The sequence below is a fragment of the Rutidosis leptorrhynchoides genome, chromosome 7, assembly GCF_046630445.1.
Source record: "Rutidosis leptorrhynchoides isolate AG116_Rl617_1_P2 chromosome 7, CSIRO_AGI_Rlap_v1, whole genome shotgun sequence".
Lineage (NCBI taxonomy): Eukaryota > Viridiplantae > Streptophyta > Magnoliopsida > Asterales > Asteraceae > Rutidosis > Rutidosis leptorrhynchoides.
In genome coordinates this window covers 156,389,431-156,677,788 of record NC_092339.1, presented here as the reverse complement: position 1 = coordinate 156,677,788, position 288,358 = coordinate 156,389,431, and the positions used below count along the sequence as shown (strand labels likewise).

General features: G+C 35.4%; 1 protein-coding gene and 1 non-coding gene across 2 annotated transcripts in view; one reads left to right on the top strand and one right to left on the bottom strand.

Annotated features, from left to right (window-relative positions):
• The window catches only part of LOC139859716 (uncharacterized), a 13,943-nt gene extending 11,320 nt beyond the window's left edge, over window positions 1-2,623 (top strand). Inside the window, exons 5-7 of the mRNA XM_071848494.1 lie at window positions 23-583; window positions 1,414-1,735; window positions 2,480-2,623. Of these exons, the coding sequence (XP_071704595.1) occupies window positions 23-583; window positions 1,414-1,735; window positions 2,480-2,623 (1,027 nt within the window). The remainder of the gene's footprint in view (window positions 1-22; window positions 584-1,413; window positions 1,736-2,479) is intronic.
• A 232,111-nt stretch (window positions 2,624-234,734) lies between these two features.
• On the bottom strand, window positions 234,735-234,841 carry LOC139860877 (small nucleolar RNA R71). Its single transcript, XR_011763499.1, has one exon. It is a non-coding gene; the product is annotated as a small nucleolar RNA R71 (small nucleolar RNA).
• Between the last annotated feature and the right edge of the window lie 53,517 nt (window positions 234,842-288,358).

Below are 288,358 nucleotides of genomic sequence, written 5' to 3'. Positions count from 1 at the left end.
AAACTTCTAATTTCACTTCAAGTCCTAATGATGAGGGGAGAGCAACAGATGTATGTGATGGCAGTAGTGATAATTCTCATGAAAATGAGAATAGTCCTACAGCAACACATCTTGAAGATAATACTTCATCTCCTGAGGGCACAAATAATGATTTAATAAATGTTGGCAGTACAACTCTAAGGAGATCAACCAGAAGCACAACGTTTCCAAAGAAATATGATGATTTTGTTTTAGATGGAAAGGTTAAATATGGTATTGAAAGAGTTGTCAACTATGCAAATTTAAAGTCTGAAAATGTCTGCTTTGTTTCTAATCTGAACAAGAATCTTGAACCAAAATCATATGAACAAGCTTGTAAAGATCCTAAATGGGTTGAAGCAATGAATCTTGAAATAGAAGCTTTAAACAGAAATAATATTTGGGAGATTACTGATCTTCCTGATAATACAAAACCAATTGGAAATAAATGGGTATACAGAGTTAAGTATAAATTAATGGTGAGGTTGAAAGATATAAAGCAAGGCTTGTGGCTAAAGGTTTCAATCAAAAGGAAGGGATTGATTATGAAGAAACTTTTAGCCCTGTAGTAAAATTTCTATTGCTCTTCAAAATGATTGGCCTTTGTATCAATTAGACATTAATAATGCCTTTTTGTATGGTGAGTTAAAAGAAGAAATTTACATGACTTTACCAAAAGGATATTATTCTGACTCTTCTAGTTCAAAAGTGTGCAAATTAACAAAATCCTTATATGGTTTAAAGCAAGCTCCAAGACAATGGAATGCTAAACTTAATTCTGCTTTAATTGAACATGGGTTTAAACAGAGCAAATCTGATTATTCCTTATATTTTAAAAATCAAGATAACTTGTTCATTGCTCTTTTAGTTTATGTGGATGATATTGTTATAACAGGAAATAGCTTGGTTGAGATAAATAGTTTCAAAACTTTCTTAAAGTCAAAGTTTTTAATCAAAGATCTTGGAGAATTAAAGTATTTCTTAGGAATTGAAATTCTTAAGTCTGGTCATGGTCTGTGTCTTTCCCAAAGAAAGTATTGTATTGAATTATTAAATGATTATGGCTTACTTGGTTGCAAACCAATTAATACACCAATAGAATCTAATACTTGTGTTAACTGCGAGCCTAATGAAAATGATACATTACTTTCAAATGTTACAGAATATCAAAAGTTAGTTGGTAGACTTATATACTTGACACTAACCAGACCTGATATATCTTTTGTTGTACATGTTCTAAGTCAATATATGCATGCTCCTCTTCAGTCACATTTTAAACGTGCATTGAGAACTTTAAAATATTTAAAAAAATGCTCCTGGAAAAGGAATTAACTTTGTTAAATCAGATAAGTTCTCACTTCATGCTTTTTGTGATTCTAATTGGGGCAAGTGCAGGCTTAATAGAAAGTCTGTAACAGGTTATCTTGTTTACTTTTGTGATACCCTGGTGTCATGGAAAAGTAAAAAACAATCAGTTGTTTCAAGGTCTTCTGCTGAAGCAGAGTATAGAGCTATGGCAACAACTGTTTGTGAAATTATTTGGATAAAAAATCTGTTGTTAGACTTTAATATTAAAGTTAAGTTGCCAGTTAAGATGTTTTGTGATAACAGTTCTGCAATTCAAATATCTGCAAATCATGTGTTTCACGAAAAAACCAAACATTTTGACATTGATTTGCATTTCTTAAGAGAAAAAATTTCAACTGGAATTGTTCAAGTTACTAAAATACATTCTTCACATAATTTAAGTGACATTCTTACAAAGGGATTACCTATAAGTCAACATAAACAGTTGACAAATAGGCAGTGGCGGATCCAGAAAAATTTTTCACCGGAGGCGAATTTTTTTTTAAAACGTAGGGAATTTTTTTTGTGTGCAAAATATAGATGTTTTGGGGCAAAATATAGAGTTTTTTGAGCAAAATTTGAAGGTTTTTGAGCAAAATACGAAGGTTTTGGGGCAAAATATGAAGGGTTTGGGGCAAAATTTTTTTTCCACCGGGGGCAAAATCGAAAAACCGAAAAAATTTGCACTAAAATTTCGAAATCCACCGGGGGCGGGCGCCCCCCTCTTAATACACTGGATCCGCCAGTGCAAATAGGTTAGGTCTTTTTGACCTGTTCCAAACTAAGCTTGAGAGGGTATGTTGAAATTATAGCAACAAAAAAGCTTAGTTTAGAACATAATTTTTATGTTTAGACTCATTTGTGGTTTTCTAGCCAATTTCAGGTTTTTGATGCTGCTAGTTGATAGTCAAGGGGCTGTTCATGTAGATTGTAGAAGTTGAAGGACTGCACAGTAACTTCTTATCATGGAATAAGTGATGCTGGTGGATTGCTGCTGATTAATGGGCTTTTCTATTCTCAAGTGGGCTTATTTGGATCCAATCTAAGTTATTGAGAGAGGAGTATAAAAGCAGCTTATTAATTTATTTTAATTAATTTATTCATTTATCAATAGTTATTCTCTCTCTCTGGTTTTTCAATATTCATTTTTCTCTCAACCCTAAAGTTTTCTGTGTTCTTGGCTCTTCATCATCTTGATGATAGAGTTTCTGATTCGTGTAATAGTTTGAGTAATTGTGGTATCAATTGTTGTGGTTGAGAGTTCTATTTTTATGATTTGTGTAAAAGATTCTTGTAAAGCTTTAATTTCTTGGTGATTTAGTTGATGATTAACTCATGTATTGGAGTATTGGTATCTGATTGCACCTTTTAACAGCTTTCATCCAAAAATGAAGAATCTCAAGAACGATATAGATATGGACAAATCTTACCAACTAAAAATAAAAGACAGAACCTACAAAGCCACCTTAACAAAACCAAACCAACCCAAACTAATTAAGAAATCAAACTCAATTCAATAGAAAATCCAAGCGAACCAAAACAACAACATTGAAACATGAAAACAACACATCAAACGACAAAACGATCCCAAACAAAGCAGCAATAAAGTTTCGCACCACAAACGAACAGAACCGAATTTTTAGTGGACCGAGCCCCTAGCAAAGTCATCAAAACCATATGTAAGTAAGTAGAACTTCCCTCAGCCAAACTAGCTTTCTTACTCTTGTCAACCATTTATTAAGATTCCCCTCCGTTTTTGCGAAACAAACAGACTTGCCCATTCTAGGAGAGAACTAATATTCTTTAGCCGAGATGGACAAAGATGAAGTCTTCATAAAATCGGCAACACCACAACCATCGATGATCGCAAAACTGTCCTTGCCGAGCCCAACAACATCGACCAAACTGAAGTCGAGACAACAACATCTAAAACCTTCAAACTAGCCTTCTTCTTACATATGTACTTCGGGGCGCCAATCGAAGCAACACCTCTAACATTGAACAAAAACAAACGCTCATTATGTTTTTGTAAATTCCTTGCAAACAAATCATAGTAGGATGTAATTCTTATCAGCACAAGAATGAGAACAAGAATCACCCACAACACCGCGCAAAGATTCATCAACAGAGTGGGCACAAACAAGATGATAGTCTGATAAAACATCCTAACAATGGAAAGTAGATCATTGGATCTGTCAATTGTTGCTGAACGCAATACCTTCAGACGAAATCAAACTAGAAAACAGCCAACACTCCAAGCTCAATGACGAAATCAACGGGAGACAATGCCGAAGAATTGAGTAGCACATCCCGATTTGAATGGCAAATCAACTCTAAAGGGAACCCCTCATCAAAAACCCGATCCTCTTCAACCCACACATGAAGAGACTCATTGAGAAAACACACCTTTCTTTGCATCCACAAGTCCTTATTGAACCCGCATTGAACTTCTCAATAATAAACAACAAAGAGTCAATTGCCTCCATTCAATCGACGCTTTAGCCACACATAACGCATCGCCAAACACTGAAGCTACATCCCTGATACTATTCTCAGACGCTAATTTGATCGGAATCTTGCTAAGTTCAAGCCACACAGCCCAAAAAAACTCCTTCCCTTTGAATAATGTCACACGTGTTTTGATAAGTTGAGTGTTACTAAAAGAATGGCAATGAGAAAGGTAACATGGTAAATTAAAGAAAAATACTATGATTTCTTGCCTTTCGACACCCTTCCCAACTCCTCAATTACATTGATTTAAGTCAAGGCGGTAGCCTTTCTCTTACTTAATTTGTATTTTAAGTATATAATTGAATACTATACGATTACTCCTCGTGATCTACTGAAACGAATCCAAGAATCGTACTCAAAAAACAAAACTAAATCATGACAAAATTAGCACGAACAATATATCAAAATGGAAAGAGAACGCGAATGAAGACAAAAGCTTCAACCGAAAACTTAAGAAACCGAATCAGAAAACACTCATAGCAAACACTTCTAAGCTTCGTAATCCGAGGATGAAAATCCTTCATCATCAACTTCTTTCAAGTTCTCCATCGAATTAATAGTTCAAAGAGAACAGTTAAGTCTATTACGGTACTTTTTACGTTTAAGTTATTTTCTCCTCAAATGTAATTAAAGAAATGATACTTATTAAAAGAGCACTATCTCCTTTTTACTTCGAAAACGAGCCACGAAACTAGATATCACATAAAATATGCCATCAATTCTTATAGTTGGGCTAAATTTGCTAATTCCATCAGATTCAAAGGGGCCCAATGGCCCAACATCATGTGTTAAGACGTTAAGCCACTGCCACTCTCTGATGATACATAACCAACTTCACATGAAGGCGGCTTAGCATCCTTCAAATCCTCGAAGCTTGGAAAATAAAATTATACATACATTTCATGTACAATTTTATATTTAAATTTCACGCATAATCTCTTATTTAAATTTCATTATCCAATGATTCCCCAAGAAGACAATAAGAAAATGCTCATTTTCAAATTTGCATACAAATAACACCACTTTTTATGAGAGTGGTATTTTTCGTGGAATAAATAAATTGTTACAACTCGAGAAGTTTTATTTCAAATTATAAGTTCGATATATAAACTTTTCAAAATTTAAATTAATGATTAATGCCAGAGTCGGAAATACATATTGGCTAATGTGGATCTGTTACACCACTTAACAACCTTATAGTCCAGAGCCCAACAATTCGGTTAAAATATTGGACTTTGTGTCGGTGTAATAGTCCACTTTGACGTGTAACATTGTTTTTTTTTTTTCCCCCCCCCCCCCCCCTTTTATCAGAGATTATTTTAGAAGAACAACGCACCTAGTCTTAGAATGCGTTTTTTTTTATCTCCTAATTGAATGATTCAACGTTGAATTAACATTCAATGCGTTTGTTTCTAACTAAAAATGATAGATTCTGCTAAATGATTTAACATTCAATGGTGAACCATTCAGAGCTGGAATTCTCGCTTAACCGTTAAACACAAATTTTATGTAATATTCTATTTTAATAATATTAAGAGCACTTATTAAACAACTAAAAATATTTTTTTTATTAATTTCAAATGTTTTTTTGTTTTTTTGAACAGCGATTGAAATCACCCGAGGAGGACTAAACCACCCGTTGCGATCATCTCCCGTTTCGACTATGTCGATGCATCGATAATAACCCCGCCCCATCGCTGCCCGGAAGGAAACCTTGAAACCTATCCAAGGGCACGACCAAGTAAAACCCCCTCCCCTTTACCCCCCAAACGATATGGGAAAGGTGCCATGGGTGGATACTTCATGGCAGAGATGAAATTATGTTTTTAATATGTAGCCAATGGGGGTCGAACTCTTGACCTCCCCTAAAGGAGGCAGACCACCAACCGCTGGACCACATCACAGATAATTATTAATAAGGTAATTTACATTATTCGTTCAAAATAATTATCATAGAACTTATTGTCATTCAGAATTCGGCTCCATTAATCGAGTCAACAGCAAACGTCGATTTATTGGTGACTTTACTGTCGCTTAGAGTCTAAATTTAACTTTAGGCATATTTAAGCCATGGAGATTTAATTCTAACATTTTCTTGGCGTTTCACAATTTTTTTGTTACCTACTTATTGACCGGAGTTTCATTCGGAAACAATCTCTCTATCCATAGAACATTGAGAGAGATGACTTTCTTTACTCTTTGGGTATTTCGTTCTGGGTGGAAAAATGAATTTTCTTTATTTTATGATAGGAGAAGAATTGTCTACAACATATCATGTGTACTTAGGTATCTTTCTTCAGGTATCTTTCGTCAACAAAATTTGTACTCATTGTATTTGATAATTATCAATATTATGTGTATTTTATTCTTTTTATTTTTACATAATACTCAATAGTATTAGAATAATCTAGAGATGCATGACACCATGAAAATAGAAAAATTTGTAAAAAGAAAAGTACTATGAGATTTCTATATATAAGGTAACTAATTTTTTTTTGTTTATAGTTAATTATAATTTGGCAATTACTATTATACTCTATAAATTTTGATTCATTTTGTGGCATGAACAATTTAAAAAAATTTATCTCCGCCCTTGCTTTTTTCATCTTTGAAGTAACAAATATGTTGATTTTAGAGTTCAACACAGATTTATGATATCATATTATGATATCGATTTGATGGTTAAATGTTGAGTCTACTATTGATGACATTTGTCGTTCAACAGCCTAATGAAGGCCGGAAAACCTTTAAAGAAGCTATTATCAGCGTATTAATCCGACATTGTAAATGCTATGTCGATTGTTTGGGTATTTTTATGAATCTTAGGATTTATATTTATAAGCAAACCGTAAATCTAAAACCATCTTAACTTCATTATCCTTTCATAACAAAATTTCACAATATGGGATTTATATTTATATGGAAATGATGTTATCATGTAAGGCAAGTCCAATATATATTATGGGTTTAGGGTCATTAGGGTTTGATTAGGTTATGGTCTTGTACTCTATAAATAAAGTTTACAATTATCAATAATAGATACGAGTTCTACTTTATAACATGGTATCAGATATTATGGGCTTAGGCCTTACATGTTATCTAACAAATGATCCTCACAATTTTTGCACAAAATTTATCTTTAACTGACTCAGGGAATGTGCGACTATCAATAATAACTATCTGCTCGCCAAATACCTTAATTATTTACTGCCCATAATCTCAATTATATGATAATTATTATCATATACACAAGATTAGTAACTACGGGGTAATATTTAACATACATGCATCCACTTAAATATATAGATGCTTTATCGAATTACTTAGGATGAGTTACCAAATCTACTTTTGTTTAGGATGCGCCAAAATATATATGTAGGTTCACGTAGTTACGATTTGAATATAATATAATTTCACACTTACATTGGAAGTGCCTATCAACGATAGAAAATAATATTCAACACAGGTCTCAAAGATAATAGTCTGTAATTAATTCCAAATAAATAAATGTCATTGACTAAAGTAATAAAAATAATAAAATTAGAAAGAAACGAAAAGGAATAAGAAAATAAGACATGGAGAGTGACATACGTGAAGAGATTAGGAGGGCCGCCAGGAATGAAGTGGATCAGAATTTGGATATCATTTGCCCAGTAATTGTCGTTGAAAAGAAATATCATGTGTTAGCATGTGTGAACACGATGAATGTGGGGTTTTTAAAGTTGCAATTCTTTTTTTTTTGAAAAGCAAGTAAATTATATTAATATAAACCGGATAAGTACAAGTCCCTATAAACTATACAACGAATATTACAACTCGATTACATTTGATGACTATGATCATGCGAGTATGCGAGATTCGAATAGTTTCAGCCGATTCCTGTTCTTTGTGTATCCGAGAAGATGTAGGAGGATGGGTTTATGAGCCATTGGTGCCACTCGATTGGTGATTTTTTTGCTCTTTTTGAGATCCAAGAATAGCTTTGTGTTTGTATTTCGTTGAGTATGATGTCGTGGTTCCAATCTTTCTTGCTAAAGACTTTAAAGTTGCAATTCTATGTTTCTAGATAGATTACGAGCTATTAGTAAAACAAATAAGTAAACTTACAAAGCTTTCGCATGCGATCAGGCTATACAGAAAGCAAGTATTACTTAGAAATATACTGTCCAAACGAATTATTCTGTGACCCTTAATATTCTCTAAACCGGAATATGCCGGTGAAGAAAACCGTATTCTCCATTAAAATACTCGTCCAAGAAATTTTTTTTTAATTGTTTAACATCTGCCACTAAGCTGGGGATTAAAGATGTATAATCTTCTCCCTACTTATTGGAGCAAAATAATGAAATAATTTTTCATTTTAACTCTTAAAATCTAATCCTAACCATTAGTTTAAAATAAGTTAGCCTCATCTAACCATTCATTCCCAAAATCAAAAATTTTATTACTAATCATTTTTGGGCTTTATAATTCAATGTCTAATCTACCCTTAAAACAAAACAAACTTACAACATTTGAAATTTGAATAATATTCTTCCAACTAGTTATGCTTAATTACCTTCAATTATTTATTTCTTCCTTAAAAGTAGAACCTCCTACCTAATTAATATTTTAATTAATTATATAAAAATAAACAACGTACTCTTTATTTTACATGAAATAATGAATTTTTATAAAATTTATATTATTCCTTCGTAATTTGAATGTTTTGATAATTTGAATGTTTTTATCTCTCAGTATACTATATGTGTCTTTCAATAAAAAATAAAAAATTTACAAAAAAATAAAAAAAATAAACAAGGGTACTGCTATTATAACTATAAGAAATAAGAATAAGAACACTATCATCATCCTCATTCCTCACCACTAATAATCTATGAACGAGTCTATTAATCAAAAACCTATTCTCATCTTTAATTTGCTAAATTTTTTCCTTAAATGGATCAAATCAAATTATTCATTTAATTTTCACCAATAATAGGAAAGTGTTTGACTAAAAAAATATCATTAGGTTATTTTCCAGATGCAAATTCCCAAATTTGATTTCACTTCTATTCTTTTCTCAATCTATTTTTATCTTATTGAAATCGTTCAACACTACATTTAAGTTGAGATGTTTCTATTTCGATCTCAATTCCAATCTCTTCCGTAATTTTCTCGATTGATGGTTATTTAAAAAAATAACAGCGCGTTTTCTTCAATAGAATTAGGGTTTCGAAATCAACACTCATTGGCTATAAACGGAGATTATTTCTCATTCATTTCATCACTCTCATTCCAAACTACCAATTCATTCTTTTATTTACTTTGTAAGTTAAACCAAATAGCTGCAAACCAAGAATTCGTCCCTTTGAATATGTTGAACAATGAGTTGACTAATGCTTCAGTTCGAATCAAGGTGTTCTCGGTCTGGAACGGGAACTACTGGACCAGTCCAAAAGTTTTAGCATCCATTGAGATGGTATTCATCGACGCGATGTATTATTTTATATATAATACTAATTGCTAATAAGACTATGTTAATCACAGATACAGTTGATAATAATGATCTATTTGTACACTACGTATTAGTTAACTTTATGCGGTTAATACACAGGGTAACAAGATTGCTGCTACAAGTCCGAAGAAGTTGATTGCATTTTTTCGTAACATTTGATGAAGGTAATTTTTTAGATCTGGCCGGTTTTGGTGTTGTCCCCTACGAAGAACGGAATTATAGGATGGCAGCCAACGAGTGGAAGGTTGTTTTGTTGCGACAAACTATGATTCGCAGGGATGCACCTTTTGTGATACCGAAAGATGGTTTTGTTCCGTTGTCATACGTTGATGTTAATGAATGGAACGTTGATGGGTTCACTGCTTTGTTAAGTATCATACATGCCATCTAACCATAGATTATATATACTTTTATTTTATTTATGATTTACACATTATTAGCATTCAAAACTAAAGGGATTTCTTTATATTTTGTTTACAGATGTTCTTGGACAATTGATTGAAAACAGTTCTATTGAAATCAAATGGGACAAAGGAAGTGCTAAGAAGTCAATTACTTTTTACCTTCGTGATTTGGCGTATGAATACTCAACTCTATTAAAATATTAGTTATGTTCCTTTGATTAATTTAATAAATCATCATTTATCAAAAACAAAAACTTATACTATTTAAAAGTTTAATGTAGTGGTACCCGCATTAAGTGTATGTTATGGTCAAATCTTGCTTAACAACTTTATCAGTACGTTGAGGCACATAAAGAAGATGATTCTTTCATAATCTGCCTCGTAAACAACTGCAAGCTACGTGATGTTAAGGGTTAGCATACAATAGTATAAATAATACACAAGGCATGATTATGCCTTGAAATAATTTAAATTCAACATATTTTTACATATTCAGTATGCACAACAAGTAAGCAGGTTAGTAACCAACTTTATGGATGCCGGCTCTTTATTGATGAAGACATAAGAACTATCAATGCTTTAAAAAATGCATATGTCATATTCTCTTGATACATTATTCATGTTTAAACTACAAAAGCAAATTTATAAATTTTATGGTACAAAAATACTAATGTCGTCATATTATGCAGGAGTTGAAGTTATAGACATAATAATAATGATTACATATCATAAAAATTCTAGCAAATATAACACAAATAATTCATAAAGTAATAAATGATATACCAAAAAAATAACAAAAAAACTCATGATTAATTCATTACAAATTCAAAATGTTTGTTCTTTCATTATTTATGATTCAAATAAAGCCTTGAAGCCAACTTAACATCTGGAGTTCTACCCCCGGTCAATAAAGATGATTTGGTGTTGTCAACCAATGAGACCTTCAGAGTCAAGAAATTTCACGAGCTACCTAAAGTGATCATGACAGATGTTCATCTAATTCAAAAGGTGACAATTTGGTAAATTAAATCAAGTCTTTTTTATGCTTAACACATTTTAATTTATAATGTGAGTTGCTCAAAGCTAAGTGTTGATGTTCATTATGTTTTCAAAACAATTTCCATTAGGTTAAAAGCTTTGTCGTACACGATAAAGTTGAAAACATTTGTGATGGTGATGGTTGATTTGGATTTCATTGTCAACAATGCAAGAAGAAGGTGCTACCAATGTATTGTTTGAATCAAGAAAATCCTGATTACTTCTGCACCACATGTGATAAATAAATTTTCGATGTCACCCCTAAGTATGTGTAATTTTACATGAACCATTTCTTAAAATTACTTACTTATAAGGTTCTAATCATTAACCTTTTGGTTCAGAATTCGCATGAATATAAGCATGGTGGATAATACTGACAAATTGAAGATTACTTTGTTTGAGACACAATTGGCAACAATGGTAAACAAGAGTGTAATTTATCTGTTTAGAAGATAATTTATCTTATTCTTTTCCGGGGAAACGCTTTGTTGATAAAGCAAACTTTTCAGTAATGAACAGTTTCTCAAAAATGTCTGAAAATCTTGGAAAAATATCCGTTGTTAGCAGCTTCTATGATCAGGTTATTTTACAATTATGACATTAAAATTTCATAATTTTTGTGAATTTAATTAAATTAATCTTCCTCTACAGGCCGATGAATTACGTATTTTAACACTTAGAAAAATTACAACCTATACTCACTATAAAGCAAAGAGCTTTGGCATGGATCGCACTTCACAACTTCCAAAAAAGATTAATTTCATTTAATTACCAATGGCAAGCAGTGCCTATATAACAGTTTTAGTATTCATTTATATGGTATCAAGAACTTGAATAAAAGTGTATGGAAAACAAATGTTATTTCTTGATTATATTATTATTATTATAAGGATTATTTTCGGCCCATCACTTAGCTTTCAATTACTATATGAATCGATCATTTCATAATCGCCCATAGATTGAATTCTCATTCAACTGTTTATTTTTAACTTAACCGCAAAGTCGCGGATCTTTAACTAGTGTATTACTATATGTTACTCCGTATTACTTTTATACCTTTCGAGCCACCAAACCTTTCCCTTTTATACAGTCTTGGAAAAACAATCTTGTCAACACACTTGAACGTTCTTTTTTCATTTTTATTTTTTCAATCGCAATCCGTAATTTATCTATTTTAACTTACTCGTATTAACATTTGTATTTCAGAAATTCAATAAATAAAATCATAAATCATGAATTTATAATATATCCCTACTTATTAAAAGAGGAGCAAAATAATGAAACAATTTTTCATTTTAACTCTTAAAATCTAATCCTAACCATTAGATTGAAAAAAGTTAGCCTCATCTAACCATTCATTCAAAATCCAAAAATTTATTACTAATCATGTTTTTGGCTTCATAATTCAATGTCTAATCTCTATCTCTATCTCTATCTCTATTAAAGTAAACATACAATTAAGTGACAAATCACTTTAAAAATAAATCCTAGCCATCCAATCTTTTAATCATCTCTAATCACAGCCATTCATTTCAAAACCAACCCTTAATCACGTGATAATCCTAAGAGGTAATCAGACAAAATTAACCTTAAAATACGTACGGGGTTTAGCCCTAAAATTAGGGATCTTTCCATCTCAAATTCATTTGCAAGCTACGCAGTCTTCTTCAACCCTTCAAAACTCTCTCATCTTAAATCAGTAACACTCAGCTAATCAACAATATCTATATCACTCGGTATTCATCAGATTCAAAATCTCTAATTCACATATCCGATCAAACCCGATGAATATCACTCGGGTCTTTTCAGAATAAAACCACGATCCGTTCTTCATCGGCATTAAGCATCGAAGGTAAAATCCATCAGTTTGATAGCGATTTAATTATTCTGCCTTTCAGATATATGTATTTATATGTATATGTATATGTATATGTATATGTATATGTATATGTATATGTATCTATACGTGTATATTCGTCCTCGGTTTAAATCGTTAGTAGAATACTAGGGTTTTGAATTTTGAGGGCGACTTTATTGACATATGATAACTTGATTCCAGTGCAGGTTTTGAGTTTTGCCTGAGTAATTCTTTCTTTTTTTCGCCTTTTGATTGGTGCAGACCTTGGACCGATCTCTTTAACCATCATCTCCTTCTTTCATATCTCTTCCTAAAGCTAAGGTATTCAGCTAACAATATTTGTGTATTTAACATGCGTTCTGCTAATATTTCTCAACAATTGATTGCTTGAAGTTGAAATGACTTTGTGTTTTTGTTTGCTTAATAACATAAATTTGGTTTGTTTGAAGTTGTTAACTCATTGATGGGATGAATGCATTTGGTTTTGTAAAGTTGAAATTTTCTTAAATTAGGCAAAATATATGTACCATCTTTGATGCACATTAGGTGCTCGATGAAATGACGGAGATGAATATAAGCATTCATTGCATATTTAAAGTGTTTAGTGTTTCTATACCCAGCATTGTGTTTAAAATCAACATCAGTCATAAAAAATCTACGCAAACATCCATTATCCATCTACATTTGGGTTCTATGCTTGAATTATTGAGGTTGTAGTTCTCAAGAGTTTGGTTATAGAAGGAATCTTTTAACAAGTACATGGCTTTGTTTAGGAGTGTAACTGTGTAAGCAATAAGGCTTTAAGATAAAAAATGATGTGTATGTGAATCTTGATATATTTATAAAGTACTTGGTATTGTTCAGGTGTCTAAGCAATAAGGCTACAAGCAAATACCTAAATCTATACATGCGAATTTAAAAGGTTATTTTATTTTGGCACTCTTATTGAAAGGTAAGGTTCTATTTTATATGTGATTTCATTTCAACATATTGATTTTCTAGGGTTAGGTTTTGCTAATTCTCCAATAAATAAGATTTAATTTCAGACAACTTTTTCTCATTTCAAGAATTGAAAGGTTGTTGTTTCGTGTTTTGTTTTTCATTATTTCTTCAATTTTATATATAGTAGTCGATTTGGTGTTTTAGTGTTTTATTATTAATTGTTACGTAGTACTAAAGATAGAAGATACAGAATAATTGTTTCTCTATCTCAATGATTCTTTTAAATGTCAAATAGCAGTGGAGTTTTATTGCATTATCTTTACAACAAATGGATTCGAGCGAGTTTCGATTTTAGTTGATTCCGGTATGTATTTCTTCAATTTCTTTTATGTTTGTTGTAGCTCTTGATAGTAGTGATGGTATAGTATTACTTGGAAGATGACATACAATTCATAGTGATTAAAGATTGTGGTGGTAGAAGTCAATGTACTTAGAAGGTGCCGTTCTTTGGATGTTAATCTTATATTAGTGAAAAGAGGTATGTTTAGGTTGTTCACTTCGTATATTTTGGGATTCGTAATATATTAGTACGGAGTACTATAGTTACTGTGTTATGTATAAAATTAGATCCAAATAATCGATATGAATTTGAAATTCTATGTAAGTATTATGTATACTTTCTCCATGCAATTTTAGAGTTCTTACACTATTTCATTTTGTGAGTTGCGGTTTAAATATTCCAACTGGAGAGATCATAAAAGTTTTAAGTTACTTTTATAAAACAATAGGTTTATTGTTGGTCTGTGATTACTTTGTTAGTTTTTTAAGTTCGTCACTTCATTTCTGATGGATATCTCACTACATCCACCATTAAATGTGTAATTCACAATTAAATCTTACAGTCCAGTTTACTTCAATAAGAATCCAAGTCCCAGTACCAGTTAGAATCATAATATGTGTTATTCATATGAATGTATATGTGCATGGCTTATTGTAAGACCCGTTTATTCGTACGATGTATATATATATATATATATATATATATATATATATATATATATATATATATATATATAGTAAAGAATTTATATATATATATATATATATATATATATATATATATATATATATATATATATATATATATATAATATATATGTGTAACGAATAATTATATGTATATATATGCATGTACGCATAAAGAGTGCGAGCGTTGATTTAGGGTTGTTATACAAGTTCTAAAGTGTATGTGCGTTGCATGAATGAAGAGTTCGAAGCGTGTACGAATGGAAGGACTCGAGTACGCGAAAAAGGGGCAAAATGGCTATTGAGCCGCAGTGTGGGACCAGTGGGGCGCGGCGCGACATCACGTTGATTTCACAAACAGTCGCTCGACAAAAAACAACCATCAGACATGCTGTTGGGGCGCGTCGCGGAGGAGGAAGGCCGCGGCGCGGCTCCTCTGGGAGTTTGGTTCCGGATTTTGCAATTTTAAAGGGAAAGTGAGGGCGTTTTGGTCATTTCGCATATTGGACAGATTTTATCCCCAAATCTGGTCCACTCATTCATTATTTTCATTTTCATTTCCATTTTCTTTCTCACTTAACATGTATCGTTCTTCTTTGCTTGTGCGCCACAAAGTTGCATCAATTCTTGCACTTTTTGTTGAAGAGTTGATAAAGAAAGCTAATTGCTTTGCTGGTGTTTTTTAGGTAAGTGTTTCTTCTAATTGTCTTTGTATTAATAGTATTTTATGTTGCTAATTTTGTAATCAGTATGGAACCACATTTCTTGGGATGGCTGGATTAATCAGGACTCCAAGATACCATTTAAATAAGGATGCTCATATTTTTGGTGAATTCATACATAATATTCATTATACGTAACTTTCTATGTTAGTCTTATAATTTATGTTTGACTTGCATTATGTGTAACTTTCATACATAACTGAATTCATTAATCTTAATCTACATATTCATTTGCAGAGTATACACAACTGTAGGATGCGTAGATGTTTACGACCTCAACCTTCTTTAGCTATTACGACTTGCACATCCTCAAACATAGGTATCCACTAGGTATGTAGTTAGCCATTACGACTTGCACATCCTCAATTCCATCTTTAAGGAATTAAAATGATCTGAGCCATTATTTAAAGAAATTGATTACATCATGACCATTAAAATTGAAACATCGGCTTAATAACATCATAATGGTAATCTGCCGGTCCTAGAAAGAAATAATAGTTTTTTGAGTGTTTTAAACTTATAAGCCGTTTGGTGCCCATTTGGACCCATCTGATCCTTTTTGCCGTTTTAGTATCAAATTGGGTAAAGGTTGTTTGGACACATCTACTATATTGTCCTAGGTGTGTTTTCAATTTTTGGTGTTTTCAAAAATGAGATTTACATGTATTTTAATTAAACGGTTTGTTAAAAATTATTTAAGGAAAGGTGCATATTTTGACACGTTTAGGTGATTTTGAGGTTTTGAAGTTACCAAGACATTTAGAATATGATATTGGAGCTGCGGGATGATTTTCGGTCAAACGGGTCAACAGGATAAAAATAACGAGTCATCAACCCATTTTATGTTATTTTGGGCAAAAAAAGTTAAAATTACTCTTGGGTGTACTTTACGCTCTCGAAAATTAAAAAGGGTAATTTCCTATGAAAGCTAATTATTAAGTTAGAAATTAGATCCGACAACCTTCAAATTTGTATATGATGTGTTTGATTTTGTCGAGTCTGAACGGGTTTTGAACGGTTGGTAAAACTAGACTTTAATGTTGTATAAAACTGAAGTGGGTTGAAATTTCCACCTCTGATCAGCATTCTATGTCGATGTTTCTTGGTGAGACTTTTTAAAGTCGTTATAGGTTTCTCCTAATACAATTTTCGTAATGTATAAATGTGATATTTAGGTGGAAGCACAGTTTTCTCTATAATGATGGCAATGTTGACCCAAACAGAGAGAAGTCTGAGCATGATGTTCTTGCAACTGATCCAGTTAATGCAAATGTGATGTTGGTTTTAAAATAGTGAAGATGTGTTTCAAGATTTAGGTACAAATTAACTTGGGTCAACTTGCATTGAAGCACATATATTTTATTTAAAATTCATGAATCTAATGTTCTTTGAATAATAAGCTGTCTGATTTTATCGTGCACGAAGATTAATATAATAATGTTATTGTTAATGTCAATGGAATTGACCTACAAATTCATCTATTTCTCCTTTTGATTTTGATTTTGATTTTTATTTTTATCGCATTTGCTTTTTTTAATAATTTTTTTTGTTCAGCAGAGAAACTGTGGGTATAGAGTTTTGTACGCAAATCGGTTTTGTTACACTCAGTCATGGTGTATATGGTCCTTGCGGCAAACGAACTGTTGATTGAGCTTGCATATGCAACCCCCGGTATGGTTGTTTATTGTTATGTATTTGTGGGATAATTTGTTATTACTATGTGTTGTATTAGCACAACAATCACATATCATTAGCTGGTGCACCTTTATTTAGCTGCAAGAAGCTATCTTTATTAACCATTTGATGATATACTATATGTGTGAGTAGTTAAGTGTAATATTAAGATTAAACTTTTGTTTTTTAATGGGGGAAAGTACCATTCTGAAATGAAAACGATAATGAAATAGAATGCTTTTTTGTGTAGGTAATACATATCAACATTAGTGGAAGAAGCAAAGGTTTTGGGTTTGTTAGTATGTCATCGGTTGAAGAAGTTGATGTAGTTGCTCAAAAAATACAACGGCTATGTAAGTGTCTCCTATAATTGTAGGTTTTTTTTTTATTGTTAAAGAAGATTAAAGTTAAGTGTTTTTTTGAAAGATAAAAGTTGGTATTTTTTGGAACTGAACTCTCAAATAGACTTAGAAATGTTAAATAGTCAAGAAAATTATATCTTGATTATGGGTTATTAAAACCCATTATACTTTTTCTAATTGGGTTTATTTAACCTGATTTAAAAATTATAAGTAAATCATGACCCAAATCAATTATTTAATGACTATATGGGTTGAGATAACCATCTTCACTTTGTATTTTGAGATCCATAATTGTGCTTTTCTTACTTAAGAATTAAGATTCACTATGATTTATTTGGGAATGCACTATTTGATGGTCAATTACTTGATATTCATTTCACAAGATCGTTTTTCTTGGTGTAAAAAAGGATGTACCACGATGTTTCAGCGATTGACCGGGTTTTTTTATGAACTTGAAGTGGATGATTGAGGTATGTTCATGTTTTATGTTTTTACTTTAAATTTTGAATTAGTAAGATAAAAGAGAGACTATAAAACATAGAGCTCATTTATCTACTATATTTGTTAACAGCTGGTTAATACATTTATTTTTCATTGATGTTGGTTTTATTGCATTGTTGCATTTTTCTGTTTTACTAATGGATTTCAGTTTCTTGATTTGTGTATTGGTATTGTTGGCAGTCAAATGGTGGTTTAAAGTGTTGCATGTTATTTGATGTTTGAACAAAATAACCATTATCAGTTATTTGTCTTTTCAAGTTGAGGTTTGGTTTGGGAGGGTTTTCATATTGTTCATTGTTGATAGTGTTATATATAGATTAAGTGTAAGTTTATTGCATATATAGTATGCGTTTCTTTATTTTGTTTGTTGTGTTAAAGTTATTCATGTTTTTCGATAAATATTGTTATGTGATTTAGCTCAGATTTGGGGAGTTCTGATGTTAATTCTAAATGACAAAGTTCGAAGCAAATCATTCATCGTTGATAGACTTTGTAGATTTCGTTGACGGTTGATCACCTTTTATTGTAGTTAGTAGCAATTGAAAGCTCAAATTTGGAAGCAGAGAAGCAAAGACATTTATATTGCTTTACACATATTGTTTGTGTATTTTACTTTCTTAGTCTTATCTGAGTTGAAAGGTGTTTTTCAATTGATGGATATCATATATACCAAAGCAGTTATTGTGACAGATTTAAATAGTTTATGTAATGAATCTTTGCATACTTCATGTTTTTTTTTTCTATCTATTTTGTGGGTTACTTAGGTTTTTTTACTACCTATACAAATTGTTATTTTGTTGTATTTTGTATGCTATCTCTAACTAAATTCTTCTAGAAAAATTACACTGGTATGATAAATGTGCACCATTTTGAAATTATTATCAAGTTATAGAATTTTATACATGTTGCAGGCAGGTAGATAAATTAAGCGCTGTTACCTTGAAGCAATCTGTTCATCCAAAGTATACTTCGTGTTATTATGATTTACAACGATCCAAAGTAATTGATCTGTTCATCCAAAGTATACTTCGCATTATTATGATTTACAACGATCCAAAGTATACTCATAACTACAAAGTCTCGCCTTTTTGTGATATTATGATTTACATCTTCGTGTTATTTGGTTTTTGCAATATTAATACACATTTTGATTTGACCCTTAAAAAAACTAGCGGATTCGCGGGTTTCAAGAAAGATGATTCATGCATAATCTTGATTCGCGGGTGAGTATTTTTGATTTAAGCCTTCGATCATTATTAAGTTTATAATAATCTTGATTTATATCTAATATTTTGTTTAAGTACAATCTTTTTCATCAATTGTTTATTATTCATAACCTTTTTGTCAGCTACACCTATGCTATTCACATATACGGAGTATTTGGTAAGCGGTATGTCACGTCTACACTTGACTTCACAGATAGAAACAGGTAGGCGTGTACTTACTCTTAACTAAATTATTCATTAAAAAATATATCCTTTGAACTACTACAATGTTATAAAAAGTATGTCCCGAAACTCTTACTACTGTTATATGGTTGCATTTTAAGCATTTTAATGATGAATGAGTATATACATCTCAGAAAGTCTTTCATATGTCATCTTTGATTGTTAGTTGTCGGTTGGATATGCAGTAATGTCAGTCGATAACTTATTGTTGGGTCACAATCAATCAAAATTGTTTAAATCGACTACTATATACATATACCGTTAAGATGATCTGATGTAATTTGTTCATAATTGTATATTGAGCTTTTATAATTTCTATTTCTTTATTCTTTATATGTAGGTAACCAGGTTTAGAGTATTTAAAGTACTTTGAATGTTCCTAATTTCTACCACGATTAAACGGTGATGGTAACGAAGGTAATTCTCTCAGATTTGCTGCCTATCACGTGGTTAACCAACTTTGTTCATGTTGTTGTCAGTACCTGATCCGTGGTATGCTGATTAACATTGTTTAGGTACATACAATATACAATATAAATAAAAAATGGTCTTCCTTCTATGCAAACTGCAGTATTTTGTTGGTATATAAATGAGATCACTTTACCAGTTGGTTACATCTTAACGCTTAATGAAATTTGCAAAATTTGGTTAATTATTGATATGTCGTTCATGTGTTTGAAGATACACTCTAAGTTAGTGTGAATGTATACCCAAATATTAGATACATGAATTTGATAAATTTACAATTATTTTTTGTAGGCACGACTAAGGTGATGTACCTAATAAAATTTGTAAGCGATCGATGTTATGCTTTAAGTATTGAACTTGGACAAAAAGTGAGATGGTGTCAATTGATGCAACTTCTAACCAACATATTTGAGGTGAAACTCTTTCTCTTTATGTGCTTCAGTAATGTCTTATGATTACATCAAGCAGATAAACTGGCAAAATTCTCGTGTCTATGGTTACATGCTAATATACATAGGTATATGAAACTGTAATTTTTTATTATTATTTTTATTTTGTAGTGTGAAATACAATTAGCTAAAATTGTGAAAAATGAGGACGAAAAAGTTACACCGCATAATGGAGCTGCATTTGAGATAGACTTTTGCTCAACAACTATATAGCAAAGATTCAACCATTCTGATTTGATGCACTGTCAAATTTTTGAATAAATATAATGTATATTTTTTCAACATGCAATACTCACGCTACAATAAACGTGGTCTGATTGTGCAACCACACGAGCCAAACGCCTCAAACAAACTTTTTTATTTGTTTTTATGTTGCATTTCAATGACTACATTTTCTTCTAGATTTTTTATATAATAAATATGTTTTTGGTTTTCATTATCAATGCTTTTTATATGTCTACAATAACTGTTTAAGTATTTTATACTATGTTCAACTTTTAAAGTTATTTACAGACATATATGGTTGATTTTTAAATTTTAAGCACATACATTGGATACAGAACAACTAACATAACTACTTACATTAAATACAATAATCATAAACATTATTTCTTTACAAACACTCACATAGCCTCGCGAATTCGCGGGTCCTCCACTAGTCTACACTTAAAACAAAACAAATTTACAACATTTGAAATTTGAATAATATTCTTTCAACTAATTATGCTTAATTACCTTCAATTATTTATTTTTTCCTAAAAAATAGAACCTCCTACCCAATTAATATTTTAATTAATTATATCAAAATAAACACGTACTCTTTATTTTACATGAAATAATGAATTTTTATATTATTTCCTAATTTGAACGTTTTGATAATTTGTATGTTTTTATTTTTCTCAGTATACTACATGTGTTCTTGAATAAAAAATAAAAAATTTAAAATAAAATAAAAAAATAAACAAGGGTACTGCTATTATAACTATAAGAAATAAAAATAAGAAAACTATCAACATCCTCATTCCTCACCACTAATAATCTATGAACGACCCTATTAATCAAAAACCTATTCTCATCTTTAATTTGCTAAATTTTTTCCTTAAATGGATCAAATCAAATTATTCAGTTAATTTTCACCAATAATAGGAAAGTGTTTGACCAAAAAAATATCATTAGGTTATTTTTCGGATGCAAATTCCTAAATTTGATTTCACTTCTATTCTTTTCTCAATCTATTTTTATCTTATTGAAATCGTTCAACACTACATTTAAGTTGAGATGTTTCTATTTCGATCTCAATTCCAATCTCTTCTGTAATTTTCTCGATTGATGGTTATTTAAAAAAATAACAGCGCGTTTTCTTCAATAGAATTAGGGTTTCGAAATCAACACTCATGGGCTATAAACGGAGATTATTTCTCATTCATTTCATCACTCTCATTCCAAACTACCAATTCATTCTTTTTATTTACTTTTTCAGTTAAACCAAAAGGCTGCAAACCAAGAATTCGTCCTTTTGAATATGTTCAACAATGAGCTGACTAATCCTTCAGTTCGAATCAAGGTGTTCTCGGTCTGGAACGGGAACTACTGGACCAGTCCGAACGTTTTAGCATCCATTGAGATGGTATTCATTGACGCGATGTATTATTTTGTATATAATACTAATTGCTAATAAGACTATGTTAATCACAGATACTATTGATAATAATGATCTATTTGTACACTACGTATTAGTTAACTTTATGCGGTTAATACACAGGGTAACAAGATTGCTGCTACAAGTTCGAAGAAGTTGATTGCATTTTTTCGTAGAATATTTGATGAATGTAATTTTTTAGATCTGACCAGTTTTGGTGTTGTCCCCTACGAAGAACGGAACTATAGGATGGCAGCCAACGAGTGAAAGGTTGTTTTGTTGCGACAAACTATGATTCGCAGGGCTGCACCTTTTGTGATACCGAAAGATGGTTTTGTTCCGTTGTAATATGTTGATGTTAATTAATGGAACGTTGATGGGTTCACTGCTTTGTTAAGTATGATACATGCCATCTAACCATAGATTATATATACTTTTATTTTATTTATGATTTACACTTTATTAGCATTCAAACTAAAGGGATTTCTTTATATTTTGACAACAGATGTTCTTGGACAATTGATTGAAAACAGTTCTATTGAAATCAAATGTGACAAAGGAAGTGCTAAGAAGTTAATTACTTTTACCTTCGTGATTTGGCGTATGAATACTTAACTCTATTGAAATATTAATTATGTTGCTTTGATTAATTTAATAAATCATCATTTATCAAAAACAAAAACTTATACTATTTAAATGTTTAATGTAGAGGTACCCGTATTAAGTGTATGTTATGGTCAAATCTTGCTGAACAACTTTATCAGTACGTTGAGGCACATAAAGAAGATGATTCTTTAATAGTCTGCCTCATAAACAACTACAAGCTACGTGATGTTAAGGGTTAGCATACAATAGTATAAATAATACACAAGGCATGATTATGCCTTGAAATAATTTAAATTCAACATATTTTTACATATTCAGTATGCACAACAGGTCCGCAGGTTAGTAACCAACTTTATGGATGCCGGCTCTTTATTGATGAAGACATAATAACTATCAATGCTTTCAAAACTGCATATGTCATATTCTCTTGATACATTATTCATGCTTAAACTACAAAAGCAAATTCATAAATTTTATGGTACAAAAATACTAATGTCGTCATATTATTCAGGAGTTGAAGTTATAGACATAATAATAATGATTACGTATCATAAAATTTCTAGCAAATATAACACAAATACTTCATAAAGTAATAAATGATATACCAAAAAAATAACAAAAAAACTCATGATTAATTTATTACAAATTCACAATAAAGATGATTTGGTGTTGTCAACCAATGAGACCTTCAAAGTCAAGAAATTTCACGAGCTACCTAAAGTGATCATGGCAGATGTTCATCTAATTCAAAAGGTGACAATTTGGTAAATTAAATCAAGTCTTTTTTATGCTTAACACATTTTAATTTATAATGTGAGTTGCTCAAAGCTAAGTGTTGATGTTCATTCTGTTTTCAAAACAATTTCCATTAGGTTAAAAGCTTTGTCATACACGATAAAGTTGAAAACATTTGTGATGGTGATGGTTGATTTGGATTTCATTGTCAACAATGCAAGAAGAAGGTGCTACCAATGTATTGTTTGGATCAAGAAAATCCTGATTACTTCTGCAGCACATGTGATAAATAAATTTTCGATGTCACCCCTAAGTATGTGTAATTTTACATGAACCATTTCTTAAAATTACTTACTTATAAGGTTCTAATCATTAACCTTTTGGTTCAGAATTCACATGAATATAAGCATGGTGGATAATACTGGAAAATTGAAGATTACTTTGTTTGAGACACAATTAGCAACAATGGTTAACAAGAGTGTAATTTATATGTTTAGAAGATAATTTATCTTATTCTTTTTTGGGGAAATGCTTTGTTGATAAAGCAGACTTTTCGGCAATGAACAGTTTCTTAAATCAAATGTCTGAAAATCTTGGGAAAATATCCGTTGTTAGCAGCTTATGTGATCAGGTTATTTTACAATTATGACATTAAAATTTCATAATTTTTGTGAATTTAATTAAATTAATCTTCCTCTACAGGCCGATGAATTACGTATTTTAACACTTAGAAAAATTACAACCTATACTCACTAAAAGGCAAAGAGCTTTAGCATGGATCGCACTTCACAACTACCAAAAAAGATTAATTTCATTTAATCACCAATGGCAAGCAATATCTATATAACAGTTTTAGTATTCGCTTATATGGTATCAAGAACTTGAATAAAAGTGTATGGAAAACGAATGTTATTTCTTGATTATATTATTACTATAAGGCTTATTTTACACCCATCTCTTAGCTTTTCAATTACTATATGAATCGATCATTTCATAATCGCCCATAGATCGAATTCTCATTCAACTGTTAATTTTTAACTTAACCCGCGAAGTCGCGAGTCTTTAACTAGTAAAACACTTATACTGGTATCTTAATAGAGTGATTTAGTTAAACGAGTAACTACGAAGCTAAGTATGAAGGACGACTCCTATATTTGTATACCGTCTAAATAAAAAGAGGCTAGGTAGTGTATTAAAGTTTTTTGATTCATTAAAAAGTACTACGTATATAAGTTCATTTATACTTTCACTATAATACGTATTTTTTTGGCGAATGGAATAAACGTAACGTGCAAAATCTCATTAAAATCGTTAAGTGCTTTGAATCGACATCGGGTTTAAAAATCAACTTCCATAAAAGCTGTGTTTATGGTCTCGGGGTCTCAACAATGGAAACGAAAAATATAGCGGCTTGGCTTGGGTGCGTAGCAGGTTCACTTCCTATTACCTACCTCGGCCTTTCGCTTGGTTCATCGATGAAACTTTCGAAGGCATGGGAACCGGTGTTTGAAAAGTTCGGTAAACTGTTTGCGGATTGGAAAGCTAGATCCCTCTCGTATGGTGGTAGGCTCACACTAATTAAATCGGTATTATCTAGTCTACCTCTTTATTTTTTTTCTTTATACTTATCCCCGTTTTGTTTTATTGATAAATTTGAGGGTTTGAGACGTCAGTTTTTTTGGGGTGGGTCTTCCGAGGTCTCTAATATGGCGTGGATCAAATGGGATACTTGTCTTAAGCCTCGTGAATATGGTGGGTTAGATATTACCCCCTTTCTCTAAAAAATCGTGCCTTACTTTCAAAATGGTGGTGGCGTTTTAAACATGAAAAGGATTCGCTTTGAGTATCAATTATAAAAAATATATACGGTGAGGACGGGGGTTGTAGCACTTCATTTTCTCCCCCATCCTCTCGTGCTTCTTTCACATGGGCGGGTATCCTTAAGGTGGGTAAAAATATTTTTAACGCGCCCACTCTTTCAAAAAAGGATTGTAGACGGATCTAATACTCGTTTTTGGGAGGATTTTTGGCTTGTGGAGTCGACGCTCAAAGAAAAATTTAATAGGCTTTACCGACTTGACACGTATAAATCTACCACCATACTTGACCGGGTTCGTTGGGAGGGTGGCAATTTTCACGCCACTTGGTGTTGGTCCCCCAATATCTCGGGGAGAATGATCGGGGACCTCACCAACCTTTCTAATCTTTTATCTAGTTTTGTACCTTGCGGCTCGGGTCGAGAAGAATGGTCGTGGTCATGGAGCAATGATGGTTCGTTTTAGGTACACAAGCTTACGGATCTTTTGGTTCGGAGCAACCTCGACAGCGCCTCCATGAGCATTAAATCACTTCGTAACCACCTTGTCCCCCTCAAAGTTGAATTGTTCACTTGGTGCACTCGGCACAAAAGGCTACCTACAAGAGTTGAACTAGATAAGCGTGGTATGGACTTGGGTACAGTTCGTTGCCCAGTTTGTGACAACGGTTTGGAATCGGTAGAGCACTCCATCATCCTATGTAGTTTTGCATTGGATATATGGAATCGAGTCTTTGACTGGCGGAATTTTGGCCCTTTAACAAACTTGAGCATAAACAAATCTATCTTTGGAAACGGGTATAATTTTACCTCCGACTTGGGTAAACAGTTGTGGCAAGCCACTGAATGAGTAACGGGGTATATGATTTGGAAAAATAGGAACGCTTTCACTTTCACTAAGGCAAAATTGACATGTGCAATGGTTTTTAAAGTTATCTAACTCAAATGTTTCGAATGGTTTTCTAACATGATCAAAGGTATTAATATCGAATGGGATGTCTGGTTAGCAAATCCACGAGTATACGATTCACTAGTTTTGTCATCTAGAAGATCCGAGATTGGTTAATTCGTTGTTCTCCACGCAGGTTTTTTGACTGTGATGTCCCGAAAATTTTTGACTTATTTAAACCAATTCTCTATACGATTTATTATTTTAACACGTTAAACAAAGTCTGTTAGATTGAGTCTCAAAAATTTAGAACTGTTTCATATATACAATTACCTTTGACTACTCTCGACGATTCATGAACAATTATATGTATGTATATATATATGTACAAGTAAAAACGACTTTCCTACAGTAAAACCCTATTTGCTACAGTAAACACTATTTGCTACAGTACCCACTATTTGCTACAGTAAACACTATTTGCTACATTACACTATTTGATGTCGACGGACTAGCAAACAAAAACGGAAAAGACGGCCATGCGATCGCATGGCAAAAACACTGAAAACCCATGCGATCGCATGGGCTACAGTAAACACTATTTGATGTCGACAAACTAGCAAACAAAAAGGGTTCAGGCGGCCATGCGATCGCATGGCAAAAGCACTGAAAACCCATGCGATCGCATGGGGACTAAATTCAGGAAATATGCCTATAAAAGGCCAGCTTGTTCGACGTAAAATTTCACTTATTTCTGTAAACAATATTTATATTTATAATTATAATTTTAATTTTAACTTAAGTTTAATAATAATAAGGTATATACGAGGGTGTTTTAATTCGGGTTTCAAACCGTTTTAAAATAAGGAAATATTGGGTATTGTTCGGGGTATTGTTCTTAAATCCAAGGCCAACCATACAGTCGTCTACCATCATTATGTCTACGCAATTTGCCCACAATATTGAGTCTCAATATTGAACTGTGAGTTATAGTCTCCCTTTTTAAATACTTTAAATATTTTTGGGCTGAGAATACATGCAATTTATTTTAAACGTAATAAGACACAAGTACATACAAAATTCTACACTGAGTTAAACCGAAAATCCCTTAGCTTTGGTAACTAGTAGCTGCCAGTACATAGGATATGGACTGGTGGGCGCGAATAATTGTATATGGATCCATAGGGCTTGACATCCCCGTCCGAGCTAGAGCGCTACCCTTTTAACGGACGTATGTTATTTGAGTTTAAGACACGTTGGTTTGCGTGTTTTAAAACGAATGGGGTAATTATCACTATAGCGTTAAGTTTAGTTACCAGGGTGCTCTGTTACGTAGAATCTATTGATAAACTTTTGATAAAATCTTGTGGTCTATCTTTATATATGTTTATGACTCGAGCAATTAAACCTATAACTCACCAACATTCGTGTTGACTTTTTAGTATGTTTTATTCTCAGGTCCTTAGAATGCTTCCGCTGTGATGTGCTTGTTACCTGCATGGAGTCTCTCATGCTTTGTACAAAGTTTATTGCATTCAAAATAAAAATGCGTTGTGTAATAAATAATTGGACTGTGATGTCAACCTGTAAATTAAAGACTTATGTATTTTGGGGTTTTGCTTATACCTAAGCACTCGCCCACATGTTTATAACTTTCTATGTTTAGAAAGTCACTTATTTTAATGAATGCAATATTTTATCAAAACGTATCATATAGAGGTCAAAACCTCACTGTGAAATCAATGATTAACGTGCCGCGTCAATAGCGATTTTGACGGGTCGTTACAGTTGGTATCCGAGCTTGAGGTCATAGGGAACCAGAAATTACATTAGTGTGTTTAACTGGTAATTGTTAGGATGCATTAGTGAGTCTGGACTATGACCATATCTGTTTTTACTGATTTTTGCTTATTATTTGGTCAAAAACATTATATGTGATATATTTATATGCTAACGTAATTGTTGTTTCAATTATGTGATAGATGACTTCCTCTAATCCTATCATTTTGTACGACTCGGAATCGGACACTGAATCTATTCTATCCACAACTGAAAAGGGCGTTCCAATACCTATTAAAGAAGAAATTGTGTTAGCCGGGGAATCTCAACTCCCGGTAAACCCAGAGGAGGTTCCAGCTCCACCCAGCTTTAGTTTTCCGGAGCCACAGTATCATTGGCATGGACCCATGATCCCTGGAGTAAACGAGGATCGTCCATTTCTAAACAAATATGGACATTGGTCCAGATATACCGCCGACGGGCGGGTTGTGCCGATTACGCCTGACAGATTTCGGTTCATGACCACCGGTACATATTCTTGCAGTTCGTCATCATATTCTCCTACACATAACTCAGACAGTTCGTCATCAGACGAGATCAGTAAGGAGGAGGATTTCGCTAATGAAATAAAAGAGATCACTAAGGAGAAATTCCAACTTGATATAGATAATAAAAACAACCACAATAATAAAATGTCCTTAATTATTAAAAAAGAACAGGACCATTCGATCCGTAACCACCCTTATTGTATTAAACCCACTGAGGCAACGGGTACCTCAAAACCCCAACTAAAAATAAAATACACTGCCAGAATGTCTGTCGGACCATGTGCACACAAACAATTGGCAGAGAGAACCAAATGGGAAGAAGTTTCTGATAGTTCTGAATGAACGACCTCGCAACCATAAATCTTCCATGCGCTATTTTATTGCTTATGTGTGCTACTCTATCTTGTTATGTAAAATAAGCATATGTAAAATATCAGTATTGTATGGTATTGTATTATTTTGGTTTATTAATAATAAATGCATGGAATGATTATTTGTATTATTACTACTTCTTATTATTATTATTACATAATAATGTAGTAACTCGCTATAATTTTTCATAGTGGAATATTATTAGGATTTTAGTAGTTAATTCCTTGTACTAGCTATTATGTATGAACTTAACGGGTAGGTAATACCCTAGAAATAATTATAAAATGCTAATAAGAAGAAAAGGCTTTTACAATAATCGGTTCATATTATTAATATGCTACGATTAACTATTGACAACTCATTTTACCTATAATATTCTATATGATTAAATTAAATTATATCTGTTGTGTTTATTGAAGAAACATGTCTCAAATGTCGGATGCTGAGTTTGAGCAACTAGTCGAGAAACGTGTGAATGAAAGAATTGCTGCAACCGAAGCAGCAAAAGCAACAGCCGAAGCAGCAGCCAAAGCAGCAGCCGTAAACACAAATTCACGAAACGGATGCTCATACAAAACTTTTCAAGGATGCAAACCACAGACGTTTAGTGGAACTGAGGGACCAGTCGGTCTAACCCGATGGTTTGAAAAGATGGAGTCCGTTTTCAAAATCAGTAATTGTGCGAACAGAGACAAGTCAAAGTATGCTTCGTGTACGTTGCAAGATGGTGCACTTACTTGGTGGAACAATTATGCTAAAGCAGAAGGAATAGATACGGCATATGATATCTCTTGGGAAGAACTGAAAAAGATGCTAATCGAGGAGTACTGTCCTCGAAACGAGATCAGAAAAATGGAATCTGAGTTACGTAATCTGAAGGTTATCGGCGCGAATCTCAATAACTATGAAAAGCGTTTCATGGAACTAGCCTTGTTGTGTCCCGAATTGGTGCCAAATGAGAAACGAAAGATAGAAATGTATATTGACGGTTTATCGATCAATATCAAAGGAAATGTTACATCGTCCAAACCGAATACGATGCAGGAATCCATGACAATGGCACACCAACTCATGGACCAGATCACAGAGAGTTCGATTAAGGCACCAATTACCGAAGTCAAGACAACTGAAGGAAAGAGGAAATGGGAAGACTATAAGGGCAAAAGTACTCACCTGAAGAAACAAGAAACTTTTAAAGGTAAACAAGATGGGGCAACTGCAAGTCCAAACTATAAGGGACCCCATCCGTTCTGCAAAAGATGTTACACACATCATGCAGGTTATTGTCAAGTGGTCTGTGATAAGTGCAACAAGAAAGGACATGTGGCGAAAGATTGTTATGCCACAGTTTCTGAAGTAAAGACAAAACTGACCGATGTCAAGAAATGTTTTGGATGCGGGAAGTCTGGTCACTTTATAAATCAATGCCCTGATAAGGAGAAGAACAAAGAACCCGCACGTGGGAGGGCATTTAATGTTAGTGCCAGTAAAGCACGTGAGGATCCTAATCTTGTCACGGGTACGTTTACCGTTAATAATCAACTAGCTTCTATTATGTTTGATACGGGTGCTGATAGAAGTTATATGTGTAAAGACTTTAGTTTTAAACTAAAATGTGCATCATTACCTCTAGACGATAAATATACTATTGAATTAGCTAATGGTAAACTGATAAAAGCCGATAAAATTTGCCATGGTTGCGAAATGAATCTAGCTGGTGAAACCTTCAAAATCGATTTGATACCCGTAGAATTAGGAAGTTTTGACGTAATCGTTGGCATGGACTGGATGTCCAAAACAAGAGCGGAAGTTGTTTGCGCTGAGAAAGCAATCCGCATCCCTCGTAAGGATGAAACGTCATTAATGATTTATGGGGAGAAGAGCAACTCAAATCTGAACTTTATCAGCTGTATGAAGGCCCAGAAACTTATAAGAAAAGGTTGTTATGCTATTCTGGCACATGTAAAGAAGATCGATACTGAAGAAAGAAGCATTAATGACATGCCGGTTGTAAGAGAATATCCCGGAGTATTTCCAGAAGAATTACCGGGGCTACCTCCACACAGATGTGTAGAATTCCAGATTGATCTCATACCAGGAGCTGCACCTGTAGCCCGATCTCCATATAGACTTGCACCTTCAGAAATGCAAGAATTACAAGACCAGTTGCAAGAATTATCGGACCGTGGATTTATTCGTCCTAGTTTTTCACCTTGGGGTGCTCCTATTCTGTTCGTCAAGAAGAAGGATGGATCTATGAGAATGTGCATAGATTACCGAGAATTAAACAAATTAACGATCAAGAATCGGTACCCATTACTGAGGATTGATGATTTGTTTGATCAATTGCAAGGATCAAGTGTTTATTCTAAGATTGATCTACGCTCCGGATATCATCAACTGAGAGTGAAGGAAGAAGATGTTCCTAAAACCGCGTTCAGAACCCGTTACGGTCACTATGAGTTTCTAGTCATGCCTTTTGGATTAACTAATGCTCCAGCAGTATTCATGGATCTAATGAATCGCATCTGTAGACCGTATTTAGACAAATTTGTCATTGTTTTTATCGACGACATATTGATTTACTCGAAGAACAAGGAAGAACATGAGCAACACTTAAGACTGGTACTGGAGTTACTCAAGAAAGAAGAATTGTACGCAAAATTTTCGAAGTGTGATTTCTGGTTACAAGAAGTACAATTTTTGGGCCATGTTGTCAGTAAACATGGAATTAAAGTTGACCCCGCCAAGATCGAAGCCATTAGTAAATGGGAAACCCCGAAGACTCCAACACAAATTCGCCAATTCTTAGGTCTTGCTGGTTACTACCAAAGATTCATTCAAGATTTCTCTAGAATCGCCAAACCCTTAACTGCATTGACTCAAAAGGGAAAGAAGTATGATTGGTCCACGGAACAGGAATCCTCATTCCAGTTATTAAAGAAGAAGTTAACGTCTGCACCCATTTTGTCATTACCGGAAGGAAATGATGATTTCGTGATCTATTGTGACTCTTCGCGCCAAGGTTTAGGATGTGTATTAATGCAACGCACAAAAGTTATCGCATATGCCTCACGACAACTAAAAATTCTTGAAAAGAACTATACGACGCACGATTTGGAACTTGGAGCAGTAGTTTTTGCACTCAAAATATGGAGACACTACCTATATGGCACCAAGTGTACAGTGTACACTGACCATAAGAGTCTTCAGCATATTTTTGATCAAAAACAACTCAATATGAGGCAACGTCGCTGGGTAGAGTTGTTAAACGATTACGATTGTGAAATCCGTTACCACCCCGAAAAGGCTAATGTTGTAGCTGATGCCCTAAGTCGAAAAGAAAGAGTAAAACCTCTTAGGGTCCGAGCTTTGAATATTACAATTCGTACTGATCTCACAAAGCAAATTCAAGCAGCACAGTTAGAGGCTTTAAAAGAAGAAAATGAAAAAGGCGAAATGAGCAGAGGGTTAGAAAAACAGCTTGAAGTAAAAGCCGATGGAACCCTGTATTTTGCTGATAGGATATGGGTACCAAAACATGGTAATCTAAGGCAACTAGTACTGGATGAAGCACACAAAACGAGGTACTCAATTCACCCAGGAAATGGGAAAATGTACCACGATCTCAAGAAGTTTTATTGGTGGCCAAATATGAAGACAGAAATTGCTACTTATGTAAGCAAATGTTTGACGTGTGCAAAGGTCAAAACTGAGCACCAAAAGCCGTCAGGATTACTGCAACAACCAGAAATTCCGCAGTGGAAATGGGAAAGAATAACCATGGATTTCATTACGAAATTGCCAAGGACTACAAGTAGTTATGATACTATTTGGGTGATAGTTGATCGTCTAACTAAATTAGCTCACTTTCTACCAATAAAGGAGACAGACAGTATGGAGAAATTAGCACGCCTATATTTGAAGGAAGTAGTTTCCAGGCATGGTGTACCTATATCCATCATATCTGATCGCGACACCCGATTCACATCACATTTCTGGCAGTCATTACAAAAAGCATTGGGAACTCGATTAGATATGAGCACCGCTTATCACCCACAGACAGATGGTCAAAGTGAAAGAACAATACAAACATTGGAAGACATGTTACGGGCATGCGTGATTGACTTTGGAACCAGTTGGGATCGACACTTACCGTTAGCAGAATTTTCATACAATAATAGCTATCATACGAGCATCAACGCAGCGCCATTTGAAGCACTTTACGGTAGAAAGTGCAGATATCCTATCTGTTGGAGTGAAGTAGGAGAAAGACAACTTACTGGACCAGAAATTATTCACGAAACCACCGAAAAGATCATTCAAATACAACAGCGATTGAAAACGGCCATGAGTCGCCAAAAGAGTTATGCTGATGTAAGAAGAAAACCGCTAGAATTTCAAGTGGGCGACAAAGTCATGTTGAAAGTGTCACCCTGGAAAGGCGTTGTACGATTTGGTAAACGAGGAAAGTTAAGTCCTAGGTACGTAGGACCCTTTGAAATCACCGAAAGAATTGGAGCAGTTGCTTATCGATTAAAGCTACCGCAAGAACTTAGTAGTGTTCACGACACATTTCACGTGTCAAATTTGAAGAAATGTTTAGCTGAAGAGGATGTCGTAATTCCTCTTGACGAAATACGAATTAATGATAAACTCCATTTTGTCGAAGAACCTGTTGAAATCATGGACCGTGAGGTCAAACAATTAAAACAAAGCAAAATACCGATAGTTAGGGTTCGTTGGAACGCAAGACGAGGACCCGAGTTTACTTGGGAACGTGAAGATCAAATGAAGCAAAAGTATCCACATTTGTTCACTGATATCGCTCATGAAACAGGTACTACTCAAAATTTCGGGACGAAATTTTCTTTAACGGGGAAGTACTGTGATGACCCTAAAATTTTTGACTTATTTAAACCAATTCTCTATACGATTTATTATTTTAACACGTTAAACAAAGTCTGTTAGATTGAGTCTCAAAATTTTAGAACTGTTTCATATATACAATTACCTTTGACTACTCTCGACGATTCATGAACAATTATATGTATGTATATATATATGTACAAGTAAAAACGACTTTCCTACAGTAAAACCCTATTTGCTATAGTAAAACACTATTTGCTACAGTAAACACTATTTGCTACAGTAACCCACTATTTGCTACAGTAAACACTATTTGCTACAGTGCACTATTTGATGTCGACGGACTAGCAAACAAAAACGGAAAAGACGGTAATGCGATCGCATGGCAAAAACACTGAAAACCCATGCGATCGCATGGGCTACAGTAAACACTATTTGATGTCGACCAACTAGCAAACAAAAAGGGTTCAGGCGGCCATGCGATCGCATGGCAAAAGCACTGAAAACCCATGCGATCGCATGGGGACTAAATTCAGGAAATATGCCTATAAAAGGCCAGCTTGTTCGACGTAAAATTTCACTTATTTCTGTAAACAATATTTATATTTATAATTATAATTTTAATTTTAACTTAAGTTTAATAATAATAAGGTATATACGAGGGTGTTTTAATTCGGGTTTCAAACCGTTTTAAAATAAGGAAATATTGGGTATTGTTCGGGGTATTGTTCTTAAATCCAAGGCCAACCATACAGTCGTCTACCATCATTACGTCTACGCAATTTGCCCACAATATTGAGTCTCAATATTGAACTGTGAGTTATAGTCTCCCTTTTTAAATACTTTAAATATTTTTGGGCTGAGAATACATGCAATTTATTTTAAACGTAATAAGACACAAGTACATACAAAATTCTACACTGAGTTAAACCAAAAATCCCTTAGCTTTGGTAACTAGTAGCTGCCAGTACATAGGATATGGACTGGTGGGCGCGAATAATTGTATATGGATCTATAGGGCTTGACATCCCCGTCCGAGCTAGAGCGCTAGCCTTTTAACGGACGTATGTTATTTGAGTTTAAGACACGTTGGTTTGCGTGTTTTAAAACGAATGGGGTAATTATCACTATAGCGTTAAGTTTAGTTACCAGGGTGCTCTGTTACGTAGAATCTATTGATAAACTTTTGATAAAATCTTGTGGTCTATCTTTATATATGTTTATGACTCGAGCAATTAAACCTATAACTCACCAACATTCGTGTTGACTTTTTAGCATGTTTTATTCTCAGGTCCTTAGAATGCTTCCGCTGTGATGTGCTTGTTGCCTGCATGGAGTCTCTCATGCTTTGTACAAAGTTTATTGCATTCAAAATAAAACTGCGTTGTGTAATAAATAATTGGACTGTGATGTCAACCTGTAAATTAAAGACTTATGTATTTTGGGGTTTTGCTTATACCTAAGCACTCGCCCACATGTTTATAACTTTCTATGTTTAGAAAGTCACTTATTTTAATGAATGCAATATTTTATCAAAACGTATCATATAGAGGTCAAAACCTCACTGTGAAATCAATGATTAACGTGCCGCGTCAATAGCAATTTTGATGGGTCGTTACATTGCCCCACTCCTGGAGTAGTTGTTTTGGTCGAGAGAATTTGGGGTGGATCGGTGTGCTTTGTCGTTGAATTGCCAATACTATGCTTCGTACCCACTCCAGGTTGTCTAGTTAATTTTTTTCAAGTCCAATCTCGCCCTTAATGATAATGAACGGACTAAGGCGTTTTCCTACCCACTTGTGGAGTTTTACCATCTCGAATTCTATAGATTTATCGTTTTCGGTTTTCGTTTTTCCTAGATATAGGTTCGCTTGTGTAATTGGAACTATATTGTAAATGTTTTGTGTTAATATATATAATATATACTTCTTTGCCGTTAAAAAAAAAATATATTACAAATCAAGAGAAATATTCAAATGAATCCAACTTTTAACTTGAGATCCAAGGGACCAATTAGAATGCGACATGTGGTGCGACAATCATATGTGATTGAAAAAAAATCGAAAAAAGTTTCTTTTAAGAAATTTTCTTTGTTTTCGAAATTTTCTTTTTTTTCGAATTTTTTTTCAATTTTCTTTTTTCAATCACATGTGATTGGATTTGACACCCAGTAAATCACATGTGATTCTGCATACCAATAACATGTGATTGTAACACTTCTGCTAGTCAAATCCAATCACATGTAATTGAAAAAAAATTGATTTTTTTTCAATTACATATGATTGAATTTGACATGTAGAATCACATGTGATTGGATTTTACAATCACATGTGATTAGATTTGAAATGCTAAATTTAAAAAAAAAAAATTAAAAAAAAATTTCATTTTTTTTTTTGAATTACATGTGATTGTCGCGCTCTGATTGGTCCGTTGGATTTCAAGCAAATTATTGGATTCAAGGGATTACAACTCTAGAAATCAAATATGTATTTAATTATATATCTTAATTTTAAAATGAATATTATAAAATATACATTAATAATCTTTTACATTAAGAAAGGGAAAATAATTAATTGCTTCAAATTAACAATTAATGTGACACTTTAAGAAAAAAGTAGATTTAAGTTTCGAACTTGAATTGTAAGTATGATCGTGGAAATACTTCATAGAGCATAAAAATATATCGTAATGATAATCTTAAAAATCGAGTTTTTTGTTATCTCATTTAACACGTTATAGTCTTACAAACAAATCTATTGTCTACAGCCACTGGCAGATCCAATGTATTAGACGGGGGGCGCCCGCCCCCGGTGGATTTCGAAATTTTAGTGCAAATTTTTTCGGTTTTTCGATTTTGCCCCAGGTGGAATTTTTTTTTGCCCCAAACCCTCTATATTTTGCTCAAAAAACTCTATATTTTGCTCAAAAAACTCTATATTTTGCCCCAAAACCTTTATATTTTGTCCAAAAAAAAAACCCTTAAGTTTTAAAAAAAATTTCGCCCCCGGTGAAAAATTTTCCTGGATCCGCCACTGTCTACAGCAACACACGAGATCTCACTCGTTTTAAAACAAAAGCAAGTGCCCCGTTCTCTACAAACTGCAAATGAACAATTGTGTAGAGTAGAGAAGCTGATAAAATATATAGTTGTTGCAATCTGTACTTTTTACTTGTGAAGATTATAAGAAAAGTGACACTTGAAGGCTAAATTGACAAAGTAATACATGTATAGTTCCTTTAAATATTATTTAGTTGTTATTTTGTGCACGTTTTGACAATTCAGGAAGTTGAAGATTATATTTGAAAATATTGTAATCTCTACATTTTACAAAGCATGAAGCTTAATGCTGACGTGTCACTCAGATATTCATCCTCAGCCTCTTAATCAGCGTGTAATTTCACTAATTAATCTGGATTAATGTTAATTAATTTAAAAAAATTACACCTGTCCCCTTTTAATACGGATTAGATTCAAAACCACCACTTATCATCTCAAACCGTCTCTCTCTTCAAAACTGAAACCCTAACCCATTTCGCCAATACCGACCACTTTTGGAACACTTATATTCGGTTGAATGCTTCAATTGAACCACGATTATCGATCCTAAAACCGACCACTTTTGGAAATCCAGCCCTATTTTATTTTATGCAGATTAGGGGACTTTTTAGATCTGAGATATGCATCTAATCATATACAATTGTTGATTCCATCAATCGTTTGCACAATAGAAAAGCAAGGTAAGTTCTCCTTTTTAGTTTTTTTTTCCAATTCGTGATGTATGGTTGGATGTATTTGATTAACCAATTTTCTGATTCCTCACTTTGGATTTATAATTGTTTTAAAGTCAATCGTTGTAGATTTAACGAAAATCTTGATATTCTTGATTGTATTATTTCCGTTTTCATCTTATGCATATTTTTTGATCAATTGACTATTGCTATTATATGTCGATTTCATCGATTTTACATGAATTATTTCTTTTTATTGCAACATATTGTCAAATTACTCTATTGATTGTAACCGTTCCTTTTGTACATCTTATGTAACTGCTCAGTTATCTATTGCAATTTTTTACAAATCTAATTGTACCAAGTCACTCATGAAGATTATATATGTTGTTAAATTTGTATTTGTGAACTTCATTTGGATACAGTAAAAGCTCATAACCCCAAATTTTAATTTCAAAAAAAATTGATTCGTATTGACTTAGAGCTATCTGTTTTTTATGCGATATTAAACAAAATCTTTTACGTTTTCTTTTAATTATAAAATCACAATTTTTATTTACTTACTCCCAATAACTGATTCCCATTTATGCCCGACTTTTCGAAGATATTATTGTTGAATTTGAATAATATGCCAATTATCTACGCGTCAAATTTAAATAATTTGATTTTTTATTTAACAAAATCCCTACTTATATGCACCCACCTAATCAACTCCATAAATAACTTCAATTTCTATGCATTATATATAACTGCACACGTTCATCTATAAGATAGATAATCATTATTCTTTTGTTCAACACACTTTTAATTACATTTCCCTCTCTCAAACAATGGAATCCAAAATGATTATGGTTGGAGCTATCAATCAAAGGAAACCAAACATCAGTATCCGGGTGAAAATACTTAGCATTGAGACACTTACCAGGCCAGCATTTGACAATGATTTGCCGTTTCTCGAAATAATAGCCATAGATGATTTTAGGGCCGTTCAGTTTTTTATGCGATTTCAATGTTGAAGTTGTAGTTCAAAGAAGAATGGGATATTATAACAATTCAACGATATTATCTCCAAAGGAATAATCCGCATATCTGCAATCTTAATTTCTTAGATCGATTTCAAGTTTTGGATCCCGAATTCGTACGTTGTAAGTATATTTAGATTTTTCTCTATTTGAAGCTGTTAATTTCTAATTTCTAACTTGATATCAAGACTCTGATCTTAAAATAATATATGTTTAAGCAGATGTAATCATTATACTATACCAATGTTTCAGAAGCCAGATTGATGGAAATTGAGGTAGTTTAGTTTATCTGTAAATTTATGGAGCCTTACTTTTTACATCAACTTTACATGGCATAATGGACTAATGCTTGGAAATGGTTATGATATTTGATAATTTAAGTGAAAGAGGGAATTGCCTGAGTTGGGTATTTGATTTGAATATTATGGAAGTGAAGGAGATTGAGTTATTGATGGATAAGAAAACCCGCAAGCACAAATTGGACTGACTCTACATATAAGTTTGACTTCCTCAGGTCAAACTAGAATTTTGAAGCAAAAACAAAATGAAGATGGTAGCTATCAAGCATTTTGAAGTCAAACTGTGCACAATGAACCTTTTTGATCAAAATCTCAATCATTACATGTAGAATGCCTGAATTAGTAGTGCCACACTGTCAATGTAACACTCCGTAAGTATTTTATCCCTGTGTTTTATATATTTATATTTAAATAATTAATCTTTGGTACTAAATATAAATGCATAGCAGGTTTGTTCAGCACCATATGTGTTTTTTAACTTCTATCTCAACTTCTTGCTTTGAACACTTTTGTTATAAGGGTAATTGATGCTAAGTTACTAATTTGCTTCACTACTTGGAATACTAACAGTGACTAATTTGATACAATTTCTCAATTTTTTCTTTGAAGGTCATGGTACCGCTTTTCTTTGCTACTGACCTCTTACTGTAATAGGTATTAAGCTATTTGTTATGTGATGGGACTTTGTGGGCTTCCTAATATAATATACACAAGTTCATGGACTTCCTACTGTAACTACACACAAGTGAAAATTTAACCCATTTACTTTACTTATAAATGGGATGTCCATTGGGGAAGATAATCAACTACGTCAATATTTTTAGTTAACACCGTCTAAAAATTATATATTGTTTGAATTTTGAATGATTTTCAAGATGCGTGGTGAGTATATACGACGTAAGGGCTTTTCACCGAGAGTGTATGCTTAGATTCCTAAAAAAAATTTACTATTACAAAATCATACCCATCACAGATTTTCAAACACCATCTTTGGTCGAGTATTATGCTGACTTTGTTGTAATATCTTTTGAATTGATGATTCTGATTTGGTTTTGGTATTATTTTTATTAAAGCTTGAAACTTCAGATTGGAACTAAATGGTTAACAATCACGTGTTTTTTATTGATAGCCGACAACTGGATCAAGATTCAAGAGGACGTACTGAAATCACACTTTAGTTAGTCAATGTTACAGTCTGAAGATAATTGCCTCCAGATTATGAGAACAAATTCAGAGAGTACTCAAAAGAGAGGATACAATGACAACAAAGAAATGTGTGATGGTCAGTAAAAGCTTCTCATTTGCCACTTTTAATTTGTAGTTTTGTGTATTATTTGAGTTAATCTATCTTTGAACTTTTTTAATAGCCCCTTCTAACGCACAGGCTCATCGTTTTGATATATTATGATATGCGAGGTAAGTAATTTTCACGTTCATGATTTCTCCCGCCGTTATAGTTATCATATATACTTTGCAACTTTGTAAGTGCCTACTGTGCTAAACAACTATAAATATAAAAACTAAAAATTGAAATAATATCAAAACATAAAAGAGTAGCATAAGTTTCACTAGGCTCATCGTTTTAATTGTAATGTTACCAGTTTGATGCAAGCTTAAAACAAGACAATTTTAACTGCATTATATAGAAAAGGCTATTTTAAGTGCATTAACTTGATAGGTTCGCCATATGGTTAGATTGCAAAGTGGACAAATTGGGTGGTGAGGCCCATTTTAAGTTGAAAGAAACTTGCATATTAATGAAACCTATTATACGTTACCATTTTTTTAGAAGAAACTTGTATTATTGTTATAACGAGCTACTTAGATTCGAGAGATTTTGATTACCCACTTTGTAAGGCTGTGTAGGATTACACACACATAAATTATGCGTGTCCAAAATATGGTTGGGTCCATGGTGTCATTACAACAAAGTAATGAACGTCTTACCATTGAAGGTAAATAAATCAAAGTAGAAGTGATTAAACATATAATAAGCCATGAAATTGGCGAGATGCCCTGTTATGTTGTTATGTTGTTATGTGATAGTTCAAGTTATTACAATATAGGAATGACAACAAAGCAAGTGGCTATTATCACATTTTGTTTCTTTCTAATTATGATATTGATCAATTCACTATATTTGATTATATACTTGCATAATTTAAATTATGTCTAATTTATGAGTTGTACTTTCATTACTTTGTTGTTACATCAACCAACTAGATGGTTACACTTATGATTTATAAGGAATGAGATGAGATGAGATTTATTTATAAGGAATGAGATGAGATTGAAGAAGTTGGCCAATATTTTGGAAAGACGGTGGACGAAGCTGCGGTTAGCCTTAAAAGGTAAGTTCATAATTTGTTAGTGATGTCAAGATGTGGCAATTTTGACCCATTTGACTACAATAACATATACGGAGTATTTGACTACAATCATTGTTGCATTCTAAGGTTATTGGTGGAAAGCGTTTACGAAACTCAATTTTACCATTTCTTTAATTTCAATACATATACTACTAGCCTGAAGTGTATTCATCATTTTACTTTTCAAATACTTGTGAAATTGTGTAATACGGAGTAATTATATTTATAAGCTGTGTGCTTATTCATGGTTAAAGTGTACTTTATTTGTGTTCAAAATACAATACATGTTCATGATATTTTTTCTTGGTTTTGATGCTTTTTTTATATTGGGTTCCTGGACAACGGGCTCTTGCTTTGCTTCTTCTTGCATGTGTTCTTTATAGAACACAATATAATATTTGCAGAAACCAGAGAGTTAAAATTGAAAGTTGATAATTAAAACAAGAATGTTGACTAGGAGGGTCTTTGGGGTTTTTCGTTAGGTTCAGAACCCGAACTTCCTCTCTCTCAGGTAAATCCAAAAAATTATAAGCTTGAATTCCTGACTTTATTTTACAAAGGTTATTTGTATATGTGAATGGGTTTTGATATTTTTTGTTTCTAAAAAAAAATATATCCCTCTGCTATATAGTAGATTGTTGTTCATTATCACTCTCTTTAAGGCTAAAATCATTTTTTTAGCTACTTCTGAGTTGTTATTTGATTTGCAGGATGTGTCTTGACGATAACCATAATTCGGTAGTTATTGCTTGTGCAAGAGTCATTCAATGTGTCTTCAGCTGTGATTTCAACGAACTCTTATTCAATATGTCTAAGGTAGATTTTTTTAATGATGAGTTAAGTACCATTTTCTTAAATTAAATTTCATTTAGTTACTCACAAGATAACTATTTGCCATCCAGAAAAGTCTATGAGAAGGATATCTGCACGGCTCCCATATTCAGAAGGATAACTGACTTTCCTGAATATCTTGCCACAAAATTTTTATCACTATGTTTTTGACTATTTTAGTTTTGAACTATTATCAATAACTCATTGTCGCATTCTAAGGCTATTGATTCATAGCGTTTACGAAACTCATTTTTACAATTTCTTTAGTTTTAATAAATATCCTACTAAAGTGTTTCGTTATTAAACTGCTATCAACAACAAACAATGTTCTACAAATAGTAATGATTACGAAAAGTATTTTTTAGAGCTACCGTGCAACGCACGGGCTCTTAAAATCTAGTTATTAATACGGAGTATATGTTATCATTTGTTGTTTCGGGCAGCTTTATTTTTGTGTGTATGTTTGGTGAACAGTTTCTCTTAACCTCAATCTTAAACGGCTGTATTCTGAGTGATAAACACAAAATATTACTACGTATTAAAGAGTGAAGTGATTGTGAGGTTTTTTTTTTTTTTTTCTATATTATTTTATCAATCTCATATTGATACCTTTGATCGTTCTTCTAATTGAAGTTAACGAATGTTCCTCTGGTTGAAGTCATCTGATTGTGTTGTTGTTATCGTTTACTAATTCGATAAATTATTACATGGTATCAGAACGTCACTGTGGTATTTGTTGATTCGATCCTGATTTATGGTTATTCTTGAGAAATCTAAAATTAGGGTTTCTTCTGGTGGTGGTTATTTTGTGTAATCTGAATCATTATTTTGTTGAGTTTTGTTGTTTCTTGGGTTCGAGAAAGCTCTGCGGTTGTTGGATTGGGTATCCTCATTATTAATCCAAAACCCTAATTTTACAAAATTAGGGTTTGGGTTTGATACTTCTCTTTCCTGTTCCAAAGAAGGCGTTGTCTCTTCCACTGCTATTTGTTTCTTCTTTCCATTCAACTGAGTAGGGTGGTACTCTGTGATATCTTCTTACTCATCACTTTATTATTTTTATTTTATCTATTTGTTTAAATCCCCATACTAACTTTTTTTGGTAGAAGAGAGGACCCTTAGTAAGCGTTGGAACAAAATTCTTGATATTCTGTTTATCTGGATCACTGCTCGGTATCCTGTAGGATTGCATTGCATTCATCTTGAATCTTTTATTTTTTCCTCGTTTATATTCTATTTTATCATACATGAATCCAGTGAAAGTGGTACATCTGTAACATTGATAAATTAACTGGACTTTGGAGATCCATAGTATCTCCAAGCCAGTGACACATCAGGCACTGCTCTAATTACTGTTAAATTGAAAGAAACCAAAAATTATAATGTTGGAGTAGGTCAACGTTACTTTCTTTTGCAACTAAAAATATACTAGGTTTTATAGGTACATGTGTAAGAAGTAATTATGAGCATGATGATGCACTTGCTGGTCAATGGGACAGATGTAGTTCTGTGGTATTAACTTGGATCTTCACATCTGTTAGTGATGAATTGTATGTGGGTCAAGTGTTTTCCAATGATGATGCTATTGTTTGGCAGGAATTTTGGGAAACATATGACAAAATAAGTACATCTGTCACATTTAATTTGCATTAAATTAACTCTCTAACTGAAAAGGGCTCCTTCCTTACTGAGTATTATCATAACCTTAATTCACCGTGGAAACAATATGATGCATTGGTTAAACTTACTTACTGAATGTACTTATAATGCTGCAAAAGAATTTCACGATCATAGTCAAATATTAAAATTAATGCAATTTCTTATGAGATTAGATGATGTTTATCAGCCAATCAGAAGCACTATACTTACTAGAGATCCCTTACTTAGTGTCAAAGCAGCTTATGCTTTGATATCTAGAGTAGAATCTCATGGGGGCATAGTGTCTAATGACGCACATACTAAGGTTCAAAACTTATCTTTTGTAGCTAAAACTTCTAATAATGTTAATACAAATAAAAGTAATAGTAGGTTGTTTACACAAAGAGGTATGATATGGCCGAAACGAACGGTTTTATTTGTGCGGTGTCGTTAGGTCACAACACGTCAGAATCAACTACCAAGAGGGGGTACTGTTTTAAATTTATATTTAGCGGGGCCTAAATCGTACTACTCCTTAGTATGAGTAAGGGAAGTATGACCTAGAGTCGTATTTTTGAGATATCAGTAGAATCGAACCTATATTTAAGCCTAAGATAGTTATGAAGGAGTAGTGGTTACTTAATTTTTGGGATTTTCTAATTTATAAGACAGATAAAGTAAATGCGATAAATTTGTAATTCAGATAAGGTTAAAGTAAGTGCATACTATGATTTCATCAGTTACTTTTCCGAGATTATGGAATGCTTACTCCCGACGCCCGTGCAGTCTGACTACAGGCATACACATTCAGACGGCTCATCCAATTGAGCGACTCGGTTGGGTGACGTATTAACATTCTACAAAGGTCTAAACTTTCTTAAGCATAATAGAATACATGGTTTGCCATATCCGAGAGACGTGATGTGTTTCAATGCTTTCGTTAATGATTGGTTTTAAAAGATAGTTAGGAACTTAAAAAGAGTTCAACCATAAAGAACACCATGGCCAAGTCAAGCTGACTTCCATGAACACGTTCGCTTATTCTAACGGTCCAATCCTTTATGTGTCTTAACAAACAGTTCCTTAATTAACTAAGAATCCCTCAAGCGGGGTGCAATTCTTGAGACCGCGTTATGGTGCAGTGTACTAATCAACACTGACCGGGTTCCATGGCCTTACTTAGCAGAGGTGCAGCTTACAACAACCGCTGTGCTTCAGCATGCACGTACGAAGTTTATATGCTTGGTGACTACACTAGCATGGTCTGGGACCGATAATGTACTAAGGGTCTAGTCAGATGTTTCACTACGAAAGAGTCCTCAGTCGAAATCCAAAGCTCGATAGACTTACTACAACCGGCGTGCCTCAGTCGATCTTACGTTGTATCCGATAGACTTCTCTTACCAAGGGGTGACACAGATAGTGTACTCTGAATCGGGGTTCGCGACTTCCCAATAACAGAGCCAATAACTACGTTCTATTAGTTGGAAAAGCGATTGAGTTTAAAGCATAATCAGAAATCATTTCAATGACATACACAAACCATAACATTATTCCAGCATTATAACTGCTTACATCATAGCATGCACTTAAGATAACTACTCGCTAATCATGGCAACAATATCACAGAACATAATGATAAAAGACATTATATAAAGATAAAGGATAGAAGTACCAGTAGATTAAACGAGTTCCGAATACAAAAGTGACAATTTCAAGACTCCAGACCGCTCCTAATACAATCTTCGGCGTTCTTCTCCGGGTACTAGGTTTCCCGCATGGAGTTAAAGACCTTGAAAGTATGACTAATATTGTACAATTGAGAGAAAGAAGTGAATTGAAGTGTGTGTTGGAATGAATGACAAAGACGCTTTAAATAAGCTAAGTTTTTCCCTTCAAACGGCTGGCAGGCCGTTTGGCAGGCCGTTTGCAGGAGCCGTTTGCCAATCCAAGCCGTTTGCAAGGGTCGTTTGCCCTGGCCGTTTGTATGCCAGGCAAGCCGTTTGGCAGGCCGTTTGGCTTGCCTGGTCAGCTGGATTCCCTGGACCGTAACTTGATTTCTTGTCTTTCACCGTTTTCGCTCTAGAATCTTCATTTTAGCTCCAATTCTCTTGATTCTTTTTGCACTGTCTTCGTAATTACTTGTTCTTAAATTCTAACCGATGAAGTGGGTATTTTTCCGACAAAGTTCGAATCTTTCTTGTTTTTGGGCCTTAATACCGGGTGAAAACGTGACTTTTTAGCCGATATCAAATATCCCACACTTAGACTTTGCTTGTCCTCAAGCAAACTCTCATTTTCCTTAAGAAATCTTTTCGGAGTTTCTTTTCTAATAGCCTAAGTGGTTTTCTTTTTATTATAATAGCAAAAAGATAAGGCGAGTCATCTATGTTATGATTGAAACTATCTTTGCAAGCATGCGAGGAGGTTACATGACATAGGCTAGCTTTCACGGGTCACTCAAATCACACAAGTGTTTAAGGTTCCCTATAGATCTAAGAACTGAATTCACTCATAGCCAGTCATACTGCATTCATCATCATAGGCTTGATAAAGACTCAAATCCTTGCTGCTAATGTGAAAACGGTAGTAATCTTAGCTTCTAGGTCATTTGTCAATGATGGAAGAGTAATTTTGGAGTGGTAGTGAAGTTGTTTTTGTTTTTGTTTTTTGAGGGGTGAGAAAAGGGTAATGTAGTCTTTATACAGACTTTTATTCGGATAGATAGGAGTGCTGAAGTGTTTGAGAAGCACTTTTAAACTTTTCTTCATTTGATAATCATTTTCGGTCAAGTTTTTCTTCGGCGTTTCTCTTAATAAGTTCTGCTCTTTTTTTTATCTCCAGAAACTTTTAGCCGATAAACTTTTTCAAGACCTTTGCCATGATACTTGATAGGTTTATAACATCGGGTTTTCGGAAGGAATCTCATTTTCTGGATTTTTCGAGAAATAGTAAAGATGATGTAGATGTGGTGGTGGAGTAGAAGTGGTGGAAGTGTGGAAGAATTATTTTTGACAAATGGCTAGCTCTTTTGATTATAACCGAATCACATTTCGCTGCTTTGGAAATGTAGATCTAAAGCAAGTTCTGATTCTGAGCACAGACATCGGCACTCTCAACGGAAAATAGTGAAGCATTAAAGATGAATGCTGGTCTTATTTGGGGTGCCTCACCATAATCAATTTTGGTCAATAATGTCTTAGTCATGCAATACTCTATTAGAGATTTGGTTCATCCTAACAAGATTTTCACCCTACTTAAGACTTACTTTTATTGAAAAACGTTTCAGGTTTTCAAAAATACTTTTTCGAAAAGGCTTTCTCTTGTTAAAAATTTTGAAATTTGGCTTAAAAACTTGGAATCTTCGTAATGGGTTATTTTAATACAACATAAAAAGATTATACCAATATCCCACACTTAGACGAACATTGTCCTCAATATTCCTAGTGTGTCCCACACTTAGGAGTTTTAGTTGAAGATTTAGGAGTATTTGTCTAGTGTCTAATTGGGTTGTAATCCCACACTTAGTGATAAGCTAGGATGTGGCATAGTTTGAATTTTGAGCTAGTAGCGGGAAGAAAGAAATACCCCTAGCAGATGCGACTGGATTTGAATCCTTGCTTCTTTTATTGATCGGCTCATTTGTCATCCTTTATTCTTCTACTCTACTTTATTGCACGGGTTACCTCCCGAGAAGCGCTTTTGTTTAAGGTCGTTGGCTCGACCGTAGTGACGCTTTAAAAAGCAAACATTCCTCGCTGATGGTTGTAATCTTGGTTTTCTTGAGGGAATACGAGTCTTGGCGGGTAAATCCCGAGAAAGTGTCGGACCAATAGTGGTAGAAGATCCGGTACTTCTCTTGAAGATCTTCTAAAAGATAATTAGTGCGCAGTTTCGACTCTTGATAAATCTTGATGTTCGATGAGAATATGATCCACATCTCTGCTGGTTGACCCATGAATGTCAATCATAGAAGCAGTGCTGGTGGTGATTGTTTCTCTGATGGGATGCTCATTTTGGAGGTCTTCAAACAATGTTAGAAACTGTATCTTTAGAATCTCGAAGCCTTCAGAATGGTGATCATCACAGTAAGAGTCTGTATCTTTGCACAGATTTGTTAAAAGACGAAGCTGAAAAGAAGTGAATAGCAATCCTGACCCGAGCATTAATGTCACCATCTTTGAGTATATCTCCCGACATCCGGCTTTAAATGTAAACTTGGATCTGTGGATTCATGGAAGATACGTGATATCCGCTTCGTAACATAGGTGGCAATGTTAACTCGATCTGGTTCAAGATGAGAGAACGGGTTGTTGCGCCTTACTTCCTCCGTAACAGCGTCTTGTAACTCTTTGATAATCAGATCAGCACGGTGATCAATTGTTACGTAAATCACTAGTTTGTCTGATGTGCTTTCGAAATTATCTCTTTCCAGGAGAGCGAACAAGCTGTGAATATCCTCGATCATTTAAAAATCAGAGTGATAAGTCGGGCTTCCGGTGGAAAGATCCATGTGCTTCCAGATGAGAGTCAGTAGTGCTCGTTAGTTTGCTGAGAATGGAAGTGCAAATCCGGCTAAGGCGTTATAGACCTTAGAGTAAATGATCTTCTAATCTCGACAAAATCTTGTCTCTAGAATAGTGCGAACCACTGAATTGTGCTCTCGTTGCCTTCTTCTTGGTAGATATGATCGTGAAGAGTATTGATAAAGTCTTGGATGCGTTCTTCTAGGATTTCAACATCATTGTCTTCTTTTTGGAGATAAAGGTTGTATTCTTCTCGGATAGCCATAATTCGTTCTGTTAAGCGTAGCGTAAAATCAATTGTTGATTTTCGGATGGCTTTGAGAATATCTTAAAATTCATCGGTATCATTGATGAAGGTTATCATGTCTGCGTGTGTAGATATGACCGGAATCCGATCTGAAGAAGAGTCCGGCTCCCCTTGATCTGGTTCGGTTGGAGAGTGTGAGTTATTCAGAATGTCTTCATGTGGCTCTTCCTCGTCATCATCGGTATATTGTTCTTCTGAGGATGCGTCTGATGAACGGGTTTCTTCCGTATTCTGATTATCCACTTTGATACTGGCAGGATCAATTTCTATATCCTTAACTTCAGCCTTGTCAGCCTTCTTCTTGAAGCGAATTATTAAACTGTGATCTTCCGTCACAAGCCTCATTAATTCTTCGTGATGCTCAATGCTCAGAGCGGGTATTGTCGCAGTTTCTTTTACGTCTTCTGTAGTGACCCGAACTTTTCCATGATTATATATTATATGAGATTTATATTTACATGATTAAATGTTTCCAACATGATTAAGCAATCAAACTTATTAAGACTTGATTAATTGAAATGAGTTTTATGTAGACAATTGACCACCCAAATTGACCGGCGATTCACTAATGTTAAAACTTGTAAAAATGAAATGATGATATATATATATATATATATATATATATATATATATATATATATATATATATATATATATATATATATATATATATATATATATATATATATATATATATATATATATATATATATATATATATATATATATATATATATATATATATATATATATATATATATATATATATATATTTAACATGATATTATGTTAAGTAAGTATCTCTGAAAGTATATTAACAAAGAGTTATATGCATAAAATAAAACTACTGAATTAAAGAAACTCGAAACGATATATATAACGATTATCGTTATAACAACGTTTTAATTAAAATAAATACATATGTATTGTATTAAGATATTAACACACTATGTTTAACATGATAAAATGATAATTAAATATATCATTAAGTGTATTAACAATGAACTGCACGAGTAAAATGAGATTACTAACTTAAGGATTTTGAAACAATATATATATATATGTATATATATATATATGTATATATATATATGTGTATATATATGTATATATATATATATGTATATATATGTATATATATATATATATATATATATGTAACGATTATCATTGTAATAGTATTTTAACATATATATATATATATATATATATATATATATATATATATATATATATATATATATATATATATATATATATATATATATATATATATATATATATATATATATATATATATATATATATATATATATATATATATATATATATATATATATATATATATATATGATATTAAGATATATTAATACACCATGTTATCATGTTAACATAACAAATTAACATCTCATCTCATTAAGTATAATAACAATGGATTAATTACATTTAACAAGATCGTTAACTTAAAGGTTTCAAAACAACACTTACATGTAACGACTAACGATGACTTAACGACTCAGTTAAAAATGTATATACATGTAGTGTATTAAGATGTATTAATACACTTTTGGAAGACTTTAAGACACATATCAAAACACTCATACTTATCAAAGATGGTTACAAATACATTCCCATTCGTTTACATCAGCAATTCTACTCGTACTCATTCAGTATTCGTACTCGTATTATACCCAGCTTTTAGATGTACATACTATTGGTATATACACTTCAATGATTAGCCCTTAGCAGCCTTAATGAGTCATCAAGACATGTGGGAACCATCATTTGGAAACTAGCATGAAATATCTAACAAAACAACAAACTAATGGAGCTTATATTGACTCCATGATTCACGAAATTCATCGCACACACAAACACTTTCATTTTGCAACTTCCATGCATCAAACACATCTCTCTCAAGTTTTCTCTTGATGTTCTAAGTGTTCTTCATTATCTTCATCAAAATCTACATCAATCTAGCTCAAAAATTCCAACATAAATCAACTTACAAAACAACTACTCAAGAAAACTTCAAGATTCATATCAAGTTTGCAAGACTACTCCCAAGCTTTCAAATTCATTCCAAATAATCATCTAAGATCAAGAAACCTTTGTTATTTACAGTAGGTTATCTTTCTTATTCAAGGTAATATTCATATTCAAACTTTGATTCGAATTCTATAACTATAACTATCTTAATTCGAGTAGTAATCTTACTTGAAATTGTTTTCATGTCATGATTCTACTTCAAGAACTTCCAAGCCATCAAAGATCCATTCAAGCTCAAGATTATTTCTTGTCATTTTCAGTAGGTTTACCTACCATACTTGAGGTAAATAATGTTCATAACATCATTCGATTCACATATATATATATATATATAACTATCTTATTCGAAGGATATAACTTGTAATCACTAGAACATAGTTTAGTCAATTCTAAACTTGTTCGCAAACAAAGTTAATCCTTCTAACTTAACTTTTAAAATCAACTAAACACATTTTCAATATCTATATGATATGCTAACTTAATGATTTAAAACTTGGAAACACGAAAAACACCGTAAAACCGGACATACGCCGTCGTAGTTAAACCGGGGGCTGTTTTGGGTTGGATAATTAAAAACTATGATAACCTTTGATTTAAAAGTTGTTCTTCTGGGAAAATGATATTTCTTATGAACATGAAACTATATCCAAAAATCATGGTTAAACTCAAAAGTGGAAGTATGTTTTTCAAAATGGTCATCAAGATGTCGTTCTTTCGACGGAAATGACCATCTCTTTCAAAAATGACTTGTAACCTGTATTTCAGACTATAAACCTATACTTTTTCTATTTAGATTAATAAATTATGGTTCGATACGAAAGCATAGCCTTTTGAATCACTTAAAACGGATTTGAAATGAAGAAATTATGGGTAAAACAAAATTGGATAGAATTACTAGTTTAGCTACGAAAATTTTATAACAAATCTATACTAACCATATCCTAACTAACACACACACACACACACACACACACACACACACATATATATATATATATATATATATATATATATATATATATATATATATATATATATATATATATATATATATATATATATATATATATATATATATAGACCATAGACACGTATACAATGTTTTGACATATCATATTGACATCATCTATATATATTATTTTGGAATAACCGTAAGACACTATATGCGGTAATGCTCGAGTTAGCATATAATGGGTCGAGGTTGATTCTAAAATAATATATATTCCTTGAGTTGTGATCGAGTCTGAGACATGTATACACTGGGTCGTGGATTGATTCGAGATAATATACATAATATGATATATTCATTTATTTATATACTACTAACTGTTGACTACTAATTGTGGACTACTAACGTTGAACTGCTAACTTAACAACTTAAATCGTCAACACGTAATAAAATATGATATGAATATATTTCTATCATACTTTGATGTATGTATATTTGTTATAGGTTCGTGAATCGACCAGTGGCCAAGTCTTATTTCCGACGAAGTGAAAATCTGTGAAAGTGAGTTATAGTCCCATTTTCACTATCTAATATTTTTGGGATGAGAATACATGCAGTTTTTAAATGTTTTACAAAATAGACACAAGTACTTGAAACTACATTCTATGGTTGGATTATTAAACCGAATATCGCCCCTTCAAGCTTGGTAGCCTAAGAATTAGGGAAATGGCCCCTAATTGACGCGAATCCTAAAGATAGATCTATTGGGCCTAACAACCCCCATTTAGGTTATGAATGGCTTTAGTACTTTGATTTAAATGGTGATTGCGATTGGCAGTATATGACATACTTGCAAATATGCGGGGAATATTCTATATGTATTATGTTAATGCCGGTTACCAGGTGATCATCATACGAATGATTTTCATACACTTGCGAGTGTATGATTATTTATTAAATGAAATCTTGTGGTCTATTATTATTACAATTTGATATATAGGTTAAACCTGTAACTCACCAACATTTTTTGTTGACGTTTAAGCATGTTTATTCTCAGGTTATTATTAAAAGCTTCCGTCGTTGCATGCTAATTTAAGGACATGATTTGGAGTCAGTATGCTTGTAATATATTGTTTAAAAACTGCACTCGGAAACTTAAATTGTTGTATAATATTATTGTAAACCATTATGTAATGGTCGTGTGTAAACTTTATTTTTAAGATTATCATTACTTGATAATCTACGTTATGTTTTTAAACCTTTATCGATAAAATAAAGGTTATGGTTTGTTTTAAAAATCGAATGCAGTCTTTGAAAAACGTCTCATATAGAGGTCAAAACCTCGCAACGAAACCAATTAATATGAAACGTTTATAATTGATATGAACGAGACATTTCATCTTCCATTTCCTATTCCTCTTTAGATTTCTCCTCTTCCTCTATTTCTTCGCTGGGATCCTCTTCTTCCATTTCTGGATCATCCACAGACTGTGATTCGATACCCATCTCGATATCATTGGCTGGTGGTGAAGACACGTCATCGAAAGTGATCCGTCTGGTGGAAATAGCAAACATCTCTGCCTGTCCAGAATGATCAGTTGGTCGGTCAATTTTGAAGGTAACGCTTTTCCCATGTGATCGCAAGATCATGGTTTGATTGTACACATCAATGATAGTCCTAGCCGTATTCATGAAAGGTCTTCCTAACACTACTGGTGTGTGTAGGTCTTCCTTAATATCTATTACTACGAATTCCGTAGGATACAAGAATTTGTCACTTTCACCAAGACGTTCTCAACTATGCCCTTAGGATATCGAATTGTGTAATCGGCAAGTTGGATTGTCATTTTAGTTGGTGACAAGTCTCCTAATTCTAATCTCTTGTAGAGAGAGTAGGGGATTAGGTTGATACTTGCTCCTAAATCTGCTAGAGCATTAATGGTTCCAGATTGGTAGATTGAACACGGGAAAATGAATCGGCCCGTATCTCCTCGCTTTGGTGGTAGAGAGTTTCTGAGTAATGCAGAGCATTCTTCACTCAGTGGAATTTTGTTAGAATCTGGTATCCTTTCATTTGTAGAGAGAAGCCTTCGGATGTATCTCTTCTGGTTGGGGACTTTGGACATAGTGTTCGGGAATCTTCCATCAAGTTTGAAGGAATCTAGCTTGGATGGTTCCTCCTGTAGCCTTCCAGGATAGGGTACAGGAATTGGTGTTTCAAGGGTCAACTTCTGAGTATATGTCGATTTGTTCTTGAGCCTTGCTAACCTTCTCCGTGGTTCTTCCTCTAGAATTATGGAATCCATTTACTTTGCTTCTTCTATGTGGGTATTTTGGATAGTATTACTTGGTAACCTTCCCTGCGGTTGGGTTTCAAGGCGTTGTCATAACTGTCCGAGCTGCGTTTCCAAACTTTTGAGAAGAGCAAATTGATTTCTTATTAGTATCTCCGTCTGATCTTGTCTGGCTGCAGTTCTCTGATTTAGCTGTTGTTGTCCTTGAATGAACTGAGTCAACTGATCATCAGCTCTGAGAGTGGGGTTAGTTGCTTTTGTAATCTGGGTGGTAGGGGAATTTTCCTCGACTGGTGGACCAGTGAGTGGAAGTGGTTGATCGTAGGTCAATTGAGATTGTTGGGCTGGATAAGGTGGATAGCGATAGCGAAAAGGCTGATTGCTTCGCTGGAATTGATTAACCCTAGGTTGTTGATTGAATTCGAAATTTGGTGGACGAGCTGGGTATTGAACGTAGCAGACAGAACCGTCAAGGTTTTCGTACTCAAGTTAATATTCTTCAGTGGGTTGCGGGTTGGTACAGTTAACACAAGCCTGAGCTTGGTTGACCTGCTGCAGCTGCGTCTTCAATTCTCCGAGTTGTTTAGCGAGAGATTACATCTTATCCGTGAGGGATTTGATGGCTTCCGTTTGATTGTTAAGTACAGAGAGTGGGGCAGATGATGAAGTTGTTTCACCACTGTTCCAGTCATGATGATGCATTGTCATGTTCTCGAGCAATTCCCATGCTTCGTCTGCAGTTTGGTTCATCAGATTTCCTTGAGTTGCTGCATCTATCGTCGTCCTATGATTTACCATAAGACCATTGTAGAAGGTACAAATTTGGACTGACCGTTCTAGCTGGTGATTAGGGCACTTCTTAAGCAGGGTTTTGAATCGCTCACATGCAGTGTAAAGAGATTCATCATAACTTTATTTGAAGTTAATGATGTCATTCTTTAGTTTGGTTTGTTTAGAAGGAGGGAAATATTTGGTTAGGAATTTAGTAGACATCTCTGTCCATGATATGATGGAATCTTTTTTCAGTCCTTCGAACCAGGTTTGAGCATGATGAGTGAGAGAATAGGGAAACAAGTATAGCTGGACTATATCTTGTCCTATTCCTGGCTGTTTGTAGGAGTTCGAAAGAGATATGAATTTATCAAGGTTAGAATTAGGATCGTTGTTCGATAATCCATGAAACTAACAGCTATTCTGGATGAGCTAGATGATGTGAGGTTTTAACTCGAACGAGTGTCCTTGAATCTCTGAAAATCTGATCGGTCCTCCTCGACCTTCAATCGAGGGTTTGGTATTTTCTGCTAAAGTAACGCGTAACGCTATTCAATTTCTGATTCGTGCTTCCTTGCGTGCTTTAGAGATTATTGTGTCTGGATCAGGTACGAATAACAACGGCCCTGGTCTAGATCGGGTTTGGGTCATATACTGGGTATGCCTTTTTGTTCTTAATTTTAAGCAGATAAGCTAAATTTCTAAAGTAATCTAAGGTAAGCTAAGCTAGTCTAAGGTAGTCTTAATCTAAGGTAGTCTAATCTAAAGTAGTCTAGTTTAAAGTAGTCTAATTTAACTAACTATCCTAAGGTTGAATATGTTTTTGGTTCTGGCTACTGATTCCATGGTATTTCAATAACAGAGCTCCGCACGAACTATTCAACAAACCAAGTGGAGAGGCCGACTACGGAGAGGCAGGATCCTTTTGGTCTCAATATAATTGGAGACTGTTCAGAAAATCCAACAACCAAGTCCGTGTATAATTGTCTATCTTAGACACCACTAAATGCTTGTGAATAAGTTTGATAGAGAGCAGTATTGTCTGATACAAGTTCCCCGACAGCAGCGCCAAAAACTAGCTTCCCTCTTGATACGGCCGAAACGGACGGTTTTATTTGTGCGGTGTCGTTAGGTCGTAACACGTCAGAATCAACTACCAAGAGGGGGTACTATTTTAAATTTATATTTAGTGGGTCCTAAATCGTACTACTCCTTAGTATGAGTAAGGGAAGTATGACCTAGAGTCGTATTTTTGAGATATCAGTAGAATTGAACCTATATTTAAGCCTAAGATAGTTACGAAGGAGTAGTGGTTACTTAATTTTTGGGATTTTCTAATTTATAAGACAGATAAAGTAAATACGATAAAATTTGTGATTCAGATAAGGTTAAAGTAAGTGCATACTATGATTTCATCAGTTACTTTGCCGAGATTATGGAATGCTGGCTCATGAATAGGTAGAGACCTTGTATTTATTACACCGGTCCTAAACGCCCCTGTCATAAGACATGTCATTGGGTACTGCGCTTGGCTTGAAGATTCTGAATAGACAGCAACGTCCCTTACCCCCGACGCCCGTGCAGTCTGACTATAGGCATACACGTTCAGACGGCTCATCCAATTGAGTAACTCGGTTGGGTGACGTAATAGCATTCCACAAAGGTCTAAACTTTCTTAAGCATAATAGAATACATGGTTTGCCATATCCGAGAGACGTGATGTGTTTCAATACTTTCGTTAATGATTGGTTTTAAAAGATAGTTAGGCCCTTAAAAAGAGTTCAACCATAAAGAACACCATGGCCAAGTCAAGCTGACTTCCATGAACCCGTTCGATTATCCTAATAGTCCAATCTTTTATGTGTCTAAACTAACAGTTCCTTAATTAACTAAGAATCCCTCAAGCGGGGTGCAATGCTTGAGACCGCGTTATGGTGCAGTGTACTAATCAACACTGACCGGGTTCCATGGCCTTACTTAGCAGAGGTGCAACTTACAACAACCTCTGTGCTTCAGCATGCACGTACAAAGTTTATATGCTTGGTGACTACACTAGAATGGTCTGGGACCGACAATGTAGTAAGGGTATAGTCAGATGTTTCACTACGAAAGAGTCCTCAGTCGAAATCCAAAGCTCGATAGACTTACTACAACCGGTGTGCCTCAGTCGATCTTACGTTGTATCCGATAGACTTCTCTTACCAAGGGGTGACACAGATAGTGTACTCTGAATCGGGGTTCGCAACTTCCCAATAATAGAGCCAATAACTACGTTCTATTAGTTGGAAAAGCGATTGAGATTAAAGCATAATTGGAAAGCATTTCAACGACATACACAAACCATAACATTATTTCGGCATTATAACTGCTTACATCATAGCATACACTAAAGATAACTACTCGCTAATCATGGCAATAATATCACAGAACATAATGATGAAAGACATTATATAAAGATAAAGGATAGAAGTACTAGTAGATTAAATGAGTTCCGAATACAAAAGTGACAACTTCAAGACTCCAGACCACTCTTAATACAACCTTCGGCATTCTTCTTCGGGTACTAGGTTTCCCGCACGGATTCGAAGACCTTGAAAGTATGACTAATATTGTACAAGAGAGAGAAAGAAGTGAATTGAAGTGTGTGTTGGAATGAATGACAAAGACCTTTTAGATAAGCTAAGTTTTTCCCTGCAGGCGGCTGGCAGGCCGTTTGCAGGGGCCGTTTGCCAAGCCAAGCCGTTTACAAGGGCCATTTGCCCTGGCCATTTGACAAGCCGTTTGTGAGCCAGGAAAGCCATTTGGCAGGCCGTTTGGCAGGCCTTTTGGCTTGCCTGGTCAGCTGGATTCCCTGGATCGTAACTTGATTTCTTGTCTTTCACCGTTTTCGCTCTAGAATCTTTATTTTAGCTCCGATTCTCTTGATTCTTTTTGCACCGTCTTCGTAATTACTTGTTCTTCAATTCTAACTGACGAAGTGGGTATTTTTCCGACAAAGTTCGAATCTTTCTTGTTTTTGGGCCTTAATACCGGGGTGAAAACGTGACTTTTTATCCGATATCAAGGTATATATCAAAGTTACAAATGTACTAAATGTGGGATAATGGGGCATACTGTGGATAGATGCTATGAGGTTATTGGTTACCTCCCTGGTTTTAAAAGGAAACCTTTTAATCAATGTGTTCATAAGTTCAATATTAATAGTAACAATTGTGTGACTGGTTGTGATAATTCTAATGTTGTGATGATTCTAGTGTTGTTTTTGGATCTGAGTTAACTATAACTCAAGAGAAATTTACTTAACTGTTAGGGTTGATAAATGAAAAACATGCTTCTGCTTCTAGCTCTAATATGGAAGGTACTATGATTAATTGTAGTGTAAGATTTAATTATTTTTTTAGTAAGTTTTATTGTGTTAATGTGTATAAAAATAAACATGAGTATAGTCAACATTGGGTTGTTGACTCTGGTGCAAACCAACAAATGGTTTGTGTTGATAATTGTCTTGAAAATGTTTTAGATGTTTCAAACTTGAAATTTACTGTTGGTCATCCCAATGGTACTTTAGCTCACATTAAAAATATTGGTAATATTAGAGTTAATGATAAAATCATTCTTTTTGATGTATTGTTTAAACCTGAATACATTGTTAATCTCATGTCTATCTATAAGGTAACTAAATAAAAGAAATACTTTGTAGGATTTGATGTAAGAAATTGTTATGTTTAGGATTTGCAAATATACAATATTGTGGGGATTGGTAGATAGTCTGATGGTCTATACATGTTTGATAATGTTGTGGTAGGTAGTTGTTTACTTACTATGGAAGGTGTTAAGTGTCTAAGCAACTCCGGCATGCTAGGTTGGGTTACCTACATATGAGGTATTAAAAATTTTAAGTCAATATTAAAAACTAAATGTATTAATGGTGATTTAGTTTGTGAAATATGTCATAAAGCTAAACAAACAAGAGATCCTTGATGTGTGCGAGGTGGCGTACGAAATACTATTATATACGATACAATTTTACACAAGTTATTTATTTATTTATTGAATGGATGTACCTAAACCTTGCTACAACACTTATAGGCAGTGTACCTAATCGTAGAGTAGTGTAGTTTTTAGTAAGTCCGGTTCGTTCCACAGGGATCCACTTATTATAAAAGGAGGGTTTATCGTTTAATGACCGGTTTGTCAATTTTTATATTTTTGCATAAAGATAAATGACAATAAAATAAATTGCAATAATTAAAATGTCAGTAAATAAAAGTACGATGAAATATGAAATAAAAGTATTATGCTTATTTAAACTTCCGTAATCATGATGCTTGACGTTTTGATTTTAATTTATTACCCTGAGTTAATTGTCCTTTGTCCTGGATTATTTGATACCTATTTGGTTTTTGTCTATAATAGTCCATCGGTCATAATTATAAAATGCTCGTCAAATTAACCTTATTCCCGAAGTCAAATATTCCAACTACTTAGGGATTTAAACTGTAACAAGGTTTTAATACTTTGTTAATAATTACACCAGGTTATCGACTGCATGTAATCCAAGGTTTTAATACTTTGTTAACAATTACACCAATTACCCTTGTATGTAATCTACCCCTGCTTTAATTAGTCCATGATATATTAATTTATCCACTTGGCCAAAATGAATAATCAATTACCCAAACCCAATTGATTAATTAAATGATCGTAAAAGATGTCGTATAAACGTCACTAAATAGGACATGCATAATCATTTAATAATTATTAGATTAACTAATTCGAAGATAGGTTCGACAGATTCCAATGAGTTGTTATTCAATTAGACAATACCCCCCATCTATTAATAGTCATAGTCCAATGTCCACAAGTGTCGGTCTTTTGTCCAAACCCTAATTATGGTACAAAATCCAATAACCCCGTCTTAATATTTTGTCCAACATCACGATTACTTTGATTTAAATAAGCATAATAATAACTTAGTTACGATACATTAATTTAAAAAGGAAGAGCATAGCTTACAGTGGTTATTAATCGCGTAGCGTTACACGGACAGAGTTCCGACTTTAAAACCCGTAAAACATTTCTTACAATAACCTTATTATTAACTTAAAATTAAAATTATAATTATAAAATATAAATATAAATATAAACTGAGAGAAAGAGTGTGTGAAGGTGTGTGTATTTCGACCAGAAAACGTTCCAATTTATAGATGTGGCCAGCCTCTAAGGCTCGTGCGATCGCATGCTTTTCCTTCTTCCTGGCCATACGATCGCATGTCCAGCTATGACAGCTCACTTTGAGTTTAAAACGTGGGCAGCTTTGATTAAATTAATATATAATATAATATATATAATTATATAGATATTATATTATATTCTTGTACATAGTAGACTTGTAATTTCAGGCCCGTTGATTCGTACGTTGATAGTTGGTTTATGTCTCGGTTCCGAATTTTCGAACGTCTTTTCGTACTATTTGAAATCTTGTGCTTTGCGTTCCGCGGCTTGAACTCTTGTAATTTTTAGACGTTTCTCATCAATAAATTGAACCACTTGGATTGTATCTTGTACATTTGAGCTTTTTGGTCATTTGCGTCTTCAAATCGTCATTTTCTTCTTTTGTCTTCGCACTTATTTATTTAAACGAATATTACATAAAAATAGAACAATTGCAACTAAAAGCTTTACATATTGGAAAGATATTGATACTAAATATATGTTCATTTAGAGCACTATCAATCCTTTTTCTATAAGTGAACATAAACTACTTCCTTGGTTGAACTTGTTCATCTTGATTTGTAGGGTCCCTATAGAGTACAAAGTAAGGAAGAATTCAGATACTTTTTTTACTGTTGTAGATGATTTCACCAGAGCTGTGTGAGTGTTTTTGTTGAAAGGAAAAACTGATGTGTTTGATAATGTAAGAACCTTTAATAATCAGTTGAACAATCAGTTTGATATAACTGTAAAAATGTTTAGAACTGATAATGGAACTGAATTTATTAACAATTAAATGGATACGTTTTGTAAATATGATTGTATAATTCATCACACATCATGTTTGTATACTCCACAACAAAATGGTGTTGTAGGGAGGAAAGAGGCATCTACTTAATGTTGCTAAATCCTTTATGTTTCAGGGGGATACCACTATATTTTTTGGTGATTGCATACTGACTACAACATATCTTATCAACTGATTTCCTTCTTCAGTGCTCCATTGAATGTCACCTTATGAAATGGTTTTTAAAACCGAACCAAGTCTCTCCCATTTAAGAGTTTGAGGAAGTCTTTGTTTTGCTAATGTTTTAAATGAGTCTGATAAGTTTGAATCTAGAGCTGAAAATGTGTTTTGATTGGTTATTCTGGTGATAATAAAGGTTACAAACTTTATGGCATTGAAAATGTAAGATCCTAAATTTTGGGCATCAGAAAATGTTCCTGAAAGTTTCAGTAAATGTGTGTATCTAAAACTGCCACTAAAGGTCAACCTAACACTTATGCGTTTTCAGAATTTACATCAGAATCAGAATCAGTCAACCTCAGTCCCTGAACTTCAGATTCAGAAAAGCTGGCTGCCTTCCTTTTCAGTTATAGTACGCGGCGCGCACTTATATGCGCGGCGCGCAAATGTAGCTGACTGCTAGATACGTTTTTTAGGGGTTTTAAAGGGGAAAGTGGTCTTTTCACTTTAGGGTCGGGTTTTTGGCCACAAAACTGACCCAAGTCTCATCTAGAGCTCATTTCTTATCCATTCAAACACTCCCAATCTTAGAAAGAGAGAAGGGTTTCTAGAGAGAGGAAGCTTGAGTGGGTGAAGATGGTAGTGATTCTTGCCCAAATTGGAGTGGATCTTGGTTCTTCTTGGTGTGTCTAGCTTTTTGGCTTCGTTTTGGTGCTAAGGTAAACCCTAATCCGAATTGTAACTGTTTAATTCTTGTTTTGAGTTAGGGTTTGAGTTAGTTAGGGTTATAAACCCCATTCTTGTGAAATTTGGGGGTTTTGATGTATTGTTAGTGTAAGTGAACTCGATCATTGTAAGTTTAGGGTTTAATGATGAATTTGGAAGTATGTGTCATGGTTTGGGTGTTAAAACACTAGGTTGTAAGTGGATTGGTGATTTTGATGTTCTTAAGAACAAGTTGCTAGTCAAAATAGGTGTTGACTTTGGTTTGGTGTCAAAATGAGTTTTGAGTCAAGTTTTGGTGAATTAAGTATGTAATTACCTGATTCAGGTGTTAATTGGTGTTTTGGAAATATAATCACTAGCCATTAGTGATTTTGGGCGTTTTTGGGACTTATGTCAAAATGGGTAACTTGATTGAGTCGAATTTGGTAATGATACTAGTTTTGGTCGAATGGATGTTTAAACACTCGTGTTAAGTGTTAAATGGCGTTTTTGGAAGTAATCACACATGAGAAGTGATTTTGAGTCAAAGTGATGTTTTTAACATAAGTCAAACGGGGTCAAACGCAATATGGGTCAATATTACACGTGTTGTAGTTTTGGTGTTAATGGCGGTTTGAAATGATCACTACCTAAGTAGTAATCTAGTGTCAGGATCTAGGTTGGTCAATTTGGTGACAAGTATGATTTAAGTTAAATTGTACTTTGTTGTGTGGGTATGAATTACCACCCGAAGTGGTAATTTGGATTGTGTCCATTAGGTGTTAAATGGGTGGGTTATGGCGAGCAAGGTATGATCCCCCGTCTAAGGGATGTTTGTGTCGGGTTCTCTTTTAGAGAATGGCTATTTATGTATATTGTACCTATGTGTGATATAGGTGGTTACTTACTCGGATTTGAGGACGGAGATCATGTTATACATGACTTGTGCGGGCATTGCAAAGTGAGTGGAATAATTATACGTTATGACGATCGCTCTAAATCCACTTGGACGAACACGTCATTCATCGATTTCATTGCGAGTTATTTGACCTCTATATGATACGTTTTGTAAACATTGCATTCTTTTGAAAAGGCACACCATAAATGAATATTTAAATCAAAGGTTTTCGACATCTGATGATTTCTACATATAGACAATCACCGTAATATAATAATTTACAATAATACTTCCGTTGACATTGCAGTCAAAATAAGATACATGGTGATGATTTGGTGAATGCAACGTTTCCTTGAAAAATATGCCATGTATAACTCCATGCACATAGCTTGTCTAACATATAAGCAAACAGCGGAAGACTTCTAGGGAACCTGAGAATAAACATGCTAACAAGTGTCAACACAAAGGTTGGTGAGTTCATAGTTTTAATGTTGCGCATAATCTGTATATAAAGGTGGATCACAAGATTTCAGTTGTTCAATCCAGAAACGTTTATCAAAATATTCTACGAAATTGAGCACCCTGGTAACTAAACTTAACGTATATATAATTTGTACCCTTTGTATAATCATCTTAATAATACACGCAAACCAACGTGTACGTTTCTCAAATAGCATACGTCCGTTAAAAGGCTAGTGCTCTAGCTCGGACGGGGATATCAAGCCCTATGGATCCACATACTACTACTCGCGCCCACCAGTTCTTATAACTGGCAGTTAACAGTTACCAAAGCTAAGGGATTTTCGGTTCAAACTCAGTGTAGAATTTAGTATGTACTTGTATCCATTGCGTTTAAAATAAATTGCATGTATTCTCAGCCCAAAAATATATATTGCAAAAGCAATTAAAAAGGGATCAATGAAACTCACCTTAGCAGCATATAAAGTCGTTCACCAAAATGTGATCGAAACTCGGATTACCAAATAACCGTAGATCTCAACATATCAATATTGAGATTCAATATTGTAGAAAAGTACCTAGACGTAACGGAGATGATAACACTAGGTTTGACTTGCAAATAATACCCATGAATATTACCCATAACCTCCAAAACTATAACCCATAATTTTCTTAGTTTTATCCCGCTCATAAAACCATTTTGAAAGTGATACGCTCATGACCTCGTCGTAGTATTTTATGTATAATACTAATTAATAATATTACTACTAATAATATTAAGATTAATAATAATATTAATCTTAATAATAATAATAATAATAATAACAATAATAATAATAATAATAATAATAATAATAATAATAATAATAATAATTAAATAAATAAATAATTACTTACGGAGTAATTTAAATCAAAACAGAGGCAGATATCTCGAGCTTTTATAGGTGTGGCCTGTCCAGGACTGCCATGCGATCGCATGGCTTCCTAGCCCATTTTCCATGCGATCGCATGGGGTGGGTTTCCAGCTCACATTGTTTTTGTAATCTAGCTTGTCGACATATTTATTTAATATATATATAATATATTTAATTTATATTATTAATTATATATTATATTAAATTCACATGCATAGTTGACTTGTAATTTTCATTCCGATAAGTCGTACGTCGTCACTCGACTTATGTTCCGGTTCCGGTTTTTCGAACGTCCTATCGTATACTGAGAAAACTTGTACTTTACGTTTCGTGAATCGTACCTTTGTCAAAATATAGTCTTAAATCATCCATAAACTATACCACTCGAGGTATAACTTATACATTTGAGTGTTTTGGCCATTTACTTCTATAAATCATCGTCTTGCTATTTGTTAATATATATATATATATATATATATATATATATATATATATATATATATATATATATAATACATACATTTTCATTTTGAAATAGTGTTTTACTGTAGCAATTCAATTTTTACTGTAGCAATTCACTGTAGCAAAGTCAATTTCACTGTAGCAAATTAGTGTTTTACTGGTTCATCTTAAACGCTTTAGTTAACTTATCTAAATATCAATCGAATCAATAAACAAATGTTACTATCGTTTACTAAATAACTTGAAATTATATATATGTATATATCTTTTTAATATACATAAATCAGTTTTTAAATACACATTGGAAGTTATTTATAAATAAATTTTAATAATAAATATTTCAACTTATCATATATATTCAAATAGATATTTAAACCAATAAGTTTAATGTACGGTATCAAACAATTAATACATTGTTACCTTTTCAAGTTATAGTATATATGTATCTATTTACATATAATTGTTCGCGGATCGTCGAAAACAACCGAAGGGTATTTAAATATATAAAAGTAGTTCAAAAATTTTGAGATTCAACTACATAGACTTTGCTTATCGTGTCGAAAACGTTAAATCATTTAAAGATAAAGTTTAAATTTGGTCAAAAATTCCCGGGTTGTCACATACGTGTATGTATATAGTATATTTATTTGTATGTTATGACATGATCCACGGAGCCGGTAGTGCCACAGTATGTGCGGGTGTGCTATGATGCGAACCACGGAGCCGGAAACATCATGGTAGGTGTGTTATAGTGTGAGCCACGGAGCTGGTAGCACTATAGTACGAGTTGTTAAGGTATGAACCAGAGAGCCGGTAGCACCTCAACGTGAGTATGACTCGAGTTATGATGTGAACCACGGAGCCGGTAACATCATGACAAATGCATATGGTGTGAACCACAGAGCTGGTAGCACCATGACGCGAGTATGGTTAACCATATGGTGTGTGTGTGTGTTATTTATTTAGCATTTTATATTGTGATGAATATATGCTATTGGTGACGCTAGCTTATTGAGAATTGAGGATATTTAGTTTATGCATTGTGATTGCATAGAAGTTGAATTGCTAGCTCGTATGCGGTATTTGTGTGAGTGTTTGCAAGTAAGTAGATTATATAGGTATATGTATAATTATTGCATTCACTAAGCTTTATGCTTACCCCTCTCGTTGTTTACCTTTTTATAGGTATTGTGATTTGAAGCTAGCTAGTTGTTAGACTAGATGCGTAGGAGCGTTTGGGCTTGATGGAGTAGTTTTTGGATATTTGAACACGGATTGTGGATTTGGTAGTCCCCGGTATTATGCTCTTGGTATCGGGTTGGGTTATAGAGTCCTAACTCGTCTAATTGTATATTTGGGTTGAAATTACACCATTTGGTTGTATGGGTTATTGAAACCATTTTGTAAACTCGTTATCATTTGAATTATATGAAATATGTCGGTTGTTGAACGAGTTAATACTTAAAGTATTTGTTTTTGAGAAAATGGACTTGTACATGTAAAGAAAAACTGGACATACTAGAGCGCGCCGCGCAAACCCTAGCGCGCCGCGCAAGTGTTCAAGATCAGGTAACTGGTATCGAGTACAAGTTTTGGATTCGTTTCACGCGTTAGCGCGTGCCACGCAGAATATGCGCACCGCGCATATGGACTGGCCAGATTTAATTGTTGTTTAAAAAAATGTAAAAAAAGAAATGCGTGTTTTCTCGAAAATGTTTTGGGGTCGTTATAGAAAATAAAAAAGTATTTTACTCTAGAGTTGTTAAAATTTATGAAACTGTTTTCCCTCTTAAAAAAGATTTGAATAGTATTGATAGTTCATCTTCTGCTGAACCAACTGTTATTGATAAAACTATTTTAAATCAATTAACTTTTTGGGATTTAAAACATAATGAAAAGGATGCTTATAACTTTTCAAGTCCCAATGATGAAGAGAGCAATCTGATTCTATTGATGGCACAGATGATGAGCAGTTTGCTAGTACTCATGGTATAACTGACTTGCATGACTCTGTTGCAATAAATGATTTATTCAATTATCCCTGTGCGCAACGTTCAGAATGATACAAATATTTCACAAGGAGAAACTTCTATGTTAAGTAGGTCTAGCCGACCTACTGTTTTTCCAAAAAAAAAAAAAACTTGATGATTTTGTTGTTGAAGCCAACGTGAGGAATGGGATAGAGAGGTTTGTCAGCTATGCAGACCTAAATAATAATAATTTTTGCTTTGTTACCAATCTCAATAAAACTGTGAGCCTAAAACCTATTGTGAGGCTTGTAAAGATAAAAACGGGGTGGATGCAATGACTGTAGAAATGGAAACCCTCAATAGAATAACATGTGTGATAACTAATTTGCCTAAGGATAGAAAAGCCATATGGTGCAAATGCATTTATAAAATAAAATATAAGTCAAATGGTGAGATTGGTAGGTACAAAGCTAGGTTAGTGAAGTTGTGATATGGTCCAGCGGTTGGTGGCCTGTCTCCTTTAGGGGAGGTCAAGAGTTCGACCGCCGTTGGCTACAATTTAAAAACATAATTTCATCCCTGCCATGAAGTATCCACCCATGGCACCTTTCCCATATCGTTTTTTTGGGGGGGGGGGGGGGGGGGGGTTAAGGGGAGGGAGGTTTTACTTGGCCGTGTCCTTGGATCGATTTCAAGGTTTCCTCCCGGGCAGTGATGGGAGCAGGGTTATTATCGCCGCATTGGCATAGTCGAAACGGGGGATGATCGTAACGGGTGGTTTAGTCCCCCTCGGGTGATCCCAATCGGTGTTAAAAAAAAAACAAACCTAGGTTAGTTACAAAAGGGTGTAGTCAAAGAGAAGGCTTAGACAATGAGGAGACAATTTCTCATGTTGTTAAACTTGTAACTGTTATATGTTTGATTAATCTAGTTGTGAATGAAGGTAGGTCTATGTTTCACTTAGATGTTAATAATGTTGTTTAGTATGGGGATTTAGTTGAAGATGTTTATATGAAGTTACTTTTGGGTTAATATAGTAATAAAGATAATAAGGTCTGAAAATTGTTGAAGTCTTTGTATGGGCTTAAACAAACTCGTAGACAATGGAATGCTAAATTAACTAAAACTCTAAAAGAAAAAGGTTATTTACAAAGTTTTAATGACTATTCTCTATATATTAAACATCAAGGTGATGTTTTTTTATCTTGTTAATATATGTTAATGATATAGTCATCACAGGAAATAATGTTGTTGAAATTGAAAAATTCAAACAATTCTTAAATACTAAGCTCTTGATAAAATACTTTATTTTTTGGGAATTGAAATCTTAGAAACTGACACAAGTGTCTATATGAATAAAAGGAAATATTGTATGGAACCTTTACATGAATATGGTCTTTTAAGTTGTAAACCTTTAAATACACCTATGGATCAAAACCAAGCTGTTAATACAGATGAGTCTCTAGATGATAAAAACTGTGTAATATCACTGATTATCAAAAGCTTGATGGCAAGATTATATACCTGACTCATACTAGACCTGATATTTCTTATGTGGTTCAATGTTTAAGTATATTTATGCATAACCCTTTATAGTCACATCTTAAACTTGCTATGTATTTTTTAAGATATTTAAAGTTATCTCCTGGTAATGGTATAAGATAAAAGTGTGTCTTAATCTAAGTGCTTATGTAGATTCAAATTGGGGTAAATGTTTATCTTCAAGAAGATATGTGGTTAATTGTGTATTCTTTAGTTCTTCTTTGATTTAATGGAAGAGCAACAAACAAAATACAGTTTCAAAGTCTTCTACTAAGTTTCAATACAAGGCTATTGATGTGGTTACCTACGAGATAATTTGGATCATGAAATTTTGAATGAGCTTGATGTTTGTGGTCTGACTTCTATTGAGGTTCATTATGATAGTAAAACTGCACTGCAAATTGCAACCAACCCTGTGTTCTATGAAAGAACTAAACTGTAACACACTGAAACCTGGGCTAGATGTAAGATAACTATTTTCCCTTAGGTTTATGTGTGCCTGATTATATGCTTTTATTTAATAATATGTTTATTATTAATTGAGTATGATGTTAAGACTAGTTTTTAACAAGGGTTACAAAATAGGTTTGTTTGTTTAATTTAGACTTCGTTAGGATTGCCTAATGAAGTACGAAAGATATCAGATAACTGGTAAATACCCATGTGTAAGGGGAGGGAGGTTTTACTTGGCCGTGTCCTTGGATCGATTTCAAGGTTTCCTCCCGGGCAGTGATGGGAGCAGGGTTATTATCGCCGCATTGGCATAGTCGAAACGGGGGATGATCGTAACGGGTGGTTTAGTCCCCCTCGGGTGATCCCAATCGGTGTTAAAAAAAAAAACAAACCTAGGTTAGTTACAAAAGGGTGTAGTCAAAGAGAAGGCTTAGACAATGAGGAGACAATTTCTCATGTTGTTAAACTTGTAACTGTTATATGTTTGATTAATCTAGTTGTGAATGAAGGTAGGTCTATGTTTCACTTAGATGTTAATAATGTTGTTTAGTATGGGGATTTAGTTGAAGATGTTTATATGAAGTTACTTTTGGGTTAATATAGTAATAAAAATAATAAGGTCTGAAAATTGTTGAAGTCTTTGTATGGGCTTAAACAAACTTGTAGACAATGGAATGCTAAATTAACTAAAACTCATAAAGAAAAAGGTTTTTTACAAAGTTTTAATGACTATTCTCTATATATTAAACATCAAGGTGATGTTTTTTTATCTTGTTAATATATGTTAATGATATAGTCATCACAGGAAATAATGTTGTTGAAATTGAAAAATTCAAACAATTCTTAAATACTAAGCTCTTGATAAAATACTTTATTTTTTGGGAATTGAAATCTTAGAAACTGACACAAGTGTCTATATGAATAAAAGGAAATATTGTATGGAACCTTTACATGAATATGGTCTTTTAAGTTGTAAACCTTTAAATACACCTATGGATCAAAACCAAACTGTTAATACAGATGAGTCTCTAGATGATAAAAACTGTGTAATATCACTGATTATCAAAAGCTTGATGGCAAGATTATATACCTGACTCATACTAGACCTGATATTTCTTATGTGGTTCAATGTTTAAGTACATTTATGCATAACCCTTTATAGTCACATCTTAAACTTGCTATGTATTTTTTAAGATATTTAAAGTTATCTCCTGGTAATGGTATAAGATAAAAGTGTGTCTTAATCTAAGTGCTTATGTAGATTCAAATTGGGGTAAATGTTTATCTTCAAGAAGATATGTGGTTAATTGTGTATTCTTTAGTTCTTCTTTGATTTAATGGAAGAGCAACAAACAAAATACAGTTTCAAAGTCTTCTACTAAGTTTCAATACAAGGCTATTGATGTGGTTACCTACGAGATAATTTGGATCATGAAATTTTGAATGAGCTTGATGTTTGTGGTCTGACTTCTATTGAGGTTCATTATGATAGTAAAATTGCACTGCAAATTGCAACCAACCCTGTGTTCTATGAAAGAACTAAACTGTAACACACTGAAACCTGGGCTAGATGTAAGATAACTATTTTCCCTTAGGTTTATGTGTGCCTGATTATATGCTTTTATTTAATAATATGTTTATTATTAATTGAGTATGATGTTAAGACTAGTTTTTAACAAGGGTTACAAAACAGGTTTGTTTGTTTAATTTAGACTTCGTTAGGACTGCCTAATGAAGTACGAAAGATATCAGATAACTGGTAAATACCCATGTGTGATGGGGTATTGTGTGTTAACACAATAATAGTGTATGTATCTACTTATTTCCTCCATTTCTCAAGAACACCTCGTACCTAACTCTCACCTCTCTTAAACCCTAACTTTGATCTTGTTAAATTGGTGAAATCCAAGCTTGATATTTCTTTCATGGCGATTTCGTGATCTTTCAGAGGTAAGCATTTCACAAATTCAACCTTTTAATTTTGTGTTAAATAGGGTTTTTGGGGCAAAATGGGTTTTGGTTTATTTTGGCTTGATTCTTGATGATTATGTGTTAGAAATGCTTGATTAATGTTAGAAATATGTTATGTAGTTGTTATATGATGTTTTTAAGTGAGTTTCATGACCAAAACAAGCAAAAATCAAGATTTGGGGTCAAAAAACCCGAAAACAGCGTGTTGGTGCTGTTCTTCGGATCCCACACGAGTAACAGCTCAACCGTACGAGTGACCACGCATTTGACCCTCAATCACACGAGTGACAGTTCAATCGTACGAGTGACCACGCATTTGACCCTCAATCACACGAGTGACAGTTCAACCGTATGAGTGATCATACTTAATGACATTTTCATACTTAATGACATTTTCATACTGAATGACTCTCAACCACGTGGTTGACCACACGAGTGAGCGCTCAACGACGCGGTTGAGGTGCTCACTCTTGTCAGCCATACTTAATGAGATTTTCAGCAGGCACGCGAAGCGTTTAACGTGCAATTTGAGACTCGTACGTGCGTATTATGACTCGCTTTTCACGTAATAACATGTATAACATTATTTTAAATAAATGTTATGTGACACCGCTAATTTTTTTTATATACGTGGCGGAAGCATTATATTAATTAAATACGATATCAACATTTGTACAAACCGATCTCACGTGTCATTAAAACAAATTACATATTTAACTGGAAAAGACGTAATTACATTATGTTTTCAAAAGTACACGGTTCATATCCTAAAGGACCACATCAGAGTTAACCCTGTCAAACATAATATCACCATGCCCGTCTTCTTCCCAGAATGCATAATCTACAAAAGCTAACAACCTACAGGGCGGAGATGGAGGGGAATTAGCACGAAGCTAAGTGAGTACGACTAACTACATGCAATAGTATACAGGAACCGTTATACTAATCATGTCACATAGGCTAATACATAAACATCACCCAAGTGCCATCTACAAAGACTCTGGCGGCTCACCCAAACCATTAACCACCAGCTGATCGGACTGGGGCTTACCAGAAGTTCCTCCACCACCGTGTGTATATATATAATCCACACGCGACGGACGCGTTATTTACATATATACATCTCGATTGTCTAGGCTACCACATGAGAAACCCAACCCGCAGGTTGATCTCTCCTATCGAGGCTACCACACAATAGGGACGCACTGGGCTCCAGCAGACAAGCATCAACTAACATGCAGTCATCACAACGTACTAACTAACCATAACAGTAAGTATATCTAACAAGCATGGCAATCATATTATAACATGCTACTCTATACTATGTTCTCCAGTTAATCCCACTCATCAAATACCAGCAACCAGCTCAGATAATATACTACTGAGCGGCTTCTTTATCCTTATCACCTGAACATAAGGTAAATCAAGTTAGTTACTGTTCATTAACATCAAATAACACAGTACAGAAATTTTTGTATCAAAAAGCGTCCGCTAAATTTTTTGCTTAACACTTACTTTTAAAATTTACATCCTGAACATCAAAATACAAACGGGCAGCATAACGGCTAAAAATCAACACTTAGTAAAATATTTTACTGCCACAGACACTCGGTCGACTGTTATAGACAGTCGACCGACTGTCTACACTCACTCGGCCGAGTGTCTAGTCACTCGGTCAATGGTCTTTCACAGACACACTCGGTCGATGGTCGAGTCGGTCGGCCGAGTGTCTCGAGACACTCGGCCGACTGTGTTTATCTGCAGAAGCTGAAGACAAAGTGATGGGTTTCACCCAAATTCATCCAATTCTTGCTCTAGAGTTAGATTACGACCTCAAAACTGACCAAATCAAACACACTAAACATGTAGAAACATAAACCCACAAGATTTGGACTCAAACAACATCAAATCTAACCATTTTGACCCAAATTACACACTTTGTAAAAAATAACACAAAAACCCAATTTTCTCAAAGATTAAAGCATGAAAACTTGTGATTCTTACCTTGTTAGAATTAGTAAATCACAAAGAACACAAAAATATAAAAGATTTGATCTCAAGAACAAGGATTCAAGATTGGGGTTTTGGTAGTTGGAAGAGATGAAGAACGAAGTGTTTGTGTATGTGTGAATATTCTGAAAAATGCAAGAGAAGAATAGACACAAGTCTATTATTTGGATTAAATCCCATACTGTGCAATTCACTGGTATTTATGAGTTATCTGATATCTTTCGTACATCATTTGGCAACCCAAACGAAGTCCAATTTATATAAACAAATTTGTTCTGTGACCCTTGTCACAAACTGGTCCTAACCACATCATTAAATAATAATAAACATTAAATAAAAATAAAAGCATATAATAACACAACACTAACTTAAGGGCAATTTAGTAATCTTACAGCTAGGCCCGATTGAGGATGTTACATGTTAGTCTCGGTAACCATGTTGGGCCCTTCATGCGAATGATTGGGGCGGATCGTAAGGTTTTGCTCGATGATTCTAACTTGTTGCTTGATTGTCTTGTTGATAGTATGTTATCAAGACATGATCACTAGCTTGAGTAGTATCTTTCTCAGGTAAAAAGAATAAACAGAAAGCTCAGTAGATAGAATCTGAGCAGTTGCTGGTCATAGGTGAGTTGGTCTATCTCCGGATAGAATATAAGTAGCATGACAAGCTACTGTTTATTACTTTGTTATAGTACTGTGATGTGGCTATGTATTAGATACCGATTTCCATGTGTAGTTTTGATTGCCATAATAGATATGTGCTGCCTGATTGTTATATGTTTTATGTTCGTAATGTGTTATGACACCAACCAGGCTGGGTCAGGTTGGGAACCCGCTGATGGCTAGCTAGGCAGGGTTCGTATGAGGTCAAACGGGGCTGAGTCAGGTTGGGTCTAAGTCCTACAGTCTGATCAGTATAATACAGAAGGAGGTATGTGTTGCGTCTGAACGGTTATACAGATGACTCTTGATGATGTATCGTGGGGGTACGTGATAGTACTATATTTTACTACGAAATACGTTACAAATTACACAAGTTTTAATTATTTATTTACAAAATGGATATACCTAAACCTTGCTACAACACTATAGGCAGTGTACCTAATCGTAGAGTAGTATAGTTTTTAGTAAGTCCGGTTCGTTCCACAGGGAGCGGGCTTATTGCACAATATATTTTTAAACAACTATATTTGTACAAAATATATAAATATATATATATAATAATATATAAAAGGGGGGTTTACCGTTTAATGACCGGTTTGTCGATTTTATATTTTAAGCGAAGCGTATAGTAAATGACGATATTTAAATAATGATAAAATAAATAACAATAATTAAAATGACAATAAATAAAAGTACGAGGAAATATGAAATAAAATATATTATGCTTATTTAAACTTCCGTAATCATGATGTTTGACGTGTTGATTTTAGTTTATTGCCCATGGGTTAATTGTCCTTTGTCCTGGATTATTTAATATGTCCGTCTGGTTTTTGTCCATAACAGTCCATCGGTCATAAATTTAAAGTGCGAGTGTCCTCGTCAAATTATCCTTATACCCGAAGTCAAATATTCCAACTAATTGGGGATTCGAATTGTAACAAGGTTTTAATACTTTGTTTAATGAATACACCAGGTTATCAACTGCGTGTAAACCAAGGTTTTACTACTTTGTTAGCAATTACACCAATTACCCTTGAATGTAATTTCATCCCTGTTTTAATTATTCTAGTGGCTATTAATCCATTCCCGTGTCCGGTTAAATGAACGATTATTCGTACATATAAATACCCCGCCCATCGTGTCCGATCGAGTGTATATGGTAATTTATAGGGACGCCCAATTGTAAATCTTTATATTAAAATTAACAAACTATCATTTAGTTAAACAAATATAAAGCCCATTAATAGCCCATAGTCTAATTTCCACAAGTGTCGTTCTTTTATCCAAACCCCAATTATGGTACAAAGCCCAATTACCCCGTCTTTAATATTTAGTCCAACATCATGATTACTTTGGCTCAAATAAGCATAATAATAACTTAAGTACGAGACATTAATTTAAAAAGGAGAACATAACTTACATTGAGTATTTATCGCGTAGTGTTACACGGACAGAGCTCCGACTTTAAAAACCCGAAAAATAACATTTACATAACCCAATCTAATCTAATATACCACTAATCTATATATATAATATATATATATATATATATATATATATATTTGTTTATTATTATTATTATTACACACGGAGTATTATTATTATTTTTATTATATATTTTACATGCAGAACTCGAGAGCTTTTATAGCCAGAACTGAAATTCACTGCTCCGCGAGTCGCGGCCATTTTGGCCTTCCAGCTCCGCAAGTCGCGGAGGTTCCAAAACCAGCCCACAAGTTCAAGATCCAAGGCTGCCGACGGTTTTTATTTAAATATATATAATATATAAATAATTTTTATAATTATTTATATATTATATTATATTTATATACATAGTAGACTCGTAATTTTTTTTCCGTTGCGTCGAGCGTTGAGAGTTGGTTCATGTACCGGTTCCGGATTTTCGAACGTCCTTGCGTACGCTGAGATATTTTGTACTTTGCGTTTCGTAACTTGTACTCTTGTCATTTTTAGACGTTCCTTATCAATAAATTGAACCTTTTTAATTGTATCTTGTACTTTTGAGCTTTTTGGACCTTTGCGTCTTCAATTCGTTGTTTTCGCCTTTTGTCTTCGCACTTATTTAATATAAATGAATATTACATGAAAATGGAACAATTGCAACTGAAATCTTTACATATCGGAGGGATATTGATACTAAATATATGTTCATTTGGAGCACTATCAAATATCCCCACACTTGAACGTTGCTTGTCCTCAAGCAATACAGTCTTGAAATAAAACACACTAGAATCACTTCTTTATTCTTCACACTTTGTACATCAGTGATTTTGATACGGCGGTATAAACAATGATAGTAGCATTTGTGGTTTACAGTCCCACATGACTATGAAAATTTAGATCCGTTAGGAAATTGGATCTTTATAAAAACATTTGATCTTTTGAAAATTCATGCTAGATTTTACCCTAGACAGGTTTTCCGGAATAACCCTTCACCGGTGTTTGCAAAATATTTTTGTGGGTTGGTGGGTTTCAGATTTGAAAATTTTAGCTCAAAACTTATGGTTTTGTGTCACCCACTTGCTAACCTTGTATTAGGAAAGCAACACGTCCAGTTTACTTGTCCCGTATATTACTTTTCGGTAAACTACCGTCCGGTTGTAAAGGAAAGCGATGAACAAGCAACTGTTAAGGCAATGTCCCGTGACATGCTTTTGATTATGGTCTTTAACGTGTCGGATGCAATACTATCCTTTGTAGGAGCAATAGTAAAGATCACCCTATAGTTTTTCGGTCTTGGCAAAAGGTCCTGTCTTCGACCATGCTATGTAACCACCGTTCTTACGGTTGACACCCGATTTGGTTCAGGTGACCTAATGAATTCCAGGTGAATTCCTAGGATTTTACGTTCAATGGTAATGAACACATTAAAAATAGGGTTTTCAGAAAACAAATCGGTTTGTAATTTTGATCAAAATATTTTCTCGTTCAAGCTCGAGTTTAGATATCATTGAATTCCATGAGTTTGAATTCTCAATCTTTAAGGTCAATCTCAAGGATTGAGTAATATCAGTTTTAAAAGCTGATTTTTAATCTTTAAGGAGATTATCCTTTCTGGGGATCTGATTCATTAGTCTTATCCAGCTAATTTGCATGGTGCCCCCCCATTGTACAAGATAAATCCTTCTCATGGTTAGGATAAATCTGACCACTTGGTGACCCTGTTTAATGCTGAGGTCCGTGGATTTCCTGCTGATTTTAGTGATGACTTTTCTAGATTTTTCGTCAACCTACAGCTGGTCTGGACGACAACTTCATGATCTAAATCAAGAAGCGCGTTTCTTTTTCGGAAGACTTTACTTCCTTTTAATGATGGAATTGATTCATCGTGTAGATCCATCTCTTCTTTTCTTTCATCGGGTAAAACAGTTTAGTTTAGTCCAAAGCAAAAGTATTTTCAGTTATTTGTTACAAGTATATGTGACATATGTTTAAGATAACTTGGTAAATTTTCCCACACTTGGTTTCTTTCTTTGCCTTTTTATCCTCCTTTATTCCATTTTAAATGAATTCAAGCGTTTTAGGGTGTTTCTCAATTTATTTCCTTTCCGAGGTAACGATAATTTCGGTATTAACACCTAGTTTTCACCATTCATAAATATATATAAACATGATTTTAAATTCATTTAGTTGAAAATTTTTTAAATTTTCATAAAATTTGGCAAATAAACCAAGTATAAACCTGAGTGAATTTATAACCCTTCCCCACACTTGAGATCATGCAATGCCCTCATTTGCATGAAATCAGACTATAATTATAAATTCGTGAGGGTGATTAGTGTAGAAAAGTGATTAAAAATACCCAGTTTGTAATTACAAAGCTCATCAAATGATAGATGGCGCGCCTCATCGTTCATTCCTTCTTGTTTTATCATACATATTTTTCTTCAAAAACGGTTGCTTTTCTGAACTGTTTGTTAATATTTGAAAATGCGTCTTTTACCCTAACTTATCATGTATTTTTATTAACGAGTTATGCACTAACCCGAACCCCTAATTTAACGTTAAGTAGGGTTAGACTTCCCCACACTTAGCTGACGACATGTGAAGTCGGTAGAATAAGTTCCACGAATTAAAATAGTGAGCCAGTTATTTACATCTCGGGTGGTATATATTATATCAATGGGTTTAAAGTTTAGACCCACCCGATCGTCACTACCTAATTCTTTTTTAAGTGTAGCTTTTAGTAAATGGATATGTCTCTTTTCTGGTTCTTGGTCAAATGGATCGATATACACCGACATACTTATTTCTATAGGGTGGACAATTCCTAATATTTCCTTCCTTTTATTCTCGGGATCAAAGTTTTCACCTCTATTACCCAATTGGGTGAAATCTGAGGTGTCATTATCTATTACAGCTCGTAGTTCATCTTCGATAGATGACTCGTGTATTGAGAATATTGGGTTGGAAGGTTGTGTAATGGTGAATTTCGGGATTGGAGTAGATTCTTCTTCATTAACGGTACTTATCGGTCCCACCACTTTGGTCTCGGGGGTAAAATTTTCAACGTTATCGTTTTCCCAAGAGTACCAATTTGTCACCCTTACTTCTTCTTTATCCATTGATGGATCGATGATTTCGTCGGTAGAGGTTATTGTGTCGATATGTTGTGAAATTGGTAAGACTGAATAAAAAGTATCATCGGGATAGTTGGTAATTTCGGAGCTCTCGAATTCATCAAAATTCGATGATATGGGATTTTTTTGAACATGTCTCCTCAGATCAACAGGTGTGTAATTTGATAGAGTTTCAGCTTGCCGGTTTACAAACTCTCTCATTTGTTCATTTTGAGCATCGAGTTCTTCGAGTTTGATTTTTATAATGTTTAAAGAATTTTCGGACACGTAATTTTCCTCGTCTTCTGGTTGTTGACTTTGGATATATTCTTGGGAATAATCCCAATTTGAATTGTGTTCTTCGTAATCGTTCCATTCAGGTTCCGTGGGTGCGTAATTTTCCATAGGAACGTAATAGTAACATTCCCATGTTGAGTGATAATCTCCACAGATTTCACAACCAGTTATTGTTTCGTCGTTCGCGATCCAAGATTCACCGAATGAATTGTTATCAACACTCGTTTGAGGGTATTGATTTAATTGATTTTGGAGTTCAAAAAGAGTTTCCAAGGCCCTGTTTTCAAAATTTTCCATTTTATTGCGATGGACAAATTTTTAGCTACAATGTGGTGCGTTCACTAATTATCCTATTAGTTATAAAAATAGAAAAACTTATATAAGTTGTCCAATTAATAGACTTTTCTGCTTTTGCCCACGTTTCGAATAGCCAAAAGATGTAGCAGGAAGCCAGGCACCTTTAAATCGGAAAAGCCACAACTCAGCCACTAACAAATCCAACTATTACTACGAAGCAGAAAAATGTCAACGTCCATTAATTTAACCGCTTAAATAATTTTTCTTTCCGTTTGAGATATTAGATAAGAAATAGAGAAAATTCTAAGTCCTAAAAACTAGAGCGTCGAGAAATAAGAAAGAAATAGATTGCATGTCGAAAAACGTCGAAAAATAAAAAGGTAGAAAAATAGGCGTCGAAAAATAAAAATAAGAAAGTAGCACAAAAAACGGCGTCGCAAAATTCTAAAGCACCTAAATCTTAGTCTAAGGAATAAGCACTTAAGGGATTTTACGGCAAGACCTAAAAATCTAGAATTAAAAATAAACTACGGCAAATACTAAACTTAAAACTAATTACGAGCGAAAAATATACAAATTACGCTAAAACAAATAAAAAAATACGACAATATAAAAAGATATAAAAAGTGATAAAATTACTTATTGTTATAAAAATATTATTATTATTTTTTTTATATTATTTATTTTATAAAACTATTAAATTATATATTTATAAAAACTAGATTAAAATTTAAAAATAACAAAGTAAATAAATAAACTAAACTAAATAATTAATTAAGATAACCTAATTACGGTTTAAATAAAAATAATAATAATTATTACACTGTAATTAATGTGTCGACAGAGGTTACCAGACGTGTCTGAGGGGCTCCGCGAGTTGCGAGGTTCCCAGTTCAAAACCTCCGCGAGTCGCGGGGGTTCAAAATTCAAACGTGACAGGTCAGTTTTACAGGTTCAACGTATTTATTTTATTTTTATTTTATTTATTTTTCTGTTTTGTATTTTTACAAAATATTTTTATATAGTAAATAAGCACTTATATTTAAAAAAAACCAAAATAGAAATGAAAATATTTTATAAAAACAGATTTATATATATATATATATTTTTTTTTTTTTCGGTGTTTAATTTTTTTTTTAGATTTTATATTGTTTTTCTAAAAATAAAATATAAATATACAAAAATAAATTAAAAATATAAAGTTTCGCCGACTCCCCGGCAGCGGCGCCAAAAACTTGATGATGTATCGTGGGGGTACGTGATAGTACTATATTTTACTACGAAATACGTTACAAATTACACAAGTTTTAATTATTTATTTACAAAATGGATATACCTAAACCTTGCTACAACACTATAGGCAGTGTACCTAATCGTAGAGTAGTATAGTTTTTAGTAAGTCCGGTTCGTTCCACAGGGAGCGGGCTTATTGCACAATATATTTTTAAACAACTATATTTGTACAAAATATATAAATATATATATATAATAATATATAAAAGGGGGGTTTACCGTTTAATGACCGGTTTGTCGATTTTATATTTTAAGCGAAGCGTATAGTAAATGACGATATTTAAATAATGATAAAATAAATAACAATAATTAAAATGACAATAAATAAAAGTACGAGGAAATATGAAATAAAATATATTATGCTTATTTAAACTTCCGTAATCATGATGTTTGACGTGTTGATTTTAGTTTATTGCCCATGGGTTAATTGTCCTTTGTCCTGGATTATTTAATATGTCCGTCTGGTTTTTGTCCATAACAGTCCATCGGTCATAAATTTAAAGTGCGAGTGTCCTCGTCAAATTATCCTTATACCCGAAGTCAAATATTCCAACTAATTGGGGATTCGAATTGTAACAAGGTTTTAATACTTTGTTTAATGAATACACCAGGTTATCAACTGCGTGTAAACCAAGGTTTTACTACTTTGTTAGCAATTACACCAATTACCCTTGAATGTAATTTCATCCCTGTTTTAATTATTCTAGTGGCTATTAATCCATTCCCGTGTCCGGTTAAATGAACGATTATTCGTACATATAAATACCCCGCCCATCGTGTCCGATCGAGTGTATATGGTAATTTATAGGGACGCCCAATTGTAAATCTTTATATTAAAATTAACAAACTATCATTTAGTTAAACAAATATAAAGCCCATTAATAGCCCATAGTCTAATTTCCACAAGTGTCGTTCTTTTATCCAAACCCCAATTATGGTACAAAGCCCAATTACCCCGTCTTTAATATTTAGTCCAACATCATGATTACTTTGGCTCAAATAAGCATAATAATAACTTAAGTACGAGACATTAATTTAAAAAGGAGAACATAACTTACATTGAGTATTTATCGCGTAGTGTTACACGGACAGAGCTCCGACTTTAAAAACCCGAAAAATAACATTTACATAACCCAATCTAATCTAATATACCACTAATCTATATATATAATATATATATATATATATATATATATATATATATTTGTTTATTATTATTATTATTACACACGGAGTATTATTATTATTTTTATTATATATTTTACATGCAGAACTCGAGAGCTTTTATAGCCAGAACTGAAATTCACTGCTCCGCGAGTCGCGGCCATTTTGGCCTTCCAGCTCCGCAAGTCGCGGAGGTTCCAAAACCAGCCCACAAGTTCAAGATCCAAGGCTGCCGACGGTTTTTATTTAAATATATATAATATATAAATAATTTTTATAATTATTTATATATTATATTATATTTATATACATAGTAGACTCGTAATTTTTTTTCCGTTGCGTCGAGCGTTGAGAGTTGGTTCATGTACCGGTTCCGGATTTTCGAACGTCCTTGCGTACGCTGAGATATTTTGTACTTTGCGTTTCGTAACTTGTACTCTTGTCATTTTTAGACGTTCCTTATCAATAAATTGAACCTTTTTAATTGTATCTTGTACTTTTGAGATTTTTGGACCTTTGCGTCTTCAATTCGTTGTTTTCGTCTTTTGTCTTCGCACTTATTTAATATAAATGAATATTACATGAAAATGGAACAATTGCAACTGAAATCTTTACATATCGGAGGGATATTGATACTAAATATATGTTCATTTGGAGCACTATCAACTCTGTAGGAAGGACTATCAGTAGACGGTTGCCCGATCAGCTACTTGTCGTAGGTTCGTACAAACCGTCGATCCTCGTAATGTCTTTGTATGTGTTATATGATGTTGAGGATGTAGCATAGTATTAGTCGTTGTATCCCGTGGTGCCTATATTACTATATTATGTAATAGACAAAAATGGTGAATAGTAATTAGGAGCAATTTCGTCATTTCACCTTTTATTAAATTACTATATTAACTATTAGACAAAAAAGGTGAATAGTAACCAGGGGCATTTTCGTCCTTTCACTTTTTTTTTTTAATTTTTCCTTCCTTTTTCCAAATAAAGCCCCCCAACTTTTAAAAAAAAAATCTGATCCCCCAAACAGGGGGGTAAAGTGTCAAATAACTATTTTTATAAAAAATCTTAACTAAACTCCACCCAAATATTTAATGGGTTATATCTTCTCGCTCGTAACGAGTTAAAATTTTCCTACATCATCGTTAAACTTGAAATAATTTTAGGAACACAATGTCACTAACTATAGGCAAAACAGACGCTTTTTAAAAAACGATAAATATTTGAGGTTTTTTTCATACACGTTAATTTTGCGTTAAATTTTTAAAAGTCGACAATTCCATGGCGAAACGCGGAGATGTAAAATAACATTTAAATCTTTGATGGGTTATACATTTTAGTTCGACTCGAGTTGCGATTCAACGACATGATCGTTAGCCACGAAATAATTTTACAAACTGATAATGCTAAAAATGAACATATATTTCATAGCATTATCCCTCAAGAAAGACAAGCTTTTAGTTGCAATTGTTCTATTTACATGTGATATTCGTTTAAATATTAAAAGGTGAAGACAAAAGGCAGATTCGACGAATTGAAGACGCAAAGGTCCAAAAAGCTGAAAAGTACAAAATACAATCAAAGAGGTTCCAATTATTGATAAGAAACGTCTCGAAATTACAAGAGTACAAGATTCAAAATGCAAAGTACAAGATATTAAATTGTACGCAAGGACGTTCAAAAATCCGGAACCTGGACATGAGTCAACTCTCAACGCTCGACGCAACGGACCGAAAGTTAGAAATTAATTATGTATATAAATATAATATAATATATAATTAATTATATAAATTATATATTTATATTATATTTATATTATTAAAATCCGTCGGCAGACTAGGATCCAAACTTGTGTGAGCTGGATTTACGAACTCCGCGACTTGCGGAGTTTAAAGAGCAAGAGTGTCGCGACTCGCTGAGCAGCCAAATTCGAAAATGCCTATAAAAGGCAACGCATTCTGAACGTTTTATATATCCTTTAATCTCTCTATCTAAACGTATATATATATATATTTATATTTTAATTTTAATTTTAATTTTAATTTCTAATAATAAAGGTATGTTAGCGAATGTTGTAAGGGTGTAAGTCGAAATTCTGTCCGTGTAACGCTACGCTATTTTTAATCATTGTAAGTTATGTTCAACCTTTTTAATTTAATGTCTCGTAGCTAAGTTATTATTATGCTTATTTAAAACGAAGTAATCATGATGTTGGGCTAATTACTAAAATTGGGTAATTGGGCTTTGTACCATAATTGGGGTTTGGACAAAAGAACGACACTTGTGGAAATTAGACTATGTGTTATTAATGGGTTTTATATTTGTTTAACTAAATGATAGTTTCTTAATTTTAATATAAAGATTTACAATTGGACGTCCCTATAAATAACCATATACACTCAATCGGACACGATGGGCGGGGTATTTATATGTACGAATAATCGTTCATTTAACCAGACACGGGAATTGATTAATAGTCACTAGAATTATTAAAACAGGGGTGAAATTATGTACAAGGACACTTGGCATAATTGATAACAAAGTATTAAAACCTTGGGTTACACGCAGTCGATATCCTGGTGTAATTATTAAACAAAGTATTAAAACCTTGTTACAGTTTAAGTCCCCAATTAGTTGGAATATTTAACTTCGGGTATAAGGATAATTTGACGAGGACACTCGCACTTTATATTTATGACTGATGGACTGTTATGGACAAAAACCAGACGGACATATTGAATAATCCAGGACAAAGGACAATTAATCCATGGGCATAAAACTAAAATCAACACGTCAAACATCATGATTACGGAAGTTTAAATAAGCATAATTCTTTTATTTCATATTTAATTTCCTTTATTTTATATTTAATTGCACTTCTAATTATCGTACTTTTATTTATTGTTATTGTATTTAATTGCACTTTTATTTTATCACACTTTTATTTATCGCAATTTCATTATCGTTATTTACTTTACGCTTTAAATTAAATCTTGTATTTATTTTTAATATTTTACATTAGGTTTTAACTGCGACTAAAGTTTTAAAAATCGACAAACCGGTCATTAAACGGTAAAAACCCCCCTTTATAATAATAATATTACTTATTTATATATTTGTATTTTTATAAATTAAAACTAATATAGCGTTAAGCTTTGTTTAAAAGATTCCCTGTGGACGAACCAGACTTACTAAAAACTACACTACTGTACGATTAGGTACACTGCCTATAAGTGTTGTAGCAAGGTTTAAGTATATCCATTCTATAAATAAATAAATATCTTGTGTAAAATTGTATCATATTTAATAGTATTTTGTTGTAAAAATAAAGCTATTTTATATACACCTCTGCGAACATCACAAACTAAACACAATAAAATACATTGAAAATCGAACCCCCGGCGCGAAGCGAGGGTTCGATAACTAGTTGTATCTGTTAGATATGCCTACTCACTTAGCGTATGCTAATGCCCCACATTTTTCACCCTTGCAGGATAGGTACTACTGATGGGTTGGAGTTTGGTTATTGAAGACATGTTTGACTATCCAAGACTTTGATGTGTTTAGTTAATTATATAATGGATTTTTATGTATCTCGTTGTTTAAATATTGTTTTAGGTAAAATTTATATATCGTGGGTGTGTTTTAATACAATAAATGCCTTCCGCTATATGTTTTTTTTTTTTTTAAATGAACGGTGTTACATAAACATACGGAAATTGATATTCATTTTGTAAGGGAAAAAATATCAGCTGGTGTCATTAAAACTGTTAAAATAGATTATGATAATAATCCAGCTGATCTATTTACTAAATGAAACGACTCGAACCTGTTTAAGAAAAACTAGCCAATTTTTTTTTTTACAATAGTTTAGTGCGCCACACGATATTCTTGCTCATCGCAATTTAACACTAGTTTTCAAAATAGACATTTAACCCAGACCTGGTCACCAGTACGTGCCCATCTGTGCGTCTTGCAGAAAAGGTGCCCATCACGAATTATAACTGTTTCTGAAAACAGTTACCACACAACAGTTGAAACAACTCCAAAAATTTCCAAGTGTTGGAAAATGACCCAATACATGACAATATTGATCCAAACTTGTTCAAACACATTTACCACTTCAAATTGAGTTTATAAGTCCCATCTACTCGTGAATAACGTAAATTGGGTTCAATGACCTATTAAAAAATGTTAAATTTCGACCCGACTTAAGTTTAATACAAAAGTTGGACCCGAACATGAATCTTAGGTTTACACTACCCAAGATTCTAACAAAATACGACTTCCATAGCACAAACACCCGCAAGCAAGTAAGCTATTCCATACCCTTACCCTTGTCCTTCAATATGCTTGAATATATAAAAAGATTAAACAACGAGGGGTAAGCAATATGATTAGTGAATGCAATAATTATACACGTATGCATACAACTTACTTACTTGCAATCACTCCACAATTTAAGCACAACAACACATACAAGTTAGTGATCCAAAAAGCATATAACCTCAATATAGCATGATAGTGTAAACACACATAATATGGTTAACCATAAGCACACAAGGCAATGGTAATCACAATGACCATCGGTACTCACAACGTCCATTTGTGTACTTACACACCTAATGTAACACTAACCCCATAGGTGGTATCAAACGCCCAAACTAAAGTGACCAATGAAATTAGCTACACCCACTCGTCATGTTCAATGTGGTATCGACACCCGAACTTAAACCCAAATTTCACGCCAACACATGATGTGGTATCGACTCCCGAATTTGAGTGAATCCATCACAAGGATAACACTCTAGTGAATTCTCATGTTCGGAATTCACTAAACTACATCTACACAAGAAAATAAATCATATATACATACACATATAATTATTCCACTCACCTTGATTATCCGATGAATAAAAATTCAAGCTTGCACTTCCGTCAATCAACAATGTAAATTACCTATTAGATTCTGTTAGGAATCTATAGACCCAACAACGACCACCAATCGATAGATTGTGATCCCACAAACGACAAACGGACAGAATAACAACAAGAAAAGTAAAAGACACAAGAATTTACGTGGTTATATGCAATCGGTATGATTGCTTTAGTCCACTGGCAACTAGAGAGTTTTTTATTAAATTTTCGTACATAGGGTTTACAGAATACAATGGATATATTTATAGTGCTAATCAAAATTAGGAAACAAATCAAATAACTTGCTGGCTACGAACATCGTCGCGTTTCGCGACAACCCATCGCGTTTCACGACAAACTGCATACCCACGCGACAAACTTGATCAAAACGCGATAGTCATCGAGTCTAGATCCTTGCCTCATTTGTCACGTTCCAGCCTCATGCGTCGCGTTCCATTTTGTCGCGTATCGTGACAGACCACACCCGAACACGACTTGGTACCCGTTTCTTCGTTTTTATCTTCTTAGCACATCCAAAAATCTCCCACTCAAAGGAGAGCAAAACCCAGAAATCTCGTCAACCCCAAAACTAACCATTTCAACCAAGAACGTCGAACAACCTCTCATACCGCCAATCAAACATGGGACACGCAAACTCAACATCGCTGGAAGAGCAGACTTTCGATACAAGGTCTTCAACACTACATGCCGAAATCAATACCAATAACCCTTAGAGCTCTCTAGTTGCCGTCTTCTTTCATCAAGTAACAAGAAGACCAGTTGAAGCTATGCAAAGCTTCAACTTCCCGATCGTAACCACCTTAGTACACATATCAGCAGGATTCTCCGTACCAGGAATTTTCTTAACAACTAAAGTACCATCTTCAATAAGTTCGCTAATTTTATGATACCTTAGCTTTATGTGTTTCGTACAACTATGAAACACCGGTTTCTTCACCAAATGAATAGCACTGTGATTATCACAGTGCAAGACATAATCGTGTTAAACTCATCCCAACTCAAACATAAAATTCTTCAGCATACAAGTTCTTTGCAAGCTTCTGCTGCTACCATATATTCAGCCTCCGTTGTTAACAGCGCAACACAAATTTGAAGTTTGGACATCCAACTGACCGCCGTCTTACCAATCGTGAAAACATACCCCGTAGTGCTTCTACTCGAATCATTATTGTAACGACCCTGGAATTTCCAACGTTTATTTATTAATAATTATTATTATTAATACGTGTGATTAAACGAATGTATGTTATTACATTTACATGTTGCTATGATTGCCCGTACTTGACTTTTAAGTGCCCGAAACGTCTTTGTGACACCCGAAACTTTCACGAATAATATTTTTAGATATTATTTACATTCATGATTAAATTTATTAATCATTTTAATTAACTAAGGCTATTAGTTAGTTACTTGGGCTTTAATTGGTTTAACTTGTGATTTATTTGAACTTGGGCTTTGTTAGTGTAATGGACTCATGTTATTGGACTTCCAAGCCCACCCTACCTTTTAAGTGGATTAACTAGCCCACTTAGTCATGTAAGTATCATTTTAAACTCTAACTAGTTAGTTATGAACCTTGGAATCTAGTTAGCAACTTATCCCCATGAAACCCCCTCTAATAACCACCTTTTATGAGCTTTACCATGCATGGACCATTGAACACTCTTCTCCCCCCCTTGACCCATGAAACCGTCGGCCACCCCTTGTAGAGGGAGTTTTATTTCATTTTTTTTATTACTTCTACTTACTTCTCATTCATTCTCTCATTCAAACACAAACACACACATATTTGCTTTCATTTTTCTCTCCTTTCTTTCTAAAGATTGTAAGTAACAAAAACATTCTTCTCTCTTCTTTCCTTGCCTTCAAATCGTGGCCTTTCACCTCTTTATCATCATCATCTTTTATTACTTGATTATTATTTACTTACTTGTAATTGTTAGTTGTAGTTGCTTACTTTGTTGTTGTTGTTCTTTACTAGTTACAAGATCAAACTTACTAGTTTGATTCTTCATTCATCTTGTATTTACAAGAGCATTTAAGAACATAAACTTACTAGTTTATGTTCTACTTTTAAAGTTTCAAAGACTTAAGTTCATGTGTTGTGGAAAACATACTTGAAGTTCATGAAGTAAACTTTAAAGTTTACTTTCTAAAGATCAAACTTTGGTTTGAATCTTTAAAGTATGAACAACCATGAACAAATTACATGTTTACTTAATTACTTCTTCATTTTATGCACTTTAATTTCATGTAGTTAGTTTATATGGTCAAGTACTACAAGTTAGTCTTGATCTCATATCTCTTGAACAAATTAAGTTAACCTTGAAAGTTCAAGAACACACAAATAAGTTTTCTTTAAATATAACTTTGGATCTAGACTTTTGAGTCTTGGATCTTCAAGATCAAACTAAGAACTATGTTCTACTACTTATGATCTTGATTAGTTAGTTTACTTTCAAGTTTTTAACTTGTTATTAGCTTTAAAGTCCATGTATGTGTTAGATCTAAGACTTTGATGTAACTTTGGTTCATCAAACTTCATACAACTCTTAAGTGAGTTGTGCTTCATGTCTTAGACTTGCACTTGGGTTATGATGGTCAAGACTTGGTTAAGATGATGTAGATACATCAATGAGTTGTACACTTGAAGCTATATGCATCAAGGATGAGAGCCATGATGAACATCAAGCACCAAGACCACCGAAACCCTTTTAAACTTACTGTTTCTGTCCAAAAGCTACTGATCTGATGTTTCTATAACATACCAGTAGACCTGGGCTGTTCTAACCTTTATTTTTAGATAGATCTTTTCGATTAGATAACTTTTCATATAGGACTCATCTTAATCCGAGTTACGGTTTAGGATTTATGGCCCTCCGATCGTTACTATGTCCTTTAATGTTGTGCAGAAATTTCTGACCTACTCGCACTTAGACCGTCGCCACGGTCAAACCAAGACGAGTTTGATTCTGTAAATTTTTCCACACTTAAGGGACTCGTAGACGGAGTCATGGCCACTGGTCTCACCTTAATTCAGTAAGGGTAGAGGCCGTGGTGACTGACTGAAGTCAGACTTTATTTTAAACTACTTTCATAAACGTAACCAACCTTACGCCTTTTGTTTAATGATGAATGATGATGACCCTTAAGACCTTAATTACATACTTTTAAACCTATTAAGACGATTTACTGACTTAGTACTATTTGACTTAGGTTGAGGACTTCGGACCATTTACTTGCACACCTTTCCCGACTACTACTTTACCGCTACATATCATTGTGAGTTATAGCATTCCCTTTTTACTTTAAACTTATTTTGGGAACTGAGAATACATGCGGATTTTATGTTTTACATACTAGGCACGAGTACTTAAACTTATATATGTGTGGGTTATACAACGGCATAAACATTCCCTTTAGCTCGGTAACGTTTAATCATTGGTTTTTGAACCGTGAACGCGAATCTTAGATATGGATCCATAGGGTTTGACATCCCCACTCGGGCTAGTAGCGCTAGCATTTAACGAGTGTTTAATACTTCGTAAACATACGCACTTGCCAAGTGTACTTTTAGGGGGTATAAACGTTAAGTTAGTTACCAAGTGCCCACGGTTAACATATACTTTATCATACTGTTTTGAAACGCTCTTTGTAGCACTGAAATCTCGTGGCCTACCTTACATACTGTTATACTTAAACTATAGCTCACCAACCTTTGTGTTGACGTTTTTAAGCATGTTTTTCTCAGGTGCTTGAGGTTAACTTTCGCTGTGTACTAGTCGTGCTGTAGACACCCGCTGCTTAGAGTTGTCATCGCATGAACTACTTTATTTTGCATTCAAACATTCGTACTTTTGAATTATGACCTGTAACGACCATTGTGGTCTCATACACTTATTATTTGCTTCTACTTAGTGAAGCATGCTTTTGAAATGTAAAACATTTGATGTCGGTTATGACATCACCTTTTTATCGTGAATGCAACTTCTTTAATTACAGCATATAGTACTTAACCTTGTAATGATCCTGTTGTTGATGGTCCGTACATGATGATTTATTACAGGGCATCACATTTGGTATCAGAGCATTGGTTATAGGGAATTAGGTTGCATTAGTGAGTCTAAGACCGACCCGAGTAGGATTCACTAATAGGACTAATCTACAACTTGCTAGTTTACTTGTTTCTGCTGAATTTACTGCATGCTACTGCTTACTTTTTCCGCTATATGCCGTATGCTACTACATGATATCACTACTGCATGATGCTACTTGCTTTTGATTGCATGCTACTTTCATACGAATTACTGTTATTGCCATGATAGTTACCGTTATACATGATTTAAACTGTTGGCCTATTATTTGCTTGCTTTATGACATACTGACATGGAAAATTTATTTTTCCTTGTTCAGATGTCGGATGTTCCACCTGCTGGCATTTTGGGCAGTACAGACTCAGACCCCGTCACCCTACCTACTGCTACACCTGCTGCTGCTACTGCCGATACACCGGCCCCGACACCCACTAGTGATCCCGGCGCTTCCACTTCCGGAGCTGGTACTAGTGCACCTGCCCCAGTGTCTGCTCCCGGACCCTCGAGGTCACAGCCCCGCATTGGTGGTATTGAGATCCCCGCGGAGTTCGGGGAAGGGCCGTTTTGTAACCACATGCGCACGCCTTGCCGACGCACTCCCAACGGACGTTTAGTCATGATTCTGCCAGGCAGACACAGACAGATGTTGGCCGCCTTCGAACGGTTCGGATTACCAGCTCAGCCACCAGTGTCACCACCACACGATTCGGATGACTCATCATCCGCCGATTCTTCATCATCAGACGACTCCAGCGATGATGAGGATCCTGCTGATAGACCTATTCAGGCACCCTCCACCCCGCCGAAGAAGCGGTACCGTTTCGATGGCACCGTCATTCCAGGGGTGAATGGAGGTCGTGCTTTTACTGACGCATTTGGCCATCGTCGTAGGGTTACTGCTCGTAAACGAGTTGTGCCATACCCTGCCGACCCACAGATACGTAAGGTTCCCCGTTACGTATTGACTATTCCTGGATCCGTACCACCTAGATTTAGATACGGACCACTTACATCTAGGGACGTACCGTCTACATCCGGAGCCGGACCATCTACATCAGCACCACCCGCACCACCCGCCCCACCTGCACCGCCTGCCCCACCAGCTCCCTCTAACGAGGAACTGATGGGGGAGATTGAGACTCTCCGAGCTCGAGTCACTGAGCTCGAGGAGCAGTTGGCTCGAGGAGCAGTTCACTCGCCTTCACCGTAGGACTTTGTATTTAGATTTCATGATGTAATCTAGTTATAGTTTCGTGTATTTCATATGTATTGTACGAACTTATTCAGATGTATGAAACTTATTATTATTAATGAATGGAACTTTGCGTTATTTAATTCTTGCACGATGTTCTATTTACATTGCTGTACGATGATTTTGTGGTATTTGTACCTAGATGCATTATTTAATAACATGTGATGTTTTGATTCCATGTTGGTCACTATATACTGTATTATTACTACTTGCATACTGGATTTTGACTTGAGTCAAAATTTTGTTTAGAATACCATGGCTAACGGAAGATCCACACCTACCGCCGCCCAGATTGAGGACATGATCAACGAACGGGTCGCTGCAGCCCTAGCAGAAAGAAATCTCGAAGCTCCACCGCCACCACCACCAGTTATTCCACCCGTTCGAAATGGGTGTACATACAAGGAATTCCAGAGCTGCAAACCGCATAACTTCAGCAGCACCGAGGGACCAGTTGGTCTCACCAGATGGTTCGAGAAAATTGAATCAGTATTCTGAGTTAGCAACTGTTCGGAGGACAATAAGACCAAGTGTGCATCTTGCATGCTATCTGACAGCGCGCTAACGTGGTGGAACACGTTAGCTTAAGCGAAAGGTATCGATGAGGCATATGCTACGCCATGGGAAGAATTCAAGGCGGCTATGATTGATGAGTATTGTCCGAGAACTGAAATTCAGAAGATGTAAATTGAATTCATGCAGTTGAAGGCTGTAGGGAACGACCTTAACAGTTACAATCGTAGGTTTTTGGAGTTAGCACTGATGTGTCCGACCATGGTCACCCCCGAATTCAAGCGCATGGAGAAATACTTCTCGGGACTCCCTAAGTCCATCAAAGGAAATGTCACCTCATCCAAACCACCGAATGTTCCCGAAGCAATGCGCATGGCGCATACTCTCATGAATCAAATTCTTATTGATGAGCCGGAGAAGGCTAAGTTTGAAGCCGGTAGTAGTGAAAAGAGGAAATGGGACAACAACCACAACAACAACAACAACAACAACAATAGGGGGAGAAACTACGATCAAACCCCCGCCAAGAGGCACAACAACGGTGGAAACCCTAATCCCAACAACAACACCAACACCAACCCGAACTACAAAGGAACCTTACCACAATGAAAGTAGTGCTACAAGCACCATACTAGATATTGCAATGTTGTCTGTGAGAAGTGCCAACGGGCTGGGCATATCGGAAAGGACTGCAAGGTCACCACTTTGAATGGGAAACCGAACACCAATGGACCGAAGAAGTGCTACGAATGTGGGCAGACGGGCCATTTCAGAAACGCGTGCCCAAACAAGCGAAAAGACGGAGGACCACCCCGAGGTAGAGCCTTCAATGTTAATGCAAGGGATGCACGCGATAACCCCGACTTGGTGACAGGTATATTCACAATCAACAATCTTTTAGCTTCTGTCTTGTTTGATACTGGTGCAGATAGAAGTTATGTATGTAGACATTTTTGCGATAAGATTAATTGGTCATTAGTCCCGTTAAAAGAAAGTATGCTTGTCGAGGTCGCAAATGGAAAACTTGAAAAGGTTGACCATATTAGTCGTGGAGCTATTATCAACATAGCTGGTGCAGATTTCGAAATTGATTTGATACCTATCAAACTGGGAAGTTTTGACGTGATCGTCGGTATGGATTGGTTGAGCAGGATAAAGGCCGATATAATCTGCGGAGATAAAGCACTTCGCATACCACAAGGAGATAGCGAACCACTAGTTATCTATGGAGAGAGATGTACCTCGAAGTTGAACCTCATTAGTTGCGTGAAAGCGCAAAAGATTATGAAGAAGGGACGTTTTGCTGTCCTAGCACATGTGAAAGCGGTAGAAACTGAGGTGAAGAGCGTGAATGACGTTCGAATTGTGAACGAATTTTCTGATGTCTTCCCAGAGGAATTTCCTGGATTGCCGCCGCAGAGAGCAGTAGAGTTTCAGATTGATTTAGTGCCAGGAGCTGCACCTGTAGCTCGCGCACCTTATAGACTCGCACCTTCCGAGATGCAAGAATTACAGAGTCAACTACAAGAGCTGTTAGACCGTGGATTTATCCAACCAACTTTCTCGCCTTGGGGCGCACCTGTGTTGTTTGTGAAGAAGACGGATGGATCCTTCCGTATGTGTATCGACTACCGTGAACTCAACAAATTGACTATCAAGAATCGGTATCCTCTTCCACGAATTGACGATCTTTTTGATCAACTACAAGGATCGAGCGTTTATTCAAAGATCGATTTGCGATCCGGATATCACCAGCTGAGGGTGAAGGAAAGTGACGTGATGAAAACTGCATTCAGAACCCGTTATGGTCATTATGAGTTTCTCGTGATGCCGTTCGGGCTAACCAACGCACCTGCCGTATTTATGGACATTATGAATCGTGTCTGTAAGCCGTACTTGGACAAGTTTGTTATCGTCTTCATAGATGATATCCTCATCTACTCTAAGAGTGAAGAAGAACATGAGCAACACCTCCAATTAGTGCTTGAACTCTTAAGACAAGAGCAACTCTACGCCAAATTCTCCAAGTGTGAATTTTGGTTGAAGGAAGTCTAGTTTCTGGGTCATGTTGTGAGCGACCAGGGTATCAAAGTTGACCCCGCCAAGATTGAAGCTATCAGCAAGTGGGAGACCCCCACTACTCCGACGCATATTCGCCAATTCGTAGGTCTCGCTGGTTACTACCGAAGATTCATCGAAGGATTTTCTCTGATTGCGCGTCCTTTGACCGCACTGACTCACAAAGGCAAGAAGTTCATTTGGGAACCCGCACACGAATCAGCATTCCAAACTTTGAAGAAGAAGTTAACCTCCGCACCTATTCTATCGCTTCCCGAAGGCAGTGACGATTTCATTGTTTATTGTGATGCATCGAAGAGTGGTTTTGGTTGTGTACTGATGCAACGATCAAAGGTTATTGCCTATGCCTCCCGCCAATTGAAGATTCACGAGCGGAACTACACTACGCATGATCTTGAACTTAGAGCCGTTGTCTTTGCACTCAAATTATGGAGACATTATCTGTATGGAACTAAGAGCACTATCTTCACCGATCACAAGAGTCTCCAGCACATCTTTGATCAGAAGCAACTGAATATGAGACAGTGTCGATGAATCGAGACGCTCAACGACTACGATTGTGAACTCCGTTATCACCCTGGCAAGGCCAATGTTGTAGCTGACGCTTTAAGCCGAAAGGAGAGGACGACACCTCTTCGTGTTAGGGCTCTGAACATCACCATCCATTCGAACCTCAACAGCCAGATCAGAGTAGCCCAAGTTGAGGCTCTCAAGGAGGAGAATATATCTCACAAACATTTGAACATACTTATTTCTCGATTCGAGGTTAGGGAGTCTGGACTCCGATGTTATGCCGGAAGAATTTGGGTACCTCTTTATGGAGATCTACGAAACCTTATACTTGATGAAGCACACAAATCGAGATATTCGATTCATCCTGGAGCGGGCAAAATGTACCACGATCTTAAAGAACAGTATTGGTGGCCGAATCTTAAGAAGGACATTGCGACTTATGTTGGTAAGTGTTTGACTTGCTCAAAGGTTAAAGCCGAGCATCAGAGACCTTCTGGGTTACTTCAACAACCAGAAATCCCACAATGGAAGTAGGAACGGATCACAATGGATTTCATCACCAAGCTACCAAAGACGGTGGGCGGATACGATACTATTTGGGTTATTGTTGACCGCCTCACCAAATCTGCACACTTCCTAGCGATGAAGGAAACTGATACGATGGAAAGACTTGCTCAATTATACATTAAGGAGGTTGTATCACGACACGGTGTACCTTTATCGATCATCTCCGATCGCGATCCCCGTTTTACCTCTAGATTTTAGCGTTCTTTGCAAGAAGCCATGGGAACTCGTCTTGACATGAGTACTGCTTATCATCCTCAGACTGACGGGCAAAGTGAATGAACGATTCAGACCTTGGAGGACATGCTGCGTGCATGTGTCATTGATTTTGGAAAGGTCTGGGAAAGACATTTGCCACTCGCCGAATTCTCGTACAACAACAGTTATCACTCTAGCATTAATGCTGCACCTTTTGAAGCATTGTATGGCCGTAAGTGCTGATCTCCTATTTGTTGGGCCGAAGTAGGCGAAAAGCAAATCACCGGACCCGAGGTAGTCCACGAAACGACGAAGAAGATTGCTCAGATTCAAGCTAGACTTAAGACTGCCCGTGATCGCCAAAAGAGTTATGCTGATCTTACACGTAAAGACTTTGAATTCAACATTGGTGATCGTGTAATGTTAAAGGTTGCACCTTGGAAAGGTGTGATCCGTTTTGGAAAACGTGGAAAGTTGAACCCACGATACATTGGTCCTTTCGAGATCTTGGAACGAGTTGGACCAGTTGCATACCGTTTGGATCTACCAGCGCAATTGAGCTCAGTTCATCCTACCTTCCATGTGTCAAACTTGAAGAAGTGTCTTGCTGCACCTGAACTTATCATACCATTGGAAGAACTTACTATTGATGACAAACTCCACTTTGTGGAGGAACCTGTTGAAATTATGGATCGTGAGATCAAAACTTTGAAACGCAACAAGATTCCGATCGTTCGAGTACGATGGAATACCAAACGAGGACCTGAGTTTACTTGGGAGCTAGAGGATCAAATGATGCGGAAGTATCCTCACCTTTTCCCGACTCCTCCATCTACCTCAGCTTAAATTTCGGGACGAAATTTTCTTTAACAGGTGGGTAATGTAACGACCCTAAAATTTCCAACGTTTATTTATTAATAATTATTATTATTAATACGTGTGATTAAACGAATGTATGTTATTACATTTACATGTTGCTATGATTGCCCGTACTTGACTTTTAAGTGACCGAAACGTCTTTGTGACACCCGGAACTTTCACGAATAATATTTTTAGATATTATTTACATTCATGATTAAATTTATTAATCATTTTAATTAACTAAGGCTATTAGTTAGTTACTTGGGCTTTAATTGGTTTAACTTGTGATTTATTTGAACTTGGGCTTTGTTAGAGTAATGGACTCATGTTATTGGACTTCCAAGCCCACCCTACCTTTTAAGTGGATTAACTAGCCCACTTAGTCATGTAAGTATCATTTTAAACTCTAACTAGTTAGTTATGAACCTTGGAATCTAGTTAGCAACTTATCCCCATGAAACCCCCTCTAATAACCCCCTTTTATGAGCTTTACCATGCATGGACCATTGAACACTCTTCTCCCCCCCTTGACCCATGAAACCGTCGGCCACCCCTTGTATAGGGAGTTTTATTTCATTTTTTTTTTTTACTTCTACTTACTTCTCATTCATTCTCTCATTCAAACACAAACACACACATATTTGCTTTCATTTTTCTCTCCTTTCTTTCTAAAGATTGTAAGTAACAAAAACATTCTTCTCTCTTCTTTCCTTGCCTTAAAACCGTGGCCTTTCACCTCTTTATCATCATCATCTTTTATTACTTGATTATTATTTACTTACTTATAATTGTTAGTTGTAGTTGCTTACTTTGTTGTTGTTGTTCTTTACTAGTTACAAGATCAAACTTACTAGTTTGATTATTCATTCATCTTGTATTTACAAGAGCATTTAAGAATATAAACTTACTAGTTTATGTTCTACTTTTAAAGTTTCAAAGACTTAAGTTCATGTGTTATGGAAAACATACTTGAAGTTCATGAAGTAAACTTTAAAGTTTACTTTCTAAAGATCAAACTTTGGTTTGAATCTTTAAAGTATGAACAACCATGAACAAATTACATGTTTACTTAGTTACTTCTTCATTTTATGCACTTTAATTTCATGTAGTTAGTTTATATGGTCAAGTACTACAAGTTAGTCTTGATCTCATATCTCTTGAACAAATTAAGTTAACCTTGAAAGTTCAAGAACACACAAATAAGTTTTCTTTAAATATAACTTTGGATCTAGACTTTTGAGTCTTGGATCTTCAAGATCAAACTAAGAACTATGTTCTACTACTTATGATCTTGATTAGTTAGTTTACTTTCAAGTTTGTAACTTGTTATTAGCTTTAAAGTCCATGTATGTGTTAGATCTAAGACTTTGATGTAACTTTGGTTCATCAAACTTCATACAACTCTTAAGTGAGTTGTGCTTCATGTCTTAGACTTGCACTTGGGTTATGATGGTCAATACTTGGTTAAGATGATGTAGATACATCAATGAGTTGTACACTTGAAGCTATATGCATCAAGGATGAGAGCCATGATGAACATCAAGCACCAAGACCACCGAAACCCTTTTAAACTTACTGTTTCTGTCCAAAAGCTACTGATCTGATGTTTCTGTAACATACCAGTAGACCTGGGCTGTTCTAACCTTTATTTTTAGATAGATCTTTTCGAGTAGATAACTTTTCATATAGGACTCATCTTAATCCGAGTTACGGTTTAGGATTTATGGCCCTCCGATCGTTACTATGTCCTTTAATGTTGTGCAGAAATTTCTGACCTACTCGCACTTAGACCGTCGCCACGGTCAAACCAAGACGAGTTTGATTCTGTAAATTTTTCCACACTTAAGGGACTCGTAGACGGAGTCATGGCCACTGGTCTAACCTTAATTCAGTAAGGGTAGAGGCCGTGGTGACTGACTGAAGTCAGACTTTGTTTTAAACTACTTTCATAAACGAAACCTACCTTACGCCTTTTGTTTAATGATGAATGATGATGACCCTTAAGACCTTAATTACATAATTTTAAACCTATTAAGATGATTTACTGACTTAGTACTATTTGACTTAGGTTGAGTACTTCGGACCATTTACTTGCACACCTTTCCCGACTACTACTTTACCGCTACATATCATTGTGAGTTATAGCATTCCCTTTTTACTTTAAACTTATTTTGGGAACTGAGAATACATGCGGATTTTATGTTTTACATACTAGGCACGAGTACTTAAACTTATATATGTGTGGGTTATACAACGGCATAAACATTCCCTTTAGCTCGGTAACGTTTAATCATTGGTTTTTGAACCGTGAACGCGAATCTTAGATATGGATCCATAGGGTTTGACATCCCCACTCGGGCTAGTAGCGCTAGCATTTAACGAGTGTTTAATACTTCGTAAACATACGCACTTGCCAAGTGTACTTTCAGGGGGTATAAAAGTTAAGTTAGTTACCAAGTGCCCACGGTTAACATATACTTTATCATACTGTTTTGAAACGCTCTTTGTAGCACTGAAATCTCGTGGCCTACCTTACGTACTGTTATACTTAAACTATAGCTCACCAACCTTTGTGTTGACGTTTTTAAGCATGTTTTTCTCAGGTGCTTGAGGTTAGCTTCCGCTGTGTATTAGTCGTGCTGTAGACACCCGCTGCTTAGAGTTGTCATCGCATGAACTACTTTATTTTGCATTCAAACATTCGTACTTTTGAACTATGACCTGTAACGACCATTGTGGTCACATACACTTATTATTTGCTTCTACTTAGTGAAGCATGCTTTTGAAATGTAAAACATTTGATGTTGGTTATGACATCACCTTTTTATCGTGAATGCAACTTCTTTAATTATAGCATATAGTACTTAACCTTGTAATGATCCTGTTGTTGATGGTCCGTACATGATGATTTAGTACGGGGCGTCACAATTATAACCACCCAAATCAGCATCAACGTACCCTCTCAAAATGGAATCACCTTTTGTGAATTGCAATCCCATTTTAGAAGTACTTTTCAAGTAGCGTAAAATCTACTTTATACCTTCCCAATGCTCTTTACCCGGATTCGACAGAAACCGACTCACAACTCCCAATGCATAAGCTATGTCGAGTCTTGAACAAATCATTGCGTACATAATACTACCCACTGCCGACGCATATGGAATTTGAGCCATCTCCTCTTTGTCTACTTCCGTTGTAGGTGCTTGACTTTCCGTTAACTTTAAAGTACCGCCTAAAGGCACGGATCTTGCCTTTGAATCACCCATGTTGAACCACTCTAACACTTTCTCAATATACTTAGTTTGAGACAAAGTTAAAGTACCTTCAACCCGATTCCTTTCAATACTCATTCCGAGTATCCGTTTAGCAGCCCCTAAGTCTTTCATCTCGAACGCGTGAGACAACTTTCTCTTCAACCTGTTGATCTCTAACATATCCGAACCTGCAAGCAACATGTCATCAACATAAAATAACAATATAACATAGGAAGACTTGAATTTCTTCAAGTAAAAACAATGATCCGACTCGCTTCTTGTAAAGCCACTCCTTGTCATAATTTCATCAAACTTCAAGTACCATTGCTGTGGTGCTTGTTTTAACCCATACAGACTTTTCTTCAATTTGCAAACTCATCTCTCTTTACCAACTACCTCGAAGCCCTTTGGTTGCACCATATAAATCTCTTCTTTAAGATCCCCATGTAAAAATGCGGTCTTTACATCTAATTGTTCTAGATGTAAGTCATCAGTAGCAACAATGCTCAAAACCAAGCGAATAGTAGTCATCTTCACAACCGGCGAAAAAATATTGTTATAATCAACTCCTTCCCTTTGTTGAAACCCCTTAACTTCCAACCGAGCTTTGTACCATTTTTTCCCATTCAACTCATCGTTGACCCGAAAGGCCCATTTACTGTTCAACGCCTTTTTCATTGGAGGTAATTTCACTAAAAACCATGTCTTATTCTTGATAAGTGAATCCATCTCTTCTTTCATAGCAAGCTTCCACTGTATGGATTCTTTAGATTGTATTGCTTCAAAATAACTTTCGGGTTCACCATTTTCGGTATAGAGCAAAGAGTTTGCTGATGGAGAAAACCTAACAGTAGGTTTGGGCGTTTGACAAGAGCATCTCAATGGTGGAGTAATGGGTGGTGGTGATCGAGTTAAGTCACCATCATCCCCACCAATAGAGCTCTCATCATTTTTGGAGCTAGCACCACTCTCCGAATCATCTCCATCACTTTGATCATCACCGTCAATTGGCAATTCAATAGTTCCTGAACTCCCACTAGAATCTGTATTCACATCAATAAACTTATTAAGCATAAGCGGACTATAATTAGAATTAACCGTTACCTTGGTGCCATACAACGAGCTTTCATCAAAAGTAACATCTCTACTGCGAATCACCTTCCTCTCCACATTGTTCCAACACCTATAACCCATGTCATCCAATCCATACCCGATAAAATACATTTTCTTGATTTAGCTTCAAGCTTGTCTTTGTCAATGTCTTTGGTTTTCACATACACATTACAATCGAAGACCCTTAAGTGAGCCAAAGTCACCTTTTTGCCGGTCCACTCTTCCTCTGGAATTCGAAACTCTAACGGTGTTGAGGGTCCCCGGTTAATCAAATAAGCTGCCGTATTCACAGTATCTGACCAAAACATCTTGGGTAGACCCGCATGTAACCCTAGCCCTCTCATTGAGTGTCAGGTTCATACGTTTGGCAACCCCATTGTGCTGTGGTGTTTCTGGAACAGTTTTCAACTTACGAATACCATGTTCCGCACAATAGTCTTTAAATTCTTTACTACTGTATTCTCCTCCATTGTCAGATTTTAAGCACTTGACTTTCAAGTTAGTCTCGTTTTCAACAGCAGCTCTCCACACTTTAAAAGTAGAAAACACATCAGATTTAACTTTGAGAAAGTAAACCTATACCTTTCTTGTGGAGTCATCAATGAAGGTGACATAGTAGCGGAAACCACAATGTGACTCAACCGTTGTAGGTCCATAGACATCGGAATGAACAAGTTCAAGCTTCTTCTTCTTTGGCGCAATTCCCGATTTCCCGAATGATACCTTCTTTTGTTTTTCCATAGTACATGGCTCACAAAACCCGATATCCACTTTCTTCAAACCCAAAATCTTCCCATTAGAAACTAGCCACTTCATCCCCTTATCACTCATATGCCCTAATCTTCAGTGCCATAGAGTATAATCGGCCCCTACATTGCTTGTCACATTAACCTCATCATCATCGAATACCTCGACCATGTATAAAGTTCCCCTTTTATGTCCCGATGCCATGACTTGACCATCCTTTAGAACACGCCACTTGCGATCACCGAAGGTAGTATGATTACCTTCTTCATCCAATTGACCTATAGAGATAAGCTTCCTTTTCAAATCCGGAATATACCTCAGATCTTTCAAAGTCTAATTGAAACCATTGGATGTCTTCAATGTCACATCTCCAATGCCTCTTATGTTTAAGCGTTTGTCGTCCGTCAATCTCACCTTCCCCCGATACGCCTTAAAATTCTTCATCATCTCCCTTACTAGGATTAGCATGGAATGATGCGCCCGAATCCATGATCCAAGCTTCAACCGAATTTTTAACACAACACACCAAAGCATCATCCGTATCCTCGGAAGTGAAGTTCACTCTAGCTTTATCCACCTTTGGATTCTTGCATTGAGTGCTAAAGTGACCCTTTTGATTGCAATTCCAACAAACCGCAGATTCTCAATCCTTAGAGTTAAACCTCTTTTTGAATTTCTTACCCTTCTTCGTACCCTTATCGTTCTTCCTGCCCCTGTCGGTATTTAAGAGCGACCCCGATGATTCCCCGGAATTCCTCCTACGAGTCTCTTCCCCTAGAATCAAATCCTTGATCCCCTCAAGCTTAAGCTTAGTGGTTCTTGTGGAACTACTAACTGCAATAACTGTACCCAACCAACTTTTAGGCAAAGACGAAAGTAAAATCAGTGCCTGAAGTTCATCATCAAACACAATCTCCACCGAGTCCAATCTTGTAATGAGATTGTTAAAATCATTGATATGATCTGCAGCACACTCACCTTCTTTCATCTTTTGGTTGAACAATTGACGCAGGAGAAAAACCTTATTAGCGGCGTAGGGTTTTTCATACATGTTTGTAAGTGCCTTTAAATACTCAAACGTAGTCTTCTCGTAAATAACGTTGTAAGCAACGGTTTTTGCAAGAGACATCCTAACCGCCCCTAAAGCTTGGCGATCTAGGAGATCCCAATCTTCTTGCATAACGCTATCAGGCCTCTTCTCTTCAAGTGGTAAGTGTAATTTTTTCTGGTACAAATAGTCTTCTATTTGCATCTTCCAGAAACCAAAATCTTTCCCATTGAACCGATCAATCCTAAACTTTCCTTCGTCCGCCATCACACCCAATACGAACCTTGTGCTCTGATACTAGTTGTTAGGAATTTATGGACCCAACAACGACCACCAATCGATATATTGTGATCCCACAAATGACAAACGGACAGAATAACAACAAGAAAAGTAAAAGACACAAGAATTTACGTGGTTATATGCAATCGGTATGATTGCTTTAGTCCACAGGCAACTAGAGAGCTTTTTTATTGAATTTTCGTACATAGGGTTTACAGAATACAATGGGTATATTTATAGTGCTAACCAAAATTAGGAAACAAATCAAATAACTTGCTGGCTACGAACATCGTCGCGTTTCACCCATCGCGTTTCGTGACAAACTGCATCCCCACGCGACAAAGTTGATCAAAACGCGATAGTCATCGAGTCTAGATCCCTGCCTCATTTGTCGCATTCCAGCTTCATGTGTTGCGTTCCATTTTGTTGCGTATCGCGACAGACCACACCCGAACGCGACCTGGTACCCGTTTCTTCGTTTTGATCTTCTTTGCACATCGAACAGATTCCACACATACAATCAAGCTAAGTTCACATCAGCTTAACCAATTTCCCCCAAGTGCAATTTTAACCAATTTTGCACTTGACTTAAATTGACTAAGTCAAACTCAATCCAAAACACCCATAATCACTAGTAGCTAGTGATTATGCTTCAAAATCAAAATTTACACCAAAAATCAAGTAAATTCAAGCACTTTTATAGTCAATTAGTCACAATTCACAATTTAACCTACTTTCAAAGTAACACACCAAAATTTTCAGTTAGCAACTTGTTTAACCCAACACAATCAATAGCATACTAAATGTTCTAGTGATTTCATCAACAAATAAGACTCAATCTTACCAAATTTTATTATCCAAACCCTAACCTTATACATTAGGGTTCATACACCCAATCTTGAACCAAAACCCGCCAATTGCTTAAGAAATGGGATATATTGCTCGACCCTTACCCCAAACCATAATCAACCCAAAATTAAAGCATAAAATTCGGTTTTAAGTTTTACCTCAAGTGTAGAACAAGACTATAGAGCAGCTACACTAAGGTTGGTCTTCAATTTGGGTTCAAGAGATCACCTTCTTCCCCAAAATCAAGCTTTCTGACTCTAATTCTCTTTCTAACTCAAGAGTGTGTGTTTGGTTTGAGATAGAAGTGAGTCATGTAAAGTTAGAGATCTGATTTACTAGCCCCACACTCGATCATGCAAAATTGCAAAAAGATCCCAGATTTATTTTATTTACAAATAAGTCCCTCTTGCCTGTCAGCACAAGGCAGTGGCTTACACTAAAGGCTTGAAAAAAGTTCAACATAATCGTTTCTAATAAACTTAATCTTTTGGATCTGTTTAAAAATACAGTTTGAGATGGCATGTTAAAATATATAGTTGTTGTTGACAATGTAATTGTTTAATTTAGTGGCGTGTGGTTTTAGTTATTGTAATAGTTTTTATTTACCATTTTACCATGGTTAATGTAAGTGACTTTTGTAAATGGGAGGTTGTCATATATAAACAACCTCCCCACCAATGTAATAAACTAGTTTAATTTAGTGGCGTGTGGTTTTAGTTATTGTAATAGTTTGTATTTACCATTTTACCATGGTTAATGTAAGTGACTTTTGTAAATGGGAGGTTGTCATATATAAACAACCTCCCCACCAATGTAATAAACTAGTTATCCATTTCACTTATCTCTCTACATTGTCTATCTTGTTCTTACTAACTCAAACAATCCTAAATTTACATAAACAGACATAAACCGATTGGCTAAGGCTAGGATACTTACTAACAATTGGTATCAGAGCGGGACTATACATTCGTGTAGTAGATCCTCAACGTGTTCATCGCGTTTTTTAGTGTTTGTGTTTCATTTGGTTTTAGCTTGGATCTTGTCATTTTTTTTTTTAATTTTAAATTGTTGGATTCTGTTTGGATTTTGTTTTTAAACGTTATTTGTATTTTGATTCAATATACAAAATCAGTTATCAAACAAACATTAAATTTGAAGACTTAATTTAAATCAGCTTTGTTTTTAATTTTCAGATCTATTTCTAGTCTAACAAGAAAAACAGTACTCATTTTGTTTTTCTATCTTCATCATCCACACTCAAAGATGCATATTATTTTTTGTTGATTGTTTGTCCAATCCAAGTATAGATCTGAGATCTACAACAAAAAACTAATCTATTTGCAAGACTAGATTTAGAAAACAACATCCGATTCAAAGAGTTTTAGATCATGTTCATACTTTTCCAAAAACATGAACTGGTTAATCTCTGGATCAACTCGAAAACAAACTGAGAAAAAGTAATAGTGCAAAGTTATTCATTTGTGTTCGTGAATATGTACACAAAATCTCATATCTCAACTCTCAAAATCAAGCTTGAATTTATGAGTCAAAGTTAAAATTAAAAAGTCAACTATTTTGTTCATCATGAAATTCGAAGTTTACATGTTGTTTCAGGTTAATGTGATGATATTCGAGTGATATACACATGATTTGCAAAAGATTTTATGAAGGATTCATGTCTTAAAAGTGTTTGATTTGAAAAATCAATTTTGGTGTTCATAATCTATTTTTGTGATCGAAAAGTGTTTTTTTTTGCTAGATCTCTTTAAGCTCGAAATCAATCTGCTGTTCAAAAACTAGTTCTGGCTCGAAATCTTTGTCCTTCTGCTCGAAAAATTTTCTACTGGTGCTCAAAAAATTAGTGATGCTCGAAAACAGTCGAAGGTTTAGTGAACAATGTGTGATGTTTTTTTACAAAAAAATGAAGAAGTGCAGTAACATAAGTATCATTGGCTGTGGGTCCCATGACTTGGTTTCCTTCTTCCCTCTCTCACCATCTGTACGTACCTGGACATAGTTGTGACCAAATACATTTTGGTTCCTTTGTTTGAACCTGACCCGTCACCCTTTAAAACCCCAGCCAACTCTGAATCTTTTGAACTGCATCAACCTTGAACCTACCAATCTCCTGTGAACCCCTTTATCCCTTGAACCTACCCATCTAAAGTGTCTCTATCTCCTTTTCTGAACCTGGTCACTCCACTCAAACACTTTATCCTTTTATTGTTTGAACCTCCTGATCCCCTCTCATTCCGTAACCCTCATCCATTTACACCCCTACACTTTCATTTATACCTGATCAATACCCAAGTTCTCTTCTAACTTAACCAAATATCATTTCATCTAAAACTTTTTTTTGGGAATTTTTGTGTTAAATTCTACTTATTGTTTTAAGTGAATTTTTTTTTTTTTTTTACATTTATATACTAAAACTTGTTCATCTATATATGCACTTTAACTCACTTCTTGGATTCAATCTCATTGTTTTAAACTTTTTGGACTTTACTTATTTGTGATCATAACAACCTTAAAACACTTAGAAATTAATTTTTGGACATAAATGTGTGCTTTTCAAGAAAGTTACCTTGTCCAAAAAGTTGGTTGCTCGAAAACAGTGTTCGAGAACTTTTGGCCAAAAACCTGTTTTGTTCAAAAACTTTAGATTGCCCAAAACCACAAGTGTATTTGCAAACCTAGGTTCGAAAACTTCTGACTGATCGAAAACCTTAGTTATCTGAGAACTTGGCCAATCTTGTGGTTGCTCGAAATCCTTGACAGAGAACCTTGGCCGAGAAGCTTGTTCGAAAACCTTTGGTGCTCGAAATCTTTGAGTGAACAAAGCTTTAACTGACCAAAAACCCATTGTGTCCAATAACCCTTTCTGTCAAAAATGGATGTGAATCTATGCAAGATCTAACCGGATACATGAGCTTGCGAGAAGTGAATTTCAGCTAAAAGAACAAATCGCAAAGCACGAGGCGAATCTGAAGGAAAAACATGATCTATTTAAAGACGAAATGATCAAATGTCATAATTTGCATCTTCAACTCAATCATGAGCTTACGGTTACATCTTAATCCATTCACTCTTTACAAGCAAAGAACAACATGTTAATTGGTGAAAAACTTTCCTTGATTGCTCAAGCAAAGAACAAGTTACTTTAAATTACAAAATCGATAAACTTGAAAGTCATTTAAACTCACAAAAGGAATCTTTTGAGCATGAAAAGCAATGTTTCGTTCAGAAAATCAAGGACCTTGAATCGCAAGAGAACACAACACACCATTTAAAACCCAAAATGGTGTCGATGGGTGTTCAAACATCATCTTGTGAAATGCCTTCAACCATACTTGAAAATGTTCCCGTAAGAGTTCAGGTTGAGATTACAATGTTGAAAACACTATTGGATACTCTAGAACATGAATCTAGTGAACTTCATGCTAGGTGTTTATCTTACATACAATGTAGACCTACATTAGCCCTAGACAATGAGCTACTTTCTGATCTTAAGTTAAAAATTAAAGATTTGAGAAAATATAATGATCAACTTGAGAGAAAAAATGTAGGGTTACAAGATCAATGTCGGTTCTTAAAGAATTCTCAACCCATGAAACCTGAACACCATTTAACACCTAAAATGGTGTCCACTGGAACAAATGTGTCCATCCTCGAGGTGCCTGAATACTCTGAAATTGCTATAAATAGAGCCTTCTTAAACAAATTATTTGACATTGTTGCAGTTTATTCCACTTTTAAGTCTTTTAAACAAAAATTATTGCATAATACTCAACATGTTAAACCAGATAATTCAGGCCTTCGTAGAATGATACTATTAGGAATGATGGTTTGTTCCATTTGTTCCTCACGATCTGTTAGGACGTGTGAGACATCCCTGACCAAAACAAATCCTACAGTAGAAATTTCACCAATCTCTCATACGATTGAGAAACACCCTATTAATCCAAAGACCCCCAAGATTTCTAGGTCCAAGAAAGTGATGAACCCGACTAGATTGCCTGTTGACATTGTCTTTCCTAAGAATGCATCTAGGGTTTTTATATCACCGACCTCACCAAACGATCAGGGTCCCTCAAAGTCTACAAAGAACCCAACAAACCACTTCATACATGTTCAAATTAAGAGTGGAAGACAGATAAAACAAGAGTCTGAAACAACCAGAAACCTGCAACAACCAAAATTCAACATCAGTTGGATTCTGCCACTGATAAGGTTGTGTGCACGGTATCTGGTGGTTTGTCAAAGACTCAAAAGTGAAATAGTCGCAAGCAAGCTCGTCGGGCCAGGCAGTCCTATTTTGAGACCAAGTCAACTAATGCTTCAACATCTACACCCAAGACGGTTGAAAAGCAGGTTACTTTTCAAAGACCCCTATACAAATCAATCAAGGATCTTCAAAGTCAACGGTGACTCCGAGAAAAACATCCTCGAAACCAAACGAAGCTAAAGTTACCCAGCCCAAACCAAAGGAATTTAAGGTTGCCCTGTCCGTAGAATCCAATTTCCCAAGCAAAAAGATTTACTTCTATTACCAGACCAAAATCAACCGTCCGTTTCTAGAAACAACCTATGGGAAAAATGGGGAGATTACGGGGTTTCGCGATCAATATGGTTGGCTTCCACACAAACCCATAAAGTCATCTGTAGGTCTGAGAAAAACCCCCTCGTACCAAGATTGACCTTGTTTCAAAAAACTCAGAAAATAATTTTGCTAAACAAGTGTCAAACAAGAAGTGGACACCCAAATCTTTTTCAACACCAAGATCCACTTCTTCTTCAAATCCAGTTAAGTACTCTTCATCAGAGTTACTTAAAGTGAAGCCGAGATTCGTTTCTCTGGCTAGGTTAAATGCTTTTCCATTTTCAATGATTCCACCCGAACTACTTTCAAAGAATACACCGTGTATCAAACCCAAGTGAAATTCAATGTCAATAAGTCAAATTAATAATGCCTAAAAATGGTTGATATCGGCTAAAAAGTCATGTTTTTACCCCCGATATCAGGTCCATAATTAACAAAGTAATCTACTTTATTGCCAAATTATGCATCTATTTGCTTAGATTGGTACATTTGGTAATTACGAAGGCAATGCAAAAAGAATCAGCGAAAACGGACTTAAAACGAAGAATTTAGAGCGAAAACGGCAAAAACCTGGAAAACCTAAAAAAAAAGGCCTGCCAAAGTCCAAAAAAATGGTCTGCCACAGTATGTGGACGGCCGGCCTGATTGAAAACGGCTTGCCAAATGGAACGGGCTAATTAAACGGGCCACCATCAAATTGGACGGCCCAACAGCCAATTAAACGGGCTAATTAAACCGGCCATCACAAAACTGGACGGCCTGCCATGATTCTTGACGGCCTGCCATGGACGGCCTGCCAGGCCAGGATATAGTATAAATAAGGCTCATTTGTATCCATTTCAACACACTCTCCAATCTTGACTCTTCAATTCACTCTCAAATTTAGTTTAGTTTTCTGGTCTAGTTCGAGAATAGTCTTTTGAGGCCTTCTCACATCCGAGCGGGAAATTAAGTACCTGAAGATGAATGCCGAAGATTGTACTAAGAAGCTGTCTAGAGTCGGAGTTGTCACTTTTGTACTTTCGGAACACGATTAATATACTGGTACTTTTATCTTGACTCTATCTTGTTATAATGTCTTTTATTACTTTGATAAATGATATTATTGTCATGATTAGCGAGTAGTTATATTTTGTGCATGCTGTGATGTAGTTGTTATGTTGTCTGAATATACAAATTGTGTAATGAGATACTATTGAGATGCTTTCCGATTATGATTAAACTCAATCGCTTTTCAGACTAATAGAACGTGGTTATCGGCTCTGTGATTGGGAAGTCGCGAACCCCGATTCATAGTACACTATCTGTGTGACCCCTTGGTAAGACACCTCTGCCGGATACATAGGGCGTTTGTCAGAGGCACAATGGTTGTAGTAAGGCAACCTACCCTACGGATTCCGACAGAGGTTCTTTCGTAATGGAAATACTAATTGATACTAGGAGTACAAGGCCAGCCTCAGGCTATGCTAGAGTAGTTACTAGGCATATAAACATAGTACGTATATCGAGGAAGCATAACGGTTGTTGTACTCTATACCTCTGCTATGTATGGCCACAGAAACGACCTCACTATTGAAGAGTACATTGCACCATAACGCGATCTCAGACATTGCACTCCGTCTGAGGGATTCTTTAGTAATAGGAACTGTTTGTTTAGACCCATAAAGGATTGGAACTGTTAGGATAACTGAACGTTCACATGGAGACTACTGTCTGGCCATAACGTTCCTTTATGGTTGATTTGTTTTAAATAAGTACCTAACTGATCTTTTTAAACCAATCGTTAACGAAAGCATCGGAAACGTATCATGTCTCTCGGATATGGGATACCCTCTACTTTAGCTTATGTTTAAGAAAGTTTGGGCCAAGTGGATAGATTGATACGCTGACTTATCGGGTCGCTCATAATAAAAGAGCCGTCTAATTTTAACAAGAAGTTGTGTTATTCTGGTGTCGAGGGAAGAGGCGTTGCTGCCCATTCAGAATCTTTAAGTCTATCGCATACTGTGACGACCCGACAAAATCGTCATTGACGGCGCCGTCAACTTAGGTCCCGTAACATGGTCATAAGTCATTAAAACAAAGGTTGGCCAAAATACGTCGCATTCATTTCAAATGTAAAGATGTTTCAAAGTTTACAAAAGTAGTTTAACAACTAGTTACGTTACAACGTTTAAAATACAAATGAAACCTATGCGACACAATTTAAAGTAAAGTCAAAAGACGCTTCATGTATGCATGTATACTCGACATCCAAGCAAGTATCAAAATAGTGTGCGGAAGCATGTATCACTTAGCATTCAAGGACCTGAGAAAAACATAGAAAATCTTCAACAAAAACGTTGGTGAAATCATAGGTTTAGTAAGTATATTGTATTGAACCACAAGATTTAGTATAAGGTGATTATCCAAATCGTTTACATTTCAAAAGTTGTTATTTGTATCACTAGCACCCAATTATCAAGGCTTAACTGAATGGTACCTCTGAATCATAGTGTTAGAACCTACACTATACCCGAAAATATATTTATCCGCTAACGGTAGCGAACCGTCCGAATGAGGGTTCGTCAAACCCGTATGGCCACACAACATAAGTTCTCGCTTACACCCTATAAGTGTAACTAATGATAATTGAACTTGAGGATTTTTGTTCTAACTCGCACGTAGAATGTTTGTTTTCGTACTTGTGTTCACTTTGTAAAACGAAATGCTTATGTTTTCTCATCCCAAGTATAAGTATAAAAGAGTAAAATTTGGGACTATGATTTCACCTTGAGTGCACGAGTATGAAGGTACTTCACAATTTAAACGTGTGCAAGAACGAATGCTAGTCTTGACCTAAACAATAGGTTGTATCAATATCGGTAAAGTATGAAGTCGGTCAAAGCTGTTCAATTAGTCCTATGGCTGGTTATGACTCAATTAATATAGCATGTGAGTCAAATTGTTAAGTTTCATGCAAGATATAAGTATAAAAGTATGTTAGAACGATTGCATACGTATTTGGTTAAGTTTGACTAAAAGTCAAACTTGTCAAAGACAAAGTCAAAGTCAATAGGGTCGTGTCGGGTATGCGACTTTTGTTCCATGATAAGAAGTCATATATAAGCATGTTGGCCAAGCTTCATGTTAATCGGAGGTGCGTAGCATAGTTAGAATTAAACGTGAAAACGCAAAGTTGGAGAGTCCGCTGATCAGGCTTAGTGCGTGCTGCGCATATAAGTGCGCACCGCGCATTTGTACACAAAAAATGTTGTTTTTCTGAGAAAGAAACATGTGCACGAACCAAAACTCTTTTAATCACAATTAATGCACCGAAAACACTCAAAACGCATACCATACATCGTTATAATGGTATTTTAACGAGGAATGCAACTAGATACATATCATTAATCAAATATAACATTTATAACAACCAAATCCATATTGAATGGTCATTGAAAGTTCATCATTCAATGCTTCAAGTCCATAAACGCATAAGATGATTCGGGAAACCAATTTACACATACGATATGCCGTTTCGAAGGTAATTAAACATACATTGCAACTAAACACTTACCAGTAACATTTCATAGCATTCAATGCATCAAAAGTTCATATTTAAGTCTATCAAACTGTGATGCCTCTTACAAAACCATCGTGTACGGTTTATCAACAACAAGATCATTACAAGGTCAAACACTATATGATGTTTGAAAACCAGTTTTGCATTCATAAAAAGATAGCGTTTTACAAAAGATAACGCGCTTCCTATGAATAGAAGCGTTAACATAAGTATGTGACCCAAAGGTCGTTACAAAGCCGTTGTTTGAAAATAACATAAGTTACGAATGCAAGTAAAAGTTTCATGATTGAGACATCTCTAAGTAATGCAGCGGAAATCTAACACAGCAGGTCCATAACAGCAAGTCTATAACACCAAGACAGCAATTCTAACAGCAGAAGCAACATCGTCTAAGCACCTGAGAAATACACGCTTAAAAGTCAACACGAATGTTGGTGAGCTATAGTTTGTAATCAGTAAAGTAATGTAGACCACGAGATTTCAGTGCTTCAATCAGTAGTTTAAATCAGTATGAAAAGTATATGCTTAACCGTGGGCACCCGGTAACTAGATTTAACGTATGTATATCACCCCCTAAAAGTGCACTTGGCGAGTGCGTTTGTCCTCGAAGTATTAAACACCCGTTGAATGCTAGCGCGACTAGCCCGAGTGGGGTTGTCAAACCCTATGGATCCATATCTAAGATTCGCGTTCACGGTTAGGAAACCAATGATTAAACGTTACCGAGCTAAGGGGAATGTTTGTGCCGTTTTGTAACCCACACATATATAAAGTTTAAGTACTCGTGTCTAGTATGTAAAACGTAAAAAGTGCATGTATTCTCAGTCTCAAAAATAGTTAAAGTAAAAAGGGATGCTATAACTCACAGTGAATAAGCAGTAAAAGTCGATATGAAACGTATGCATGTAGTAAGTCGGTCCAAAAGGTCGTCAACCTAAGTCAAAGGTCACTAGGTCAGTATGTTGTCCTCAAAAGTTTAAAAGTGAATAAATTAGTTTAAGTGTCATCATCATTCATCAAAGCTAAAGTAAGTTTAACAAAAATAGAGATCAAAACAAAAGGCTAACTTTGGACAGCTGTTACGACCTCTATGCACATCGAAAATACGCGTAGTCAGTGGCCATGACTCCGTATGTGAGTCCTCTAACCGCTGACCAATTTTCAGAACTTAACTCCTCTTCGTTTTACCGTGGTGACGGTTTAAGTGCGAGTAGGTCAGAAATTTCAGCATAACGTTACAAAGGCGTAGTGGCTTTCGGAAGGCTATAAATCCTAAACCGTATATCGGATTTAGGCGAGGCCTAAACAAAAAGTCATATACTCGAAACGAACTATCTAAAAATAAATTTTCCAGAAACCTAGATAGTCTGATCAGACCCCGAAAAATAGTAACAAATGCTCCGGTGGGATTCTTGGTGCTTGATGCTCATCACGGTTCTCATCCTTGATGCCTGTAGCTTCAAGTGTACAACTAATTAATGTGTTAGCATCACTTTGACCAAGATTCAAGCATCAACAAACAATATTGTAAGACCAAGTAAGAATACAACTCACTTAAGAGTTTTAGAAGGATGATGAACCAAGGTTACATCATATTCTTAGTCTTAACACAAATACAAGTTCTATTTACAACTAAAACTACAAATTTTCCTTCAATCAAACAAGTATGAACACAATCTTGATCAAATAAAGTAATGGAATCCTAAGCTAGAAAGCTTGAATCCTTTTCACACAAGTTATGAGATTACAAAGTTAGAAAGCTTGAATCTTTGGTGTTCTTGAAGATCTTGAAGCATAAAGATTAGATCTTCAAGTTACATGAAGATCATAAACACAAGTTTTGATCTTTATAACAAAATAATGAGATCAAAAGTTAGAAAACTTAGATCCAACAAAATAAATGAAGATTCAAAGCTAGAAAGCTTGAATCTTAGTTGTTCTTGAAGATCCTTGAAGCATGAAGCTAGATCTTCAAGTTACATGAAGATTACAAACACAAGTTTGAATCTTTACAACAAAATAAATAGATTAAAAGCTACAATATTTAGATCTAACAAAATAAGTGAAGATTCAAAGCTAGAAAGCTTGAATCTTCCATGTTCTTGTAGGATTCAAATCCAAGTTTTAATCTATAGGATATAACAAGATCTAAAAGCTAAAGATCTAGATCCTTTGATGATGATGATGCCGTGAATGAGAAGGGAAGAAGAAGAAGAAAGTTTAAAACTTACACTTTTTAGAGTGAGAAAGACTAGAGAGAGAATTAGAGAGTAAGTGTGTGTAATTTGTGAATGAGATCAAGTGTGAAATGGGATGAATAAGCTTGGTATTTATAGAAGGTGAGGGTGTGGGGAGGTGGTGGTGACCGTGGGGTTGGGGAGGGGACAAGGGGGACACCTTTTTGATTTTTGGTTAATGGTTGTCTAAAGTTGGTGCTTATGTTAGGATCCCATGCAACATTATGGATTATGGTTAACAAAAATGCTAGTATGTTCCCTCTAATAAATGGGCATTTGTCTTACATTAATATGAGTCACTACCTTATTAAAATTGGGCTAATTAAATAGTCCACTAGCTAGTGTAGGGTGGGCTAAAGTCCAATAAGGTAGAAAGTCCAACAAGACTAACTAGTGTGCTATAGTAAATTACTAAGCGTAATTAAACATCCAAAAACCCAAGTAATTGTTATTATAAAATAACAATTAGTGTTTCGTAGTCATAATATTCCGATTATGACCAAAGTTAAACGTGTACACAGTACGCAGTTCGTTCTAAACGTCAAGTGACACTAACGGTCATAAAGGCTTCCGGGGATCAAGTTAAGTAACCTACGTACTTAAAGGCATGTTTAAACATTAAAATGAAAGTAATCCACATGTAGTTAGATCACAGAGTATAATACAGCTCAGTACGCACAAATACGCAGTTTCGTGAAAGCACAAAGAACAAAAGCAAGTCGAAAAATTCGGGTCGTTACATTACCCACCTGTTAATGAAAATTTCGTCCCGAAATTTTAAGCTGAGGTAGATGGTAGAGTTGTGAAGAGGTGAGGATATTTCTGTTTCATCTGATCCTCTCGCTCCCAAGTAAACTCAGGTCCTCGTTTTGCATTCCATCAGACTCGGACTATCGGAATCTTGTTGCGTTTCAAGGTCTTGACCTCACGGTCCATAATTTCGACAGGTTCTTCCACGAAATGGAGTTTATCGTCAATCGTAAGCTCCTCGAGAGGTATGATGAGTTCTGGTTCGGCAAGACATTTCTTCAGATTCGACACGTGGAAAGTGGGGTGAACTGCGCTAAATTGAGTCGGAAGATCCAAATGGTAAGCAACGGGTCCAACATGCTCCAAGACTTCAAAAGGACCAACATATCGCGGATTCAACTTCCCACGCTTTCCGAAACGGATTTCACCTTTCCAAGATGCGACTTTCAATATAAAGAGGTCGCCGATTTGAAATTCGCGATCTCTACGTTTAAGGTCGGCATAGCTCTTTTGACGATCACGGGCCGTCTTGAGCCTCGCTTGAATTTGGAGAATCTTTTCGGTTGTTTCATGGAAGAGTTCGGGACCGGTGAGTTGTTTTTCACCTACTTTGGCCCAACAGATAGGAGAAGACATTTACGGACATACAATGCTTCAAAAGGTGCGGCCTTAATACTTGCGTGATAGCTGTTGTGGTAAGAGAATTCGGCTAACGGCAAATGTCTCTCCCTAGCTTTCTCGAAATCAATAACACAAGCACGTAACATGTCCTCCAGGGTTTGGATCGTGCACTCGCTTTGTCTGTCGGTTTGTGGGTGATACGTTGTACTCATATCTAGACGTGTTCCCAAGGCTTCTTGTAAAGAACGCCAAAATCTGGAAGCAAAACGGGTATCGCGATCTGAGATAATTGATAAGGGTACACCGTGATGAGATGCAATCTCCTTTATGTATAACTGCACCAGTCTCTCCATCGTATCAGTTTTCTTCATGGCTAGGAAGTGTGCAGATTTGGTAAGACGGTCAACGATAACCCAGATGGTATCATAACCGCCTACCGTCTTCGGTAGCTTCGTGATGAAGTCCATTGTTATTCCTTCCCACTTCCATTGCGGGATTTCGGGTTGTTGAACTAATCCAGAGAGCTTCTGATGTTTGGCTTTGATCTTGGAACAAGTTAAACACTTTCCAACATATGCTGCAACATCCCTTTTGAGGTTTGGCCACCAATATTGAACCTTGAGGTCGTGGTACATCTTACCAGCTCCTGGATGGATTGAATACCTTGACTTGTGGGCTTCGTCTAGAATAAGGCTCCGTAAATATCCATAACTAGGCACCCAGATTCTTCCGGCAAAGTATCGGAGTCCAATCTCCTTGACCTCAAATCGAGAAACGAGAATGTTCAAGTGCTCTTGAGAAATATTCTCCTCCTAGAGCCTCTTCTTGAGCTACGCGGATCTGGCTGTTGAGATTCGTCTGAATGGTGATGTTCAAGGCACGAATACGAAGAGGTACCATTCTCTCCTTTCGGTTTAAGGCATCGGCTACAACATTTTCCTTGCTAGGGTGGTAGCGAAGTTCACAATCATAGTCGTTCAACGTCTCGATCCATCGACATTGTCTCATATTCAGTTGCTTCTGATCAAAGATGTGTTGGAGGCTTTTGTGGTCGGTGAAGATAGTGCTCTTGGTTCCATACAGATAGTGTCTCCATAGTTTGAGTGCAAAGACAACGGCTCCAAGCTCGAGATCGTGAGTAGTGTAGTTTTGCTCGTGAATCCTTAGTTGTCGGGAGGCGTAAGCAGTAACCTTCTTCCGTTGCATCAATACACACCCAAAGCCTTGTTGGGAGGCATCGCAATACACAACAAAGTCATCATTGCCTTCAGGAAGGGACTGAATAGGTGCGATGGTTAACTTCTGCTTCAGGGTTTGGAATGCCAACTCTTGCTCGGTTTCCCAAACGAACTTCTTCCCCTTATGAGTTAATGCAGTCAAAGGATGCACAATCAGAGAGAAACCTTCAATGAACCTTGGGTAATAACCAGCGAGGCCTAAGAATTGGCGGATATGAGTCAGAGTAGTAGGGGTTTCCCACTTGCTAATAGCTTTGATCTTTGTGGGATCAATTTTGATACCCTGATCGCTCACGATATGACTGAGAAATTGAACTTACTTCAACCAAAATTCACACTTAGAGAGAATTTTGCATAAAGTTGCTCTTGTCTCAAGAGTTCTAGCACAAGTCGAAGATGTTGGTCATGTTCTGTTTCACTTTTGGAATAGATGGGGATATCATCTATGAAGATGATAACGAACTTGTCCAGATATGGCTTGCATACACGATTCATGAGATCCATAAATACGGCAGGTGCGTTAGTTAAGCCAAATGGCATCACCGGAAACTCGTAATGACCATAACGAGTTCAGAATGCAGTCTTCAGCACATCGCTCTCCTTCACCCTCAACTGGTGATAACCTGATCGCAAATCGATCTTGGAGTAAACACTGGATCCTTGCAGCTGGTCGAAAAGATCGTCAATTCTAGGAAGGGGATACCGATTTTTGATCGTCAACTTGTTCAGCTGACGATAATTGATACACATGCGAAAAGATCCATCCTTATTCTTCATGAACAAAACAGGTGCGCCCCAAGGCGATGAACTCGGTTGGATAAATCCACGGTCTAGCAATTCCTGCAGTTGACTTTGTAACTCTTGTAGTTTGGAAGGTGCAAGTCGATAAGGTGCGCAAGCTACGGGTGCAGCTCTTGGCACTAGATCGATCTGAAACTCTACTGATCTCGGCAGGGGTAGTCCCGGCAATTCTTCTGGAAAGACGTTGGGAAATTCGTTCACAATCCGTACATCATCCACGCACTTCTCTTCAACTTCTTGCTTCTTCACATGTGCTAGAATAGCAAAACACCCCTTCTTCATAACCTTTTGTGCCTTCAAGCAACTAATAAGGTTTAACTTCGGACTACATCTCTCTCTGTAAATAATCAGTGGCTCTCCAGTCTCGCGTGGTATACGGAGAATCTTCTCACCACTGATAACTTCAGCTCTTACTTTGGATAACCAGTCCATACCGACTATCACATCAAAGCTTCCCAATTTGATGGGTATTAGATCAATTTCAAAATCCACTCCGGCTAGGTTTATAATACCCCCTCAGCCAATTTGGTCAACTTTCTCATGTTTTCCATTGGCTACCTCAACAAACATACTCTCCTCCAAAGGAACTAACGACCAATCTATCTTAGAGCAAAAGTGTCTACATACATAACTCCTATCGACACCAGTATCAAACAGAATAGAAGCTAATAGTTTATTGATAGTGAATATACCTGTAACCAAGTCAGGATTCTCGCGGGCATCTCTTGCGTTCATGTTGAAGGCTCTTCCACGTGCTGGCCCGCCATCCTTCTTCTTGTTGGGACATTCATTCCTGAAGTGGCCCTGTTGTCATCACTCATAGCACTTCCTTGGTCCATTTGGGTTTGTCCTCACAACTAGGGTGGTGCTTTTACAGTCTCTGCCAATGTGTCCAATCCTTTTGCACTTCTCACACACTACGTTGCATTGTCCAGTATAATGCTTGTAGCATCTCTTACACTGTGGAAGGGTACCTTTGTAGTTAGGGTTGGAGCTAGGATTTGGGTTTCTCCAGTCGTTGTTCCCTTTGAAATTCTCATACTTCTTAGCTGGGTTCTGGTCAAAACCTGTTTCCCTTATTTTCGTCCCACTTACGTTTCCCATTACTATCTCCCGATTCTGACTTCACCTTTGCTGGCTCTTGGCGGGTAATTTGATTCATCAGGGTGTGCGCCATGTGCATAGCTTCCTGGACATTCGTTGGTTTCGATGAAGTGACATTTCCTTGAATGTCCTTGGGTAGTCCCCACAGATATCTCTCCATCTGCTTGTACTCCGGAGTAACCATTGTGGGGCACATCAGGGCTAACTTCAAGTACCTTCGGTTATAGCCATCAAGGTCAGTTCCTACAACTTTCAGTTCCCAAACCTCTGCTTCCATCTTCTAAATTTCAGTTCTGGGGCAGTACTCCTCGATCATAGCCCTCTTAAACTCCTCCCATGGTGTAGTATAAGCTTCATCGATTCCTCGCGCCTGGGCGAGTGTATTCCACCAAGTCAAAGTGCCATCCGACAAAGTGCAGGATGTGAACTTAGTCTTATTGCCCTCGGAGCAGTTACTCACACGGAACACATATTCCAACTTCTCAAACCATCTCGTCAGCCCAACTGGCCCTTCTGTTCCGCTGAAATTGTGGGGCTTGCAGCTCTGGAATTCCTTGAAATTACACCCATTCTGAACAGCTGGGTTAGCCGGTGGAGCTGGAGCAGGGTTGGCATTCGCTATAGCCGCGACTACTCGAGCAGCTATCATCTCCTCTATTTGAGCTGCGGTGGGGATTTCTCTCGGACCTATTCTGTGACGCTCCGTACAAAAATAACGTGTACGGATCATCAACAACAGGATCATTACAAGGTCAAACACTATATGCTGTTTTAAAATAAGTTTGCATTCATAAGAAAGGGTGACGTCCTAACCAACATAAAAAGTTTTACAAACGATAGTTGGCTTCTACGAATAGAAGCAATTAACATAAGTACGAGACCCAATGGTCATTACAAATTCATTGTTTCAAAAGTAACATAGTTGTGAATGCAAGGTAAATGTTTCATGCAGAGACATCTCTAACAAAAGCAGCGGGAGTCTACACAGCAAGACTACTACAGCGGAAGCATTAAACCTCTAAGCACCTGAGAAAACATGCTTAAAAACGTCAACACGAATGTTGGTGAGCTATAGTTTAAATGTAACAGTAATGTAAGGTAGGCCACGAGATTTCCGTGTTTCAAAACAGTATGAAAAGTATATGTTCAATCGTGGGCACTTGGTAACTAACTTAACGTAATATCACCCCTATAGGTACACTTGGCGAGTGCGTAAGTTTACGAAGTATTAAACACCCGTTAAATGCTAGCGCTACTAGCCCAAGTGGGGATGTCAAACCCTATGGATCCATATCAAAGATTCGCGTTTACCGGTTCAAAGACCAATGAGTAAATGTTACTGAGCTAAGGGGAAAGTTTATGCCGTTGTATAACCCACACATATATAAAGTTTAAGTACTCATTTCTAGTATGTAAAATGTAAAAAGCGCATGTATTCTCAGTTCCCAAAATAGTTAAAGTAAAAAGGGATGCTATAACTCACAGTGAAAAGTAGTAAGGTCGGTACGAGGTAAGTAAGCAAGTAGTTGGTCCGGAAGGTCCTCAACCTAAGTCAAAACTTACTAAGTCAGTAAATCGTTCCCAAAGGTTTAAAAGTATGTAAATTAGGTCTTAAGTATCATCATCATTCAACAACATAAGTAAAAAGTAAGGTAAGTTTTCAATCAAGAATAGAGATCGAAACAAAGGCTGACTTTGATCAGCTTCTACGACCTCTACGTAAATCAAAAAGATGCGTAGTCAGTGGCTATGGCTCCGTATGTGAGTCCTCCAACCACTGACCAATTTTCAGAACCAAACTCGTCTTCGTTTGACCGTGGAGACGGTTTAAGTGTGAGTAGGTCAGAAATTTCAGCACAACATTACAAAGGGTTAGTGACTTTTGGAAGGCTATAAATCCTAAACGTAAATCAGATTAAGACGAGTCTTAAACGAAAAGTCATCTACTCGAACCGAAAAATCTGAAAATCAACTTTTCCAATATCCCAGATGAATGATCAGACCTCAATAACAGTAAGCAAAGTGCTCTGATGGGTTATTGGTGCTTGATGTTCATCGCGGTTCTCATCCTTGATGCTTGTAGCTTCAAGTGTACAACTCGTTGACGTGTTTGCATCACCTTAACGAAGTTTTCACCATCATAACACTAGTGTATGTCTAAGATATGTAGCACAACTCATTTAAGGGTTGTAAGAAGGTTGATGAACCAAAGTTACATCAAGATCTTAGATCTGACACATACATGAGTTCTAATAATAATATTAAGCTATAAACTTGAATGTAAACTAAATAGACAAGATCTTAAGTTGTAGAACTTAGATCTTGGTTAGATCTTGAAGATCCTAGACTAAAAAGTCTAGATCTAGTGTTCTTAAGTTAAACCCTAAGTTATAGAACTTGGATCTTTACTTAAATAAAACCATAAGTTATGAAACTTAGATTTTAATCTTGTAGAATGTATATAAGCTTATGAGCTTTTGTTTTAGACAAAATTGGAAGACCATAAGCTATAGAAACTTAGATCTAACATAAGTGTATGAAGTTATAACTAGAAAGTTAAACTTCCATGTTATTGAACTTACAAAGTTAAACTTTAGTTTCAAGAAAAATGAGATCAAGTTTAACTAGTAATACTTGACCAATATTATACAATCACAAATTTAAAACAAACAAAATAAAGAAATAAACTAAAGTTACAAGTAACAAGTTCATGTTTGTTTCATACTTAAGAAGATTCAAGCCAAAGCTTGGATCTTAAGAAAATAAACCTTAAGTTTACAAAACATGAACACAAGTAAGATCCTAAAGCTTATGAACTTTAGATCTTTATAATATTTCAAGTGTAGAACCATAAGCTAACAAGCTTAGATCCTTGTTCTTGACTTCTCATCAAACAAAGGATGGAAGAAGAAAGATTACATGAAGATACAAACTATAAAGTTTGATCTTTAACAACAAACATCAACAAGTATGATGATGATGAACTAGTAGGCGGTTTTCAAAGGAAGAAATGAGAAGAAAAAAAGAATTTTACTTACAAGTTAGAGAGAAAGTTTAGAGAGAAAGTAGTGTAAGAAAGTATGTGTAAAAATGAAGTTCAATACTAGCATATATGTAACATCCAAAAAAAAAAAAAAATTTGAACTCCCTTCCCACCATAGGCCGACGGTTTTTGGGCTCCCAAAGGGGGGTGGTCAACTTGATCTTTCATGTGTGGGAGAGTGTTGTATGCTAGGAAGAGTATAAGGTTAAATGCATGGGAAAGAGGTGCATGCATGCTTGAGACATTCTTGTCTCCAACACTTAATTAATCTATGTTTAACCTTAATAAATCACTAGTAATATGATGGGCTCACTAACTAGTCCATTAAGAAATGTAGGGTGGGCTTGATAGTCTAAGTCCAATAACAAAAGCCCATGTATAAGTATGTAACAAATTAGTAACAAGCCCAAGTAATTAACTACTTACATTAGTTAATTAGGAATAATTAATAATAATTAATTATGAATGTAAATAATATTCGAAATATTATTCGTGAAAAGCAAGTGTCGAAAAGACGAGTCGGGACAATGAAAAGTCAAGTACGGTGACAAGGAAAATGTATAAGAATACATTTACTACAACGCAAGTATTAATAATAAATATTAATAATATAAGTTGAAAAATCCAGGGTCGTTACATTGCTCACCTGTTAAAGAAAATTTCGTCTCGAAATTTTAAGCTGAGGTAGATGGAGGAGTTGGGAAAAGGTGAGTATACTTCTGCATCATTTGATCCTCTCGTTCCCAGGTAAACTCAGGTCCTCGTTTGGCATTCCATCGTACTCGGACGATCGGAATCTTGTTGTGTTTCAAAGTTTTGACCTCACGGTCCATAATTTCAACAGGTTCTTCCACGAAGTGGAGTTTGTCATCAATCGTAAGTTCCTCCAGTGGTATGACAAGTTCCGGTTCAGCAAGACACTTCTTCAAATTTGATACGTGGAAGGTAGGATGAACCGAGCTCAATTGAGTCGGAATATCCAAACAGTAAGCAACTGGTCCAACACGCTCCAAGATTTCGAAAGGACCAATGTATCGCGGATTTAACTTTTCGCGCTTTCCAAAATGGATCACACCTTTCCAAGGTGCGACCTTCATCATTACACGGTCACCCATGTTGAATTCGAAGTCTTTACGTTTAAGGCCGGCATAACTCTTTTGGCGATCACGTGCCGTCTTGAGCCTCGCTTGAATTTGGACAATCTTCTCGGTTGTTTCATGGACTAACTCGGGTCCGGTGATTTGATTTTTTCCTACTTCGGTCCAACAAATAGGAGAATGGCATTTGCGGCCATACAACGCTTTGAAAGGTGCGGCATTAATACTCGAATGATAACTGTTGTTGTAAGAGAATTCGGCTAGCGGCAAATGCCTTTCCCAAGCCTTTCCGAAATTAATGACACAAGCACGCAACATGTCCTCCAAGGTCTGAATTTTGCGTTTGCTTTGTCCGTCGATTTGTGGGTGATACGCAGTGCTCATGTCGAGACGTGTCCCCAAGGCTTCTTGTAAGGAACGCCAAAATCTAGAAGCAAAACGGGCATTTCGGACTAAAATAATCGATAAGGGTACACCATGACGAGATACAATTCCCTTTATGTATAGTTGAGCGAGTTTTTCCATCGTATCTGTTTCCTTCATGGCTAAGAAGTGTGCAGATTTGGTAAGACGGTCAACGATAACCCAGATGGTATCGTATTCGCCCACCGTCTTTGGTAGTTTCGTGATGAAGTCCATCGTTATCCTTTTCCACTTCCATTGCGGGATTTCCGGTTGCTGAAGTAACCCAGATGGCCTTTGATGTTCGGCCTTAAACTTCGAGCAAGTCAAACACTTCCCAACATAAGTTGCAACATCTTTCTTAAGATTTGGCCACCAATACTGCTCCTTGAGATCGTGGTACATTTTACCGGCTCCTGGATGAATCAAATATTTTGACTTTGGACTTCGTCTAGAATGAGTCTTCGCAAATCCCCATAACTAGGCACCCAAATTCTTCCGATGAAGTATCGGAGTCCAGTCTCCTTAACCTCGAATCAAGAGACGAGAATGTTCAAGTGTTCATGAGAAATATTCTCATCCTTGAGAGCCTCATCTTGGGATACTCGGATCTGGCTGTTGAGATTCGAATGAATGGTGATGTTCAGGGCGCAGACACGAAGAGGTGACATCCTCTCCTTTTGCCTCAAAGCATCAGCTACAACATTGGCCTTGCCAGGATGGTAACAAAGTTCACAATCATAGTCGTTCAGCATCTCGTCCATCGTCGTTGTCTCATGTTCAGTTGTTTCTGATCGAATATGTGTTGGAGGATTTTGTGGTCGGTGAAGATAGTACTTTTAGTTCCATAAAGATAGTGTCTCCACAATTTGAGCGCAAAGACAACGGCTCCAAGTTCGAGATCTTGAGTAGTGTAGTTTCGCTCCTGAATCTTCAGTTGAACTGAAGCATAAGCAATGACCTTCGTTCTTTGCATCAATACGCAACCAAAACCATTTTTCGAGGCATCGCAATACACAACGAAGTCGTCACTGCCTTCAGGAAGGGATAGGATAGGTGCGGTGCTCAATTTCTACTTCAAGGTTTGAAATGCTGATTCTTGTTCGGTTTCCCAAACGAACTTCTTCCCTTTGTGAGTCAGCGCGATCAAAGGACTCGCAATCAGAGAGAATCCTTCAATAAATCTTCGGTAGTAACCGGCGAGACCTAAAAATTGGCAGATATGAGTCGGAGTAGTGGGGGTTTCCTACTTGCTGATAGCTTCGATCTTTGTGGGATCAAATTTGATACCTTGATCCCTCACAATATGACCCAGGAATTGGACTTCCTTCAGCCAAAACTCGCACTTGGAGAATTTGGCATAAAGTTGCTCTTGTCTCAAGAGTTTAAGCACTAGTCGAAGATGTTGCTCATGTTCTTCTTCGCTTTTGGAGTAGATGAGGATATCATCTATGAATACGATAACAAACTTGTCCAGGTATGACTTGCATACACGATTCATGAGATCCATAAACACAGCAGGTGCGTTGTTTAAACCGAATGACATCACGAGAAACTCAGGGTGACCATAACGAGTTCGGAATGCAGTCTTAAGTACATCTCTCTCATTCACCCTCAATTGGTGATAACCTGATCGTAAATCAATCTTAGAGTAAACGCTTGATCCTTGCAACTGATCGAAAAGATCGTCAACTCTGGGAAGGGGATACCGATTCTTGATCGTTAACTTGTTCAGCTCACGATAATCGATACACATGCGGAAAGATCTGTCCTTCTTCTTCATAAATAAATCAGGTGTGCCCCAAGGCGAGGAGCTTGGTTGGATAAATCCACGGTCTAGCAGTTCTTGTAGTTGACTCTGCAACTCTTATATTTCAGAAGGTGCGAGTCGATAAGGTGCGCGAGCCACAGGTGCAGCTCCTGGCACTAAATCGATCTGAAACTCCACTGCCCTCGTTGGCGGTAATCCAGGAAATTCTTCTGTAAAGACATCGGGAAATTCGTTCACAATTCGTACATCATCCACGCTCTTCACCTCGGTTTCTAATGTTTTCACATGTGCTAAAACAGGAAGACGTCCTTTCTTCATGATCTTCTACACTTTCATGCAACTAATGAGGTTTAGCTTCGAGTTACAACTCTCTTCGTAAATAATCAATGGCTCACCATCTCCGTGTGGTATACGAATAGCTTTATCTCCACAGATAATGTCGGCCCTTACCTTGGTCAACCAGTCCATACCGATAATCACATCAAAACTTCCCAATTTGATGGGTATCAAGTCAATCTTGAAATCTACACCAGCTAAGTTGAAAATACCTCCTCGGCTAATTTGGTCAACTTTCTCAAGTTTTCCATTGGCTACCTCAACAAGCATACTCTCCTTTAAAGGAACTAACGACCAATTTATCTTAGAGCAAAAGTGTCTACATACATAACTCCTATCGGCACCAGTATCAAATAGAACAGAAGCTAATAGATTGTTGATAGTGAATATACCTGTAACCAAGTCGGGGTTTTCACAGGCATCCCTTGCGTTTACGTTGAAAGCTCTTCCACGCGCTGGCCCGTCATCCTTTCTCTTGTTGGGACATTCATTCCTGAAGTGGCCCTATTGTCCACACTCATAGCACTTCCTTGGTCCAGTAGGGTTTGTCTTCACAGTTGGGGTGGTGATCTTGCAGTCTTTGCCAATATGCCCTGTCCTTTTACACTTTTCACAGACCACGTTGCAGTACCCGGTATGATGCTTGTAGCATCTCTTGCACTGAGGGAGACTACCCTTGTAGTTAGGGTTTGAGCTAGGGTTCGGGTTGGGGTTCCTCCCGTCATTGTTTCCCTTGAAACTTTCATGCCTCTTAGCTGAGTTTTGATCAAAGACCCTTCCCTTGTTGCTGTCTCACTTATGTTTCTCATTATTAGTTCCCGATTCGGATTTCCCCTTTTCTGGTTCTTTGCTGGTAATTTGATTCATCAGGGTGTGCGCCATGCGCATAGCTTTCGGGATATCAGCTGGTTTTGAAGAGGTGACATTTCCCTGAATGGACTTGGGAAATCCCCACAAATACCGTTCCATTCGCTTAAATTCCGGGGTAACCATCGTGGGGCACATCAGAGCTAATTCCAGGTACCTTCGGTTATAACCATCAAGATCGGTTCCCACAACCTTTAACTCCCAAAACTCAGCTTCCATTTTCTGAATTTCTGTTCTGGGGTAGTACTCCTCGATCATAGCCCTCTTAAATTCCTCCCACGGTGTAGCATAAGCCTCATCAATACCCTTAGCCTGAGCAAGTGTGTTCCACCAGGTTAAAGCGCCATCTGACAGTGTACAGGAGGCATACTTAGTTTTGTTCGTTTCTGAGCAGTTGCTCACACGGAACACAGCTTCCAATTTCTCAAACCATCTTGTCAGTCCAACTGGCCCCTCAGTACCACTGAAATTGTGGGGCTTGCAGCTCTGGAATTCCTTATAAGTGCACCCGTTATGATTGTGCTGGTTGACAGGTGGAGCTTAGGGGTTAACATTCGCAATTGCTTCGGCTACTCGAGCAGTTATCATTTCCTCAATCTGTGCTGCTGTGGGCATTTCCCTTGGAATTCTTGAAACGTTTGCCATTGTTCTTCTGAACAAAAGTTTTGACTTAAGTCAAAATCCAGTATTCAATAAATAATAATACGGTATATGGTAACCAACATGGAATCAACACAACACATGTTAATTAAGTAATGCAACTAGATAAAGATACCACAAAATCATCATGTCATAACGTAAATAGAACACCGTACAAAAATTAAACAACACTAAGTTCCATTCATTAATAAGAAAGTTGCATACATTAGCATAAGGTTAGTACAGTACATGAGTAAAACATGAAACTACAAAACGGGATTACATAAAGAAATCTAATACAATAGCCCTATGGTGACGGTGGGTAAAGGATTTCCATTATGTGGGACACCTGGTCCTCGAGCTCAGTTGTGACGACCCGGAAATTTTCGACCAAATTTAAACTTGATCTTTATATGAATTCGACATGATAAGCAAAGTCTGTAATACTGAGTCTCAAAATTTTGGAACTATATTCATGTAATCAATTACGTTTGACCGTGCTCGACGATTCACGAACAATTGTTGTAAATAAATATGTGAAAATATATATATATATATATATATATATATATATATATATATATATATATATATATATATATATATATATATATATATATATATATATATGATTTTTATACATAAATAATATACTATGTATATTGTGAATATGTTATATGAATATTACATAACTAATAATATGTAATATATTATGTGTTGAAATTATAATTGCTAGGTTAATATTATTATCAGTATTTTATTTTAATATTTGTATCATTAATATTAGTATATAAAGTATATAAGTATAAAATTCGATAAGTATAAGTTGTTATATTGTTAATATTATTATTATCATTAATAAAAATAATAAATTTATAACTAATATTAATATTAATATTGTTATTATTATGATCTGTATTAAAATTAGTGTTAGAAATATTATTATTATCAGTAAATAGTATATAGAAATGAAAGTTGATATATATAATTTGATATAGTATTATAATTTGTAATATTGTTATTAATAATATTATTATTGTACATTTTATAGCAATTACTATCATTATCATTAGTAATAATAGTATTATTAGTACTACTATACTTGTATTACTATTAATTATAATATTAAGAGTATTATTAATATAATTATATTTATTAAAAGATTAATTATAATCTATAAATAAAAGATATATATAAAAATTAGAGAAATTCAAATAAAAATATAAAAACAGATATATGAATACCAATATATATACAGTTATATATAAATACATATACATAATACGGTTATACACATATAAACAAATATTTACACAGAGATATATGTATATATGTAAATACAGTTTAATATATATATATATATATATATATATATATATATATATATATATATATATATATATATATATATATATACACTCCATATACAAACACAAAAAAATCTGTATTCTGTTACATATCGTTTTCCTTATGTTGCCAATTTGATTCTAATCTATACAAAACAAAGGTGTTAGATATCAAAGTCTTCAATTCGTACGATTCTGTTGAATTAAGCAATCTGCTTTAATCTTTTCATTCATCTGCTACATACTACTCGTACTTCCTGTCTGCTATTGTTACACGTCTCAATCCAGTCTCAATGCAAACAAATTTAGGACCAAATATAAGTGTTATATCTCGTTCATTTACTGAGACACACCCAATTATCACTGCAATTCAATAATTAAACAGATAATAAAAGACAGTACTCTGTTCTTACATTTTTCAACCATCACTTCACCCTTTACTACCATCGACAACCATCACTCAACCACATTCATCCGACACCTTGAATCATTACCAAAGTAAACAGCAGCTGTTATTTTTCCTATTTGAACACCCACCTCACCACCTTCTAACAATCATCACCATGAGAAGTACTACTATTACGGTTTTTCTGGTTCTTGTGTAGCCACTCAAAATCGTCATCTCTACACCATTCCTTCTTATGTTTAATTTAGTTACCATGAAGCTCACCACCTATCTTGTCTCTCTCTTTTCCTTGCTTCAGTGTTCCATAATCACCACCACTCCAATCCAAACCGTCAACTTTAAAACTGCTACACTTTCTGTTTCTTCTTATTTTGAACACCAATGAACCACCACATAAACCGAACCAAATATTTATTTGTTTTTCTGTTGAGCGAAACCACAAGAAAGTTGATAAAGCCTGCAGTATTTTTTTTCTCTTTTCACCAAAACAACTACACGAAGAGATTAAATAAATAAGGTTGATAATTGCATTTTTTTTCTTTTCCCTTGTGGCCGACACCCTTTGGAGCAAGTAAACCACTTGTGATAATTTATTTGCAAAAAAACAAATTACTTTTGGTTTAATGGTCGCTAGATAAAGCCCACCACACTTTATGTTATTAAACAATTTCATTTCAAACAAGCTGTGTAGCTTTTTCCCTTCTGGCCGAACCTCTTTCAATTGATTGGGCCACCATTCTCCTTTTCCTTTAATTAAGCAGTGATTGTGGAGCCACTATTGGATATCATGAATCATATTTTTTTTTATTTTATCGAGCACCATATCGATTAGGAGGATCATGGTTATGATTTTATTATGAAAACTGTGAGATCGTTTATGATGATGATAAGAAGTAATGATGATGATGACATAATGAGTATGATGAATCAAAGTCGGATTGGTGGCTCTTCACTGTTACAGTAGTGGTTCGATGATGTATGATCAAATATATAAATCAATAAACGAAACCCTTATGGATCGCTAGTGGGCTATGTTTTGATGTATTTGTACTTGGGTATTAAACAGACTGGGTCAGGCTAGATAAGTAGAAGATGGGCCGAGACCCAACAGATTAATGGTTGGGCCGAAACAGTTGAAGTTTAATATTATGGGATAAATAAATAAGGGGTATAGAATGAATCAGAAAAGTAGTGAGCAGAGGGTGGATTTAGGGGTGTTTTGTGTAAGCAAGAGGTCGCGGGTTCAAGCCCGCCTGGTGCCATTATTTTTTTTAAAAACCTATTTTTTTAGGTATATTTTCCATTCTTATTATTATTATTATTATTATTATTATTATTATTATTATTATTATTATTATTATTATTATTATTATTATTATTATTATTATTATTATTATTATTATTATTATTATTATTATTATTATTTTTATTATTATTATTATTATTATTATTATTATTATTATTATTGTTGTTGTTATTATCATTATTATTATTATTATCCCTAACCTGTTATTATTACAACTATTAATTTTTGGTAAAACATGAGTTATTTATATAAAAATATATTTATTACATAAGTATACTAATTTTACATAATAATACGTTTTAACTAATATAATACTAATTATATTGATATAATGTTAATTAACTTATATATCATATAGGCATTATAATATATTATATGTATTAATAAAATTATATATGAATATTAATCTTAATTCATAACTAAATATATAAATTTGTTCCATCATGATTATATGTTTTAATAGATATACAATTGATATATGTTCGTGAATCTGAGGCCAACCCTACATTGTTCAATATCGTCATATGTATTTTTACTACAAAATACAGTATCGTGAGTTTCATTTGCTCCCTTTTTAAATGCTTTTTGCAATATATATTTTTGGGACTGAGAATACATGCGCTGATTTTATAAATGTTTTACGAAATAGACACAAGTACTTGAAACTACATTGTATGGTTGGATTACTATACCGAATATCGCCCCTTCAAGTCTGGTAACCTAAGAATTAGGGAAATGACCCCTAATTGACGCGAATCCTAAAGATAGATCTATGGGCCTAACAAACCCCATTCTGGAAATTGGAATGTGATGTTTCGCGAGGTGTATATAAAATACTATTAAATTTTAGCAGGAAATACTATTAAATACGATACAATTTTACACAAGATATTTATTTATTTAGAGAATGGATATACTTAAATCTTGCTACAACACTTATAGGCAGTGTACCTAATCGTACAGTAGTGTAGTTTTTAGTAAGTCCGGTTCGTTCCACAGGGAATCTTTTTAAACAAAGCTTAACGCTATATTAGTTTACTTTTATAAAAATACAAATATATATATAAGTAATATTATTATTATAAAGGGGGTTTTTACCGTTTAATGACCGGTTTGTCGATTTTAAAACTTTAGTCGCAGTTAAAACCAAATGTAAAATAATAAATATAAATACAAGACTTAAATTAAAACGTAAAGTAAATAACGATAATGAAATTGCGAATAATAAAAGTGCGATAAAATAAACTTGCGATAATTAAAAAGTACGATAATTAAAAGTGCAATTAAATACAATAACAATAAAAATGCGATAATTAGAAGTGCAATTAAATATAAAATAAAGGAAATTAAATATGAAATAAAAGAATTATGCTTATTTAAACTTCCGTAATCATGATGTTTGACGTGTTGATTTTAGTTTTATGCCCATGGGTTAATTGTCCTTTGTCCTGGATTATTTAATATGTCCGTCTGGTTTTTGTCCATAACAGTCCATCAGTCATAAATATAAAGAGCGAAAGCCTTCGTCAAATTATTCTTATTCCCGAAGTCAAATATTCCAACTAATTTGGGGATTCGAATTGTAACAAGGTTTTAATACTTTGTTTAATGAATACACCAGGTTATCGACTGCGTGTAAACCAAGGTTTTACTACTTTGTTAACAATTACACCAATTACCCTTGAATGTAATTCACCCCTGTTTCAACAAGTCTATTAACTATTAATCCAGTTCCGTATCCGGTAAAATGAATAATTATTGGTATTTATAGATATCCCGCCCACCGTATCCAGTCAAACGTATGTGGTTATATATAAATACGTCGAATTATAAGTTTGTATATTAAATTAACAAGGTATTGTTTAGTTAATATAAAACCCATTAATAGCCCATAGTCTAATTTCCACAAGTGTCGTTCTTTTGTCCAAACCCCAATTATGGTACAAAGCCCAATTACCCAATTTTAGTAATTAGCCCAACATCATGATTACTCCGGATTAAATAAGCATAATAATAACTTAGCTACGAGACATTAATGTAAAAAGGTTGAACATAACTTACAATGATTAAAAATAGCGTAGCGTTACACGGACAGAATTTCGACTTACACCCTTACAACATTCGCTAACATACCCTTATTATTAGAATTAAAATTATAATTAAAATTAAAATTATAAATATATATATATATATATATATATATATATATATATATATATATATATATATATATATATATATATATATATATTACGTATATATTGAAAGAGAGATAGATTAAGAGTGGTTTTTGCGATCAGAATTCGGTTGCTTTTATAGGGAGTTTCAGAAATTGGGGCTCCGCGACTCACGGCATTTTTGGCCTTCAAACTCTGCGAGTCGCGGAGATTGAAATTACAGCTCAGTCCCTTTTGGAGTCTTTCTTGCCGACGGTTTTATATATTAATATAATATATATATAATTTTTAAGAATTATTTATATATTATATTATATTTATGTGCATAGTTGACTTGTAATTTTTAGTCCGTTGCGTCGAGCGTTGAGAGTTGACTCATGTCCCGGTTCCGGATTTTCGAACGTCCTTGCGTACAATTTAATATCTTGTACTTTGCGTTTTGAATCTTGTACTCTTGTAATTTCGAGACGTTTCTTATCAATAATTGGAACCTCTTTGATTGTCTTTTGTACTTTTGAGCTTTTTGGTCGTTTGCGTCTTCAATTCGTCGAATCTGTCTTTTGTCTTCACCTTTTATTATTTAAACGAATATCACTTGTAAATAGAACAATTGCAACTAAAAGCTTGTCTTTCTTGAGGAATAATGCTATGAAATATATGTTCGTTTTTAGCATTATCAAATATTCCCACACTTGAGCGTTGCTTGTCCTCAAGCAATATCGTCTTGAAATACTAGAATCACTTCTTTATTCTTCACACTTTATACATCAGTGATTTCTATACGGCGGTATAAACAATGGTAGTAACGATATGGTTCACAGTCCCACATGACTATAAAAATTTAGATCCATTAAGGAAATTGGATCTTTATGAAAACATTTGATCTTTTGAAAATTAAATCTAGGTTTTACCCTAGATAAGTTTTTCGGAATAACCCTTTACCGGTGTTTGCAAAATATTTTTGTGGGTTTGGTGGGTTTCAGATTTGAAAATTTTAGCTCAAAACTTATGGTTTTGTGTCACCCACTTGCTAACCTTGTATTTGGAGAGCAACACGTCCAGTTTACTTGCTCCGTATATTACCTTTCGGTAAACTACCGTCCGGTTGTAAAGGAAAGTGTTGAACAAGCAACTGTTAAGGCAATGTCCTCTGACATGCTTTTAATTATGGTCTATAACGTGTCGGACGCAATTACTATCCTTGGTAGGAGTAATAGTAAAGCTCACCCTTATGATTTTTCGGTCTGGCACAAGGTCCTGTCTTTGACCATGCTATGCAACCACCGTTCTTACGGTTGACACCCGATTTGGTTCAGGTGACCTAATGAATTCCAGGTGAATTCCTAGGATTTTACGTTCAATGGTAATGAACGCATTGAAAATAGGGTTTTCAGAAAACAAATCGGTTTGTAATTTTGATCAAAATATTTTCTCGTTCAAGCTCGAGTTTAGATATCATTGAATTCCATGAGTTTGTAATTCTCAATCTTTAAGGTCAATCTCAAGGATTGAGTAATATCAGGCTTAAAAGCTGATTTTTGATCTTTTAAGGAGATTATCCTTTCTGGGGATCTGATTCATTAGTCTTATCCAGCTAATTTGCATGGTGCCCCCCCATTGTACGAGATAAATCCTTCTCATGGTTAGGATAAATCTGACCACTTGGCGACCCTGTTTGATGCTGAGGTCCGTGGATTTCCTGCTGATTTTAGAGATGACTTTTCTAGATTTTTCGTCAACCTACAGCTGGTCTGGACGACAACTTCATGACCTAAATCAAGAAGCGCGTGTCTTTTTCGGAAGACTTTACTTCCTTTTAATGATGAAATTGACTCATCGTGTAGATCCATCTTTCTTACAATAAATCGGGTAAACCAGTTAATTTAGTCCAAAGCAAAAGTATTTTCAGTTTATTTGTACAAAAATATGTGACATATGTTTTGAATAACTTGGAGAATTTTCCCACACTTGGCTTTTATTTTCCTTTTTATCGTCCTCTATTCCATTTTAAATGAATTTTAACATTTTGGTTTGTTTCTCAATTTATGTCCTTTCCGAGGTTCCAATAATTTCGGTGTTAAAACCTAGTTTTATCGTTCATAAATATGTATAAACATGAATTTGAGTTCATTTAATTGAAAATTTTGAAAAATTTTACTATAATTGGGTAGTCAGTATATAAGACTAGGGCTGTTCTTTATTATCAGAGAGCACTAGATTCTAATACAACTACTGCTTTACTAGTATTTTTAATGGTAACCAAGTGTTTAAGATAAAAATTTTAAAATTCGAAAGAATTTAACCCCTTCCCACACTTAAGATCTTGCAATGCCCTCATTTGCAAGAAATCAGTAACAATTTAAATTATTGAGGGTGATTTGTGTGAAAATGATTAAATTTTTACCAAAGTTTCCAAATATATTGGCGTTTGTTTGCTGAATGATAAATGGTGCACATCATTTGTTCATTCCGTCTTGTTGTTATTTCACATATATTTTGCATCTTGTCGTCAAAATTAGTTGCTTTTGCTGAACTTAATGCCAGTCTTTGAAAATGCGTTGTTTTACCCTGTTGTGTACATAAGATAAACTGCAAACATATATACATATTTTTGAAGTTTGGTATATTACCCCACATTCAAAAATTATTAAAATATAAGAATAAAAGTTAGAAAATTATAAAAAGTATTACAATATTAACATAAGTATTAAACGTATCAACATTACAAATTACAAAATAAATAAAACTAAGTAGACTAGGGATGATATTGATACCAATAGGGGTTCCAAGCATAACCATAGGTGCTATAAAATGCTTCGGCAGGGTTATACGTGAAATGTCCCGTTCTTATTGATTAAAAACGTTCCATATTAATTGATTTCGTTGCGAGGTTTTGACCTCTATATGAGACGTTTTTCAAAGACTGCATTCATTTTAAAACAAACCATAACCTTTATTTCATCAATAAAGGTTTAAAAAGCTTTACGTAGATTATCAAATAATGATAATCTAAAATATCCTGTTTACACACGACCATTACATAATGGTTTACAATACAAATATGTTACAACAAAATAAGTTTCTTGAATGCAGTTTTTACACAATATCATACAAGCATGGACTCCAAATCTCGTCCTTATTTAAGTATGCGACAGCGGAAGCTCTTAATAATCACCTGAGAATAAACATGCTTAAAACGTCAACAAAAATGTTGGTGAGTTATAGGTTTAACCTATATATATCAATTCATAATAATTGACCACAAGATTTCATATTTCAATATACATCCCATACATAGAGATAAAAATTCATTCATATGGCGAACACCTGGTAACCGACATTAACAAGATGCATATATAAGAATATCCCCATCATTCCGGGACACCCTTCGGATATGATATAAATTTCGAAGTACTAAAGCATCCGGTACTAGGGATGGGGTTTGTTAAGCCCAATAGATCTATCTTTAGGATTCGCGTCAATTAGAGTGTCTGTTCCCTAATTCTTAGATTACCAGACTTTATAAAAGGGGCATATTCGATTTCGATAATTCAACCATAGAATGTAGTTTCACGTACTTGTGTCTATTTTGTAAATCATTTATAAAACCTGCATGTATTCTCATCCCAAAAATATTAGATTTTAAAAGTGGGACTATAACTCACTTTCACAGATTTTTACTTCGTCGGGAAGTAAGACTTGGCCACTGTTGATTCACGAACCTATAACAATATATACATATATATTAAAGTATGTTCAAAATATATTTACAAAACTTTTAATATATTTTGATGTTTTAAGTTTATTAAGTCAGTTGTCCTCGTTAGTAACCTACAACTAGTTGTCCACAGTTAGATGTACAGAAATAAATCGATAAATATTATCTTGAATCAATCCACGACCCAGTGTATACGTATCTCAGTATTGATCACAACTCAAACTATATATATTTTAGAATCAACCTCAACCCTGTATAGCTAACTCCAACATTCACATATAGAGTGTCTATGGTTGTTCCGAAATATATATAGATGTGTCGACATGATAGGTCGAAACATTGTATACGTGTCTATGGTATCTCAAGATTACATAATATACAATACAAGTTGATTAAGTTATGGTTGGAATAGATTTGTTACCAATTTTCACGTAGCTAAAATGAGAAAAATTATCCAATCTTGTTTTACCCATAACTTCTTCATTTTAAATCCGTTTTGAGTGAATCAAATTGCTATGGTTTCATATTGAACTCTATTTTATGAATCTAAACAGAAAAAGTATAGGTTTATAGTCGGAAAAATAAGTTACAAGTCGTTTTAGTAAAGGTAGTCATTTCAGTCGAAAGAACGACGTCTAGATGACCATTTTAGAAAACATACTTCCACTTTGAGTTTAACCATAATTTTTGGATATAGTTTCATGTTCATAATAAAAATCATTTTCTCAGAATAACAACTTTTAAATCAAATTTTATCATAGTTTTTAATTAACTAACCCAAAACAGCCCGCGGTGTTACTACGACGGCGTAAATCCGGTTTTACGGTGTTTTTCGTGTTTCCAGGTTTTAAATCATTAAGTTAGAATATCATATAGATATAGAATATGTGTTTAGTTAATTTTAAAAGTCAAGTTAGAAGGATTAACTTTTGTTTGCGAACAAGTTTAGAATTAACTAAACTATGTTCTAGTGATTACGAGTTTAAACCTTCGAATAAGATAGTTTTATATATATGAATCGAATGATGTTATGAACATCATTACTACCTCAAGTTTAGTAGGTAAACCTACTGGAAGTGGCAAGAAATGATCTAGCTTCAAAGGATCTTGGATGGCTTGAAAGTTCTTGAAGTAGGATCATGACACAAAAACAAGTTCAAGTAAGATTTTTACTCGAATTAAGATAGTTTATAGTTATAGAAATTGAATCAAAGTTTGAATATGAATATTACCTTGAATAAGAAAGATAACCTACTGTATATAACAAAGGTTTCTTGATCTTAGATGATTACTTGGAATGGATTAGAAAGCTTGGAAGTAAATTAGTAAACTTGAAGGGATTTTTGAAGTGTTCTTGAAGTGTTCTTCCTATGATGATTATAGCTTGATTCTTGAAGTGATTTTTGATGAAGATGATGATTAACTACTGGAAAAATACGTTCATAATAGTGTGTGTGTGTTGAGAGAGAATTAGAAAGAGAATTGGAAGTGAAATGGAGTGAATGATGAGTGGTAATTGGTGAGTGGTGAGTGGGGTTAAAAGGAGTTCTAGTTAGTTGACTAGCTCATGGTAGAAGTTAAAATTGATTAGTCATACATGACATAATCAAGAGTGGAATCCCATGGTAGTTCCTATTGGTATATACCCATAGTAAGTACGTTTTGAAGCTGTGTATAATACGGGTAAGAATACGACTAGAATTCTTGATGAAAGAAAAGAATGGGAAAGTAACTGTAACCATTTTCGTTAAGTATGAGTGTTTTGATATATGTCTTGAAGTCTTCCAAAAGTATTTTAATACATCTAAATACACTACATGTTTATACATTTTAACTGAGTCGTTAAGTCATCGTTAGTCATTACATGTAAGTGTTGTTTTGAAACCTTTAAGTTAACGATCTCAATTAATGTTGTTAACCCATTGTTTATTATATCTAATGAGATGTTAAATTATTATATTATCATGATATTATGATATATTAATATATCTTAATATGATATATATACATTTAAATGTCGTTACAACGATAATCGTTACATATATGTCTCGTTTCAAAATCCTTAAGTTAGTAGTCTTGTTTATATGTATATAACTCATTGTTAATATACTTATGGAGATACTTACTTATCATAATCTCATGTTAACCATGTGTATATCCATATATATATCGTCATGTCATTTTTACAAGTTTTAACGTTCGTGAATCGCCGGTCAACTTGGGTGGTCAATTGTCTATATGAAACATATTTCAATTAATCAAGCCTTAACAAGTTTGATTGCTTAACATGTTGGAAACATTTAATCATGTAAATATCAATCTCAATTAATATATATAAACATGTAAAAGTTCGGGTCACTACAGTACCTACCCGTTAAATAAATTTCGTCCCGAAATTTTAAGCTGTTGAAGGTGTTGACAAATCTTCTGGAAATAGATGCGGGTATTTCTTCTTCATCTGATCTTCACGCTCCCAGGTGAACTCGGGTCCTCTACGAGCATTCCATCGAACCTTAACAATTGGTATCTTGTTTTGCTTAAGTCTTTTAACCTCACGATCCATTATTTCGACGGGTTCTTCGATGAATTGAAGTTTTTCGTTGATTTGGATTTCATCTAACGGAATAGTGTGATCTTCTTTAGCAAAACATTTCTTCAAATTCGAGACGTGGAAAGTGTTATGTACAGCCGCGAGTTGTTGAGGTAACTCAAGTCGGTAAGCTACTGGTCCGACACGATCAATAATCTTGAATTGTCCAATATACCTTGGATTTAATTTCCCTCGTTTACCAAATCGAACAACGCCTTTCCAAGGTGCAACTTTAAGCATGACCATCTCTCCAATTTCAAATTCTATATCTTTTCTTTTAATGTCAGCGTAGCTCTTTTGTCGACTTTGGGCGGTTTTCAACCGTTGTTGAATTTGGATGATCTTCTCGGTTGTTTCTTGTATAATCTCCGGACCCGTAATCTGTCTATCCCCCACTTCACTCCAACAAATCGGAGACCTGCACTTTCTACCATAAAGTGCTTCTAACGGCGCCATCTCAATGCTTGAATGGTAGCTGTTGTTGTAAGAAAATTCTGTTAACGGTAGATGTCGATCCCAACTATTTCCGAAATCAATAACACATGCTCGTAGCATGTCTTCTAGCGTTTGTATCGTCCTTTCGATCTGCCCATCAGTTTGTGGATGATAGGCAGTACTCATGTCTAGACGAGTTCCTAATGCTTGCTGTAATGTCTGCCAGAATCTTGAAATAAATCTGCCATCCCTATCAGAGATAATAGAGATTGGTATTCCATGTATGGAGACGACTTCCTTCAAATACAGTCGTGCTAACTTCTCCATCTTGTCATCTTCTCTTATTGGTAGGAAGTGTGCTAATTTGGTGAGACGATCAACTATTACCCAAATAGTATCACAACCACTTGCAGTCCTTGGCAATTTAGTGATGAAATCCATTGTAATGTTTTCCCATTTCCATTCCGGGATTTCGGGTTGTTGAAGTAGACCTGATGGTTTCTGATGCTCAGCTTTGACCTTAGAACACGTCAAACATTCTCCTACATATTTAGCAACATCGAATTTCATACCCGGCCACCAAAAATGTTTCTTGAGATCCTTGTACATCTTCCCCGTTCCAGGATGTATTGAGTATCTGGTTTTATGAGCTTCTCTAAGTACCATTTCTCTCATATCTCCAAATTTTGGTACCCAAATCCTTTCAGCCCTATACCGGGTTCCGTCTTCCCGAATATTAAGATGCTTCTCCGATCCTTTGGGTATTTCATCCTTTAAATTTCCCTTTTTTAAAACTCCTTGTTGCGCCTCCTTTATTTGAGTAGTAAGGTTATTATGAATCATTATATTCATAGATTTTACTCGAATGGGTTCTCTGTCCTTCCTGCTCAAGGCATCGGCTACCACATTTGCCTTCCCCGGGTGGTAACGAATCTCAAAGTCGTAATCATTCAATAATTCAATCCACCTACGCTGCCTCATATTCAGTTGTTTCTGATTAAATATGTGTTGAAGACTTTTGTGGTCGATATATATAATACTTTTGACCCCATATAAGTAGTGCCTCCAAGTCTTTAATGCAAAAACAACCGCGCCTAATTCCAAATCATGCATTGTATAATTTTGTTCGTGAATCTTCAATTGTCTAGACGCATAAGCAATCACCTTCATTCGTTGCATTAATACACAACCGAGACCTTGCTTTGATGCGTCACAATAAATCACAAAATCATCATTCCCTTCAGGCAATGACAATATAGGTGCCGTAGTTAGCTTTTTCTTCAATAACTGAAACGCTTTCTCTTGTTCATCATTCCATTCAAATTTCTTCCCTTTATGCGTTAATGCAGTCAAGGGTTTTGCTATTCTGGAAAAGTCTTGGATAAACCTTCTGTAGTAACCAGCTAGTCCTAAAAACTGGCGTATGTATTTCGGAGTTTTCGGGGTTTCCCACTTTTCAACCGTTTCTATCTTTGCCGGATCCACCTTAATACCTTTTTTGTTCACTATGTGACCGAGGAATTGAACTTCTTCCAACCAAAATGCACACTTTGAAAATTTAGCGTACAATTCTTCCTTCCTCAATACTTCTAACACCTTTCTCAAATGTTCACCGTGTTCTTGGTCATTCTTTGAGTAAATAAGTATGTCATCAATGAAAACAATGACAAACTTGTCAAGGTATGGTCCGCACACTCGGTTCATAAGGTCCATGAACACAGCTGGTGCATTAGTTAAACCAAATGGCATGACCATAAACTCGTAATGACCGTAACGTGTTCTGAAAGCAGTCTTTGGAATATCATCTTCTTTCACCCGCATTTGATGATATCCGGAACGTAAGTCAATCTTTGAATAAACAGACGAGCCTTGTAGTTGATCAAATAAGTCATCGATTCTAGGTAGTGGGTAGCGGTTCTTGATGGTAAGTTTGTTCAACTCTCGGTAGTCGATACACAACCTGAATGTACCATCTTTCTTCTTGACAAACAAAACAGGAGCTCCCCACGGTGATGTGCTTGGTCGAATGAAACCATGCTCTAAAAGTTCTTGTAATTGGCTTTGCAGTTCTTTCATCTCGCTGGGTGCGAGTCTGTAAGGAGCACGAGCTATTAGTGCAGCTCCTGGTACAAGATCTATTTGAAATTCAACGGATCGATGTGGGGGTAATCCCGGTAATTCTTTCGGAAATACATCGGGAAATTCTTTTGCAATGGGAACATCATTGATGCTCTTTTCTTCAGTTTGTACTTTCTCGACGTGTGCTAGAACAGCATAGCAACCTTTTCTTATTAGTTTTTGTGCCTTCAAATTACTAATAAGATGTAGCTTCGTGTTGCCCTTTTCTCCGTACACCATTAAGGGTTTTCCTTTTTCTCGTATAATGCGAATTGCATTTTTGTAACAAACGATCTCTGCTTTCACTTCTTTCAACCAGTCCATACCGATTATCACATCAAAACTCCCTAACTCTACTGGTATCAAATCAATCTTAAATGTTTTGCTAACCAGTTTAATTTCTCGATTTCGACATATATTATCTGCTGAAATTAATTTACCATTTGCTAATTCGAGTAAAAATTTACTATCCAAAGGCGTCAATGGACAACTTAATTTAGCACAAAAATCTCTACTCATATAGCTTCTATCCGCACCCGAATCAAATAAAACGTAAGCAGATTTATTGTCAATAAGAAACGTACCCGTAACAAGCTCCGGGTCTTCCTGTGCCTCTGCTGCATTAATATTGAAAACTCTTCTGCGGCCTTGTCCATTCGTGTTCTCCTGGTTTGGGCAATTTCTAATAATGTGGCCCGGTTTTCCACATTTATAACAAACTACATTGGCATAACTTGCTCCGACACTACTTCCTCCGCCATTACTCGTTCTGACACCATTTGTTCCTTTCGTTCTATTAACCCCTGGTCCGTAGACCTCACACTTCGCCGCGCTATGACCAATTTTTTTACACTTGTTGCAAAATTTGTTGCAGAACCCCGAGTGATACTTTTCACACCTTTGGCATAGCTGCTTCTGATTGTTGTTTTTGTTGCGATTATTATTGTTGTTGGGATGATTGTTGTAGTTGCTGCTGTTGTTATTGTTGTTGTTGTTGTTGTTGTTGTTGTTGTTGGGCCGTTTGTTGTAGTTGCGATTGATGTTGCGATTGTTGGGATAATTATTGCGATTATTTTTGTAATTGCTGTTGTTGTTGTATTGGTGATTCTTATCACCGTTTTCCTCCCACTTTCTTTTGACTTGCTTCACATTGGCCTCTTTAGCAGTCTGTTCTTTAATTCTTTCTTCAATCTGGTTCACTAGTTTGTGAGCCATTCTACATGCCTGTTGTATGGAGGCGGGCTCGTGTGAACTTATATCTTCTTGGATTCTTTCCGGTAATCCTTTCACAAACGCGTCGATCTTCTCTTCCTCATCTTCGAATGCTCCCGGACACAATAGGCACAATTCTGTGAATCGTCTTTCGTACGTGGTAATATCAAATCCTTGGGTTCGTAACCCTCTAAGTTCTGTCTTGAGCTTATTGACCTCGGTTCTGGGACGGTATTTCTCGTTCATCAAGTGCTTGAATGCTGACCACGGTAGTGCGTACGCATCGTCTTGTCCCACTTGCTCTAGATAGGTATTCCACCATGTTAACGCAGAACCTGTGAAGGTATGCGTAGCGTACTTCACTTTGTCCTCTTCACTACACTTACTTATGGCAAACACCGATTCGACCTTCTCGGTCCACCGTTTCAATCCGATCGGTCCTTCGGTTCCATCAAATTCCAAAGGTTTGCAGGCAGTGAATTCTTTGTAGGTGCATCCTACACGATTTCCTGTACTGCTAGATCCAAGGTTATTGTTGGTATGTAGCGCAGCCTGTACTACGGCTATGTTTGAAGCTAGAAAAGTACGGAATTCCTCTTCATTCATATTCACGGTGTGTCGAGTAGTCGGTGCCATTTCCTTCAAAATAGTCAAATGGAACAAGTTAATCATACAGAATATTAAGAGTAGTTAATAGTATTTCGTAGCATAATATGAACTCATTTATAAAAGCTTTTTCTTCATATTAGCATTTTATAAGTTTAAATTCGGGTAATACCTACCCGTTAAGTTCATACTTAGTAGCTAATATACAATTCAACTACTACAATTCTATATGAAAAACTAATTATAATAATATTTCGCGTTCAAACTTTTATACAATATTTTACAAACTTACAATACCGCTTATTTTACATAAAGCATGAAATATAGCACACAATAACTTTGATACAAGATAGTTGTGAAGATAATTCTAGCTAGTACACAAGTCGTTCAGCAAAGGCAATAAAGACACGTAATTCATACATCCAGAAACAAGTCATGCATTCTGGTTTTACTAGGATTACTTCCCATCCTTGGTCTTGTGGAACATAACCGTTATGGCCGTTGATAAGACATCGTGTTGTAACGTCGTCAAAGGGACGAGGGTTACGTAATGTCCAACAGTCCCGTAACAATCTAAAAACCTCATTTCTTACCCCAATTACCGACTCCGTCACTTGTGGAAACGTTTTGTTTAATAGTTGTAGCCCGATGTTCTTGTTCTCACTTTGGTGAGAAGCGAACATTACTAATCCGTAAGCATAACATGCTTCTTTATGTTGCATGTTAGCCTCTTTTTCTAAATCACGAAGTCCTATATTCGGATATATTGAGTCAAAATAATTTCTTAACCCATTGCGTAAAATAGCATTTGGGTTCCCCGCAATATATGCGTCAAAGTAAACACATCGTAACTTATGGATTTCCCAATGTGATATCCCCCATCTTTCGAACGAAAGCCTTTTATAAACCAAGACATTCTTGGAACGTTCTTCGAATGTCTTACAAACTGATCTCGCCTTAAATAGTTGTGCCGAAGAATTCTGACTGACTCTAGACAAGATTTCATCAATCATGTCTCCGGGTAGGTCTCTTAAAATATTGGGTTGTCTATCCATTTTGTGTTTTTATACTGTAAAATAGACAAGAGTTAGATTCATAAAAAAAAAATACTTATTAATACAAGTAATTTTTACATATATCATAAAGCATAAGCACACTATATTACATATATTACACCACACGAATACAACTATCTTATTCCGACTCGCTTGTTTCTTCTTCTTCGGTTTTGGTTCGTTTTGCCAAGTTTCTAGGGATATATGATGTTCCCCTAATACGAGCCGTCGTTTTCCACATTGGTTTAGAAAAACCTGGTGGTTTAGAGGTTCCCGGGTCATTGTTACAACTTAAGGACTTTGGGGGTTGACGATACATATAAAGTTCATCGGGGTTGGAATTAGATTTCTCTATTTTTATGCCCTTTCCCTTATTATTTTCTTTTGCCTTTTTAAATTCAGTTGGGGTAATTTCTATAACATCATCGGAATTCTCGTCGGAATCCGATTCATCGGAGAATTGGTAATCCTCCCAATATTTTGCTTCCTTGGCGGAAACACCATTGACCATAATTAACCTTGGTCGGTTGGTGGAGAATTTTCTTTTACTTAACCGTTTTATTATTTCCTCCACCGGTTCTATTTCTTCATCCGGTTCCGATTCTTCTTCCGGTTCCGATTCTTCTTCCGGTTCCGACTCTTCTTCCGGTTCCTCTTCGGGAACTTGTGAATCAGTCCACGAATCATTCCAATTTACATTTGACTCTTCATTATTATTAGGTGAGTCAATGGGACTTGTTCTAGAGGTAGACATCTATCACATAATATCAAACGCGTTAAGAGATTAATATATCACATAATATTCACATGTTAAAAATATATAGTTTCCAACAAAATTTGTTAAGCAATCATTTTTCAAGTAAACACGGTCGAAGTCCAGACTCACTAATGCATCCTAACAAACTCGATAAGACACACTAATGCAAAATTCAGGTTCTCTAAGAACAACGCTCGGATACCAACTGAAATGTCCCGTTCTTATTGATTAAAAACGTTCCATATTAATTGATTTCGTTGCGAGGTTTTGACCTCTATATGAGGCGTTTTTCAAAGACTGCATTCATTTTAAAACAAACCATAACCTTTATTTCATCAATAAAGGTTTAAAAAGCTTTACGTAGATTATCAAATAATGATAATCTAAAATATCCTGTTTACACACGACCATTACATAATGGTTTACAATACACATATGTTACAACAAAATAAGTTTCTTGAATGCAGTTTTTACACAATATCATACAAGCATGGACTCCAAATCTCGTCCTTATTTAAGTATGCGACAGCGGAAGCTCTTAATAATCACCTGAGAATAAACATGCTTAAAACGTCAACAAAAATGTTGGTGAGTTATAGGTTTAACCTATATATATCAAATCATAATAATAGACCACAAGATTTTATATTTCAATATACATCCCATACATAGAGATAAAAATTCATTCATATGGTGAACACCTGGTAACCGACATTAACAAGATGCATATATAAGAATATCCCCATCATTCCGGGACACCCTTCGGATATGATATAAATTTCAAAGTACTAAAGCATCCGGTACTTTGGATGGGGTTTGTTAAGCCCAATAGATCTATCTTTAGGATTCGCGTCAATTAGGGTGTCTGTTCCCTAATTCTTAGATTACCAGACTTTATAAAAGGGGCATATTCGATTTCGATAATTCAACCATAGAATGTAGTTTCACGTACTTGTGTCTATTTTGTAAATCATTTATAAAACCTGCATGTATTCTCATCCCAAAAATATTAGATTTTAAAAGTGGGACTATAACTCACTTTCACAGATTTTTACTTTATCGGGAAGTAAGACTTGGCCACTGTTGATTCACGAACCTATAACAATATATACATATATATTAAAGTATGTTCAAAATATATTTACAACACTTTTAATATATTTTGATGTTTTAAGTTTATTAAGTCAGTTGTCCTCGTTAGTAACCTACAACTAGTTGTCCACAGTTAGATGTACAGAAATAAATCGATAAATATTATCTTAAATCAATCCACGACCCAGTGTATACATATCTCAGTATTGATCACAACTCAAACTATATATATTTTGGAATCAACCTCAACCCTGTATAGCTAACTCCAACATTCACATATAGAGTGTCTATGGTTGTTCCGAAATATATATAGATGTGTCGACATGATAGGTCAAAACATTGTATACGTGTCTATGGTATCTCAAGATTACATAATATACAATACAAGTTGATTAAGTTATGGTTGGAATAGATTTGTTACCAATTTTCACGTAGCTAAAATGAGAAAAATTATCCAATCTTGTTTTACCCATAACTTCTTCATTTTAAATCCGTTTTGAGTGAATCAAATTGCTATGGTTTCATATTGAACTCTATTTTATGAATCTAAACAGAAAAAGTATAGGTTTATAGTCGGAAAAATAAGTTACAAGTCGTTTTTGTAAAGGTAGTCATTTCAGTCGAAAGAACGACGTCTAGATGACCATTTTAGAAAACATACTTCCACTTTGAGTTTAACCATAATTTTTGGATATAGTTTCATGTTCATAATAAAAATCATTTTCTCAGAATAACAACTTTTAAATCAAAGTTTATCATAGTTTTTAATTAACTAACCCAAAACAGCCCGCGGTGTTACTACGACGGCGTAAATCCGGTTTTACGGTGTTTTTCGTGTTTCCAGGTTTTAAATCATTAAGTTAGAATATCATATAGATATAGAACATGTGTTTAGTTAATTTTAAAAGTCAAGTTAGAAGGATTAACTTTTGTTTACGAACAAGTTTAGAATTAACTAAACTATGTTCTAGTGATTACGAGTTTAAACCTTCGAATAAGATAGTTTTATATATATGAATCGAATGATGTTATGAACATCATTACTACCTCAAGTTTAGTAGGTAAACCTACTGGAAGTGACAAGAAATGATCTAGCTTCAAAGGATCTTGGATGACTTGAAAGTTCTTGAAGTAGGATCATGACACAAAAACAAGTTCAAGTAAGATTTTTACTCGAATTAAGATAGTTTATAGTTATAGAAATTGAATCAAAGTTTGAATATGAATATTACCTTGAATAAGAAAGATAACCTACTGTATATAACAAAGGTTTCTTGATCTTAGATGATTACTTGGAATGGATTAGAAAGCTTGGAAGTAAATTAGTAAACTTGAAGGGATTTTTGAAGTGTTCTTGAAGTGTTCTTCCTATGATTATTATAGCTTGATTCTTGAAGTGATTTTTGATGAAGATGATGATTAACTACTGGAAAAATACGTTCATAATAGTGTGTGTGTGTGTGTTGAGAGAGAATTAGAAAGAGAATTGGAAGTGAAATTGAGTGAATGATGAGTGGTAATTGGTGAGTGGTGAGTGGGGTTAAAAGGAGTTCTAGTTAGTTGACTAGCTCATGGTAGAAGTTAAAATTGATTAGTCATACATGACATAATCAAGAGTGGAATCCCATGCTAGTTCCTATTGGTATATACCCATAGTAAGTACGTTTTGAAGCTGTGTATAATACGGGAAAGAATACGACTAGAATTCTTGATGAAAGAAAAGAATGGGAAAGTAACTGTAACCATTTTCGTTAAGTATGAGTGTTTTGATATATGTCTTGAAGTCTTCCAAAAGTATTTTAATACATCTAAATACACTACATGTTTATACATTTTAACTGAGTCGTTAAGTCATCGTTAGTCGTTACATGTAAGTGTTGTTTTGAAACCTTTAAGTTAACGATCTCAATTAATGTTGTTAACCCATTGTTTATTATATCTAATGAGATGTTAAATTATTATATTATCATGATATTATGATATATTAATATATCTTAATATGATATATATACATTTAAATGTCGTTACAACGATAATCGTTACATATATGTCTCGTTTCAAAATCCTTAAGTTAGTAGTCTTGTTTATATGTATATAACTCATTGTTAATATACTTATGGAGATACTTACTTATCATAATCTCATGTTAACCATGTGTATATCCATATATATATATCGTCATGTCATTTTTACAAGTTTTAACGTTCGTGAATCGCCGGTCAACTTGGGTGGTCAATTGTCTATATGAAACATATTTCAATTAATCAAGCCTTAACAAGTTTGATTGCTTAACATGTTGGAAACATTTAATCATGTAAATATCAATCTCAATTAATATATATAAACATGGAAAAGTTCGGGTCACTACAGTACCTACCCGTTAAATAAATTTCGTCCCGAAATTTTAAGCTGTTGAATGTGTTGACGAATCTTCTGGAAATAGATGCGGGTATTTCTTCTTCATCTGATCTTCACGCTCCCAGGTGAACTCGGGTCCTCTACGAGCATTCCATCGAACCTTAACAATTGGTATCTTGTTTTGCTTAAGTCTTTTAACCTCACGATCCATTATTTCGACGGGTTCTTCGATGAATTGAAGTTTTTCGTTGATTTGGATTTCATCTAACGGAATAGTGTGATCTTCTTTAGCAAAACATTTCTTCAAATTCGAGACGTGGAAAGTGTTATGTACAGCCGCGAGTTGTTGAGGTAACTCAAGTCGGTAAGCTACTGGTCCGACACGATCAATAATCTTGAATTGTCCAATATACCTTGGATTTAATTTCCCTCGTTTACCAAATCGAACAACGCCTTTCCAAGGTGCAACTTTAAGCATGACCATCTCTCCAATTTCAAATTCTATATCTTTTCTTTTAATGTCAGCGTAGCTCTTTTGTCGACTTTGGGCGGTTTTCAACCGTTGTTGAATTTGGATGATCTTCTCGGTTGTTTCTTGTATAATCTCCGGACCCGTAATCTGTCTATCCCCCACTTCACTCCAACAAATCGGAGACCTGCACTTTCTACCATAAAGTGCTTCTAACAGCGCCATCTCAATGCTTGAATGGTAGTTGTTGTTGTAGGAAAATTCTGCTAACGGTAGATGTCGATCCCAACTGTTTCCGAAATCAATAACACATGCTCGTAGCATGTCTTCAAGCGTTTGTATCGTCCTTTCGCTCTGCCCATCAGTTTGTAGATGATAGGCAGTACTCATGTCTAGACGAGTTCCTAATGCTTGCTGTAATGTCTTCCAGAATCTTGAAATAAATCTGCCATCCCTATCAGAGATAATAGAGATTGGTAATGACCTATATGTTGGCAATGAGATAATAGAGATTGGTGGTTGCATCTCTATAGACCAGGGAGGGAAGATGGGTTTGGTGTAGGAATATAGTTTCTACCTATATGTTGGCAAGGAGCTATGATTTGGTTTTGATGAACTTTCCAATCTTCAAATGCTCTCTGCCTAGCATTTTCGTACTCCTGTGAAGCTATAAACCTTTGCATTTCTTGCATTTCATTTCCCCCTCCTACATTACCTTGCTGTTGGTTTCTCTCAACCTGTGGATGTCTACCATGGTATTGTACTGCGGCGTTATTTCGCCTCTTCAAAACTTTCGCACCATGGTATACATTTAAACCTATAGTATCGCGGGGTTCTGGTTCTTCGACTAATAATCCCCCCCGACTTATATCCACACCGAGATATTCAGCAATCAAAGTAATAAAAATACCACCTCCTATTATGCTATGTGGTCTCATCCCCCTAACCATAGCTGATAAATAATAACCCACACAATACGGTATACTTACAGCGCTTTGTGGGTCTCGAATACACATATGGTAAAACAAATCCTGTTCATTTACCTTTTCCTTGTTCTTACCTCTTTGTTTAATCGAATTAGCTAAAAACCTATGAATCACTCTTAATTCAGCTCTATCTATATCCAAATAAGAGTAATTTCCCCCTTTGAATCGGTGATGGCTTGTCATTTGACTCCATACACCGTGTGTATCAAAATTTTCATCTATTTTTCTACCATTTAGTATCAACCCTCTACAATCGGCAGATGCTAACTCCTCAGGCGTATATATACGTAAAGCCTGAGCCATGTCTAGTAAAGACATGTGGCGCATCGAACCTCCTAACAAAAATCTAATAAAAGATCGATCGGTTAAACTAGCTACCCGATCATTCAACTCTATACTACACAACAATTCTTCACACCATACTTTATATACAGGTCTACGTATGGTGAATAAACGTACCCAGTCATTAAAAGTAGAATTACCATACCTCTGTACAAGTAATTCCCTAATTGGCCCGGCCAATTCTACTGCTTCTAATGGTCCCCATTCTATGACCCTCGGTACCTCAACAACCTTAGAATGAAGAGTATGCAACCCCCTTTGATACTTTGGATAATCTATCCAAAGTCTGTCAAATCTCAGGTTCGGATGCAAATCTTCCAAGTGCATATCAGAAAAGGTCATGACTGGATGAGGTATATCCTGCTTGTAGTAGTTATCCACCTCCTGTTGTTCCGCATTCTCAGCAGGAGCATTGCGAGCTTGGGATGAAGATTCACCCCTTTCAGTCTGCAAAACACATCAAACACAATTTTTGTGCATCCAAATATGCATTAGTGTCAGCAAAATCATCAATCAAAATAATTACAATGACATGATCAATTTATATCAAACTTAAGCTCATTTTCATATTTTCATCAAATCTACACTTTTTCAAATAAGCATATACGAAAATGTTCGCCAAGTTCATAAGCATTCAACTCAAATAACATGTCCAAATAATCATTACTAGCAATTAAACAAGTTTCAAATGGCATTATCTCTCAAAAATCAAGTTCATGAATTTTTAGACTTGAAAAAGTCCACTTTAATTCTCAAAATCATGTTTAGGCTCAAAGTTTGGATCATTTAACTACCTAAACATGTTACACTACTTAATTTAGCAACAATTCATGATAAAAATCGGCCATAACCTGTTTATATCAAAAAGCCCCAAATTTGCTCAAGAACACAAACCCTAGATTACTCAAAATTTGAAGTTTAAGGCTTCTAATCATGTTAAACAGCATCAATCTAAGTTATACAAGCATAATACATAAACAATTTAAGAATAATTACACTAAAAAGCATTAAAATCATATTGGGGAAAAAATTGCTCAAGAACACTAATTTTCGGATTAAATGGTGTTTAGGTGTAGAAATTTACCGTTTTTCTTGAGTAATTCCTTGATAGCATCCTTCTCAACATGATTTTAGTAAAAGATTTGATGATTAACGGTTAAAAATTGTGATTTTAGGGGTGTTTTTTCGGGTTTTTTCGTGCAGTTATTTCGCAGTATGTGTTTTGTGGTGTGTGTGGACTGAGCTGTTTCAGCTCTTATTTTTTTTTCTGTAATCCGGTCCTCCCGTGACTCGCGGGGTATATGCCTTCAAACTTCGCGAGTCGCGGAGTTTGGTAATTTTTTTTTTATAACTTATACTAATTAAAACAATTGAGTAATTAATTTTAAAATTTTGTTTCCCTTGTTATTTAGGACGAGGTCGTTTCGGATCGATGTCCTAGTCCGTCCTTCGACAAAATTTTAAAATTTGTCTTTTTGTAGCGATTGTTTTAAAAGCTAAGATTTTTGGGTTTTTTTAATGTTTTTGGCATACTTTTAATTTAATAAGATTAAAAATAATGATAATAAAAGTTCTCGTCCCTCCCTCGGGTAAAGCAATTTCGGTTCAAAGACCTAGTCTTCAACTTAAGACGAATTTTAAAAATCATATTTTTAACTTAATGAGATAAAGTAAATTTTTTTGTTTTTAAATTCACACAACTTAAATATAAAATTCAAAATTAATATTAAAAATTCACACCAAACTTTAAAATTTGAAATGCATAAAATTAAAAATTCATATTTTAAAAATTAAAAATTCACACCAAACTTAAATTAAGAATTCATATTATAAATTCACACCAAACTTAAAATTAATTTTTCAAATATTTACAATTTTAAATATATTGTTTTTACAAAATTTACAATATTAATTTAAGATTTATATATTAATTTTAAAAACATGGTAAAAATAAAATTAAAAATCTTTTTGGCTTTTTATCCCACTTTAATCAATCAAATATTATCAAAAATATGCGCCCCTCTTTTCGGTAAAGTAATTTCGGTTCCAAGACCTAATTTAACTCATGACGAATTTTTGAAATATTTTGGGTTGATTGATTAAAGATATTTATACCTTAAGAATAAACTTTAAATTTCGCAGTGATGTAATAAATTTTTTGAATGATATCAATAATTTCGGTCGCCAAACCTAATTTTATTCAATACCAATTTAATACTTTATAGCGAACAAATTAGCGTTTATTATCAAAAGGTTAAAAATAAAAAAAAAATAAAAATAAAAACTCTACAGACATACCTGTGAAATAGATTTCTTAGTTATATGATCTATCCTATTCATAAGATAGTCGGTTTAATTGGTTTTCCATAGCTACATAGGCGTAACCTCGAGCATTCAGTGTCTTTTCTTCTAAACATATGAACGGTCCGTCTCTGCATAAAGTAACAAATTCGGTGTTTGAATAGGTTTGATTATTTGAACATTTACCTCCATGTGACCATTTTCCGCATTTGTGACATCGCTCTAGGTGTCGTGCTCTTCTTTTTGCTGCGAATTTTGATTTTCCTTTACCAAATTGTAACTTATTATCTTCGCATCTGGATTCTTTTCTAACTCCGTCCATTCTTTCTCTGATTACTGATACTATTTCACTCGAAAGTGTGTCATTATTACGTTTAGTGATCAAAGCGTGTAGCATTAGACCATGGTTTAGTTCAGAGGCAGTCTTCATTTTGTAAAAATCTAAAAAAAATAAAAATTCAGAATGGGGGGAGAAGACTAGTTCTTTAGGGTCTGCTAGGGAAAGACCATTCGGATTCCATTTTTGAGAACTACACGAAAACAAACAATCTAACTCTAACAGAAATACATAAACCCCTTGATTCTCCCCACACTTAGTTAGGTGTGGTGTCGAAATTGTGATTAACTTCGTTGTCAACTTCCATCGGACCATGTATGTAATGTTTAACTCTGTGACCATTAACTTTAAATTCAATCCCATTTGAATTTATTAATTCTACTGTTCCGTATGGGAAAACTCTTTTGACTATGAATGGTCCAGACCATCTTGATTTCAATTTTCCAGGAAATAGCTTGAATCGTGAATTGAAAAGAAGAACTCTTTCTCCTTCTTTAAATTCTTTTAAACTTCTGATTCTTTTATCATGCCATTTCTTCGTTCTTTCTTTATAGATTAACGAATTTTCGTATGCTTCATGTCTTAATTCTTCTAATTCGTTTAGTTGACTTAATCGTAGACGTCCGGCTTCATGTAAATCAAGATTACATGTCTTCAAAGCCCAAAATGCTTTGTGTTCAATTTCTACTGGAAGATGACATGCTTTTCCATAAACAAGTCTAAAAGGTGTGGTTCCATTGGAGTTTTGTAGGCTGTTCTAAAAGCCCAGAGTGCATCCTCCAATTTAATGGACCATTCCTTCGGATTTGATCCTACGGTTTTTTCTAGAATACGTTTTAAAGCTCGGTTGGTATTTTCAACTTGTCCACTTGTTTGTGGATGATATGCGGTGGAGATTTTATGAGTTACTCCATATCTTTTAAGAACTTTCTCAAGTTGATTATTACAGAAATGAGTACCCCGATCACTTATTAAAGCTTTCGGTGTTCCAAACCTTGCAAAAAGACGTTTTAAAAAGTTGACTACAACTCGTGCATCGTTAGTTGGGAGAGCTTGTGCTTCCGCCCATTTAGATACATAATCAATGGCTACGAGTATATATAGATTATTATGAGATTTTGGAAATGGACCCATAAAGTCAATACCCCAAATGTCGAATACTTCACATACTTGGATGACATTTTGTGGCATTTCATCACGTTGACTTATTTTTCCGGCCCTTTGATAAGCATCACAGGATTTGCAAAGAAGGTGTGCGTCTTTGTAAATTGTAGGCCAATAGAATCCAGCATCATAAACTTTTCTTGCTGTTAGTTGAGGCCCATAATGCCCTACTGTTGGTCCTGTGTGACAATGGTTTAATATTTTACTAGCTTCATCTCCAAATACACATCGGCGTATTATTCCATCGGGACAACTTTTAAACAGATGTGGATCTTCCCAAAAATAGTGTTTTATATCACTGAAGAATTTCTTTCGTCTTTGGTACGATAATCCTTTTTCAAGGAATCCACAAACTAAGTAGTTTGCATAGTCTGCAAACCATGGAATTTCTTTATAATCTATCTTCAATAGATATTCATCAGGAAAGTTGTCTTGTATGGCCGATTCATTTAGAACTTCTAATTCAGGATTTTCAAGACGAGAAAGATGATCAGCGGCGAGATTTTCTGCTCCCCTTTTATCTCGGATTTCAATATCAAACTCTTGTAAGAGTAAGATCCAACGGATTAATCTTGGTTTAGTATCTTGTTTCGAAAATAGGTATCTAGGAGCAGAATGGTCGGTATAGACCACCGTTTTTGCTAGAACGAGATATGATCGAAATTTGTCAAAAGTAAAGACAATAGCAAGGAGTTCTTTTTCAGTAGTTGTATAGTTCATTTGTGCTCCTTGTAACGTCTTACTAGCATAATATATAGGTTGAAATCGTTTTTCAATCCTTTGTCCTAAAACGGCTCCCATTGCAAAATCACTTGCATCGCACATTAGTTCAAATGGTAGATTCCAATTTGGTGTTATCATGATCGGTGCATTAGTGAGTTTCTCTTTAAGAATATTAAAAGATTTGATACACTCATCTGAAAATATGAATGGAGCATCATTTTCTAGGAGTTTATTCATAGGAGTGGCAATTTTAGAAAAATCTTTTATGAAACGTCGGTAAAAACCGGCATGCCCTAGAAAACTCCTAACTCCTCTAACATTGGTGGGATGTGGAAGTTTAGCAATTACATCTACTTTAGCTCTATCCACTTCAATTCCTTCTTTTGAAATTTTATGACCAAGAACGATGCCTTCTTTAACCATGAAATGGCATTTCTCCCAATTAAGTACTAGATTTGATTGTTCGCATCTAATAAGCATTCGTTCAAGATTAACTAGACATGATTCAAATGTATCACCGAAGACTGAAAAGTCATCCATGAAAACTTCCATGCATTCTTCTATCATGTCGTGAAAAATCGCCATCATACACCTTTGAAAGGTTGCAGGGGCGTTACAAAGTCCAAATGGCATGCGTTTGTAAGCAAAAGTACCATAAGGGCACGTGAATGTGGTTTTCTCTTGATCTTCGGGTGCTATTGGAATTTGAAAATATCCAGAAAATCCATCTAGAAAACAATAGTAACTATTTCCGGCTAATCTTTCCAACATTTGATTAATGAAAGGTAAGGGAAAGTGATCTTTTCTGGTGGTGTCATTTAATTTTCTATAATCAATACATACACGCCATCCTGTTACGGTCCTAGTAGGAATAAGCTCATTTTTCTCATTTGTAATGACAGTCATGCCACCCTTCTTAGGCACGCATTGAACTGGGCTTACCCATGGACTATCAGAAATTGGATAAATTAGACCTGCATCTAGCAGTTTAATAATCTCTTTCTTAACTACATCTTGCATATTAGTATTTAGTCTTCGTTGGCGTTTCACATACGTTTTATGACCTTCTTCCATAAGGATTTTATGTGTGCAATACGAAGGACTTATTCCTTTAATATCATGAATCTTCCATGCAATGGCTGGTTTATGAGCTTTCAATACAGAAATGAGTAGTGATTTCTCATTTTCAGTAAGAGAAGACGATATTATTACAGGTAATTCAGATTCATCATGTAAATAAGCGTATTCCAAATGGTTTGGAAGTGGCTTTAACTCTAATTTCGGAGGTTCTTCTATCGATGATTTATATCGATATCTGTCTTCTTCTTTTAGCATTTGAATTTCTTCTGTTGTTGGTTCATATCCATTAGCTATAAGTGTAGCTAACATTTCAGCTTCATCAATTGGTTCATTACCTTCTCCTAAAGAACATTCTCCTGTTCCTTGTAATTCTGGAAATTCTTCTAATAATTCTGCATGTGCATCTATAGTTTGAATATAATAACATGTATCATCTGCAGATTGTAGTTGTTGCATTGCTCTATCAACTGAAAAGGTAACACTCTCATCCTCTATACTTAGGGTTAATTTCTTACCGAACACGTCTATCATTGCTTTAGCCGTGTTTAAGAATGGTCTTCCTAATATGAGAGGAACTTGAGAATCTTCTTCCATGTCCAAAACAACAAAATCTACTGGAAATACTAAAGTACCAACTTTAACTAGCATGTTCTCCATTATCCCTCTAGGATATTTTATTGATCTATCGGCTAGTTGTATGCTTATTCTGGTTGGTTTCAATTCTCCAAGGTCTAGTTTAGCGTATAGTGAATACGGCATTAGATTTATACTAGCACCTAAGTCTGCCAATGCTTCTATTGAACTAAGACTACCCAGAAAACATGGAATTGTGAAACTTCCTGGATCAGATAATTTTTCTGGTATCTTATTCAACAGCACTGCTGAACAATTAGCATTCATAGTAACAGCCGAGAGTTCTTCCATTTTCTTTCTATTTGAGATTAGATCTTTCAAGAATTTAGCATATCTAGGCATTCCTGAAATCACATCAATGAAAGGAAGATTTACATTTATCTGTTTAAACATATCCAAGAATTTGGATTGCTAGGCTTCAAGTTTCTCTTTCTTCATTTTACTCGGGTAAGGAAGTGGTGGTTGGTATGGTTTAACATAAGGTTTAACCTTAACTGTGTTATCTTCATTAACCTTTTCAACTACCGGTTCTTTTTCCTTATCTTGATCAGGTTGTGGTTCTTGTGGAGTAGGAATAGCTTCATCAGAAGTTACAGGTATTTCAGGTGGTTTAAGTGTTGTACCACTTCTTGTGGTAATGGCTTTAGCTGTTTCATTCCGGGGGTTAGCATTTGTATCACTAGGTAGACTTCCCGGTTTTCTTTCACCTATTAACCTTGCTAGGTTACTTACGTCTTATTCCAGATTTTGAATAGAAGCTTGTTGATTTCTAAATGCTTGAGCATTTTGTTCATTGGTTTGTTTTTGAGATGTGAAAAACTGCGTTTGAGTTTCAACTAGCTTCGTCATCATATCTTCTAAATTCGGCTTTTTATCATCGGTTTGTTGTGGTGGTTTGTTTTGAAAATTAGGTCTTTGCTGGTTGTAAGTATTATTGGATACTTGTTGATTGCTAGGACCTTGTTGGTTGTTGTATGGAATATTTCGGTTATAATTCTGGTTTTGATTGTAAATCGGTCTTGGCGGTTGATAATTATTCTGATAATTATTTCCAGGCCTTTGGTTTATGTATGAAATATTCTCTCTTTGTTCCATTGTCAATTCAATACTGAGACAATCTTTTGTCAAATGTGGTCCTCTACACTGCTCACAACTAATTCGTATTGAGTGAATATCTTTAGTCATCTTTTCCATTCGTCTCTCCACAGCATCTATCTTTGCGGAAATGGAATCTAAGTCATGGCTAGAATCGGCTCTAGCTACTTTAGATGATCTAACGATATCTTTTTCTTGGTGCCACTCATGTGAGTGGGAAGCAGTGTTATCAATAATTTTGTAAGCATCAGTTTCGGTTTTCTTCATAATAGAACCACCAGCTGCTATATCCATGTCTTTTCTTGTAGTGATGTCGCATCTTTGGTAGAATGTTTGTACTATTTGACAGGTGTCTAAACCATGTTGCGGACATCCTCTTAACAACTTTTCATATCTTGTCCACGCCTCATATAGAGTTTCATTTGGCTTCTGTGTAAACGTAACAATTTCTTCTTGAAGTCTTACGGCTTTAGATGCAGGAAAGAATTGTTTAAGAAATTTTTCAACTAAAACATCCCATGTATCGATCGCCCCTTCAGGTAACGATTCCAACCAATCTTTGGCTTCTCCCTTTAAAGTCCAGGGAAATAACATGAGATATATCTGTTCATCCTCCACTTCTCGGATTTTAAATAGTGTGCAGATCCTATTAAAGGTACGTAAATGTTCATTTGGATCTTCCTTCGGCGCACCACTAAATTGGCATTGATTAGTCACCATGTGTAGAATTTGTCCTTTGATTTCATAATCTGGCGCATTAATGTCTGGATGAGTAATTGCGTGACCTTGGCCAGTGCGTTTAGCTCTCATTCGGTCTTCCATACTTAAAGGTTCCAGATTCTCCATAATTGAATTTATTGAATCGGAATCCCTAGAGGATTCTGATTTAATGGTTCGTTCCTCAACAATCTCTGTTTGAATGATTGGTGGTTCCGGAGGAAAGTTTAGTGGTTCAGGGTCTACGAATCGTTCCTGAATATTCTCCAGATTCTCAATTGTGAGGTCGGGTTCAAAAAATGGATTATCGGAAATTTGAACTGAAGTACTTGGTCGACTGGATGACGATTCTAAAGAAAAATCAACGGCAGTAATATTTGCTAAATGTCTTGATCTAGTTACAGGTGGTGAACGTACAAAAGGTGGTGAACGTCTTGCTCGGTGCATTCACTGAATATCCTATTAGTTTTTAAAAGGAAAGAAAAATTATAATAAGTTATCCAATTAATAGACTTTTCTGATTTTGCCCACGTTTCGAATAGCCAAAAGATGCAGCAGAGGGGCAGGATTCGTTTGGTCTCAATATAATTGAGGACTGTTTGGCTCCAATAACCCGATCCACGTACAAATCCAACTATTACTACGAACCAGAAAATTTTGATGTCTATCAATTTAACCACTTAAAATAAATTTTCGTAATTTTAAGAAAATTAGATAAGAAGTAGAATAAAAATCTATGTCCTAAAACTAGAATAGCGAGAAATAAGAAAGAAAAAGAGCTCGTCGAAAAAGGTCGAAAAAGAAAAATGGTTGAAAAATAAAAGGTGACGGAAAAATAAAAGAAACTTATAAAACTTAAAAATACTTGACTAACCTAACCTTATTACTACAACTAACTTAAAATTATAATGGCAAATTGAGATTACTAATTGGAATGATAATTGATACATAGGTAAAAGTCGTCTAAAAATATTAAAGCTTACAAGAAAACTATATCCCAAATGGAAATAACTTAAAAAGAAACTAAAACTTAAAAAGGCGTCGCAAAATTCTAAAGTACCTAAATCTTAGTCTAAAGAAAAAGCACTTAAGGAATTCTACGGCAAAACCTAAAAATCTAGAAGTAAAAATAACTATGGCAAAAAACTAAGTTTAAAACTAAATATGAGCTAAAAATACAAATATTACGCTAAAACGATTAAAAATGGACAAAATATAAAAATATATAAAAAGTTGTAAAAATTAAATTTTTTGTGAAAATATTATTTTTATATTATTTTTTTAATAAAACTACTAATTTTAAACTTTAATTAAACTAATTTAACTTAAATAAAACAAATTAAATAAAAAGTAACTTAAAAATAAAACTTAATTATAATAATAATAATAATTAGGGTTAAATAATAATAATAATAATTAATTACCCCGTAATTAATGCTGAATTAGGGTTCTGTCGCGTGTCAGAGTTACTCCGCGAGTCGCGGTATTCGATGCAGCAAACACCGCGAGTCGCGGGGATCCAGAATTCAACTCTGCAACAGTTTTAAATTTGACATTTTTTTTTTTTTTGATATTAGCGTTGCGCTTCCGGCGTTTAAGAGAGATCCCCGGCAGCGGTGCCAAAAATAACTTGATGTTTCGCGAGGTGTATATAAAATACTATTAAATTTTAGCAGGAAATACTATTAAATACGATACAATTTTACACAAGATATTTATTTATTTAGAGAATGGATATATATAAACCTTGCTACAACACTTATAGGCAGTGTACCTAATCGTACAGTAGTGTAGTTTTTAGTAAGTCCGGTTCGTTCCACAGGGAATCTTTTTAAACAAAGCTTAACGCTATATTAGTTTACTTTTATAAAAATACAAATATATATATAAGTAATATTATTATTATAAAGGGGAGTTTTTACCGTTTAATGACCGGTTTGTCGATTTTAAAACTTTAGTCGCAGTTAAAACCAAATGTAAAATAATAAATATAAATACAAGACTTAAATTAAAACGTAAAGTAAATAACGATAATGAAATTGCGAATAATAAAAGTGAGATAAAATAAACTTGCGATAATTAAAAAGTACGATAATTAAAAGTGCAATTAAATACAATAACAATAAAAATGCGATAATTAGAAGTGCAATTAAATATAAAATAAAGGAAATTAAATATGAAATAAAAGAATTATGCTTATTTAAACTTCCGTAATCATGATGTTTGACGTGTTGATTTTAGTTTTATACCCATGGGTTAATTGTCCTTTCTCCTGGATTATTTAATATGTCTGTCTGGTTTTTGTCCATAACAGTCCATCAGTCATAAATATAAAGAGCGAAAGCCTTCGTCAAATTATTCTTATTCCCGAAGTCAAATATTCCAACTAATTTGCGGATTTGAATTGTAACAAGGTTTTAATACTTTGTTTAATGAATACACCAGGTTATCGACTGCGTGTAAACCAAGGTTTTACTACTTTGTTAACAATTACACCAATTACCCTTGAATGTAATTCACCCCTATTTCAACAAGTCTATTAACTATTAATCCAGTTTCGTATCCGATAAAATGAATAATTATTGGTATTTATAGATATCCCGTCCACCGTATCCAGTCAAACGTATGTGGTTATATATAAATACGTCGAATTATAAGTTTGTATATTAAATTAACAAGGTATTGTTTAGTTAATATAAAACCCATTAATAGCCAATAGTCTAATTTCCACAAGTGTCGTTCTTTTGTCCAAACCCCAATTATGGTACAAAGCCCAATTACCCAATTTTAGTAATTAGCCCAACATCATGATTACTCCGGATTAAATAAGCATAATAATAACTTAGCTACGAGACATTAATGTAAAAAGGTTGAACATAACTTACAATGATTAAAAATAGCGTAGCGTTACACGGACAGAATTTCGACTTACACCCTTACAACATTCGCTAACATACCCTTATTATTAGAATTAAAATTAAAATTAAAATTATAAATATATATATATATATATATATATATATATATATATATATATATATATATATATATATATATATATATATATATATATATATATATATATATATATATATATTACGTATATATTGAAAGAGAGATAGATTAAGAGTGGTTTTTGCGATCAGAATTCGGTTGCTTTTATAGGGAGTTTCTGAAATTGGGGCTCCGCGACTCGCGGCATTTTTGGCCTTCAAACTCCGCGAGTCGCGGAGATTGAAATTACAGCTCTGTCCCTTTTGGAGTCTTTCTTGCCGACGGTTTTATATATTAATATAATATATATATATAAATATATATATAATTTTTAAGAATTATTTATATATTATATTATATTTATGTGCATAGTTGACTTGCAATTTTTAGTCCGTTGCGTCGAGCGTTGAGAGTTGACTCATGTCCCGGTTCCGGATTTTCGAACGTCCTTGCGTACAATTTAATATCTTGTACTTTGCGTTTTGAATCTTGTACTCTTGTAATTTCGAGACGTTTCTTATCAATAATTGGAACCTCTTTGATTGTCTTTTGTACTTTTGAGCTTTTTGGTCGTTTGCGTCTTCAATTCGTCGAATCTGTCTTTTGTCTTCACCTTTTATTATTTAAACGAATATCACTTGTAAATAGAACAATTGCAACTAAAAGCTTGTCTTTCTTGAGGAATAATGCTATGAAATATATGTTCGTTTTTAGCATTATCAGAATGCTTTAGTACTTCGATTTAAATGGTGATCGCGATTGCCAATATTTATGGCATGCTTGCGAGTATGCGGGGGATATTCTATATGCATTATGTTAATGTCGGTTATCAGGTGTTCATCATACGAATGGATTTTATACACTTGCGAGTGTAATGATATTTATGAAAAATGAGGATCTTGTGGTCTATTAAAATGATGGAAATGAATGTTTACGATAAACTAATGAACTCACCAACCATTTGGTTGACACTTGAAAGCATGTTTATTCTCAGGTATTGAAGAAACCTTCCGATGTGCATTTGCTCATTTTAGAGATATTACTTGGAGTCATTCATGACATATTTCAAAAGAAGTTGCATTCGAGTCATTGAGTTCATCAAGATTATTATTAAGTCAATTATAGTTGGATATATTATGAAATGGTATGCATGCCATCAACTTTCGATGTAATGAAAGTTTGTCTTTTAAAAACGAATGCATAAAATGTATCATATAGAGGTCAAGTATCTCGCGATGTAACCAAAGGTAATGTATTCATCCAGATGGATTAGGACGGGTCATGAAATCAGTTACCCGAACACGGAGGATATGCACTTCTCTCGTTAGTTCCTCGATGACGGGGGATGCTAGTGGGGCAGGCGGTGCAGATGGTACAGGTGGAGCTGGTGGTGCAGACGGTCCAGCACCTGAAGTAGACGGTGCGTAACGGGAAGCCTTACGCACGAATGGATCGGCTGGGTAAGGCACAACCCGCTTACGGGCGGTAACCCTAACCAACTGTCCGTGTGCGTCCACGAATGGTCTACCTCTGTTAACCCCTGGAATAACAGTACCATCGAAACGATACCGCTTCTTCGGCGGGGTAGAGGGCGGCTACACGGGCACCTCCTGAAGGTCCTCGTCGGAATCCTCGTCGCTGGAGTCATCGGATGATGAGTCGTCTGAATCATCTGAAGGTGGATGTACTCAGCCGGTAGTCATAAGTCAGTATCTGCCAGGCCGGATCGGCACGACACGTCCATCAGGAAGACTTCTAGCCCAATGTCCATGCTCATTACGGAAAGGACCGTCCCCATTTCCCCCAGGAATCACAGCACCACCGGAATGGTGCTGTGGCTCCGGGAGTCCTGGGCTAGGTGGAACTGGAATCTCCTCTGGGTCCTCGTCTCCGTCGGAGATGATCATCAGGTCAGGTGCGTGGCTACTGTCCCCAGAGGATGAATCGCCAGAGTTACTGGAGGGTAGTAATGACGGGATCTGTGAGTCAGCGGCAATAGCAGGCGAGGTGGCAGATGAATTTAAGTTTCTCTCCAAGTCAATGATAATGGGTGGGATATTCGACATCTGAACAAGGAAAAATAACTTTTTCCATGTCAGTAAGTCATATAGCAAGCACGTATTAGGGAAAGTAACTACGACAGTCTAGATCATCTATAGCAGTAAATAGCATGGCAATAATAACAAATCCTACAGAAGTATCATGCAATCGAAAGCAGATAGTAGCATGCAGTAGTGAAGACAAGTAGCAGTATACAACATATAGCAGTAAAAGTAAGCAGCAGTATGCAGCAAGTTCTGCAGAAACAAGTAAACTAGCAAGTTGTAGATTAGTCCTATTAGTGAATCCTACTCGGTCCGGTCTAGACTCACTAATGCAACCTAATTCCCTACAACCAATGCTCTGATACCAAATGTGATGTCCCGTACAAAAATAACGTGTACGGATCATCAACAACAGGATCATTACAAGGTCAAACACTATATGCTGTTTTAAAATAAGTTTGCATTCATAAGAAAGGGTGACGTCATAACCAACATCAAAAGTTTTACAAACGATAGTTGGCTTCTACGAATAGAAGCAATTAACATAAGTACGAGACCCAATGGTCATTACAAATTCATTGTTTCAAAAGTACCATAGTTGTGAATGCAAGGTAAACGTTTCATGCAGAGACATCTCTAACAAAAGCAGCGGGAGTCTACACAGCAAGACTACTACAGTGGAAGCATCAAACCTCTAAGCACCTGAGAAAACATGCTTAAAAACATCAACACGAATGTTGGTGAGCTATAGTTTAAATGTAACAATAATGTAAGGTAGGCCACAAGATTTCCGTGTTTCAAAACAGTATGAAAAGTATATGTTCAACCGTGGGCACTTGGTAACTAACTTAACGTAATATCACCCCCTATAAGTACACTTGGCGAGTGCGTAAGTTTACGAAGTATTAAACACCAGTTAAATGCTAGTGCTCCTAGCCCGAGTGGGGATGTCAAACCCTATGGATCCATATCTAAGATTCGGGTTCACCAGTTCAAAGACCAATGACTAAACGTTACCGAGCTAAGGGGAAAGTTTATGCCGTTGTATAACCCACACATATATAAAGTTTAAGTACTAGTGCCTAGTATGTAAAACGTAAAAAGCGAATGTATTCTCAGTTACCAAAATAGTTAAAGTAAAAAGGGATGCTATAACTCACAGTGAAAAGTAGTAATGTCGGTACGAGGTAAGTAAGCAAGTAGTTGGTTCGGAAGGTCCTCAACCTAAGTCAAAAGTTACTAAGTCAGTAAATCATTCCCAAAGGTTTAAAAGTATTTAAATTAGGTCTTAAGTATCATCATCATTCAACAATATAAGTAAAAAGTAAGGTAAGTTTTCAATCAAGCATAGAGATCAAAACAAAGGCTGACTTTGATCAGCTGCTAAGACCTCTACGTAAATCGAAAAGACGCGTAGTCAGTGGCTATGGCTCCGTATGTGAGTCCTACAACCACTGACCAATTTTCAGAACCAAACTCATCTTCGTTTGACCGTGGCGACAGTTTAAGTGCGAGTAGGTCAGAAATTTCAGCACAACGTTACAAGGGGTAGTGACTTTCGGAAGGCTATAAATCCTAAACTGTAAATCGGATTAAGACGAGTCTTAAACTAAAAGTCATATACTCGAACCGAAAAATCTGGAAATTAACTTTTCCAGTAGCCCAGGTGACTGATCAGACCTCAAAAACAGTAAGGAAAGTGCTCCGGTGGATTCTTGGTGCTTGATGTTCATCACGGTTCTCATCCTTGATGCTTGTAGCTTCAAGTGTACAACTCGTTGTTGTGTTTGCATCACCTTAACCAAGTTTTTACCATCATAACACTAGTGTATGTCTAAGATATGTAGCACAACTCATTTAAGGGTTGTAAGAAGGTTGATGAACCAAAGTTACATCAAGATCTTAGATCTGACACATACATGAGTTCTAATAATAATATTAAGCTATAAACTTGAATATAAACTATATAGACAAGATCTTAAGTTGAAGAACTTAGATCTTGGTTAGATCTTGAAGATCCTAGACTAAAAAGTCTAGATCTAGTATTCTTAAGTTAATCCCTAAGTTATAGAACTTGGATTTTTACTTTAATAAAACCATAAGTTATGAAACTTAGATTTTAATCTTGTAGAATGTATATAAGCTTATGAGCTTTTGTTTTAGATAAAATTGGAAGACCATAAGCTATAGAAACTTAGATCCAATATAAGTGTATGAAGTTATAACTAGAAAGTTAAACTTCCATGTTCTTGAACTTACAAAGTTAAACTTTAGTTTCAAGAAAAATGAGATCAAGTTTAACTAGTAATACTTGACCAATATTATACAATAACAAATTTAAAACAAAAAAAATAAAGAAATAAACTAAAGTTACAAGTAACAAGTTCATGTTTGTTTCATACTTAAGAAGATTCAAGCCAAAGCTTGGATCTTAAGAAAATAAACCTTAAGTTTACAAAACATGAACACACGTAAGATCCTAAAGCTTATGAACTTTAGATCTTTATACTATTTCAAGTGTAGAACCATAAGCTAACAAGCTTAGATCCTTGTTCTTGACTTCTCATTAAACAAAGGATGGAAGAAGCAAGATTACATGAAGATACAAACTATAAAGTTTGATCTTTAACAACAAACAACAACAAGTATGATGATGATGAACCAGTAGGCGGTTTTCAAAGGAAAAAAGGAGAAAAAAAAAGAATTTTCCTTACAAGTAAGAGAGAAAGTTTAGAGAGAAAGTAGTGTAAGAAAGTATGTGTAAAAATGAAGTTCAATACTAACATATATGTAACACAAAAAAAAAAAAAAAATTGAACTCCCTCCCCATCATAGGCCGACGGTTTTTGGGCTCCCAAAGGGGGGTGGTCAACTTGATCTTTCATGTGTGGGAGAGTGTTGTATGCTAGGAAGAGTATAAGGTTAAATGCATGGGAAAGAGGTGCATGCATGCTTGAGACATTCTTGTCTCCAACACTTAATTAATCTATGTTTAACCTTAATAAATCAATAGTAATATGATGGGCTCACTAACTAGTCCATTAAGAAATGTAGGGTGGACTTGATAGTCCAAGTCCAATTACAAAAGCCCATGTATAAGTATGTAACAAATTAGTAACAAGACCAATTAATTAACTACTTACATTAGTTAATTAGGAATAATTAATAATAATTAATTATGAACGTAAATAATATTTGAAATATTATTCGTGAAAAGCACGTGTCGAAAAGACGAGTCGGGACAACGAAAAGTCAAGTACGGTGACAAGGAAAATGTATAAGAATACATTTACTACAACACAAGTATTAATAATAAATATTAATAATATAATTGGAAAATCCAGGGTCATCACATCTTCCGTTAGCCATTGATCTTCCAAACAAAAGTTTCGACTTAAATCAAAATCCCATAATCGGTAACGTCATAGCATAAGGTAAACAGTATGGAAACAACACAATACACGATAACTAAGCATGGCAAACAACAGCAGATAGCATCAAAGCCAACATGTGATAACTTAAAGTAAATGCCGTACAACAATTAAGCAACAGTAATCCCATTCATAATAAGAAAATTACGTACAATGGCATGAGGTTCGTACATTACATTAATGAAAAACAGGAAACTACAAACGGAACACATAAGGAAATCTAATACAATAGTCCTAGGGTGAAGGTGGGTAAATTATGTCCATCAGGTGGGACATCTGATCCTCAAGCTCAGTTACCCGAACACGGAGGGCATGCACTTCCCTCTTCAGTTCCTCGACGACGGGGGATGCTGGTAGGGCAGGTGGTGCATATGGTGCAGGTGGAACCGGTGGTGCAGATGATCCAGATGATGCAGATGTAGACGGAACAGTGCGGGCGGTCTTACGCACGAATGGATCGGCAGGATACGGTATGACCCGCTTACGGGCTGCGACCCTAACCAACTGTCCATGTGCGTCCACGAACGGTCTTCCTCCGTTAAACCCTGGAACAATAGTACCATCGAAACAGTACCGCTTCTTCGGCCTGGTAGAGGGCGGCTGCACGGGCTCCTCCTCAGGGTCCTCCTAAGAATCCTCCTCGGGATCCTCCACGCTGGAGTCGTCGGATGCTGAACCGTCTGAATCGTCGGAAGGTAATGCAGGATCATCGCGGGCGGGAGAAAGCGTCTGGCCGGTGGTCATAAGTCAATATCTGCCTGGTGGAATCGGTACAACACGTCCATCAGCGGTGCATCTAGCCCAATGTCCATGCTCGTTACGGAAAGGACCGTCTCCGTTTCCCCCAGGAATCACAGCATCGCCGGAATGGTGCCGTGCTCCCGGGAGTCCAGCGCTGGGTGGAGCTGGAATCTCCTCTGGATCCTCGTCTCCGTCTAAGACGTCCATCAGGTCAAGCGCGTATCTGCTATCTCCGGATGAAGAATTGCCGGAGTCGCCGGAGGGTAGCGGTGAATCAGCAACAATCGTAGGCAAGGTAGCAGACGTATCTGAGTCACTCTCGAAGTCAAAGGTCATGGGTGGCATGTCCGACATTTGAACAAGGGAAAATAACTTTTTCCATGTCAGTAAGACATATAGCAAGCACGTAATCAGGCACTACAGCAACCTAGATCGTCTACCGCAGTACATGGCAATAACAACAGTACTAAACAAAGTAACATGCAATCGCAAGCAGACAGCAGCATGCAGTAAAGAGGATAAGCAATAGCATACAACAAGTTCATATAGCAGTAAGGGTAAGCAGTAGCATGCAACAAGATCATACGGCAGTATAAGTAAGTAGTGACATGCAGCAGTAGTAAGCAGTAACAAGTAAATGAGTAAGTTGTAGATTAGTCCTATTAGTGAATCCTACTCGGTCTGGTCTAGACTCACTAATGCAACCTAATTCCCTACAACCAATGCTCTGATACCAAATGTGACGCCCCGTACAAAACCATCATGTACGGTTCATCAACAACTGGATCATTACAAGGTCAAACACTATATGATGTTTGAAAACCAGTTTTGCATTCATAAAAAGATAGCGTTTTACAAAAGATAACGTGCTTCCTATGAATAGAAGCGTTAACATAAGTATGTGACCCAAAGGTCGTTACAAAGTCATTGTTTGAAAATAACATAAGTTACGAATGCAAGATAAAAGTTTCATGATTGAGACATCTCTAAGTAATGCAGCGGAAATCTAACACAGTAGGTCCATAACAGCAAGTCTATAACACCAAGACAGCAATTCGAACAGCGGAAGCAACATCGTCTAAGCACCTGAGAAATACAGGCTTAAAAGTCAACACGAATGTTGGTGAGCTATAGTTTGTAATCAGTAAAGTAATGTAGACCATGAGATTTCAGTGCTTCAATCAGCAGTTTAAATCAGTATGAAAAGTATATGCTTAACCGTGGGCACCCGATAACTAGACTTAACGTATGTATATCACCCCCTAAAAGTGCACTTGGCGAGTGCGTTTGTCCTCGAAGTATTAAACACCCATTAAATGCTAGCGCGACTAGCCCGAGTGGGGTTGTCAAACCCTATGGATCCATATCTAAGATTCGCGTTCATGGTTAGGAAACCAATGATTAAACATTACCGAGCTAAGGGGAATCTTTGTGACGTTTTGTAACCTACACATATATAAAGTTTAAGTACTCGTGTCTAGTATGTAAAACGTAAAAAGCGCATGTATTCTCAGTCCCAAAAATAGTTAAAGTAAAAAGGGATGTTATAACTCACAGTGAATATGCAGTAAAAGTCGATATGAAACGTATGCAGGTAGTAAGTCGGTCCAAAAGGTCGTCAACCTAAGTCAAAGGTCACTAGGTCAGTATGTTGTCCTCAAAAGTTTAAAAGTGAATAAATTAGTTTAAGTGTCATCATCATCATCATCATCATTCATCAAAGCTAAAGTAAGTTTAACAAAAATAGAGATCAAAACAAAAGGCTGACTTTAGACAGCTGTTACAACCTCTATACAAATCGAAAAGACATGTAGTTAGTGGACATGGCTCCGTATGTGAGTCCTCTAACCGCTGACCAATTTTCAGAACCAAACTCATCTCATTTGACCGTGGTGACGGTTTAAGTGCGAGTAGGTCAGAAATTTCAGCATAACGTTACAAAGGCGTAGTGACTTTCGGAAGGCTATAAATCCTAAACCGTATATCGGATTTAAGCTAGGCCTAAACGAAAAGTCATCTAATCGAAACGAACTATCTGAAAATCAATTTTCTAGAAGCCTGGAGAGTTTTATCAGACCCTAAAAAGCAGTAAACAAGTGCTCTGGTGGGATTCTTGGTGCTTGATGCTCATCACGGTTCTCATCCTTGATGCCTGTAGCTTCAAGTGTACAACTCATTGATGTGTTAGCATTACTTTGACCAAGATTCAACCATCAACACACAATATGTTAAGATCAAGTAAGAATACAACTCACTTAAGAGTTTTAGAAGGATGATGAACCAAGGTTACATGTGACAACCCGAAAATTTTTGACCAAATTTAAACTTTATCTTTAAATGATTTAACATTTCCGACACGATAAGCAAAGTCTATGAAGTTGAATCTCAAAATTTTAGAACTGTTTCATTACATTTGACTGCTCTCAACGATTCATGAACAATTATATGTATGTATATATATATATATATATATATATATATATATATATATATATATATATATATATATATATATATATATATATATATATATGTACAAGTAAAAACGACTTTCCTACAGTAAAACACTATTTGCTACAGTGAAACTGTATTTTGCTACAGTGCTACAGTGAAAAACGACTTCATTGATCTTTGACCTTCCGAAAAATCCTTATACTCATTGAAACTGTATCATGTACTCATCCACATCTTGTAACAATAATTGCCATATCAACTACCGGGAATTAGCAATCAGTATTTCGAATATCGCAGCAATTCTACGTCAACAGTTATATATACATATAATGTCTATCTTCTAGACTTACATACTTCGAATGTGAAGTTTCTGAAAAACATCCCAAACTATGAACTAGTTCTCTGAAATTGAAACAATGCTAATGAAGCAGCAAAAACTGTAAACGACCTTAACAGTCAAAAGTTTAATGATAAAGAATAGTATGGTGGAAAAGCTGAGAAAAAGAGAAGGTTTGGAACTGGAAAACGGATTGAGCAAAGTTTGAAGAAGGCTGTGGATAAATCACAAAGACTGAACCTGCCTTCAAAGAATCCAAATGATTCAGTGTCTACTGAAATCCTTAGTAAATACCTTGCTCTTTACTCTAAAACCTTTGCAGACAATATTCTTCATCATCATCATTATCTTAAATATTCTAAGATATCATCATATCTTTCATTATAAATATCCTCGATATTTCTGAAGATATTTTCATAACCATTCTTATTTGAAATCATTCATCTCTTCGCGCTATCTGTGTTATAACATAAAAGAAACTATTTTAGTTTCTAACATCTGAAAAATTCGAAAAAATTTAATGTTTTGAAGTAGTGTTGGGAACTGAAGTATGAATTAGTATAATATAATGGCACTTGATCAACATGATTATATTACAGTAAGTCATGCTGAGTTTCTAATGGAACGTGATAAGGGTTCACAGATTCCACCCACATCATGTGCCATGTTAAACGACTCTTACATTCTAATCTCTAAACATATCAAGAAAATATTTTTCTTGATGATTCGGTCTTTTCCAGATATTCTGGTAATTTGACAAATCAAGATCGTGCCATTACAATTTCTTTCTTAGAACGTTAGTATTGTTTATCCAAAATTTCATACCTACAAATTCTGAACCATTATTCGCTTGACTTAAAGTCGGGAAGAGAAAACGAAAGCATGAAGCTCCGAAATATAAAGGAGAATATAAGCCCGATAAGAACCCCGAAATTTACAAACCGTGTATATCAATGCGTATAGCAATATAAAGACACATGAGAATGAAAAACACTATAACCCCAAACTTCCTCTGGTGGCAGATGAAAAAGAAGAATGAATGGTATGATAGCCAAGAAAATATCAAGAATCAGAACTGGATGAAGCATTTTCACAAATCTTTTGTAATAATGAAATAAGAAAGAACATTATAGGAGTGGTGAGAATAAATGAAATGGAAAAGGTTAATTTATAGCAAAATATCAGACATAGCAATCGAGGCAGATTACGGCATTTAATCAAAGGAAATCCTAATTTCCTTAAATTCCGAAGAATCAAATCTTATTTAAATTATGAAGATTTTCTATTCCTTAAATTCCAGAAATCAATCGTTACAACATCAAGAGATAAGACGAATCTCTATTCTCCATTTCACTCTATTACGATAACTTCTCACATACGCTTCGAGTAATCGGATTGTTCTATCTGTATTATTCAATGGTGATAAAATTCTATTTACCAACTCATATTCGTCATGAAAATATTTTTATTGTCAGCCATGACGACCTCACTCAAATTTTGGGACGAAATTTCTTTAACGGGTAGGTACTGTGACAACCCAGAAATTTTTGACCAAATTTAAACTTTATCTTTAAATGATTTAACGTTTCCGATACGATAAGCAAAGTCTATGAAGTTGAATCTCAAAATTTTAGAACTGTTTCATTACATTTGACTGCTCTCGACGATTAATAAACAATTATATGTATGTGTATATATATATATGTACAAGTAAAAATGACTTTCCTACAGTAAAACACTATTTGCTACAGTGAAACCGTATTTGCTACAGTGCTACAGTGAAAACGACTTTGCTACAGTGATTTGCTACAGTACACACTATTTGCTACAGTAAACACTATTTGCTACAGTAAACACTATTGCTACAGTAAACACTATTTGATGTCGACGAACTAGCAAACAAAAACGGATAAGGCGGCCATGAAATCGCATGGCAAAAACACTGAAAACTCATTCGATCGCATGAGGTACTGTAGCAGGCTACATACTATAAAAGCTAGATTCATTCCTCCGTATTATTATTTTTTATATTATTATTATTATTATTATTATTATTATTATTAAGATTAATATTATTATTATTAATCTTATTATAATATTATTATTAGTAGTATATATACCTAAAATACTACGACGAGGTTATGAGCGTGTCACCTTCAAAATGGGTTTTTGAGCGGGATAGAGCTAAGGAAATGATGGGTTATTGCCAAGGAGGTTATGGGTAATGTTCGAGAGTATATTTGTGAATCAAATCTAGTGTTTATCATCTCTGTTGCGTCTACATACTTTCTTACAATATTGAATCTCAATATTGATACATAAGCACTCATATTTTATCTTTTATACATTAATTGTGTATCCATGTCAAGTGCTCGAGTATATATATTTATGCATGCTTGTATGCTAAATTTTGTCGTTAAACAGTTATGATGAATCACGAAGTAAATACATATATTACTGATAAAAGGTATATGATATGCATGTTTTTGGAAAGCTGGCGAAAAATCAATAACTTTTCATTTAGAAATCGCGTAATTTCGGTGAACGAATTAAAAGATATAATCAACTGAATTATGATTGACATTGATTGAAATTGCTTTTGAAACTTGTTTATAAGAATGATAAATTGGATTTTTGAATATTACCAGCCAAGTAAATGAATCCATATATAAGGCACGTCTCGTTTTTGTTGAATTATTGTCAAAATTGACTTTTTGAAACGACTTTGGATAACTTTTGTATGTCGATCTCGAGCATTAGGATTGTTATACACTATGACCTGACCTAGCTTGATAGACATTTATTGACCAACATATGTTCTCTAGGTTGAGATCTACGGTTATTTGGTAATCCGAGTTTCGATCACATTTTGGTGAACGACTTTATATGCTGCTAAGGTGAGTTTCATTTGCTCCCTTTTTAAATGATTTTGCAATATATATTTTTGGGATGAGAATACATGCACTTTATTTTAAAAACAATGGACACAAGTACATACTAAATTCTATACTAAGTTTGAACCGAAAATCCCTTAGCTTTGGTAACTAGTAACTGCCGGTTATAAGAACTGGTGGGCGCGAGTAGTAGTATATGGATCCATAGGGCTTGATATCCCCATCCGAGCTAGAGCACTAGCCTTTTAATGGACGTATGCTATTTGAGAAGCGTACACGTTGGTTTGCGTGTATTATTAAGATGATTATACAAAGGGTACAAATTATATATACGTTAAGTTTAGTTACCAGGGTGCTCAATTTCGTAGAATATTTTGATAAACGTTTCTGGATTGAACAACTGAAATCTTGTGATCCACCTTTATATACAGATTATGCGCAACATTAAAACTATGAACTCACCAAGCTTTGTGTTGACACTTGTTAGCATGTTTATTCTCAGGTTCCCTAGAAGTCTTCCGCTGTTTGCTTATATGTTAGACAAGCTATGTGCATGGAGTCATACATGGCATATTTTTCAAGGAAACGTTGCATTCACCAAATCATCACCATGTATCTTATTTTGAGTGCATTATTAATGGAAGTATTATTGTAAATTATTATATTACGGTGATTGTCTATATGTAGAAATCATCAGATGTCGAAAACCTTTGATTTAAATATTCATTTATGGTGTGCCTTTTCAAAAGAATGCAATGTTTACAAAACGTATCATATAGAGGTCAAATACCTCGCAATGAAATCGATGAATGACGTGTTCGTCCATATGGATTTGGAGCGTTCGTCACAGTTGGTATAATATACTTAGTCTTAACAAAAATACAAGTTCTATTTAAGACTAAAGCTACAAAATTTCCTTCAATCAAACAAGTATGAACACAATCTTAATCGAATAAAGTAATGGAACCCTAAGCTAGAGAGCTTGGATCCTTTTCACACAAGTTATGAGATTACAAAGCTAGAAAGCTTGAATCTTTGGTGTTCTTGAAGATCTTGAAGCATAAAGCTTAGATCTTCAAGTTACATGAAGATCATAAACACAAGTTTTGATCTTTATAACAAAATAATGAGATCATAAGTTAGAAAACTTAGATCCAATAAAAGAAATGAAGATTCAAAGCTAGAAAGCTTGAATCTTGGTTGTTCTTGAAGATCCTTGAAGCATGAAGCTAGATCTTCAAGTTACATGAAGATCACAAACACAAGTTTGAATCTTTACAACAAAATAAAGAGATTAAAAGCTACAAGATTTAGATCTAACAAAATAAGTGAAGATTCAAAATTAGAAAGCTTGAATCTTCCATGTTCTTGAAGGATTCAAATCCAAGTTTGAATCTACAAGATATAACAAGATCTAAAAGCTAAAGTGCTAGATCCTTTGATGATGATGATGTCGTGAATGAGAAGGGAAGAAGAAGAAGAAGAAGAAAGTTTAAAACTTACACTTTTTAGAGTGAGAAAGACTGGAGAGAATTATAGAGTAAGTGTGTGTAATTTGTGAATGAGATCAAGTGTGAAATGGGATGAATAAGCTTGGTATTTATAGAAGGTGAGGGTGTGGGGAGGTGGTGGTGACCGTGGGGTTGGGGAGGGGACAAGGGGGACACCTTTTTGCTTTTTGGTTAATGGTTGTCTAAAGTTGGTGCTTATGTTAGGATCTCATGCAACATTATGGATTATGGTTAACAAAAATGCTAGTATGTTCCATCTAATAAATGGGCATTTGTCTTACATTAATATGGGTCACTAACTTATAAAAATTGGGCTAATTAAATAGTCCACTAGCTAGTGTAGGGTGGGCTAAAGTCCAACAAGACTAACTAGTGAGCTCTAGTAAATTACTAAGCATAATTAAGCATCCAAAAACCCAAGTAATTGTTATTATAAAATAACAATTAGTGTTTCGGAGTCATAATATTCCGATTATGACCAAAGTTAAACGTGTACACAGTACGCAGTTCGTTCTAAAGGTCAAGTGACACTAACGGTCATAAAGGCTTCCGGGGGTCAAGTTAAGTAACCTACGTACTTAAAGGCACGTCTAAACATTTAAACGAAAGTAATCCACATGTAGTAAGATCCCAGAGTATAATATAGCTCAGTACGCACAAATACGCAGTTTCGTGAAAGCACACAGCACAAAAGCAAGTCGAAAAAGTCGGGTCGTTACACAAACCCTAACCAAAAATCACAAAATCAATAATAATGTTAGTGAATTTTTCCAAGTCAACCTACACATCAAATTTAAGCTAATGATGCTAGTAACACATTTAATACATGAGCTTTAACATCTAACAATATTTAATCAACCAAAATCAAGAATTTAACAAACCCTTTTTCTAAGTTCATGCTGGTTATGCAAAATAACAAGGTCGAGCACACAAATCACATATTCATGCTAGACTCGAGCCATAGACACTAACTAACACTTTTATTAGTTAAGATCACTAAGAAAAAAAATCTAGAGTTTTTGAAAAGCTTACCCCAAGTATTAAAATTGGTACCAAAATGAAGGTCTTGATTAGTAGATCACAAATATGTAGTTTGTTTTGATGTATGCTTGCTAGATCTAAAATGGATGATGAATCTTTGATTTGGGAGTTTGAGAGCAAAAAGTGGACGTAGTAAAAGATGGGAGGTGAATGGATGAGTGGAGGAGGTGGAGCTTTGACTAGTTGACTAGTCACTAGTTTGCCCACTTGACAACATTAGTCCCTCGAGTTTATAAGCGGGTGCGTGAATTAACCACACGAATTATTTTAAATACGCATTTTAACTGGAGATGATATAATTTAATAACGGACTTTAAATAATTAACCGGAAAGTTAACGGAAAAAGACGGGTTATTACATTACGTACTCCTTAAAAGAAATTTCGTCCCAAAATTTAGGTAGATGTAGTAGGCATTGCTTCCTTCTCGGGATCTTGCGTTGCCAAATTTACGAATAAGTAATGATACTTTCTTTGCATTTGATCTTGTCTTTCCCAAGTAAACTCGGGTCATCTTTTGGCATTCTAACGGATTTTGACAATCGGAATTTTACTTTGTTTTAGCGTCTTGACGGAGTGGTCCACAATTTCAACCGGTTCTTCCAAGAAGTGAAGTTTGTCATCAATAGTAAGTTTCTCGAGAGGGATGAGTTCGGGTTCGGCAAGGCACTTTTTCAAGTTTGTTACATGAAAAGTAGGATGAACGGAGCTCAATTGAGTCGGAAGGTCTAAACGGTAAGCAACGGTCCCAATACGCTCCAAGATTTCAAAAGGACCAATATATCGCGAATTTAGCTTCCCAAGTTTCCTGAAATGGATTACACCCTTCCAAAGTGCAACTTTTAACATTACACGGTCACTGACTTGGAATTCGAGACCTTTACGTCTAGTGTCGGCATAGCTCTTTTGATGACTACGGGCCGTCCTGAGCCTTTCTTGGATTTGAACGATCTTTTCGGTTGTTTCGTGGATGATTTCGGGTCCGGTGATTTGCTTGTCACCTACTTCGGCCCAACAAATAGGAGAAAAAATTTGCGGCCATATAAAGCTTCAAAAGACGCGACGTTAATACTCGAGTGATAACTATTGTTATAAGAGAATTCGACGAGAGGCAAATGCTTTTCCCAAGCTTTTCCAAAATCAATAACGCAAGCTCGTAACATGTCTTCCAAGTTTTGAATCGTGCGTTCGCTTTGTCCGTCAGTTTGTGGATGATATGCGGTGCTCATGTCTAAACAGGTTCCCAAGGCTTCTTGCAAGGCACCCCAAAATCTAGAAGCGAAACGGACATCTCGGTCGAAAATAATCGATAAGGGTACACCGTGACGGGATACAATTTACTTTATATACAATTGTGCAAGTTTGTCCATTTTGTCAGTGACGGTCAATTATAACCCAAATGGTATCATAACCGCCCACCGTTTTCGGTAGTTTCGTGATAAAGTCCATCGTTATTATTTCCCACTTCGATTGCGGGATTTTGAGTTGTTGAAGTAACTCGGGTGGTCTTTGATGTTCGGCTTTGACCTTGGAACAAGTTAAACACTTTCCAACATAAGTAGCAACGTCCCTTTTAATGTTCGGGCACCAACATTGTTCTTTGAGATCGTGGTACATCTTACCGGCACCGGGATGAATCGAATACCTTGACTTATGGGCCTTGTCTAGGATAAGGCTTCGTAAATCCCCATAACTAGGCACCCAAATTTTTTCAGCGAAATATCGGAGTCCGGTCTCCTTAACATCGAATCGAGAGACGAGAACGTTCAAGTGTTCTTGAGAAATATTTTCATCTTTGAGTGCCTCATCTTGGGCTACACGGATTTGGCTAGTGAGATTGGTGTGGATGGTGATGTTTAAAGCTCGGACACGAAGATGAACCATTCTTTCCTTTCTGCTTAAGGCATCGGCTACTACATTTGCCTTCCCGGGATGGTAACGAAGTTCACAATCGTAATCGTTCAATGTTTCGATCCACCACCGTTGTCTCATGTTTAGTTGTTTTTGATCGAAAATGTTTTGGAGGTTTTGTGGTCGGTGAAGATGGTACTTTTGGTTCCGTAAATATAGTGTCTCCACATTTTGAGTGCAAAGACAACGACTCCAAGCTCGAGATCATGTGTCGTGTAGTTTTGTTCGTGAATTTTCAATTGTCGAGAGGCATAAGCAATAACTTTTTTTCTTTGCATCAACACACACCTAAAACGATGCTTCGAGGCATCGCAATATACAACAAAATCATCATTTCCTTCAGGAAGAGATATGATAGGAGCGGTGGTTAACTTTTTCTTCAAGATTTGAAACACGGACTCTTGTTCGATCGCCCAAATGGATTTCTTTCCCTTGTGAGTTAACGCGGTTAGAGGATGTGCAACCAAAGAGAAATCTTCGACGAATCTACAATAATATCCGGCGAGGCCTAAAAATTGACGAAGGTGAATAGGAGTAGTGGGGGTTTCCCATTTACTAATGGCTTTGATTTTTGCGGGATTGACTTTAATACCTTGATCACTTACAACATGACCAAGAAATTGAACTTCCTTTAACCAAAATTCACACTTGGAGAATTTGGCACAGAGTTGTTCTTGTCTCAAGAGTTCGAGCACGAGTCAGAGGTGTTGTTCATGTTCTTCTTCGCTTTTTGAGTAAATTAAGATATCATCTATGAACACGATGACGAATTTGTCTAGATACGGCCTGCACACACGGTTCATAAGATCCATGAACACCGTCGGTGCATTAGTTAACCCGAATGGCATTACAAGAAACTCATAACTACCATAACGAGTCCGAAAAGCGGTTTTGGAGACATATTCCCCCTTAACCCTTAGTTGATGATAACCCGAGCGGAGGTCGATTTTTGAATATACACAAGACCCTTGTAGTTGATCAAAGAGCTCATCGATGCGAGGAAGAGGATATCGGTTCTTAACTGTCAATTTATTTAGTTCATGATAATCGATGCACATTCGTAGGGATCCATCTTTCTTCTTAACGAATAAAATCGTAGCACCCCATGGTGAATGGTTAGGTCAGATAAAACCACGGTCAAGTAGTTCTTGAATTTAACTTTGTAATTCTTGCATTTTGGATGGAGAAAGTCTATACGGTACACGTGCTACGGGTGCGGCTCCCGGAATATGATCGATTTGGAATTCAACCGGTCGATGAGGTGGAAGACCCGGCAATTCTTCGGGAAATACATCAGAAAAGTCACTAACAATTGGCACATCATCGATATGCTTCTCATCGATCTTGACTTTCTTAACGTGGGCTAGGATCGCAAAAAAACCTTTACGAAGATATTTTTCAACTTTAAGGCACGAGACGAGGTTGAGTCCAGTGCAACTCTTATCGCCATAGACAATCAAGGGTTCACCATTCTCGATAGGAATTTGAATTGCTTTAAGATCACAAAGGATGTGAGATTTTGTTTTGGCTAACCAATCCATACCAATTATTACATCGAAGCTCCCTAGTTCTATGGGTATCAAGTTAATTTCAAACTCTTTACCCAATAAGTTTAACGTACACCTCCGATAAAATTTGTCGGCGCTCAATAATTTCTCGTTGGCCACTTCAATGGTGTAAGTAGTATCTAATGGGAGTGGTGGAGTGCAAAAAGAATGAGTCAAGGTCTTGGATACAAAACTCTTATCGGCACCCGAATCGAATAAGCAAGAGACATAAGAGTTGTTGAAACGAAACGTACCCGTGACTCCTTCATTGTCATCTCGGGCCTCCTCAGTGTTAATGTTGAAAGCTCAGCCGCGTGCATTGGGGTTAGCTTTCTTCTTTGGGCATGCGTTCTTATAATGACCCGGCTGGCCAGATTCATAACAAACACCCGATTTTGGTGCATTGGGCCCCTTTTGAGCGACGGGAGCGGTATTTCTACATTCGTTGGCCACATGGCCACTTCTTTGACATTTGTTGCAAAATGGCTTGCCACATTCACGCAAATGATGTTTGTGGCACTTGTTGCAATAAGGTAGATTCCCGGCATAACCTTTCTTGCCGTCGTAAGTGTAAGACTTCTTGGTGAAGTTGTTGTTGTTGTAGTTGCTTGATTGGGAGGCTTCCCACTTTCTTTTATTGCCACCCGATTTATTCTCGGCCTTTGGTGCCGGCACTTCAATTTCATCCATCATTTCTATCAATTGACGGGCCATCTTTAAAGCTTCTTGTAGGTTAGCGGGTTTGGAGGACATTACCCCGTGTTTAATGCTCTTAGAAAGGTCATCCATGTAAAGTTCAACCCTTAGGGACTCGGGAGTCACGAGGGCCGGACACATTAGGGCTAGCTCGACGAACCATTGATTATAAGCTTTGAGGTCATTTCGGACCGCTTTCAAACTTTTTAGCTCATTTTCGAGCCTTCGAGTCTCTTCACGTGGAAAGTATTCGGTGATCATCTTTTCTCTTAAGTCGGCCCAAGAGAGTGCGTGGGCTTCATCGGTACCCACCGATTGCACATACGTGTTCCACCATGTGAGAGCGATACCGGCGAAAGTGTGGGTGCAATATTTGACTTTGTCTTGGTCTCGGCAACCGCTTATGCTAAAAACGGCTTCCGTTTGCTCAACCCAACGGGTGAGGGCAACCGGTCCCCCGGTTCCATCGAAAGTGTGAGGTTTGCACCCCATGAAATTCTTGTATGAGCATCCCTCATTTGAATTACCGGCTCCATGGTTGTTGTTGTTGTTGTTGTTGTTGTTGTTGTGGTTGTTGTTATTGTTGTTAGAGGAGTGACCGGCCATGGCCGCATCTACGGCGGTGGCTATCATTCGTTGAAGAGCTTGTTCAGGAGTTTCGGGAGGAGTATTGCGTTGACCTCGACGAGCCATTGTTCCATGAAAACACAAGAATATCGTTGATTAGCATTCTTAATAATACTAATCATGATATGGAATAAAGATAGAGAGAAAATTTTCCTTGACTCGCCCTAAATTCTTTATGTTATAATGTCGGAATGTCCACATGAGTCACTGTAATATAATCTCGGCAATTATATTACCCTAATTCACATGTGCATTTAACATTACCTCATAAGGTCAAGAGGGTGTGTCAATCAAATTAAACAACGTGAGATTAATACGAACTAGGAGTTAGATATGAATAGAAGAGTTCAAGTATAATTGTACAAGTAGTCAATCAAGTCCTACTTCAAGTCTATATGTCGGTTGTATTCTAGACTCACTAATGCACCCTATGACTCGGGGTTGACACCAATGAACTCTAAATCCCTACAACCAACGATCTGATACCACATGTGACGACCTGACAAAATCGTCATTGACGGCGCCGTCAACTTAGGTCCCGTAACGTGGTCATAAGTCTTTAAAACAAAGTTTGAACAAAATATGTCGCATTTATTTCAAATGTAAAGATGTTTCAAAGTTTACAAAAGTAGTTTAACAACTAGTTACGTTACAATGTTTAAAGTACAAATGAAACCTATGCGACACAATTTAAAGTAAAGTCAAAAGACGCTCCATGCATTCATGTATACTCGACATCCAAGCAAGTATCAAAATAGTGTGCGGAAGCATGTATCACTTATCATTCAAGGACCTGAGAAAAACATAGAAAATCTATCAATGAAAACGTTGGTGAAATCATAAGTTTAGTAAGTATATTGTATTGAACCACAAGATTTAGTATAAGGTGATTATCCAAATCTTTTACATTCCAAAAGTTGTCGTTTGTATCACGAGCACCCAATTATCAAGGCTTAATTGAATGGTACCGCTGAATCATAGTGTTAGAACCTACACTATACTCGAAAATATATTTCATCCGCTAACGGTAGCGAACCGTCCGAATGAGGGTTCGTCAAACCCATATGGCCACACAACATAAGTTCTCGCTTACACCCTACAAGTGTAACTAATGATAATTGGACTTGAAGATTTTTGTTCTAACTCGCACGTAGAATGTTTGTTTTTGTACTTGTGTTGTAAAACGAAACGTTTATGTTTTCTCATCCCAAGTATAAGTATAAAAGAGTAAAAGTTGGGACTATGATTTCACCTTGAGTGCACGAGTATGAAGGTACTTCACAATTTAAACGTGTGCAAGAACGAATGCTAGTTTTGACCTAAACAAAAGGTTGTATCAATATCGGTAAAGTATGAAGTCGGTCAAAGCTGTTCAATTAGTCCTATGGCTCGTTATGACTCGATTTATATAGCATGTGATTCAAATTGTCAAGTTTCATGCAAGATATAAGTATAAAAGCATGTTAGAACGATTGCATACGTATTTGGTTAAGTTTGACTAAAAGTCAACCTTGGTCAAAGTCAAAGTCAACGGGGTCGGGTCGGGTATCCGACTTTTGTTCCATGATAAGAAGTCATATATAAGCATGTTGGCCAAGTTTCATGTTAATCGGAGGTGCGTAGCATAGTTAGAATTAAACGTGAAAACGCAAAGTTGGACAATCCGCTGATCAGGCTTAGTGCGCGCCGCGCATATAAGTGCGCACCGCGCATTTGTACACAAAAAATGCTGTTTTTCTGAAAAAGAAACAAGTGCACGAATCAAAACTCTTTTAATCACAATTAATGCACCGAAAACACTCAAAACGCATACCATACATCGTTGGAAAGATATTTTAACGAGGAATGCAACTAGATACATATCATTAATCAAATCTAACATTTACAACAATCAAATCCACATTGAATGATTATTGAAAGTTCATCATTCAATGCTTCAAGTCCATAAACGCATAAGATGATTCGGGAAACCAATTTACACATACGATATGCCGTTTCAAGGTAATTAAACATACATTGCAACTAAACACTTACCAACAACATTTCATAGCATTCAATGCATCAAAAGTTCATATTTAAGTCTATCAAACCCTAACCAAAAATCACAAAGTCAATAATAATGTTAGTGAAGTTTTCCAAGTCAACATACACATCAAATTGAAGCTAATGATGCTAGTAACACATTTAATACATGAGCTTTAACATCTAACAACATTTAATCAACCAAAATCAAGAATTTAACAAACCCTTTTTCCAAGTTCATGCTAGTTATGCAAAATAACAAGATCGAGCATACAAATCACATATTCATGCTAGACTCGAGCCATAGACACTAATTAACACTTTTATTAGTTAAGAACACTAAGAACAAAAATCTAGAGTTTTTAAAAAGCTTACCCCAAGTATTAAAATTGGTACCAAAATGAAGGTCTTGATTAGTAGATCACAAATATGTAGTTTGTTTTTATGTATGCTTGCTAGATCTAAAATGGATGATGAATCTTTGATTTGAGAGTTTGAGAGCAAAAAGTGGAAGTAGTAAAAGATGGGAGGTGAATGGATGAGTGGGGGAGATGGAGCTTTGACTAGTTGACTAGTCACTAGTTTGCCCACTTGACAATATTAGTCCCTCGAGTTTATAAGCGGGTGCGTGGATTAACCACACAAATTATTTTAAATACGCATTTTAACGGGAGATGTTATAATTTAATAACGAACTTTAAATAATTAACCGGAAAGTAAACGGAAAAAGACGGGTTATTACACATACATTATGTCAAGTGACATGTCAGTCCTCTAACAGGGGCGGTAGGACTAATATAACGGGTAAAGGATTATCAACTATTCATGAGCCATCATTACACAACTCAGCAGTGCAACTAATGAAATCATAGCATGTACATCTTTAACCTTATCTAAAATACAAATTTTACATATCTATATTTATTTTATCCTTTAGAAAATTAGAAAAATCCAAAATAGAAACACAACTACTTCTTGTTAGTTATTTTTATCATGTTTTAGGTTCGATTCTGTAGACTCCTTTAAAAACGACCCTAGGTCATATTTCCCTTACTCACCCTAAGGAGTAGTAGATTTAGGCCTCGACCTTATAAATTTAATACACGGGTACATCCCCGCTGGAAGACCTCGATTAACGGCTTGCAGCCCGACGACACTGCACACTAAAATATAACCGTTCATTTTGGCCATATCAGTAGGAAACCTGGTTTTTGGCGCCGCTGCCGGGGATCACTGGTATCAGACAATACTGCTTTTATCGAACCTATTCACAAGCATTTAGTGGTGTCTAAGAAAGACAATTATACACTGACTTGGTTGTTGGATTTTCTGAACAGTCTCCAATTATATTGGAACCAAAAGGATCCTGCCTCTCCGTAGTCGGCCTGGCCACTAGGTTTTTTGAATAGTTTGTGCGGAGCTCTGTTGTCGAAATAGCAGGGAAATCTGCAGCAAGAACCAATAATTAAACCCACCAAAAATAACTAACCATAGTTTAGATTAGATTGTCATAGATTACCTATAGAACTAACTGTAGCTTAGATTAGATTGCCTTAGATTAACTTTAGGACTAGCTTTAGAATTACCTTAGGACTAGCTTAGCTTAGATAAAATTGGACCTTTCTAGAATCCTTCTTTTTGGATTACCTATCTAAAATTTACGGCATACCTAGTGTATGACCCACAGTCGATCCAGACCAGGATCGTCACAATCTACACCTGATCCGGAATCTATTATATCTACTACACGTAAGGAAAGAAGACTCAGAGAGCTTAATCAAATGGCACTACGGGTCATCCTTGCGGAGAATACCAAACCCTCGATTAAAGGTCACTTGTTCGAGTTAAAATATCACATTGTGCAGCTTATCCAAAAGAGCTGTCAATTTCATGGATTACCGAACGAGGATCCTAACTCTCATCTTGACAAGTTTATCTCTCATTCAAACTCCTACAAACAGCAAGGAGTGGGTCAAGATATAGTCCGGCTATACTTGTTCCCCTATTCTCTCACTCATCATGCGCAGACGTGGTTTGAAGGACTGAAGAACGATTCCATCACCACATGGACGAAAATGGCTATTAAATTCCTAACCAAATATTTCCCTCCATCCAAGCAAACCAAGATTAAAAATGACATGATTAATTTTCGTCAAAATTATGATGAATCTCTGTACACCAAATGAGAGCGATTTAAAACTTTACTGAAGAATTTCCCGAACCACCAATTGGAGAAGTCAGCCCAAATCTGCACCTTCTAAAATGGCCTTACGATAAATCATAGGATGACGATCGATGCAGCAGCTCAAGGGAATCTGATGAATCAAACAGCAGACGAAGCATGGGAATTGCTCGAAAATATGACAATGCATCATCATGACAGGAAGAGTGGTGAAAGCCTTTCATCATCTGCACCTCTCTCCGCACTCAACAATCAAACAGAGGCCATTAAATCCCTCACGGATAAGATTGAATCTCTATCCAAACAACTCAGAGAATTGAAGACGCAATCGTCACAGCAGGTTAATCAGGCTCAGGCCTGTACAAACTGTACCAACCCGCAACATGTTGAAGATTACCAAGTTGAGTACAATAACGCTGACGGATCAGTCTATTACGTCCAATACCCTGCCCGTCTGTAAAATTCTGGATATAACCAAACCAGGAATAAATAGTTTCAAAGGAATAACCAACCGTTCCAACCTCATTTTCGACAACCACCTTACCCTCAACAGCAATTAACATACAATCAACCATTACCTCTTACTGGACCAGCACCCGAAGAAAACCTTCCTGCTAACCAGATTACGAAAGAAACTAACTTGAGTACTGAAGATCAGTTGAACAAGTTCATTCAAGGATAACACCAGCTGAATCAGAGAACTGCGTCTAGACAAGATCAAACAGAAGCACTCATGAAAAATCAATTCGCGCTACTGAAAAGTCTGGATTTGCAGCTCGGACAGTTATCACAACAACTTGAGACTCGGCCACAAGGAAAATTGCCTAGTAATACCATCCAAAACCCCCCACATAGAGGAAGCTAAACAAATGGATTCTATCCTACCGAAGGAAGTACCTACACCTCGGAGGTGGTCAGCAAGGCTAAACAATAAGAATGTCAACACTCAGCAACTGCCCAAGCCGAATCCAGTTCGTATACCATATCCTGGAAGACTAGTGGAGAAGCCTGAAAAGTTTGGCACCTTTAAGCTTGACGGAAAATTCTTGGACTCTATGTCCATAGTTCCTAACCAGAATAGATACATACGAAGACTTCTCTCTATAAAGGAGCGGATGCCGGATTTTAACAAAATTCCATTGAGTGAATAATGAACGACATTACTCAGAGACTCTCTACCCACAAAACTAGGAGATACGGGGAGATTCACATTCCCGTGTTCGATCTACCAATCTGGGACTATTCACGCTTTGACTGATTTAGGAGCAAGCATTAATCTTGTGCCTTACTCTCTTTTTAAGAGATTAGAGCTAGGAGACATGTTACCAACCAAAGTGACAATCCAACTTGCTGATCATACAATTTGTTATCCCAAAGGCATAGTTGAGAACGTCTTGGTAAAAGTCAATCGATTCTTGTATCTTACGGATTTCGTAGTGATGGACATTAAGGAAGACCTTAATACCCCTATCGTTTTAGGACAACCGTTCATGAATACGGCTAGGACAGTCATCGATGTTTACAATCAAACGTTGGTCTTATGATCACATGGGGAGTGCGTTACGTTCAAAATTGACCAACCTACCTATTTATTTGAACAGGAAGAGATGTTTACTATTTCCAGCAGCCGGATCACTTCCGACGACGAATCTCCACCATCAGCTACAAACACAGAGATGAACATTACAACACCTGATCCACAGTATGATGAAGCTCCCGATACAGAAGAAGAGGATCCCGAAGATGAAATAGAGGAAGCGGAAGAATCCGAGAAGGAAATGGAAGTTGAAGAAATTGAGGAGGAGATGGAAGAAATGGAGGAAGAGACTGATATAGCCCCTCTCAGCTCAGCAACTATTCAAGAGCACCATGAAGAGATTATGCAGCTTGAGACGAAATTAGCAAAGGATTGGTGATTCATTTCCGTAAAACATATGAAGAGCCGATCGATGTCAAAGATATAAAGATGGATCCTATCAGCAGAGAAGCAAGACACCAGAACATAGACACACTGATGTGCAAAATGTGGTATATGTTTTATCGTATGAAATAGTATGGAAAAAAATACCGATTAGAGATTGCTACATACTAACGGGCAGTGTACCCGATCGTGTAGTAGTATAGTAAATGGTAAAATCCGTGTATCGTTCCAAGGACAGTATCTAAATCAAATTAGGATTATAGACTAAATTGTGATCAACTAAGAAAATTACAAGTACAAGATATATTTTGGTCTGCCCTTTTACGATAGGCGAATCAAGTGATGAATAAGATAAAAAAGACAATATTTTTGGCATTTTTAGTTTATGAAAACAGAAAGATAGTTTTGAATTCAAATTAAAGAAATATGCTCATCTAGACTTTTTACCCTTAATGTTGAATGTTATTTAGGATTAAGATCGAATTGATTGGTTATGCACGAGAACTAATTAATTGGTTCACCAAGAGTAGTCTTGCGCAAACACTCAAACGGGATTACACGACGCAAGTGATGATCTTGACATCTAAGACCTCCTATTTGTAATCAACTAATTCAACTAGTTTGAAGACTTGAATAATGATCAAGTCAATGGTGTGTTGTACATGATCCACTCATATATCAACTAAAGGTTTAACTTAGTTCACTCCTTTGGTCCGGTTAAATGCTCAATTCACCCAACCCAAATAATTAACTAAGTGTTATAACAAGATTCCTATTAACGTCACTAGATAAGGGAAATCACTAACACATGTTAATTGATGGAACTAGGTAGTTGAAAGTGTGTATAACAGATTCTATGGAATTGGTCATTCTCCTAGATAATTACACATACTAATTAAGTTATTCCAAAGTATCTACAAGAGTCGTTCTTACATTCTTATGTAAACTAACCATTTGAACCCAACTTATCCCTTTTGGTAAAAGAAGGATAAACACATGTCACTAGGTGTAAATCAATATATTAACTTAACAAGATGATGTTTCTTAATCAAATGAACATATCAACTAGTTGAATCGAAAGGATTAAACTTAACAAGAATGGTTCTTGTATTCAAACATCAAACTATCGTGCATATTTACAATCAATCAATTGTAAACATTCAACATCTCGGTTATTTATCTAGATGAACATAAAATGGACTAGCCAACAATCATGCTTGAAAACTTAAACACAACAGTAACAAAGATAGAATTCATTGTAAATACAAGATTAACCTTTTAGGAGTAATCTTGGATGAAGCTCTTGAATGATCTTGGATTCTTCAATGATTTGAGTGCTTAGATGCACTTTGATAAGCCCAAGGACTTCTTTAAATCGTATGTTTTCGTCTCTGAGCAGAAAGGAAACTGGCACTCTTGAAATGAAACTGGAAATGGAATTAAATAAGCTGAAAAGTTGGTGAAAAGTACTGTGCGCGGCGTGCACAGTAAGGGTGCGCTGAGCGCACTCTCACCTACTTTGCTTTTTACTTTACAGCTTGACTACGCACGTTCAAATCTGCTTATCTGTTAAAAGTGCGCGTATTGGTGCGCTGAGCGCACTACTGTGCGCGACGCGCACCATCAAAAAGTGCGCTTGGCACACTTTGGTTTTGGCCAAGAAATCCTCTGATCAAATTTATGAAATGTGCGCTGAGCGCACATTTTGTGGTGCGCTGAGCGCACTCTTCTGTCTTTGGGTTTCTGGTCTCGTTTTCGATCTCTGAGCTGTTACCATACAATATCTTCATATTTCTTCAAGTTTACAATGATTCTAGACTATATTACAATACTATGAAATACAAACGGAATTACTAAGTTTACATACGAAATAAATAACAATAGGATGCGATATTACGACTAAAGATATGACTAATTTGAGTAATATTAAAATCCCCCATACTTAACTCTTGCTTGTCCTCAAGCAAGTCTTGTTCTAATCATTCATATACAAAATACAAACATCAATGAATCACACGCATTATTCGAGGTACAATTTACACAAATCACACGAATCACGCAAAACACACACAAACTCACGCTATATGAAACCCATAAAACAAAAATGGAATACACACTCATTTAGGTACACACACAATTTATGGAATACATGCACACATTTGGATTATTTGGGAGAGACGAACTTTGGTGAAAGTTCTTTTTTAAAAGTTTGGATACTTAGGAAAAATTGGATCTTTGAGAAAACGTTTTAAGATTTTGAAAATGTCAATGCTAGTTTTTAAACTAAACACGTTTTCCGGTTTTAACCTCAAATTTCGGTCGAGGGTAACTGAAAACCGAAGTCTCAGTCGGCGATTAGCAAGCTATCCGCCCCCATGATTGTAGTATCATGGAACTCTTAACCGGGCGCCCAAAAAATGGTTTTACACAATATAGTTCATAAAATAGCATAAGTTTTAGAAGAAACTTATATCATGTCCAATTATCATCGGTGAACCATGAGTTTGCACACCTCAATTTGTTATGGCATATGTATGTTGATCGCGGTCAAACATAGATGCGGTTGATCTTTACGGAGATCATCCATCTGGGGATTAGATTCATTAGTCTTAAAAGCTAATTTACAATGTGCCCCCCATTGTATGAGACAGATCCATCTCATGGTTAGGATAAGTATGACCACCAAAAACCCTGTTTGATGCTGAGGTGAGGTGGATTTCCAGCCGATTATAGAGATGACTTTTCAAGTTTTTTCGTCAACCTACAGCTGTTCTGGACTACATCTTCTAACATAAGTTAGCAAGTGTGTCATTTTGGAAGACTTCACTTCCTTAAGGGATGAACTTGATTCATCCTTTTCGTTCAGTGACTTTTATTTCTTTTATTTCCAAGACAAAAGTACTTTAATCGTTTTAACTTTGCAAAAATTTGTGATAATAATTCAAAAAGATTAGTAACATCCCCCACACTTGGCTTTTTCGCTAATACTTTTAGTTCTAAAATTTAAAATTTTTTCATAAAATGCGAAAATAAGCCAAGTTGTATTGCATATCCGAGAGAATTAACCCCTCCCCCACACTTAAGATTAAGTAAGGCCCTCATTACTTAAAATCGGAAATAATTTAAAAATTCACAAGGTCATTAGTGTGAAATGAGTTTGAAAAACCTTGGCATAAAGCCGGAGATCGTGAAATGTAGGTGAGCGATGGCGCTGAACTTAATGCCAACATAAGAACATCGTTCATTCCTTGATCTATATCACAAATTCCCAATTGATTGTACTTCGCTGAACTTAATGCCAGCATCACTAAACCTTAACAATAAGAAATAAACAAACACACAAAATAGAATAGATAAAAGTGGTGTATGTAACACAACCACCACAAATGTCAAGCGTACAACATAAATATTCTAATTATTACACACCATTGTCTTCAAAGAAATAATTCTGAAAAATTACCAAATGTTACCAAATATTACCAAATAGGGCACATGAGCCCTCTAAGTGTCACCGAAGAAGTTACCAAAAGGCCAGCTGGAGTAGGTTCCCGAACCATCATTCCTAGGTCTTCCCTGCGGGTATTGCTCCTTAAAGCGTCTTTGAGCATCTTGCATGGCCGCCTGTTACTCATATAACGGAGGACTCGGAATTCGGTTTGGGGTGTTGTAGTAGGTCGGATGTTGGTAGGGAGTAGCATAATATTCTTGTGGGTTTTGCATATATAAACCAACATTATGGCGAAGCCAATCACCCCTGTAATTCCCCCACCTTTGGTCATACCTTACCGCCCTATTATGCTCGCGTTGTTCTTCATGATATTGGTTAAATTGTTGTCTTTGTTCCTCATATTGGTTATCCCTGTGTTGATAACCTACCCTCATATCATGAAAACCGGAAATCACTTCCTCCTACTCTTCTTCCCTTGGCCTTTGTGTCCGTCTACGCCTTCGCCTTTGAGCTTGTGGTAACTCTTCTTCAGTTTCAGGCTCTTCCATGTGAACCTCTTCCCCTGCTTCATCTCTTCCAACACCGCTACCACCCGCTTCATGATCATGGGCACGTGGTGGTTCGTTTACCCTCGGGACAAATGGAATAAGCCTTTGATGATTGTTGTAGCTCAAAAATTCTGCATTCAGATAATAAGTCTTGCTTAAAGGCTTCATTGTTGTACTGTTTGGAATCAACCGAGAGAAATCGACACCAAAATGCCTGGCAATTTGGGTGATGTAATGCCCACCAACAATCTGATTAAACCCTCTATCTCCCCGCGAGTTGTCAAGATAATCTGCCAAAGTAGATGGAATGTCGACACTACTTTGGTTGTAGATTTTGTCTACAAGAAAAACATCTTGACGTGTTACCTTATTTGTGCCATGTTTTCTTGCATTAAACGTTCATGCAACTATTCGATGAAGCATTCTTTTGTCTTTATCATTTATATCGGTGAACTTGCTTCGGCTAGAGGAGAATTGAGTGTCACTCATATCGTTCCAAAATGGGCGTGGATCATAAGAATCGTCATAATACTCGGCTGACCGTAAGTAAGCATTGAGTTGGGCATCATCTAGTTCGATATACAGATCAAATAGTCGGGCAAACTCGATTTGACTAAGTGCCCGATCGATCCCACCTAAACGAAATCTCATGAAGTTTTGATTTGTCGGGTCCATAATGAGATCAAAACGTAAAGATGCTATGAATTCTTTGCATAATTCCGGGTATATGACATCATTGAATCCCATAATCGTTTCTCATGCCATGATTGTTATTAACCTACCAGTTAAAAGTCGGTATTTAACCTCCAACATTCTCGACACTCTATCATATTCCCTTGCTTCAACCAACGGAGCCTGGTCAAAATACCAAGTGGCATCACATGTTTTGTTCGCTACCCAATTATATGCACTTGCGTAATCCGGATGATCTCGGACATAAGCTAACCAAACCCTTGGATCATTTTGATCTGGTGATCCTTCAGGTGAATATTGTCGTTCATTTGGTGGAGAATTTTGTTCATCTGAAGAATCTTGTTCTTCTCGGTACCGGTGGGAAGGTTCTTCTTGTTGTTGACTTCCCCTTAATCTAAAGTTGTACTGCACACATAAAACATACACCAAAACAAAAGAGGCGCATAGACAATAGTATGCATTAGTGTGAGTTTATCATAAATCAAGTATATGTTCAAAAATACATATAGCACATAATCATGTTAACCATTCATGTAAACAATTTCTCAAAAGATCCAAGATCAACAAAACTAGTCTAGCGTTCTAGAAACCAAATTTTAACATGAACCTCATATCATTCTCATCCCCCAAACTACCATATTAGACACAAAGTAATGGAAACTTAACAATTTTCAAGTATTTATATCAATTAAGAACCAAAATATGTTAGATTTCTAAAACATTAACCATGTCATGCTCAAAATGTGATACATACTTATGAAGTACACAAATTATCTCAAACATTCATAAACACTTAGCTAGGAACCAAATTCAACCTAATTCAAAGCCAAAATTCGGATTTAAATTCTATATAAACCCTAGAATCATGAATATACCCTAAAAACACAATGTAACATGATTTCAAGGCATACAAGGCAATTATAACAACCTAAAGCATCTTAATGTTCATAATAATTAACAATTCAAGAAAACCCACATAAATTTCTTAAACAATCCGAAAAATTAAGCATGAAATCAAAGTATTGGAAAGAAAATTAAGTGGAATCACATGAACATACCCTAGGCATCTTGATTTAGGATTTGATTTGAGAAGACTTGGTTAAAATTGGAAGAATTAAAATTAGGATTTGGAGTGTTTTAGAGGAAAAGAGAGAATGGATCTGCAATTTTTGGGTAAGAACTGAATGAAATCGAGTGTGTAGTGTTAAAGAGTGGATAAAATCATGGAACCCACAAAAATTTGAAGCTGGTCCGAGCTTTTTGAGAGAGTGCGCTGAGCGCATAATTTGGGGTGCGCAGCGCGCACTAGTGATCCGAGCTAAAAAAAACTTCTGACCCAGTTTTTGCAAAGTGCCCTGAGCGTACATCTGAGGGGTGCGCGGCGTGTACTATTTTTTTCAGCTGTTTTCGCGTTTGGTCAGTAGAGTGAGGTTGGTAACAGATTGGTGAATGTAATGGTATGCAACAAAAATTAAAATCACTCAAAATCATGTAATTCACACAAAAACCTATCTTTAACATTTGTGAAGGTTTTAAAAACAAGTCACTTCACCCGACTCTTCCCCCAAACTTAGGTAGCTTTGGGGTTGAAAATGAGTTTTACCTCATCTTCAATGTTCATGGGTCCGTCGACATATAGTTTAACCCTGTGTTCGTTTACCTTAAACGTATCACCCTTCACATTCCGTAATTCCACCGTTCCATACGGAAAAACCTTGTTAACAACAAATGGTCCCATCCATCGGGACTTGAGTTTTCCAGGGAAAAGTTTAAATCGTGAGTTGAATAACAAAACACGATCACCTTCTTTAAAATCTTTCGGATTCTTAAGACAGTTATCGTGCCAAACTTTGGTCTTTTCCTTGTATATGAGTGAGTTTTCATAGGCGTTATGTCTCAACTCATCTAACTCATTTAGTTGGTTTAAACGAAGGTTTCCTGCGTCTTCAAGATCGAGATTACAATTCTTAAGAGCCCAATGTGATTTGTGCTCTATCTCCAAAGGGAGATGACATGCCTTCCCATAGACTAGGCGGTAAGGTGTGGTTCCGATAGGAGTTTTGTAGGCGGTTCTAAATGCCCACAAAGCATCGTCAAGTTTCATTGACCACACCTTAGGATTGGATCCAACCGTTTTCTCAAGGATCCTTTTAAATGCCCGATTCATATTTTCAACTTGCCTACTTGTTTGTGGGTGATAAGATGTAGAAATTTTATGGGTTATCCCATATCGTTTTAACACCTTTTCTAATTGAGTGTTGCAAAAATGGGTACCACGATCACTAATTAAAGCCTTCGGGATACCGAATCGGGCAAAAAGCTCTTTAAGAAAAGTTACAACAACTCGTGCATCGTTTGTGGGGAGAGCCTTTGCCTCAGCCCATTTTGATACGTAGTCGACGGCAACGAGTATGTATTGGTTGGAATGAGATTTTGGGAATGGTCCCATGAAATCAATGCCCCAAATATCGAAAACCTCACAAACTTGGATTATGTTTTGAGGCATTTTGTCTCTTTGACTAATCTTTCCTGCCCTTTGGCAAGAATCGCATGATTTACATATACGGTGGGCATCTTTAAAGATGGTAGGCCAATAAAAACTGGCCTCATAGACTTTTCTCCCCGTGATTTGGGGTCCGAAATGTCCACCAGTGGGACCAAGATGACATTGGAGAAGAATTTGATTGCATTCTTCCCCGAAGACACAGCGACGGATTATCCCATCGGGTCACCGTTTGAAAAGATACGGGTTTTCCCAAAAATAGTATTTTAAGTCACTGAAAAATTTCTTTCGTTTTTGATGTGACATACCGGTTTCTAGAAATCCACCCGCAAGATAGTTGGCTATGTCAACAAACCAAGGATCATCAATTTTCTCAATTTTCATGAGATTTTTGTCCGGAAAGTTATCTTGGATAACAGTCTCATGGAGAACCTCAAGATTTGGGTTCTCAAGGCGAGAAAGGTGATCGGCAGCTAAGCTTTCGGCCCCCTTTTTGTCTTTAATATCAATGTCGTATTCTTGCAAAAGCAAGACCCAACGTATTATTCGGGGTTTAGCATCCTGCTTAGTAAGCAAGTACTTTAATGCTGAATGGTCTGTATAGACAACTGTCTTTGCTAGTACCAAATAGGATCGGAATTTATCAAACGAAAAGACAATTGCCAGGAGTTCCTTCTCGGTGGTAGTGTAATTAAGTTGGGCTCCTTGCAATGTCTTACTAGCATAATAAATGGGCTGGAAATGTTTTTCAATTCTTTGCCCCAAGACGGCACCAATAGCAAAGTCACTTGCATCACACATAAGTTCGAATGAAATTGACCAATTCGGTGATATGAGAATGGGTGATTGCGTGAGTTTTTCTTTAAGGAGGTTAAAGGCGTTAAGACACTCGTTCGTGAAGACAAATGGAGCATCTTTCTCAAGAAGTTTGTTCATCGGGGTCGCAATTTTAGAAAAATCTTTAATGAACCGACGGTAAAAATCGGCGTGCCCCAGAAAACTTCTTACACCTTTCACATTTGTCGGTGGTGGTAATTTGGCTATGACTTCCACTTTAGCTCTATCCACCTCCAATACCGCCCAATAAATTTTATGACCTAATACAATTCCCTCTCTTACCATGAAATGGCATTTTTCCCAGTTAAGCACAAGATTAGATTCTTCACACCTTATCAACATACGCTCAAGATTATTAAAACATGAGTCAAAAGAATCACCGAAGACTGAAAAGTCATCCATGAATACTTCCATAAAGTCTTCAATCATATCATGAAAAATAGCTACCATACACCTTTGAAAGGTAGCAGGAGCATTGTATAAGCCAAAGGGCATACGTCGATAGGAGAAAGTACCATAAGGGCATATAAAGGTGGTTTTCTCTTGGTCCTCGGGTGCTATAGGGATTTGGAAATATCCAGAGAAACCATCAAGAAAACAATAAAAGTTCTTTCCTTCCAACCTTTCCAATATTTGATCAATGTAAGGAAGGGGAAAATGGTCTTTTCGGGTAGCATCATTTAATTTTCTATAATCAATACATACCCTCCAACCCGTGACAGTCCTAGTGGAAATTAATTGATCATTTTCGTTGTGATAACGGTCATGCCACCCTTTTTGGGTACACATTGGACCAGACTCACCCAAGGACTATCCAAAATTGGGTAAATAAGACCCGCATCAAGGAGTTTGACAATCTCCTTTTTAACGACTTCTTGCATATTAGGGTTCAGTCGCCTTTGTCTTTGTACACATGGCTTATAGTTATCTTCCATTAGTTTCTTATGTGTATAATAAGAGGGACTTATACCCTTGATGTCATGAATTTTTCATACTAGAGCCGGTTTATGGGCTTTTAACAAGGAAACAAGTTTAGACTTCTCACTTACAGAGAGTTCGGATGAAATGATAACCGGGAAAGTAGAATCCTCTTGAAGGTAAGCATATTCCAAGTGACTTGGAAGTGGCTTCAGTTACAAAATGGGAGGTTCTTCAATCGATGTCTTACATCGGTACTCATTTTTTAAATCCAACTTTTTGTATTCTTCATCATTTGGCTCATAACCATTAGCCATCAAAGTGGTCAACATCTCCACTTCTTCCACCATGTTCTCTTCATCACCTTCTGTCAAAATGCATTCTCCCAAACCTTGTAATTCTGGAAATTCCTGCAATAATTCTGAATACGTGTCTACGGTTTGCAAATAATAACATTTATCATCAGTAGACTCAGGGTATTGAAAGGCATGGTCAACAGAAAAGGTAACCTTAATATCCTCAATGCTAAGGGTCAATTTTTGCCCATGAACATCTATCATAGCTCTAGCGGTATTGTGGAAAGGTCGACCCAATATAAGAGGCACACGTGTGTCCTCTTCCATGTCCAAACTTACAAAATCGGCTGGAAATACTAGGGTACCCACTTTTACTAACATATTCTCTAAAATTCCACGAGGGAATTTAATAGAGCTATCTGCTAGTTGAATTGCCATTCGGGTTGGTTTTAGCACCTCGGGGTCTAGCTTAACATATAATGAATAAGGCATCAAATTAATGCTAGCCCCTAAATCCACTAATGCTTTAATGCATTCCAAATCTCCTAAGAGACATGGTATGGTAAAACTCCCAGGATCTGCTAATTTTTTTGGTATTTTGTTCATCAAAATTGCGGAACAATTAGCATTCATGGTGACGGATGAAAGTTCCTCCATTTTCTTCCGATTAGTAAGTAAGTCTTTTAAGAACTTAGCATACTTGGGCATACCTGAAATCACATCAATGAAAGGCATATTTATGTTAATTTGTTTAAACATATCTAAAAATTTTGACCTTTCGGCTTCGAGCTTTTCTTGTTGTTGTTTCCTTGGGTATGGGAGCGGTGGTTGATATGGCTTCACTGCGGGTTTTTCCCGTTCTTCCTTCTCAACCACTTGTTCCGGCTCCTTAACCGGTTCATCATTTTTGTTCAACGGAACACTGAAATTAGAATCTTCAGGCATTCTTGGGGCTTCGTATGCTAGACCACTCCGTGTGGTGATAACATTTGCGTGCTCATTTCGGGGGTTCTTATTGGTATCGCCCGATAAAATTCCTGTTTTCTCTCACTAAGTAAACTAGCTAAACCATTCATTTGCTTCTCCAAATTCTGAATTGAGGCTTGTTGGTTTCTAAACTGGTGTTTGTTTTTCTCGTTTATTTGGTTTATGTTTGTAACAAGCTGGGTTTGTGATGCAATCAACTTTTCCAACATACTCTCCAAATTTGACTTTTTTTCTTCCTGTTGGGGTTTTTGATAAAAACCCGGAGTTTGTTGTTGGAACCCACTACTTGATCCTTGTTGGTAATTAGAATTTTGACCTTGAGGGTTATATGGGTTGTTGAAGTTTCGGTTAAACTGGGCTCTTCCTTGAAATTGATTATTATTTCTTTGGCTTATGAAAGCCACTTCTTCTTTTTGAACCATTGTTAGACCGGCATCACAATCTTTTCCTAAATGGAGACCACCACAGTATTCACAACCTACCTTCATACTATGAATTTCCTTAGTGATTTTGTCCATGTTTCGAGCAACACCGTCTATTTTTACACTTAGGGAACTAAGGACATCATAAGCACCTGCGCTTTGGACTTGAGCATTACGAGTAATTTGTCGTTCTTGATGCCACTCATGAGAATAATCGGCTAGCTTCTCGATTATCTCATAAGCCTCTTGCTCGGTTTTGTCCATGAGTGAACCTCCAGATGCTTGATCAATGGAAATTTGGGTTGCAACATCACAACCCTTGTAAAAGATTTGGACTTTTTAGAAGGTATCCAAACCATGATTTGGACAACCTCTTAGCATTTTGGAAAATCGATTCCATGCTTCGTACAAGGTTTCCATCGGCTTTTGACAGAATTGGGTAATTTCGTGTTGGAGTCTCGCGGACTTAGAAGCTGGAAAATATTTCTTAAGAAATTTTTCTAACATACCATCCCAAGTTTCTATCATAGCCTCGGCCAATGAATCTAACCAACTTTGTGCTTCCCCGTGGAGTGTCCATGGGAAAAGTCTTAAAAATATGGCCTGGTCAGTGTCTGGTTTAAGTTTGAAAAGAAGACATATCTCTTGAAAAAGACGAATATGTTCGTTTGCATCTTCATTCGGACCACCACCAAATTGACACCTGTTGTTAATTATTTGGAGAATAAGTCATTTTATTTCAAAATTTACCTCACCAGTGGGTGGAGTAATGGCACTACCTTGTCTGGTTTAGGTTGCCTTCATCTTGGCTGCCATTTATTGTCTTGGTACCACCGGTCTTGCTTCTCCTTCCATTTCAAATTTTGGAGGAGGAACGGGCTCACCAAATTCAGAATATCTCGGCTTGGTTGTACTTGATTCTGAATCAAAAGTTTCTTGCTTTGATGAAGATTCAAAAAGTTCAAGTACTTCTTTTGGGATCCTACCAAGCTTTCTATCAGGTTTCGTAAGCGGTGTAAGTAATGGAGAATCTGAACTTCGGGTATGTGGCATATGCAACCTAAAATCTGTCAATCACACAACTAACAAAAACTATTAAACGTACCAATTCTATAAGTTTAAAATTCAAAGACTATTAATAATTTAAAAATAATTAAGAAACTACTTAATCACAAATTAGTTAATAATTCTATTTTGACACAAAACTGTCCCCGGCAGCGGCGCCAAAAACTTGATGTGCAAAACGTGGTATATGTTTTATCGTATGAAATAGTATGGAAAAAATACCGATTAGAGATTGCTACACACTAACGGGCAGTGTACCCGATCGTGTAGTAGTATAGTAAATGGTAAAATCCGTGTATCGTTCCAAGGACAGTATCTAAATCAAATTAGGATTATAGACTAAATTGTGATCAACTAAGAAAATTACAAGTACAAGATATATTTTGGTCTGCCCTTTTACGATAGGCGAATCAAGTGATGAATATGATTAAAAAGACAATATTTTTGGTATTTTTAGTTTATGAAAACAGAAAGATAGTTTTGAATTCAAATTAAAGAAATATGCTCATCTAGACTTTTTACCCTTAATGTTGAATGTTATTTAGGATTAAGATCGGATTGATTGGTTATGCACAAGAATTAATTAATTGGTTCACCAAGAGTAGTCTTGCGCAAACACTCAAACGGGATTACACGACGCAAGTGATGTTCTTGACATCTAAGACCTCCTATTTGTAATCAACTAATTCAACTAGTTTGAAGACTTGAAGAATGATCAAGTCAATGGTGTGTTGTACATGATCCACTCCTATATCAACTAAAGGTTTAACTTAGTTCATTCCCTTGGTCCAGTTAAATACTCAATTCACCCAACCCAAATACTTAACTAAGTGTTATAACAAGATCCCTATAAACGTCACTAGATAAGGCAAATCACTAATACATGTTAATTGATGGAACTAGGTAGTTGAAAGTGTGTATAACAGATTCTAAGGAATTGGTCATTCTCCTAGATAATTACACATACTAATTAAGTTATTCCAAAGTATCTACAAGAGTCGTTCTTACATTCTTATGTAAACTAACCATTTGAACCCAACTTATCCCTTTTGGTAAAAGAAGGATAAACACATGTCACTAGGTGTAAATCAATATATTAACTTAACAAGATGATGTTTCTTAATCAAATGAACATATCAACTAGTTGAATCGAAAGGATTAAACTTAACAAGAATGGTTCTTGTATTCAAACATCAAACTATCGTGCATATTTACAATCAATCAATTGTAAACATTCAACATCTCGGTTATTTATCTAGATGAACATAAAATGGACTAGCCAACAATCATGCTTGAAAACTTAAACACAACAGTAACAAAGATAGAATTCATTGTAAATACAAGATAAACCTTTTAGGAGTAATCTTGGATGAAGCTCTTGAATGATCTTGGATTCTTCAATGATTTGAGTGCTTAGATGCACTTTGATAAGCCCAAGGACTGCTTTGAATCGTATGTTTTCGTCTTTGAGCAGAAAGGAAACTAGTACTCTTGAAATGAAACTGGAAATTGAATTAAATAAGCTGAAAAGTTGGTGAAAAGTACTGTGCGCGGCGCGCACAGTAAGGGTGCGCTGAGCGCACTCTCACCTACTTCGCTTTTTTACTTTACAGCTCGACTACGCACGTTCAAATCTGCTTATCTGTTAAAAGTGCGCGTATGGGTGCGCTGAGCACACTACTGTGTGCGGCGCGCACCATCAAAAAGTGCGCTTGGCGCACTTTGGTTTTGGCCAAGAAATCCTCTGATCAAATTTATGCAATGTGCGCTGAGCGCACATTTTGTGGTGCGCTGACCGCACTCTTCTGTCTTTGGGTTTCTGGTCTCGTTTTGGATCTCTGAGCTGTTACCATACAATATCTTCATATTTCTTTAAGTTTACAATGATTCTAGACTATATTACAATACTATGAAATACAAACGGAATTACTATGTTTACATACGAAATAAATAACAATAGGACGCGATATTACGACTAAAGATATGACTAATTTGAGTAATATCACACACCTCATTCTCCCGACAATTTTAGCTCAAGAGGAGCCGGACTCTCCTTCAGAACATTCCAAAATTCCAATCATATCAACCCATGCCGATATGATTTCATTCATCAATGATAACAATATATTCTTTGAAGACATTCTCGAAGCCATCCGACACTCGACGATCGAATTGACGACTCGGTTAACGGAGCGGATTGAAGCTATCGAAGATGAGTATAACCGATACGAGCATAGAAATGATAACGATACGACATTATTGGAAGCAGGACTTCAGAACTTTATCGTTACACTCCACGATCATATTCGGCAAGAGGAACGGGAAAGGGAGCACAATTCAGTAGTTCGTACCATGCACGAGACAAGGTTTTTCCGAGAGCAGAAGATCATCTACACTAAAGTGTACAACGCTTTGGCAGGATCAGCACTTCCTTATTCCACTACTGAGAGATCACTAATGTCCCTTATCCATCGAAACATGGAGCTTTCGACTGGACGCCCGAATTCCCACTCCGATTCACAAATGGTCGAAGGCATTAGAAGCCTCTTCATTCTCTTAGCTCAAGATGATTTCGAGAGCACACCAGAAAGACTTGTGATCTATGTTAGTATCGACACCACGTCAATCTGATGATCAAAGAGTTAGAAGCCACAGTTATAGAAGAAGAGTATCGCAACAATCCTTTCTCCCATTTGGATCCCGACAGAGTTAACATTGCCACATTTGTGACATTCGAGATCAGACGTATCTTTAATGAGTCAACAAATCCAAGCTTGACAGTCAAATCTGGATGTCCTGAGATCTACCAGAAAGCATCCGTCTTGTTTCTAGACTCAAGATTGCTATTTATCTCCTTCCAGCTCCGACTAATATCTAATCTGTGCCGAACTGTCAACAGTTTTTGAGGAGATCCCCATTCTAAAGATTTTGAGATCATGAAGATAAAGTTCCTAGCATTACTTGAAGACCTCAGACATGAGCATCCGAGACGAGAAACTATCACCACAAGTACCGCATCTATGACTGACGTACATGGGACCGTCAGCAGGATTGTGGAGTACTACCTCTCTTTCTAGAAGGTCGACACGAGATATTCCGGACCTTCTCCACTTTTTGGTCCGTCACTTTCTCAGGATCTACCCGCCTAGATATGTTAACCCTCATCTTAATGAAGACATCACCGGGAGGGATTGTCTACTTTACCATGGTAGACAGAGTATTGGTCGAGCCAACGACGTTAAACCAAAGCGCTTCTTAGGAATCAACTCATGAATAAAGTAGAGTAGAAGACAATAAAGAAATGAAGATGACAAAGAGCCTATTAGAGACCAAGAGCCGAGAGATTGCCGAAGCCTTTTGCCTCTTCAAAGTTAGCCAGCTTCTTAATCCGCTTTCTCAGCAGCCGACAAAGGGTACTCTTTTCTTGTTTTTACCGCATTAGCTCTATTTTCTAGACAAATAAATCGCATCCTTGCTTATCGCTAAATGTGGAATTCCATCCCAAATAACCACTAAGACAAATGTTTTCCAAAAATCTTTATTAAAAATCCTAAGTGTATGTTTCCCAAAAGTATGCTTTTATGAAAATCGCCTCGTACAAAATTCCGAAAATAGTTACTAAAAGATTATGGCAAAAATCTTGAAAAAAAACTACTAGCGGAAGCTCCTCGAGATGGTATTCAAAAAAAAAAGTTATGATACATCTCGATTCAAAATTCTAAAGAAAGGAGCAGAATTTAAAATACTCAAAATTAAACCGCTGGAGTTCCAAGAGCCCAATTCAAAAGAGAAACTCCTAGAAAGAAGTTCAAAAGAACTCAAGTGCTTCACAAAATTAGTTGCACTCATATCTATCCCTTTTTCAAACATATCAATAAAGTCTTTAAAAAGACTATTCTACCCTTTTTACCCTTTCCACCACCAAAAGTCAAAACTCCACTCTCCAAACACCTTCATTAACCCTTTTTGACAAATGAGCGAGAAGATATGGATATCACCGCCGTCATACCTAGCACGCGAAGGATTTGTGTCTCGACCAAGCCTATGACGAAAGGTACAAATATGACTGGCTATGAGCGAGCAAAAAAATTCTAGATCTATAGGGAACCCCATACACTTGAGTGAATGAGTGACCCGTGAGAGATAGCCAAAAGTCATGTAACCTCCCCTCATGCTTGCAGAGATAGCTTCAAACCCTAACAAAATGATTATTTTATGTTACGCTCTTATAATAAAAAGCAAACCGCTTAGTTGATTGGAAAGGAAACTTTGGAAGATTTCTTGAAGTTAAAAACAAGAAATTTTCTTGAGGACAAGCAAAGCCTAAGTGTGAGATATTTTGATATCGGATAAAAAGTCATGTTTTTACCCCTGATATCAGGCCCATATTAAACAAAGTAATCTACTTTAGTGCCAAATTATGCATCTATTTGCTTAGATGGGTACATTTGGTAATTACGAAGGCACTGCAAAAAGAATCAGCGAAAACGGATTTAAGCAAAGAATTTAGAGCGAAAACGGCAAAAATCTGGAAAAACCCAAAAAACGGCCTGCCAAAGTCCAATAAACGGCCTGCCAAATCCAAAAAACGGCCTGCCACAGTATATGGACGGCCGACCTAATTGAAAATGGCCTGCCAACTAAAGGGCAACCACAAAATTGGACGGCCTGCCATGTTTCTGGACGGCCTGCCATGGACGGCCTGCCAGGCCAGGATCTAGTATAAATAAGGCTCATTTGTATCCATTTCAACACACTCTCCACTCTACACTCTTCAATTCACTCTCAAATTTAGTTTAGTTTTCTAGTCTAGTTCGAGAATAGTCTTTCGAGGCCTTCTCACCTCCGAGCGGGAAATTAAGTTCCCGAAGACGAACGCCGAAGATTGTACTAAGAAGATGTCTAGAGTCGGAGTTGTCACTTTTGTACTTTCGGAACTCGATTAATATACTAGTACTTTTATCTTGACTCTATCTTGTTATAATGTCTTTTATTACTTTGATAGATGATATTATTGCCATGATTAGCGAGTAGTTATATTTTGTGCATGCTGTGATGTAGTTATTACGCTGTCTGAATATACAAATTGTGTAATAAGATACTGTTCAGATGCTTTCCGATTATGATTAAACTCAATCTCTTTTCCGACTAATAGAATGTGGTTATCGGCTATGTGATTGGGAAGTCGCGAACCCCGATTTAGAGTACACTATCTGTGTCACCCCTTGGTAAGACACCTCTGCCGGATACATAGGGCGTTTGTCAGAGGCACAACGGTTGTAGTAAGGAAACCTACCCTACGGATTCCGACAGAGGGTCTTTCGTAATGGAAACCCTAATTGATACTAGGAGTACAAGGCCGGCCTCAGGCTATAATAGAGTAGTTACTAGGAATATAAACATAGTACGAATATCGAGGAAGCACAACGGTTGTAGTACTCTATACCTTTGCTATGTATGGCCACGGAAATGACCTCACTGTTGAAGAGTACATTTCACCATAACGCGGTCTCAAACATTGCACTCCGTCTGAGGGATTCTTTAGTAATAGGAACCGTTTGTTTAAACCCATAAAGGATTGGAACCGTTAGGATAACCGAACGTTCACATGGAGACTACTGTCTGGCGATGACGTTCCTTTATGGTTGATTTCTTTTAAATAAGAACCTAACTGATCTTTTTAAACCAATCGTTAACGAAAGCATCGGAAACGTATCATGTCTCTCGGATAATGGATACCCTCTACTTTAGCTTATGTTTAAGAAAGTTTGGGCCAAGTGGATAGATTAATACGCTGCCGTATCGGGTCACTTATAATAAAAGAGCCGCCTAGTGTTAACAAGTAGCTGTGTTACTCTGGCGTCGAGGGAAGAGGCGTTGCTGCCCGTTCAGAACCTTCAAGCCTATTGTATACATTATGCCCAGTGACATGCCAGTCCTCTGACAGGGGCGGTAGGACCAATATAACGGGTAAAGGGTTATCAACTATTCATGAGCCATCATTACACAACTCAGCAGTGTAACTAACGAAATCATAGCATGTACATCTTTAAACTTATCTGAAATACAAACTTTACCTATATGTATTTATTTTATCCTTTAGAAAATTAGAAAACCCCAAAATAGAAACACAACTACTCCTTGTTAGTTATTTTTATCGGGTTTTAGGTTCGATTCTGTAGACTTCTTTAAAAACGACCCTAGGTCATACTTCCCTTACTCACCCTAAGGAGTAGTAGATTTAGGCCCCGACCTTATAAATTTAAAACACGGGTACATCCCAGCTGAGAGACCTGGACTGACGGCGTGCGGCCCAATGACACTGCATTACTTGGGTGACGGAGCATTGCTTGGAGCCATGTAGGATCCAACGCTTGTTGGATTTCACCGATACAATTCGTCTTAAATTCATCAAAATGATCAATGAAACTTTTGATGATTGCTATAATATATCTGTTTTTGAACTTGAAATCTCTAGTTGAGACTCAATTCAATCCCACTACACTTCTGGACCTTGCCTTTTAAAAAAAGACTGATCAATGACAGTGGCAGAATCAGATTTTTTTTTCACTGGGACGAATTTTTTTCATAAGCGTATCAAATTTTTTTTGGGCAAAATATGGAGGCTTTTGGGAAAATTTGGAGGTTTTTAGGCAAAATATAGAGGTTTTTGGGCAACGTGTGGAAGCTTTGGGGCAAAATATGAAGACATTTGTGCAGAAAGAAAAATTCACTTGGGACAAAATAAAAGAATCCAAAATTTTTGCTCAAAAAAGTACAAATCCTAGGGGCGGGTGCCCCCTTGTCCCTCACTAGTTTAGCCAGTATTTAATGATATCTTCGTCAGGTAAATGGTTATGTCGCGTCGATATAAGTTATGACATCATCATAAATGGTGTCATGAAACCGGTTTAAAATCTAAGGGTTAGATGCATATAATTGAAAGTGATATGTACCAAAATAGATAAAAAATAAAAAATCATGTTGGACTTGTAAAATCGAATTTTGTCTCTAAATTACAGAAGAAAATATTGATTGCATGCTATTTGGATTTGTGGCTATGTAGCTTGGTACTATTGGTGTATTGGAAATCTTTTATCGACTAATAACTAATCATTTTCTTGTAGGTGAATATTTACTAGTTGATATTAAGGATAGCGTTTATTCTTTAATTGTATAAATAAATCAAAGTGTTGGTAAATGGGGTCGGAAGGGCCTTCGGTAGTAACGTTTCACGTGACGGGATTTAAGAAATTTCATGGAGTTTCAGATAATCCAACGGAGACAATTGTTAGTAACAAGCACATGGTCAGCCGCGCGTTACAACGACCGACCATTTAAATATTGTGGTGCAACTGTTGTTTACTAAAGCATTCTACATTCTACATCTACATACTTAATTATTATATAGAGCAATCTTTTACAGATTCTAGTAACCAAAGTAAGAGTACATATAGCTAATATACAAAAGTGTGTCTAGCAGCATCTTATAGTATTTCATTGCCAAAATAAAGGTTATGCATACCCAATAAACAAAAGCATTATACGGAAAATTGCATGTTCAATTGTTCGTTGCACAAAGTTCCACTCTTTTTTCTCTTGGATTCCTTGGTAGGGGTATCTATAATTATTACTAATCCGTTAGTGATAATAATATGTGTCTGGTTGTAAGGATTTAGGACCTAAACAAGACAAGTGATTGATCACAATCACTAAACCCACGAACGACAAATGAATTGAAACTAAAGCATAAAGTAAACGACGCAAGGATTTAACGTGGTTATATCCCAACTCCAAACACGGAGAAGGGTTTACTCCACGGGCGCAAACCAGAAAATTTTTCTTATAAATTTGTGCACACTTTAGAGGTTACAATAGGGTTGTATTTATAGACAAAACGATAAAAGGAAACTAAATCTTTCGACTTGACCTGCAAGCTGACGAATGTTCCAGAATGTTCCTTCACTTGCTTCGTTTAAATCTTCAACACTCAACAAATCTCTCACTTTGAAGATCTTAAACGAACCCATACCAGATTACCTGTCTCGACTTCGTTAAACCTACCCTTCTATACCGTCAAGAAAGCTTCTAGGGACACGCGCATTCTAACCAACAAGTTAGCAGCTTTCGATAAAGAGTACTTCAACTACACTCGCCAAAACGTAATCTTCACCTATCAATTGTGTTAGACACCCACAACAACTCTAGATCACCCGATTATGGAACTCCATTTGAACACCGCCGAATAAACACCCGGGACACGCCGCACTTCCACGTCATGGGAAGGAAGACTTTCGACACTCAAATAGCTGAGTAATAATCTGATCTTCGTTGCTAGCTTGGGTCATCTCTCGATTTCTGCGCCACAATTGAAGTGTGCGAGACTTCAATCACGGGATTTTAAACAGGAGACAAAACTGCCTTAACTCGTCACTCTAGACACGCCCAATCCTGTCACCGACATGTCAATGATCACCCTCATACAGAATTTCCGTTTATCACTGATTTTCCTTCCCAACAATCAGAAAATCTGACAAACGCCCTTGTAGACTATTCATCAAAGGCTCCAGTGAGAACGCAGTCACAACCTCGAAAATCTACACTTTCAACTTTCCGCTTTCACGCTGGTACACTGACCCTCATAGTTATGAACTTCACGAACCCATCTTCTCAATCTCAAGCACGCTCCCACTGTACGAGTAAGAAAATAAACCGCTGCTACCCGAGCAGAATCTGTTTCGTACCACCCGATCAGTTGCAAATTTCTTTGCCATTGGAGAGTAAAACAAGTACTCGAGTATCTAGTCGGAATCGACACACTAATACTGTGAAAATTAGAGAAACATATCGCACAACCATCTCTACAACTCTCATTAGTCGTCCAACTCCCACTTACCCGCTACTTCCGTCGGTTCCCAAACTCACTCCGAGTTCCAGACACTCTCAACAATATCTTGAAAGTTTCAAGGTCCGGGACTTACAAGATTATCCACTCCATCAATCACCTAAGAACTCCTAATTGGTAACCCCGAAGAAAAAAGCTCGTTTGTTGAACCAAACATCACCCAAAACCCTGAGCACTGGTCGAACGTGTTCTATTCGACACCCTTCGTCAACCAATCTCCTTAGTGAGAGAAGCTCTAACCCACTTGCATATTCCACACACTTTGGAATATCCAACCAAAACCTTTGGTCGTCCCGTATCAAAACCGCAAGCATAAAAAACTTCCCCGATAACTCCCTCTGTCGATAATAACCCGGATGTAATCCCCTCGTTATCCAAACCACAAACCTGAGAGATCACCCTCGTGAGCTTCTGTAACAAGCCAACATCCCAAAATATCCAGCTCGTATCGCCCGAAGTTTCCGAGACTAAACTATCTCGCACTCGCGTCATCAAAACCCAAAAATTTCACCTTGAAAACTGCCCAGATTCGAAAAATCGAATCTCAAAATCCAACGGTCCGATCATCACCAAATTTAAACCACCAGTAGATCTGACTGTTTTGCAATACCAGTAAAAAATTCAGATCGATCCAATGGTAGACGAATTTACAATGAATTTTCTACTTCTACTGCGCAATCACAAAACCCTAAGAGTTTTCATGACGGCTATCAACTTCGAAAACACATAACTCCAAATCTAACGGTTTGAATTTACAAACATCTACTTAACAAAATCAAACTAATCATAAGCTAATAACCATACCTGGCCAGGAATCGCACGATTGTAAAAAATTGAAGAATTGTCAACGCTCGATTCACATCCTGCACACAAAAAACGGTCCTCACAATTTCTTAAATGGAAGGGGCCTGCTTATCAAAACATAAAAGCAAATAATCATCATTCTTACAACTAACCAAATTAGTACTGCAATTCCTAGGATCAAAAGTAATGCTAGTATAAAAACTTGGAGCAGGTACAGTTACATAGTTCATGCTCGATGTCGTTTGGAAAATGCGCTCGATGTCGTTTGGAGGAAGACTAGTCCTAATTAAATTGGTCCTAAGCAGCCTACCATTGTATTATTTCTTGCTCTTTCGTGGCCCGAGTGGTGTGTTAAAATTACTTGAGAGTGTGAGGAGAGTGTTCTTTTGGGGCGGGTCGGATGTTAACTCAAAAATTCCGTGGGTTAAATGGGATAATGTGGTAACTTCATATGAAAACGGGGGGTTAAATATTGGCCTTTTAAAAAGAAAAAATCTTTCTTTATTGGGCAAGTGGTGGTGGAGATTTAACACCGAATATGACTCACTTTGGGTTCAAATAATTCGTAGTATTTATGGTTCATGTGGTGGCTTGGAATTAGAGAGTGAAGCAATTCGTTCTTTGAAACCAAGTGTGTGGAAAAACATTATTGTAACAGGTACAGGCATTCAAGATTTAGGCGTCGATTTCAAAGACTCCATTGTCAAAAGAGTGAGTATTGGTTTGAGGCTAAAATTCTGGGACGCAAATTGGTTAAGTGGCGAAAAGCTGAGTTCGCAATTCCCAAGTCTTTTCAGATTAGAAGCTGTTAAAGATGCAAGCATTTGCGAACGTATTGAAGAATCTGAAGCTGGAATCGAGTGGAAATGCAACTGGACGAGACCCCCGACTGGAAGAACACTGGGAGAATATGCTGACCTTCGCAACCTGATTACGAGCTATTCCTTCAGTGACTCGGGACGTCACACGTGTAACTGGACACTCTCACATAACGGTATTTTCACTGTTCGATCTTTATCCCTTATTATAGATAATCTACTAATTGCGGATATAAATGTTGAAGAAACCATGAGAAATAACTTGGTACCAAAAAAGTTAGAGATCTTCATTTGGCGAGCATGTAAAATACGTCTTCCCGTCAAAATTGAGCTTGATAAGAGGGGTATAGATTTGCATAGTGTGAGATGTCCGTTATGTGATGATGATATAGAATCCGTGGAGCATTCCTTAATTTTTTGTAAGTGTGCAATTGATGTTTGGGATCGAGTTTTCGGGTGGTGGGGACTTGGAAACATGACAAACTTAAGTATTAATGAAATATTGCGGGGGAATGGTCCGAGTACTTCAACAACTTTCGGAAAGAAAATATGGCAAGCGGTTGAATGGGTGTGTGCGTACTTAATTTGGAAAAATAGAAATGAGAAGGTTTTTCGAGGCAAAAGTTGGAATTCACCGGTAGCATTGAACGAGATTCAAGTCAAAGCTTTCGAATGGATCTCCAAAAGATCGAGAAATCGGAAATTAGATTGGCATACATGGATAAATGATCCTAGTAGTTACCTTAAAATAAAATAGTGTAAAACTCGTAGCTTAGTTTCGTGTTTTTATTGTTCGTGTTTGGTTTGCTATCCTTGCAAACCACTCTATGTTATGTAATTGAGCTTGCTCATATCTCATTGTAACATTTTATATCTATATATATTACTTGCCTTTCAAAAAAAAAAAAAAAAAAAAAAAAAAAAAAAAAAAAAACAGTTACATAGTTCATGTAAATACAGAATTATATAATTCATAAATAAAAAAAAAAAAATGAATTTGGGGTTATGATGCAAAGTGACTATCTACATGTGAACATGAAGTTAGAAGAACTATTATACCAATCATAAATATTAGCATTAAAAAACATAACACTCTCATCAATATGATAGATGAATCTTTCATCACAAATTCATCCTTTTCCCCTTTACCCCTCATCTTATATGTCATTGTTTTTTAGTCCACCCCACCCTATAGAATAAGGACCCGTTATGACCCATTACCCAAACCATTTAGCATGCCCCATTTGGCAAATTTCACCATCTGCCTTCTTTTTCATTACCCGAACCGAACTATCATTTGTAACAAAAAAACATTGGATCAAAAAAAACTAACACTTAATTTCACAATCGACAAATAAACGGGAAAAAAACCGTAACTAATAACAACAAATCCTTACTCTTAGTAGAATACTCCATGACTGGAGCAGCTGATGCGTACCACAACTCACGAATTAAACAGACTAAAATTAACTCGAGCAACCTAACACTAACATCATGCAGCAGGAGAAGTCATATAAAATAAAATTGATATCAAAATAGGTACTCACCAATGGCGACAAATAAAATTGTATATAAAATCCGATGGAGCATTAGTATATATACAGACACATATATACAGTATATATACCACATTAGTATATATACAACATTATATACAGTATAGACACAATATTATATATACAGTAGGTATACATCATCTTTATGTAAAAAAAAATAAGATAAACACAATTGCAAGAAATCAACTTTCGAGTGAGTAATTTGGAGCTAATAGATTTAGAAATTAGGGTTTCAATTTCAGCATCTATAGAAATCGGTGGAAACCCTAAAATCCTTGAAATTTGAAAAATCAACGATTTAAATAAACAAAAGAAATAAAAAAGCAAACAAACCTGCATTACACATCGAATAAAGGACATGGAGGGATTAAAAGAAAAGGCAACAACGAACCCTAATTATTTTCTTGAAGAACATCAATTAAAAAAAGGGAGAGGGGGTAAATCACACCGTAGACCAACACTGGATTACAATACGTCGATGATGAAGATGCTTGTGATGGAGTTACAGGCAAAGAAATCGGTGTCGGTTAATGGCGAAGAAACCGGCAGAGATTACGTCAGAGACGATTGGCTAAGAGACCGTCGATTGTAGCGCCGGAGATGGTGTCGCCGGAATGACCGTCGGTCGGAGATGTTGGTGACGGGATGGAGCTGTCGAGGAAAAAACGCCAAAAGGCCTAGAGAAACGGTAAACAAATAGAGAAGGGAATGGATTGGTGAGGAAAAATCTCTAGCTAAGGACGAAAATACCCTTACTGTTGATGAACAATAAATGAAATTTGCTCCATTATAATAATATATTAATTAATTAAGAATATTTGAAAAGGAACGATTTGTCTAAAGGGGTGAATATCGGTAGTTGCAAAATTTTTGAAACTGCTGACCAAGAGGTCTTGTTCCTTTGTATCAGATGATTTATCTTTGGGAGATGATTCTCACACACTGTTTTTTGATCCTCACACACTAATTTACTTGAACTCCTCCCTAATAATAGGGTAAAAGGGTGTGTGAGGATCAAAAAACAGTGTGTGAGAATAATCCCCCTTTATCTTTTTATATAAAAAAGTTAAAGTTATTTTGGTCAGTTGATTTATCTTTTTATATAAAAAATACTCCTAAAATTGTACAGGACACAAAAATTAGTGGTAATTATGGAAGTAAATAGCTATTCTATAGGAAAAAAATTTACAAAGTACCACTCAAATTGTATGTGACACCGTTGAGTTTTGATCCTAGAATTGCCACTGCGTTGATATGGGATGAAATGGGCTGGGATGGATTGGGTTGACTCGAAACGATTTTATGCAAATATAATAATACAACAACAACAATAAAAAACCCAATACCACATAAGTGTTGTATGGAGAAGCTGAGATGTAGACAATTCTTCCCCTATTCGAGAATAAAGACAAGTCATTTCTCCACCCAGAGTAAAAACACTCACAAAATTAGAGAAAGTCATCCCTCTCTCTATTCGACGGATAGAGAGATTACTTCCGAATGGATCTCCGGCCAATAAGTAGGAAAAAAAATTTAAAAAATAATTAAATTAAAAATAAAATAAAATTGAGACGTCATGAAAATGGTAGAATCAAATTTTCATGGGTTTTAAATCCTGCCTGGAATTTACTTTAGGCTCTAAGAGTTAGTCAAGTCGCCAATAAATCGACGCTGGTTGTCGACTCAATAACTAGAGCCGTTCCGCACTTCAAAGAAGGTTTTCTCCAAAACCTTAAATGGTGTATGCACATATTTCAGTGTATGCCTCGTGTCTCAAATGTCTTTCACTCTTTCTCTTAAAAAACATTTCAGTGGAAACGTCAAATATTTTGCTAGGGGGAGAAGGAGTGAATGACAGTTCCCATATAGATCTGTACGGGATCCGCACCGCAAAGAAGGTGAAACGACCCGTCCATATTACTATAAACGCAGTACGTTATTCATTGGTCCCATAGCGAGGTATTTGACCTCTATATGATACGTTTTAGAAAATATTGCATTCGTTTCATAAAAAGCACACCATTATTATACATAATGCATGTTTTAAACAAGTGGGCGATTATTTAAGAAATGATCCCCATAATACATCGGTTTCCAAATACTACACACGTGACATAACAGTCGAATATAATACATGACAAAGGTTTTATTGAATGCAACACTTCATTTAAAAAAAACATGAGACTTCATGCACAGCTTGCTCAGATAATGCAACAGCGGAAGACTTTTTTAAGGACCTGAGAATAAACATGCTTAAACAGTCAACACAAAGGTTGGTGAGATATATTGGTTTAAAGCTAGCATCGATATAAATATAGACCACAAGATTTCATAGTTATAAATATATGTACACTCGCAAGCGTATAAAAGTATTCTATAAGTCGTTAAGCGCTTCGGTAACCATATTTAACCATTAATGTAGCATATTCCCTTTATTATGAAATCTCCATACACTGTACCAAGTGTAGTAAAAACGAAGTACTATGCAACCGTTTACGATACTAGAGCGACAAGCCCGGTTGGGGTTGTCAAACCCGATAGATCTATCAATAGGATTCACGCTTACATGTTCTTACAACATGTAAATATTAGTTACCAAGCTATTAGGGAAGATATGCAAGGTGGTACAACTCAACGTAGAATATATTTTAAGTACTTGTGTCCATAGCGTAAAACATAAAATGCATGTATTCTCATCCCAAAATATTTTAGAGTTTAAAAATGGGACTATATACTCACGGTAGTAAAAGTATATTAATAATAAGTTTTCAACTTATTAAAAATATGGCCATCGTCCTTGGATTCACGAACCTGTAACAAATATATATGTATATCAAAATGTAATACAACTATTATTCATATCATATCTTCAATCACATGTGATTGTTTAAGTTCATATTTTCAATCACGTGTGATTGTTTAAGTTTATATTTTCAACCACGTGTGATTGTTTAAGTTGTCAAGTTAGCAGTCCAGTGTTAGTAGTCCACAATTAGTAGTCTACAGTATAGTCCATTGTTAGTAGTCCACAATTAGTAGTACATAGCATACACATGTTGTATAAGACTCAATCATGACCCACAATACCGCTATTGTAGTTACACGTATTGTGTATATGGTGTCTTTTGATTTATCCGACGTATTGTGTAACCATGACATGTTAGAATACATGTATAATACAAGAAAAGGTAGCTAGGATATGGTTAGTATAGATTTTAATGAATTAATCCCGTAATCAAATTATCCATTTTTAACTAATATTGTTTTGCCCATAATTTCTTCGTTATAAATCCATTTTGAGTGAATCAAATTGCTATGGTTTCATAATGAACTGTAATTTGTGAAACTAAACTGAAAAAGTGGTGGTTTATAGTCGGAGTTACAAGTTATAATCCATATTTTAAAGAGGTAGTCATTTCCGTCGAAAGAACGACATCTTGATGACCATTTTGAAAAACATATTTCAATTTTTTAGTTTAACCATGATTTTTGGATATAGTATCATGTTCATATGAAATATCATTTTTCCAGAAGAACAACTTTTAAATCAAAGATTATGATAGTTTTTAATTATCCAACCCAAAATAGCCCCCGGTTTTACTACGACGGCGTATGTCCGGTTTTACGGTGTTCTTCGTGTTTCCAAGTTTTAACTCATTAATTTAGTATATCATATAGATATAAAACATGTGTTAAGTTGTTTTTAAAAGTCAAGTTAGAATGATTAACTTTTTTTGCGAACAAGTTTAGAATTAACTAAACTATGTTCTAGTTTATAAACTGTTATATAGATTATTATAAACATATGAATTGAACAAGAGTTGAAGTAGAGTTTTTACCTCAAGTTTAGAATGTAAAGTTGCTGGAAAGAAGTAGTAGAACAAAACTTGAGAGTGTTCTTGCAAGTGTGTGTGAAAATTGGAAGTAGAATTTGGAAAATGAATGTGTAAAAATGAGTTAGAAATGGTGCTTATTTATAGGCTTCAAAATTTGGTTTTTAGTGAAAATATCTAGTATAAGTTAAAATGTATTAAGCCATGGATAACATATTAAATTGATTAGGTCATGGATGACATATTACACAAATAATTGCAGATTTCTATTTGTATATACCAATAGTAAATACTTCTATAAGCTGTGTATAATACGGGTAAAAATACCGTATGAATGCGAGTAGAATTCTTGAGAAAATTGAACGAAAATATGACTATAGCTATCCTTTATATGTATTGGTATATTATAAAGTATATTTAACACTTGTAAGGATGTATTTACACTCGTAATACATTATATTGTAAATACATTTTAACATAAGTTAATTACGTCGTTTAAATAGTAACATATATATTGTTCAAAAACTCTTTAAATTAGTAGTATGAAAATATATATATATATAATACTTTGTTAATATACTTAATGAGATATTTAATTATCATATTTTCAAGTTAAATATATATAAATCCATATATATATACACAATAATTAAAAAATTAAACAATTAAATCAAGTTATGACGTTCGTAAATCGTCGGAATAAATGAGTGACCAAAAGCTTGTGTAAAACTCTTTCCAGAGGTTCAAGACTTATTAAAATTCATTGCTTATCAAGTCAGAATTATTAAATCATATAAATAGTATAATCAAGTAGTCGGAAAAATTCGGGTCGTTACAGTACCTACCCGTTAAAGAAATTTCGTCCCGAAATTTGATCGAGATCGTCATGGCTGACAATAAGTATGTTTTCATGACGAATACGAGTTGAAAATTTAGAGTTTTATCATCAGTGAGTAATATGGATAAAACAATTCGATTATATGAAGTGTATGAGTGAAGCTATCGTAAAATAGTGAAATGAGGAAAGTAAAGATTCGTCTTAACTTTTGACGTTGTCACGGTTGATTTCCGGATTAAAGAAAATCTTGTAATCTTAATAAGATTTAATTATTCGGTAATTAAGAAAATTAGAATTTTCTTCGATTAGGTGTGTAATCTGTCTCGATTGCTATGTCTGATATTTCGCTATAAATCAACACCCCCCTTCGTTTCCTTATTTTCACATCTCTCATCTTCTATACTTTCTTCCTTAATTCATACTTCTTAAACATTCGTCAATATGCTCCATCCAGTTCTGATTCTTGATATAATCCTAACTTTCATATCTGTCATTCTTCTTTTTCATTTACCACCGGAGGAATTTATTTACTTTTACTATTACCTTGGGGTTATAGTGTTTTTAATTCTCCCGTGCCTTTATGTTGCAATACGTATTGATATGCACGGTTTGTAATTTATGTATTGTTGTCGTGCTTATATTTTTTCTTATATTTCGGAGCACCTGTGCGTGTGTATTGTCATTCACAGTTATTGCTCTCTTCCATTTGCTGTGATTTATACTCCTATTCCTATTTCGAAGCTTCATGCTTTTGTTTTCTCTTTTCGATTTTAAGTAAATCGAGTAATGGTCCAGAATTCGTAGGTATGGAGTTTCAGATGAACATGACTAATGTTCTAAGAGAGAATTTGTAATAGCACGATCTTGATTAGTCAAATTACCAGAATTCAAGAGAAAAGATAGAATTATCAAGAAAATGTGCTCTTGATTTGTTTAGAGATTCAGTAGAATGTAAGAGTCGTGTAACATGGCACATGATGACGGTATGGTCTGTGAATCATCATGTTCCATTAGAAACTTAGCATGACGTACTATAATATAATCACGTTGATCAAGTGTCATTATATTATACTAACCCATGCTCCAATTCCCAACACTACTTCAAAAAAAAAAAACCTTCATATTTTAAATTTTGAATTTTTCAGAGATTTAGAAACTAAAACAGTTTCCTTTATGACGCAACGCAAATATCGTTGAGAGGTAAATAATTTCGGACAAGAATAGTCATGAAGATATCTTCAGAAATATCGAGGATATTATAATGAAAGATACGGTGATATCTTAGAATTTTAAAATATCTAAGATCAGAGGATGATGAAGAATATTGTCCACAAGGGTTTAGAGTAAGGAGCAAGGTATTCGCTAAAGACTTCAGCAGACACTGAATCATTTGGATTCTTTGAAGGCATATTTAGTCCTTGTGATTTTTCCACAGCCTCCTTCAGGGTTTGCTTAATCCGTTTTCCAATTTCAGACCTTCTCTTTTTCTGTGCTTTGCTAACACAATATTCTTTATCATCAACTTTTGACTGTTTCGGTTGTCAAAAGTTTATGCTGCTTCATTCAGCTTTTTCAAAACTTCATAGTACTGATTCGTAGGCTGAAGTGCTATTCCGGATTTCAGAATTATAATTCCAGGAGATAATGTTATATGTATATGCATAAATGATGTGAGATTCAAGATTAATTATTGATGCTTCCTGGGGTTTGGTATGGAAATTATTGTTACAAAATGTAGATGGGTACATGACAAGGTTTTATAGTGATCTTTCAGAGAGATTTTAGTCAAAGAGCAATAAAGTGGCTGGTAAGCTTACTATTAATGTGGTGGAATATAAAAGGTTCTCCGGTAACGATGGCGAAAAGACAACGTATATATCAAGGTTATAATAAGGCTACTCCGGATGAAAAGTCGAAGTTGTCTTGTTGGAGCTCTGATAAAATTCGCTATTTTGAAAAGGGATTGTAAAGTTATTTTGGGTAATAATAATGCTAAAGGATCTGTCATGGATACGTGTTGAACCTTTTCTTAGGTTCCAAGTGTCCTCCGGATGCATATCTATATGCATATATTCTTCGTATGTATCGTGTGATTAGTTCATTCTCTCGATTGTTCCTTAGTTGAGGTGTTTTCAAGAATTTTGAAGGGTTTAGATGCAGGTTGTCATCGTCAATATCCGTATAATGAATTCGTCATGAATCTTGAATGATACGAATATCTTTATGAGTTTTGTGAATGAAAGTGATGTTCTAGTATAGTTTGAATTTAAAGTATGATTTTGATATTTTGTACAAGAGAATTTTTATTACAGTATTTATGAAATATATGTTTTTATATTTTCTGCAGATGTAATATAGATTTAATGAGTTAATATACTATTAAACTCATTTGATTTTTGCCGGAGCTAGAATGAATAACCCCTAAAACTTTAGAGATTACATAATTTTTGTGGAGTATTTCTTCAACGTAAATAAAATTATGAATCAATACTTCATCGTTTGATGTTATTGGTATTCCTATCTACAGGGCGTATGACGTTGATGCTCGTGGGACAGATTGTGATGTTGGGGCTTGCGACGCGGATGTTGTTGGTGGTGGTAATAGTACTGTTGGTATTGATGCGGGAGGTGCAGTTGGTGTTTGTGGGGCTTGTGATGTTGTAAGTTCTGCATCATATTCTCTAAAGCCACCACTCTAGCGCGAAGCTCGTTGACTTCTTCTAGTACACCGGGATGATTGGCAGTTGGAACGAGTGGATGAATAAGATCTAGAAGTTTAGATAATATATAATCGTGGCGAGATACTCTGGAAATGTAACGACCCAAACCGTTAACCATCCGAAAACGTGCCACAAAAAAAAAAAAATTTCTGAAACAGTTGATCTGGACGGCGTCCAAAAGCTTGGACGGCGTCTAGCTCTTAAGATTAGGACGGCGTCCAGACATCTGGGACGGCGTCCAGATGTACTAAAACATTCTGATCAGTTTCTCGAACTCACGCGGGCGAAAACCCGCTTCCCGACACTTTTAAACCAAAACACTTTCACAATATATTACAATAGTTTAAACTAATAGTTTTTCATAACAAAAAATGAGTTTTACGACACCGGGCCCACATCGACCTAAAATATCATAAGTGACTATTTCGACCCATTAGTTTATACAAAAACATAGACCGAGCATGGGATTGGGGACACGCTACCCAATCCTAATCAAATCCAAAAGCAAGTCTTCTAAAGCAACTACACAAGTCCACTAGTCCCCGCGTTTACCCGAGCCACCACATCCGTGCAATCTATAAAAATGTAAACAACGAGAGGGTAAGCTAACGCTTAGTGAATGAGAATATACTACATACATATATATGCATAAAATGAAATGCGCATCGCTAACACACAAATACGAGCCACATACCGCAATCCAATCATAACTAAGCAATGTTATACCTAACGTACCACCAAGTCAAACCGCAAGATTAGTTACAACAATATAAGTAAATACGCGTACATAAATGGGTAACCAAACTACAAGGTTAACCCCTTAACCTCGTTCATACGAACATTGGCCGAACAACCCGAGCCTTAGTGAATTCGCACAACCCGAAATTCACTTCTCTACCAATTCAACAACCGAGGTTGGCTGAACTACCCGAGCCTTAATGAATTCGCACAACCCGAAATCCATCACCTCATAAAAAGGATGACCGAACAACTCGAGTCATCATGAATCCGCACTACCCGAGATTCACTTACCAAATACCAAAACCCACGGTCGCGGGATTATAAAATCCACCACATCGGGGTTATCCACATCACAACAATATCAACCCTTCGCCATTGGGGTTATAACATCTACATCACAACCACGTGTGATCACGTACACTCAAAACGTGTACCACGTCAAAGGTGGTCAACCAAAACGCACAACCGTGCCAATTGGACTCATACACAAGTCCATCAATCCACCTATATGTGAAGTGAGCTCTATAGCCGAGAATCACTTCACCCGACCCGCACCCATCCTACACATACATATGCATATAGGATATTAACACTCACCTTGTCGCCTTGATGAATGCTTCCAAATAATCCGTAACGCGCCAAATGGAAAGTACCTATTCCATTATCACAATACAAACAACACAATTAGGGTTGACTTACAAACCAACCCAATTGACCCTTAGTGCAAATTCGACCCATTTGCACTTCCAAGCACAAACCGCGCCCAAATTAATCAATAATCACAATACACGTGAAAATGGTCCTAACACACCAATTAAACCCGAACACAAGTGTTAAACACGTGTCATACCCATTTTGACACCAAAACCCTAATTTGGACCCATTTCAAAATTAGTTAACCAAACTCACCCAAAAGAGTTTCACCACTTCCATAATCACTAAACCTAGTGATTAAACTCAAGATCAAACCCTAAACAACGCTAAACGTCAACCGACCCAAAACCCGCCAAGTGACAAGAATAACTAGTCACCATAAACCCATTTCATCACTTAAAAGGGTTTCACAACAAACTAACTCAAAATCCTAACTTGAATATCAAATTTAACAAATGAAATTCGGAGTTTGAGCTTACCAATACCACCACAACGTAGCTAGGAGCGAGATGAACAACTTTAGAACCCGAGCTTTTGCGAGAATCCGACTCCTTCTTCTCCAAATCCACCTCTTTCTCTAAAACTCTTACTCTCTCACTAGAACAAGATGAGAGTGTTTGTGTGGGTGTTAGTGGAGCAAATGAGGCTCCTAGAACTGATCTTGTGGCCTTAACTCGTTCCATAAGTGAAAATACCATTTTGCCCCTCTAAAAATCTTAAAATAACCCAGCTGGCCCGACAGACAAACTGGACGGCGTCCCAATTTCTGGACGGCGTCCAGCCTTTAACATATGGACGGCGTCCCACCATCCTGGACGGCGTCCCGAACAACTAAAAAGTCAGAAACAGGATTAGGGTCTTACAACTCTCCCCCACTTAGAATCGATCACGTCCTCGTAATCCTCGTCACTTAACCAAACGGACGACACTCTACGGTCCTCAAACATAAGTCCCAAACCGACTTTCCTAAGCAATTCTTCCCACTGACATGCCTTTAACAACTAAATCGTCACCCGCGATTTATCAAATCCACTATCCGAGCGGAAAACTCAACCAATCTCGGACCGAGATATCAATCCCCTAGCGTATCCTTACCGAGTACAATGCTAAAAGTAACCAAGTCAACCTAAGGTCAACAACACGAAACGATGGAGACCGAACCAAACGAATCCTTACGGATAACACCAATCACTAAACATCCCTTGTAGTGCGCAATACGACCCATACGCAACTACCGTAACATCATAACAAACGGTTAAAACCGATAGCGCCCAAAACGACTATGGCAATGCTAATCCAAAGGTGTACCAAAATCGACAATTCGTCACACCTGTAACAACATGTGAGCGAAGCACGGCTATCGCATCACTAATCCTACAACATGGTTCTCACGACCCCACCATCGGTGTATAAATCAACCGATAGTTCACACAACATGGTCCTTACGTCCCCACCATTGGTGCATAAAACAACCAATAGATCAAACCAAACGGTCCTTACGACCCCACCATCGGCGTATAAAACAACCGATAGATCACAACTCAACATGGCCGAAACAACTCGAGCCTGAACACATATGGAGGATGGTCGAAACAACCCGAACCTTAGTGAATTCGCACAACCCGAAATTCACCTACGCAATCCATATATCTCACAACGAAATGACCGCACAACCCAAGTCATCGTGAATACGCACAACCCGATATTCACCACCAACGCCACACAGTATAACCGAGGATGGCCGTACAACCCGAGCCTTAGTGAATCCGAACTACTCGACATTCACTACCTCAAACTATGAGTCCAACCAACAGGGACAATCGTACTACCCGAAATATTGTGAATACGAACAACCCGATATTCACGTCCCACAACACAACTCAGGAATAGTACTCGCATTTCCCACCGGTACTCGCATTTCCCGATAATGTTACACCATACCGACATAACACTACTCCCTTGACGAAGTCAGCGGACCCGAAGATCATGCTTCACCAATCAACAACCATGATGAAGTCAGCGGACCCTAAAGGTCATGCTTCACCAATCTCAATACCGGATGAAGTCAGCGGACTCCGAAAGTCATGCTTCACCGATATAACACCTCGCTCATGATGAAGTCAGCGGACCCCGAAAGTCATGCTCCACCAATCACGTACTACCATGATGAAGTCAGCGGACCTCGAAGGTCATGCTTCATCAATCAATGCCCTCTTGGCCTCGAACAACGAGTAGCGTAACATCGCGCTCTGCTACGCCATAGTGAATCCTAACGGATACCACTAGCCATTCACACACTCGAGCAAGAACCACCTATATCAAACATAGGCACAAGACAATAATTCTCTAGAAGAGAATCCGACACACACCTCCCTTAACCGAAAGATTTCACCTTGCTCACCAAACACGTCCATTATCTCTCAACGAGATTTACCACATTACCACCTCGGTGATAATTCAAATCCAAACCATAAGTACAATTTATCCGAAATTGTAATCTACCACAAATCGACCAAACTAGGTCCCAACACAATTTTCGGATCTTGCTAAAACGTCATCCGAAATCTCACACTAAAACTTCCTCGGGCGGGAGTGTAACTCCCCCACTTGGAACTACATCACATAACCGCATCTCTTACAACCGTACCATGCTACCAAAGGTAGACTTTACCAATAATTGGGCTCTCACGACCCATCACCACATCTTGCTCCAACCGAGAGCACACGAAGGATTTAAATCAATCCTCAAACACTTCGAACGAAAAGTGTACTACAATTACACAAACCACACCCTCGCAATCATCCAATTGCTCTAGTTTGTCAATTTCCACCTAGTCACTCATGTACCTAAGGGTTTCACTTCGGTACCCTAAGTACAATGTAACCGCAACACAATCGGAGTTGAACACCACGCTAGTAGGTATAAAAGAAGCACCTAATGTCGCGTCATATAAACTCCATTACCAACATACATCGAGATTCAAAACACTCGATTTCAAGGGTTCCAACCACCCGACGAACCTCATAGTTCATTAACTTCCACATACAAGCGAACACGCTCTTAACAATCGAACACCAAAACCCATTTCCATGGCTTGGTAGAAACATTTCCCAAATACTAAGGAATGCTTGGTTACACCAAGTCTTACGCCCTTCGTCCAAAAATCAGTCATTACCATAGGGTACTTCCATTAGGAACGTCACCGTTAACAATAACATGCACAACACAATGCAATAACAAATCCGAACTTAAACGCCACATAAATAAATATTCAAATGACATATTTATTAAAATGAAACGTACCTCAACGTCTCCTTACGGCATTCGCCGCCAACTCAGGACAATCCGGCTTGCGATGCCCCTCCTTATGACAATAGTAGCACATCCCGTCATCACTTCTCGGCATTGTGCACTCCCACAACTTGTGGCCCCTAATACCACAATTGAAACATCTAGGTGCACGAGAATCCACCGTGCCTTTTCCCACATTACCCGTACTCGCACTTGCACCCTTATTTTTCTTACCCGGGGCGCCGTACGAATCAACCCTCCTCTTACTTGAAGGTTCACACATCTTTGATCGCGTATACGACTCGAAACCTCTAGCCAAGTTGAATAATTCCGCAAACGATTTCGCTTGACCCCGACTAATTTTACTTTTCAAGTCATCATTCATGGTCCGATAGAAATCCCCCATTAACAAACGATCATTCCCCAAATACTCCGGGCAAAAACGAGCCTTCGCCATAAAGGCCGTCTTGAGAGTATTCAAATCCATAGATCCTTGCCGCAAACTTCTCAACTCATTACGCAATTCCCACAAATTGGCCGAAGTCTGGAACTCCTCGAAGAATTCCTCCTTAAACTCGTTCCACGATAAGACCATAAACGTTTCGCCACCGACAAGATCGATCTTACCATCCAACCAATCCCTTGTCCTGCCCCGCAACAGACTAGTAGCGAGTCTCGTCTTTTTCTCGGGAGGGAAATCAATAGTACGAAAACACCCTTCGACATCCGAAATCCAAGTTGTGCTTACCAAAGGATCCGGTTTCTCGTCATACATCGGGGGTTTAGTCCTCATGAAGCTCTTAAGACAACGCTCCATTTCACTACTACCCCGAAATTCGGAATACTTCCTATCCATTTCTTCTCGAAACGCACTCATTTGCTCCGCAACGGCGGCCGCAACTCTAGAGTTAAACTCCTCGTCATTCGTCTCGATCTCGTTTCACGTCGTCAGTCTAAAGAATGCAAAACGATTAGTCCACGAACGTATAAAACAACACGCATAACACCGCCCCATCTTGCTCAACACTCGTCGTACATCACTTGTTAAACACGATTTGCACCCGTAATAAGGTTTGCAAGTCCTTATTACGCACACACGTCGTATCCCCTCGTTAGTACAACGACCATCTTGCTCGATGATATTCGCAACGCAACATAAACATAAACATAACACAATCGTATATTAATAATATCCACGTATTAATATACACGTTAGTCCACCTATCAATTAAGGCATTAACCAAATTCCCATTCCGACCCGTAATCCTACAAGTCCCGCAACAAATAAGCACACACAAAAGTCTAAGTCTAGGCACCTATCTCAAGTCACCTAAATCCCTTAGACCATGCTCTGATACCACTTGTAACGACCCAACCCGTTAACCATCCGAAAACGTGCCACAAAAAAAAATTTCTGAAACAGTTGATCTGGACGGCGTCCAAAAGCTTGGACGGCGTCCAGCTTTTAAGACTAGGACGGCGTCCAGACATCTGGGACGGCGTCCAGATGTACTAAAACATTCTGATCAGTTTCTCGAACTCACGGGGGCGAAAACCCGCTTCCTGACACTTTTAAACCAAAACACTTTCACAATATATTACAATAGTTTAAACTAAGAGTTTTTCACAACAAAAACCGAGTTTTACGACACCGGGCCCACATCGACCCAAAATACCATAAGTGACTATTTCGACCCATTAGTTTATACAAAAACATAGACCGAGCATGGGATTGGGGACACGCTACCCAATCCTAATCAAATCCAAAAGCAAGTCTTCTAAAGCAACTACGCAAGTCCACTAGTCCCCGCGCTTACCCAAGCCAGCGCATCCGTGCAATCTATAAAAATGTAAACAACGAGAGGGTAAGCTAACGCTTAGTGAATGAGAATATACTACATACATATATATGCATAAAATGAAATGCGCATCGCTAACACACAAATACGAGCCACATACCGCAATCCAATCATAACTAAGCAATGTTATACCTAACGTACCACCAAGTCAAACCGCAAGATTAGTTACAACAATATAAGTAAATACGCATACATAAATGGGTAACCAAACTACAAGGTTAACCCCTTAACCTCGTTCATACGAACATTGGCCGAACAACCCGAGCCTTAGTGAATTCGCACAACCCAAAATTCACTTCTCTACCAATTCAACAACCGAGGTTGGCCGAACTACCCGAGCCTTAATGAATTCGCACAACCTGAAATCCATCACCTCATAAAAAGGATGACCGAACAACCCGAGTCATCATGAATCCGCACTACCCGAGATTCACTTCCCAAATACCAAAACCCACGGTCACGGGATTATAAAATCTACCACATCGGGGTTATCCACATCACAACAATATCAACCCTTCGCCATTGGGGTTATAACATCCACATCACAACCACGTGTGATCACGTACACTCAAAACGTGTACCACGTCAAAGGTGGTCAACCAAAACGCACAACCGTGCCAATTGGACTCATACACAAGTCCATCAATCCACCTATATGTGAAGTGAGCTCTATAGCCGAGAATCACTTCACCCGACCCGCACCCATCCTACACATACATATGCATATAGGATATTAACACTTACCTTGTCGCCTTGATGAATGCTTCCAAATAATCCACAACGCGCCAAATGGAAAGTACCTATTCCATTATCACAATACAAACAACACAATTAGGGTTGACTTACAAACCAACCCAATTGACCCTTAGTGCAAATTCGACCCATTTACACTTCCAAGCACAAACCGCGCCCAAATTAATCAATAATCACAATACACGTGAAAATGGTCCTAACACACCAATTAAACCAGAACACAAGTGTTAAACACGTGTCATACCCATTTTGACACCAAAACCCTAATTTTGACCCATTTCAAAATTAGTTAACCAAACTCACCCAAAAGAGTTTCACCACTTCCATAATCACTAAACCTAGTGATTAAACTCAAGATCAAACCCTAAACAACGCTAAACATCAACCGACCCAAAACCCGCCAAGTGACAAGAATAACTAGTCACCATAAACCCATTTCATCACTTAAAAGGGTTTCACAACAAACTAACTCAAAATCCTAACTTGAATATCAAATTTAACAAATGAAATTCGGAGTTTGAGCTTACCAATACCACCACAACGTAGCTAGGAGCGAGATGAACAACTTTAGAACCCGAGCTTTTGCGAGAATCCGACTCCTTCTTCTCCAAATCCACCTCTCTCTCTAAAACTCTTACTCTCTCACTAGAACAAGATGAGAGTGTTTGTGTGGGTGTTAGTGGAGAAAATGAGGCTCCTAGAACTGATCTTGTGGCCTTAACTCGTTCCATAAGTGAAAATACCATTTTGCCCCTCTAAAAATCTTAAAATAACCCAGCTGGCCCGACAGACAAACTGGACGGCGTCCTAATTTCTGGACGGCGTCCAGCCTTTAACATCTGGACGGCGTCCCACCATCCTGGACGGCATCCCGAACAACTAAAAAGTCAGAAACAGGATTAGGGTCTTACAGGAAATGAGGGTGAAAATGGTGTTTCGGACTGGTTCGCCGGTAAGTGCTTCAGGTTCTTCGCCGAGAGGGAAATTTGGTGGGTGAAAAGGATCGCATTCTTCTCATCTCCATTGACTGAGTCGACTACGAACCCATCCCCAATCCATCCAGAATAGATGATGGCTAATCGGTTGATCCATTCCGATTACACTGCTTTCGGAGCTCAGGTGGATATCCATATCGGAATAGCTATCGGAATCCGATGAACTTGAACCAGTTGAAGGATCCATCTCGTACAGAGTAGGGAAAAGATTTTTGAAATTAAATAAATTATAGGACTAGTTTGGTATTACTCAATACATAATTTACATATGTATTTATAATACCAGAATCCCATAAGTTACGGAGGATTTTACGGAAGGTGTAAAGCAGAGTTTACTGTAATAGATATGCTTAAGATATGAAATTTGTCTATACACTATCTATGCAATAAATGTAGTAATACGCGTCTAGACTTAAGATGATAAGCAGGTAATTTCCAACAAGAAATGATAAGCAAAACTTTTGACATGCAGACACTGTCGAAGTCCAGACTCATTAATGCATCCTAACATCTATCAGTTAGACACACTAATGCAAGACCTGGTTCGCTAAGACCCCTGCTCTGATGCCAACTGAAACGACCCGTCCATATTACTATAAACACAGTACGTTATTCATTGGTCCCATAGCGAGGTATTTGACCTCTATATGATACGTTTTAGAAAATATTGCATTCGTTTCATAAAAAGCACACCATTATTATACATAATGCATGTTTTAAACAAGTGGGAGATTATTTAAGAAATAATCCCCATAATACATCGGTTTTCAAATACTACACACGTGACATAACAGTCGAATATAACACATGACAAAGGTTTTATTGAATGCAACACTTTATTTAAAAAAACATGAGACTTCATGAACAGCTTGCTCAGATAATGCAACAGCGGAAGACTTTCTTAAGGACCTGAGAATAAACATGCTTAAACAGTCAACACAAAGGTTGATGAGATATATAGGTTTAAAGCTAGCATCGATATAAATATAGACCACAAGATTTCATAGTTATAAATATATGTACACTCGCAAGCGTATAAAAGTATTCTATAAGTTGTTGAGCGCTTCGGTAACCATACTTAACCATTAATGTAGCATATTCCCTTTATTATGAAATCTCCCTACACTGTACCAAGTGTAGTAAAAACGAAGTACTATGCAACCGTTTACGATACTAGAGCGACTAGCCCGGTTGTGGTTGTCAAACCTGATAGATCTATCAATAGGATTCGCGCTTACATGTTCTTACAATATGTAAATATTAGTTACCAAGCTATTAGGGAAGATATGCAAGGTGGTACAACTCAAAGTAGAATATATTTTAAGTACTTGTGTCCATAGCGTAAAACATAAAATGCATGTATTCTCATCCCAAAATATTTTAGAGTTTAAAAATGGGACTATATACTCACAGTAGTAAAAGTATATTAATAATAAGTTTTCAACTTATTAAAAATATGGCCATCGTCCTTGGATTCACGAACCTGTAACAAATATATATGTATATCAAAATGTAATACAACTATTATTCATGTCATATCTTCAATCACATGTGATTGTTTAAGTTCATATTTTCAATCACGTGTGATTGTTTAAGTTTATATTTTCAATCACATGTGATTGTTTAAGTTGTCAAGTTAGCAGTCCAGTGTTAGTAGTCCACAATTAGTAGTCCACAATTAGTAGTCCACAGTTAGTAGTCCACAGTTAGTAGTACATAGTATACACGTGTTGTATAAGACTCAATCATGACCCACAATACCGCTATTGTAGTTACACGTATTGTGTATATGGTGTCTTTTGATTTATCCGACGTATTGTGTAACCATGACATGTTAGAATACATGTATAATACAAGAAAAGTTAGCTAGGAAATGGTTAGTATAGATTTTAATGAATTAATCCCGTAATCAAATTATCCATTTTTAACTAATATTGTTTTGCCCATAATTTCTTCGTTATAAATCCGATTTGAGTGAATCAAATTGCTATGGTTTCATAATGAACTGTAATTTGTGAAACTAAACTGAAAAAGTGGTGGTTTATAGTCGTAGTTACAAGTTATAATCCATATTTTAAAGAGGTAGTCATTTCCGTCGAAAGAACGACATCTTGATGACCATTTTGAAAAACATACTTCAATTTTTTAGTTTAACCATGATTTTTGGATATAGTATCATGTTCATATGAAATATCATTTTCCCAGAAGAAGAACTTTTAAATCAAAGATTATGATAGCTTTTAATTATCCAACCTAAAACAGCCCCCGGTTTTACTACGACGGCGTATGTCCGGTTTTACGGTGTTCTTCGTGTTTCCAAGTTTTAACTCATTAAGTTAGTATATCATATAGATATAAAACATGTGTTAAGTTGTTTTTAAAAGTCAAGTTAGAAGGATTAACTTTGTTTGCGAATAAGTTTAGAAATAACTAAACTATGTTCTAGTTTATAAACTCTTATATAGATAATTATAAACATATGAATTGAACAAGAGTTGAAGTAGAGTTTTTGCCTCAAGTTTAGAATGTAAAGTTGCTGAAAAGAAGTAATAGAACAAAACTTGAGAGTGTTCATGCAAATGTGTTTGAAAATTGGAAGTAGAATTTGGAAAATGAATGTGTAAAAATGAGTTAGAAATGGTGCTTATTTATAGGCTTGAAAATTTGGTTTTTAGTGAAAATATCTAGTATAAGTTAAAATGTATTAAGTCATGGATAACATATTAAATTTATTAGGTCATGGATGTCATATTACACAAATAATTGCAGATTTCTATTGGTATATACCAATAGTAAATACTTCTATAAGCTGTGTATAATACGGGTAAAAATACCGTATGAATGCGAGTAGAATTCTTGAGAAAATTGAACGGAAATACGAGTATAGCTATCCTTTATATGTATTGGTATATTATAAAGTATATTTAATACTTGTAAGGATGTATTTACACTCGTAATACATTATATGTAAATACATTTTAACATAAGTTAATTACGTCGTTTAAATAGTAACATATATATTGTTCAAAAACTCTTTAAATTAGTAGTATGAAAATATATATATATAATACTTTGTTAATATACTTAATGAGATATTTAATTATCATATTTTCAAGTTAAATATATATAAATCCATATATATACACAATAATTAAAAAATTAAATAATTAAATCAAGTTATGACGTTCGTGAATCGTCGGAATAAAAGGGTCACCAAAAGCTTGTGTAAAACTCTTTCCAGAGGTTCAAGACTTATTAAAATTCATTGCCTATCAAGTTAGAATTATTAAATCATATAAATAGTATAATCAAGTAGTCGGAAAAATCCGGGTCGTTACAGAAGGTTTCTCCAAAACCTTAAATGCCCGCGTCTCAACTGCCTTCCAATCGTGCTCATCAAAACCTATATTCTCTAAGCAGTAAATTGTCAAAATATGTTTTTATTCTAGATAAATCATATTTTTAGGGGGAGAAAAAGACCAAGAAAATAAAGGTTTTATCAAAATTTGACGCGTCATATTTTAAGGGAGAGGATAAATGGATTAAAACCAAAATCAGTTCCATACACTCGTTATGGGACTCGATCTACAAAATGACTTCTGTATATTTCGGTACAGAACTCGCTTATAAAATGGCTCTCACATAAATTATATTGTGAAACCCGCTCTTCAAATAAGGTTTTCTAAAAACTAAATTTGCAAAATTAGTTTTTCAAAATAGGTTTTCACAAAGTAAAACATATTTTGAGGGGGAGAAAGAACAAATTTTGCAAAATCTAATGGCTTCTACATACTTCTGTGTAGAACCTGCATCTCAAAGTGGTGTTAAACACACTTCAGAGTAGTGTTAAACATCAAAACGGATTTTGCACAACACTGTAAACCTGACCTTTCACATCAAACTCACCCAAAACGTGCAACTATCAAGGGGGAGTTTAAAGATTCAAATGTCAGTAATGACGGAGGATGTGTCCTAGTGACTGCCTCAGGATGATGTGTCTAGATGATTGCCTCAAACAAAATAGTCATCAAATGACGGAGGATATGTCCTAGTGATTGCCTCAGGAGGATGTGTCTAGATGACTGCCTCAAATGTGGAAAAACCAACAGCTTGATGCAAGTTAAGTGTTAGTTGTCTCAAACTGCTGAAGGGGTTTCGGAAAACCTAGAATAAGAATCCTGCTTATCGGCTGGAAATCCTCTATCAATGCCTTATTGTATTTATAAGGTGGGACCTCAATGTCAAATAGGGTCAAGAGGTCAGACTTATCTTGATGAGGGAGATCTGTCTAGTTCAACGGAGAGGCAATATGACAATGCTTAGGCTTACCTTGGTAGATTTATCAGACCTCTGAAAGGATGATCACCTTAACGATCAGTGAGCATTTAAGCCTGACCACACACACTCCATAGAGAGTACAACAACTGAAAGAAATTTGTCACCTCATGACATATTAATGACTTCGGGACGCGATGTAACATCTTCCTACATTACATCTATTTCGACCGACACCAATGCGGTGTTAGGTACAGTTGGAAGGCTTGGTATAACCAAGAGCAGCATAGTCGCACAAAAGTCCCACGATACTTTAATCATAGAGGTGGATAGCTTACTAACGCCGACTGAAACTTCGGTGACCAGTCATCCTAAACATCCACCGAGGTTAAACTTGGACCTACCAATACCGGTGAGGTCCCCCAAATCCAGAAACAGTTTTGGTTTCAGAAAACTTGTCTATTGTAACAACTAGCATCCCTGATTTAAACATGTCTAGTGTAACAACTAGCTTGAGTTTTACAAAACCAAAAATGGTTTCTAAAGATACTGTTTTCTCTAAGGATCAAATTTTACCTTAACCTCTTTGTCTCTTCTTAGCAGGTACACGTTCCCTTTTTTGGCGATAAACATATATTCTCTCTCTGCTATTTTTCAATGAACACGGGATGCCATATTCATGCTACACATGTTGAACACGGTACACCATATTCATCATACGGGGAGAACGACACACGAGTCAAAACAAATCAGTCACGATCATGAAAAAGTCGACTCAACATTTGAGGGGGGCAAAAGAGGAGTTCATAACGAAGAAAGATCATATGAAGCCACTATCAAGAACTCTTCGTCTGAACCTAAGAAGAAGATAAATCAAATCAAACCAAACATAACACTCCCAGATCAGCTCTTCAGTGTGCAAAAGTCCGTGTTCAAATCTGATAGCATTAAAAGCTTCATAGCTTCAAACCAAAATCAAAGCCTAGAAGAAGGCTGCACAAGAAACTGCAAGGGAATGATCATAGGAGGTGTTAAAGTTTATAAAATGTAACACTCTCAGAAGAAGTCTCAAGAAGAATATACAAGAGTCACGAGAGGGGTCATATTTTAAGAAACCCACACCAAAGCAAAAGACAAGGAAGAAGACATAATTATATTATTCAAAAGGAAAGATTGTTAAACCCTACCAAGGGAAAGATTGTTGAAAATCTTACAGATTACACAACCATAACACTCCTAATAGAAGAATGCAGAACAAGCACACGGGAGGTGTTAGAACATTGGTCGTAATCCAAAACCCCATGACAAGGGGGAGATTGTTGACAATCTTTATTGTATATTTAATGTCGTGTGGTTTATGTCTTGTATTAGTCTAGAGGCGCGTGCGTTTGTAATATGTCATTTACTGTAATAGCTTAGACTATAGATGTTACTGTACGTTTGTAACACGGGAGCTTGCTACTATATAAAGCAAGCTCCCCACCTTTGTAAGATGAGCTAGTCATTAATAATATTTTACTTTCTCTCACTTGCATCTCTCTACAAGAAATTCTATCGAAACCCACTAACACTTCTAAGAACTAGATCGAACACTCTAATTGTGGACTAACAATTGGTATTAGAGTTGTCTCAAAAAGGGAGTAAACCTGAGAAAATTAAATTTTGAAAATAATTGAAGTTTAAATTTTAACTTGCTTATTTCATATAATTTCTTAAAATTCTTAAACATTTTCGAGCTGTCCCAAAACCCAAGAATCCAAATCTGCTCAAAAACCATATTTTCGAGCATTGCCCTAAAACATCCAAACAAACTGTTCGAAAACTCAAAGTTTTCCAGCAAATAATAAAAGTGTGAGGTTCTCGAGCATGTTGACTAGGGTTATAAAAGGGTCAAAATTTCCCTTTTCTCCCATCACTTTCAAATATCTCAATTTCAAAATTCAAATGCACTGCTCTCAAAAGGGAACCTCGACTGCTATATTCATCCTCTTCAACCTTAAATCTCCCTGGTATTGTTTCTTAAAATTCTTGTTTACTTTTATTCGATTGTATGTTGGTGCAATAAATATAACATGTGAACAATTAATTTAGAAACATCACCTTAAAAGAAATCTTTGCTTGCTTAATCTCTGTTATTTTCACTCAAGAACTTTGTACCCTAGAACTGATACTTAACGAAATCGTGTCTAGGTCTCTGAAATTGTTGCCTGAATCAACTTAGTTTACTTACTTGATGATGATGATTAGATAACTGATTTCACCCTTAATCACCTCCTGGTGACTAAATCAATTTGATGATAAAAAGGGTGCAAATCTTAGGGTTCTTGATCGAGAGGAATATTCAAATGAAACCAAATTTGAAGTTGAGATTCAAGGGACCAATCAGAGTGCGACATGTGGCGCGATAATCACATGTGATTGAAAAAAGAAATTTTAAAAAAAAATTTCAAAAAAAAAATTTAATTTTTTTTCAAAAATTTTAAAAAAAAAAAATTTTTCGAATTTTTTTTTTAATTTTTTTTTCAATCACATGTGATTGAATTTGACATGCAGTAAATCACATGTGATTCTGAATGCCAATCACATGTGATTGTAAAACTCAATCACATGTGATTCTGCATGTCAAATTTAATCAAATGTGATTGAAATTTTTTTTTTTAGTAGAATGACGATTTTCAGTTAATTTGTGTTAAAACCTTTAAACGCCAAATTTTTGATCAAATCACCGAATTAAAGTCTGAAATTTTGAAATTATGATCACGAAACGCTAACAAACTTGATCAAATCACCAAATTAAAGTCGCTTTCCGGTTGAAATTTTTTTTTTGAAAAAAAATTTGAATTTTTTTTGAAAAAAAAAATTTGAATTTTTTTTTTCAATCATATGTGATTGGATTTGACATGCAGAATCACATGTGATTGTGTTTTATAATCACATGTGATTGAGCTTTACAATCACATGTGATTGGATTTGAAATGCTAAATTTAAAAAAAAAATTTCAAAAAATTTTCAAAAAAAAAATTTATTTAAAAAAAAAATTAATTTTTTTCTTTCAATCACATGTGATTGTTGCGCCACATGTCGCGCCCTGATTAGTCCGTTGAATTTCAAGCAAATTATTGAATTCAAGGGAATACAACTCTCTTGATTGATTATGCATAAAATTGAGATTAGAACTTGTTTCTATGATTGATAGGTTAGGATTACTGTCAATTTAACACCTTTGAGTCGATTAAGATAGGCCTTGATGATTTTTCCATCAAACCCTTCGTGTTTGCACAAACAGACAGAATGCTCGAAAACTTCAAGTTTTCAAGCGCTCGAAAACCTTAGATGCTTGAAAATTAGTGATCTGTCTGAAAATCCAATATGCTCGAAAATGTTTAGTTGCCTGGAAACAGTTGTGCTCTAAATGTGTTGCCTGAAAAATCTGAATGCTCGAAAAACCTATGTGCTTGAAAACCTCCCTGCTCGAAAAAGTTTATCTGCTCGAAAACTTTTTCTCTTCAAAAAATTTACTAGTTGGCTCATAAACTCTTAAAAAATCCTTCTTAATTAAAATAATTAAAAGATTTTGCCACCTTTTTCACAAAAACACCATATGAACTGTGTTTTCAACTAACCATGTTCATGATACAACAGCAATGGCGAACAACGCTTACTTCCATTCAGATGTAGGAACCCTGTGTGATTACTGGTGATATTGCTCTAATTATACATGTTTTATCTCGCAATATCTCCATCGCTTCACTCGATTTTTGATGATTATGGAGCCTATTTGATATGCTTATGAGCTAAATGGCAATTTGGGGGGCTAAAAGCTTGATTTGGTGTAAAATTGACCAAGTCTTGATCAAAAGTGGCAAAGAAAATGGCAAGTGCAGAAATCAACCCAAAAGCGCCACTCCTCATCTAAGAGCACCGCTCATAAAGGGGCAAAAGCGTTGCACCTCAATGAAAAGCGATGTTCTTGCATACATTTTGTGGAACCATTTTCCACCAGTAGCCAGAAGCACCGCTCATGAATGAAGCCAAAAGTGCCGCTCCTGAGCCAAAAGCGGCGCTCCTGTCGCTGTTCAGCCCAGAATTTTCAACACTATAAAAGGGAAGAGATTAGGTCATTTGGGGGACAGCTGCAATTCCAGGTCCGATTTTCACTTCCAAAACCCTAATTTCATCATCCATTGGAGTTTGAAGGTGAATTGAAGGAGGCTAGCTCAAGATTCATCATAGTTTTAGCTATAGATCTTCAATGCTTATGATTAGTGTAATTTTAGCCATGAATCCATTGGAGTTTGAAGGTGAATCTCCACCTTTCTTTATCTATTTTGTATCAATTACTTGTAATAACTTTAAGATGATGTTTATTTGTGTTTCAATGCTTATGATTAGTGTAATCTTAGCCATGATTGGCTAAATCTATTGTGTTTACTTATCTATGAATCTCTAATGCAAAGATTTTCTCCTAAATCAATTGAATGATGTTGTTTGAATGAAATACATGATCAAGTGTTATTGTGTTAGCTATAGATCCATTTCTATGCATTTATTTTAGGCTTTACTTTGATTACATAGGTTGAGTAGCTCTCTTAGTGATTTGAGAAGTGAATCAATTTGTGCTTCAACACCTTGAGTGATCTAGACAACTAGACTAAGGATTTTAAGTGATTGTGTTCTTGATCTAGGTTGGTTTTCAATTGACCTTTAGTCAACATAGTGGTGTTCGATTATCTTAAATGATTTCGATAGTTGAAGGGTTCTAAGTGATTTCAACCCAAGCATAATCTCAATAACTAATCATGCTTAACTTGATCTTAGAGCGCAATGCTTATGTGAATTTGCAAAGTGTTATTTGATTGAGGTTTGGTAGTAATGCTAAACATTTAATAGTTCAACAACTAGTGCGATAACAATTTGAGTAAAACGGGGCAATCCAAGCATAGAGAGGATTGGGTAAGTGAATACTACTTAGTTAATTGAATTAATTCTCAATATTTAGTTATTTGTTATTTGCTACTAGTCTTAATTGTTAAGTTTAAGTTTGTTTACTTGTGCACATTTTAGTTGTTAATTAAAATCAATCAAAAACCCCCAATCAAACAAACCCTAGGACAATTAATAGTTTCAATTATCCTACTTACATCGCTCTCTTAGGACGAACTTGAAACGAATACTTACATTAAAGTGCTATAATAACCGGGTTCTAATTGCTAGTTAGTTGTGTGTGCTTATTTATAGTATTTGAATCTTGTATAAATTTAGAGGGTAAATGATGTATTATTCCATACGCATCATCAATTTCTTGGCGCCGCTGTCAGGGAGCGGTTAGCTAATGGGATATTTGGTTTAATCTTTTAATTGTTCGATCCTTTTGTAAGGGTTTATAGTTACAAAAGTTACTTTTCTTGTTTTTATATTCTATTTTGTGTTTGGAAAACCGTTTGTGTTTGTGTTTTGATTGAAGGATAGGTACTTTGGTGTATGAAAACAAGATCCCAAAAGGATCAAGAGTTTACAAATCCATTTTTCGATCCGGAGAAACACGTGCACGGAGTTTACAAGCGTAGAGAAGAAAGGGTATTAAGGAAATATTTTAAGGTTTTGCCATTTTGTTTAGAAGATATGGACGGTGAAGAAGGTAATTCAAATGTTCATGGTCTACCGGTTAATCAAGAGCAACAAAATGATCCAAATGACACTCCGATGTGGAAGGCTAGGTTGGTTGCACCTACCTTTGTGCCTCCCGCCATTACAAAACCACCAATTGGGGCCGATAATTGGAAGATCGAGGGCAACTTCTTCACAATGATCAAGGATATGCTATTTCATGGGTTGATAGAGGAAAATCCGTTTGAACATATTCAACAATTTAATGATATTTGTGACATCTACAAGAACAAAGATGTTACCGATGACGCTTTCAAGTTAAGGGCATTCCCCTTTACTCTTCAAGGAGATGCAAAGATGTGGTTAAGGAACCTACCTTCCGATTCTATTAGGAGTTTCCAAGATTTAACCGAATCTTTTATCAATCACTTTTTCCCACCATCAAAGGCGGAGCGCCTTAGAATGGAGATTAATGGATTCACTCAACGGAATGATGAGTCCTTGTATGATGCATGGATACGATTCAAGAAAATGCTAAGAGCTTGTCCACCGCACGGTTTGTCTAAGAAAGAATACATCAACACATTCTATCGAGGTACTAATGCTTTGACAAGACAAAGTCTCGATGCATCTTCGGGAGGAGTTTTTATGTATAAGTCACCTAATGCGGCCGAAACCATGTTAGAAGATATGTCAGTAAACACTTACGAATGGAACCCTTTACCAAGGAAAAGTGTAGCCCAAGTGGAGAGTGAAAATGGTTAAATCACTATTGCAAGCTTAAATAATCAATTTCAAATGTATGGGAAAGAGTTGAAAAAGCTACAACAATCGGCAGTTGCAATGTAAGTAGGTTGTCAAAGGTGCGAAGGACCACATCTCACCAAGAATTGTCCCCAAATTAATCAATGCAACCATGTTGATTTGGACGACATTCCCATGAATTCGGATGCTCATGTCAACTATGTGAGTAATCAAAACTATCAACGGAGTGGAATATCAAACCAAAGCTACTACAATCCTAACTAAAAGCAAGTATCGTTCAACAATCAAACCAATACACCACCCGGATTTACAAACCAAAACCAATACCAAAACTAAAGTTACAACAACAACTATAACCAAAACCGAAGCAACAACTTCCAATACCAAAACCAACAACCTTACAATAATCAACCTTATAACAACCAATCTAATTCGAATTATGAAAACAACCAAGGTTATAGTCAACCTCAATATAACCAAGGTTACAATCACCAACCTCAACAAAACACTCAACAATCTCAACCTTCCAAAAGTTTAGAAGAAATCATGCAAAATTATATCAAGAAGGTAGAGTCAACCGAAGCATTTTTGTTAAAGGAGAATGAATTCTTAAAGCAACAATTGAAGCACCAACAAGCTTCATTTCAAAACCTAGAGAGTACCATTGGAAGACTTTCAAACCAAGTTGCCGAAAGACCTCAAGTAACCCTACCATCCAACACATAAGTCAACCCGAACAACAATTACAACAATAACCGACAACTAAACCAAAACCAACAAAACAACAACACAAGAGTGATTCATATCGAAAGCACCAACCAAAACCCTAACTACCCAAATTGAAATGAAAATGTCAATGTCATAACCACTCAAAGTGGTCTAACTACTCAAGGAATTGAAGATCCCCATCCACAACCCTTTATCACCCAAGAACCACTACCAAAATTCATTGAGGAGGAAATCGGGGTTAGAAAGGAGAAGGGTAAAGAAAAAGTCGACTCAACCGGGGTTAATGGTAATGATGATAAGGTTAAGGATGCTAAAGGGTAATGATGAAAAGGGTAAAGAACCTTTGAAGGTTACAAGTTCGGTGCCATATCTGAATGCTTTAAGGAAGGACAAGTTGGCGGCTCAATACAAAAAGTTTCAAGATATGATGAAAAATGTCTCGGTCAACTTGCCAATCACAGATGTGCTTAAAGGAATGCCATACTACGGTCGGTTCATAAAGGAGCTAATATCTCAAAGGGGCAAATATCATGACGAAACATCTTTCTTTATCGAAGAAGACTGCAACAAGATTCTTGCATCAAGACCAAGGATCCCGAAAAAGTTAGGTGATCCGGGAATATTTGTCTTCTCTTGTAAATTCGGTGAGTCGTAAGTGTTCAATGCACTCGCCGATTTGGGTGCAAGCATTGACCTAATGCCTCATTCACTTTACGAGAGACTTGGTCTTGGGTTTCATGACCCATCCTAATCCATATGAACGAAGTCCATATGGATTATAAATGATTCACAATAGTTGATTACATCGCGAGGTACTTGAACTCTATATGATACATTTTACAAACAATGCATTCGTTTTTAAAAGACAAACTTTCATTACATCGAAAGTTGACAGGCATGCATTCCATTTCATAATATATCAAACTATCAACGACTTAATAATAATCTTGATAAACTCAACGACTCGAATGCAACGTCTTTTGAAATATGTCATGAATGACTCCAAGTAATATCTCTAGAATGAGCTAATGCACAGCGGAAGATTTCTTTCATACCTGAGAATAAACATGCTTTAAAGTGTCAACCAAAAGGTTGGTGAGTTCATTAGTTTATCATAAACGATCATTTTCATCATTTTAATTGACCACAAAATTTTCATTTCTCATAAATACACATCTCATATCAGGCATTTCGCAAACTGCATAGAGATAAAAATCATTCATATGTTGAACACCTGGTAACCGACCTTAACAAGATGCATATAGAATATCCCCCAGTATATAGCGCACAGCTAATATACTAAATAATACCTCGAAGTACTAAAGTATCCATACCCTGGATGGGGCTCGTTGGGCCCGATAGATCTACCTTTAGGATTCGCGTCAATTAGGGGCCATTTCCCTAATTCTTAGGTTACCAGACTTGAAGGGGCGATATTCGTTTTAATAATCCAACCATATAATGTAGTTTTCGATTACTTATATCTATTTCGTAAAACATTTATAAAAGCAGCGCATGTATTCTCAGTCCCAAAAATATATATTGCAAAAGCATTTAAAAAGGGAGCAAATGAAACTCACCATACTGTATTTTGTAGTAAAAATACATATGACGACATTGAACAAGTGTAAGGTTGGCCTCGGATTCACGAACCTATATTATTTACATATATATTAATACATATAATAGTAATTGAACAAATTATGTATTGATATTAATATTATATATATATATATATATATATATTATTTTAATTGTTATATATTTTTATATACTTTGTATATATGTTTTATATAAATATTTGTTTGATAGAATGATAATAATAAAGATAGTGAATAACCTGTTGTTTTATTTTGTGATAATAATAATAATCATATTAATAATAATAATATTAGTAATAATAGTTTACATAAAATAATACTAATAAAAGTAATAATGATAGTAATAATAATAATAATCTTAAATTTTTTGATAATCTTACTAATACTAATAAAATAAAATGATAATTTTGATAAAAATGATAATTTTAAATATAATGATACTAGTAGTAATAAAAATGATAATAATGATAATAATTACAATATTCATAAATTTATAGTAATTATCATAACATCATTTTTATATTATTTTCATTACAATATAATTTTAATCATTGCTATGCCTTATGGTTTGTTATCTTTTACTCATTCCTCTCGTTATCGATGATGTATAGTCTTTTCTAAGTTCTAGAATTCATAATTTTAACCATAAAATAACTTGCACCTTATATTATCATTAAGTTTATGATTAAAAATTGTTATATTAATCTTTTATCATAATAATATTCATGATATATAACCATAATACTTTTATGTTTATCTTTTAATAATCATAATCATATTTATTTTTATAAGTTACAAATAATAATAATGATAATAGTAACAACAACAACAATAATAATAATAATAATAATAATAATAATAATAATAATAATAATAATAATAATAATAATAATAATAATAATAATAATAATAATAATAATAATAATAATAATATTCTCCGGATATTCTCAACAATCTCAATAATAATAATAACAATCTCTGTTTGAATGATTGGTGGTTCCGGAGGAAAATTTAATGGTTCAGGATCTATGAATCGTCCCTGAATATTCTCCGGATTCTCAATTGTGAGGTCGGGTTCAAAAAATGGATTATCGGAAATTTGAATTGGAGTACTTGGTCGACTGGATGACGATTCTAAAGACAAATCAACGGCGGTAATATTTGCTAAATGTCTTGATCTAGTTACAGGTGGTGAACGTACAAAAGGTGGTGAACGTCTTGCTCAATGCATTCACTGAATATCCTATTAGTTTTTAAAAAGGAAAGAAAAATTATATAAGTTATCCAATTAATAGACTTTTCTAATTTTGCCCACGTTTCGAATAGCCAAAAGATGCAGCAGAGGGGCAGGATTCGTTTGATCTCAATATAATTGAGGACTTTTTGGCTCCAATAACCCGGTCCACGTACAAATCCAACTATTACTACGAACCAGAAAATTTTGATGTCTATCAATTTAACCACTTAAAATAAATTTTCGTAATTTTAAGAAATTTAGATAAGAAGTAGAATAAAAATCTATGTCCTAAAACTAGAATGGCGAGAAATAAGAAAGAAAAAGAGCGCGTCAAAAAAGGTCGAAAAAGAAAAGATCGAAAAAAATAAAAGGCGTCGAAAAATAAGAAAGAAAAAAAAATGATTATAAAACTTAAAAAAAAAAAAAAAAAAAACTCGACTAACCCAACCTTATTACTATCACTAACTTAAAATTATAATCGCAAATTGAGATTACTAATTGGAGTGATAATTGATACATAGGTAAAAGGCGTCGAAAAATAAAAATAAGAAAGTAGCGCGTTGAAACTTTAAAAGGCACTAAAAACTAAAAATTAAAAGTTGCTTCTAAAAATATTAAAGCTTAAAAGTAAAACTATATCCCAAATGGCAATAACTTAAAAAGAAACTAAAAATTAAAAAGGCGTCGCAAAATTCTAAAGCACCTAAATCTTAGTCTAAAGAAAAAGTACTTAAGGGATTTTACGGCAAAGCCTAAAAATCTAGAAGTAAAAATAACTATGGCAAAAACTAAGTTTAAAACTAAAAACGAGCGAAAAATACAAAAATTACGCTAAAACAATTAAAAAAGGACAAAATATAAAAATATACTAAAAGTTGTAAAAAGTACAATTTTTTTATAAAAATATTATTTTTATATTATTTATTTTATAAAACTATTAATTTTGTAATTTAAATAATCTAAATAAACTAAAATACAAATTAAATAAAAAGTAAAACTAAATAATATTAAAATCTAAACCTAATTAGGGTTTAAAATTAATTATAATTAATAATTATCCGTAATTAATGCGAATTAGGGCTTCTGTGGGGCCCGTGTCAGACGGCTCCGCGAGTCGCGGTGCCTCGTGGCTACAAACGCCGCAAGTCGCGGGGTTTGAAATTTCAGTTGACAGGCTGATTTAAATTCGACGTTTTACTTTTTTTTTTCTGTTTAAATATTTAAATAAAATATTTATAAAAACTAAATAAAAACTTATGTTTTAAAAACTAAAATAAATATAGAAATACTTTATAATAAAAATCTTAAAACTAGATTTATATATTTATTTATTTTTTGGTTTTTAATTTTATGTTCTAAATAAACACAAAATATTTAAATAAAACTTATATTTTTATAAAATAAAAATAAAGAAACTTTATAAAACTTAAATATTTAATAAACTCTTAAAAATATTTATATTTTTGTTTTTCTTTTCTATGTTTTCGAATATTTAAAACGCATTTTTACAAAAACGTATTTTTATAAAAGTAAACTAAAAATAAAAATCTTTTTTTTTCTATTTAGCGTTGCGCTTCCGGCTTTTAAGCTAGATGATCTCCGGCAGCGGCGCCAAAAATACTTGATAGTTGGAGCTAAGGGGTATAAAATACTATTAAATTTTACAAGGAAAAATTATTAAATACGATACAATTTTACAAAAGATATTTATTTATTTAGAGAATGGATATACTTAAACCTTGCTACAACACTTATAGGCAGTGTACCTAATCGAACAGTAGTGTAGTTTTTAGTAATTCCGGTTCGTTCCACAGGGAAAATCTTTTAATCAAAGCTTAAAGCTATATTAGTTTAATTTATAAAAATACAAATATATATATAAGTAATATTATTATTATAAAGGGGGATTTTTACCGTTTAATGACCGGTTTGTCGATTTTAAAACTTTAGTCGCAGTTAAAACCAAATGTAAAATATTAAATAAATAAAAGACTTAATTTAAAGCTTAAAGTAAATAACGATAATGAAATTGCGAATAATAAAAGTGCGATAAAATAAACTTGCGATAATTAAAAAGTACGATAATTAAAAGTGCAATTAAATACAATAACAATAAATAAAAATGCGATAATTAGAAGTGCAATTAAATATAAAATAAAGGAAATTAAATATGAAATAAAAGAATTATGCTTATTTAAACTTCCGTAATTATGATGTTTGACGTGTTGATTTTAGTTTTATGCCCATGGGTTAATTGTCCTTTGTCCTGGATTATTTAATATGTCCGTCTGGTTTTTGTCCATAACAGTCCATCAGTCTTAAATATAAAGTGCGAGTGTCCTCGTCAAATTATCCTTATACCCGAAGTCAAATATTCCAACTAATTGGGGACTTAAACTGTAACAAGATTTTAATACTTTGTTTAATAATTACACCAGGATGTCGACTGAGTGTAACCTAAGGTTTTAATACTTTGTTAACAATTATGCCAAGTGTCCTTGTACATAATTTCACCCCTGTTTTAATAATTCTAGTGGCTATTAATCCATTCCTGTGTCCGGTTAAATGAACGATTATTCGTACATATAAATACCCCGCCCATCGTGTCCGATTGAGTGTATATGGTTATTTATAGGGACGTCCAATTGTAAATCTTTATATTAAAATTAACAAACTATCATTTAGTTAAACAAATATAAAGCCCATTAATAGCAAATAATCTAATTTCCACAAGTGTCGTTCTTTGGTCCAAACCCCAATTATGGTACAAAGTCCAATTACCCAATTTTAGTAATTAGCCCAACATCATGATTACTTCGGATTAAATAAGCATAATAATAACTTAGCTACGAGACATTAATGTAAAAAGGTTGAACATAACTTACAATGATTAAAAATAGCGTAGCTTTACACGGACAGAATTTCGACTTACACCCCTACAACATTCGCTAACATACCCTTATTATTAGAATTATAATTAAAATTAAAATTAAAATTAAAATATATATATTTATATATATATATATATATATATATATATATATATATATATATATATATATATATATATATATATATATATATATATATATATATTACGTTTACATATAGAGAAAGAGAGATTTTTAGGATATTTTTGCGATCAAACTGCGTTTGCTTTTATAGGGAATTGAGTCCAGGGGAACTTCGCGAGTCGCGGCCCATTTGGTCTTCGAACTCCGCAAGTCGCGGAGTTCCATTTTACAGCTCACTCAACTTTGCCTCTTTGTTTGCCGACGATTATATAAATAAATATAATATATAAATAATTTTAGTAATTATTTAAATATTATATTATATTTATGTGTATAGTTGACTTGTAATTTTTAGTCCGTTGCGTCGAGCGTTGAGAGTTGACTCTGGTCCCGGTTCCGGATTTTCGAACGTCCTTGCGAATAATTTAATATCTTGTACTTTGCGTTTTGAATCTTGTACTCTTGTAATTTCGAGACGTTTCTTATCAATAATTGGAACCACTTTGATTGTATTTTGTACTTTTGAGCTTTTTGGACCTTTGCGTCTTCAATTCGTCGAATCTGTCTTTTGTCTTCACCTTTTATTATTTAAACGAATATCACTTTTAAATAGAACAATTGCAACTAAAAGCTTGTCTTTCTTGAGGAATAATGCTATGAAATATATGTTCGTTTTTAGCATTATCAGTATAAAATGATTTTCGGCTATCGGATGGTATTCTAATTACATTGAATATCTATATATATACAACAAAAGATTTCATAGATTACGGAGGAATTTACGGCATATGTCAGGCAAATCTACAGTAACAGATACGCTAGGATATGAATTATCAGATACGCTAAGATATAAATTTTGTCTATACACTATTCATGCAATCAATGCAGTAAGATGTGTCTAGACAAGGAATGATAAGCAGGTAATTTCCTAAGGATGATAAGTAGATGATTTTCGACACGAAATGATAAGCAAAACTTTTGACATGCAGACACGGTCGAAGTCCAGACTCATTAACGCATCTAAACAACTATCAGTTAGACACACTAATGCAAGACCTGGTTCGCTAAGACCACCGCTCTGATACCAACTTTCATGACCCATCCTAATCCATCTGAACGAAGTCCATATCGATTATAAACGATTCATAATAGTTGATTACATCGCGAGGTACTTGACCTCTATATGATACATTTTACAAACATGGCATTCGTTTTTAAAAGAAAAACTTTCATTACATCGAAAGTTGACAGGCATGCATTCCATTTCATAACATATCAAACTATCAACGACTTAATAATAATCTTGATAAACTCAACGACTCGAATGCAACGTCTTTTGAAATATGTCATGAATGACTCCAAGTAATAACTCTAGAATGAGCTAATGCACAACGGAAGATTTCTTTCATACCTGAGAATAAACATGCTTTAAAGTGTCAACCAAAAGGTTGGTGAGTTCATTAGTTTATCATAAACGATCATTTTTATCATTTTAATAGACCACAAAATTTTCATTTCTCATAAATACACATCTCATATCAGGCATTTCGCAAACTGCATAGAGATAAAAATCATTCATATGGTGAACACCTGGTAACCGACCTTAACAAGATGCATATAGGATATCCCCCAGTATACAGTGCGCAGCTAATATACTAAATAATACCTCGAAGTACTAAAGCATCCATACCCTGGATGGGGCTCGTTGGGCCCGATAGATCTACTTTTAGGATTCGCGTCAATTAGGGGTCATTTCCTTAATTCTTAGGTTACCAGACTTGAAGGGGAGATATTCGGTTTAATAATCCAACCATATAATGTAGTTTTCGATTACTTGTGTCTATTTCGTAAAACATTTATAAAAGCAGCGCATGTATTCTCAGTCCCAAAAATATATATTGCAAAAGCATTTAAAAAGGGAGCAAATGAAACTCACCATACTGTATTTTATAGTAAAAATACATATGACGACATTGAACAAGTGTAAGGTTGACCTCGAGTTCACGAACCTATATTATTTACATATATATTAATACATATAATAGTAATCGAACAAATTATGTATTGATATTAATATTATATATATGTTATTTTAATTGTTATATATTTTTATATACATTGTATATATGTTTCATATAAATATTTGTTTGATAGAATGATAATAATAAAGATAGTGAATAACCTGTTGTTTTATTTTGTGATAATAATAATAATCATCTTAATAATAATAATATTAGTAATAATAGTTTACATAAAATAATACTAATAAAAGTAATAATGATAGTAATAATAATAATCTTAAAAATTTTGATAATCTTACTAATACTAATAAAATAAAATGATAATTTTGATAAAAATGATAATTTTAAATATAATGACACTAGTAGTAATAAAAATGATAATAATTACAATATTCATAAATTTATAGTAATTATCATAACATCATTTTTATATTATTTTCATTACAATATAATTTTAATCATTGCTATGCCTTATGGTTTGTTATCTTTTACTCATTCCTCTCGTTATCGATGATGTATAGTCTTTTCTAAGTTCTAGAATTCATAATTTTAACCATAAAATAACTTGCACCTTATATTATCATTAAGTTTATGATTAAAATTTTTATATTAATCTTTTATCATAATAATATTCATGATATATAACCATAATACTTTTATGTTTATCTTTTAATAATCATAATCATATTTATTTTTATAAGTTACAAATAATAATAATGATAGCAGCAGCAGCAGCAGCAGCAGCAACAACAACAACAACAACAACAACAATAATAATAATAATAGAAGTGCTACCTTAATGAAACAAGCTTTAAAAAAAATAAATGCCCTTGCAAGAATCGAACCTACGACCTCCCGCTCGCCCACAAACACTCTTAATCGTAGATCTGTTTCAATTTTTCTGAAATTATACCAGTCCCAAAATACTTAACCCGTATTATTCGTTTCTCTTAACACTATTTCCTGGCCCACTTTTGTTTCGGTCCAACAACAGAAAACTGGATCATAGCAGCCCATATCGCGATTTAATAAACCCAAGTAAACATATTTGACCCAACAATCACGGTTCAATAACACAAATACACATAAAGTTCAATAGAAAGAGGAAACCAGCTGGCCATATCACTGTACGTACCTTCTTCATTTTACACTACACATCATCTTCTTTTATCTATCATCTTTCCATCTAGTAGTCGACAAAAAAATATATATAGAAACAGATGTGATAAGAAAGCTGTTGCAGCAACAATAGACGATGAATGGTGGCTGGGTTTCTGATCAATTTCAAATAGAAACAAATACAATACAGCAGCAACAGTGGTGGCTTTTGATGGTGAGGTGGTTGGGTTATTTCCAGCCAAAACCGAAAACAACATCGTAACAACAGTGATGTTGGGTGATTTATGGTGGCGGTTTTGGTAATCGAACAGGAACATTAACAGCTTGATAACAAAAGTGGTTTGAATGTGATGTGATCATGGTGGTTGTGATGGAAGGTGGTTGTAGTGGGATGGTGGTGGTCTTCATCGATGGTGCTGTGAGGCTTGTCAATTATCAAACAAAATAAGGAACAAGAATGATCATTTATAGAAGTGGGTTCACATATGAAGTTGAGAGATAGATGGAGGTGGTGATGTTTGGTTCGATAGAAAACATAACAAAAGAAAGATGGTGAACATGAAATCCGTAAACAGAAGTAAAATGGTGATGATGAGTTTACGAATGAAAGTAGAGAGAGAAGAAGATGAGAGAGGTGGTGGCGATGATCAAGGTGGGGGTGACGATGACTCTCGGTTAGGGTGGTTGACGAAGTAGCGGTTTTGGTTGTTACTTGTTGGTGTTCGTAATCGAGACAGAAAAACAAGAATCATAAAATTGGTGATGTTTGTTGAGTTCAATGGTGTAAGAGGTGGGGACAAGAGTGTAGTGATGTGGGTGTTTATGATTTAAAAAGATGGTTTGAGCTATAGCCGAGCATAACAAAATAGTGTCCATGGTCGGGTGTGATTTATGTTTCACGAAGAAAAGAGGGAGAGGTATAGAGAGAAAGGAGAAAGATGGAAGAGGTTTTGTTCTTGAGTAATAATAGAATTTAACAAACTTGTAGATGGTTTTTGGATGCTTAACCCATATCATCAAGTGTATATATAATATATATATAATTCTAATAAAAATAAATAATAATATAATAATACTATCTTATTACTCTATTAATATGAAAGGAACGTGCAGAACCTGAATAGAAATTTAAAACAGTAAGGCAGCCTCCTCTTTAACATTTTATGCCGACAGTTTTCACGGACAGTGTATCGTGCGAAATCAGTGGCCGATAAAAGTGTTCAGAAAAATCGCATATTTTTAAATTAACTATATTTATTTATTTTGGTCATTCTGGTATAAAATCCGATCATTAACTATTAAATAAAAATTACATTAATTATTCACTCCCAACCCCATGTAAAATATAAAAAGTTTTAAAAATTTACAAATAGTTCATAAACACATTTTTAATAAGCCTAAAATTTATTTTACTCCTTTTCGGATCACCGTTTATTTTAAAATCATCTAAGTTTGAACTAAACTTATTTAAATAACCATCGAATGATAAACGAGTGCTTCTATCGTTTACTAAATAAATTCGAAACTACATAATATATTCAATATACCTTATTTATATATATGGATACGTTTTAAATAATAATTATTATATATTGTTTTATTTTACATAGTTAATTATATATATATTGAAACAATTAAACTTAAAGTATATATTTTAACACTTTATTAACGTTGACAAATTCTGTTCAAAAATCATTTATATTCAATATGCTCTAAACAGTTTTAAATATCAAGTCTTAAATTACTTACGTTCTTTCATAATAACTAAATCACATAATAGTTTAATTTATAATATATAATTATTTACATATACATTTCTATTTACAAATAGTGGTTCGTCAATCGTCGAGAGCAGTCGAAAGGTAATTGCATACATGAAAACAGTTCAAAATTGTTGAGACTCAACATTGTAGACTTCGCTTATCGTGTCGAAATTATATAAAGATTTAGTTTAAATTTGGTCGGAAATTTCCGGGTCGTCACATTAGGCCTCTTAAACCAACTCGAATTAGGATAAGATTGGCCAACCATTCATTTGACACCGCTATTGGTATCGCCGAGGACATCTTGGTTAACATTGACACCTTGGTGTTCCCGGTTGATTTTGTTACATGGAGATGAAGGAGAATCTTCAAGTCCCTCTCATATTAGGAAGACCATTTCTTGCGACCGCCGACACCATCATCTTGGTACAACACAATCAACTCAACATTGGAGTTGGTGAATAGCGTGTTACCATAAACATCCGAGAAGCTATGAAGCAACTGAGCAACACAGATAATGATGAGTGTTATGCCCTTGACCACATTGACTTTTCTGTAGATAATGAGCTTTTAGGGGTTGATACTACGGGGTTCAACCAAATTTGTGATAATGACATTGTGGATTTAGAGGACGACTTAAGGGAATTGATGAACGTTAATGTTGATGAAAGTGAAATTGAATGTGACACCACTCGAGAAGAACCATTTGAGACAATTCCCAACGAGGATAGATTTTGTATCAAGTCTTCATGGGAAGAACCATCGATTCTTGAGCTTAAAGAGCTCCCGAGCATCTTGAATATGCTTATCTTAAAGAAGCAAACCAACTTCCGATGATTATCTTTTCGAGACTCACCCAAGACCAAAAGACACGACTTATTTCATTACTTAAGTCCCATCACTCGACCATAGCATGGAAAATCACGGGCATCCCGGGGATTAATCCATCATATTGCACACACAAGATTCTCATGGAAGAGAACTTCAAACCGGTTGTCCAACGACAACGAAGACTTAACCCAAACATGAAAGAGGTTGTGAAAAAGAAAGTGATCAAATTGCTTGTCGTGGGCCTTATCTACCCAATATCTGACTCACCATGGGTGAGTCCCAACCAAGTGGTGCCCAAAAAGGGTTGGACCACGGTGATCTTAAACGACCAAAATGAGCTTGTCCCGATCCGAACCATCACGGGATGGCGTGTATGTATTGACTATAGACGTTTAAATGACGCCACACGAAAAGACCATTTTCCACTCCCTTACATTGATCAAATGATCGAACGTTTAAGCGGTAGACAGTTCTATTGCTTTCTTGACGGGTTTTCGGGATAATTCTAAATCCCGATAGACCCCGAAGACCAAGAAAAGATGACCTTTACATGTCCCTATGGTACATTTGCGTATCAAAGGATGCCTTTTGGGCTATGTAATGCCCCGGGAACCTTCTAACGATGCATGCTTGCTATTTTTTCGGATATGGTTGAGGATACTATGGAGGTATTTATGGATGACTTTTCGGTGTTCAGAGACTCTTTCGACCAATGTCTTAAAAACCTTGATAAAATGTTGACCCGTTGCGAAAATGCAAATTTAGTTCTAAATTGGGAAAAATGCCACTTCATGGTCAACGAAGGGGTAGTGTTAGGTCATAAAATCTCAAGGGCGGGAATTGAGGTAAACAAAGCCAAAATTAGTGTGATAAAAGACTTACCGGAACCATCAGATGTGAAAGCAATCCGAAGCTTTCTTGGGCATGCGGGATTTTATAGGCGGGTCATAAAGGATTTTCGAAAATTGCCCGTCTCATGACTAAATTGTTAGAAAAAGACCAACCTTTCTTGTTTGATGAAGAATTCACCAAAGCTTTTAACTTGTTGAAAGAAAAGCTCATTAACCCACCGAATCTTGTTTCTCCCGATTGGGATAAAGACTTTGAATTGATGCGTGATGCGAGAGATTATGCGCTTGGAGCGGTGCTTGGTCAAAGAGTTGACCAACAGTTTAGACCAATTTATTATGCAAGCAAGACCTTAACCGGAGCCCAATTGAACTACACTACTATCGAGAAAGAACTTCTCGCGGTAGTATTCACTTTCGACAAGGCTTAAAAGGTTCATGAAGGACAGAATCAAGCTCGCCTCTCAACATGATCTTCAATTGGGAGTTGAGTCTATTCGGAAAAAGATCCTGCTTTCTGCTCCAAATCAAACAATCGAGACTTTGGACTTTTCCGCTTTTAAGATATGCTACTGCCTGGACGCTCCGAAAGAACGCTTCATCTTTCGCAACAAAATCAAAAAGCCAATCTTCATCCGCAAATCCGAACTTTCAAAGTACTCAGATGGAACCTTGAAACGAGCTCTGAAGTTCTTTGACATATGTAAGAGGACGGAGTGAAGGTATTTCATATGCCCGAGAGACATAATTAATTAATGTGGCCAATATGTTATGATCCAAGTCGGGTCATACCCAATAACAAACCGTCAACACTCTATGTATTTGTTTTAATGAGTGGATCTTTAAAATAAATATTTGACACTTAGACTTTAGAAATTGGTTTTCTAAAGATAAAATGCAAGAAATAATTATTTGGATAATTATAGGTGCAAGTTTAATTATTTATGATTAAACTTATATGTGTGTGTTATAATTTTATAAAGTGATTTATAAAATTATATATATATATACATGTGCAAGTTATATATTTATCTTTGTAATTGGTTTATAAAGATAAAAACAAGTAACATGTATTTATATTTATAAAGTGCAAGTATCATGAAAGAATTACAAGTTATTTAAAGTTTAGCAAAAAAAAAAAAAAAAAGGAAAGAGAGAAAGGGTGGGACGGTTTTGGGAGTCCCAAAACTCCCCCATGCTTTCTTTAACTAGTGGTTTACTCCACCTAATTGTAATTAAGACTTGCACTTTTCAAAACACACTCTTACACTTGCAAATTCAAACTAGCAAAATCCTCTTCTTCCTTCTTCCTCCTTGGCCGAAATTTTTGGACAATTACAAGGGTTCTTTGGTTGATTTTTGCTAGTACATTTGTGTCTTAAATCCTAACCAAGAAAAGGGTGTTGATTCAAGGTTTGTGGGTATCAAAGGTTTGAGGTTTCAAGTTAGAAACTTGCCATTCTTCATCTTCATCTTCATCTTGCTTCAACCTCCATATTTGGAGAAGGTATAAACCCTAACTAGTTCTATTTACATTTTAGTATATTTTCAAGACTAGATCTATAAATGGAATTCATGTTTAAAAGGTTAAACTACACATGCAAACTTGAAATTGCTTCCGCTTGATATATACATATACACACGAATTTATATATATACAAAATGGGTTTTGTGAATTTGTTTATGTGATGAATTCCATCACGGAGAACATCGGGAATTACCAGAAGCTGATGACAAATGAGATGGCAAACCACATCAACGAGGTTCTCGAGTTCAGTTTGTATATGAGGTAGTTTGATACCTCATTTGGAATCAACAGGAAGAAGAATTACTTCACAGGTTCTCATAGGTTCGAATAAAAGTTCAACAGCATCAAGCAATTCATCATCCCAAAGCACTATGAAATAAACTACACACCAGGGAGCGATGTGATCCGAGCTCAACATGCTGAGGAAGAAGCCAAAAGGAAGGCTGCTAAAGGTATGAAACAATGGTGATCTATGAAGAGTGACATTTTTTGAAAACCCCATGTCAAGGGGGAGATTGTTGACAATGTAATTGTTTAATTTAGTGGCGTGTGATTTTAATTATTGTAATAGTTTGTATTTACCATTTTACCATGATTAATGTAAGTGACTTTTGTAAATAGGAGGTTGTCATATATAAACAACCTCCCCACCAATGTAATAAACTAGTTATCCATTTCACTTATCTCTCTACATTGTCTCTCTTGTTCTTACTAACTCAAACAGTCATAAACCCACATAAACTTATCGACTAAGACTAAGATAGGGACTAACAGTTGTTGCAATGTGTATTGTTTACTTGTGCATATTATAAGAAAACTGACAGTTAAGAGACCAAATCCGACATGGTAATACAAGTATATTCTCTTTAAATATTATTTAGTTTTTATTTTGTACAGGATTTGACAATTCAGGAAGTTGAAGGTTATATTATTATTACAATTGAGTACATTGGAGTTACTGTAGACTCGAATTTTTAATTCAAAAAGGGTATTTTCGTAATTTGCCTTTACCCTAGAACCTTCACGTTAACACACCTTAGATATTCCTTACTTTTCCTTTCACATTCTACAAGATTTTAATAATCCAATAATCCAACAAAGAATACAAAACCAACACCACTCTACTACCATCAGTTTCCACCACCACGGCCGCCGCCGCCTGCTACCGCCGCCTTACTTCTACAATTTTTTATACTTCATGTTTAGCCTTCTGTAGCAGGCCACCAATACCGTTAAACCACCGTTATTCTCAGTCTCCATCACCGCCGACGTCACCTCCGGAGACAACCAGTCGTCATCAACGTTAATGTCCGCCAAACGCCGCGCATTGCCCATTCCGGCAACTACAATCGTCGGTAACTACTACTGGCGGTAGTAGTTACCGACGATTGTAGTTGCTGGAATGGGCAATGCGCGGCGTTTGGCGGACATTAACGTTGATGACGACTGCCTGTCTCCGGAGGTGACGTCGACGGTGATGGAGACCGAGAATAACGGTGGTTTAACTGTATTGGTGGCCTGCTACAGAAGGCTAAACATGAAGTATAAAAAATTGTAGAAGTAAGGCGGCGGTAGCAGGTGGCAGGCGGCGGCGGCCGTGGTGGTGGCAACTGATGGTAGTAGAGTGGTGTTGGTTTTGTATTCTTTGTTGGATTATTGGATTATTAAAATCTTGTAGAATGTGAAAGGAAAAGTAGGGAATATCTAAGGTGTGTTAATGTGAAGGTTCTAGGGTAAGGGCAAATTACGAAAATACCCTTTTTGAATTAAAAATTCGAGTCTACAATAACTCCAATGTACTCAATTGTAATAATAATAACGAGGTTAAAACATGGAACATGTAATTAAAACACAAAAATAAGATATAGAAGCATAAAACTATTGAATCTTGAAAATAAACTCAGATGTGAAGCAAAAAAATTAGATCTGAAGAAACAAATTTGAATCTTTGAACAACATGTGCATACACACATACCTGAAAATTATAAAAGAGGCCTACTTAAACGGTAGCCTTTTGAGTGGTATTTCAAAGAGTTATACCAACTTTTTGATAACAATCAAGCCTTCTTTTAGTTTTTGAAGAAAGCAAATGGAATTGGGTTTTATTTAGAGAGATAAAAGTGAAGTTGGTGAAAATAGAGTGAAGGAAAGAAAAAAAATAGAAAGAGAATAGAGTACAGTTATGGTAAAAGTGAATGGACAGTGGGAGTAATAGTATTTTGTTAAATATTTCTTTTTTATTAAATTAATAAATGGGCTGGGTTACATACCACACGAGCCAGCTGATTTAAGAAGAATTGTATATGAGATGACAAAAGTATATTTTTTAGATCTATTGTAGTAGTATTTTTTTTTATAAACAATAGTACGTAGTAAATTTGATTTCATGTTGTGAGTATTGAAGGGGGAAGGTATTATCACATATATCTATCATATGATAACAATAATTTTGTAGAATGTGATTCATAAAATACATTTTAAGTATTTTATGATTACATTTGAAGATTATTATGTAGAAAAATTATGACAATTAATTTTGTTAACGCATAAAAAAACGTATTACCCCGCCGCAACACATGAATACTTTCACTATATATACTAATTATGGTGAGTTGCTACTGTACACAGTGTCAGCTCACCGTAAATAACTCCAACTTCAGGGGAAAACGATATTTTTCTTATTTACTTTTCAGTTAACCGACCATTAACTGATCAAAATCACCCTTTTCGATTAATCGATCAAAATTATCCCGCAGTAAAACGCGTCTAGATTTACTTTTCACGGTTTTTTAATTACCACATATATGTTCAGTTATTAAATATTTAATGTCTCAAATAATGAACAAAAACAATCTTAGTGTATTCGTTAGCTATGGTTGTTGTACGCAGAGGGAATAGGGATCAATTCCAGCTCTTCTCAACTCTTTCTTTTATTTCTATGGTATATGATCAAACGTCAAAGCCATCTCTTCCAATTTGTTCCCCACTAAATATCTTTATTAAAAATATATAATTATGTACTAAATAATTTTTTATGTACGCAGTAAAGTGGTGGCCGCCGCAACGCGCGGTAGACCACCTGCTTGTTTAAAAATATTGTAATTATAAATACATGTTACCCTTTTTTGTTTCGAGCAGCTTTATTTTTTGTGTGTATTTTTGGTGAACGGTTTTTTTCTTTGAAACCTTAATCTTGGCCGATTGTATTATGAGTAAACCCAAAATATTATTGAAAAGTGATTGTGAGATCTTTTGTTATTCTGTATTATTGTATAAATTTATGATTGATACCTTTAATTGTTCCTCTGATTGAAGTTAATGAATGCTCCTCCGATTGAAGTCATCTATTTGTGTTGTTATTGTTTACTAATTTCATAAATTTTTATAGAAACGGCAAAGTTTGGCATTTTAAATTGTGAACGTAGAAAAAACACCACATTCTCGTGCTCTTAAAAATGTTTCATTAAATTAATTACGATGTGTGACCAAAGTAATTAGGATGCATGAAATTAGTATGCGTAGATTCGCGTAGTTACGACACGAATATAATTATTATTATCCTTATACTAAACAACAAAGTAATGTTCATAACTTTTGTTGTTTTTTATTATTAATCAGTATTATGTTTAGCTATATAACTGATATCTCAACAAAACATTAGGTCAACCATTAGCCTGGCTGGTCATCATATGTTGTTAGCAATTAAATACACCTGAGTTCAAGTTTTGCATTCCCCAGACTTTTATTCTCATTTTTTGTTTTTTTCCTATTGTTTCTTTATCATCTTTTTAACTTCCATTTCCTTTTAGATTTTTTACTCTTTCACGTTAATTCTTCCCTCAACTTTTGATTTTATTATTTCAATTTTCCCTCTTTATTGTTGATTTCAATTTTTACGTTTTAAATTACAAGTTATTATGAAATATTATGCAAAACGAATAATACATTTCTAAAAACAGTTATTCTTGAGTTCAAACGTATATACAATAACAAATTTGAAAAACACCTTACCACAATTAAAATGGGGTTCACAGCAACGCGCGGCGAACCCCAACCCTCGTTTCACACTATTATCAAGTCTTATGAATAGCTGTCTGTAATTTCCAAATAAATAATTGGCATTGATCAAATGACTAAATAAAAAAAATAAAAAAATAAAATTAAAACATATAGAAAACAAATCAAAGTAGAAAAGAGGCCCGGCTAGTGACGTAAGAAGTAGAAGAGACGTGACTTTTGTTTATGCATTTGGGCATGGAGTTTCCCTGATGTTCACCCGTCCCTTTCGTCTAAATTAAATGTCGTTGTAAAGAAATATCAAGTGTTAGTAGGTGTGAACAATCGGTCTACGTGTGTAAAGTGTTGTTTGTTCTTCATTTACAGATATTATTATATATTATGTATGCGCGTATGCAGTCGTTTGTACTCTAAACTGTTTGTTTTTATGAACAGATAAGATAAAATAATATTTTATTTTGTCTGCAAAATCGCAGACTTATAAATATATATACTTCTAAGTGTTGTACACGAAATTAAGTTATTTTGTAGACATAAAAACAAACAATATAATTTCACTATTCAACCTACAGATCTTTAGGTCACATATTCTTTATAAACATCATCCGAAGATCTTCGGAGAAAAAGATCTTAAAAAACAAACAGCGCCTAAATTATCAGCTTGTTAGTGGAAGATATAACATCCGTTCATTCTTTAATATCGCATAAAAAGCAAATAAGGGTTTATCTTTTAAAACTTTTTAAATTATGTTGTGAGGAGATCGAATTTTCAGGGCCAGATATTGGAGTGTGTAAGGTTTGCTATCGCACAAAGCTTAATATCTAAAAGGGCCCAAAAATATAGTTCATCATTACTCTGGATGATTTTTGGAAATCGACATCAGGAAGTGTTTTCACACCATCCACCGATATCGACTCATCCTCATCTTTAAGGAAGAGATTGATGACCTCAAGTTCTTTTACCCTATAGAGAATGTCTTTTCCTTCGGACGACTCGTATTAGGTACATCTGATTTAATATTTCGGTTTCTACAACTTTTATTTTGATTGACGCTAGTACTTATCACGATTTATAGTTTATATTGTTGAACTCACTATTGTTATATATAAAAAACTTTCGTACATCAAATTTATTTATTGTATAGAGCACACAAAAATGACAGACGTCAATGTCGATTTAGTTCCTTAAATGCTCCTCCTCTTTAAAATTGATCAAACCAAAAGTGATTTGAGCGGTTAACGTTTTTATAACATTAAACATTTTGTGTATGTTTGGTAAAACTAGTTGGGAGCTTTTAGCTTGTAACTAGTAGCTGTTAGCTTTTAGCTGAAAGCTAGAAGCTTTTAGTTGATAGCTGGAAGCTTTTAGTTTTTTAAATATAATTTAGTGTTTGACAGAGTAGTTGAATCTGTTAAATAAAGAGTAAAATGACAAAAAACTAGAAGCTAAAAGCTAAACGCTACTTCAAGTAGCTTTTAGCTTTTTTCCCCCTCTCTAAAAGGTTTTAGATCCTTTAATCAAACGAAGTTTATAAATAGAAGCTTTTTCATAAAATGTAAGACCCGTTTATTCGTACGATGTATATGTAGAGCACGTACGACGTATAACGAATATATGTATATATGTCGCATGTATGTAAATAGAGTACGAGAGTGATCGAATGGTTGTTATACGTGTTCTAGAGAGTATGTACGTCTAGTGTATGAAGGGTACGAGCCGTGTTCGTGTTTTGGGGTTCAAGTACGCGAAAAATGGTCAAAACCCACACTAGGTCGCGGCGCGACCTAGTGGGATCGCGGCGCGGATAACCAAACAATCCAGGATCAGGATCCCGACAAGAACGACTTCAGACCACGCTTGTGGTCGCGCCGCGGAGAAAGAAGGCCGCGGCGCGGCGCTTCTGGGTGTTGGTTCCGGATTTTTGTAATTTTAAGGGTTTGCCGAGGGTATTATGGTCATTTAACGCGTGGATCAGTTTATGTGCTCATTTCTGGTCCACTCACTCCATTTATCATTTTCTTTTATCTTTTCTTTCTCTCTTTTCTCTCAAAACATAAAACCTTCCTAGATTCAAAGTGTAAATCGGGTGTGAAGATTCGTGATTCGGTCCTTGGTGCAAGAAGAAACGTTGTTCTCCTCGTTCTTAGCTACGTATTGATACTAGCGGTAAGCTCTAACTCCGAATTTCATTTTCGTGTTCATCATCTAAATTTAGGGCTTTTGATTGTATGTTCATAAATGAAACCCCACTAGTTGTTAATGGAAGATGATAACTAGGGTTCGGGTTTATAAGTGATGAAGGCGGGTTTTGGGTTTGGTGTGCAAGTTTAAACATGCGAGACTTGCAAATAGTGAATAATCACAAGTATTAGTGATTATTGATGTATTGAAAAACCATTTGAGTTCGATTGGTTGACTAATTTTGAATAGAGTCAAAATTAGGGTTTGATGATGATTGTGGTCCGATTGTCATTTTAGTTGAGTTTATAAATTTAAAATGAGTTAAGTTAAAGTATAAACTTGAGTTAATGGCGTTTAGAAGTCAAAACTAACAAATGGTGAGATGTTGACTTTTTAAGGGTCAAAATGGGTTTTCGAGCGAAACTCGAGTTAAAATGCATTCGAGTGCTAAAGTTGGTACTTTTAGGTATGTTGGGTACGCGGGAATTGGTCTTGTTGGTTTCAGACCTTCGAGTAGCGTTAAAAGTGCAAAAGGGTGTGATTTGCACTTGTTGTTCATTTGGGCGGGTCGAGAGTCCAAATGAGTTTGTATTGATGATTATGTGATAAATGGAATAGGTACGTTCCATTGGCGAGTTGCGGGATTGGATTGCACTTCATCGAGGTGTTTAAGGAGAGTGTAAATTTACTATACGTGTATGTATGTATAGGATGGGTGAGTGTGTGTAGGGTGACCCTTGCTTGGGTTTACTCTATATTTGTGTGGGAGAATGGACTCCTCTTGTGCTTCGGGTCCATGTGATACGCTTATGCGTTTTGGGTTACTACCCTTGGTGTTGTGATTGGCTAGCGTATTGGATAAACCCTTTGGCGATGGGTTTTGCTAGCATTTGTTGTTGAGGAGATGAATCTTGGGTAGTGCGGATTCATGATGACTCGGGTAGTTCGGTCATCTTGGTGATGAGGTGGTGAATTCGGGTTGTACGAATTCACTAAGGCTCGAGTAGTTCGGCCAACCTCGGTTGTTGAAGCGGTGAAGGAAATGAATCTTGGGTAGTGCGAATTCACTAAGGTCTGGGTAGTTCGGCCAACTTTCATGTGGTTTAGGTTAAGGGGTTAATCTTATTGATGTTGTTGATTATATTTATCGTATACGCGTATATCCTTAATGTTGTGTTGTAGCTAATCTTGTGGCATTAGCTTGGTGATTACGTAGCGTGTAGCTACTTTATGTATGTGCTCTTTTGTAGCTTGTTTACCATACGGAGGTGGTATGTGTTTACTTTTCGTGCTTGGTGATGCGTAGCCATTTTATGCATATGTATGTGTATAGTACCTTTACATTCACTAAGCATTAGCTTACCCTCTCGTTGTTGATATTTTTATAGGTTCGCGTGATGGCGGCTCGGGTAAGCGTGGGGATTAGAGATATTGGCTACGTTGCTTTAGAAGATCTTGCTTTTAGACTCGATTTAGGATTGGGTAGCGTAGTCCCAATCACCATTCTTGGTTTTGTGTAAAAGTAACTAGTCGGGTCATGTGACGTATATCGGTTTAGTCAAATGGGTCATGAGTAATAACCGATTTATGATTTAACTAATGTATTATTGTATTAAGGAGTTTAAACTAATATTGTATATTTTTAAGTTCGTTGAACTTACTTTGATAACAAATACGTTTTGGAAATTGTGTAATGGGACCTAAAGTGTTATTTAATGTATATTAAAAAGGAAAAAAATTTTATGGGCTGAAAAACGACAGGTTGGGTCGTTACAAGTGGTATCAGAGCATGGTCTAAGGGATTTAGTGAAATGTCCCGTTCTTATTGATTAAAAACGTTCCATATTAATTGATTTCGTTGCGAGGTTTTGACCTCTATATGAGACGTTTTTCAAAGACTGCATTCATTTTTAAAACAAACCATAACCTTTATTTCATAAATAAAGGTTTAAAAAGCTTTATGTAGATTATCAAATAATGATAATCTAAAATATCCTGTTTACACACGACCATTACATAATGGTTTACAATACAAATATGTTACATCGAAATCAGTTTCTTGAATGCAGTTTTTACACAATATCATACAAACATGGACTCCAAATCTTGTCCTTATTTTAGTATGCAACAGCGGAAGCTCTTAGTATTCACCTGAGAATAAACATGCTTTAAACGTCAACAAAAATGTTGGTGAGTTATAGGTTTAACCTATATATATCAAATCGTAACAATAGACCACAAGATTTCATATTTCAATACACATCCCATACATAGAGATAAAAATCATTCATATGGTGAACACCTGGTAACCGACATTAACAAGATGCATATATAAGAATATCCCCATCATTCCGGAACACCCTTCGGATATGATATAAATTTCGAAGTACTAAAGCATCCGGTACTTTGGATGGGGTTTGTTAGGCCCAATAGATCTATCTTTAGGATTCGCGTCAATTAGGGTGTCTGTTCCCTAATTCTTAGATTACCAAACTTAATAAAAAGGGGCATATTCGATTTCGATAATTCAACGATAGAATGTAGTTTCACGTACTTGTGTCTATTTTGTAAATCATTTATAAAACATGCATGTATTCTCATCCCAAAAATATTAGATTTTAAAAGTGGGACTATAACTCACTTTCACAGATTTTTACTTCGTCGGGAAGTAAGACTTGGCCACTGGTTGATTCACGAACCTATAACAATATATACATATATATCAAAGTATGTTCAAAATATATTTACAATACTTTTAATATATTTTGATGTTTTAAGTTTATTAAGTCAGCTGTCCTCGTTAGTAACCTACAACTAGTTGTCCACAGTTAGATGTACAGAAATAAATCGATAAATATTATCTTGAATCAATCCACGACCCAGTGTATACGTATCTCAGTATTGATCACAACTCAAACTATATATATTTTGGAATCAACCTCAACCCTGTATAGCTAACTCCAACATTCACATATAGAGTGTCTATGGTTGTTCCGAAATATATATAGATGTGTCGACATGATAGGTCGAAACATTATATAGGTGTCTATGGTATCTCAAGATTACATAATATACAATACAAGTTGATTAAGTTATGGTTGGAATAGATTTGTTACCAATTTTCACGTAGCTAAAATGAGAAAAATTATACAATCTTGTTTTACCCATAACTTCTTCATTTTAAATCCGTTTTGAGTGAATAAAATTGCTATGGTTTCATATTGAACTCTATTTTATGAATCTAAACAGAAAAAGTATAGGTTTATAGTCAGAAAAATAAGTTACAAGTCATTTTTGTAAAGGTAGTCATTTCAGTCGAAAGAACGACGTCTAGATGACCATTTTAGAAAACATACTTCCACTTTGAGTTTAACCATAATTTTTGGATATAGTTTCATGTTCATAATAAAAATCATTTTCCCAGAATAACAACTTTTAAATCAAAGTTTATCATAGTTTTTAATTAACTAACCCAAAACAGCCCGCGGTGTTACTACGACGGCGTAAATCCGAATTTACGGTGTTTTTCGTGTTTCCAGGTTTTAAATCATTAAGTTAGCATATCATATAGATATAGAACATGTGTTTAGTTGATTTTAAAAGTCAAGTTAGAAGGATTAACTTTTATTTGCGAACAAGTTTAGAATTAACTAAACTATGTTCTAGTGATTACAAGTTTAAACCTTCGAATAAGATAGCTTTATATGTATGAATCGAATGATGTTATGAACATCATTACTACCTCAAGTTCCTTGGATAAACCTACTGGAAATGAGAAAAATAGATCTAGCTTCAAAGGATCCTTGGATGGCTTGAAAGTTCTTGAAGCAGAATCATGACACGAAAACAATTTCAAGTAAGATTTCCACTCGAAATAAGATTGTTATAGTTATAGAAATTGAATTAAAGTTTGAATATGATTATTACCTTGTATTAGAAAGATAACCTACTTTAAGTAACAAAGGTTTCTTGATCTTGGATGATTACTTGGAATGGATTTAGAAAACTTGGAAGTAAACTTGCAATCTTGGAAGTATTCTTGATTTTATGAAACTAGAACTTTTGGAATTTATGAAGAACACTTAGAACTTGAAGATAGAACTTGAGAGAGATCAATTAGATGAAGAAAATTGAAGAATGAAAGTGTTTGTAGGTGTTTTTGGTCGTTGGTGTATGGATTAGATATAAAGGATATGTAATTTTGTTTTCATGTAAATAAGTCATGAATGATTACTCATATTTTTATAATTTTATTAGATATTTCATGCTAGTTGCCAAATGATGGTTCCCACATGTGTTAGGTGACTCAAATGGGCTGCTAAGAGCTGATCATTGGAGTGTATATACCAATAGTACATACATCTAAAAGCTATGTATTGTACGAGTACGAATACGGGTGCATACGAGTATAATTGTTGATGAAACTGAACGAGGATGTAATTGTAAGCATTTTTGTTAAGTAGAAGTATTTTGATAAGTGTCTTGAAGTCTTTAAAAAGTGTATGAATACATATTAAAACACTACATGTATATACATTTTAACTGAGTCGTTAAGTCATCGTTAGTCGTTACATGTAAATGTTGTTTTGAAACCTTTAGGTTAACGATCTTTTTGAATGTTGTTAACCCATTGTTTATTATAAAAAATGAGATTTTAAATTGTTATATTATCATGATATTATGATATATAATATATCTTAGTATGATATATATACAGTTAAATGTCGTTACAACGATAATCGTTACATATATATCTCGTTTCGAAATCATTAAGTTAGTAGTCTTATTTTTACATATGTATTTCATTGTTAATACACTTAATAATATATTTACTTATCATTTAACATAATTAACCAAGTGTATCAATATCTTAATATGATTCATATGTACCTAGTAAGACGTTGTTATAACGATAATCGTTATATATATCGTTTTCGAGTTTCTTAAATTAATAGTCTCATTTTTATGTATATAACTCATTGTTAAAATACCTAATGAGATACATACTTATAATAAAATCATGTTAACTATATATATAACCATATATATGTCATCGTATAGTTTTTACAAGTTTTAACGTTCGTGAATCACCGGTCAACTTGGGTGGTCAATTGTCTATATGAAACCTATTTCAATTAATCAAGTCTTAACAAGTTTGATTGCTTAACATGTTGGAAACACTTAATCATGTAAATAACAATTTCATTTAATATATATATATAAACATGGAAAATTCGGGTCACTACAGTACCTACCCGTTAAATAAATTTCGTCCTGAAATTTTAAGCAGTTGGAGGTGTTGACGTATCTTCTGGAAATAAATGCGGGTATTTCTTCTTCATCAGATCTTCACACTCCCAGGTGAACTCGGGTCCTCTACGAGCATTCCATCGAACCTTAACAATCGGTATCTTGTTTTGTTTAAGACTCTTAACCTCACGATCCATTATTTCGACGGGTTCTTCATTGAATTGAAGTTTTTCATTGATTTGGATTTCGTCCAATGGAATAGTGAGATCTTCTTTAGCAAAACATTTCTTCAAATTTGAGACGTGAAAAGTGTTATGTACAGCCGCGAGTTGTTGAGGTAGCTCCAGTTGGTAAGCTACTGGTCCGACACGATCTATAATCTTAAATGGTCCAATGTACCTTGGATTTAGTTTCCCACGTTTACCAAATCGAACAACGCCTTTCCAAGGTGAAACCTTAAGCATGACCATTTCTCTAATTTCAAACTCTAAATCTTTTCTTTTACTGTCCGCATAGCTCTTTTGTCGACTCTGGGCGGTTTTCAATCTTTGTTGAATTTGGATGATTTTTTCGGTAGTTTCTTGTATTATCTCCGGACCCGTAATCTGTCTATCCCCCACTTCACTCCAAAAAATTGGAGACCTGCACTTTCTACCATAAAGTGCTTCAAACGGCGCCATCTCAATGCTTGAATAGTAGCTGTTGTTGTAGGAAAATTCTGCTAACGGTAGATGTCGATCCCAACTGTTTCCGAAATCAGTAACACAAGCTCGTAGCATGTCTTCAAGCGTTTGTATCATCCTTTCGCTCTGCCCATCAGTTTGTGGATGATAGGCAGTACTCATGTCTAGACGAGTTCCCAATGCTTGCAGTAATGTCTGTCAGAATCTTGAAATAAATCTGCCATCCCTATCAGAGATAATAGAGATTGGTATTCCATGTCTGGAGACGACTTCCTTCAAATACAATCGTGCTAACTTCTCCATCTTGTCATCTTCTCTTATTGGTAGGAAGTGTGCTGACTTGGTGAGACGATCAACTATTACCCAAATAGTATCATAACCACTTGCAGTCCTTGGCAATTTAGTAATGAAATCCATGGTAATATTTTCCCATTTCCATTCCGGGATTTCAGGTTGTTGTAGTAGACCTGATGGTTTCTGATGTTCAACTTTGACCTTAGAACACGTCAAACATTCTTCTACATATTTAGCAATATCGGCTGTCATACCTGGCCACCAAAAATGTTTCTTAAGATCCTTGTACATCTTCCCCGTTCCAGGATGTATTGAGTATCTGGTTTTATGAGCTTCTCTAAGTACCATTTCTCTCATATCTCCAAATTTTGGTACCCAAATTCTTTCAGCCCTATACCGGGTTCCGTCTTCCCGAATATTAAGATGCTTCTCCGATCCTTTGGGTATTCCATCCTTTAAATTTCCCTCTTTTAAAACTCCTTGTTGCGCCTCCTTTATTTGAGTAGTAAGGTTATTGTGAATCATTATATTCATAGATTTTACTCGAATGGGTTCTCTGTCCTTCCTGATCAAGGCGTCGGCTACCACATTTGCCTTCCCCGGGTGGTAACGAATCTCAAAGTCGTAATCATTCAACAATTCAATCCACCTACGCTGCCTCATATTCAGTTGTTTCTGATTAAATATGTGCTGAAGACTTTTGTGGTCGGTATATATAATACTTTTGACCCCATATAAGTAGTGCCTCCAAGTCTTTAATGCAAAAACAACCGCGCCTAATTCCAAATCATGCGTCGTATAATTTTGCTCGTGAATCTTCAATTGTCTAGACGCATAAGCAATCACCTTCGTTCGTTGCATTAATACACAACCGAGACCTTGCTTTGATGCATCACAATAAATCACAAAATCATCATTCCCTTCAGGCAATGACAATATAGGTGTCGTAGTTAGCTTTTTCTTCAATAACTGAAACGCTTTCTCTTGTTCATCCTTCCATTCAAATTTCTTCCCTTTATGCGTTAATGCAGTCAAGGGTTTTGCTATTCTGGAAAAGTCTTGGATGAACCTTCTGTAGTAACCAGCTAGTCCTAAAAACTGGCGTATGTGTTTCGGAGTTTTCGGGGTTTCCCACTTTTCAACAGTTTCTATCTTTGCCGGATCTACCTTAATACCTTTTTTGTTCACTATGTGACCGAGGAATTGAACTTCTTCCAACCAAAATGCACACTTTGAAAATTTAGCGTACAATTCTTCCTTCCTCAATACTTCTAACACCTTTCTCAAATGTTTACCGTGTTCTTGGTCATTCTTTGAGTAAATAAGTATGTCATCAATGAAAACAATGACAAACTTGTCAAGGTATGGTCCACACACTCGGTTCATAAGGTCCATGAACACAACTGGTGCATTAGTTAAACCAAACGGCATGACCATAAACTCGTAATGACCGTAACGTGTTCTGAAAGCAGTCTTTGGAATATCATCTTCTTTCACCCGCATTTGATGATACCCAGAACGTAAGTCAATCTTTGAATAAACAGACGAGCCTTGTAGTTGATCAAATAAGTCATCGATTCTCGGTAGTGGGTAGCGGTTCTTGATGGTAAGTTTGTTAAACTCTCGGTAGTCGATACACAACCTGAATGTACCATCTTTCTTCTTGACAAACAAAACAGGAGCTCCCCACGGTGATGTGCTTGGTCGAATGAAACCACACTCTAAAAGTTCTTGTAATTGGCTTTGCAGTTCTTTCATCTCGCTGGGTGCGAGTCTGTAAGGAGCACGAGCTATTGGTGCAGCTCCTGGTACAAGATCTATTTGAAATTCAACGGATCGATGTGGGGGTAATCCCGGTAATTCTTTCGGAAATACATCGGGAAATTCTTTTGCGACGGGAACATCATTGATGCTCTTTTCTTCAGTTTGTACTTTCTCGATGTGTGCTAGAACAGCATAGCAACCTTTTCTTATTAGTTTTTGTGCCTTCAAATTACTAATAAGATGTAGCTTCGTGTTGCCCTTTTCTCCGTACACCATTAAGGGTTTTCCTTTTTCTCGTATAATGCGAATTGCATTTTTGTAACAAACGATCTCTGCTTTCACTTCTTTCAACCAGTCCATACCGATTATCACATCAAAACTCCCTAACTCTACTGGTATCAAATCAATCTTAAATGTTTCGCTAACCAGTTTAATTTCTCGATTCCGACATATATTATCTGCTGAAATTAATTTACCATTTGCTAATTCGAGTAAAAATTTACTATCCAAAGGCGTCAATGGACAACTTAATTTAGCACAAAAATCTCTACTCATATAGCTTCTATCCGCACCCGAATCAAATAAAACGTAAGCAGATTTATTTTCAATAAGAAACGTACCCGTAACAAGCTCCGGGTCTTCTTGTGCCTCTGCCGCATTAATATTGAAAACTCTTCCGTGGCCTTGTCCATTCGTGTTCTCCTGGTTCGGGCAATTTCTAATAATGTGGCCCGGTTTTCCACATTTATAACAAACTACATTGGCATAACTTGCTCCGACACTACTTGCTCCGCCATTACTCGTTCCGACACCATTTGTTCCTTTCGTTCTGTTAACCCCTGGTCCGTAGACCTCACACTTCGCCGCACTATGACCATTTCTTTTACACTTGTTGCAAAATTTGGTGCAGAACCCCGAGTGATACTTTTCACACCTTTGGCATAGCTGCTTCTGATTGTTGTTGTTGTTGTTGCGGTTATTATTGTTGTTGGGATGATTGTTGTAGTTACTGTTGTTGTTGTTGTTGTTGTTGTTGTTGTTGTTGTTGTTGTTCTTGTTGTTGTTGGGCCGTTTGTTGTAGTTGCGATTGATGTTGCGATTGTTGGGATAATTGTTGCGATTATTGTTGTAATTACTGTTGTTGTTGTATTGGTGATTCTTATCACCGTTTTCCTCCCATTTTTTTTTTGACTTGCTTCACATTGGCCTCTTCAGCAGTCTGTTCTTTAATTCTTTCTTCAATCTGGTTCACTAGTTTGTGAGCCATTCTACATGCCTGTTGTATGGAGGCGGGCTCGTGTGAACTTATATCTTCTTGGATTCTATCCGGTAATCCTTTCACAAACGCGTCGATCTTCTCTTCCTCATCTTTAAACGCTCCCGGACACAATAGGCACAATTCTGTGAATCGTCTTTCGAACGTGGTAATATCAAATCCTTGGGTTCGTAACCCTCTAAGTTCTGTCTTGAGCTTATTGACCTCGGTTCTGGGACGGTACTTCTCCTTCATCAAGTGCTTGAATGCTAACCACGGTAGTGCGTACGCATCGTCTTGTCCCACTTGCTCTAGATAGGTATTCCACCATGTTAACACAGAACCTGTGAAGGTATGCGTAGCGTACTTCACTTTGTCCTCTTCAGTACACTTACTTATGGCAAACACCGATTCGACCTTCTCGGTCCACCATTTCAATCCGATCGGTCCTTTGGTTCCATCAAATTCTAAAGGTTTGCAGGCAGTGAATTCTTTGTAGGTGAATCCTACACGATTTCCTGTACTGCTAGATCCAAGGTTATTGTTGGTATGTAGCGCAACCTGTACTGCGGCTATGTTTGAAGCTAGAAAAGTACAGAATTCCTCTTCATTCATATTAACGGCGTGTCGAGTAGTCGGTGCCATTTCCTTCAAAATAGTCAAATGGAACAAGTTAATCATACAGAATATTAAGAGTAGTTAATAGTATTTCGTAGCATAATATGAACTCATTTATAAAAGCTTTTTCTTCATATTAGCGTTTTATAAGTTTAAATTCGGGTAGTACCTACCCGTTAAGTTCATACTTAGTAGCTAATATACAATTCAACTACTACAATTCTATATGAAAAACTGATTATAATAATATTTCGCTTTCAAACTTTTACACAATATTTTACAAACTTACAATACCGCTTATTTTACATATAGCATGAAATATAGCACACAATAAATTTGATACAAGATGGTTGTGAAGATAATTCTAGCTAGTACACAAGTCGTTCAGCAAAGGCAATAAAGACACGTAATTCATACGTCCAGAAACAAGTCATGCATTCTGGTTTTACTAGGACTACTTCCCATCCTTGGTCTTGTGGAACATAACCGTTATGGCCGTTGATAAGACAGCGTGTTGTAACGTCGTCAAAGGGACGAGGGTTACGTAATGTCCAACAGTCCCGTAACAATCTAAAAACCTCATTTCTTACCCCAATTACCGACTCCGTCACTTGTGGGAACGTTTTGTTTAATAGTTGTAGCCCGATGTTCTTGTTCTCACTTTGGTGAGAAGCGAACATTACTAATCCGTAAGCATAACATTCTTCTTTATGTTGCATGTTAGCCGCTTTTTCTAAATCACGAAGTCCAATATTCGGATATATTGAGTCAAAATAATTTCTTAACCCATTGCGTAAAATAGCATTTGGGTTCCCCGCAATATATGCGTCAAAGTAAACACATTGTAACTTATGGATTTCCCAATGTGATATCCCCCATCTTTCGAACGAAAGCCTTTTATAAACCAAGGCATTCTTGGAACGTTCTTCGAATGTCTTACAAACTGATCTCGCCTTAAATAGTTGTGCCGAAGAATTCTGACCGACTCTAGACAAGATTTCATCAATCATGTCTCTGGGTAGGTCTCTTAAAATATTGGGTTGTCTATCCATTTTGTATTTTTATACTGTAAAATAGATAAGAGTTAGATTCATAAAAAAAAAAAATACTTATTAATACAAGCAATTTTTACATATATCATAAAGCATAAGCACACTATATTACATATATTACACCACACGAATACAACTATCTTATTCCGACTCGGTCATTTCTTCTTCTTCGGTTTTGGTTCGTTTTGCCAAGTTTCTAGGGATATATGATGTTCCCCTAATACGAGCCGTCGTTTTCCACATTGGTTTAGAAAAACCTGGTGGTTTAGAGGTTCCCGGGTCATTGTTACAACTTAAGGACTTCGAGGGTTGACGATACATATAAAGTTCATCGGGGTTGGAATTAGATTTCTCTATTTTTATACCCTTTCCCTTATTATTTTCTTTTGCCTTTTTAAATTCAGTTGGGGTAATTTCTATAACATCATCAGAATTCTCGTCGGAATCCGATTCATCGGAGAATTGGTAATCCTCCCAATATTTTGCTTCCTTGGCGGAAAAACCATTGACCATAATTAACCTTGGTCGGTTGGTTGAGGATTTTCTTTTACTTAACCATTTTATTATTTCCCCCACCGGTTCCGATTCTTTTTCCGGTTTCGATTCTTCTTCCGGTTCCGACTCTTCTTCCGGTTCCGACTCTTCTTCCGGTTCCTCTTCGGGAACTTGTGAATCAGTCCATGAATCATTCCAATTTACATTTGACTCTTCATTATTATTAGATGAGTCAATGGGACTTGTTCTAGAGGTAGACATCTATCACATAATATCAAACGCGTTAAGAGATTAATATATCACATAATATTCACATGTTAAAAATATATAGTTTCCAACAAAATTTGTTAAGCAATCATTTTTCAAGTAAACACGGTCGAAGTCCAGACTCACTAATGCATCCTAACAAACTTGATAAGACACACTAATGCAAAATTATGGTTCTCTAAGACCAACGCTCGGATACCAACTGAAATGTCCCGTTCTTATTGATTAAAAACGTTCCATATTAATTGATTTCGTTGCGAGGTTTTGACCTCTATATGAGACATTTTTCAAAGACTGTATTCATTTTCAAAACAAATCATAACCTTTATTTCATAAATAAAGGTTTAAAAAGCTTTATGTAGATTATCAAATAATGATAATCTAAAATATCCTGTTTACACACGACCATTACATAATGGTTTACAATACAAATATGTTACATCTAAATCAGTTTCTTGAATGCAGTTTTTACACAATATCATACAAACATGGACTCCAAATCTTGTCCTTATTTTAGTATGCAACAGCGGAAGCTCTTAGTATTCACCTGAGAATAAACATGCTTTAAACGTCAACAAAAATGTTGGTGAGTTATAGGTTTAACCTATATATATCAAATCGTAACAATAGACCACAAGATTTCATATTTCAATACACATCCCATACATAGAGATAAAAATCATTCATATGGTGAACACCTGGTAACCGACATTAACAAGATGCATATATAAAAATATCCCCATCATTCCGGGACACCCTTCGGATATGATATAAATTTCGAAGTACTAAAGCATCCGGTACTTTGGATGGGGTTTGTTAGGTCCAATAGATCTATCTTTAGGATTCACGTCAATTAGGGTGTCTGTTCCCTAATTCTTAGATTACCAGAATTAATAAAAAGGGGCATATTCGATTTCGATAATTCAACCATAGAATGTAGTTTCACGTACTTGTGTCTATTTTGTAAATCATTTATAAAACCTGCATGTATTCTCATCCCAAAAATATTAGATTTTAAAAGTGGGACTATAACTCACTTTCACAGATTTTTACTTCGTCGGGAAGTAAGACTTGGCCACTGGTTGATTCACGAACCTATAACAATATATACATATATATCAAAGTATGTTCAAAGTATATTTACAATACTTTTAATATATATTGATGTTTTAAGTTTATTAAGTCAGCTGTCCTCGTTAGTAACCTACAACTAGTTGTCCACAGTTAGATGTACAGAAATAAATCGATAAATATTATCTTGAATCAATCCACGACCCAGTGTATACGTATCTCAGTATTGATCACAACTCAAACTATATATATTTTGGAATCAACCTCAACCCTGTATAGTTAACTCCAACATTCACATATAGAGTGTCTATGGTTGTTCCGAAATATATATAGATGTGTCGACATGATAGGTCGAAACATTGTATACGTGTCTATGGTATCTCAAGATTACATAATATACAATACAAGTTGATTAAGTTATGGTTGGAATAGATTTGTTACCAATTTTCACGTAGCTAAAATGAGAAAAATTATCCAATCTTGTTTTACCCATAACTTCTTCATTTTAAATCCGTTTTGAGTGAATAAAATTGCTATGGTTTCATATTGAACTCTATTTTATGAATCTAAACAGAAAAAGTATAGGTTTATAGTCGGAAAAATAAGTTACAAGTCGTTTTTGTAAAGGTAGTCATTTCAGTCGAAAGAACGACGTCTAGATGACCATTTTAGAAAACATACTTCCACTTTGAGTTTAACCATAATTTTTGGATATAGTTTCATGTTCATAATAAAAATCATTTTCCCAGAATAACAACTTTTAAATCAAAGTTTATCATAGTTTTTAATTAACTAACCCAAAACAGCCCGCGGTGTTACTACGACGGCGTAAATCCGATTTTACGGTGTTTTTCGTGTTTCCAGGTTTTAAATCATTAAGTTAGCATATCATATAGATATAGAACATGTGTTTAGTTGATTTTAAAAGTCAAGTTAGAAGGATTAACTTTTATTTGCGAACAAGTTTAGAATTAACTAAACTATGTTCTAGTGATTACAAGTTTAAACCTTCGAATAAGATAGCTTTATATGTATGAATCGAATGATGTTATGAACATCATTACTACCTCAAGTTCCTTGGATAAACCTACTGGAAATGAGAAAAATAGATCTAGCTTCAAAGGATCCTTGGATGGCTTGAAAGTTCTTGAAGCAGAATCATGACACGAAAACAATTTCAAGTAAGATTTCCACTCGAAATAAGATTGTTATAGTTATAGAAATTGAATTAAAGTTTGAATATGATTATTACCTTGTACTAGAAAGATAACCTACTTTAAGTAACAAAGGTTTCTTGATCTTGGATGATTACTTGGAATGGATTTAGAAAACTTGGAAGTAAACTTGCAATCTTGGAAGTATTCTTGATTTTATGAAACTAGAACTTTTGGAATTTATGAAGAACACTTAGAACTTGAAGATAGAACTTGAGAGAGATCAATTAAATGAAGAAAATTGAATAATGAAAGTGTTTATAGGTGTTTTTGGTCGTTGGTGTATGGATTAGATATAAAGGATATGTAATTTTGTTTTCATGTAAATAAGTCATGAATGATTACTCATATTTTTGTAATTTTATGAGATATTTCGTGCTAGTTTCCAAATGATGGTTCCCACATGTGTTAGGTGACTCACATGGGCTGCTAAGAGCTGATCATTGGAGTGTATATACCAATAGTACATACATCTAAAAGCTGTGTATTGTACGAGTACGAATACGGGTGCATACGAGTAGAATTGTTGATGAAACTGAACGAGGATATAATTGTAAGCATTTTTGTTAAGTAGAATTATTTTGATAAGTGTCTTGAAGTCTTTCAAAAGTGTATGAATACATATTAAAACACTACATGTATATACATTTTAACTGAGTCGTTAAGTCATCGTTAGTCGTTACATGTAAATGTTGTTTTGAAACCTTTAGGTTAACGATCTTTTTGAATGTTGTTAACCCATTGTTTATTATAACAAATGAGATGTTAAATTGTTATATTATCATGATATTATGATATATAATATATCTTAGTATGATATATATACAGTTAAATGTCGTTACAACGATAATCGTTACATATATATCTCGTTTCGAAATCATTAAGTTAGTAGTCTTATTTTTACATATGTATTTCATTGTCAATACACTTAATAATATATTTACTTATCATTTAACATAATTAACCAAGTGTATCAATATCTTAATATGATTCATATGTACCTAGTAAGACGTTGTTATAACGATAATCGTTATATATATCGTTTTCGAGTTTCTTAAATTAATAGTCTCATTTTTATGTATATAACTCATTGTTAAAATACCTAATGAGATACATACTTATAATAAAATCATGTTAACTATATATATAACCATATATATGTCATCGTATAGTTTTTACAAGTTTTAACGTTCGTGAATCATCGGTCAACTTGGGTGGTCAATTGTCTATATGAAACCTATTTCAATTAATCAAGTCTTAACAAGTTTGATTGCTTAACATGTTGGAAACACTTAATCATTTAAATAAAAATTTCATTTAATATATATATAAACATGGAAAAGTTCGGGTCACTACATTTAGGTGACTTAAGATAGGTGCCTAGACATAGACTTTTGTGTGTGCTTATTTGTTGCGGGACCTGTAGGTGAGCGGGTCGGATGGGGATTTGGTTAGTGCCTTGGCGTATAGGTGAATTAACTTGGAATGTGGCTTGTATCGTGATATTATTTCTTGCGTGTGTTTATATCGCGTAGAATTTTTGGTTTGTGTTGGTTATATCATCGAGCGAGGCGGTCGTTGTACAAACATGTTGATACGGCGTGTGCGCGTAATAATGACTAGCTACCATTGTTACGGGTGCAAATCTTGTCTAATAAGTGAAGTACAATGAGTGTTTAGCAAGATCGGGTGGTGTTGTGCGTGTGGTTTTATACGTTCGTGGACTAATCGTTTTGCATTCTTTAGAATGATGACGAGAAACGGGATCGAGGCGAGCGACGATGAGTTTAACACTAGAGTTACGGCCGCCGTGGCGGAGCAAATGGGTGCGTTACGAGAAGAAATGGAAAGGAAGTATTCCGAATTTCGAAGTAGTAGTGAAATGGAGCGTTGTCTTAAGAGCTTCATGAGGACTAAACCCCCGATGTATGACGGAAAATCGGATCCTTTGATAAGCACAACATGGATCTCGGATATCGAAGGGTGTTTTCGCACTATTGAATGCCCTCTCGAGAAGAGGACAAGACTCGCTACTAGCTTGTTGCGGGGTAGGGTGAAGGATTGGTTGGATGGTAAAATTGATATTGTTGGTGGTGAAGCGTTTATGGGGTTATCGTGGGAAGATTTTAAGAAGGAATTCTTCGAGGAGTTCCGGACGCAAGCCGATTTGTCGGATTGATGAGTTGCGAAATTTGCGACAAGGATCTATGGATTTGAATACTCTCAAGACGACCTTTATGGCGAAGGCCCGTTTTTGCCCGGAGTATATTGGGAATGATCATGCGTTGATGGGGGATTTCTATCGAACTTTGAATGATGACTTGCGGAATAAAATTAGCTGGGGTCAAGTGAAGTCGTTTGTGGAGTTATTCGCGGTGGCTAGGGGTTTCGAATCGTATTCGCGATCGATGATTAGTGAACCTTCAAGTAAGAGAAGGGTTGATTCGTACGACGCCCCAAGTAAGAAAATTAAGGGTGCAAGTGTGAGTACGGGTAATGTGGGGAAAGGCACGATGGATGCTCGTGCACCTAGATGTTTCAATTGTGGTGTTAGGGGCCACAAGTTATGGGAGTGCACAATGCCGAGAAGTGATGACGGAATGTGCTACTATTGTCATAAAGAGGGACATCGCAAGCCGGATTGTCCCGGGTTGGCGGCGACGAATGCCGCGAGGAGACATTAAGGTACTTTTCATTTTAATAAATATGTCCTTTGATTATTTATTATGTGCCGACGAGTTCTGGTTGTTAAATGCATTGTGTTGTGCGTGTTATTGTATGGGTGACATTCCTAATTGAATTACCCTATAGTGACATTTGGCTTGACATATGAAGGGTGTAAGACTTGGTGCAACCAAGCATTCCTTAGTATTTGGGAAATGGTCTATCAAGCCATGGGAGTGGGCTTTAGTGTTCGGTCGTTAAGCGCGTGTTCATTTTTGCATTGAGGTTGGCGAACCATGAGTTTCATCGTGTAGGTGGAGCCCGAGAGATCGAGTGTTTGATCTCGATGTATGTTGGTGAAGGAGTCTACATGACGCAACGTTCGGTGCCTCTTTCATACCTACTAGCGTGGTATTTGACTCCGATGGTGTTGCGGTTACTTTGAACTTAGGGTACCGGCGAGAAACCTTTAGGTGCTTGAGTGACGGTGTGAAAGTTACAAGTGATAGCAACTCGATGATTGCTAGAGTGATACTTGTACGGTTGGGTAAGTACTTCGGTTGAAGTAGCTGTGACAACCCGGAAATTTCCGACCAAATTTAAAATTTATCTTTAAATGATTTAATGTTTCCGACATGATAAGCAAAGTCTGTAATGTTGGAAATCTCAAAAACTTTGAAATGTGTTCATCTATTCATTTACCCTTCGACTGCTCTCAATGATTCACGAACAATTATGTGTGTGTAGATATGTACGAATATATACATATGTATGATTATTAAATTGGGAAGTATTAATAAAACATTTAACGGTTTGGTTGATATGAAAATAAGTTATGAAATTATTATATAACTTGAAAATGTTAACAAAGTATTTGATGAATAATACTTTACATAAACGCATTAGTTTTCATATATGCTTATCGATGAAATTAAAAGATAATATCAAATGATTGAATTATCATATACATTGTGATATGATTACGAGTCTCTGTTGAGAGGTCCACTTTGATTTAAGAAACCTTTCCTTTTTAACGGTATTCGGAATAAATGGTAAAGTGATCATCGAGTAAGGAAAAGTGTCAAGTAGCGAGAGCTAGACAGATTGGTGGAAATTCCTGTTGATTTCCAATACATGCCTTACAATAATTGCTTCGTGACTTTTGATAAGATAAACTGTTTAACTTTCATATTATTTAATGTAAAAGTAAAAATGGGGAATATAGATAACTTAGAAAATGAATATCGATAAGTTATCGATAGTAACACTTGTTTATTGATTCGATTGATTTATAGATATGTAATTAGAAAGTTTGAGAAGTTAAATTAAACGTTGGCGCATAAATGAATCATATCAAATTATGTACTAGAGCGTAAAACGTAAGGTGATATAATAATATCTAACATTAAAATGATTTTAAATATATTAAACTTTATTAGTTTTTGAAAAACAAAATATTATATTAGCAAATAAATATTTCTAAAATATATAAGTTTATATTTTTAAATGATAATATCATTATTTTACAAAGTGATAAAATATAATATTAACTTGGTCGTAAAACGTTTTGGATTTAAAATAGTATTATTATAATATATATTGGTAAATAATGAGACGTCGATTTATAGAAGCAATTGACCAAAACACTCAAATGAATAAGTTACACTTTGAGTAGGATAATTTTTCATTGATTTGAGTCTTGTTATTGATAAAGGTACATTACACGAAACGTAAAGTACCAGTTTTCTAAGCGTACGAAAATGCGTTCGAAAAACCGAAACTGGTACTTAAGTCGAGGGTCAACGTACAACACATCGGTGTAAAAATTACAAATCAACTATGCATGAGAATATAATATAATATTTAATTAATTCTAAAGTTTTAATATATTATTTAATAAATATATGTATATAAGTTTTCGTTAGCACAAAGTTTGCGAAGTGAGCTGGATTTGTGTCTTATGCGATCGCATGAGACCACCCTCACATCCTCATGCGATCGCATGGAGGGGGTAGGTGGGATATATTGCCTATAAATCGAATTCGAGTGTGTTTCCGATTCATTCCATTCACATACTCCGTAATATTATTATTATTATTATTATTATTATTATTATTATTATTATTATTATTATTATTATTATTATTATTATTATTATTATTATTATTATTATTATTATTATTATTATTATTATTATTATTATTATTATTAAGATTAATATTATTAGTAATCGTATTATTATTAGAGTTATTATTATTATTATTAGTAGTATTATACATAAAATACTACGACGAGTTCATGAGCGAGTTATTTCAAAACATGTTTTTGAACGGGAAGGAGCTAAGAAAATTATGGGTTATAGCTAAGGAGGTTATGGGTGTGGTTTGGGGTATGCTCGTGAGGTCAAACTAGTGTTTATCATCTCCGTCGTGTCTACGTACTTTCCTGCAATATTGAATCACAATATTGATACTTGAGCATTCACATCTTAACTTTTATATATTAATAGTGTATCCCTGATTAGTGCTCGAGTATATAGGATTATGCATACTTGTATGCTTACTTTCTTCGTTAGATAGTTTTGATGAATCATGAAGTTTGATACAAATGCTACTAGGATAAGATATATGATATGCATGTCATTGGAAATGTGGCAAAAAATTTATAACTTTTCATTTACAAAGCGTATGGTTTCGATGAACGGATTAAAAGATATAGCCAATTGAATTATTATTCATTTTAGTATTATTATTGTTAAAATGATTATTATTACTATCGTCGTTATTATCGTCGTTATTATTATTATCTAATAATTATTATTATTATTATCATTATCGTTATTAATATAAGTATTATCGTTAAAAATTATTATTATTACTATAGTTATTATTATTAGGATTATTATTATTATTAATATTATCGTTATTATTATTATTATAATATATATTATCATTAATATTATTATAATATTTATTAGTATTAGTATTAGTTATCATTAAAACTAATATTAGTATCATCTAACTATTATGATTATTATTATTATCATTATTATAAATGCGATATAAAAGAGGATTAAAAGCTATTAAACAAATCGATTAGGAAATAATGAGTACGAGTATCATGATGAAATTAAAATATTGTAAGACATTGATGTAAGAGAAAAATATCGTTTTCATTACTATTATTACTATTAAAAATATAATTAATATTAAAACTATCATTTTTATTGAGATTATTATTGTTATTATAAAATATTATTATTATTATCATTTTAATATTATAATTATTATTTACCATTTTAAAAAGAATTATTATTTTTGTAACACATTGTTATTATTACAGTTAACATTAAAAAGTATCTTTATCATTAAAATTATCATAATTAGGGTTATCTTTTTATTATAATTAATATTATCATTGATAAATATAAATATTGTTGTTATCATTATTAGTAGAATAATAATAATTATTATATTATAAAATAAAACAACTTTTACTTATTATTATTATTATCAATATTATTTCATCAAATAAATATGTGATACAAAGATATTTTTACCACACGTAATATAATTACATTAATAATACATATCACTATATTTTATGATATTAAGTGAACATTATAAACCTTATTACGTAAGATATATAAAAGTATATTTTTATCATATATAAGTTTTAAATATAAATTTTTATTTATTAATAAAGGACTTGTATTAATTACTCTAATAAAATCTGATAAATATATTTAAATATATAGAACGACTATATTTAAGTTATATAATAAACATGTATAGATTTTGGAAGTCATTTTTGGGTCAAGTTGACTTTTGCATGATAATCTCGAGCATTAGGATTGTGATACATTACGACTTGACCTAAATTGTTAGACAGATATTGACCAACATATGAATATATATACTTAATATAGGTTCGTGAATCCGAGGCCAACCTTGCACTTGTTCAATGACGTCATATGTATTTTTACTACGAAATACAGTATAGTGAGTTTCATTACTCCCTTTTTAAATGCTTTTGCAATATATATTTTTGGGACTGAGAATACATGCGCTTTTATAAATGTTTGATGAAATAGACACAAGTAATCGAAATTACATTCTATGTTGGATTATGAATACCGAATATCATCCTTTTAGTTTGGTAGCCTAAGAATTAGGGAACAGACACCCTAATTGACGCGAATTCTAAAGGTAGATCTACGGGCACTAACTCCCACCATACTGGAAAATGGTATGCTTTAGTACTTCGAGTTATTAATACATATGGATTTCTGTTTTGGGGATATTCTATATGCATTTTGTTAATGTCGGTTACCCAGGTGTTCAACATATGAATGATTTTTATGCATATTGCTATATGCATGCATGATGTTTATGAAAAATGGAAATGAAATGTTGTGGTCTATTAAAATGATGAAAATGAATGATTATGATAAACTAATGAACTCACCAACCTTTTGGTTGACACTTGAAAGCATGTTTATTCTCAGGTATTAAAGAAATCTTCCGCTGTGCATTTGCTCATTTTAAAGATATTACTTGGAGTCATTCATGGCATATTTTAAAAGATGTTGCATTCAAGTCGTTGAGTTCAATAAATATTATTATAAAGTAAATGACAGATTAGGTCATTTATAGTTTGGATATTATGAAATGGTATGCATGCCTATCAACTTTCAATGTAATGAAAGTTGTCTTTTAAAAACGAATGCAATGTTTGTAAAATGTATCATATAGAGGTTAAATACCTCACGATGTAATCATATGTTATCGTATTCGTCCTTATGGATTAGGACGGGTCGTCTCATGTGGTATCAGAGCGGTGGTCTTAGCGAACCATGTCTTGCATTAGTGTGTCTAACTGATAGTTGATAAGATGCATTAATGAGTCTGGACTTCGACCTTATCTGCATGTCAAAAAGTTTTGCTTATCATTATTGTCGGAAAACATCTTCTTATCATCCTTAGGAAATTATCTGCTTATTATTCTTAGTCTAGAAATATCTTACTGCATTGATTACATGAATAGTGTATAGACAAAATTCATATCTTAGCGTATCTACTAATTCATATCTTAGCGTATCTGTTACTGTAAAATTTGTCTGATATATTCCGTAAATTCCTCCGAAACTGATGGAACTCTGGTATTATAAATACATATGTGATTTATGTATTAAGGAATACCAAAACAAATCCTATAATTTATTTCATATCAAAAATCATTCCCTGATTATACAAAATGGATCACGTATCTAGTTCAAATTCCTTAAACTCCGACAGCTATTCTGATATGGATATCCATCTGAACTCTGAAGACAGTGTAATCGGAATGGATCAACCAATCAGCCATCACCTATTCTGGATTGATTGGAGATGGGTTCGTAGCCGACTAAACCAATGGAGGCAAGAAGAAGGTGATCCCTTCCATTCCGCACATTCCCCTCTTGGTGAAGTACCTGAAGCACTTACCGGCGAACCTGTTCGTAATACCATTTTCTCTCTCATCTCCAGAGTATCTCGTCAAGACTACATATTATCTCGAATTTTAGATCTTATTCATCCACTCGTTCGAACCGACAATCATCCCGGTGTAATAGAAGAAGTCAACGAGCTTCGCACTCGGGTAGTGGCTTTGGAGAATATGGTGCAAAGGTTACAAGCACCAGCAGCAGCACCGGAAACAACAGTACCACCATCAGTAACACCAACAGTATCATCACCACCACCAACAACAACATCCGCATCCCACACCTCAATATCACAATCTGTACCTCGAACATCATCGACACACGCACCATAGATACCAAGGAGTACCAACAACAATAACCGATGAAGTATTAATCTATAACTTCATTGGAGAAACATTCTGCGGCGATTATGTAATCTCCAAAGTCTTAGAGATTATCTATTCTAGCCTTAACCATAAATCAGATGTGTGGACCGAGATGATAAAAGGAAGAGTAAAACCCTGACAAGGATGGTGCACAAATTACAAGCTAGAATTGTTTTACCAGCAGCATCAATAGTACCGTCAGCATTACCAGTACTGTCAGTACCGTCAGCATCACCAGCACTAGCAGCATCTATAACATCACAAGCTCTGCCAGTTCAAGAATCACCGTGGACATCATTACTAATACAACGCGTACATTGTATCAACGAGTTATGAAGTATTAACTCATTCCCTCTGAAGAAATTATATTTTATATATATGATATTGCTCAAATTAGACATATCTTTAGTCGCAATATCAAGTTCTATCATTGTTTATTTCGTGTGTAAACATAGTATTTTCGTTTGTATTCCATTTTATTGTAAAATAGTTAGAATCATTGTGTAATTGAAGAAGTATGGAAGATTTTGGATGATACTACTCAGAGATCGAAAACAAGTCAAAAAGTCGATGAATAGTAGAGTGCGCCAACGAGTGCGCCACGGGTGTGCGCTCAGCTCACTCGTCCAAATTTTGATCAGAGAATTCTGGGATCGAAAACAAGTCAAAAAGCATGAATAGTAGAGTGCGCCAAGGAGTGCGCTCAGCGCACTTTCTCTGCGCACTCTGACGTGTAAAGCAGATCTGAACGTGTAACTCGAGCTGTAAAGTGGAATTGTGGTAGGTGAATAGTGCGCGCCGCGTACGTGCTTTTATGCGCTCGGCGCACCCTACTTTCCAGCTACTGTTCAACCTTTTAAAACCCCTTTCCAGCTTCATTCTTGAGACACCACTACACAGTCATTTTCAGAGGCAGAAGTTACGACTCAAGGTGATCCTTGGAGTAATCCAGGATCACCTAATCCTTCATTTCAATCCGAAATCAAGAATCATCAGGATCATCATCCAAGATTCATATCAAAGGTCGATTCTTGTTATCACAATGAATTCTATCTTTATTTCTAGTTTGTTATTGTCTTTAAATATGATTGTTAGCTAGTTCTTGTTATGTTCATCTAGATAAATAACCGAGATGTTGAATGTTTACTTTTGATTGATTGTTCTTATGCATGATAGTTTGATGTTTGAATAAAAGAACCATTCTTGTTAAGTTTAATCTTTTCGATTCAATTAGTTAGTATACTTGTTCAACTAAGAAACACCATCTTGTTGATTTAGTATATTGATTTGCACCTAGTGATAAGTGTTTGCCTGTCTTTGACCAAAAAGGGTAAGTTGCGTTCAAACGGTTAATCTCTATAGGAATGTAAGAACGACTCCTGTAGATACTTTCGGATAGCTTAATTGATATGTGTAGTTGTCTAGGAGAACGATCAATTCCCTAGAATTTGTTATACATATTTTCACTACTCAATTCCATATAGCTAATAAGTGTTAGAAATTTGCCTTATCTAGTGACGTTTATAGGGATCCTATTACTACACTTAATTGATTACTTAGGTTGGGTGAATTGAGCATTTAACCGGACCAAGAAAATGAACTAAGCTAAACCATTAGTTGACATAGGAGTGGATTATGTACAACACATCATTGGCATGATCATCATTCAAGTCTTTAGACTAGTTGAATTAGTTGATTACAAATAGGAGGTCTTAGATGACAAGAACATCACTTGCATCGTGTAATCCCGTTTGAGTGTTTGCGCAAGACTACTCTTGGTAAACCGATCAATTAGTTCTCGTGCATAGTCAATCAATCCGGTCTTAAACCATTATAACATTCAATATCGAGGGTAAAAAGTCTACATGAGCATATTCCTTTAATTTGATATAAAAACTATCTTTTCATTTTTATAAATCTAAAATACCAAAAATATTGTCTTTTAATCTTATTCCTTTATTGATTTGCCCATCGTTAAAGGGCAACCCAATATCTTGTATTTGTTTGATTTCATTTTATCTAGTTAAATCCCAATTTAGTTTATACAATATTAACTTGCACATATAACTGTTCTTGGAACGATACACGGATTTTACCATTATCTATACTACTACACGATCGGGTACACTGCCCGTTAGTGTGTGTAATCTTTAAAACCGGTATTTTTCATACAACAATTCATATACCACGTTTCACACATCAAGTTTTTGGCGCCGCTGTCGGGGATAGTTGTGTCAAGATAAGAATTGTTAACTAAGTTGTTATTATTATATTTTAGATTTTATCATTTTTTTGTAGAGTTTTTTTTTTACTGTTTAGTGTCGGTGCTTTTATTCTTTTCTAGTTTTTGTCAGTTGCAGGGAAATAGTTGACCACGAGAATATGACAATGGGTGAGAGAATGAGAGTAGAACGAAGGATACTAATCGAATTATATTTGTCTCCTAGTGTTACCAACGAGGGGTACCAAGAGAAAGGAGAAGATGAAGTTGTGGTTAACACTAAAAACATGTCTATGAAAGAGAGGATGATAGTCGAAGGTTTCTGCCCGTGTTTTTATGGGTCTTGGAAATGTTGCATGAATCCGGACGTACAACATTCGAGTCCCTTACCCACTATGCAACTCTCTACTGATCATTATTCACCATTGATTCTGTTTCCGGAACATTCAAATGTGACAGAGTGCAGTCTAGCTCCACAACTTATAACTTCACAATTTATTTTGCAAGACGAACTGGTTGTTGAAAAATGTACTCGTTTAGATCCACTTTCTGAGCTTTTGCAGGATTTCCCAGAGTTACATTCTTACTCTTCTACTTATAAAGATGAGATTGTGGTAAAGGAGGAAGACGGTTTGCTACTCGTTCTCATGGCTAATGGTTATGAACCTACAACTGAAGAATTAAAGGAATTGAAGCTGGAAATTAAGCCCCGCTCAATAGTTGAGATTCACAGCGGGTCCACGCTTATTCCAGAGGATGTTAATTTGGGGAAGACAATCTTTAAAGACCCATTTGACCAAGATCCACCAATAAGAATAAAAGTTTTACTGAAATCCGCACTTGGAGAGGAGTCGTATGTTAACCCTCCGGTTAGGTCATCCTTTTTCGGGAAACTAAAAAAGGATTTATCACATATAATATACACCACCCGAGGTGTAAATGATTGGCTCACTATTCTGATTCGTGGAACTTTTTCCACCGACTTCACGTCTCGTCCGATAAAGTGTGGAGGAGTTTGCATTAAATTCTGGGGTCCAGTCGAGTGCATGACGCGTTAATAAAAGTGCACGATGTTTTTCAAAGGTTTTAGTGACACTAGCATTAAAATTCAGCAAGGTACCTATCAAATTAGAATTTTTGTGATGAAGATCAAGGAATGAAGGATGCGCCATCGCTCACCTATATTTCACGATCTCCGGTTTTTGAACCTAGGTTTTTCGAACTCCTTTTTCTCAATATTGTCCTCTCGAATTTAAATTTTACTGATTTTAAGTAATGAGGGCATTACTTAATCTTAAGTGTGGGGGATGGTATAAATTCTCGCGGGCATTCAAACAGTATTCAACTTGGCTCATTTTCGTAATTTAATGGGAAATTTTAAAAATTTTTGAAATAAAAGTCTTAACGAAAAAGCCAAGTGTGGGGGATTTTACTAATCTTTTCGAATTACTATCACCAAATTTTGCTAAGAAAAATGTTTAAAATACTTTTGGCTTGAAAGGAAAAAGAATAATGTCACTAAACCTAAAGGATGTATCTAGTCCATCCTTGAAGGAAGCAAAGTCTTCCGAATGTTACCTTACTTGATATAGCAAACTTCCTAAACTATGTCATTTCATACCAATATCATTTCACGATATAAAGGTAAAGTGGGAAGGGAAAGTCTTGAACTTTCAAACCCGAAAATAAACTTGGTAGGGTAAATCCAAGTCGCTATCCAGTGTAAGACCGATTACGGTGAATAAGCTGGAGCAGGATCTGTCCCACGCGATAGCTTAGTCTTCGCAGTTTTAACCCTTGAATTAAAATGTACAAATTGTCATGAAAGACCGATATTAATATCGCGTCAGGGGGCGTCCGGTTAAGAGTTCCATGATACTACAATCATGGGGGCGGATAGCTTGCTAATCGCCGACTGAGACTTCGGTTTTCAGTTACCCTCAACCGGAATTTGAGGTTAAAACCGGAAAACGTGTCTAGTTTAAAACTTGCATTGACATTTTCAAAAAAAAAAACTTAAAACGTTTTCTTAAGATCCACTTTTCCCTAAGGATCCAAATTTTTAAGAACTTTCACCAAAATACGTTTCTCCCAAACAATCCAAATGTGTGCGTGTGATTCATAAATTTTGTGTGTACCTCAATGTGTGAGTATTCCATTTGTGTATTATGTGTTTCATATAGCGTGAGTTTGGTGTTCCAAAAGAACGTGTGTGTTTCGTGTACTTCGTGTGACTAGTGTAAACTTGTGTACTATATCGTGTGAGTATGATTCCTATTATTGTGTTCTCCAATAAATTTGTGTGTATTCTATTTTGTGCTCTGTATTAGTATTTTTAAAAAAAGACTTGCTTGAGGACAAGCAAGAGTTAAGTGTGGGGGATTTGATATTGCTCAAATTAGACATATCTTTAGTCACAATATCAAGTTCTATCATTGTTTATTTCGAGTGTAAACATAGTATTTTCATTTGTATTCCATTTTATTGTAAAATAGTTAGAATCATTGTGAAATTGAAGAAATATGGAAGATTTTGGATGATACTACTCAGAGATCGAAAACAAGTCAAAAAGTCGATGAATAGTAGAGTGCGCAAAGGAGTGCGCCACGGGTGTGCGCTCAGCTCACTCGTCCAAATTTTGATCAGAGAATTCTGGGATCGAAAACAAGTCAAAAAGCATAAATAGTAGAGTGCGCCAAGGAGTGCGCTCAGTGCACTTTCTCTGCGCACTCTGACGTGTAAAGCAGATCTGAACGTGCAACTCGAGCTGTAAAGTGGAATTGTGGTAGGTGAACAGTGCGCGCCGCGCACATGCTTTTGTGCGCTCGGTGCACCCTACTTTCCAGCTACTGTTCAACCTTTTAAAACCCCTTTCCAGCTTCATTCTTGAGACACCACTACACAGTCATTTTCAGAGGCAGAAGTTACGATTCAAGGTGATCCTTGGAGTAATCCAGGATCACCTAATCCATCATTTCAATCCGGAATCAAGAATCATCAGGATCATCATCCAAGATTCATATCAAAGGTCGATTCTTGTTATCACAATTAATTCTATCTTTATTTCCAGTTTGTTATTGTCTTTAAATATGATTGTTAGCTAGTTCTTGTTATGTTCATCTAGATAAATAACCGAGATGTTGAATGTTTACTTTTGATTGATTGTTCTTATGCATGATAGTTTGATGTTTGAATAAAAGAACCATTCTTGTTAAGTTTAATCTTTTCGATTCAATTAGTTAGTATACTTGTTCAACTAAGAAACACCATCTTGTTGATTTAGTATATTGATTTGCACCTAGTGACAAGTGTTTGCCCGTCTTTGACCAAAAGGGGTAAGTTGCGTTCAAACGGTTAATCTCTATAGGAATGTAAGAACGACTCCTGTAGATACTTTCGGATAGCTTAATTGATATGTCTAGTTGTCTAGGAGAACGATCAATTCCCTAGAATTTGTTATACATATTTTCACTACTCAATTCCATATAGCTAATAGGTGTTAGAAATTTGCCTTATCTAGTGACGTTTATAGGGATCCTATTACTACACTTAATTGATTACTTGGGTTGGGTGAATTGAGCATTTAACCGGACCAAGGAAATGAACTAAGCTAAACCATTAGTTGACATAGGAGTGGATCATGTACAACACATCATTGGCATGATCATCATTCAAGTCTTTAGACTAGTTGAATTAGTTGATTACAAATAGGAGGTCTTAGATGACAAGAACATCACTTGCATCGTGTAATCCCGTTTGAGTGTTTGCGCAAGACTACTCTTGGTAAACCGATCAATTAGTTCTCGTGCATAGTCAATCAATCCGATCTTAAACCATTATAACATTCAATATCGAGGGTAAAAAGTCTACATGAGCATATTCCTTTAATTTGATATAAAAACTATCTTTTCATTTTTATAAATCTAAAATACCAAAAATATTGTCTTTTAATCTTATTCCTTTATTGATTTGCCCATCGTTAAAGGGCAATCCAATATCTTGTATTTGTTTGATTTCATTTTATCTAGTTAAATCCCAATTTAGTTTATACAATATTAACTTGCACATATAACTGTCCTTGGAACGATAAATGGATTTTACCATTATCTATACTACTACACGATCGGGTACACTGCCCGTTAGTGTGTGTAATCTTTAAAACCAGTATTTTTCATACAACAATTCATATACCACGTTTCACACATCAATATATATATATATATATATATATATATATATATATATATATATATATATATATATATATATATATATATATAAATTTTGAAACCGTCATAAATCTTTTCGTACTAAGCTATTATGTATGAATTGAAAAAGGGTAGATACTACTCGGTTAAATTCATATTACTAATATGCTATAATGTACATCTTTCGAGTACTGACTTAATCATCGTTAACCACAATCTCTGCTTCAACCCAATGAATTCTGTTTCATAATAAACTAAGTGTATTATTCAATTATATGTTTGATTTTACACTTTCAATATACTCGAAACTTTCTAAGAAACATCATTCGTACCTTATGAAGTTAGCAAGGTTCTTTGAGCATCAACATGTTTCACTGAGGAAATATCAATTAGAATATATAATGAAGTATTGATCACTGTAGTGCAATACTCTGTGAAGTTTATGCAAACTCTAATGTTAGAGGTTATTCATTTCTAGTTCTAGCCAAAAAATCAAATGAGTTTAAATTACTATTAACTCATTAAATCTGTATCATGTCTGAAGAAAATATACACATATTTTCATAAAGACTGTAATAAAAATTCCTGGTACAATATTACTTGTGAAACTTTTAACGGGTAGGTAATGATAGGATTTAACAAGTTTCATAATACTTAAAACCTTTTAAGAATCATTCAAAGCGGAAGCATGTAAATAACCATTTATTAGACTTGTTAAACTTTAACCAATTAAAGTTAAATCCTAATTAGGATCAAGTTGTGAAACATACTTACAAACTACAAGTAAGAAAAGAGTATATACCTTCTCCTAGCTTGTTGATAGATGATGATGAAGATGATGATGGATGGAGCTCCAAAACAATGAAACCTCAAGTAGTTATACCCCAAACTATGCACCAACACCCTTACTATTAGTTAGGATTTTGTTTGACACTTGAATGAGCTTGCAAAAAACAAAATAAAGAACCCTTTCACCACCTAAAAGGTCACGGCAGCCAGCTCTCTTTAGGGAGAGTTTTTGCAGAATTTTGAAGTGTAAATTGCATGTGTAAGTTCCTACAAGAGTCAGGATGCTTACATATGGAATTGAGAAAGTATGGGTGAAAGATTCCAAGCCTAAAGCATGTGTATCTCATTCCCTATGCCACTTCCCTTTCAAGTATTATTAAATAAGTTTTATAAAAGTAATTAGATTTTATAAAACTCTCCATAATACTTCCATATTTATATATTTGTTATGTACATTTATTTTTTATAAAACCAAACTTTATAAAATGTAGCATAACAAAATCAATTATTTAACCCATAAATAATTTAAACTCTTGTTATATAAATTATTCCATAATTTATATATACACTTCAAGTAATCTTTCAGAAAACCATTTTTCGTAAAATTCAAGTGTCGCGTATTTGATCAATGATCCAATCGTTAAGATTAAATACGTATAAGGTGTTGGTAAGTTTGTTATTGGGTATGACCCGACTTGGATCATAACACATTAGCCACATTAATTTAATATGTCTCTTGGGCATACGGAATACTTTCAATCTCCCACTTGCACGGGAAACATAAGAAATTAATGCAAGTGATGGATACCACCTAACAACCGTCCATCACGCCCAATATGTTATGACTTTGTGCCATTCAATAACATCATCCTTTTCGAGTTCCCATCTCGATTATGAATAGGTGAATCTTTCATTTATCCTTTCATCCTAGATGTCATGTTAATTCCAAGAGATACAGAGTGATCACTCTCTTTTAGATTTAACTTTATCAGGCCTTAGACATTTGACTCTCAACGAATAAAAGGGATAAATTCCATCTTGACTACATACGTCCTAAATATGTACTTTGTATTATACCTGAGCTCTTCCTTATGAACTACCATATTTCAGAATAGCGAAGGAAAAAATCAAGGTACAATATTTGGTAAATATCCGAACTTAATATGTATCTCAGGTCAGAGGATACAATGATATTCGTCTTTACTCAAGATTACATGTGATCAACCACAAAGGATCTATTTAGTAAGTCTTGAGGGCGGGTCTTCCAATATTTGTATCCCACAAATATCTATGAACCTTGGTAGCAACCTTGCCCCACATTCATCCCGTGAATGTATACCAATCCAAGTTCATAATAGTTTAAACCTCACACTTGTTCCCACAAATGTAATCGACTACGGAATTTAGAATAATTACTTATTCATGGATAAAATATGCAAAATAGGAAAATAACTCAAAATAAATTAACACCATAATTATATTAATGGGTTTGAACAATTTCGTTCCGTTACAATACTTAAAACAGATCATGACCAATCACTAGAATATCGAAGCCCTAATGCACAAACATGTCCTGCATGTTTTGCTCCATGTAAGAGCTTCGTGAGAGGATCCGCTATATTAAGATCTGTGTGAACTTTGCGAATACATATCTTTCCCTTTTCAACTTCATCCCTTATGTAGTTAAATCTCCGCTCAATGTGACGGGTCTTTTGGTGAGCACGAGGTTCTTTGATTTGAGCAATCGCACCCTCGTTGTCACAAAAGATCTCAAGAGGGTCCTGAATGGAAGGGACTACTCCTAAGTCGTCGATGAATTTCTTCATCCATGCAGCTTCCTGAGCTACCAATGATGCGGTGATGTACTCCGACTCTGTAGTGGATAAAGCAACAACATCCTGTTTTGAACTCTTCCAAGAGACCGCACCCCCATTTAACGTGAAGACATAACCGGATTGTGATCGAGAATCATCTCGATCAGTTTGGAAACTCGCATCTACGTAACCTTTTATAGCGAGTTCCTCCTCACCAGACCCATATAACAGAAACATATCCTTAGTCCTCCTAAGGTATTTCAATATACTTTTGACAGCAATCCAATGATTGTTTCCTGGGTTATTCTGGTATTTACTTGTCAGGCTAAGAGTGCATGACACATCCGGTCTAGTGCATATCATTGCATACATGATTGACCCAATGGCAGACGCATATGGGACTTTCTTCATTCTCTCCTGTTCATCTTTCGTGGTGGGGCACTGAGATGAACTGAGAAGTGTTCCCTTTTGAATAGGTACCAAACCTTTCTTAGAGTTCTCCATCTTGAACCTTTTCAAGATCTTTTCAATGTATGCACTTTGATTCAAACCTATCAGTTTCTTGGATCTATCCCTGTAGATCCCAATCCCCAAAACGTATTGTGCTTCTCCAAGATCCTTAATAGAGAAGCATTTACTTAGCCAAGTTTTAACACCTTCCATTGCCGGAATATCATTTCCAAATAACAATATATCATCCACATATAGTACAAGGAACATGATAGTGCTCCCACTAGCCTTCTTGTATACACAAGCTTCATCACCATTTTTAATGAAGCCAAATTTCTTGGCCTCCTCATTAAAACGATGATTCCACATTCTGGATGCTTGTTTCAATCCGTAGATTGATTTCTTTAACTTTCATACCTTATTAGGATATTTCGGATCCACAAAACCTTCAGGCTGAACCATA